Source organism: Sphaerodactylus townsendi, linkage group LG01 (genome assembly GCF_021028975.2).
Source record: "Sphaerodactylus townsendi isolate TG3544 linkage group LG01, MPM_Stown_v2.3, whole genome shotgun sequence".
NCBI classification, from domain to species: domain Eukaryota; kingdom Metazoa; phylum Chordata; class Lepidosauria; order Squamata; family Sphaerodactylidae; genus Sphaerodactylus; species Sphaerodactylus townsendi.
This window is the reverse complement of record NC_059425.1, coordinates 133,564,086-133,814,128: the sequence shown is the minus strand read 5'-3', so window position 1 is coordinate 133,814,128 and position 250,043 is coordinate 133,564,086. Positions and strand designations below refer to the sequence as shown.

General features: G+C 41.9%; 2 protein-coding genes across 4 annotated transcripts; one reads left to right on the top strand and one right to left on the bottom strand.

Annotated features, from left to right (window-relative positions):
• The first annotated feature begins 13,349 nt into the window (after nt 1-13,349).
• Nucleotides 13,350-21,379, top strand: GJA10 (gap junction protein alpha 10). Of its 2 annotated transcripts, none has more exons than XM_048494340.1 (2): nt 13,350-14,886; nt 19,662-21,379. In XM_048494340.1, exons 1-2 carry the CDS (start codon nt 13,351-13,353, stop codon nt 19,698-19,700), a joined length of 1,575 nt encoding a protein of 524 aa, XP_048350297.1. In that variant the 5' UTR covers nt 13,350; the 3' UTR covers nt 19,701-21,379. The 2 variants fall into 2 exon arrangements, with proteins under 2 accessions (XP_048350297.1, XP_048350288.1); XM_048494331.1 differs by having other exon boundaries at nt 13,350-14,927.
• Nucleotides 21,380-31,243: 9,864 nt separating this feature from the next.
• On the bottom strand, nt 31,244-235,440 carry BACH2 (BTB domain and CNC homolog 2). Of its 2 annotated transcripts, none has more exons than XM_048494309.1 (6): nt 234,935-235,440; nt 118,422-118,576; nt 78,545-78,799; nt 49,443-50,990; nt 40,465-40,671; nt 31,244-38,120 (listed from the first exon to the last, which is right to left on the bottom strand). In XM_048494309.1, exons 3-6 carry the CDS (start codon nt 78,785-78,787, stop codon nt 37,638-37,640), a joined length of 2,481 nt encoding a protein of 826 aa, XP_048350266.1. In that variant the 5' UTR covers nt 78,788-78,799; nt 118,422-118,576; nt 234,935-235,440; the 3' UTR covers nt 31,244-37,637. The 2 variants fall into 2 exon arrangements, with proteins under 2 accessions (XP_048350266.1, XP_048350274.1); XM_048494317.1 differs by lacking the exon at nt 234,935-235,440 and adding an exon at nt 168,053-168,113.
• Between the last annotated feature and the right edge of the window lie 14,603 nt (nt 235,441-250,043).

Here is a 250,043-nt window from a genome sequence, read left to right as displayed (position 1 = left end):
CATAGCCCTATTTTTCCCCATTAGTATCTGTGCAAATAGAATAGAAAAGTGAGGAAGGGCCTGGAGACTGGCCTGGGGAGGGGAGCATCAAAGAACTCTGTTACTGTTTTCCTTTGTTTATGTGAACTGTATATGTCTCAGTGTGCAATAGGAAGTTCTGCTTAAATGAAAGAGCATTGCTTACCAAATTGAAAAGCAAATCTGGAAAAATGGATTTCTTATTTTGAATCCAGTTTATCCTGGCATCTTGATCACTCCCCTCCTCCCCCGAGCATCTAACCAGTCTATCTATCCTACTAGGCAATAGACTATGAAATCGGACATGACCGATTGATCCCTAAGCATTGATTCACACGAAAACTAATGCAACATAAATAAAACAAAAGAGTCCCGAGCTCTATGAAAAAGCTGTTAACTTGTTTTTGCAAAAAAAGTAAATTCATTTACCAATTGGTTCAGCAAGGAAGTCTAAAATGTTTGGATCCAAATGAAAATAGCATTGGCATTACAAAGCAATGAAGTATGTGAGGAACTTGTAGGAATGGCTTGGTAAGAAACCTCTGATGGAAATAATTGCCCGATAATTCTGGCTAGGGGCTCTGTCCTGTTACCAGCCAGTCAATCAACCTCTGCCTGCGTACTTTCAACTCGCTGATTCTAGCATTCACAGAACTATGAATTATATTCTCTGTGTCAATGGGATAATAATCTTGGGAGTTTCTATACAAAAAATAATAATAAAAGAGAAGCTGGCAGTTAAGGATGGGCTTGATCTCTTTGTAATATTCCAGCGACAGAATTATCATTAAGGTAAGCCACAAAACAATATCTGAATTCATTTCTAAGTAAAATCTATGTTGATTACGTTTTCTTAGAAACCTAGTTTTTTAAAAATAGCTACTGCAATGTTGGTATAGCTTCCCCATGCATGAGAACATTTTCAATCTTTCATTTTCTTAATCTTCCCTTTTCTTGATTTTTTACTTAGAATATAATTTCTACTTTAGGTATTACAGTCTACTGTAAAAATGTTTTATTGCTTCCCATTTGTTTTGATTAATCTTATTTCCAAAGTTTTTGTCCCAGTTTTTACCTAAAGTAAAAACAAAGAAAAAGTGTAGGAATACATGTATAGTATTGTCAAAGGCTTTCACAGCCGGAATCACTGGAGTGTTGTAGGGTTTCCGGGCTGTATGGCCATGTTCCAGTAGCATTTTCTCCTGACGTTTTGTCTGCATCTGTGGCTGGCATCTTCAGAGGATCTATCATGTATTGCTTGGCAGTTCTGTGACTGAAAAATGCTGGCCTGTTTGAGCAAACGCAGGAAGGAAGACAGGTGGCCTAGCATCTGTGGTGTACTTCTACTGATACCATACATATTACATTGCAGAATTCACTACCACAAGGTGCAGTATTGACTATTAACAGATGTATTCAACAAGCGATTAGTCAGATTCCTGAAAAACAGGTCCATCTACAGTTATTAGCCATGATAGGCAAACAGAATATCTGTGCACAGGAGCAGTACATCTTTGAGTATCCAGGACTGGAAACATAGCAGGCAATGGCTGTCATTTTAATGTTGTGGTTTTGAACTTTGAAACAGATTTTCCACCTTCATTTCACTTTTGCTCTTCTATATAAGCTGTATAATTTTTCCCCCCACTAAAATCATATCATACATTTCTGTGAAATTATGTAGTAGGACAGCTAAAGGTAAAAACTCACTGTACGTTTCAGTAAATCCTGTGATGACAGAAATACAGAAAACCTATTACTGCTTTCCTCTGTGAACATTTTCAGAAGGTAAGAATGCTAAGATTTTTTTTCTCTTTGTATCCTTTTTTCCCATATTAGACTTCCTTAAAATTCCACACAGCTCAAAATTTAGGGACTGCCTGAACATCACATGGAGAGTAGCAGCAGCATCCCTTTCAGATACAGAGTAGTCTGCCCAGCATGACTGGCAAAGGGGCTCTGTAATGATAATTCTGCAGGATGCTTCAAGGGCAATGGGGAGCACGGTTTTGTGCTTATCTTTGCATTTGTCTGTGTGGATAAGAAGCGTCTGGATCCCTAGATCGCAGGTTAGTCTGAATACAAGCCCAGTATCCATTGATCCACATTTCTAGATTTTGTTGTTTTACATTGCAATGGAGGTTTAAAAGCAGTGTGAGATCACACCCTCAGGTCTTTCTTATCTTCTATGAATCCCAACATGAAAGTCAATACTCTGGTTGCCTCTCCATCTGGCTTTTTTTTAACACGTTGCAGTTTTTAACTGTATGCCTCCAAATGACACCCTTTACACTCATTCCGCACATGCAGAATAATGCACTTTCAAACTGCTTTCAGTGCTCTTTGAAGCTGTGCGGAATGGCAAAATCCACTTGCAAACAGTTGTGAAAGTGGTTTGAAAACGCATTATTTTGCGTGTGCGGAAGGGGCCTAAGTTACTGCATCTACATATATTGCCAGCATGTAGGTTGAAAATCACCTGCAATATATAAACTGAGCAAACAAAAATTCTTCACTTGTATTATCCTAATCTGTTGCAGTAGATAATGTTAAGATCTCTCTGCAGTCTCAGGGGGTTTTCTGGTTCTCTCCTATAGCAGCATAGCTATATGTCTTAACTGGAAGCCTTGCACTTTGGAGCAGTGATAACTTCAAGAGCAAATTTTCGTAGTTCCTCCCACAGAACACCCTTCTAATTGGGCACCCAATGAGCAGTCTGACAGAAGATCATATATTGGGATTCTGCCTACCCCCCAGCAATTTTTAAAAGTCTCATGGATGCTTGTTTCCCCAATAATCAGATTCATGAATCCCAGCAAAAGTACACCTATGTGTAGCTACCTAGGAAGCAAAGAAAATAGAAATATTTTCAGAATTCGTCCTTTGTTAGTCAAATGTGTTCAGTGTGCTTTTGAGCATGAAAAAGTCTAATTTTGAAAGTGGTTCCTGTTTGTTTTGTTTCATTTCTGTGTTGAAACTGTGCTTTTGCCATGAAACTCACTGAGTGACCTTAGGCCTGCCATTTTCTATCAGCCTGACCAAACTCACAAAGTTGTTGTGAGGATTAAAACAGAGGACCTGAGGACATCATGCACAACCCTGAAAGACAAGAATGAAATGCATTAAAATTTAGGTAGATCATGAAGGGTAGCCAATAGTCTGTTGTGGAAGAAAAGAGCAAGAATCCAGAAGCACCTTAAAGACTAACAACATTTGTAGCAGGGTCTGAGTTTTCATGAGTCACAGCTCACTTCTTCAGATATAGCTAGAATGACCCTGTCAGAAATTTTGGGAGTCTTTAAAATGCTTCTGGACTCTTGTTCTTTTATAAAGTACAGATCTTCCCCTGGATTCATCTTTGTGGGTTCACTGTGCAGGCCCACATTGGATCTGCACATGTGTGCAGGCTAGCCATGGTAGAACAGGAAGCTTTTAGATGGTCACTAGCTGACTAGAAATGTACTCACTCCCCCTCCCCCAGCACCAAACATGGGAAAACTTCCCACCTAAGGACACATGATGAGAGGGGGTGGCGTGTGTTTTCGCTCAGTTCTTCTTTTGCTGCCCTGTGATTAGAAGGATTATTCTCTTCTTTGAATTTGTTCTTTGCCTTCTTTGGGGATGTCTTTGAATAAGGATACCACTCTGTTTAAAAAGTGCTCCTCCTGTGGGGCTAAAATGGATCAGATGGACACTTATTAGGAGTGCCTCCTATGCCTCAGGGAAGCCACATATCAGTAACCTGTAAGGCCTGTGCAGCTCTGACTCCAAAAGCCTGCCAGGTTCGCTTCTCTTGTCTAAAAGCTATGCTTTATGAGTGTGCTTTGGCCCCTGGGGAAACCTCTGACAAGTGGAGCCCCTGCTATGGCCTTGACGTTGGAGAGTAGGGCTGTTTTGGTGCTGCTGGTTTCACAGGAGAAGAGTACGTTGATGATCAATCTTCTCAAAAGACCCAGAGGTCTCAGTGTTGCCCTTGGCTCCTTCATACCACTCTCTACCAGCTCTGTCTTTGGTGGTTGTCTGCCCACCTTTTTGTCATGGCTCCTGGCAAGGACGTAGGTAAGGGGGGGGTTCATGGATTCAACCCCCCCATTACATGTCCGAAGCTGCTTCTGCTTCTGCTGTGCCTATAAGGCCTATGAGTATATCATACTCCCCTTCGGCCTTGCCACTGCCCCCCAGACTTTTACCAAGTATATGGCAGTGATATGGCTTACCTGGCAGAACATAACTGTACTGTGTTTCTGTATCTTGACGACTGGCTCTTCACTGCCTCATCAGGTTTACTGTTATGGTCTCAAGTGTCCTTCATCTTATCTACCCTGCAAAGTTTGGGTCTCCTGATTAATCTGGACAAATCTAGACTCCAACCAGTCCAGCTGGTGGAGTTTACTGGGAACCAATTGGATGTGGTCACCTTTAGGGCACTCTAGGGTTGCCTCTGTCTGCACCATGATCCATGCTTTCCAAACTAAACAACTGCAGAAGGTGAAGGTGATTCAATGCCTTCTGGGCTTCATGGTGTCTACCACTGCTGTGGTGTTACATGACCATCTTTTTATGAGTCTGCTTCAAACATGGTTTGTCACACCTTCAACCCTTTGCGGGACAGCCCTCATAAATAGCTTTCTGTTCCCCAAGAAGTCCTCTGGTCCTTAATTAGTGTGTATGTGATACCAACCTTACCCATGGGGTGCCTATGGGGATGACTGGTTTTGATGTGCAAGTGTTTACTGACACCTTCCTTCTGGGATGGGGTGCACACTGCAATGGTCATTATGCCCAGGGCACTTGGTCTTCTTTTGAACAGTTCCTACATATCAACCTTCTTGAATTAAGGGCTGTAAGATTTGCTCTGTTTTTTGTTACAGATCTCCTGATTGGGAAAAACGTTCAAATTGCATCAGACAATACCACTGCAAAGTGTTATGTCACAGGCAAGGGGGTGGGCTGTGTCTACTCAGCTGTGTTGAGAAGCCACTCTGATTCGGCACTGGGTGATTGAGCATTGTGTGTATCCATCACCCATTTACATCACCAGGAAGAACAATTTCATAGTATACTCCCTGAGCTGTAACATGGCCCCCTATCCAGAGTGGCTTCTCAATATGGTTTTCGAAGAGTGGGGGTTGCTGCACATCTATCTGTTCGCTTTGCAGCAGAACTTGAAGTGTGCAACCTACTGCTACTGAGCAAGGTTGGGGAAGGGATCCCTGGGGGATGCTTTTCAATTTAATTGGGCCGTGGTCCTCCTTTACATATTCCACCACCATTTCCCCTCCTTGGCAAGGTCATTGTGACAATACAGGCTGACTGGAAGCGCTGCATTCTGGTCGCTCCCTATTGGAGCAGTCAGCCCTGGTTCTCAGTTCTTTGCTTCCTTTTCAACAACATCTACCATGTCCTCCTCAAAGTAGTGGACTTCCTCATGTCGGGACCCTTCTGTTACCAATTGGCCATGCTGGCAGGAACTGATGGGAATTGTAGTCCATAACATTTGGAGTGCCAAAGGTTCGCCACCACGGCCCTAGGGGCTCAGGGCGGTTTACATCAATAAATACATTAAAAACATTAACCAACTACCAACATACTAAAACATTTCACCCTCACAAAGTTAAAACCTATTTTGTTGATGGCGTCAGAATTTTTCATTTTCCCCTTCTCTCTCTTCCCCGCACCCATGGGAGGCCAGATATTATTTGTAGTGAATTATTGATGTTATCCCGGCTGGCCAAATGCCTGGCGGAACAGGTCCGTTTTGCAGGCCCTGCAGAAACTCTGTCTGTCCCGCAGGGCCCTGATCTCACATGGGAGCCTGTTCCACCAAGTAGGGGCCAGGGCTGTAAAAGCCCTGGCCCTTGTTGAGGCCAGCTGGATTGCTTTGGGGGCAGGGATCACCAACAGCTCCACCTCTGAAGAACGGAGGGGCCTGATGGGGCAATATCTGCAACACTTGATATCTGCAACACTGCCACTTGATCTTCCCCATTGACATCCCTCCCTCCAACACTGCTGTGGGCTGCCTTTTGCTGGCTCTTGTTACTTCAGCTGTGATGGTGGTGGAAAGACTGAGGGAAAACACACATTCCCTCTTGTCATGTGACCTTAGGTGGGAAGTTTCCCCATCTTTGACAATGGCAGAGGGAGAGTGAGTGCATTTCTAGTCAGCTAGTGAGCATTTAAAAGCTTTCTGTTCTACCGTGGCTGGTCTGTGCACATGTGCAGACAATATGTGCCTACACAGGAACCCAGTCGAACTCCAGTTGCAGGTAAGTGCAATGCTGTACTTCCCAACTGCTAGGGTCACAAAAGTCCATAAGAAAACTATATGTACCTTGAGTGTCCACCAAAATCAGGGCAGTAGAAAAGATCACTTATTTTTTTCCTGTTCTGGAACATTCTGCAGATTATCAGAGTGAAAATCCAGCAGGAAATACAGAACTAATTCCAGTTAGAACAGAGCTGAAGGAATTTACTTATCCCTACTCAATTTCTATGGAGTTTCAGATTTTAGGTGAAATAGTTAATCCAGCAGTTGTAATGACAAAGCTTAGAGACAAAAAAGTGACTTATATGAAATACTGTCCCAAGAACAGCCACAATCTCTACTGTTGAAGGATATCTTGATTTCAGAAGGGATGATTCCTCTGTATCTATAGCGATGCTTAATTCAGCAGAAAATTGCATTGGTCTCCTTTGTTTTTTTTTCAAATGCAGGTTTGATTTTACAAAGCAGATGCTGCAGATGTAGGATCCTCCCAGTGAGCTCCATACGTACATACTGCAGCTTCCACACAGTTATTGATTTCTGGAACACTGCATTTGCCTTACTTTGTCCACTCTTATTTTACTGTCTTCTAATCATTTGCTTTGTGGGTACATTCTAGGTACTGGTTTGGTTCTCTCAGGAATTTCTATCTATATATATAAAAATCTAACAGTTTGTTTTTCTCCTGACAAGTGAACTCCCAAACTACTGGACCGATTGCTTTGAAATTTTCACACAACGTCGCGACTTCCACGTCGCGTAATTCAATTGTGGTTTGCATACTTGTTTCCACACATCCTGTTGTGTACATGTCACAACTGTGGCCGTTTTTGTGAATCTGCCACAACTGTGACAGTTGGAACCACAGTTCTGTTCCGCAACAGCGCCATCTGCTGGCTGTCAAAGCAACACCCTCTGATATAAGGGAAACAAACATGCCTTCTATTCCAGACTATTCCAGACTATTCCAGCCTCTTCTTCAAAGCAAAAAGGACTTTCAAATCCAAGCACAGGCTAACCGTGATATATGACCCGCCTTGAATGTGCATTAGTACATGAGAGAATTCACACCACCCGCAAAGAACTCTGCAGCCATAGACAAGGTGTTACTTACTTCTCCTCATCCACATCAGTCAAAAATGAGAAGCCAGGACAGGGACAAAATTTCGACAACCTCACCTACAGAAAAAATGGAGAAAGACATTGCCAGCCACACAAACAGCAGAGGAATTAAGAGGAGAAACAGCAAGAATATTATGAAAAGCAAAACTTCCCCACTAATATTACATGAAAGGAAAGAAATGCTATTAAGAATCTCAGCTCAGATCCAGAAATCATCATCCTTCCAGCAGACAAGGGAAATGCAACAGTAATCATGAAGACTGAACAATATAAAGAAAAAAATCAGAGAACTCCTGGATCCCACAACATACAAAAAACTGGAAAATGTAAGACCCAAACCAAGAAACTCCACTCGCCTAAACCATCACATTGATTAAGAGCTCCTCCATTCAACCCGACACATGCCAACGACTCTGCAAGTCAGAAGCGCTTCCACCCCGCCAAGTTATATGGACTCCCCCCAAATCCACAAGGAATCCATCCCACCTGTAGACCTATTGTGAGCACGGGACACAATTCTTACCCCACGATGAACTGGAGTAAAAATTCTTGACTCTCACAGTTACAAAGCCACAGTGGACACACAGCGCATTATGTTAAAGACTCAGCCCACTTCCATCTAAAAAATTAGCTATCTCCATCTCAACCCTAGTTACAGACTTATCAGCTTTAATGTTGTCTCACTGTTCACCAAAGTTCCAGTGAAAGACACACTTGCACTCATCAGCCAAATGTTTCTAGATGACATCACTGCTTTTATTTCAACACTGCCTAACAACCTAGCTACTTCCAAGGGACAAATGATTATTATGAGCAGACCCCTGATGGGGTGGCCATGGGAAGCCCTCAGCCCAGTGATAGCCAATTTTTTACATGCCGGAACATTTTGAGAAAGAAAACCCTCAACACAGCACCCAGGAAATCTGCAACTTGGTTCCTGGATTTGTGGGATGACACTTTTACAATCTGGAGCCATGGTGAGGAGGAACTGCTGAATTTTCTGAACCACCTTAACAGCATCCACCCAAATGTACAATTTACCTATAGAAAACTGAAAAGAAGGGAAACTGCCTTTTTTAGGATGTCTTGGTCTCTTCGCAGTAGACCCAACCACCAACTGGGCCACACAGTATATAGAAAACCGACATACAGAGACTGGTGCATCTACATAAAAACTCCAACCATCATCCACAACAGAAACAGGGCATAATCAAAAACTCTGACAGATTGTGCAAAATGAATCTGTGAACCTCATCTCCTCCCTGATGAAATCAACCATCTATACTGGGCTCTGCTGCAGGCTAATGGCTACTCCACAACAGAAATCAGAAGAGCTTTAAGACCAAGAGAAACCAAGAGGACTAAGGAGAAACAACTACCGTGAGGGAAAAAAAATATTTCTACCATACATCAAGGGAATCACAGATCAAATAGGGAAACTGATGAAAAAGCATTACCTACAAAACCATTTTCAAACCTGATTTAGGACAGGGGTAGGGAACCTGCGGCTCTCCAGATAATCAGTCTGTACAATTCCTATCAGTTTTCCTGTCAGCATGGCCACCACATGCTGGTAGAGGCTGATGGGAATTGTAGTTCCTGGACATCTGGAGAGTCGCGAGGTTCCCTACCCCTGCACTAGGAAAATACAGCAGATGCTACTGGGCAAAGGACAAGAGAGATCCCCTCACTTCTGCAGGAGGTCAGATACCCTGTAGCTGTGGAAGGGTCGACAGAGGAACCACAAAACTCAGCATCTGTGACTCTGTATTAAGGAACACGTGAAAGACACTGTTGGCTTAACCATCCTGAAAAATCTGCAGTTGCAGAACATGTGTTAAGCAATTCTTAAATTCTGGACAATTCAGAAGCCTACTATGTCAGACTGCACAGGGAAGCCATTGAAATTCACAAACCCCAGGACAATTTTACTAAGAAAGAAGAGACTTTGATGATTAGCAGGGCCTGGCTCCCAGTACTTAAAAAAATTGGACTGATAACCCCACCTGCAATACAATGCACTCAACCACACCTTTGTATAGCAAGTTCCACCTAAACAAAGTTAATGATTGGTTCCCCACCCTGGGACATGGACAATATACTCACACTAAACTTTCCTTCCTTACCTTAGACCCAGTAAGAAACAAACTTTTCTCTGTGATACACCTCTGAAGATGCCAGCCACAGATGCAGGCGAAACATTAGGAACAAAATCTACCAGACCACAGCCACATAGCCCGGAAAACCCTCCAGAACCAACCATGCCTTCCTTGAAAATTGCTGCCATCTGGAGTGAAAGGGATGGGGCCCGCAATCTGGACATGACCCACCCACCCTAGCGGAGGAAGGGGAAGGTGAGGGAGGGTCTGGGGATTTGCTGGACCAAACGTTCTGACAAAACGTAGCTCATGCCTCCCAGTGTGTTTTAAGTTAGGTAATTCGCCTGCAAGGGAAGGGAGTGAAAGGGACAGGGCCAGCCACCTAGACATAGCCCACCCACCCTAGCACAGGAAGGGAAACGTTAGGGAGGGATGGGGCGGGGTGCCATGCAAGGGAACGGGAGAGAGGGAGGGGAGCGAGGGGCCCCTTGCCCCTCCCCTCCCTTGCAAGCATTGTGCAATGATACATGTTCGAACCGTTCGCTTCCCCTTTTCTTTCTTTTCCACCTCACCAGACTGAGCCACAGCAACGCGTGGCAGGGCCCGCTAGTTTATTTATAAGGCATGATCACACCACCTCCTGCATTCTACTGATCCCTCCTGGGGATCAGGGGAACCCTAAGACAAGCAAAAATGGAAAGATAGAGGTCTGCTGTAGGAGGGTGAATTGGCCAAAATCACACACACCTCTTCTGTCAGAGGAAATTGTCTACGAGATCCAAGCTATGATACAGAAATATTCTTTGGTGATAAAGTTGGCATTTTAACAGCAGAGGCTTCCCCTCCACCAATTCCGTTGAGCAATGAAGGTAATATATGTGTAGCCTCCGAAGCCAATTATTATAATGTTATAATAAGACAGAGCACTTGATGCTCATGAATTAGTTTCTTAGAAATATTTTGAGTACTTTCAGTGTAGAGGTCTGACTGTATCTTTCGACGTTGTATCCCCAAACCACTGTGTTGAATCTACAGTCTATCTCACTCAATTCCCTAAACTCCTTCCCTACATGGCATTTGTCCATGAAAGTTCCAAAATCTGCTGTGCAGCATTTTGGGTGGCCAAAGGGGACCTGTTCTCCCTTTCCCACCAACATAAATGCTGTCTGGATCCAACCCATTTTCTCCCTTTCTTCTTGCCTCCTCCTTTCTTTCTACCACATGTATTACTTTTCTGTATTTAATTTACAAAGAAGTAAATAGCCTTAAAAAAGAATTAAAAACCTAGTAAAATTTGTGTTGTCAAAAGCTAGTAAAATTTCCAAACAACTCATATTCTGCAGGATCATTAATCATCCCAAAAGATCACAGTTCAGCAACTGAGGTCTCATGTGCAAAAGAACAAAAATGATTTTTTTCTTTGATAGATCACGTGTCATGACCACAAGTACTTTCCAGTAAAAGGCATCCCAAAATATTTGAAAAGGCTGGGCACTCTAACTCTGGTTACTGGTCACTATATGAAGCTTCCTTTATGTAGCTTTTCTTTGGTATATGTTCAGAACAGCACAGAGACCTGGATTTTGTGTAACCTTTTTAAACAGGCGTAACACAACGTTTAATTCCCAGACACAATTGGATTGTTTCTTCTGTCTACGCTTAGAAAAAATATCTGGAAATTCCATCAGGTTATACTGTATTGTAAACTGCTGTTAATAATGGGCTTTCTTTTTTTCTTTTAATCAGTAGAAGATATGCCACAGATAAAGGGGAAAATTATACACAAAGCAGCTATCATACTTGAATTCCCACTAAATTGTGTATTTGAGAAAGAGAAGGCAGAACAACAGCAGGTATTTTTGGATGACACATCAGCTCTGGACCCATTTCGATCTGACTTCTGCCAGTGCCACAGGACAGAGACCATGCGCTTCATCTCCAGCTGGATCGAGGCGGGTCAGCGCTGCTAGTGCTTTTAAGCCTCACAACAGCATTTGACATGGTCAATTATGACCTTTTGACCCACAGCCTCACTGTTACGGAATTTGGTGTACGGCCTTTGGTGTACGGCCTTGAAATGGCTGACCTCATTTCTCCAGGATCAGGGACAGCGAGTGGTGATTGGGGAGGAGATGTTCCAGCAATGTCCTCTAGTATGTGGGGTGCAGCAGGGGGCAATCCTCTCCCCAAGGTTATTTAACATCTTTATGCACCCCCTGACACAGATGGTGTGGAGCTTTGGGCTGGGCTGTCATCAATATGCTAATGTCACCCATCTGTTGAAGCAGGGCCAACAGTTGAAGGAGGGCCAACTGGCCACCATCCCTGATATTCTGACTCAGTGTTTGGAGGCTGTGGCAGCATAGTTATGAAAGAGCAGGCTGAAAAATAATCCATTGAAGACTGAAGTTCTGTAGCTGGAATGACAGGTGCCTGAATTGGATAGAGTTGCTTTAACATCCACCTCCCCTGTCAAAAGCCTGGGTGTGACTCTGGAATCCTCTTTATCTGTGGTGGTCCAGGTCACACATACTGCCAGAGTGGCCTTTCCTTTTTTCATGTATGCTAGGCCACACAATTGGTTCCCGATCTGTCCCACTCAGATCTTGCCCTAAGGACAGTTGAAAGGCAAGGCCCTGTCCACAGAGCAAAAGCTCTGACCGGTTACAAAAATAACCATCCAAAAGCTTCCTCATCCCACCTTTTACCACACCTTGCCCATTCCCATATTTGGTGAAACTTAAGTCAAAAACACCTTGCATAAAAGGTTTCTATATCAACTACTGGTTTCTATTTTACCTTTATCTGTATTTGTGAGCTTCTGCTAATTCCTTATCTCCTTGATGGGGTCCTATTTTCCCAAACTACCTGAAAAATTCAGTGTCAGGCTGCCCCATGAGTTTCGTTGCTTCCAACTAAAGTAAGCTTCTGAAGTGCTTGGTGCCCAGTGAATTACTCTCATATAACTTGTATGATTAAATACAATGGCTTAAAACATCATAAACTATATGTCCATATCACAGTGATGCATGCAACAGTCGTCTCTAGGTTGGATTCCTGTAACTCGCTCTTTGCTGGTCTACCCTTGAGACTGCTCCAGAAACTACAAGTCATTCGTATGCAGTGACAAGAGTTCTTACTGGAACTCCAGTGAGAATGCACATTACACCTGTGCTCCACCACCAACACTGGCTGCCAGATGAATTCTGGATCAGTATTCATTTTCAAGGCCTTGAGTGGTCTGGGGATCTTTGTATCTTTGGGATTGCATCTCCCCATACTGCCCACTGAGGACACTTCATTCCTCTGGTAGAAACCTCTTGGTGGTTCAAGGCCCTAAGGACATTTGGCTAGTCTCAACCAGAGGTAGGGCTTTTTTAGCCCTGGCTGTGGCCTTGTGGAACTCTTTGTCATCTGACATAAGAGCCCTGTGGGATCTTAATCAATTCTATAGGACTGCAAAACAGAAATGTTCCACCGGGCCTTTGGTTGAGGCAGCCATGAGTCCATTTCACCTTGCTGCCCCCCTGAACTTGTCCCTCCTTCCTGCCCGCCTGATTAGTAATTGATTTATGATGGAATTGATAGGCTGTACTGGGATCCATTGTGGATACCCAATCAGTCCCCGTCTTGGATGATATATATCTTGTATTTTTATGTTTTAATGGCTTAGTTATTGTTATTGTTATAAATTGAGTTTATGATGAATTTGATGTATTTTATTCTATGTCTGTAAGCCTCCCTGAGCCCAGCTATGGCCTGGAAAATGTGGGGTATCAAATGTAATAAACTGAACTAATTAATATTATGTTGCAATTTTATTTCAGAGATGAACTCATGACTATGGGGGACTGGAATTTGCTGGGCAGCATCCTAGAGGAAGTACACATCCATTCCACCATAGTGGGCAAAATTTGGCTCACTATCCTTTTCATATTTCGGATGTTGGTCCTAGGTGTAGCAGCTGAGGATGTCTGGGATGATGAACAAGCAGAGTTTATTTGCAACACAGAGCAACCTGGCTGCAGCAATATCTGTTACGACAAAGCTTTCCCTATTTCTCTTATCCGATTTTGGGTGCTACAGGTCATCTTTGTCTCATCCCCTTCTCTAGTTTACATGGGTCATGCACTTTACAGACTTCGGGCTCTGGAAAAAGAGCGGCAAAGGAAGAAAATCTGCCTCAGAGCCCAATTAGAAGAATTCGAGCCTATTTTGGAAGAACACCGAAGAATAGAGAAGGAGCTGAGGAAGTTAGAAGATCAAAAGAAAGTGAACAAGGCACCTTTGCGAGGAGCTTTGCTGCGGACCTATATCCTGCATATCTTGACCCGGTCAGTATTAGAAGTAGGCTTTATGATAGGCCAGTATCTTTTATATGGGTTTCAAATGTATCCACTTTATAAATGCACTCGCCCACCCTGTCCAAACACTGTGGATTGTTTTGTATCCAGACCCACAGAGAAGTCAGTTTTCATGGTTTTCATGAACAGTATTGCAGCAGTTTCTTTGTTCCTGAATATCCTGGAGATTGTACATTTGGGAATTAAGAAGATTAAAAATACTCTTTGTGGGAAACCCAAGAAGGAGCTTGTAGCTGCTGATGAGGATGCCAATCTTTCCAATTCCAAGAAAAATTCAGTGGCACAGCAGGTTTGCATTATGGCTAATTCATCTCCCCAAGGCAGTTTTACTTTCATGCCTGAGCAGCCGGTTGGTCTGCCACTATACATGCCCATGGAAGAAGGATACACACATACTGAACAGAACCAGAACCCAGTAAATGTGGACATGGAGGAACAATGGTGCAGCAACCAGAGAAGCAGGTCAAATCAGAACCAAGGCCAGCTGCATCACCTCTACAGACATCTGGAACACCCAAACGAGAGTGATCAGCATCACAGACAGTCCCACAGGTACCTCCCAAACATCATGAGCCAGCGACATGATGATTATCAGCATCAGAATGCTTCTTCTAGCAGCGAGGACATTCAGAAGCCATCGCTGCAGAGCACGAACAGCTATCGAAAGAATGAACAATATGTTCTGGAACAGTTCAAGAACCCTCAACAGTCTACCAAGGTTTCTATTAACTCCAGTCATATGGAGAGCCCTCAAGCAGTTCTTCGGAAGCCCAGTCGAGTAGTCAGCTGTAAGGACTTGGGAGAGGATCGTTGTGACTCTCCAGACAGTGGGCTGTATCAAAACAACCGCAAATCCAGCTTTCTGTCCAGGGTGCTATCAGAGAGCCAGCTGGACACTGACTCAGAGACTTCAGAGTCGAAGAATGGCTCTGACTCAGAAGCAAAACGAAGAAATGACAGCAGTCCTTCCATCACTCCACCACCTCCTTCTGTAATGGGACGCAGAATGTCAATGGCAAGTAGACCAAAGCGGCATTCCTTCTATATCCTGCTAGTGTGAGTTATTGCTCCTTAGCATAATAAGCCTTAGCTCAGCCCACCAATGGGGTTTACAGTCTAATCTGGAATGATATTGAAATATAGTGGATACAGGCCTTGCAGGTTGTGTTGCTAAGTTGGCAGCTATAAGTCTGTGGATATAAGGCAGAGAAAAATATTTTATATTTAAAAAAATGCTTTCATGGCAGGAGGAATCTTTGAGAAATATAATTGTTTCAACTAAAGGAGTAATTTTTAAACAAAGCCAAACACATTTAGGTACCATGGACTTTATGGACATTTTATTTTAGAGGGAAATAATAGAAAGAAAAAATAGAGGGAAGTAATAGAAAGAATTAAATATTTACTTTCCCCAGAACTGGTGCTGTGATCAATTTTGGAGAACGATATGCCCATTTTTTTTTTAAAAAAATAATTTTAGTCAGGCAATCCAGTAACAGATTTTCAGTGCTATGTTTGGTTTATCCCTCAGCCTCAACCTCTACCTGTAATGAGGGGATTGTAATCTTACAAGTGGTGATCTACTACAAAATGTTGTGGATTGTGCTGCCTTTCCCAGTAGTAAAGTGACAGTCCTGGAAGAAGGCAAGTGTGCAAGAAGAAGCCCACCCTGCTGATTTCATCACTTTCACCCCATTCTTGGTGATCAGGAGCCAAGGGGAAAGTTTGGAGAGACAGGTGGATGGGTGAGGCCTTGGTCACCCACTGACCAGTCCTGGGGATGGGGGTTGGTGTTAGCAGTTCCACTTACCGTTAGGACGACTCCCCCTCCTGCTCATCCATTGTTCTCTTCTCATTCTTGTGTCTGCTGGTTGGTAGTTGCAAGTAGAACAGCTCCTGGCTTCCCTCCCTCCCCTACTCACTGACCAACCTGATTGGTTGAAGGGAGAGTAGAAGTGACCCCACCCACCTGCAGTGCCATTTCATTGTTGGGGGTGGCTGTTACTGCTCTTCCTGACACACCAACATGCAGGCTCACATAGCAATTCTTCCTCTCATCCAGTAAGCTTCTGTTGTCTTCATAAATGCAGATAACATCTTCTTCAGGGGTTTTATGCCCTCCCCCAACATGTTTTTAGAGTTCTCAGGTTTTTCTAAAAACCTGGGGACTCCCCGAATTTTGAAAAAAAAACTGTCTTCTATCTGTATGCCCCAAATTAGCATATTCAAAAGGGGGCCACAGTAGACTTTTAGAATATATGAGAGTCTATATTCAAGGTGTTATGGGTCTTGAAGCTGACGTTTGGCAACCAGCCCTCTGCTACATACTTAATGTCCATTACCTCTTGCTTGCAAGGGCTCTTCTAGTATGAGTGTGTACTCTATCTGCCCACTAGAGGAGAGGAGGCTACATTTCTCCACACAGCAAATGTGGTTAATGAACTGAAAACAATAGCCAAATCAAATGCATGTATGTGTGTGTGCATTAAGTGCCCTAGCCCAATCTAATCAAATTCTGGAAATCAAGCAGGATCAGCCCTGGTTAGTATTTGGATGAGACCACCAAGGAATTTTAGGGTCTTTATGCAGAGCAGTGGCGTAGCACCCACGGGAAAGGGGGAAGCATGATGCCCCGGGCGAATCAGCGGTGGAGGCATGGCCAGGCCTTCAAGGGGGTCGGGCAGGGGCATTCCGGGGTGTTCCAGGGGTGTTCTGGAGTGGGGCGGGGCAGGCAATGCCACAGCAGTGGCACAGGGTGTGCGCGCGCCCTGGGTGCAGTTTCCCCTCGCCTGGCTCTGATGCAGAGGAAGGCAATGGCAAACCACTTCTGTCAGTATCTTGCAATGAAAACCACAATGGGTCACTGTAAGTCAGCTGCAGAAGTTTGATTCAGGGGGTCCAAAGTTATAGACCCTCAAAGGTGTAGCCCCCATTTCCTATTAGCTCCCATTGGAAATAATGGGTGATGGGGTACTCCCTTTGGGAGTCCATAACCTTGGACTCCCTGAACCAAACCTCACCAAACCTGGGTGATATAATCAGAAGAGTATCCCAACAAATCCCTGAAATTTTGGTGCTGCTAGCCTAAAAACTGCACCCCCCTGCAGGCCAAAAACTGAAAAAACACTAAAAATACCCAAACCCCCACAAACGAACCTGAATTTTTGTGGGGGGGGGGGCAGGCATGCACCCAGTGCAATGTGCACCACTGGTCCCCTGGTAGCTACTCCTCTGCTTCCAAGCAACAGGCACTCACACCTGTTTTTTCTGGGGCTCACACAGCTCTCTCAGCAGTAGCCACTTATGCTTTCCCTATCTGGGGTTAGGAGTGAGGCCTGTCCCTTGCTTTGCCTCAGTGGAGGTGAGGGTGGCCCCAGAAAGGGGGTGGCAGTGATCCTGGAGCCACATTTTGGATTTTTGCACATTTTGAACTTTTGTCCAGAAACACTAAGACTTTCCCTGACTCCTAGATAAGTTTGAAAAGAGCACCAAAACTTAGATGCAGTAAAATAAGAGAGAGGTTATTGAGGTAATAAAATAAATTTGCACAATCATAATACCAAGCACCCCCAAATAGCAACAACTGTTAAAATCTCTCCCACCTGTATCATTCAAGAGGGGAAGAGCAGAGGATGGCTGTTTCCGCACGGAGGAAAAACAGCGCCCCAGGTAAGGGGAAAAAAAGGTCCCTGGGGCACTGTTCGCACAAGAGACACTGTTGCTGTGATGCAGCAGCGCCGTCCTAGCTCCCCTGAAGTGGCGTGAAGACGCCGCTTCCGAAACTCGCTCGGGGAGGCGAGTTTTTTGGAACGCCGGTTGGAACGCCGGTTGCCACCTGTTGCCGAGTGAACAGCAGCGGGTGGAAGCCTGCATATTCCCATGGCACTCTCGAACAGCTGCCTACCTTTTCCCTGCCTTGCGTCACTCTGAGGAGGGAAGGGGACACGCCTCCTTGCCTCCATCGCTTCAGCCATCGCTCTGGCCAGGGGGCGTGTCCCCTGACCTACTCAGAGCGACGGAAGGCAGGGAAAAGGTAGGCAGCTGTTCGGGGGGTTGCGCGGCTGTGCAGAGCATGCTCCTCCAGCAACTCAGCCTGTGGGGCCATTCATGCAAACAGCCCCAGGGCTTGCATTGGCATCAATCATGCCGATGCAAGCCCGCAAGCCTGGCTGTGCGGATACAGCCGATTATGATAATCTGTCATTACACGTCCTGAGTAGATTCCTTTGGGCAAGGGTACCTTAAAAGTTCAAAAAGGGAACCTCAGAATTATGCAGAGGGAGGATTTGGCACATGGACTTTGCTGCACAAAGAAACTGTCCTCAGTCCACATCAAGATCAGATAGACAGAGCAGAACATCTGGCCTCAGTTATACACTTTGGAATGAAATAGATTGTGAAAATTTCCTTTTTCCTGGCCCGTGAAAGAGGAGAAGAATCCAGCTGAACTCAGAATTGTGACAGAAAGAGTTCCTGGCCCTTGGGAGTGTCTCCAAAGCAAGGAACGTCTTGGAAGGGTGGAGGAAGCATAAAGTGGTCTTGGTTACCTCATCAGAATTTGGGCTGTTGCCCAGAAGTATTTATTTATTTATTTATTTATTTATTTACTTACTTACTTACTTACTTATTTATTTATTTATTTATTTATTTATTTATTTATTGGGTTTATAGACCGCCCTCCCCCTAAGGGCTCAGTAGCTCTTAGCTGTCCAGTCTTGAGTCTATAAAAGCTTTGGCTGATTGTGTTAATAGGTGGTTGGAATTCTTTGTAAGAAGGAAGGTTGACACTATAAGATGTTATGCTGATTAATTGGAGAGAAGAAATAATTATGGAGGAGAAGTCAATCTATGGCTACCAATCTTGATCATCTTTGATCTGAGATTGCAAATGCCTTAACAGACCAGGTGCTCGGGAGCAACAGGCGCAGCAGAAGGCCATTGCTTCCACATCCTGCATGTGAGATCCCAAAGGCACCTGGTGGGCCACTGCGAGTAGCAGAGAACTGGACTAGATGGACTCTGGTCTGATCCAGCTGGCTTGTTCTTATGTTCTTAAGTCCTGGCTTATGTTCTAACCATGCAGGTATTTGGCTGGGTCTCTGAGGCTCTCAGAGGTTGGTTAATTAAAACAGGTTGGTTAATTAAAATAGCACTATCTATGTAAATGATGCTTACAGAGAACAATAAGCTTATAAACTAAACTCTGACATAAGGAAAATAACATGCAAAGGGAAGGGAGGTGCAGATCAGGGATGGAAAAATATTATGATTTTGCTTAGTTTCAGTAGGTAAGGAGGATTATGGTATATGACCATGGAAAAGGGATTTAAAGGTAATGTGTAGGGTATTTTCTGTCTTGCTGTTTGCTTGACATCTTCATTTTGCACAACTGTATGGATATGTGTTTTGAATATTCATCTTGGGGTCACAGTTGTGGCATGTAAAGGAAAACAGGTAGGTTCCACCTTGCCACACTAAAATCATGTTCACACTGAACAACATTGCAAGTGTATACGGGTATAGATAATCACACTCCTAAGCAACATCTTATACATTATTTACAACCTGTAATCATTATGCCATGCTTGAGTTAACCATAACGATCTCTGATCGCTAACAAAAGGACCAACCCATTATAGAGGAACTACTGACTTAAAGTACACACAGAATAACTAGAATAACTAGAAAATAACTAGAATAACTAGAAAAATAGTCTCCAATTCCACTGAAAATACATTATTTGTTTCTTCTCTAAGCCAACTTAGCTTCACTCTCTCCCTTCTCTCTTAGAATGTGCTACTAGAACTATCATCTATCATGAAAAAATAACACCGGTTTGGCAGCAATATCAAAACAAAGATCCCTCCTTCACCTCTTCACAATCTTCAACATGAAGAGCACTTCTCTCCCCTTCCTTCTAAACCTTAACAGGTCTACAACTCAAGGATTTGTTTCCAGGATTTGCAGCAATGCATCTTGATTCAAAAACCTGGCTTCCAAGTACAACATGTGTTAACTACGGTGAGCCAGTGTGAGTGTGCAGCTGCCACAAAACGTCTTTCTGTGTAACCAAGAAATGACTATGGGGAATTTATTTTGATTTGTAGGACTGCCGTGTTGCTATCCTGTAAAAAACTGCTACACATTTTCAATAATACATTACGATATCTCTGTAATGATGGGTTTGTCAAACAAGACTGTTTTGTGAAAGGTTCTGCTCCTTGCCCACCTCCACGCATCCTGGGAATCAATGAATAAAATATGAAAAATGCATGCAGGGGCTTTATGAGTCAATTATGCATGTTTGACCAAAAAAGAAAGAAAGTCAGAATTCATCTCCGGAATATGCAGCTGCCCTATCAAATCCTTGTCACAGTGAATTCTGTGCTGTTTCCACATCAGGTTGCCGATGTGATTCGGTATGAAATTGCCGCTACAGAGGAGATTTTACATCGCCCAGCTCTCCGTTTTTAGAGGTGGTTTTCCTTTTATATCATCATAAAAAAATCCTCCATGTGATTGCAGACACTTGGGTGATGTCACAACGTTTACTAGATAGACTTTATTCAAGAGGTGGTTTACCATTACCATCCCCAGTAATCTATACTTTACTCCCAGAAAACTGGGTACTCATTTTACTAATGTAGGAAGGATGGAAGACTGAGTTAAACTTGAATTGGTTACTTGAAACTGACTTCCGTTAGGATCGAAGTCAGGTGGTGAGCAGAGCTTTAACTGCAGTACTGCAGCTTACCACTCTGCGCCACAGGGCTCCTTAAAAGGACGAGCTATGATGTTTCTCTTCTGTTTTTTAAAAAATGAGCATGAATAATGTTAAATAAGACTAACACAGTACCTTTTTGCAGAGCTGCTGCTGATTCCCCTCCCCTCTGTCCAAAAGGCAGGCATTTCTCTTGTTATGTAAATTTTTGCCAGCGACTGCCCCTTACAGTCATCAAAAAATGAAAAGACTGGCTCTTCACCAAATTCCTGCAATTGTGATGTTTCCTCTTCAGACATAAGATAACTGCTCTGTGCCAATGATATTCTGTCCCAGAAATACAGTAGTTGCTGTTTTTGCCACCAAATCAAAACTGAATTATGGAAGCCCTGTAGGTTTTTAAGGCAAGAGATGTTCAGAGGTGGTTTGCCATTGCATGACTCTGTACCAGGACCCAGCTTTTACTCGGAGGTTTTCTAACCAAATACTAACCAAGGCTGACCTGGCTTAACTTTTGAGATCTGAGAAGATCAGGCTAGCCTACGGCTATCAGGTTTTTAATTAAGTTTTTTTGTGTGTGGAAAGAACAGTCCATTAACAGTTTGTGCACAAAATGTATGACCGTGTCATGGGGAAATATGAAAAACAATAACATTCCAGTTGGGTGGCTGAAATGTGAGAAATCCTTATGTGGGAGCAGTCCTAGGGTCTTTAAGAATTTGACGGCCTGAGGTTACCTTATTTGCCTGTTCCTTGAAACATTAATAAACATGTGCTTTTAAAAGTGTGAGAAATCCATGGTCTTTGTTTCTCCAGTAGATCTAAGGGTTTATATTTCCCCTGAGTAATAACCTGGGTCCAGATGAGAATTGCAAATCAGTTCCATAGTTTGAGTAGATTACTAATGCGCTCCAGCATTTGATCTGATCCAGCAGGTCCTGTCTGATAATAGTGATAACATAAAATTTTCCATACAATGAAATGTGTCTCAGACACAGGCGGGCTTTGGAATTAGAGCTAGGCTAGCACCAACTCTCTGACATCAGGGAGAAGAAGAACAATGCAGATGTAGGCATTCTTTCATATCCACTCCCAGTTTTCCTGGACTTTGGTTGGGTCTTAGATGGGCCCGCAAAATGGTGAGGATGGCCACAAAGAATGCTTAACTGGAACTCTGCCTACAGCCTACAAACAGACTCGAAAGGGACTATAACTGACCTAGGGTTTAGAGCATGTGTTTGATTTTTCTTTATACATGTATGAAACAATTCTCACATTCAAAGCATATACAGATTAATGTGTGATGGAAACATCACATTTATTTAAATACTGGTCTGCAGTTTCATTTGTGAACATATGTTCATTCTTTCTTACAAACAGATGTCCGCATATATATGCAAGAGGCATGTGTGTTCACTATAACACGTGAACAAAGGTTCTGTTTGTACTCCAAATGGCCCAGGGGAGGGAGGGGTAGAAGTGTGCTATTCATCACCAATCAAGTCATTAGCATGGCATTAGCCAATTAGCGACTGTGACACTTGGGCAACCACAGAATACATGGCCCTTTAGGGCTGTGAGTTACGGAAAATGTCACTGTCTCTCAACAAGGTATTGGACAAAAGCAGTGAAACAGTCTTAAAACTATAATGGGGTGGATCAATGAACGATCAGTACAAGGCATTTTTGGAAGCTTCTCGTCTCCCTGTCACAAGCAGCTTCCTGTGTCCCATGGAAAGACAATACTGAGGGTCCATGGCCAAAAAGCGGCAGGGCTCACGGTGCCATTCATATGAGGGGAGAAATCAGGCAAAATCACCACCTTACTTCTTCCCTCAGAGAAGACTTTTTGGTAGAAGTTCCACTTCAAGAAGAGGAAGGAAAAACACCCAAGTAAGTATGTACAAAGTACAGGCTCTGCCGCAGACTGAACTCCGCTAATCAATTTTAAAACAAGAAGAGTGTTAATTATTTTGGTTCAGTATGTATTTGAAAAGCATTAGAATACAATTAATAGTTCAATGAATGTTGTTAGTATCAGCATAATGTTGTACTGTTCATGCTTAGTTCACACATGCAGGGAAGGAATAAGGCAGCAGAGACCTGGGGTGACAGAATAAACAGTATCACTTCAGATTGCATGTGGAGGATCACATTTGGGTGGAATGCTTATTGTGTTAAAAACTGTGCCAGTGACAACACAACACAGGGGGGAAAAGCATGGGTGGTGGTGGTGGAATAGAACTTTTATTCCTCCTATGTTAGACTCCTATTTAATAGACATTTTTGTAGGAACATTCAAAGCTAGAATGCTCTTTTGTAGGAACAAGCATTCAAAGCTGGAATGCACTGTCTGAAACCTCAAGTGTTAAGGTCTGTTCTCTCACCTGAGAGCCTTACGACCCCATTATTATCTCATGTCTAGTATCCCAGCATTTACTACGTGCCACAAAATGTTTTCATTTACATGTGTTAGAATAAAAAATGCTAGAATCAAGATGCGAATTCAACGATTAAAGATTCAGTGACAGAAGCTGAAATTTCAACATGAAACAGTGGTTCTTAATAATAATAGTTTATGTATATCTCCTTTATCCATATTATATATTTTCATTATATAAAGGTTGTGAGAGCTGAATTAGCACTGGTTCACTTCTTTGAAGAACTGTATCTTAGAAGTATGATGGTTGGTAAGCCTTCTAAATTATGAAAATGGTGTTTATGCAGGTGCTCAACACTTGTGTGAAAACTGCATAGAAACAGTAAAAAAAACAACAACCCAAGACAAAAAAGTCAATGAAGAAATTGCTAGAGAGAGAAAAGCAAAAAGCAGTTATGTGTATCCTTCTATCCTGTGTTTTAATGCTGTCTTATGCTCAGACAAATAACTGTTTCAAATAGTATACTCTTTGCCTGATCTATTTTTGTGCGTGAAGTGCCATCAAGTCATAACTCACTTATGGTGACCACAGCAAGGGGTTTGCAAGACAACTGAAAAGCAGAGGAATTTTGCCACTGCTTTCCTCAGCAGAGTCTTCCTTGGTGATCTCCCTAGTACTGATCCAGTTTAGCTTCTGAGATCTGACAAGATCCATCTATGTCACCTTCCCTACTGAGCTATTATGTAGCAGAACTAAAATGATAAAAGGGGAGGGATAGAAGTTTATTAAGTCTCAAGTGTTCTATATAGCAACCAAGTCTCCCTGCACAGGCTAGCAGACAAGTGGTCACTGACTTCAAAACCATCAAGATTTTATTGCACTTTATGACTTTTCAAATGGGAGTGCTTTGGAGAAGTATCTTTTTAATCTTCAGATTAAAGTTGGCAGAAACAAAGGCAAATAATGTACAGAAAGGAAGAGATGCCACTTCAATTTAATTTAGAATTTTAAATAACAACAATAATTTGTGCAAAGATGTAAGAATTAAGTTGTATATCTGTGGATTGTATACTTTGCCTAGGAGAGGACTTGGAATAATAAAGCCTCAGCTCTGATCCTTTGTTGCTATGGTGATCTTTAGAATATAAACAAATTAAGGCACAAAATTGTTTATATCTCGCTGCGGCTACAGGAGACTGGTGCGCTGTCTGATTATTTTTACCATTTTAAAAAAATCTATACAAAGATAAAATCTTTGGATATACCCCTTCAAAAAATCTTTGGATATACCCCTTCAAAAAAGTTACATCTGAAATGTTACAAAAGTTTTTTGACCACATGACTGGTAAATGGGAATCATTTGAAAAAAAAACTATGAGAGATTTAGAAAAATAGGCCAAAGTTTCTTTAAAATGAAAGAGCAGATAATGGAAGAAGTTTTTTTAAATGGAATATTCTATAATGGAAATATTTGGAGAAATAAAACAAACTAATGATAAAATGGAAATTCTGGAGGGGAAAGCAGACATTTTTAATAAAGAGTTGAAATGAGAATTGGAGAATTTAGTTTTACAGGAAAAAGAATTTTGAGGTTCAGATCTGTTCCTGAGATATCAGATGAAGGCAAAGGATTGTAATAGCCTTGGAAGATTTTTTTTTTTGTGGTGTCAGAAGAAGATATGGTGATGGAAGTTAACAAGGTTTCTAAAATAAATTCTAGATTTGCTACAACAAGAAAGGATCCAAGAGACCCTCTGTAACAACATTTTGATACAAGATTGATAATAGAAAATATGGATATAATTATTCTGAAAGAAATCCTTATTACAATTTTGTGTGAGAGAAAATAATTCACCTTCTTAACCGAAAAATTAAAATAGAAAAAGATTGTTTGGAGGGGGAAAATTGGAAGGTGAATTTTTTAACCAACATAGATTGAATACAGTCAAAAAAATGTGACAATTCCTTGAAAGAGATAAAAGAGAGTTCTAGGAAACTAAGACATTGGAAGATTTAAACAAGTATAACAAGAATCACAGAGTTACAACAAGGAAAAGAAAAAGAAAATACTGGATTGGGTAATAAGGACCTTTAATAATTATACATTAATAATGTATAAATTACAAATGTTTAACATGGGATATAATTGGAGTTAATGCTCCACAAAAGAGGAGAAAAATATTTCATCACTCAAAAAAGTTAAAACAAATATCATTTATTCAGAAGAGACCCACATTTTGCTAAGATGGTCTTGGAGATTGTTTATATAGATGGTAAACAGATGGGGGGAAACTTTAGACCAATTAGCCTTCTATCTATAATCAGGAAGGCATACACCAAATATCTTGAAAGTAAGCTAAAAATATGAATGTCCAGAAATAATATCATTGGCCCTGAGCAAGCTGGGTTTAAATCTGCTCTGTACACAGCCTTGTCTAACCCCTCTGGTAATTGAGATTTTATTGGATAGGGTACCGGCTGGATTTAATTTCACTTGGCAGGTAGTAGTGCCATATAGTTTGCATATGAGCATGAGTAAGCGTGGCTCCATCTGAAGGTAAGTTAGTTTTGACCATAGAATGTTTCTGGAAATTGTATCAAATGTGTTACTCAAATTCAAAAAAGCAGCATACAATTTCCTTTGACCCTTGGTTTGATATTTGTTTGCCTGAAAGAAAAGAGTCAGACAATGGTCAAAGGTGGATTTTCTAGATTTAAACCCAGCTTGCTCAGGGTCGATGATATTATTTCCGGACATCCATATTTTTAGCTTACTTTCAAGATATTTGGTGTATGCCTTCCTGATTATAGATAGAAGGCTAATTGGTCAAAAGTTTCCCCCCATCTGTTTACCATCTATATAAACGATCTCCAAGGACAAGGTCTCTGGGGAAGGATAGTTCCCATCAGGCTGTTTTTACTGAGAACAGGCCTTTTGCAGCCTGAAAAAGTTCTCAAAAAGGAAAGGAATGAAGGTAAGTGTGGGAAGGGGGGAAGTGGGGAAGCCACGGTGGGAGTGGTGGAAAATATAAAATGCGTACCGGGCGCAGTTTGGCCCAGCTACGCCTCTGCCTTGAGTTCTACCATGTTGATGTCATGTAGTGTTTCTCAGGCAGAATATGTTCCACTGATGGACACCTGGTTGATGCGAGTGTTGTACCATGACAAAAAGGCATCGCTAGTGAACGTGACTTCTAGAAGAGGAGGATGGAACAGAATCCCTATTGGGAGGTTTGCACCTACAATCCACCAGTGGAATGAGCACATCACCTGTCATGGGATGTTTAATCTCTGACTAATGGTGACAAACGGGTTGAAATTTCTGAAAAACAATAACTGCAGGGAACATATGTATAGCTTTGCATGAGGTACTACTGTTATGGTCGGAGCCATTAATTTTAGCAATTTTTGAATTAGTACAGTAGGCTGAAACTGTAATTTCTGACAATGGAATAGGTTTAGTCTGATTGCCAGGACTCTTTCTGGTGGTGGGAAAGCTCTGGCTGGAGTAGAATATAACACTGTGCCTATTAATGATACTTTCTTTATGGGTTCCGATAACAGGGGTGAGTAGATTGGAAGAGAGGCAAATTCTATGGCATATCCACTTGATTGACTACATCTTCAAGCAGTTCTAGAGAGGGAAGGGTTGGATGACAGGTGTGAGTAGACTGGAAGAAAGGCAAACTCTATGGCATATCCACTTGATTGACTACATCTTCAAGCAGTTCTAGAGAGGGAAGGGTTGGATGACAGGTGTGAGTAGACTGGAAGAAAGGCAAACTCTATGGCATATCCACTTGATTGACTACATCTTCAAGCAGTTCTAGAGAGGGAAGGGTTGGATGACAGGAGTGAGTAGATTGGAAAAGAGGCAAACTATGGCATATCCATTTGATATGATGCTGAGTACCCATTGATCCTGGGAGGTCCTGCTAAGTGTGTTGGCAGTGGTTCAGTTCCTCTGCTGGTTGATGAACTATAGCTGTCAAAAACCCTGCCTTACAGGTTGGTGTCATTAGGGTGACTGGATCAAGCATTGTATCTTGGAGCAGGCAACCTTCTCCTCTGTTGGATAGAGGATTGACAGGCACAGGGAAGCCTCTTGGAATATGTGGGGTAAGACAACAAATGACACTTTCTTCTGAATGCAGAGTAGTATGGTCTGTAATAGGACCTACATTAAAGGAGCAGAAAAGGATCAGCTGTAAATTCTTAGCAGTGAGCTTGTCCTTTCTCATTTTGTTGAAGACCTCATCAGCGTTGGCACTGAAGGGATTTGTGCCTTTGAAGGGTAGGCCTTTGTTTCTGGCATGGGTTTCTTTGGGAAGCACTGTAGATCTCAGCCAGGAGTGTCAATGAAGTGCAATTGCTGTGGTGAGGCTGTGGGCTACACAGTAAGCTAAATGCTTTGCTGAAGACATCTGGTATTTGGACAGTTTGGATGCCTCTGGCCAGGAATTTCACTAGTGTGTGCTTGTCATTAAGTACCATCCATAGGAGAAGTTCATAGTAGGCCATGATGTATGGATAACTGACCATTTTGAAACCAAGGGAGTCATCTCCTTGACTGTTTCCAAAGGAGGTTTATGAGGAGCTGGGTCTTCAGGATGAGGACAAGTAGAGGTGGATGACAATTTTGACTTGGGAGGCTTTTACAGGTGTTTGTGTGGAGGTTTTTTTTAGAGGTGGTTCCAAAGAGCTTTCCTCCCTATATGTGCAGAGTGTGTAGTTTTTTTCTGTATTTCTATTGGGTCTTAAATGGTTGGATTCAGTCTCAGACCTATTGGAACTGACAGTGCTTGGATGTCAGTGTTTGAGGAAAATGTTGAGCTCTGATCTTTTTCCTGAGATGCACCCAGAGCAGCCCCTTTTAGGTTAGAAGCTTTCTTATACCTTGCCTCGAAAGTAAGTTGATGATAAATAGAGTGGTATGATTTACTGTGCTCTCCACTGAGGCATAAAAGGATTTTTTTGTGGTTGTGTGTGATGTTTGACTCACAGGATCCATATTTTTTGAAGAGCACTTTTAAAAATAATTTTCTTGGCTTTCTGAAGGCTGAGGACTGAGGTACATTTTTTGGCAGTTCATGCTGGTTAAGAAGAGATGGAATTTCTAATGTCAAACATCTCTCAGAAGCGGCAGGGAAAGAACTGAGGACAGGGTGCTTTTCCTTATCAGGCTGGAAAAGGTGGGAAACAGCATGGTGGAGGGGGACAAGGTGCCCTCAGGGGTTTTTTGAGCTTCAAAAACCTCTCTGCTGTAGGCCTGTGAATGTACAGTACCACAATGAGCCAACAGGAGTCCAGCAAGATCTCCTATAGATTCAGTGCAACAAAGCACCTCACTTTGATTTCAGTATCTACTTAAAGGTGCTGTTGGACCACAGCCAAATGGGATGGGGGCCCCATTAAGGGCTAAAAGCTTACTTAACATTTTATCCAGGCACTCATTCCTTGTAGGTCTCAATTACTCTCCACTTTCATTATCACAAAGTGCTCAGCATTTAGGAGAAATGTTTCTTTACATGCAGCTACTCAGGAAGACTACATTTATGTCTAAGGAAGCAACCACAACAGGTATAGCTTTTTCCAGTCACAGAAATAGCTTCACCTGTTGAGTTTGAAAGTCATGTAGCTAGGAAGAGGCAGAAGCCCTAAATACCTTTTACAAATGGTCAAGATTTTTAAAAAATCATATTTTTTTGTCTTTTGTATTTCCAGTAGGCAAACAAAAATAAGCTTTGGCAATACACAAAATGTATAAATCATTTTCTGCACTTCTCCCAACTCTACAAAAAAAATCAATCTAATTTGACTTCTAGCATAACAAGGGAAAAACAAAATTACCACATACTTCAACTCAGTAAATGTTAAGAAGTGGTGAACTTCATGTGTGAATACATACACCACAGGCCAAAGAACAAAACCTTCACATAATCTCCAGGTTACCTCCAGGTTACCTCCAGGTTACCTCCAGGTTACCTCCAGGTTACCTCAAATGCGGGGTCTTGCAACCAAAACAAGCCCACTTAATTGGCTAAAGTGAGTGATAAATATGTGTAGGGAATCAATCCTTAAAAATAAAGACTAAGAGCAAAATAGAAGGTATAATGTAGCAAAGCACAATTCTTCAGGTGACAGGGAGATTGCAGAGAAGCTGAATGAATTCTTTGCATCTGTCTTCACCCAAGAGGAGGTGAGGAAAATTCCTGCACCTGAACCAAGCTTCTTAGGAGGTGACTCCGAGGAACTAGCGAAGTTAGTGGTAGACAAGGAAGAAGTTCTGGCAGCCATTGATAAACTAAATGCTACCAAATCCCCTGGCCCAGATTGCATTCATCCAAGAGTTCTTAAAGAGCTCAAGCATGAAATTGCTGATGTTCTCACATTAATATGCAACTTATCCCTGAAATCAGGCTCCATCCCTGAAGACTGGAAGATGGCCAATGTCACACCAATCTTTAAGAAAGGGTCTAGGGGGGACCCGGGAAATTACAGGCCAGTCAGTTTGACATCTGTTCCCTGAGTAAGAAATTGAGTAGAATCCTATCATTAAGAGATAAAATTATTAAGAAACATGGCCAAGAAAAGCAAGCAACCTGCTGAGGAAGAGTCGAAAAGCATGGCTTTTGTCCAGAGGCAAGTCCTGTCTTACCAAACTTACTAGGAGTTCTTTGAGGGTGTAAACAGACATGTGGATAAAGAGGGGGAACCAGTGGACATTGTCTACTTGGATTTCCAAAAGGCTTTTGACAAAGTTCCTCACCAGAGACTGTTGAGAAAACTGAGCAATGAAGGAATAAGAGGGGAAGTCCTCCTATGGATTAAAAAACTGGTTGGAGGAACAGGAAACAAAGGAGGTGGGTATAAATGGGAAGTTCTCACAATGGAGAGATGTAGGGAGTGGTGTCCCCCAAGGATCCGTTTTGGGGACCAAAGTGCTCTTTAACTTATTCATAAATGACCTGGAAGTAGGGTGGGTAGTGTGGTGGGCTAAGTTTGCAGATGATACCAAATTATGTAGGGTGGTAAGAACCACAAAGGAGTCATCGAAGAGCTCCAAGCCGGACCTTGATAAATTAGGTGAGTGGGCTCTAGAAATGGCAAATGCAAAGTTCAATGTAGCAAAATGTAAAGTGATGCACGTAGGGGCAAAAAATCCAAACTTCACATACACGCTACAGGGGGTCAGTGCTTATCAGTCACAGACCAGGAAAGTGGGATTTGGGCGTCTTAGTTGATAGTTCCATGGGAATGTCTAAACTCCAAATGCATTTGGCAGCCCGGTGAAAAAGGCAAACTCTCATGCTGGGGATAATTAGGAAAGGAATCTGATAATAAGAAACTGCAAAAAAGATTGTCATGCCCTTATATAAAGCCGTGGATGCGACCGCATCTCTTGGAGTACTGTGTTCAGTTCTGGTGCAGCCACATCTCAAAAGGATATCGAAGAGATAGAAAAAGTGCAGAGAAGGGCAACGAGGGATGATTGAAGGATTGGAGCACCTTCCTTATGAGGGAGAAGGGCTGCAGCGTTTGGGACTCTTTAGTTTGGAGAGGAGACGTCTGAGGGGGGGATATGATTGAAGTCTATATAAAATTATGCATGGGGTAGAAAATGTTGACAGAGAGAAATTTTTCTCTCTTTCTCACAATACTTAGAACCAGGGGCATTCATTGAAAATGCTGGGGGGAAGAATTAGGACTCAATAAAAAAGGAAACACTTCCTTCACTTCCAACGTGTGATTGGTGTTTGGAATATGCTGCCACAGGAGGTGGTGATGGCCACTAACCTGGATAGCTTTAAAAAGGGCTTGGACAGATTTATGGAGGAGAAGTCAATCTATGGCTACCAATCTTGATCCTCCTTGATCTCAGATTGCTAATGCCTTAGCAGACCAGGTGCTCGGGAGCAGCAGCAGCAGAAGGCCATTGCTTTCACATCCTGCATGTGAGCTCCCAAGGGCACCTGGTGGGCCACTGCGAGTAGCAGAGTGCTGGACTAGATGGACTCTGGTCTGATCCAGCAGGCTAGTTCTTATGTTCTTATGTTCAGGTAGTGCTGTGCTCTGTTATGTCCTGGTGTTTTTCAAGTGACAGACAGGATAAGGACAATGCATGCAAAGTATTGGAGTACTGGTAGGAAAACCTGTGAACTATTTACAGTGTTCTAGTTAGATTCAGCCCAATTACATCTAATACAAGATTTGGTACCATAGTCAGATTTCAAGGTATTGTACAACATTAACTTCAGAAGCAGCAGATCTACAATACATAATGATATGTCTTTATTTCATCAACAGAAATGGTGTCTAGACAAAATTCAGTTAACACTATCAATTCAAATGAATGGAAAGGGGTTTTTTTCCACGATACTGTATTTACAATGAGGAAATGAAGTCTTAAATTTATTAGTTCATAGCAATGCTGTTTTTCCAAAAAGGTAAAAATTCTTAGTAACAAGGAGTAAGCATCAACAGCCATTTCATTTGTACAATAAAAATCACAAGAAACCACAGTCACCTAGAAAAAAATAATAGACAAGCTTAATAACTATTACAATAAAATGATGCATTGAATTAAGTTACATTAATCGCATAGAATCTGTGTAAAAAGTATGTAGAAAAACACCTGATGCAACTTGTTACAGTCATTGACCAGTTATGAGAGGTACAGAGGATTATACAGGTAGATATGTGTGAAAACTGTCCATACTGTTTGACCTGGGGAGGAAGAGAAGAGGGGTTGAATCCCCTTGCATACACTGATAAAAACCCTGTTTTGAATATGGCCTCTGAAGTTTGTAAGGCATATAGTAGAGGTGCTCTTGTATCTCACTGGTTCTGGAACAAACTCCTGGGGTGCTCTCCACCCTTGAAATCAACAGCTGACCCTCAAATTGAATTAGCAAAAATCAAACATCCAACAGTCTCCAAAACGAGTAGCATATTTTCTACTGATTGATGGGATCCAGACACTCCGGTCCTATTGCAAGTAGTAAATACGTTTCTGAATCATGCAAAATTATTTTTGAACTCTGCAAATATAAAAGCATTCACTTTCAATGCAACAAAATGGGTGGAAGAATCCCAGATTTTCAGGTTGGCATCCACATGTGAACTAACCTGTTAAGAAAAGAGCGCTCTGGAAAATCTTGGACCGAGTTTCTGATTCCCAAGGCTTTCGAGACATAATAGGGATCACTAACTGTAGAAGCATTTTCAAGTTCTGAGAAGTGACAGAAGTCAGTTTTTGACCAAAACAATTTACAGTTTCTTCAGTTTCTAAGGCTGCAGTCCCATCCAAACGAAAATAAACCCCAAACTCAGTGGGATTTACTTCTGAGTAAGCTTATATAGGATCAGGTTGCGTATATTTCCTTATCAATTGCTAAACTGCATAGGTGACTAAATTTGAATGTAAACTGGACCTCTGTAAAAGGGTTGATGTAGTAAAGTTAATAAGGCGTGTGATAATAATAGTAATTGTTCACTTCTACATTTGAGAGGAAATGTGAATAATTACTCCCCACCAGAAAAGTGGTAGAACCGTAGGAGCGTTATAATTTAAAACAAACACATATCACTAGTTTGAATTTGATCAACATAACATTGGTGGAGTGTAGGAAACTACAGTAATTCTTTTACATTGCAAGTAATGATGCTTTAACTTACAGAAAAAATTATAATAATTTATTCGTAGCAATCTACAATCCACCAACCAAAAGATTTTTAATATACATAAAGTGTTTGAATGGACTTAATATATGGACATGTACATCTCTATTCTGCAGCATCACGTGATGCCTGAGTCATAAAATAATTCAAATATTATAAATATACACAGTATAAACAAGCAAAATTATGCACACTGATTTTTGTTCTGTAGATAGAAATTAGCTTCCACAGGTCTCCCTTAGGCTACACCTAGAACCCCACCCATCTCTTTTAAACGTAATTTTAAAAGGTGCGCATATTAAAGATATCATGTAATTAAATTACAAAAACATCAAATATGATTAATTTTGCAAAAGCTGGCTGTTGGGATTAATGAGTTTGAACTGGATTGACTGGAACAAAGTTTCATAGTTTTATGGGGTCTGATGCTTAAAGTATGCTCTACCTTCTAAACTTACATGTATGATCTAAAAAACAGACATACATTTGTGTTATAGGGCATCAGTGAAAAAGTGATAATGCTTCTGGAATGCGATTACCATACTTTTTTCTTAAAGCCTTAAAATTCTCCTACTCTGATTCTAGCATATTCAATTTAAAATTCCAACATGGATGTTGTCATGATGGTTCTCCACATTCCATCTAGCACAAAACAACTTTTTTCTTCATGAAATTCTAGGAAAAAACAGGTTCCACGAAGATTTTTTTTCATTAAAGTGATCAACTGACAGAGTAATCACACTTGCCAGTTACCACACTGCTCTGAAAGTAATGGATGCCCTGTTAGGGGAACATAATTTTTGTCCTCCCCCACCCTGCTCCTGGAAGTAAGTGGACCTTTGGAAACAGCATCTCATGTGACCAGAATGCCACTTGTGTAAGCAGATCAAGGCATTGGATCTAACCCTGTGACTATAAAAGGTTCAGCTTTTTAAAACTAACTGCCTATGTAAATATGCTCCCCAAATTTCAGCGGAAGCTTTTGAAATTACAAAACTGGCCATATGTTAAATGTAATTTGCTAGCCCCTGACATTCTGAGCAGAATGGGTTTCTCTAAGTTTGTCTAGCTTCCACTCTCCCTTTTAAAAAGTTAGCAGATGGAATACTAATCACAGTGGTTTGCTTTTCCAATGACATTTTTTTGCGCTTCCTTGGGAACAAAAATACATGGATTAGATTAAAAAATAGTGCATTTTTAAAAGCAGCATATATCCTTAGAAAGACATTGAATAATTTAATTGTACAATATATAAAATAATAATTTTATCCTGCAGCATCAAATGCTGACGCCTGAGTCATCATACGTTAGGTCTGGGACATAAATATTGACTTTGTAACTTCATTGATTCTTTAATTTTTCTACTAGCTATTTGTTCCAGAATCAGGTTGCAATGAACTTCGGTTGTATTCAAGGCACCCCCAAGATAACACAGAGAAACAAATATATTACATAGTGTGTATTCACCTGACAAGAGCAGAAGAAGCCTAAATGAAATGAGGTTTCCTGGTAATACAAAATATAGCGAAGGCAAATAATAAAAAAAGGAGTAGTTGCAGATAGGACATGGCCAAATGCAAACATCCTATATTCTGTCTGTGTCAGTGCAAAAGCAGCTCATGTCCAGCAACAGTTCCAAACCAAGACAAAACCATCAATTCCTTCATGAATTATGACCCACAATCCATGAAAGAAAGAAATATCTTCTCCCCTTGCATTATTGTACAATGCAGACGTCATTTTTATTTAAGATCAGAGTTTTGGTCAGTTATTTTATTCCCTCTCCAGCCCAACTGAATTCGTATACACCAATTTTATGTCCAAATCTGAAACAAATTCTGTTAAATGTTTCCCTGGAAGTTAACTCAAGAGCCACATGTGGTTTCAAAGAACCATCACAATACATAGTCTGAGGAAGAAGATATAAAAGTTAGCCACTTCTAAATGGTGAACAGTCAAACTCAAAACATCCTAAACGGTTTCAAACAATAGACTTATTTGAGCAGTGGTTTTTAAAAATTAAAACATTTTCCATTAAAACAAAACAAAACAGAAGGAAACAGTAGAGAGAGGCCCAGCACCAATGACAGAGCCAGGTCAATACAATAGCTGTAGAACAATATGTTCTGTTGATTACATTTGAACCATTGTAATGAGGTCAAAAGTACCAGTTGCACATGAGTTGGTTATGATGATAAATCTTCATGTCAGAAAGCTAGTTCAGACTTGGTTGAATACCCATAAAAATCACAACTAGCTATAGGAGGTCACTTAAAATAAAAAAGGCAACAGAAAAATACATCTGAAAAAATACTGTCAGCTGAATTACAACAAAAAATCCCAAAATGACAAACCCTGGCTATGAATCTGTAATGCAATTCACATGTAGCTTTAAAATTCTAGCTTCCATTACTGTCTCTCACAGAAGTAGGATCTCTTTGCAAATCACAGAAGTGCTTTGCAACGTCGACTGATTACAAAACAACCCACCTCCCATATTCTCACCCCCCCCCCCAAGAGCTTCTGTTTCCTGCATGAAATGGTTGCAGGTTCCAATATAATTAAATAGCTATGCTTTCAAAGCAAGTCAAGGACTTCTTATCCTGGTGCCAAACGTTATCCTACAGCTTATACTAGCATCCATATGACATATATAAATATACAAATAGTTAAGAGATAGTTTTTATTTATTTTTTTACAGAAATGGTTAATACTTAAATTATATATATATAATATATATATTTTAAAATATAGCATCTTCAACCTACAGAAGAACCCCCCCCCCCCCCAGTAAGTAACCATGGCACATGCACTGTATACACCCTCCTGGTCTGAGGGAGGCTGCCGGACTGGCAAACTGTCTATTCAAACTGAAAGATAAAGAAAACACAACTAAGAGAATGAGCTTGATTCCTTCGCTAGAAAATGTGATGCAGGCTGACGTTTAGTGTAAACATCAGCATGAAGGAACACACTGTTAAAAGGAACAGCTTGGTCTGAGCTACCATTCAATATGCAATGAAGGTGAATAGTACCGATTTGTAAACCATGGGTGACATCAGAAAATATTCCTCAAAGCACCCAGGCACAATTAAGACAGAGAAGTCAAAAGTCACTTAAAAGTCACAATCTACCAGGAAGTCTACCTGCACAAGTCTTTTTTTTGAAATAAATAGCAGTTGTGCAAAAGCATTTCTCTTGTGCAATTCTTATTCATTTCAGTATGTGCAGAAAAAAGTCCTGATGTGTTGTGCCTGCCTCTAGAAATTTTTTTGTCCATGTTATCTCTGAACAGAGGATGTTTTCCACAATCATTAAGAGAATCAGCTAAGAGTTATGTGAACATTTGTAAATAAAAATTCAGTATGCTTGAAACTACTGCAATGATCTACGAGTCAGAAGCTGATCTGTACCAAAGACAATAACTGTGAACGGAGGCAATCTTGCATCATGATTCAGGGAATTATTTCTCTCTGTCGAAATGCAGTGTTTTAAACTTTTACAAATCTCTGTGATAGTCCCAATTCTGGAAGGGCCTCTTATGTGGACCATTTCTTATACTTCAAAGGGTCTGAAATAAGATTAATTTGATGCCAGTGTAAATGGGAAGCAAAGTAAGGAATACCAACATACAACAGTACTGACTGGATTTATAAACAGAAGCCAGTAGAGCTGTTCCCATGGACTAACAGTGCTAGTACTACCTGAATAAGTAAGAACTGCATAAGGAAGCTTAACTGAAACTTCACTTGGGATTATGGAATGGCATTCATTGATGTAAATGCACCTGGCCTTGAGCTATGGGTCTCAACCTCAACAACACACACTGGCCACTGAATGATTTTCATGGTATCGTATTAAACACTGAAACTTACTCAACAAATACCAATCCCTCTTTCATTCTTAAAAAAGCAGCTATTTTAAATTTGGTTTGGGAGACTGAAAAAATAATAATAAAGAATACAGAAAATACCCAATCAACACTATTGGGCAATTTCCATATTTGGCAAGATTTCCCTACATAGCCATCTCCTGAGTGTTGTTTTTCTCCTTATTTTACATAAGAGGATAGTTCAAAAAAAGGAAGCAAAGAATACAGTATATGAGTTATACTGAAGTCACAACTTCATATATGAAAAGAGGTTTGATCCAAAACTCAGTGCAAGTGGCAAAGTTGACCAATGCTGTACAGTATCTGCGAGAAAATTAGAATTAAATCCATGTTGCTCAACTGGCACAAAAAAACCCCCAGACAGCTGAGCCCCAAATGCCATTTATATTAAAAATCTCGAATAAGTTTCCAACATTAAAACTATATAAATAAGTACAAACTGAATGATATTGCTGAACTGTGAACTGAGAGCAGTGAGGGGGAAATATTTAAAACCATTACAAACCGTTTCGATCATCAAGGACCAAAAAATAAAAGGAATGTTGGAACTTGTTTATACAATAAAAATGAAAACGTTCCAGTTGTTTTTTAATGAGAAAAAACTGAGGCATGCAGGGATTTTTTTTTTGCATATGGATATATATTTTAATATACTATATATAGTATGTACAGTTTAGCTATAAAACTTTGATGTGTAAAGAAGCTGTCTTCAATGAAAAATTGAACATTCAGAGGAAATTCCTGAGTTAGGGTTTTGTGACATGGGCCACTGAGAAAAAAAGCTGCGTTTGGGTCCTCAGAGGTGTTATGTCCATCCCTGTTGAATATTGAAATTAAAAATACAATAACAACAACAACTATAATAATAAAAAAGACAGTGTTGCCACTGCTTTTGTTCCCCTGACTGAACAAGGGATAGCACCATAGTGAAGAAGATAATCAATCTCCCGCTTGTAGAGAGAAGGGAATACTTAAAAACAGTATTGCTGCTAAGACCACTGTAGTGTGCACCAAATATGTTCTTCCATCTAGACAACAAACCAACGTGGCCACTGGCTGACTGAAGATGTGATGTAAAGGTTTACCAACCACTAGGTGTACTCCTTCCTAGGCTGCTCATCTGTCGTACATTTATCGGTCATTTCCTGGCAGAAGTCCACCGTCACCGTTTGGTTATTTTGCTCTAGAGGGAGCTCCTGCTCAGAGTAAGTACCTTGGTCAGCTCCATCCAGTACTCTAGTTGCAACGCACTTGTCGGAAATGTTGTTAGGTAGCCAGTGAGCTCCTAACTGCTGCACGGGGCTTTGCTCTGAACAGCACTGCAAGCTCTCCCCAACACACTGCGATGTTACAATGTTTTGCTCCACTCTGGCTGGTGAAGAGTTGATACTGACTGCTGTTGGTAGATCCATAGGCCTGAGAATAGGGCAGTATCGGTGTAGGTCTTGGATCTGTTCGGAGCTCTGCATATCCCTACACACTTCTTGGGAAAGACAGGAGAAATTATCTAACAGCTCTCCCATGCACGCCTTCAGCTGGTTCCTTTCTGACAGGAGTTTTTCCTTCTCACAAACCTGAAAGGAGGCAGGGAAAGGAGGCATTAATGTCAGAGAAGTATTCTTTACACCTTTCTTCTAGAGCTCTGTAGCCAGACAGAACCTATCCAAACTTCCACAGAATGAGGTGGTAAAGTTCAGTAAGGTTTCAGAGGGCAGACAGGAGGAATGATATTTCTGATGTGAGGGAGAAAGGTTTAGTGTAGCTCTCTTCCCAGTTTACTGCAATGCAGAGAGTGAATCATTAGTGCCAGAGGGACAGATAACAATCCAAAACATGACCTGTGCCTTAAGACTGTGGCAATCCAGTCTAGAATTCTATCATGTGGTATTCTGTGAAATGGTTCTGAATTATGCAGCAAATGGGAGACTTAAGACAAAGGCACCTCACAGATCGGATTTCTGCCTAATCTGAACCTTACAGTGTGACTGGTAAACTGATCTGTAGGTGAGGTCCACAAGTTCTTAGAGACTAACAGATCTTGCACTGCCCAATACTTTAGTGTCATGCTGTGTACCGCAGAGCAGAAGTGGGGAATCAAATGTACGAGTCACCCATGCTCTGTTTCTCCAGCTTACATGCATCTGCATCAGCTGTCAGAACTGTTAAAGATCATGACAAACATTGGTGCAATATCATTAGTGCTCTTGTTTGAAACTCCTCATCTAATAGAGTACGCTAACAAAAATGCACCTTATTTGCTGCACACACAAGTTCAATAAACCCATTAAATTGCTTTTTGCTTGTATTTTATTGCATTTCAGAAAAAAAGACAGAAAATGCTTGAGCATATAAAATATGGCTAGAACTGAAACATCAATAAGTGTGATATTTTAGCTGTTAAAAAATAATTTTTTCCTGTCTCTACACTATGGATAAATTGCAATAGGCTCCCACAGACCATCACACTTCCTCCTCTCCCATTGGTATGAGTTCTTGGCCCGCAATCTGGTCAGCATATCTGTGAGTCAATCTAGCACAGAGCTCAGCTGCAGCTATATCACATTGGAAATACCTGAAAAACTATATACTAATGAGTTGTGAGCAATAAAATATATAAATAGTCAAGTGGAATCACTGTGATCCTGTGAATTTAAGAAAAGAAGAAGAAGAGCAGGAGGACTTTGGAAACAGAAAACCTTTCTGTTTTGTAAGGACACCATCACTGTAAGGTAGGTTAGGTTTAGAGTGAGTGGCTCAAGATTGCCCAGCAATATCTTAGATCCTAGTCTAACACTCAGGTCACTATACTGTACTTCTTTTCTTTCCTCATCTTTTCCAGATCTTCTCATATTTGGCTGCTGTGGCTTTTCCAGGCTGTGTGGCTGAGGTGTCATAGTTTTTGTGCCCAACATTTTGCCTGCATCTATGACTGGCATCTTCAAAGGAATGTCACTTTAAGATGTGTTTCTCTCCGCGGCACAGTGTGGAGTGATTGTGTGGTGGGTATACGCTCTGTCCACCTCACAGATGAGGCACGTTTACATGTGTCCAGGTGGAGTGAATTTGCAGTTACATTTGTATTTGCAGTCAAATTTACATTCACAACTGCTTTGCAATCACATTTACGACTGCATTTGCAGTCGAAGTGCATATGCATTTTGCATTAGGATGTGTCCGGGTGGAGTTCATTTGCAGCTGCATTTGAATATTCCTGGTGTTTGGTTTTGGCTTTTTTAGCACTGGCAACCAGTTTAGGAGCAAAAACTACCAAACCACAGCCACACAGCTCAGAAAGCCCACAACAGCCAGTTGATTCTGGCGGGAAAGTGTTCAACAATACATCCCCTTATATTTATTCTCACTTTTTGCACTGTGGGTTTGTTTCCCTTCCCTTCTGCTAGCAGTGAAGCTGCTTGTTGTGATGGAAGAACATCAAGTAAATGCTTTCCTGAGGTGTGCCCTGAGAGCCTGCTGCCACATAAGCTGTGACCACTGTGGCAGACTGTTCAAGTGGCAGCTGAGCTTCCTCTCATTGCCAATCTCAGCACTACACGACCTCCTTTCTAGCCTGCCACGGTCTTTAGAACACCAAAGGTACTTGGAGGAATGGCGTGAAGTAAGGGTGGAAGATGAACAGACTGAAGTGGAAAACAGGGGCCTAGAAAGGGGCAGACGGAAATGTGAAAAAGTGACAAATAGATGGGTAGAAAGAGAGAGGTCAAAACAAGATGAGAACTAGCAACTGGATAAGGAAAGAGTGCGGACGGGGTCAGAAGTGATGCAGAGGAGAAGCAAGGACATGTCAGGATCACTACTTTGTGGATTACTACCACTTCACTGCATTTGGTTGTCAGCATGACCAGCTGACAAAGAAGGGTCATTTCATGGGAGTGTGTCCCAATGTTTCACTAAACTCACCAACTTGCGGATTTCACATTCTAAATTCTGAATACAGTCCAGTTTTCTTTTGCGGCAGCGTTGAGCTGCTATCCGGTTTTTACTGCGCCGCCGAACATCATGGATAAATTCCAATTGCTCTGAGGTTAATTTGTGCATCTTTATCATCATCTGGAAATCGTTCCTTGGAAGATCTGTGATTTGATCGACAGGAAATGGAAGTTTCACCTGAACAACACAAGAGAAAGCAAAAGGTAGCTTGCTTTATTATCTAACAGGAGGACAGCACACTCTCAATCTGCACAACAGACAATCAATCATTTCATCAGTATCCTGCAGGGACAGAAAAGACAAAGTCAGTGGTAGGATTGACAGAAAAAGGAATGCAAATAAATTTCCCAGTGTTATGATACTACATACCCATGGAACTTAAGCACATTTAAACACCATGCATAGTTCTGCTTGCTTCATTTAGAAAAAAATATCCCTTTATAACTGGAAAAGGTGCAGAAAAGAATAAAAATAAAAATAATTAGCATACTACAGCACCTAATCTAAAGAGGGTACCATGATAAAGGTTTATAAACTTATGAATAATGTAGAAAAGAGAATCTTCTTATAGTGCTGGAGTTTTTGAGGTCTCCCAAAATAGCTGACAGATAGCAGAAAGTTCAGGAAAGAGAAAAAGAAACAGTTCTTCAAACAATGTGTAATTAATTTTCGCCATTCACTCTTCTAATCTATGGTGATGGTCACAGGCTCAGACAATTTAAAAAAGGGATTCAACTTATTCATAGAGAATAAGTTTTTAATGGATATTAGCCATGAAAACAAAACTGACCTGTGGTCAGTAGCAGTATATCTCTAAGTCGCAAGAGATGGGCCGCAATTATCATTTTATTTTTCCAAATAGATTGCTCTCCACTGTGGTCTACTTCTTCCCAGTTTGTAAGTGCTGTAATCTACCACTGGGAGGAATTCAGAAGCATCCACAGCTTCTTACCCCAAATGCTGGCAAGCCCAGGTCTTAAGATAATCACCTGGAAAAATTGTGTGGGTTTATTAAAAAATCTTTACGTATTTTGTTAACATCAGGCCTAACCAAGAGTTCCAGAGAACTCAGAAGCTTGTATGATGGGGTGGATCCAATCATCCTTTTAGAAGCCCTTCTCCCATGAAAAGCCTACTTAAATTAGAGCAAGGCTTCAAGCATGAACCAAAAGAAAGTTGAGGCATAAATATTTCAGTTTATAAATTTTGCTTAATGGAATGGCTACATAGAGGTAGGATCCATCCCAATGTTTTGTATTTCATTGTTCTAACAAAATATGTTACATTGGTTTTTTTGTTTTGTTCTGGCTGTTGTGTAGGCCCATATTTTGGCTACAACTTTTTTTCCTCCTCACCATGCTCTATTTACACTTTACACAGGATATCTGGTAGGCTACTGTTAGAAATAGTATGGTCAACTAAATAGTAATCCAGCAAGGAAATTCATATAGTCTGATGTCATGCCGTAATGACCCTATTAGTATCTTCTGTCTTTTTTGCTAACACATCAATTATGCCTAACTCTGGGGTGCATCATGTGTAAGTATATGTGTTGACCAAAAGGTGGCAGCAGACACTAATAGGATAACCTATGCTTAACTATGGGGAAAAATAAAAAGCCTTTATCTCCTCCAGCCAGACCAGATTGTTGAGGAAAGAGTCCTTGGATACTTGAATGTGGGCTTTAATAACTTGGATGTGTACCTATCACATACGTAACAGTACACAACATCGATGTAAGAACAACTTTAGAAGTTGACACAAATCTTTTTGTTTGTCTTTAATGCAGAAAATTCAGGTGTGCATTCACAACCATGCATTTCCTCTATATAAGACAGCATGTGAGTAATTATTTTGTTCTGCTCCTTCTGCACTCTGATATCACGTTTATCTGTCTTGCCAAACCTTGGAAATAAATTGATGACATCTTTTCACACATTCTATGAGGAGGATTTCATCATCATGCTTGTCCATGAAGATGGCAACACATCAAAATCCATCCTACCGCCTGTCAGCTTACTGTGGTATGCCACCGATATCAGTACTCGGTTTACATACACAGAGGCTGACTTTTGATATGATATAGACTATCATGTTTATAGTCTAATGAGTAATCATATGAACATGTTTGTTTTCCTTGATATACCCTTTGGACCACAAGCATAATACCTAGGTGGTGATTCTCTGAAGGCTTCCATGGGCTTTTCATGGTCAATACATTTTGCTGCTTTATACCTATTCATATCTTGGTCCACCCATCACAGCACTGGCTACTGTGCTGGGAGCAGAGCTCTGGAGTTTCAGGGAGAGAAATATCTTGATATCCTTTTAACTGGAAATGTCAGGGACTGAACATGAAAGCTTCTGCTCTACTAGCAAACCAAGGTCCTCTACTGAACCTGAATAAACTGCCTGTGATGTCACCTGGTTTCACTTATAAGCATAAACTAATGATTTGGGGAAAGAGCTTCTGTACCTTCTTTAGAATAATGGAACCCTTCTTCCAAGCAGGGCTTTAACAGCTCAATTACAGCCATAAACATAGGTCTCTCAACACTTCATTTCTGTATGTGTGTGATGGTTGCTGACTTTATGGGACATTATTTAGAATAAGAATAAGAAGATTTTGGATTTATACCCCACCTTTCTCTCCTATAAAAAGACTCCAGGTGGTGTCCAAGCTCCTTTCCCTTCCTCTCCCCACAACAGACACCTTGTGAGATGGTGGAACTGAGAGAGTTCTGAAGAACTGTGACTAGCCCAAGGTCACCCAGCAGGAACGTAGGAGTGCAGAAACATGTCTGGTTCACCTGATAAGCCTCAGCCACTCAGGAGTGGGAAATCAAATCTGGTTCTCCAGATTAGAATTCACGTGCTCGTAACAACTACACCACACTGGCTCTCCAGGGGATGTTTTTTACCCACAAAAAGTTTCAGCTACCCACTACCACACATTATTATAATGGTATACTGACTGATATAACAATACAAAATCACTAATTTTTATTAAAAAATGGCCACCAGTAGCCCGGGAGAGAGGAAATGGCTGCTGCTGGGAACAGGGAAACTGTGAGAAAACCTGCCATGTGGAAGTCCCTCTGCCACTACACTGTATCAACAGCTACACTGATAGTGGATGAAGCACACAAGCCTGTTCCTTTGTGGAAACTATCCGCAGGGGTCTGCAACCTGCGGCTCTCCAGACAATTCCCATCACCAATTGGCCATGCTGGCAGGGGCTGATGGGATTTGTAGTCTATGAACATCTGGAGAGCCTCAGGTTGCAGACCCTGATCTAAGGAAAGCCTTAAGATTTTAACCCCGAATACACTGAAATGACCGCTGTAGCTAAGTAGAGCTCAGGGATGCAGATCATTGGTATGAACTATTTATAGCATTCCAAAGCATTACACTGTTAGTACCATCTTCCTTCCCTCGAAGTAAAAGCAGAGAGTTCTCACAGCGGACATTATTGCTTTTATTTTAGATTGGCTGAAGACCAAATGCTGGGCTAAGTGACTATTTTAGTAGAGCCTTGTCCATTTTTTTCATTATGGAAAGTTAATTTTTTTGAGAATCGAACATTAAAAGACCTTGAGGTACAGTGAGTGTACTCTAAATACAATGCTTTTTTAGTTTTTTGAAAATTATTTCTAATTTTTCTTCAATAAAATAGCTGGACAATTCCAAAAGGGCTCTTTTCATTCCTATAAATGTTGTTGACAGGACTACCGTGTCATCGGCATACAACAGAACTGGGATATGGTGATTTGCCATTTTGGGGGGGTGGAATCTTACATTTTTCAGAGCATCTACTATATTATTTAGGTAGAAAGCGAACAATAGCGGAGCAAGCACACAGCCTTGTCTCACACCTCTGTGTGTTCTTACAGGTTCAGTCAGGTGATCTTCACGAGTGCATCTGACTCTAAGAAAGGTGTCCTTGTACAAAATTTGCATGAGACTCTATCACTTATCTATAGAGCTGTTTTGGAGTTTATACCATAATCTTTCTCTAGATACAGTATCGAAAGCAGATCTCAAGTCTAAAAATGCTGCATACAGGGTTGTGTCTTTCTTTGACCCATACTTCTCCAGAAGATGTTACACCACCAAACAATGGTCTATAGCTGATCTACCTTCTCTGAAACCGGCCTGTTCAATAGCCAAGAAAAAAAGACTATGTGGTTGTCCATTAAAAGAGATCGATATGATGGAACATATGTTTTTCAGGTGTCCTTTGCTGGAAGAGCGTCATAAAGATACATTGGGTCCGAAATTAAAGAGATTTGCTGGTAATAATAACAAATATATATTAAGAAGGTTACTTCAGGGAACAGACCCTAATATTACATCATCAGTTGCAAGATTTTGTGTTTACTTGTGTAAATTTAATAATTTTTAAAGAACAATGAGAAATAGGGTGAAGTGGCTTTTTAAATAGATACTGAGAAACACCATTATAAGTTTTGGTCATCTTGGCTGTTGAAATACGCAGGAGTATTATTTTAATTGTATCTTATATTAGTTAAGAAGGTTCTAAGTTGGTTTATTTTAAATTGTATTGTAAATGCTTTGGTCGAAGACCGTAAATAAAAATACCATGCTTGAAAAAAAAAGGACACTCAGAACTGTGATCAAGTTGAATCTTGTAATCCATGAACAACTGGAAGTGAGATTTTCAAACCGAAGACTGCCTAGGCTTTGTGATTTCAGTGTTCTGTTACAGATAGCAAACAACTGCCTCAAGAAAGGAGCTTTCATTTAAATGCTGCACAATTAACAGCTGTGCATTTATTAGCATCTAGATTTTTAAAAAAATCACTGAACTATTCTGTGGCTATATATTTTTTTCTAAATCACAACAAAGTATCCTGCAAAACATGCACTTCATAAATCCTCAAGTCTAGACAAGTACAACTGCCTCTCCACTTCTAATGTCATTGCTATTCACAGTAAACCTGTGTTGTATCTGACACATCCTAATGATAGATTGGTTAAGCTTCCTCGCCAACAAATGAAAAAGTATGAAATAAAACTCATTCGAGAACCAGGAATCCATCATTTTTGGCAGGGCTATGTATATGTAGCATAAAATGTGGCCAGAGTTTCCTGTCAGGCAAAGCTATCGTTTTAAAAAGAGGATTTCATCCACCAGATTTCATCCACCTTTGTTAAGTACATAGGGATCTTCTCCATGTGTGCACCTCTAGCACACAGGAGTTATACATTCATGGTAATTCCACTATACCATGCCAGACGTGTCACCATTTACCAGACAGTGACATGTAAAGGTGGCCTTCTGTCCAATCAAATTACTCCTGGTTGAACCAAAAAAGCAGTCACACATCCAACTTTCCCCCCGTCTTGCAATTCTGTACACACTTGGTGGAGTTAAATTACCAGCTAGGAAGCTTGTATGAAATAAGGACCAATTCATGCTTGCAGCTACCCACATGGTTAACTACTTATAATACATTGGTGCCATTTATGTTGGCAAGCTGAATTACTGCGAATAACTTCACTCACGCCAAAACACATTAGCTTGTCCAAAGAGGGTCTGAGATAGTGGGGCTGAAATCACAAGCATGGAGAAAACCACTTCGCCCATGTTGCTTGCCATGTGCACGTGCGTCCCCAGGTCAGTTACAAACAACAGTATGTGGGTATCTGCGCATGTCAAGTCACTTGCACATGGTTAATAAGTAAGGAATTGGCAGGTCATATAAATTGTCTTAATCCCAAATGCCAGCTGTTTTAAGTGCTGGCATTCCTAAGAGCTAGGGAAGTTAGTCATAATAACAAATTACTCTGGCTGAGCAGTTCCAGTTATTATTATGGGAAAATAAAGGAGATTAAACAGTGTTTACAACTTATACACTGTTCTGTTAAATGGCATGGAGAGGCTAAGATTGTGTAGCTCCATTGGTATTACTGAACTATACTGGAAACTGGGCCCTTTGTATACAGTGTGTGCATGAATATGAGCACACACAGAGAGCCATCTGAATTTTTACTCTACTGCTTTCAGGCAGTCATTTTACTAGGCTTCATTTCTGTCAGTAAAAGAATGGGAAAGGGGGCAGAGCCTTTTGCAGGACTGCTTTTGCCTTTGACGGACTGCTCACCAGAGCCAGAGCCAGAATCAAATAATCAGTCTGCCATGCAACCTCATCAGGTGATGTTGGGCCAGTCACGTACTCTCAGCCTGACCTGCCTCACAAGGTTGTTGTGAGGATAAAATGGAGAAAAGAACAGTATAAGGTGTTGGGTTAGGTGTGAAGGATCTGATCTGTATTCTCCTCTCTCCTTATCAGCTCTTCTGAGGTACAGTGAGCGTTCATATATGATGCCTTGTTGCTGGTGGTAGATAGCTTCTGAAACAGTCCCATGGGAGGTGTGTTCGGTTCCTTCATTACTTGCTTTTCACTGTATTATAGATTTAGGTATTCCAGAAGGTTTTGGAATACCTAGATTCAGAATAACTCCTGACAGGGATGTTCAACAGTGGAATACACTTCCTTGGAGTGTAGTGGAGTCTTCTTCCTTGGAGATTGTTAAACAGAGGCTGGATGGCCATCTGTCAGGGGTGCTTTAATTGTCTATTCCTGCATGGCAGGGGGTTGGACTTGATGGCCTTTGTGGTCTCTCCCAACTCTATGATTCTATGAAAGCTACTGCTGCTTATGGGTCAGGCTACCCTTTGAATACTGTGGCTTCCTTTATCATTTGTTTCATCTGATTATTGAACAATTTAATACAAACTTAGCTAATGTGGCTTCTTATGTTGTTGGTCATCTTTTGGATGGGAAGGGACGGATAAAATTCTGTTGTTGAGGTGTTAGTCACCATTGGTGGGGCTCACTGCTGCTCATATAGTTTAAAATGACTGACACAATGTTAGCTTTTATGGCCAAATCAGTCATGAGGAAAAATAATCTTTCTATTCCACATTTTTTCATGCATCTTGGCCAACAAATAATTTAGAAGTATCTTTCATGTTCTACTCTTTTAACATAGTTTACACATATTACTTCAAACTCATGTTTCTGCATGGTTTTCTGCAGCCTACAGGAAAGCAGTATTAAGTCAAAACAAAGCCTTTAAGGGGCAAATGCATACAGGGTCATCAAACCATGAAATGCATGTTGGGATTTTCCCCCTGTAATATATTACATTAGTATTACTCTGGGACTCGATCTAAAAATTAAAATCTCAAAATTCACACATTAACAGAATGGGAATATCAGAAACTTTTTATCATCATTCTAGTTGTGGGTGATGGTTACAGAAATGTTTGTACCATATACACCAGAGGTTTTGGTAGTAGGCTCACACTCTCTCTCGCTGGCAGTTTGAAGGAATCACAATGTGTTAATATATGTGATCTTAAATAGCATGCGAATGTGTGCCAGAATGCACCAGAAAAACTCACCAGTACATTTTTTCTAAGACTGAGAGCCAAACAGCTTGCTTGAAAAGTATCAGATGGTTCAGCTCTCCTATGGCTGCTCAATTTACCAACATGAATGGCATGTCTGAGTACTTTTCCATAAAAAATCTTTCTCCATGAGCATAAACTTCTCTTTGCCAAAAAGTTTTTGTCTGTGGAGGACTGTGTGTATGCGTGTGTGCTTTCAGTCCCAGGAGGAATGAACATGCCAATTTGCAAATCGAGCTTTCTTAATGGGGTGACAAAGTTTGCATGTTGCAGTCGTAAGTGAGATTACTGTGTCATTTCATGTCACCCATCACGGGCACTAGCTGCAATCTAACAGTTTACTGAAGGAGATGGACATGCCTCAGGTTTTTCATTGTGTGTGTGTTGGAGGGGCGGGGGCAGACTTTGATGCTACATTTCAAAATATCCAAAGAAAACCTCATCACTCTCCATGCTGCATCTGGGGTGGCTGTTTGAGAAGTACAAACCCCCAGCCTCCTTGGCTCTGCTGTCAGCTCTGAACCACTGCCTCCAAACCCCACGTAGACAGAGTTGGGGCAGAGTTGAAAGCTGAACTCAGCCAAGCTCAGCATTCAAATTTGTGCCATTGCTTGAAGGTGGCTTGGAAATTTTCAGGATCCGATTAAATAAATCTGAAAATACCTTGGCTTTTTCAGCTTTCTTGAAAATTTCTGGGTTTCTCAAACCTGAAAAATACCAGGAAAAAATGGTGCACTTTCCTAGAAACTGACTCTCCAGAAATTTGGTTTCTAGTCCTAGTGATGCTGTGTGAATACAGTGTATCCCTTGCTTTTTCCCATCCATCAACTTGGTCTGTTTCTGCAGCAAAATCTTCTTGGTTTTATGTTTATTAAATAATGGCTAATGGTTAAAAGATCAAAAGTATCTGGTGTGTGTGTGTGCTTCTCATCTCCCCTTTTTCAGACATCCCCCCTTAAAGTTTCAGAGATATTTACAATTGGTGCCAAACCACAGTTAGCAACAATGGCTAGACCAGTGGTTCTCAACCTGTGGGTCAGGACCCCTTTGGGGGTCGAACAACCCTTTCACAGGGGTTGCCTGAGACTTTCTGCATCAGTGTTCTCCATCAGTGGATAAATGTTAGGGTGGATAAATGTTAGGGTTGGGGGTCACCACAACATGAGGAACTATATTAAAGGGTTGTGGCATTAGGAAGGTTGAGAACCATTCGGCTAGACTAACCACACCTAGAGCAAACACTGGTACAAGATATAATGCCAACTATAGTTAGACAAAATGAGAAGGAGGAGCGTGCAAGTATGTGGCCTGTTCATTATCTCCTAACTGTGTTTAGGAGTTAACAGTTATATGCCTTTCCTGAATCTTATAGTATGACGACTCCCAAAATCCAAAACAGATAGAATAAACTTTGTGCACAAAAAGCGTGAAGGCCATTTCAGATAACAGGCTTCATGAATGGGTCACAATAAAGTGTTAATAAGTGTACGTTATCACAGATCCCTACCTCATGTCCTCTGTCTTGCACAGGACATGATTCACTGTCTGCTTCAGAGAACGATCCAGACTCATCGCTGGAGTTTGTTCCATAGGATGGCTCACATTTTATCTGGGGTCTGACTTGGCTGTACATTCCATCTCCCATCACGCCCGGCTCCTGGTGCTCAGGGGCCAGAAATCGAGCTCCTTGGGAACAGGGGGAAGATGAAAACTCACACAGAGGGAGGCTACAAGGAGAACCACCACTGCCGTCCTCTGCATAAGAGTAGGAGGAGCATGAGCTAGAGGTCCTTGTTCTGGTTTCCAGAGGAGGAGAACGAGGGCAAACTTTAATTGGCACTGGGCAGCTGGTGTTAGGCCGCATCCGTCCTGGCAAGTGATCAGCTGCCTGTCCAATGTGAGAATAGGTCTGGCAGGTGGGAAGTGATTGGCTACTTCCTGCCCATAGACCCTTTGGCACAGTCTCGGCGAGATCTTTGTCCAAGTTGCTCACGCCAGAATATGAATGCACTGAAGTGTTTACTTGGTCACAAATGTTTGAAGAAAATATAACACTCCTTCTGTCCACCTCACCTTCCTGCTTACAGAGACCTTCACCAAAGCCAGGACCCCTGAGAGGCGATCCCACTGTAAAATTGGAAGCATCCTTCTGAACAGCTTGGGACAGTCCATAAGTCCCTGTGAAAGGGACATAATCAGCTTTGTGATCACCCTGAGTTGGCCCCTTGTCATAAGGGCAGGCTGGACTCCTGGCAAAGTGCTGTTGGGAAGTACTGGGGAAGTCAACCAAGTCTATGTTTTTTGTTCGATTGAAGAAAGACCTTAAGCAGGAAGGAGAGGAACCACTCTTAGACCTGTCAGCTCCAGTAGGACTTGGCTGCTTTCGCTCCATTTCAACATCCTCCTCTTTATCCCTGATGTCAGGCTCATCTCCAGAGAGGCAAAGCGTGATGTTTTCCTCATCATTCTCCTCACTCCTAGGCTCACTTTTAATTTGCTCTACAGCAAGCTCCGGCTTGAGGCTGTCACCAGAACTTTCTTCGCTGAATGTGCTTGCAAAACCTGAGGTACTAACGTGTGATGTATTGTAGACATTCTTGGTACAAGCCAGCTGGTATTTCTTGTATCTGGGATACCGTGTGACTGCTTCTTTGTCCAAACTGTCCTTGTCGTCTCTTAGCAGGGCAGAGTCAGGCAGCATCCCCTCCTCTTTATCTACTTCCGAATTGGCCGTTTCAAAGTTAAAGGGCTCTTGGTGTGTTCGCTCCCTTGGACAAGATATCTTGGAAGTCTCAGATTCCATAGTCTCTACCTCTTCTTCCTCAGAATTCTCGTCTTCATGCATTCGCTGATAGGTAGGGTCCTTTTTGCACAGGAATAGGCCATCTTCATTGTTCAGCAGCTGGGTCTGAAGAAAGCTGAAGCAGGAATCCTCCAGGTTGTGCATGCGTAGGAATTCTGCACAGTGGATGACCTCTTGTATGTTTTCTCTGCTGAGTAACAGCTTCGCAGTGTAGGCAAACTGTAACAATGGGCCAAATCCCCTGGCAGTGACCTGCAAAAAAAACAGGGAAATTGCCAGCATTACCATCAGCACTGCTATTGTCCCAAGCCCCTCAAGTGTAGTTAAATAACTTGACAGCTCTAATGTCCATAAATACCACAGTGTAATAGTTAATCTTTCATCAAGTCAGCAGTGAAGTTACTTTCAGCAATTCATGCTGCCTGCATACTTCACACTACAAGATTATTTAAACATTACTTCCAGTACTTGATTGACAGCATGACGAACTCTTTGGCACTTGTCAAATGGCATTCACCCTATTAGCAGATGCTCATGGGTGTTGCAAAGGTCTCAATGGGTGCATAGTCCCTTCAGTCCAACCATGCATAAATTAGGCAGAACGAACTATGCACTACTAGTATAATGACAATTATCTACATTTAATAAACACTTCATTCTGTTACCAAAATGCTTACAGGTTTCCAAAGAAACTGGATGTATTTTTATAAGCACTCGAGAACAGGACAGCATAAATATTCAACAGCAATAGTGAGAACTAGGGATGTTGAGTGAAAGGGCATGTCATTTAATTTGGATAATGAACACAGGTAAAAAGACAGGAAGCAGTAATCATGGGAGAGCTGAATGAACCTCTCACCCACCATACCATGACTACTAGAATTTCTGAATGGATTTAGATAGTGAGTAGCTGAAGCTGGTTAGAAGGCCTTATTACCACACAGTTCTCTCACAGCGTGAAAAGGTGATTACAGTTTCAAAACACACAGTTCAATACAATACCAGTATATTAACCCGCTGGTTTGAAGAAATAAGAATACTTGTTTAGTCATGTTGTTAAGAGATTATAGAAGACTATTTTTTATATATGACATGATTGAAGTGGATCCTGTGTTAGGAATTCACCCTCAAACCATCTCCCTCTAGAATCTCAGCTATCGCTGAGATCCATATGCTTTCAAGTGGTTTCTTTAACAATAAATGCTAGGAGTGTGAAATTTGTTAAAAATGAAAATGATTATCAAAAATGAAACCGATCAACCTTAGGATGAGGGCATCCCAAAAACCTGTCAGATGTTGCTTAAATTTAAATTGGACATTCATTCATATACTGTTGCAATTCTCTGAGAGAGTCAAATAATAATTTATTTGATAATGTAATAATGTGGAATAATAGATTATTAGGATTGAGATAGCCTGGGTGATGTCCCTGTTGTACTGATATGCTTAATCTTACCATCTTTCATTGTTTGTCCAATACCTCATCATTAAAAATGTTACAGTTTACATGTACATTTTGTTCACCATCAGTAAAACAATCTGGATGTTAAACAACTGAAAAATATAGAACCCATAGAGGGTGAGACTTCTTATATTATTACCGTATATACTCACATATAAGTTAAATTTTTCAGCACATTTCTTGAGATGAAAAAGCCTCCTTAGACTTATAAGTGAGTGAGAAGTATTTTAAAAATATTTTAGGGTTTTTATTTATTGGCTGCCAGGGGGCGCAGTTTTTAGGCTAGCGGCACCAAAATTTCAGGGATTTTTCAAGAGACTCTCCTGATGATACCAGCCAAGTTTGGTAATGTTTGGTTCAGGGGGTCCAAAGTTATGGACCCCCAAAAGGGGTGCCCCCATCCCCCATTGTTTCCAATGGGAGTAATAGTAGATGGGGCTACATTTTGAGGGTCCATAACTTTGGACCCCCTTGAACCAAACTTAACCAAACCTGGGTGGTATCATCAGGATAATCTCTTGTTGATACCAGCCAGGTTTGGTGATGTTTAGTTTAGGGGGTCAAAAGTTATGGATCCCCAAAGTGGGTGCTCCCATCCCCCATTGTTTCCAATGGAAGCTAATGGTAGATGGGGCTACCCTTTTGAGAATCCATAATTTTGGACCCCCTGAACAAAACTTCACCAAACCTGGGTGGTATCATCAGGAGGGTCTCCTAAAGATACTCTGAAATGTTGGTACTGCTAACATAAACATTCCTCCCCTGACCAAAAATCCAGTTTTAAAGGATTTTAACTCTTGTGTTTTAGCTTGGTTTCTGATTGAGCTAAGGTTTTTGTATTTTTAAAGTTATTGTTGAGACATATTGTTTTTGTTGACGCTCTTTTCCACTTACAGAGCTAGTTTACTGTTTTTCTTTGAAATAAATATTCAAAAACATTTAACCTACTGATGCCTCAATTAATGTAATTTTATTGGTATCTATTTTTATTTTTGAAATTTACTGCTGCATTTCCCGCCCTCAACTTATATGCAAGTCAATAAGTTTTCCCAGTTTTTTGTGGTAAAATTAGGTGCCTTGACTTATATGCGGGTCGATTTATACACGAGTATATATGGTACAACTAATAATATAATGTTTATGCAGTTTATGTACAACTAATGTTCTTGCATCAGGCAAGTTGCTCTTATGTTAATTATGTGATCCAAATTCCAGTCTCTGCCAGGCATAATATTCAGTGTAATCAGTAACTCTGGAACTAGAGTGGGTACTTACTATCCTACTGCTTTCTAATTTCAGCTGGCCCAAATAAAACTTTAAGTTAGTGTGTCTATCTGGATTTTCCCTGAATATAGATCCCACAGAAAGAAAAGTTGTTGTGGAAGTTATGATCAAACATAACCACTAGGTGGGAGAACTGCAAAGCTAGTTGATGGCAAAACTATACTTTTCAAGTGGAACTTCTTTCGGTGTAGCCTAGGCAAAACAAAAACAAAACCGCTGACTCATAACATTCCACAGGACATTTTTCCCCTTTCAAGCTGAGTCAAGGTTTTCATCCCTCAGACCAGTACTACTGTAGACATCTGCTCTGCAAGTCAGTTGCAGAACTCTTAATATTGTTGACCTAGTACCACAAACAGCTACTCAATCTAAAACCATACCACAAAAATCCAGGGAAAAAAGCTAGGTGGGAAAATAAGAGGACTAAATCGGTATGGTTCATTTGTAACTCCAGATATCCTACACTGGTAATAACACAGCAGTAATTTACAACAGGCACTGATGAGAAACACTGCATTTTGAAGTACGATAACAGCCGTTACTTGCAAATTTAAAAAGATGCCCTTGGGGAGGAGTTGTAGAAGCATTTCAGATCAGCACTAATGTTTCAAATACATAAACAGCAACTTTCATGATGAATGCAAGCCGGGCTTGCTGGCAAGTGGGGAAGCCAGCAGACTCTCAGTAGCCTGAAGCTGTCTAAATATTGATTTGGCCTTTATTGTAGGTCTACCATCACACAGCCTTTGGAACTGCTTGTATTTAATTCACCATGACAAGAAAGCAGATATTCAGGGGACTGTAAAGTGGTTATAAATATTGCACGTTTTTGAGATGAAGGTTTAAAAGCTGCATACATTACAGCACTCACACTTCTCTGGAAGTTGGTAGTTTCTTTTCCAGAAGAAACTTCACTAAGTAGGCTACTGAATAGCACAGCAACAGCATAACCAGGAGGATGCACAATGACCACAACAATATTCTGTAGCACTTATGATGGAACTAAAATAGAAGTTTAAAAAGTTATATTCCGAAGAATGCCCCTTTGCCAACATGCAACATAAAACAGACTTTTCTAGCCCTTCCAACCACATCTCTAGATCTACATGAAAAATACACATACACTTTAACACAGCATTTCAACATGTTCAAGCAAGCCTTTACTGGCATAGACAACAGTACAACAATAGTAAAAAAAACTGATTAAAAACACATACAGTACAGGAAATAAATGTTAAGTGGAGGGAAATCTACTGGCATTTAGTAATTTCCAGGAGAAGGTTTGCCACTATCATACAGAGAGAAGGATCAGGATTGTCCAGCAAGTAGTGTAATCTAAATAAATCGGGGAGATCGAGTAAATGTAAAGGAGTAAGATTCACATACTTGGATCTGATTTCCTTGAATCTGAAACAGTGTAGTAATTGGTGGGCCAGAGATTCAACTGAGCCATCATTACACAGGCACAATCTTTTAGCCTTTTCTTGCTTGTTAAATCTGCCATGTAACAAGGCAGAAGGCATAACATTAAACCTGGCGAGCATTATGGCTCTCCTTTGAGCAGGGTTTATTAAACAATACAGGTAGTGTGCCAAGTGGCCCTGTTCAAATGGGAGAGAAAAATACAGGGGGGAGCATGTTCTCTTGGCTGCGGTGATTAGGGTAGAGAACTCTCTATCCAATAGTTGACCTTTTAATTTTCTATAGGCTTCTGAATAGGACAAAGGGCAAAGTGAATCCACTGACAGTCCAATAGAAGCCATTTTTTTCTTCAATTATGTAAAACCAGGGGTTGGAATGGGTGTCAGAGAGCAGACGGTGGACCAGGGAATTACAGTCTGAGAGAAAATGGATTCGCAGCCAGATCTAAAAGCCCTCAGCCAAGCAGCATTTCAACATGGAAAGCACTCAATTTAAAACCAGAGCTGAAAATACACAAATAAGCTTACAGACTAGCTGAAATCCAGGCAACCAAGACCAATTCAAGTAGTCTAGGCTTTCAGGCAACCTTGTAAGCCGAGTAACTGTTAAACAGCAGCAACTGCATGAACATTTACACTTTGAGAAGGAAACCAATTTGTCCTTTTCCCTTGAAGCGGAGAGCTCTAGCCCATGGGTCAGCAACCTTTACCACCAAAAGAGCCATTTGGACCTGTTTTCCATGGCCCCGAAGATCTACCGAGCCGGAGAGGTGGCTCCACATGGATCTGCCTCTGGTTCGGCCCCTCCACTCACCTTTCCTTCCAGCACTGGGAGGTGGAGGCGCCGAGCAGGAAAACCCCCTCTGCCTGATGGAGCAGGCAGCCGCCTTCTCCATGGGGCAGAAGGGGGATGGCGGTCACGGTCTGCCCGGTGCTGCCTTCTCTCGTGCTGTGGGAGGCAGCGGCGCTGAGCAGGGAAACTCCCTCTGCCCAACAGAGCAGGCAGTCACTTGCTCCGTGGGGCAGAGGGGGGATGGCATGGAGCCGCCTCCGGTTCGGCCCCTCCACTCACCTTTCCTTCCAGCACTGCTCTGGAGGGACACGCCCATGCTACCCTTTGACCTCCAGGCCACACGGAGCCGCAGTATAAGACTGAAAGAGCTGCATACGGCTCTGAAGCCGCAGGTTGCAGACCCCTGCTCTAGCTCATATCGATAGAAAACTGAGAGATATTTGTTTTCATGTTAGCAAGACAGGTGTGGGAAGAGCTCCTCATTTGACTTTACAAGGCGGTTGCTAACCCCATGGGTATCTTCATTGAATCCCAACGATCCCCAGGTCCCAGTTTGAGAAACACTTAAAAACAACAACAGTGAAGCACAGGAGTACCCCCCCCCCTCGCATCTGCAATTTACTGGATTTCTCTGGCCCACTTGCTGCCTTCTCTGTTGGTGCAAACAAATACTTCAGGGAGATGCCCAGGCTATAAGTTTTAGAATTTCCCAAAAAAATGTATTCAAGCTCACAATGTTTGTGCTTTCCTCACAAACTGGATGCAGCTTCTTTGTTTAACTCACAGATTGAATGTGTTCTAAGGCTCACCTCGGTCTATTAAAACAATACTTTAAGAAACTATTTCCATGGTTCCATCATTCAAATTAACACCCCAATCCAGAAGGGGAAGGGCGAAATGAGTTGTGGAAATGAAAGGGTATCTTTACATCTTGCCAACATATAAGGGGTATCTACACTGGCAGAGAGAGCAAACATGCCAGTGGACAGATGCTGGACACCTCTGCGGTGCCCAAGCCCATCAGCCTGCTGCTCCAAAGCTATACCAGCGTAGGAGAGCCTGCCAGTGAAGCAGGGGGTGGACTGGGGGCATTCTCAGTGTGGGACCAACTTTAGTTGGAATCCACTGGGGTTTCAGCCCAGGAATGCCCCCCCCCCCCTGCCTGTCCATAGATTTATGCCACCAGAAAGTGTGGTGTAAGTCCCTTTTTCCAATGGGGCTATTTGGGCAGGAGGAAGTTTCTCTTTTCTCCTTTCCACACTGCCCAAAACCCCTTTGGAAGCGGTCCAATGCCGCCTTTGCTGCGTAGTCCCCAGGCACCGCAAAGCTCCCCCCCATCTGGATTGGGTTGTAAGGCTCTTTGAATCACAGCACATCTGTGATCATTATTAAAACCTTTAAAAAAATGAAGACTCTTGGAGCTGTTCTGTCAGCAGAAAGGATGGAGGTGGGGAAGAGTCAATTTGCTGAAAAACGCTGCTCTGAGCTGCTTTTACTCCCACTAGGAAAAATGTATAGTATCACATTAGTTCCCTAGAGGAGATAAAAACTGTTCATGGGTGGTGGCATTCTGTGGGGGAAAGACAGAAGAAGCATCAGAGTTCTTCTCCCTCACCATGTTGTTCTTCCCTAAAAAAGCACCCACAAAATCTTCATTTTAAAATTATCATGCCATGGGCAGTATTAGTTGTGGTACCCGCTTGATAGCCAAGCAACTGAGTTGCCAGACACCACTACCCTTTCCATTGTCATGGGCATTGACAATCAGGCATTGACAGGGAATGGTGCCTTCCAGGCAGCAGCTGGGGCAATCAACTGTACAGCAGGTGGAAGGGGCCCCCAGCCTCTGTACAGCAGAGCTGCCTGAGTCTCAGGTAGCCCTTGGTCAATCAGCTACAGGGTGGAGGCCCTCTCTGACTGCTGTACAAGTGACTGGTAGAGTCACCCCACTCACCATACCCACTGATTTTTGAGTCCTATCCTTGACTGTTCCTCATGGCCCCCAAATCACTTTGTTTTTGAACAGTGCATCAAGTACAGTTCCACCCATTCAGAATTCAGCCCTATTCCTTTCCAGAATGCATAATACACTGGGATGCTTTTTGTCCCAGAAGCAAACCATCAGATAGCTATGATTAAAATCTTCCTGTAACATTTCCATGTAGTAAATTAAAGAGCTATGACTGTACTGTCAAAGGGGGTTATCCCCCTCAACAGATGTGGGAAAGAGGTAGACAACATGTAAATAAATAGAAAAATGTATGTTTGTTGTGCTATCTATCCATCCATCCATCCATCAAGCCATCCATACACACACAAACAGTACCAGTCAAATGACTGTGTAGACAGGCCATTTGTCTTTTTTTTTTAAGTAGACTTGGATTCAGTGATTTATGTAAATACTTTGACAGCAGACTAGAAAATGCACTCTGATATATTTTTCTGTGAAATTAAGCCTTCATAGCAAAAGGCCTCTAGTCAGCATCTGCTACTAAATGTTGCTGAGTAGGCTGGGGATGTAGGGTTTTGTGTAAGTTTTAGCAAAAATGACACTTAGCAAGCCTGGATCACAGCAAGCAAACTGAATGGGAATCTGAAAGCAGAATATTGAAAAAAAAATGCCACCAAAGGATTTTTTTAAAAAATAACCTTTTGACTTTGTGTACTCAAGATGGTTATCAACTGAGACATTAACAATTCAAAAGTGGAAAGTATGTCATTTATCCTATTGCAACAGGGTAGGGGAAAATATTCATTAAAAGGCATTTTAAGATTAACTTCCTCCCCCCCAAAAATATTTAAAGGGAAAGGGGGAACACCGTGATTCAGGGATAATGTACTATTCCAAATGCAAAGAGATTTACTCTCTCAAGAAGCTTTCCAATTCCACTTGACTAGCTAACAAGGCAATTAAAATCATTAACTGGTAGACTGCAACCATGTATAAATGTGCTCTTTCTGCAGGCTATTACATCATTTAAAACTGAAACTGTTAAGTGCTGCATATCTTTCATCTTCTGTTCCACTGGCATGCTTTTGGGAGAACTGGAACGTCTCCCTTATACCTCCCTCCTACCCACTCTTATCATTAACTCAATTTTTTTGCTATTACATTTTCAGCATATCTTAGGACCTGTGTGGCTTACATTTTAGTTTGTTCAATGTATACACACTGACACAGATAAGGAAAAAAAAATTCAGTTGTGTCACACAGCACTAGAAAAAAGAGACATAGTCTTCAAACAGCACTCTCAATTTACACAATGACCCACATCCTTGGATAACAGATTAAAGAAAAGTCCATAGTTAGGTTATAATGCTGTCGACGTCTTTTCTACACTAGTGTATGCCTTGGAGACAGAGGCAAATGTAGATGCATCTCAAACACTTGATAGGTTAATATCGCAACTTGGCTATCCAATACAGAATGCCTCTTATCATCATAAAGACGTCTTAATAAAATGCTATATCTCAGAGCCTTTCTATACCCATAAAGCACACAAGGTAGCCATTCAGACAAAATGGAGTATGCTTGGTTCAGACCAGATAGATCATATTAAGCTTTACTGGAAATTTTTTGCAGAAAATCCTTTACTGCTGGAGCACCATCCCAATCTGAGTGAAATGAATTACCACATAAACATGGAGCACTAATCTAAATAAAATTAGGTTAGTTTAAGCCGAATGACTGCCATTATGGCATAAAATCAAACTGGTGTATGTGTGTGTTGTTCTATTATGTGAATGTGTTCTATTCAGGTCTGATCGCCATTTTATGGGCTGGAAAAAGATACTTTCCTCTCTCAGACTGGCTGGCTTTTTGACCTTCTCCTGTAAAACATGGCTTAGATAATTTTGTTGTATCGTGGAATTATGCATCTTTCTGTGCTTGCAGAAGAAAAGAGATAACCTTTTCCTAGCTGCAGCCAAAATTTTGAATTGCATAGACTTATCTCTTGGGTAGGGAAAGGCCAGTAGGTGGTTGGCTGTACCTTTGACTAGGATTAAGTGGCCACCTAGGATTAAGTGGCTCCATGTAGTTGTTTGACGAGCTTCTACTTCAGAGATACAACAACTGCAGCATGGTCCAGAAGGGCCAGCACCATTTCTATCATTTCCCGTTTGGATTGTGGATTCAACTGGGAACAACAATGTTAACTTAACAGGGTGTATGCATGAGTGTATATCAATGATTGGGGGAGTATGAATGTATATAAGAGCAAGAGCAGGTTCCATCTGTTAAGACAGGATCATTCTCCGTTTGAATTTTTATTCGTATTATATTATTGCCACACTGGAGTGTGTCTCAAAAAAAGTCTACAGTTCTGGCAGCCAATATCATTACAGCTGCTCATCTTATTAACAGCATAAATAAACTTTTAGAGACACTTGAGGAAAATAACTGCAATTAGTGCTGTTTGAATAAAATAAAGGACAGCAAAATGTTATTCTTTTGGCTCATTCGTTTATTTCCATATGATAAAACACGCAGCCCTCTACATGCTGAATCATCTTATACTTAGTAATTAGAAAATTAATATCATTGCATACAGCTTCTTAGCTAAGATTAGGTCCTGATTTGGAAAATTTAGTAGTGTTATAATGTCCTGGATTAACACTAAAAAGAAACATTTCAGTTGACACTAATCACTGCTGCTCTTACTCTGAAAATCCCCCACCACTTCAGATCCCATGCTTTCTAGCTGTCACAGATCCTCACCGGAATCCAGAAGTGACAAGGAACCCATCATTGATATAAACCAAAGAACCAAAATCAGGCTATAAGCAATTCGGATGTGACTGAATCATGCAGGAGCCAGATTCAATGTACTCTAACAAGGCTGTTTTCCATGAACCTTCAAAGGTGAAAACATTCTGGCCAGGACAAACAATGTTTAAGGGAAATAACTAGGCACTCTAGACCATCTCAATTACAAAGGAGACTGGAAAACTAATCAAATACTTAAATTAGGCAGGAAACCTCTTTCATGTCCATTCTCCTCTGAAAGTTTACTAAGCTAAGTTCTGGAAATGAGCAGAGATGCTCATAAGTGTACACCCTGACACAGATGTCCCTTTTGGTTAACACTGCTGATTTGTCAAACTTTCCGCGAAAGGACAAAATAAAACGTATCTGCCATAAAGTGAGATCAAAGAAAACCTACGTTGTTCTAAAATAAGACAATGCGAGTCAGTCTGAATACAAAACCTGGCCATTTTAATGAGCAGGACACTTAGGCTCCTACCAAATACTTCTGCAGGGAAATACACAAAGGTGGTTTGGAGACCTGAACAAGAATTTGAATAAGATAAGCTTGAGAAGGCCAAAAGAAAACATAAAACAAGAAGCTTCCAAAAACCCTATAATAACAATAAAAATGACTAAGAAGTGCAGTGGGTACTCAAGTACACAATTCCAATGAGTTCGGCAGCCCAATCCAGAGGTCGTAGCAGCTGGGGATGGCTCCATCATCTCCAGAGGGCTTCCAGGCAGGATGGGGAAGGAAAGGGAGGCCGAGCAAAACAGAGAATCCCCAGCCACCTGAAAGCCCTCCATAGAGCTAAACAGAATCATGCCACCTTTTTGGAGCCCTGTGCCAGGGTGTTCCTGGATCAAAAACCCAGTGGAAGCCGACTAAAGTCAGCTCTCTCCCTAGGAACATGCCTAGCCTGACCCCAGCCTTGTTGGTGGTCAGCTTTAGGCTGTCACGGCTTGGCAGAGTGCAGACTCTTCTGGGTTGGGGTCATGAAACTCCACAGCACCAACCTACTTCCCAGATTGCACTCCCCACCATCGTAAGGGCCACTTATGCTGGAGGGGTGGGCAAACATGTTAGTGTTGCCCTGAGCTGGCTCTAAGAGCCTATTCCCCCCTCCCCAATACCGTAGGATTCAGCTGTAGAGCACTTAAGGTCTAGGAAGAGGGAGTGTTAATTTCTGTGTATTGTCGACACAGCACCCAGTGTTAATTTCTGTTGATTCCACCCTCCAACTCCCAAGAAACAAAACTTCAGGGGGGTTTAGTTGGCTATTGCAGGAGGGAAGTGAAGCAGTCCCATCCTACAAGGATTACTGGATATGTACCAGTCCAAACCTAGCTTAACATTTTGTTCTTTACTTTATGGGGTAATTTTTATGTTTCATTTCTTGCTTTCTTGTTAAAAACTTCCCTTCCCCTCCCTCCCCAACCCCTCTTCACAGGGTGGGAGGCCACGACCAGTTGACAGGCCCTCTCTCCTCCCTCCCACCAGGGTGGCCGGGTCATGACCAGATGATGGGCCCCCACCCTCTCTCCCCTCCTGAGCCTTGCTCATGTCCTAAAAACTGAGTGTCATGACTTCCTTTGTGGAGTTAATCCACTCTAAAAGCCACTTTGCATCTTTATAATTCTCATTCAAAACAGTAAATAATCAAAAAATTACCCTTCACTGAACCTTGCTTATAGTAGGCAATGACAGGAAGGATAAAAACTAAGAAATAAAGTGCTGCCGAATACTCTTGGCCTGATTGATTCTACAGAGTGTATGCAAACACTGAAGAGTACTGTCTCCTTCCAAAAACCTCATCTCTAAAGTGCAGCATTTTCCGCAATGGAAGCCATAAATTTTTCCACATTCCATTTGACTTTCACTTTTCCTATTCCCCTCATTTCCTAATGGCAGTTCTATTTGGCAGCATAAGTAGGTCATGTATGGCTTATTATGAATCACTCTATTTTATCATAGAGCTAATTATTTCATAGGCAAACATAAGATGGGTTCCAACTCCATGTATTGTGGTATTACTCTGTATGAGCAGTAATAGAGGACATGACTAGTACAGAGAGGATTAGAAGCCCTGAGTCTGACCTTTGCCAGAAATGGGCGGGGTATAAATTGAATAAAATCAAAGTGTATTCTATACATCTTAGACTGAAGCTCATATACCAACAAACACCCTTAGTATCCACCTCCAGAGGGTTCCCACTAAACTAAACACCCCACAAGTAGATTCATACTAATGGGATTGCCTAATTATGCCTACTGTACATTACAGCACTTCCACATAGACTCATACTTGTGATGGTGCTGTAACCTATTGGTGCTACTGTAAAGTACTGTAGGGATAATTGGGCAATGTGTTTTAGTGATCTCATTAATTCTGTGGGAAATAATCACAATTATATTGTGTTAATGTGATTGCGAATTATACCAATAGCAGATAAGCACACTTTGAGATCTCAAAGAACAAAATCACATTCAGCACAAATTGCTTTTCATTTATTGGGCTCCAATTAGTAACATGAGTTGATACTACGCTGCAAAAGCAGACCGTCTCCCGAAGTTTGAGCTTGGTACAACGAGCAATTATTTTTTCTGTTAAGAGAACAATATTTCATAAATGTAGAAACACAAAAATGCAGAATATGCAGAGGTGATACAAAGCCAGTGAGGTAATTTTTTCCAGATGAATGACCCTTTCTTGTTAAGGACGTGTGTGAGTATGTGTGAGACAGAAGGGGTGGGACAGCCAGATTTGGTTGTTAAATTGAGGACTAGCCGTTTGGAGGAACAGCTTCTTGGCATGAGTTGATGACAAGTGTCCTGGAGAGACACATGACCTCCACAGAAAAGGCAGTGAAAATTAAAGACAGGGACATTTTCAAATGGCAGGACTTTCAAAATGATATGAGTTGGCATGGGAGGAGTATTGGGAGGAGATTCCCTGCCCTGCTGCCTGAAGGCTTATCTGGGGAATTTAGATTAGCCTGTACACTCCAGCACATGCCAGCTGGGTGACCTTGGGCTACTCACAGTTCTTCTGAGCTCTCTTAGCCCCACTTACCTCACAGGGTGTTTGTTGTGAGGGGGGAAGGGAAAGGAGATTGTCAGTCTCTTTGAGTCTCCTACAGGAGAGAAAGGGGGATATAAATCCAACTTCTCCTCCTCCTCCTCCTCTTATTATTATTATTATTATTATTATTATTATTATTATTATTATTATTATTATTATTATTATTATTATTATTATTATTATTATTGAGTCTTTGGGTTGATAACATATGCACGATCTGGACGACTCTCCTGATATTTTCATTCAGACTGCTAAAATGGGTTTCAGGGTGGCTAATGTGACTGCAAAAACAGTGTAAAAGAGCAGACAATTTTTGGGGGGGAGGAATACAAGAATCATACGCAAAATAAACAATTTTTTAAAAGACTACAACCAAATGACGTAATTGTAATCATCAGAAGCTACCTGCCTAATTTCCAAAACATGTGTCACTTTATTTGGGGTAAGAAAGAGAAAAATACTTTTTTTACCAGGGACCACAGTGGTTCAGTCTCTGGTACCTCTTGTTTGTGGAACCTCCGATTACAGGACTGAGCAAGGCCCCTGCTTGTGATGTTGGAAAGGCATTTTCCCAAGACTACTCAGTAAAAGGCAGCTTCACATATGCAACCATGTTTACAGGTTCAAATTGAAGTTTCCTCAACTACAGAGCCAGTGTGGTGCAGTGGTTAAGAGCAGGTGGACTCTTATCTGGTGAACTAAATTCGTCTCCCCACTTCTGCATTCCTGCTAGGTAACCTTGGGCTAGTCACAGTTCTCGCAGAGCTCTCTCAGCCCCACCTACCTTGCAAGGTGACTGTTGTGGACAGAGGAAGAAAAAGAAGTTTGTAAGCAGCCTTGAGTCTCCCTACAGGAGAGAAAAGTAGGGTATAAATCTAAACTCTTTTCTTTCTTCTAGAGCACTTCTTGGCACAGTGTTAATTGGTAGGTCCAGTGTCAGCAGGTTCAGGTGAGCAGTACAGTAACTGGGAGGATTCATAGTACTATTAGTACTATGTATTAGTAACTGGGAGGATTCGTAGTACCACTAGTACATAGTACCACTATGAACTTTATGCACCCAGGAAGTCTGACTCTCTGTCTTATCTCCATTTCCATCTAAAAGAGACTGGACATACCATGGATTCCTTTAAAATTATTATCTATGTTTATCCAAAAATGAGTCCAGAGTATTGCAGTCAAAAGCTCTGCTCACAACCTGAGTTTGATCCCGATAGAAGTTGATTTTAGGTAGCTGGCGCAAGGTTGACTTAACATCCCATTCTTCTGAGGACGGCAAAATGAGTACCCAGCTTGCTGTAGGGCCTAGGCAAAGTGGGGAAAGCAATTGGCAAACCACCCCGTAAACAGTGTGCCTAGTAAACATCGTGATGTGATTATCAACTCATGGGTCAGTAATGACTTGGTGCTTGCAGAGGGGACTACCTTTACCTTTGTTCAAAAATAGTATATATTTGATGTAAATGTTAGAAAGTAGGAGCTGGCAGCAGCGACACATCAGGGTGAGACAATCAACAGTGCATTTCAGTACTTCAGCAGTGTATATGGACACCACCAGCCTATACCCTTCTCCAGTATTGTACATACATGTATACATGAAGTTGCCTTATACTGAATCACACTACTGGTCTATCAAGAACAATACAGTACGCTGTGATTAGAAGCAGTTCTCCAAGCAGAGGTATTTCCCATCACCTACTACCTGATCCTTTGAACTGGAGATGCTGCTGGGGATTATACCTGGGATCTTCCACATGCCAAGAAGGCTCTGCCGCTGAGCCATGGTCTCTCTCTCTACATATTGTACACAGAATATTACTGTTCTACTTGTTCAAGAACACTTTTATTATACAAAGAAGTGTCTAAGTAAAACTGCTGTAAGATATGGTAAACCATCTTTTCTAATTACTACCAAGCCTAGGCTTCAGAAGATAGGTCATCCAACAAGAAAATATGAGCAAACACAAATAAATAAAACTTATGAAAACAATCAGGGTTTTATATGTATTGAGCTTAGGAAAAAAAATCCATTGGATCCACAGAGGAACAATTGAACTGTGTGTGTAGGAATGGGCTTGTTCCTCAGACAACATCAAAGCCGATAAAATCTGTTTGAATGAATTTCCTACAGACAAAATATCCCTCGTGTGGAAAGCAGATTATGAGAATCAGCAGTGAACACAGCAAATCACTGGAGAAAACCTGGAGGGTTCATTTTAAATCAGTGCGCCGTGTACAAATGCTGTCGTCAAATATGTTTACTTCATTTGAAAACCTTAGATCTGTCTGGTTTCGCTATTTCAAATGGAGCCTGTCATTGCTGCCTTTGTTACAAAACAATCAGGGGTTATACTGCAATTGGTGTTAGGCAAAGTCGCAGATTAGATACAAAGAGCAGCTGCAGATAAAAAAAATTATACACAGTAGTCAGTAAATACAGCAAAGTCACTGCATTGCTCTGAAAGGCAAAAAGTCATCTTGCTAAATGAGGATCCAAGCTGTCCTGCACCAAGACTGTTACTAATAAATAAAAGACCTCTGGGAAAAGTGCTGAGCGTACGCAGGGTCTATTTTCAGCTTGCATCAGCAGCTGCTACCCCCGGGATCACATCTTTACGCATACCCCAACACCATATGTAATCACTTGAGTGCTGCAACCAGTAAGATAATGAAAGAGCGCAGCATAAATCTATACTTGAGTGGAATGCTAAATGAGAAAAATAATATAAAAAGGGGGGAAATAAACCACATTTTCAAGTCATTAGGAAGAAAGACTTTGACATATGAAGTGTTGCAGCCATTAATAGCACTTATCATATAGAGTGGAGACAAAGAGACAAATTAATCAAACTGACAGAATTGGGACATTTTATGCTAATACAGGCTCCTGGGTTTTCGTTTGTATGCCATAGTGCCTGGAAAACCGATACCATTACAGGGCAGGAAATTGCATGAACAACATGCAACAGATCATAAAAATTCACACAGCACAGAAACACCGCCCAAAGCACTTTAAAAACAAGACTAGGGACCCCTACAGAGGATCTACCTACAGCTAATGAATGCAAATAAGTGCAGAAATACTTCCTATTCATGCATAATTAGACACTGGCTTTGAGTCCAGAGTCGCAACCATTAGAAGCAAAAATGAAGACTTGGACCTACTGGATCAGAATCTGACAAGATTTACTTGGAAGGAAGAGCAGGAAAGAACAAATTTGTTGGATTAGACTAGTTTCTGCCTTTATCAGAAGCCATATTATTGGCTTTCAAAAAACAATTGTATAAAAATGTAGAAGAATAGCATGCTCCAAACACCACCAAAAAAGCCGTTCAACAAAACAGAAACCCAAAATACAATTATCTGTCTAAAAAGAAAGTGAAAAGCCAAAGAATAAATACTCAGGGTTTCAAACCACAGTGATGACTTTAAAAAGTGGGCAACAGAATGAACTGAAGGAATATCACACTGGCCAAAGTCAAGGAAAGTTGCCATGAAAGCATCTGACGAAATCTCATGGATTACGCAAATTGTAAAACCAGTTCGCCATCCCAATTTGTACCATGGCTTGTTTTTTAAAGTAATGCAGAAGCCAAATGTTTACAAAGTCCCTACTACATTTTGAATGCAAGATTAAGCACTTAAGGACCGATTTTGCACGCCAAAATTGTCCCTCTGTTGTCATGGGTAATGCCCCAATGCAATTGGGAGTTTTGCACTGCCCCCAGTGCTGCAGCGTGGTTGCCATGTTTCTGCCCTGGAGCTGCCCTGTGGCAGTGGCTTTGCTCTGTGAATTTCCTGAACTGCAAAGGTTGAGGTTCTTTTGAAATGCCCCTTTGTTGCTCCGGAGGCTTCCACCGCCATGCAAAACTCCACCGTAGCAGTAACGGGGCCAGTTTTCCTGCCTTGTCACTCTGGCCAACCCACCAATGGACAGATGCTGAGAAGCAGCGCCCTTCCCCCCTTGCAGTGGAAAAAAATGGAGGGAGAAACCTTAGTTTTTAGAAAGGAGGGAGGAACCTTGGGCAGAAAAGTGGCATGTGCAGGCGCCACAAACGGGAGGGCGGCATTTCTCTTGCACATGCAAGGATTTTAGATTTTACATGAAGGGTGGCTGGAGGATGGCGATCCTGTCACGCAAACAAGGATTTTAGATGGGGGGGGGGGGAGAGGACAGATTCTCAGTGCCTGTTTTGTGTTCAGAGTCATTTAAAACTAAAATAGTGAAAGTGAGTGGGGGGAATGGGGCAAGATTCAGCCAATCCGAACGCAGGAAATGGCGGCTGCTTGGAAGAGCTTGCGGTGCTTATGGGAAAGCCCTAGGCTTGTGGTGAACCATTTGGGGCTTCCTGTACTGGCCCTTACTTGAGTGAAGGAAAGAACCGGGCAGCAGTGGAGAACTACAAGCAGTGTGAGAAGCCCCACAACAGGTACGCTCCCCAGATAAGCCACGGACCATTTAGAAAGTGCAAAATGAGCCCAGATGAAATGGTTAATTCATATTATCATTTTTCTTCACAATACCTTAAAAACTACTTAGAAAACTACTTAGAAAACTTAGAAAACTACAGGATGCCATAACCAGAACTGTCACAGGTCCTGTTGAAAACATTCTATTTACAACTTGGATATTCATGAAAACTGCACCCACTCGGTGGGAGTTCTGTGCGGTTCCCATAAAAGACTGATGGATCATGTCAAAAGTAATTGCTACCATGGACCTCTTTTTCAAGGATGAAGGAAACATGGAAGAGAGTTTATCATGTAATAACTGATGTGAGGCCTCTCAAATGCAGTACCTTACTTGTTAATAACCTATTTCAAAGTGTTACTTTCTTCATTTTAAAAGTTAAAGCAGATTTGCACAGTTTGGCAAGGGAGAGTCTTTTCTCACACATTGTACATTGCATCTGCCCATCTACACAGACAGCAAATAAATTTCTCCAAAGTTTCAGACGGTAATCAGGAGAATCTGTTACTGAACTTGAGCCTTGGATATCAGCATTCAAAAGCAGCTTAAACATTTTAGGGAATCTTACTGCTTCTTACTCCCTCTGCAAAACCATCCAGGATGACATCTCAGCTTCCAGCACAAGTATAGTCACTGGGAATTTCAGAAAGGGGATTTCTGATTTCTCCCTGCATTTGGGGAACTGTCCAGCTCCAGCCTGCTAGTTTCATACTGAACACTGCAACAGCTACTTTAGCTAGAGATTCTGCTTACATTCCAGCAGTTACAGTACAGGATTGGATCAGAGTGCAGAATTTCTAAACTCTATTCCTAAATCTGAGTGTTTAATATACTCAACATAATTTTGGTTTCAAAAGGAAGGCCAAATAGTTTGGAGGCGGCAGCATTTCTGATGCTCTTTCACACTCAGTATGGGCTGAATTCACAGTTGGCATATATGGCACAACAAAATGAATGAAGGTCAACCAAAACACAAATTGTATGCAATGATATATAATGGTAGCCCGATGGTTCATTTTGTGCAAGAAAAGTACCTATAAGAAGGAGCATCAGGACCAGAGGAACAGCATAGAGGCTGTAGATTAAATATTTCTAAGGAGTCTCCTAGTGCCTTTTCCACCCTGAGAATTGTCAAATGCATCCTTGCAAGCATGTACTTGAAACCCTGTGAGGGTGAAGCTACTTGAGGCGGGAATGGGATGTGAAGAAACTAATGCAAAGCTCCTTTCTGTCCCTTTCTCTTGAAGTGGCTTTTCCTGCTCAAAAAGGGCCAGGAGACTAATCTTACAACATTATATAGGCAGGCTTAAGTATATTTTATATTTATTTATATTGGCAATATATGGATACATTTGCTTTTAAAAAATTAAGATCAAGAGCTACCACCAGAGGGAGGGAAAGGAATAGTTTCTGAGCTTGCAATGCACGCTTTAGGGTCTTTTCTCTCAAACAATTCCTTTTAATTAGCAGACGAGAGGGAAAGAACTATCTTGCATGCTTGTATGTTAAAGATCAAAAAGCCACCTACACTGAGAAGCTGCATGTGAAAAAACAGAACACTTAAGAGCATTTATATCTAACCTTCCCACTGCAGCCATTTACTCCTGCATTAAAGAACTTCACCTGTCCTAAGCTGTTGCCAACACAGCTGTGAGCAGTTTACTCTCCAACGAACCATCTTTAAGGATACCACAAAAAACAAATTACTATCGTTCGAAAGGGTAGCTGTACATATTTCCCTAAAAATTAATATAGGTCACCCAAAGATATTTGGCTATTCTCCTTTAGGTGTTCCATTCATCCTTCGTATTCTTTAAAAAGAAGTACTTTAACTTCACTTTTCTCAAAGCATACAAATATAAATGATTAATAGCCCAAATATTTCATTACTTGTGCAAATACTCCATGAGTTAGCATGATTTTTTTTTCTGATAAACTTTACATTGTGTGCAGAACTGTGATATCATAGGCAAATTATGAAATTGCCAGGCTGGAGCAGTTTGTCCAATCCTAAATCGTAAGGAATGAAAGGAATTTAACATGCATAGATAAAATCTGTGTGATTTGGAAAAGTCAAGAGCTTATTTATACCAGTCCTGGACTAATCAAATCTTACATACACACACCTAAGTTGCTACAGAATTATGATACAATATACACAATCATATACACACAACAATAGCTATACAAATATGTGGTCTCTTCTCTCCTGATGCACAATCATGCTGCTGTGTTGCGCAAAATACACTTACAACATATAATGCAACAATTCATTTCAGTTACTGGCATGCAGGCTTTTAGCTGAATGTGCAAAACAGCATACATTCTCCACAATCAGTCTACAGAATAGAGAGATCCTTTGTGAGGTGCTCTGAATGTCGAGTGGCGTAAGCATAATGAAACGTAACTGTTCACGGAACTCGGCTTTATTGCTTAGCTTGAGGAACTGATAGATGCAAACTGCCATTCTGTAAAAAGCTTTGAATGTAGATGGGGATGGGGGGTAGGGTGAAGATAGGAGAGCAGGTCAGAAATAATCTTCCTCAGTTGTTCCCATGCATAAGGAACTTATGTCTGCAGCAACTGTTAACTTATCAGCAGACAGCTCTGTAAATGACCTTCTTGCATCTGAAAGAACAAGGGTAATTTCTCAAGTTATCAAGCAGCAAACTCAGATTTTTTTTCCATCTAGACACCCTGTCGGGAACTGCAGCCAATCACAGCTTCTTCATACATCTATATCATACCAGCCAAAAAATGTATTAGAAGCATTAATTTTTCACATTAAAAAAAACCCAGGTAAAATGGGTCTTCGCTTCCTCAGCCTCCGATTGCCAGGAAAGAGGCTCTTGATTGCTAACTCAAAAAGATGGTGTAGAATTTTCGCTTTGATACCTCATCTTCTTTTCACTCACTAGCACTTTTCAGAAGTTACGGTTAACACACATACAATCCATGTATAGTGTAGATTTTTATTATACAGATGTTGAGCAAATCTCATGCTACATTCAACGCACGTACAGCTAAATATGCAATTTAAAACCCACATTTACCCTGATAATGGCCCCAGGTTCATCTGTGAAGTGCGGGAACATTAGTTTTTTTTTCATAAACAGGTATATTCACACATGTGCTGATGAAATGTGCTGTCCCTGTAACACGTGAGGAGACTATCAATATCCCATTAATCAAAAGGATTTGAATCTTTCTAACAGGCAGAGACTTTACCTTTAATGGAACAGGCAAAAATACAGTAGGTGTAGCTTTCCCTGTCATTAATGCGTATGCTGGAAGAAAGCTATATGTGGGAATTCTTCCTGTTCTTTGAATTTTTTGGTGAAGACTCATTAAAATCGGAATTTTAGTGATCCTGCCAAGTTCTTTCTCTCTTCCCTGTGCATGTTTTCTTCCTCTCCTTTTAATGTTTTGTTTCTTTTGGCTATCACTGCGTGGTACTGTGCAACTTGAATTATCTTGCTTCTAGAACTTATTCTCTCGAGTGTTTTTTGTCGGTTTTGGCCATGAACTATTTCACCTTTTTTCTTTTCCACATGTGTTTTCCACTAAAGATGTAGCTTCAATTTTTCCTCAGCTTTTTTTCCTGGTTTTTTAATGAGTACTTTTGCTGCAAGGTTTTTTTTTCCAAGCCAATTCTGAGTCGGCTTCACTCAAAAAGCAAAAAAGATTTGTTTGTGTTTTTGTGTTTTTTGCTGAACTTTTTAAAAAAGTTTAAACGTGCATGATTAGCATGCAACAAGGCTCTTCTGGTAAGACTGAGCAGAAAGCAACCAGACTATGAAACTGACCAGAAGTAGACAGTGCAGGCATTTTTAACCATCCCCCTTTCAATCTGGTCAGTTCCATGGTTGCATTACTTTCTGATCAGTTTCTTAAAAAAAATATTGCTTAATCACTGGAGCGGTGAAGCAATATACTTAGCTATTCACCAAACCCCAGCTTTCATTAAAAAAGTAAGTCTCCGTCCCTTTCCCTCACAAGAGATACAAGGAAAAAGGTCCGTCTATGTGAGGGACCAGACTAGAGACATACTTTTTTAAAAAAGAAAGAAAGCTGGTAATTCAGAGAATGTGCTAAGATTATTGCTTCAATGCACCAGCAATCTAGTATTATTTTACAGCTTTTTTAAAACAAGAAAAGGGTAAAGAAATCAGTCATCTTTGGGCAAAGGGGAGAGGCTGATTTTTCACATACTATTTAAAATGGTACCAGTTAATACCTGCCCAGGAACCGTTTTCTGTAGCATTACATTCCCCAATTCTTCCACATGTGTGTTTGCCTTCGCTCAATGTTCTATTGCTAAACTTGTCCTTAAAAAAAAAGTGCTGGGGGGAGTGGGGGAAAGCCACTTGAATCAATTTCTCTGTAGGGCGACTGCTTTAATTCATTGCTACTTTTGGTTGAAAGAATTTTGCTTCACGTATTACTTAAAATGGCTTCAGTTAATGCAGGGTTGGCAGCCATTTTGTTGAGCACTCTCTTCTCCAGCCTTTCCACGTGGTGTGCTGTCCAATCAGTAAATACAGAATTGCCAGTGACATCAGCTTTGGTGGAGGAGAAAATGTATCTAATGTTTTTGTGCAATAGTGCTAGACTCCATATGCAAAAAAAAAAAAAAGGGGGGGGGAAGCTGGTGCCCTGACACCACCAGTGATGCCACACTCAGCATCTTTGCTGGATATTCCTGTTTATTTGCCCATGTACAGAAGAAACATGCCAACTCCACAGCAGAAGGGATTCAAATGAAAGAGCATGCGTGCTGCACGATTTTCCCAGGCCAATTTAAATGCTTGTGGAAAATCTGCTGAGAAAATCGGAAGTAAGTTGTGTATGTGGAACAGCCCATAGAAAGGACAGACAAAACATGGTCAGACTAGAGGGCTAATATGATGTATACATGCTATGACAGTCCATCTACCAAGGTTATATCGCCCATATCTAGCTCGTAGTTATTTTGCTAAACTATTGAGTACTATAACGTGTACAGATTATTACAATTCCAGCCTGTCATGTAGCTCTTAAAAATGCCCTGACTTTGCTCATAAAACAGCAGCAACCTTCCTTTAAACATTCTTTTTTCTTCCAAACACTGAGATTACTGTTGCAACCAGACAGGCTGCATTCAATAAGCACTTTCGCAATGCAAATAGTATATGGTACATACACTGAGAAGAGCAATGCACGTAATTAAATACTGTTGATTTTCCAAAAGCATAAAGATTGAGATTGAAAAGTCATAATCCTTCTGAGCCTGCACAATACTGTAGCAGTAACTGACCTCATTCATGCTGGCTTTGATTTTTCTCCTGAACCCAATCATATTCTGTTGGCTAATTCCCAACATTCCCCACCTCAGGCTAGTAGGCTGGCGTGGACAGCTAACAGCTGCAAGGATTTCTCATTGCTGTGCTTAAGAAACACAGTCACGCTGGATGTCTGATGTCATCCCACCCACGGTGCTGAATGTATGAGCTTTCTAAACACACTTGTCCTTTGCCAGCCTAGGAGCAGGAATTTCTATTTCAACCTGCATTTCTTCATGCAAAACATTTAGTATCCTGAAGCATGGATATATGAAAATCTGGGGGGGGGGGGGGGGATGACGCACTGTGTGTGTTTTAGAGGGGATTATTGTAACACATCAGTACATGTCATGCAGTGGATCCTAGACACATATTTAAAGGACAGAAAAGTGACACATTCTGCTTGTATCCAACTTTTCTCTGTTTCTTTAAATGCAAACAAAATATTAGAACAATTAGGACGATTATTAGGATAATATTGGTCATGTACACATAAGCCAACATTTTTTCTTAATTACTCAGAATTTTTTTTTTACCTACTCAGAAATGCACAATGGCTGGATGAATTGAAAACAATGCTATAAACACCAGTCCAGCATTTTATCTCATGGAAAGTTTTGACTGAAATATTCTTTAGGTGAGCCACTGCTTCTTAGGTGAGCCACTCTTTTATGACCAAAATTTAATCTGTAATGTGTTTAATTCCTCTCGTTACAACCTCCAGTTATCATGAGCAAGAAGAGGGAGGAAGAGATGAAAATCAGCACTTTCCTTCCACTCATCTTTCACCTTTAGATATGACTAATGTTGCTTGGCTTTAATTGGCAAAGAAGAGCAGGCATCCCTAGTGAATCAGACACTATTCTAAACAGTACTGGCTATTTCTCAACTAAAGCACCACTACAACATGAATGACTCAATCATTTTCCTAAGTTATTACTTGCAGCGATGAAGCAATGCTAATTGGATAATGGCCTGCTGCCAGCTAATATTGGCATGACCTACAATACCGTTGGCTGACAGCCATGTATGGCTCTCTATCTCACCTTTTTCTCCCCCTTTTTGGAAATGTAGATGGGAAGTGGAACCATTTAAAAATTCCCAAGTGCTATTTAAATCCTTATCATGAATTAAAAGCTTAATTAAATGCCTTGTTAAAGGAAGGAAGGTTGGCTTCTGTGATTAAATAAAGCAAAAAACAACAGGAATAGGGATCAAACCCACTCAACAGTAATAACCCATTTCAGGGGAAATAATTGATTTGTGTTGAATTTAAAGAGGAACTATTATGAAAATAATATAATAGGATTTTTCCAGTTTCCCCTTAGATGGAGCGATACACCCTGAAGCTCAAACTGATTTTTAAGGCAAATAAAATTCAGCAACAGAATAAAAATATAAGTCAAATGACCAAATACAGGTGTGATTAATCAACCTTGGGCTTTTACAGCAGCTTTTGTATTTATATGAGCAAGCTGAAGCAATGCTAACACTGGCTTGTTGGGCGGGCACAAGAATGCTGTGTCTCCAGCCATTTATTTTGAGCAAAGCAGAAAAAAAGTTTCCTTATCACATGGATGCTTTTAACTGCCTTGTCACTTTTCTTTACATTTTACAGATAAAGAACTGAGGCTGGAGAAAGCACTCAAGAAAACACCAAGGACTTGAGTTTAGTGAGCAGGAGCAGAACTATCATTATGAGTGAGCCACTGTATTAGTACCACAACATGTAGGAACATCAGCAGAACTTTCTGAAGGGCTCCCAGCACTCTCGGAAGACCTCAAAGGAACCTTGTCAAGCCAGTCCAATATTGTTTATTGCCTTTATATTGTTACAGCAAAAGTTTGCCTAAGGCCATCCGTGTAGTTCATTATAGAGCTGGGAACTTGCAGCTCACAGCTGGTTCTCTTAAACACTACGCTACATAAACAATTCTAAAGCCTCTCTCTCTCTCTCTCTCTGGCTTGGGCATGGCTCAAGTGATGAGAGTACTGTGTTGTGGGCAGTTTTATAAGTTCCTCAGAACACAAAGGCAATTAAAGTCACTTACACATACCTTAAGCCCTGACTTAGACAGTCCAGGCTAGCCTGATCTTGGAAGCTAAGCAAGGTCAACTCATTTAGTACTTGGATGGGGAACCACCAAGGAAGTTGAGGGTTGCTACTCACAGGTAGGCAACGGCAAAACACCTGTCTCTTGTCTTGAAAAACCTATGGCACTGCCATAACTCAGTTGTGACTTGATGTAATTTCCAACTCCCACCCACAGATCCTAAACCAACCTTCAACACAAGGAAAGTATAATGGAAACATGAAAAGGATTTTGAAAAGGAACCACAAAAAAGCTGGGATATACAGCAGTTCAAAATGCCAGCAGAAGACTCTATATACCTGATTCATGCACGTGTGTCCTGCAAATGTCGCAGGACTGTCAATCCTCCTTCCCTTACTTCCCATATTATACAGCAAACCATTTAAAGGATGAAGGAGCCTGTTTTGCCTGCAGAGTTTGCTCAGGACTGTGACTTATCAATGTCAAGATCTCCACAAAGATGCAGAGCAGATTCCACCCTGAAAGTCAACTTACTTGTCTTGTCTGTGCAGCTGCTGAGCAATAACATTCAGATTTATTCTGAATTAGCATAAATTATTCTGATTACAAAATATTAATGAGAACAGAGCTAGAATAGTTTCCTAAAGACACTGTTCAAACAGGGCAGAGCTGTAGTGGAACGTTAGCTACAGGAAAAGGAGTGTCCCCTTCCTTCTGGCGGGAACCACGAGGGAGAGAAGAAGCCAAACGAAACAAACTTGCCCCACAAATCCAAACCTTTTCTAGTTTCTGAACCTTCATGCAATTGCTACAAACCAAAGGCCACTTTTCATACTACAGTTTCATATATACTGACAAGTACATGAGCATGCATATGTGCATTTTTAATGAGATCTTCTCTTCTGCAGGTAACTTTTTCTAGACTGATGCACAAGCCTAACAGAAGACTGGATTAAGAACAACATAAGAACATAAGAACTAGCCTGCTGGATCAGACCAGAGTCCATCTAGTCCAGCACTCTGCTACTCGCAGTGGCCCACCAGGTGCCTTTGGGAGCTCACATGCAGGAGGTGAAAGCAATGGCCTGCTGCTGCTGCTGCTGCTCCTGAGCACCTGGTCTGCTAAGGAATTTGCAATCTGAGATCGAGGAGGATCAAGATTGGTAGCCATAGATTGACTTCTCCTCCATAAATCTGTCCAAGCCCCTTTTAAAGCTATCCAGGTTAGTGGCCATCACCACCTCCTGTGGCAGCATATTCCAAACACCAATCACACGTTGCGTGAAGAAGTGTTTCCTTTTATTAGTCCTAATTCTTCCCCCCAGCATTTTCAATGAATGCCCCCTGGTTCTAGTATTGCGAGAAAGAGAGAAAAATGTCTCTCTGTCAACATTCTCTACTCCATGCATAATTTTATAGACTTCAATCATATCCCCCCTCAGGCATCTCCTCTCCAAACTAAAGAGTCCCAAATGCTGCAGCCTCTCCTCATAAGGAAGGTGCTCCAATCCCTCAATCATCCTCGCTGCCCTTCTCTGCACTTTTTCTATCTCTTTGATATCCTTTTTGAGATGTGGCGACCAGAACTGAACACAGTACTCCAAGTGCGGTCGCACCACTGCTTTATATAAGGGCAAGACAATCCTTGCAGTTTTATTATCAACTCCTTTCCTAATTATCCCCAGCATAGAGTTTTTTCACAGCTGCCATGCATTGAGTTGACATTCCCATGGAACTATCCACTAAGACGCCCAAATCCCTTTCCTGGTCTGTGACTGATAGCACTGACCCCTGTAGCATGTATGTGAAGTTTGGATTTTTTGCCCCTATGTGCATCACTTTACATTTAGCTACATTGAACTGCATTTGCCATTTCTTAGCCCACTCACCTATTTTATCAAGGTCCGCTTGGAGCTCTTCGCAATCCTTTGTGGTTCTTACCACCCTACATAATTTGGTATCATCTGCAAACTTGGCCACCACACTATCCACCCCTACTTCCAGGTCATTTATGAATAAGTTAAAGAGCACTGGTCCCAAAACGGATCCTTGGGGGACACCACTCCCTACATCTCTCCATTGTGAGAACTTCCCATTTATACCCACCCTTTGTTTCCTGTTCCTCAACCAGTTTTTAATCCATAGGAGGACTTCCCCTCTTATTCCTTCATTGCTCAGTTTTCTCAACAGTCTCTGGTGAGGAACTTTGTCAAAAGCCTTTTGGAAATCCAAGTAGACAATGTCCACTGGTTCCCCCTTATCCACATTGTCTTGCACTGACATTTTTCAAGCAGATAGTCTGAATATGTACTCTTATGTTAAAAATAGACACGTCTTCATACATGTACATCTCATCTTATGCACAATTTAAAAGTTAGACATAAATGCAAGCCATGGGAGTTTTATTTTTTAAAATTAAGAATTCCTCATGATACCCTCATGATAGTCCCATGATAGCCTCAGTCCTGTTGAATGACGCTACTTTCTTTGAACATTATCTACCACTGAGTGCTAGAGAATACCATGCTTCTCGCAGAGAAGATTAGGTATATGCTTTTTCAGTTATTTGGAAGGATCATCGAGCAACTTGTAACCCAAGCCCCCACCCCCTAAAAAAATCACACTAACCACTTTTTGACCCAGCATGACTGGCCTTGAGGGATCATTTTCCTTGGCAAGACAATACATCCTCTTCTAAGAAAAATACCTGCGAAAGCTCAGCACTCTCCCTCTCTACAATTCATTGGCTCCCTCTAACCACAAACATTTCCAGCTCTTGTTTCAGAAGCAGATTAACCCTATAATCAGTTTCTATGGCCACTCTCTGCTTGCTACATTTCATTTTCTAATTGCTCTTTTAGGTGGATTCATTGCATCTATTTCTTTCAGGCCTGCAAAACATTTAAGACTTTTCTATTCCACCACAAATGGAGTGGGATTCTGCATCATTTCCTGCCCTCCTTTTCACTAGCAACAGGGAGATATGGAGAATGAGAGCATGCATACCTATGAGATTACCTCTTAGACCTTCATGGTTAGCTGACTTGCAATTAACTGACCATTTGAGAGAAAGATGTGTAGATTAATATTCCCCCCCACCCCCAGCCCTGTCCATGTTAGAAAGTTTCATATTTCAATGACAGGGGAATGATTGCATATACTGTACCTCCTCTGGCAGGCTGACCACCAGGTCATTTTCTGTCTGCCCGACTAACACCTGCAAGAAGTATTCGCTGCATGCTGCCAGCACAGCCCGGTGGGCTCGGAACTCTTTCCCCTCCACAATCAAAGTCACATCACAGAGAATATCCTGCTTCCGCTGGTCATTGAGGCACAGGAGGATATTGGTACAATGGACTGTTGACTCATACACATACATGGGGGATTCAGTCTTCTCATCCACAGACATTCCGTTCACACCCTAAAATAGAAACAACAAACAATAAGGGAGATAGGCCTGGAGAGTTATCACAGTACTTGCAAAGAAAGGAAGATTACATCATAATTTCTGTGTCCTGCATGATTTAGCCAGCTCTCTGCGGAACTGCTGATCAGCAGTTCAATTCTTAGCCAGAACAAAGAGCTCAAGAAATACGATATATATACACACACATGGAAACAGCAACTGCACTACATTCTCTTGCTCTACCCACAATATTGAATCAAGGACAGTTTTTAAAACACATGAAAGGCTTCGACTCAGCTCACCTTTGAATAGATATGAGCTTGGGATGGGGAAGGGAAGAAAAAGAAAACAAATAAGAAAAAGAAACAAATAATTTATGAAAGTCTTTTGGCACAGATACGTAACCCAAGGATGTTTCATTTTAATATTATGGTACAAAGTTGGAGTTTATTAGCACTATTTACAATCAATTGCCATGATCCAAAATTCTGTGGAGTGTTCAATGCAAAGGAATATAACTACTACTGAATATGAAGTTGTCAACTGTTCAGTTTTATTTTAAAAAGTTAAGCCTTTTTACAGGACTGTTGCTAATTCACAAAATAAAAACCTAAACCAAACAACATAAAATAGTTTTAAAAAATCAAATCTCACTGCACAGAAGTGATAGAAGAAGACATTTTAGGAAAAGAAATAACGGAACATTTATGGATGGATGTACTCCAAAGTACAAGCATCAGGAAACATGGAAAAACAAACAAGGCTTTATTAAAATGGAGGCCACAAAAGAATATCACCGGAAATACTGCTGCACTGAACAAGATCAATGTAAAAATGACATATGACAGAATGAAAATTAAACCAATCCTCTCTTGGTCAAAGATCTTACACTAGTCTATAACAGTGGCTTGGTAGCCACATGTGGTTCCCTGACATAACATCTATGGTTCTTTGGAGCATTGGTCCCCCCATGTGTCTATTCTCCCCCCACCTCATTCCAAGAAAACGACCAAGGTTATTGTGGTTGGCAAATAGTTCCCAACTTGAAACAGCTGCTGCTGTAGGGACAGCCCTGAGTTGTGGGGCTCGTGCTTGGGATATAGGTAACAACCCTCCATCCACTTTGCAGCCTTCCAATCCAGCATCTAGGGAGCTGCCATGAAAAGAGCAAGCTGGCCATAGTGGGGTATAAATGGTTTTACTGATCTTTCTCCATGACCAGCTCCTCTCCTCTGGGAACTCTGTCCCTTATACTGAGAAGAGAGCTAGAAGGCAAGAAAGCGAAACCCTTCCCCTAACTCCAGGTACACGAGGGCAAAGGTTCAGTAGTAATTGGGAGGGTCAATCCTACATGATCAGAAGGAATCAGGTAATTTACACGGTTACAGTAATACATTTCATATTAACAGTTATATCCAATGTTATTGTTTGTACGTGTTTGGTAGGGTGGTGGTTTGGGCACAGGGCATACAGTAGTCATATGGCTCACTAGTTGATTGTAATTGCAAAACTGACTCTCTGTAAATTAAAGAGGGAGTACCACTGGTCTACATGGTATAGAGGGAAAATGGAACTGGCATTTAATTTTACTGACTGCTGTATTTGTCTTGTAGTACTGACACACAAATACCCTTTTTGAAAACCAAACTTCAGGCAGGCAACTATTCTCTCTTCTTTCTTTTTTTGATTCTTCAAGTTTCTACTATCAGAATCACGTTTGAAAACAGCAGGCAACCCAGATGTAACGTGACAGATTAAAAAAAAAAGTCATGGTAAATGAATTGTTCATATTTCTTCACATTTTCATGCCATGTGAATATCAAATACAGAAGTCAAAGAAGTAGTTCAGTGAGGGTGGTCAAGAGGATTAGCAAATAGCCAAGATGAGGAGGGACTGCAAAAAAAGGAGGATGCTCTAAGAAGGGTATAAATAAGAAATGACGTCAGAGACATAAAAATAATGTTCTTATTTGAAGAATGAAAAAGTGCATTTTCTCCCTCACTTGTAAAAAATATGTTGCTGGAAAAAGGGCTGCAGACTGTGTCTGAGAGTCATAGCCAACATTGCAACTGGTCCTTCCTCATTAACCTTTCCCCCTCATCACTGTTGATAAGAGGCCAGCAGAATGCAAGATCAAACAAACTTCCATGAGATTGGAACTCAAGGTCCCATTTTACATTGTACTGCATATCTGAAGCATACCAAGTTATTCTGAAGTCAGAATTTTCCATGCACACCTCAGAGGTGAAGCAAAATTTATGATGTCAAGAAGGAATTTGGTAAATTAAAATTTAAAAAAGTAAATTAAAAGCTGATATAGCAAAAATACAAATGTATTTATTCAAATTAAAACCAAAACTTCATAATAGAAGGTCCACAACAGCCTGCCTTATGTCTATAAAATCACATATATAAAATAAATAACATAAAATATAAAATATAATATACCTATTACTCCGGACTTAAAGAAATTCTATTTGACTGAGGTGTTAAAGGATGCTGACACAACAAAATTTGGCTTGATTGGCATGATTGGTACATGATTTTATACCTTTTAAGCAGAGGCATAGCTGGGCCATACTGCACCCGGTGCCCACTCTGTGTTTTCTGCCGCCCCCTCCGCGGTGCCTGCCCCCCCTCCAGCATCCACACTTACCTTAGTGAAACAGTGCAGACTGGAGAAGCAACCTGTTCCCTTCAGGCTGAAAATGGCCTGGTGGGAACTACACTTCCCATGAGACCTTGGGGCTCGCAAGGTCTCCTGGGAAGTGTAGTTCCCACCAAACGTTCAACCTGAAAGGAACAAGAGCTAAGCCTGCACTGTTTCCTAAAATGAAATGAGAGAGAAAAAGCCGCAGGGGGGTGTTGCAGGGTGGGTGGGGCAGGGGGAGATTTTGTGCTCCTCAGGTACACACCCGGTGCAACGCGCACCCCCCTGTCCCCTGGTAGCTCCGCCTCTGCTCTTAAGTGGACATTGGTTTCATGTTGAAGATCTGGGTGCTACTGGTGCATAAATCTCAAATTACTTATCTCAGTCATTTAAATTGTTCATTTGTACTTTTTGTCGGGTAGTAACACTTTATATTACCACTTTTGACCGCTGAAGAAGGACAAAGGATCAAAATGTGTTTGGTTCTGAGTCTTAAAGTGTGACATAGGACTTTGTGATTTTATACATATAAGGCAGGCTATTCTGGGCCTTCTACTATGAAATTATGCTGTTAATTTGAATTAATGCATTTGTATTTTTGCTATATAGCGGTTTTTAATTTAGTGGCCCTAATTCCTTCTTGATCTTTAGGTGCTTAATTCTTTGTTTGGGTTAAGTTTTTGTCCCCTCTTTTCTTTGTTTGTGCAAAATCTATGATGACCATGAATAATGCTTGGCTGCCAAGTCTGGCTTTATGGACTTTCAGTTATCACAGAAGTTGCGTCATGGTAACTTTCTTCACAGTTCCATCATAAAGCGAAACCTCACAGCACATGATAGGGGCAAGACTTTATCACAGTCATGCAGCCAAAAAGATGTTTTGTAGGAAGTAACACTTCAGCTATGCTACTTTGAGCAAGGTTTCATGGGTAAAGTACTTAAAGATACATCTATTTAAACATATTCTTTTGGTGCTTAAGTGAGTTTGGCTAAGATATACTGCCGTCACCAGCCTACCAAAAATGGAATCCTTGCAGCTAATTTTCTATAACCACTTGTAAAATTAATACTGTATGTGCAAGCCATTATATAGTGCTTACCCTACGTCTATTTCATCTCTTCAGCTGACTTGTGATGGTGACTTGGGGGGTGTGGGGGAATGGCAAGAAACTCTGATTGACAGGAAGGAGAAAGTGAGAGAGTGTAAGCTTGAAATTCATTAACATATTATTATCTGAACCAACTCTAACCCACAAGATGTCAATCACAGAAAGAATAACGTTCCGGCAAGTAGCCGCAAATCCCAGGAAGGAAGATATTTTCAAACAAAGATTTAAATTGGATCAGAAACATACACGTGTCTGTTAAGTGCCATCAAGTTGCTTCTGACTCATGGCGACGCCATGAATCTATCCCTTCCAAATTGAATCTATCCCTTCCCAAATGACCTATTATTAAAAGCTTTGCAAACTGAAAGCCATGGCTCCAATCCATGCCATATTGGTTCTCCCTCTTTTCCTGCTGCCTTTGACTTTTCCTGGCATTATTGTCTTATACCCATGTTAATGAAAATTATTTATTAACGTAATAATTCCCCATGTATCAAGATATGCTTTTGCTAATATCCTAGGCAGAATTGGAAGGGTACAATCTCTAATGTGAAGTTCTTCTGTGCAGGTGACAGCCACTGTGCATTAGCCTATCCAGGTGGATCAAGTCAAAGTTATGAAGATTTCTTGAGATTAAGGGCTGTAGACAATTTATATGTTAGTAAATGCTGAAGCACGGAACACTTTACAACCATATAAGGTTACCAGTGGGGGGGGTGGGGGAGGGGGGGGGTGGGGGGGGGGGGGGGGGTCGGGGGGGCGGGGGGGGGGGGGGGGTGGGTGGGGGGGCGGGGGGGGGGGGGGGTGGGGGGGTGGGGGGGGGGGGGGGGGGGGGGTGGGGGGGGGGTGGGGGGGGGTGGGGGGGTCGGGGGTGGGGGGGGCGGGGGGGGGGGGGGGGGGGGGGGGGGGGGGGTGGGGGGGGGGGGGGGGGTTGTGGGGGGAGGGGCGGGTGGGGGGGGGGGGGGGTTGGGGGGGGGGGGTGTGGGGGGGGCGGGGCGGGGGGGGGGGGGGGGGGGGGGGGGGGCGGGGGATTGGGGGGGGGGGGGGTTGGGGGGGGGGGGGGGGGGGGGGGGGGGGGGGTTTGGGGGGGGGGGGGGGGCCTGGGGGGGGGGGGGGTTTGGGGAACTTATTCATAAATGACCTGGAAGTAGGGGTGGGTAGTGTGGTGGCCAAGTTTGCAGATGATACCAAATTATGTAGGGTGGTGACAGGGAACCACAGAAAGGTTCTGAGAACTCCAAAGCGGACCTTGATGAATTAGAAGTGCATTGAGTGGAAGGCTAAGAAATGCTTAAAAAATTCTGGTTCAATGTAGCGAAATGTAAAGTGATGCACGTGAGGGGCAAAAAATCCAAACTTCACATACCTGCAGCTACAGGGGTCATTACCTCAGTCCCTGTGAACCAGAAGAGAAGGGATTTAAATCTTAGTTGTGTGCAGTTCCTTAGGAGATATCCAGCATCCAATGCATGTGAGGGGTAAAGGTAGAGCACTCTATGCTACTGGGGATAGTGGGAGAGGAGGTAGGAAGATAAAACTACAAAGATTGTGTCATGCCCTTATATATAAAGGCAACCGTGGTCTGACACTTGGAGTACTGTGTGTTGTTCAGTTCTGAGTATACATCTCTCAAAGGATATCGAGAGAGATAGAAAGAAGAGGTCTGAGAGAGACAGCGAGGGATGATTGGAAAGGATTGGAGCACCTTCCTTATGAGGAGAGGCTGCAGCGTTTGGGGACTCTTTAGTTTGGAGAGGCGTCCCCAAGGGGATATGATTGCAGAGTCCTATATATAAAATTATGCATAGGGTAGAAAATGTTGACAGAGAATTTTTCTCTCTTTCTCTGTCTACTAGAACAAGGGAGGCATTCATTACAGAAAATGCTGGGAAGAATTAGGGACTAATAGAAAGGAAGCACTTCTTCTAGCGTGGGGATTGGTGTTTGGAGATATATGCTGCTACAGGAGGTGAGTGAGTGTAGCCCACTAACCTGGATAGAAAAACTTCACAAAAAGGGGAGAAAGCCTTGAGACCTTAGATTTATGGAGGAGAAAGTCAATCTATGGCTGCCAGATCCTCCTTGATCTCAGATTACTGTAATGCATTAGCAGACCAGGTGCTCCAAACCTTGTGGCAGCAGAGAGCCATTGCTTTCACATCCACCATGTAGGCTCTAAAAGAGCACCCTGGTGGGCCACTCTGAGTATGAGAGGAGATATGGACTAGATGGACTCTGGTCTGATCCAGCAGGCTAGTTCTTATGTTCTTATGTTCTTATGTTCTTACCAGTTTTGGGGAGTATATTAGAAAACCCAATTAATTACCAATTACAACATCCAAAAACATGAATATAAAAATAGAAATAATGAAAATGTAATTATATGTTATTATTATGATTCTTTAGCTGTTGCAAATACGATACAAGACTGATTTAGATTAATAATTCATTCAGCAATAACGTATCAGGAAAAGATAATTATACAGCGCCACAATTCTCACGCTGATTTCAGTAATTACAGATTACAACAGTGTTAGCAATTTTTAAAAGGTTAGGGAGCGGCACTAATTTGCTATGTCATCCTCAGCTACATTAATATCTCTTTCTTGGAGCACCAAAGATAATTGGAAATACAATAATGGGTCAAGATGGGCTACATGGCCTTACGCTCATATCTACTGGCAGACATGCTTCACACTGTACATTATCAACCACTGATAATCATCTGTTCAAACTGTTTACATAACCTGTACATGCAGGGTAAAGATTGTCGAGCAGTACAAAACAACTAAAATAATAAAAGGATATGGCATCATCCAAACAAACAAGTATGCACTTGCAAATCCTTGCAGATCTCACTGGAACACATTTTTATAAATGAAATAAAGGCCACTTTGACAGCGACGAGTGTGCAGACAGAAATGAAAAGGGTCTAATAGCTGATACATAGCAGACTGTGAAAAGTCACAGAAACAAATAGAGGGAATATAGGCTGGAGAGTTTCATATGCAGAACCAAGAAATTTGACTTTGTTATAGAAATCATGGCTGCTTCCACACTTAACTAAATAACATACTGGTGCCCGGGGAGGAGAGGGAGCAGCCCCAAATTGTGGAAGAAGACACAGAAACCCAAATGTGTGGGTAAAATTTGGCCACAACCATTTTATTGGTGTGCTGGCAAAAGGAAGCAGAGGTGCAGCATAGGAGACTGATCCGGAACTGGGCAGCACGTCTGCTGTCCCGCCGTAATAACTTTCCCCTAGCCCAATGCATGGGGGGAAACACCAATGCCCAGAGCAGCAAGATAGTGGGAGCCATCTGGGCGCTGGCCTCTGGATGAACTCCCTTTGCTGACAGGGGGCACCAGCAGTGTTGGGATTCAAAGAGATCAACCACTGGTTCACCCTCTGCCATGCGTCCCTGCTGCGCCCCTGCCCACTTACCTGGCTGCTGCGCCCCCGCCCCCGTTCCAATGTTGGGCAGGGGGGAGGCGAGGGAAGATGGCGGCTTCAGGGGGCCAGCTATGGAGCAGCCATCGAGGGAGTGCTGGGAGGCCTGCTGCAGGGCAGGCCACCCTGGCAGGCAGTGCCAGTGGCATAACCCAGAGGCATGCAGCCCTAGGCATGAGGCTCGGGGGGCTGGCTAGCTGCTGATCAGGCTACACATGTGGGGTGGCCTGCCCTGCTGGCGCTCCAGCAGGCCTCCCAGCCCTCCCCAGAAGGTCGTGTGCCATGGCACTACCCAAGGCCAGACCAGGCGCGCAGCCCAATTTGTGGCTGCCCTGGGGTGGTGCCATGGTGGGATTCAGCCAGTTAGCTACCAGTTCAGAGAACCGGTGCGATCTGGCTGAATGACATCTCTGGGCATGAGCCACCAGCAGCCCCCGCCTGGGCATGTGGTTCACAGGCTCGCTCCACCCCCCAGACGTCTTATGGAGGCCCACACCAAATGCGGAGGGCTGGCACGCAGGTTTCTCCTTCCCTGAATGGATCAGTCCCCACGCGCAATCTGCAAAAGAGCAAGGCCATCTCGCTCCTACCAAAGCTTCCTAAGCCAACAACCAATCACATAAAGCAGATCTGATGCTGTGCAGCCAAAGGTCCATACTCGATTTCGACAGATGCAAGCTGTCATTCCTATATAGCGTTGAAAGACGAAACAACATGTCCAGGCGGGGGATGCACCTGCCCCCCCCAAGATTGCACAAGGTGTGACACTATCATATTGGTCCTGTGTTTGGCCAGGTCCACTTTCTCCAAGGCCAATGCCCCACACCATACTTGACACTCCAATAGGTGTGACCAGCACATCATGAATTTCAAGTCCAACACCATGTGGCGAGCCAGCAACACACTCTTTTCTACAGGCAGATCATTCTCTCCTGGCTGGATGATCAAGGGGTGAGGTGGTCTGTGCCTTGCAACTGTTCCATCCAGTATTGGCAGTGAGACCTCCCAACACATCCCTCTCTGTCCCATCCAAAACATGGTTGCGTGGCTGGCGAGGCCAAGGTCTCTCCCCCAACCAGAAGACGAGGCATACTTGGCAGCCCAAAGGACAATGCTGTGGCTGACAATCCAGATAGTCCTGCGATGGCCTGAAGGAAGACGTTGGTGCTCAATTGAGAAGAGGTGCGGGATGACCCAGCCTGCTCATATAAGGCCACGCCCCCAACGGTTCCAGGCATGTCACTTGCTCGTGCCGGCAGCTAGGCAGCCCAGCCCCCAAGCTGGGCTAGATCCTGGCACTGAGCCCTGCCCCTCTTCCTGGCAGCAACAGTGGCCAAGGTAAATCTCAGTCGCACTTTATTGTTGTGTTGTAGCAATGGCTTTGTATGAATGATTACTACTAGGCAGTGATAGCACAATATCCATCTATGTGTGGATGCAGTCCAACAGAAAGCCAGAATGCCTTGTAAATGTATAAACAGTCCCAAAGAACTGGGAAATAAGCTGGGCTGTGGTGGGGCTCATTGTTTAAATCGAAGATTGGTCTCTGTTTATTTCTCTGATGTAGAAATATAAATTGTAGACTATGATCTACTTGATTTTAAATAGTATCTATTTATTGTTTTATTGGTTGTACGCCGCACTGAGCCCTTTCTGGGAATGGGCGGCCTAGAAGTTCAAAAAAATAATTTAAAAAATCCTTCTAAGCCCAGTGACTTTGATGGGATTTGAACATAACTCTGTTTAGGACTACACTGTTAAAGTGCTACATTTATTTTGACATTAGTACTTTTTACAGTTCTAAAACCTGCTGCTACCATATGACGAAATCAAGCCTGGGAGAGCCACGCTTGTTTCTGTAAAACCTGGGTTCTTTCTTCCAATAACTCCAAAGCAGCTGAGTTCTCAAGGATTTTATGGTGAAAATTCAAAACAAAGAAATAAAAATAAACTTCAGTTACAGAAATTTCTCAGCTAAGCACATTCTTGTTGTTCCTGTTCAAACCCCAAACCAAGAGAGATGCTTCTTCGGACTATGTCCATGATGGAATGCCCTTTCCCTTTGTCTCTTACCCATCAGGAAAACTCCCCTCCTTGCCATGCGGCCCTCCAACCCTTTGGTGCCCATTTTTAAGCACATCCCAAGCAGCAGTCTCCAGAAATATATTGTACTAGCATTGAGACTCTCCATATACATGTTAAGACATATACAAATGTCATTGTCTCACTCCAGTCTTCCATTATTGGGCAAGGTGCTAGAGCAGGTGGTTGCTTCTCAGTTCTAGGAGCTCTAGGAAGAGATTGATTTTAATGGACTCATTTCAATCTGGCTTCAGGCTGAGGTTTGGAACAGAGACTGCTTTGGTCACCTTGACTAATAACCTCTATTGAAAACTAGATGGGGGAATGTGACCCTGCTTGTTCTGTTGAATCTCTCAGCAGCCTTTGATACTATCAACCATAGTGTCCTATGGAGCTGCCTCTCAGCACTGGAATGAATGCCCTGTTGCAGTGATTCAAGTTTTATCGGGAATGTGTGTCTGTGTGCAATCTCAGAAGGTGGTTCTGGGATATTCCGGCCATTGACCTGTGGGGGTTCTGCAGAGTTCAATCTTGTGCCTCATTCTGTTCATTATCTATTTGAAGCCAATGGGAGAGGTATGGGTTATGGTGCCACCAACATGGAGATGATACATGACTCTCCCTTTCTTTTCCAACTATTCTGAAGATGCAGTTGATGTTAAGAACCAGTATGTAGACATCAATGGGCTGGATGAGGATGAACAAGCTGAAATTTAATCCTGACAAAGTTCTCTGGGTTAGTGGAAAGGCAGACCATGGGCTTGAGATATCTCCTGTCTTGGATGCTCGTCTTGAAAAGCCAGGTTTGCAGACGGGGTGTCATGGGCTGGCTGCCAAGGGCTGCTTTCATTTTTCAACCTGACAGATGTCCCCACGCTCTCTGGCGAGGGGGGTGGGAACAAGGGGCCATGACACTGGGAGTGTTGTGGCTGCCCAGGGGTGGTGCCATGGTGGGATTCAGCCAGTTAGCTACCAGTTCAGAGAACCGGTGCGATCTGGCTGATAAGACTAAGATAAGACTAGTCGCCTTAGAAAGCCAGGTTGCTGGGGTGACTCAGAGGGTTTTTTTATAACCATTGATTTATTTATACTGTAAGGCACCATGAGTTCCATAAGGAAGGAAGCTGGCTACTAAATGTTTTAAATGAATAAATAAAACAAGAATGAAATCCATGAAATCCAACCAAGTTCATGCAAAACATTCACTTTATAAAAGTTTTTTTTGAACTATTTTTTATGGAATCTGTAATGTTTCACTTCTCCTTAAGTGGGGACTTACGAAGTGAAACAATTAAGGTATTGTGGTGTTATTTACAGAGATTTCTATAAGCTTTGAAATTATTTTGCCCTACATACACATTCTTATATTCAGACTGTGATGAAAATTCTTAAGAGGCTTGGATCCTCCTATGCACTATGACTACAGCAAGTAGTCACAGATATGCTTCTGTAACCTCACAGCTGGATTATTGCAATATGCTCTGTGTATGAAACAACAACTGTTTCACAGTGATGCAGCCCAGTTCAGGGTGCTGGTCAGTATTTGGAAGGGAGACCACCAAAGAATTCTAGGGTTATGACAAGGAGACAGACCACAGTTCAGGGCGCTGGTTATGACCTTTAAAGCCCTTTATAACCTGGAACCCAAATATTTGAAGGACTGAAGAATGTGAAGGATTGTCTCCTTCCATATGTCTTTGTGAGCCAACTATGGTCATCAGGTTGTCATCTGTTGGCAATCTCACAACTTAGGGTGACCCACTGAGAACTGACCAGAAGCCCAGGCCTTTTCCATCATGGTTGTGAGGGGGCCCCCTCCTTGGAGATCTTCAGGAGGCACAACAAGGCTTGCCTGTTTGTCAGGTCCTTTGAGGGAGTCTGAATTGGCAGGCATCTTTTAAGGAGGGAGGGATTGAGGAGTTTTTTTGTTTTATTTTTGCCTTAAACTGAAAAAAATATTTTAAATGCCCTGAACCCCAAGGAAAGGTGCGATGTTTCAATAAACAAAAAAAAACAATAAAAATGCCACCTGTTGCTGAGACAGCCAAGTTCCCAGGAATAACTGTCACACTTCATCAAAGACTTGTTTTGTGACTCTACAGCATCACCGCCCCCCCCCCCCCGAAATAAATGACTAGTGCTTAGGGGACAATAACCTGACATTCACTCAGGAAATGTCCAGAATAATACATACAATGCCAGATAAAGTAATCAATTGGTACAGATAAACTCATATCCTAGCAATCTGAATCAAGTAACTTCCATTGTAGATCCTTTATAATTAGGTTTTTTTAAAAAAACCTAATAATAATTTTTAAAATCTGATGCTTTCATATTTCTTCAGGTATCACCTCATGTACGTAGAGAAACTTAGGATCCCAAACCAAGGTCAGGAGGTTATGTAAGTGTTAAGTCACATATATGGCTCTGTTGTGGGAACAACTGACTTTCTGTTAATAAAACTGAACATTCCAAAGTCACCCTAGGAGATTGCTGTACAATGATATATACTTATACAAGCACGGCTTCTGAAATGTGCTTTATGCCAAAGACCTGTCAAGCTAAAACCCATACAGGAAATTGCGCTTGTTTCTTTTAATGTCAAATATGCCTTAAATTCTTAACTACTAGAGCAAAGTTGATTTTTAAAAAATTTAATTGTTGTGGGATAAAAGGAGAAGATTTATTTTGCTAGTACCAAGAGAGTTATATAGGTAAGACCATAAAAATGAACATGAAAAGCCTTTAGAGGCGGACTCAATGTTTGTGCAAGTGTCTTCAGCATGAAATTTGCCTGTACGACAAGGAGATGGTCTGGAGCTGAAGGTCAAAAGGAAAAGTAAGAGAAGAAAAGGATCATGCAGCCTAGTGAATGTAACGCAGCCATAGGGGAGAGTGGGAGCATGGAGGTCAGCCAAGATGAATGAGGGAAGAGAAAGGGGACCAAAATAACAGGCAGGAGAACAAAGTTCAAAGTCAGAGAAAGGCAAATGTGGATCAGAGGTTGTAATAAGCAAGTGAACAGGGCAAAACCTTCTTTGTAGTGCAGAAATAGAGGTACAATAAAACCAATGAAGCCTAGCTGCATGAAAGACAGTGAAATGGAAACACATGGACAAAGAATAGCCAGTTTTCAGTGTGCACAGGGATGTCAAACTCATTTATTATGAGGGCCAGATATGACACAAATGTGACTTGGTCAGGCCGGGTCCAGGGTGTGTGTGGCTGCCTTGGCTGGCAAGCCCCGAGTAAGCTCACCAGCTCAAATAAGCATAGGGGTGTGTATATGTGGGGCTGCCTGGGCTGTCAAATCCACAGCAGGCTCACCAGGCCAGAAAGTAACTGGGAGAGGTTGTTGGCATGGGGGGGGGGGGGGGGGGCTGCCTCAGTTGGCGAGTGCACAAAAGCCTTGCCAGCCCAGATCAGCATTGGGGAAGGTGATTGGCACAGTGAGGGATGGCCGCCTTAGCTGGTGAGCCTTCATTAGGGGTAGGGGGGCTACCTTGGCTGGTGAGCATGCAGTGGACTCACTAGCCCAGAATGGCATTGGAGGAAGTGGTTGGAACTGGAGAGGGAGTGACTACCTCATCTGACAAGCATGCAGCAGGCTTGCAAATCCAGATCAGCATGTTGTGTGTGGGGTGGTGGTGGTGGTGTTACGATGAGTGCTAGCAGAGATAGTCAGCTCTGGGGGAGCCTGCCACAGTGGGCTCACTTGGCCAGATTGGGAGCAGGGTGGGTAGGTGCCTGTACAGAGGCGTAGTGGGGGGAAATGGTGCCTGGGGCAAAATGGTGCCCCCGCGCCCCATGGTAGCTACATCCCACGCCCCATGGTAGCTATACTTGCTTTACTTATCTGTGTGCAAGACCAAGCTGTGGTCCCTTAGGTAGCCTGGAGTGGGGGAATCTCTCCAGGGCAGAAGGGCCCAGGGTGTGGCTGCAGCATGCCGAGTGAGCAGCATGGCTGGAGAGGGACAGAGCCATGGCGGCCCTGCCTCCCTGCCTGGCGTGGCCAAATGGGAAGGCCCTCTCCCCGGCCAGCGCGCCGTCCGCAGCGCTGGCCACGCTGCTCTTGGCCCTGGGCGCGCTGGCTGAGCCTTCTCCTGCAGGCCCAGCCCCCAAGGTGTGGTCCTGCAGGCCAGGCCGCAGCACCTCTTCCCATTCGGGTGCGCCAGGCAGGAAGGTGGTGCCAGGGCCGGCTGACCCTGCAGGAGAAGACTCAGTAGGTGTGCCCAGGGCCAGAGGCAGCTGGTGCTCCAAAGGGCTGGTCAGGGAGAGGCTGGCCCCAGTGCCACCTCCTTGCCTGGAGCACTCAAATGGGAAGGCCCTCTCCCTGCCAAAGTGGCGCCTTCCGCCTTGCTTCCAGCCAAGCCCGCTCCAGGCCCTCAGGCAGTGATAGCTGAGCCTTCCCCCTTGACTAGGCCTGTCCTGGGGAGACTTCTGTCCTGTAGGACGCAGTTGGGGAATGGAGGAAAAGTGTGGGGGCACCCCCATGTGACCCAAATGGCCTCCGCCTGGGACATGTGACCCCACATGTCCCTGTGGGTGCTACACCACTGTGCCTGTCCTGTAGAACTTGTAACAGGCTCACCAGGCGAGATCCGGAGCTGGGTGAAATGGGGGCCTGGACTGGCAAGCCTGCAGTGCAGTGGAGTAGCTTCTTGGACTGGCGAGTCCAGGCCAGATAAGGAGTGGGAGGGGGGAATTTCCTCAACTGGTTCATAGGCCTGATAAGTCCTCTCAAGGGGCTGCATCTGGTCCCGCATGTTGAGTCCCCTGCTTTAATAATGAGAACAATGCGACGTTGGAGGCCGTAGCAAAATTTCTGTGTATTGTTAGTTCAATACCATCTTAACCACTCCTTCCTACCAGTATTATTGTTCTGTTGCTTTTTATGCCAATAAAGGTTATGAAAATGAAAAATGAGTCCCCTGCTTTCGGCCATACAGAAAACAACACTAGCAATTCAAAGGACAAGAATAAGCAATGAAAAATAAGTTGTAGAAGACAGCAAGGTGGGAAGCTGACAGAGGAGCATGTAAATAAGACTGATATTAGCTGAAAACACAGCCAAAGGTAAGGCAGCAATGACAGTGAAGAGAAGCAGATGCCTCAGTGTCATTGCCAGTGTTCAACTGGCCGAGAAAAGAAGAAAAATCAAATCTGTTCAGGGAAGAGCCACTGGCCTGTGCAGTAGGAAGAAAAATGTGTAAACCAACTTCCATTCTGCTGCAGAACAATATAAAGAAAGCAAGAAGGGAATAGCAACCGATGCTATGGATAAGCAGAAAATACAAAAGGAAGCTGGAGAGGATGTGAGAAAAGTAGATAGCAATGAAGAAGCAGAATCAACAATCGAGTGCATTTTTAAAGGTCAATTGGCCCAAGTAAGCTTCCAACCATGATTAGATATTTATCCTTCAGACTCCATACTATTCCTCGGTTCTAGGCATATTTCTCCAATCTGAGTTCCTAGTCAGCTTCTCAGATTGTCTGAGTCAAGGCTACCTAATGCTCATTTAATCAAAGATCTCATTGTAAATCAGGACAAAACAATCCCCACCAGCTAAAATCATAAACTAACATGAAATAAGATAAATATTGGTCTCTCCAAAAGAACTGCTCTATGAACTTGGGAGATTTCAGAATATTATAGAAAGATCAAGAAAATATAAATAATTTTTTGTCCCAGATGGAAGAGCAAAAAGAACATGACTCATCTGAACATGAGTTCTAAAAGTTACACAGTGATTATTTTCTTAAAAGGCATCTTACAAACTACAATGGAAGGGACAGATATGAAGATGTGAGAAAGATATTTGCATTCTCATTATTAACATATCAATCTGACATCCCCAACACTAAAACTGTCTGCCTTGTAAAAATTGCTAATTATTTAATACTTCATAAACTCTGGTTGTTTGACAGAGAAATTGATATCAACGTTAAACATAATTCTTCCACTGTACATATTTTTATTAATGTTCTTTCATAGTGAAATGTTCAATTAACCACTTGCCTTTTCCTTTCCAAACTGCATGACAGAAAAAGCCTCTTTAGCCTCTGTGTAACTATTTCAAATTGTTGTTTCATAAACCCAAGGCAGGCAACACAGAACACTTTCTGAGCTATCGGGCCACTCCACACTGTCGGATTCTACCTTAGTTTGACGTAGGTCCAACCCGGGTACTCCGCACAGCCGTAGCGTTCGACTCATGTCTGTCTCTGCTCCCCCCCTCTCACTGTCAAATTTTCGAGCTCGACTGGGAGGTACAACTTTCTGGCGAACTTGGGTTGCACTCAAGCCAAAGCTGGCAGAGTGCGGAATCTCCCTTGCCTCGACTCTGCCAGCCAGCCAATCACAGTGCAGTATTTCGGCCATGCGCAGAACAGGAGACTCGTGGTGGCAGCAAGAAGCGCGCCTTTAAAAAAATCCTCCTATGTAGCTCCTACGGTAAACAAAAAAAAAGGGATGCGCACTCATGTTTCCCGCCATAGAACGGCAGCCAATCAGGAATGAGGAGCGGAAGACCCGAGGAGATAATCCTGCCCTCTGAACTCGGCTTCGGAGAAACGAGCCAGCTGCTGTGCGGAGTAACAGAGGAGTCGAGCTCAGGTAACGATTTCCAAAGACACGAGTTGAACCCTAGCTGCCTCTGCTGTGCGGAGGGGCCCATCAAAGACAGAACACAGCTGAGGCCAATGTGATAAAATGCTATCTGCCGGAAAGATATTAAAACAACATTTTTTTTGAAAAATGGTATTTATTGGTGCTGCCTCATAAGTGCTATGTTTTCAGTATTATTTTTACTACAAAGAGTATTGTCGAGAGGAGCTTTCCACGGCGGAATCACTTTAGGGGTGCTACAATGGCTGGTTTTCCGGGCTGTATACAGGAGCGGAAGGCGTCTAGCAAGCATTCTCTCCTGACGTTTCACCTGCATCTGTGGCTGGCATCTTCAGCTGAAGATGCCAGCCACAGATGCAGGAGATAACGATACTAGGAGAAAATGCACCCATAGCTTTGCTAGAACACCATACAGCCCGCCAAAACCAATACAAATAATTCCCAGGCTCCCACCATTTTAAAGGTGTTTTGAAAAGTGAATGCAGAGATCCCAAACTTAATATATAGTGTGATTATTTACAAAGAATAAACCATTTTGTCTTTTGAGAAATCAGTGGTTTCCTGTTTGCCATACATGGGTAGATTATTTTGCAAAACAGCTGGGATAAATATTAATTTAGAACAGGCATGTCATTTGTTTAAATCAATCCAAGGTAAGGAAATTCATTAGCTATTCATATATATACTTTTGTGTGAACTACATAAAAAGCTCCACAGATTTTTGATACCGCTTGAAAAGTGAAAGATGTTTAAACTTTTAATAGTGATTTATTGTGACAATTTTAAGGACAAACCTATAAACCCAAATGTTTTCTTCTATATTTAGTAATAGTTTAATCAATTTTATAGGAACTAAAAATAATGCACCACAATTCCTACTCATGGCGCTAGGTACCCTTACAGCACTGTTGAAATGTCATAATTCTGTGGAGAACACAAGACTTATGGCTTGTCTAGTTACAGGACAACAGTGTTCATATTCTCAGTTTATTTACCTTCAACCAGGTACTGTGAATGCTGTTTTTGACACAAAATATAAGAAAGGAACCAGAAAATGGCTAGAGATATTTTTGTAATGGAGAAATGATCCCCGGAGAGTAGAAACTAAGTGAATATTAGAAAAGGCCATGGAAGCTTCATCTGCTGAAAGTAGCATACACTTTATGTGAGCATTAAGTTGTTAAAGATACATACCCAGCCATCTCTGGCATGTTTTCATTACATATTCAGGAAAGCAACCTGCAAAATCTGTCAGTATACCCGTAACCCACTTGGCTTAACCCTACCACAAGAATACAGAAGACGAGCAAGAACAGCAACTTCTACCAACTCAGTAAGAGTTTCTAAAATTCATAGCCCTCAGAGCGACAGTGGATTAAAAAAAACCCTAGTTATCTGTAAAAAGAAATATGTTAAATACACATGTAGGAGGTATGTTGATTGCAGATAAGAAAGCTCAGAGAATGCTATTAACAGTTCATCTTCAGAACATAAAATAGTGAAAATATTGTTGCATATCTCCTGGAGCAGTGTTCAGCATAGACTTCCAATTAAGTCTGCTAAATAGGCAGCCCCATCCAAAGGGCTCTGGTGGCCGGGAATGGCACCGCTATTGTGCTGCCTCCTGAGGACTTCCTGTTGGCACAAGGAGGAGGCAAACACAACCCCTCTCTGGCCACCTGGAAAGCCACCCTCTGCTTCTGAACCTTAGTGGAAAATCTGCCGCACATGAGCCTCTCCTAAGCAGATGGCACACTCAAGGTGCTCGTCAGATGCTGAGAGCTTGTGCCACAGCAGCAGCAGACTTTTGATGGTGCCATCTTGAAGGTCATGATGCAGTCAAAACAGGTCAAAGAAAAATGGCCTTACTAGTCCGAAAAGAAATAAAAATGCAAAAAACAGTCCTATCTGTACTGTAAACTAACTGAAAACAAGAACTAAACTAAGAGAAAACAGTTAACTAGCAGAGGCAAGCAACTGCTAACTGAGGAAACCTCAACTGACTAGAACACATCCACTGCACATGGCAGTGAAGGAGGATCTGGAGCAGTGGTTCTCAACCTTCCTAATGCCACAACCCTTTAATACAGTTCCTCATGTTGTGGTGACCCCCGACCATAAAATTGGTATATATAAAATATAAAAAGACCGTTTTCCGATGATCTTAGGCGACCCCTGTGAAAGGGTCATTCGACCCCCAGGTTGAGAACCACTGGTCTGGAGGGATTGCGTTCCCCCCTCACCCATGGTCATGTGGCCCTGGGAAGGAAGATTGCCCGGGCTCATGACTGGGGGGAGGGGAGAACTCATTTTACAGCTAGAAAGCTCTTTTAAAACTAGCTAGAATGCTCCGCAGCTAGCTTGTTCAAGTATAGTCCACACATGGGACTGTACAGAGGCCACAACAATGAAATTATGTTACTTTTGCAATGACAAATGTTTTAAGTAACAGCCATTTACACTAATGGATTTTCGAAGGAAGAATAAAACAGCTATTCTCAAAACAGGGAGGGTTTCAAACCATGGAACTTCGCACAACGGAAGTGGGGTATCTTTTACTGCGCTTCACAAATCTCTCGTAATTCAAATACCTCTTTGCATATATCACATTGAAACAAATAACTTCATTGCTCAGAACACCTCTGGGAAGATCACTGCTGTCGTTGGGAAATAGTATAATTTTGCATCCCGCCCAAGCGGGAACAAAAGACTTCGTTTTTGAAGTTTTTAGACATCAATCACTACTTTAACAACACTACGTTCGTTTACTATTTACAGTCTTTGAGATATAAAGCCACACTATTGCAGAATGCATAAAAGAGCACTAAGATTACTGAATGGACTTTAACAAAAAATCTGGCAGCATAACCAAAAAGAGAATCTACATATTCTACATTAAAAAACATTCACTTTTAACCCCCCCCTTTAAAACTTTACAGGAGCACAATTATCTTTGTTTCAGAGTAGCTGCCATTTGTACCATATGTAGGCTGAAGCTACCTCCTGTACACACTGTAGTTTAATAAATTGCCTGAAACTACTTGTGGTTTGTGTAGGAGTTAGTAAAACAGTTATTTCTTGACACAACCATCAAGTTATATGCACAAATCTTTGAAAGAAGGAAAAGGCTGACATAGTCAACCAATATATTTAAATTCTATACAGTACCTGCTAAATGATTGTTTAAGAATTTGAAGAAAGCAATCACACTAAATAAGAATTTGTAAAATATTGGTTAATTAAAATATTTAAACTCTCTTTCCCTTATGTCTCAAGATGTTTAGATTTCTAAAGTAAAGCTGTCCTTAGACATAATTGCCTAAGGATGAATGATGACCGCTCGCTACCAGCCAATCACCACATATTCCATCAGGCCCAGCGTTCCAGTTCCTTGTCAGCCTTCCTTCCTCCTTAAAGAAGAAACAGGGCCTGACAGGGCAGTGGCGGCAGAGAGCTCTCCTGCCTGGCCCGGCACCAGCCGACCCAGCTGCCCCTCCTGCGCTTCCCTCAAAGAATGAACAGGGAAAAGTGGGAAGCGGGGGGGGGGTGGTGGTGGTGGTCCCGATCCTCCATTTAGGGGATTGATTTGTAAACCTAATCAGTTATGTGAGTGGATAGGGTTGCTCTCACTAGAAGCCTGAAAAAAACCTGAGAGATGTAGGGTTGCAGCCAGTGGGAGAACATAGGAGGGTATATAAAGAGTGGTTGTGATATCACTTCCAGAAAAGCACCAGTTTTCCTTGGAAGTGACGTCGATCCTCTCTAGAAACTGCTGAAAACTCTATGGATTCTGTCAATTCATAGAACAGTATGACGTCACCAATGTTTTCTCCTGGAAGCAATGTCAGCGACTGTCACACCTGACATTTCAATTTTCTTCTCCTACTTCTGCTTGGAGTGGTGGTAGGAAACAAGAGGGGACTGCGGAACTGGCAACTCTATTGTGACAGGTAGAGCATAGTGAAACGGTGTCCCTCTGTCATGCTTTCTGGAGTAGCCAGTGGTCTTTTTTCCCTTTTCCCTGGGACAGCCCGGTTCCTAAGACTGTGGAAAGTCCTGGTTCCAGGCCTCTTCCCAGTGCCAGCAAACAGTGCCACCTGCCTCTTGTCTTTTAATCACTTTCTTCAAGTGATGCTCACTTCCTGATTCTCATTCTATTCCTCAGGTGAGTTTGAACATGAAAGTTCCTAGTCACTGTGCTGGGCCTAATGAAATTTCCCTTCCTTTCTGTGCAGCTGAGTTGCTCCTTCTTCTACAGCTGCTCCCCTGCTCCCTTTTCGCTCTTTCCTTCCTCACAAAGGTTGGTTTCCTTCCTCAATTTCTTTGAAAGCCTGATGAAGAAAGAGTGGGCCAAGTCTATACCCAACAAGTAGTTCTCAAGCATTGGAGAAATAAATGGGCCACACTAGTCACAGGAGATAAAAAATTAAGGCCAAGTCCAATGGTGCAAAATAAGATAAAATATATTTGATTATTCAGTTAAAAATTCCAAAATTCCCTACATGTTTCACCAAGAGGCTTCTTCAGGGGAATGTGTTCATCTTGCAGGTTTTTCCAAAAAGAGTGCAAGATCATTGATCATCTAGGGAATTCAGTAGGTAATTTTGGGAGAGTCGGAAATATATAATTTACCTCTTTTTGCACCGTCAGCCTTGGGCTTATTTCTACTTCCCAAACATTATTTTAAAACCTTTATTCCTTGGATGATCACACCATGGAATTGTTGAAGAGGTCCCCCTAGTGGACATTTAAATTGTAACATTGCTGTTTATTGGTCTGTTCTGAGGATGGTTGTTAGACCCATAAAGGACAGACTGGACATTCCTTCCGCTCCCACCATACCTTATACTGGACCAGACCAGACCAAAGGAGATTCCAGGATCTGGAGCACCTTTTGAAGGCTAATAGATCATCTCATTTTCAGTCATACAGGTCTGACAAATTCAATCAGCTGGCCAAGCAAGGAAAACCATCATGTTAGGGACCTTTCCAGAGAGGGCTGGAAGTAGAGCATGAAGTCAGAACATGAGGCCTCTATCTCTGAGGCAGAGCATGGTCTGGTGAACTGACCCCAACAAACTCAGACAGGGTCAATTCTACTTCCCACAGCACATCATGCAACTCTTCATGGATGAAAATCTATCAGGTTGGGGAGCATTGCTGCAGGGTTGTCTTGCCCAAGGCATATCAAATGAAGAGATGATGAACATCAGTGAACTAGAACTCAGAGCTATCAGAAAAGTACTCACTTCCAGACAGATGTCAGGGCTGGCATGTGCTTATCAGGACTCAATCAAGGCCCACATCAACAAGCAGTAGGGTTCCAAGTAATCTATACTGCACATAGAGACCCAATTCACCCTTCCCTGAGCGGAAAAACTCCTATGATCCATCTCAGTAGAACACATCCAAGGTTCCCTGAACATCCAGGTTGAGTAGACAGACCACTGACAAATGAGTGATCTACCTACAAATTGCAGCCAGATTTGGAATTCTGGGAGTGGATCTGTTAGTCTGGGGACCCAATCATAAAGTCACAAGATTCTTCTCCAGATATCTTTACCTTGGTCAAAACAAGCTGATGCTCAAACCTCTCAGTGTTCTAAGGGCCTTTTGTTTGGCTTCCTGTTTTTCCCAGTGATCCTGAAAGCTCTATGGAAGTTACATCAGGAGGTGAGCTTTGTGGTTCCAGAATGGCTTCACAGGCTAATATTTCCATCCTTAGTGGAGCTCTCAGTAAGGGTTCCTAGGAAGATTCCAGTGAGTGAGATTGGACTTATTGCAGCTGGGCCTGGTTTAGCACCTATACAGAGAATGGCTCCATCAAACCATGTGGCTCTTGAAAGGAATTAGCTCCTGTACCTGGGCTACCCCTCAGATGTCACAGAGAACACCATGGCCTCAGGACGGCCTGAGCAAGTAATATCTATAATACTACTAGGAAATACTACAAGATAAAGACAACACAAGTGGACTGATCCCATCAACGCTGGCATGTGCTACCTGTTTGCCTTCTTACAAGAGGGCATCCACCAAAAGCTAAAAGAGTACAACCCTTCATCAACAGGTAGCAGTGATAACCAAGATCCTACAACAGATATCCAACACCCCCCTTATCTGTACATCCTCATATTGTACGCTTCTTCCTCCTGTGATCCATAGATTCCACTTATGAAGACTGCACATAGTTCTTTCAGTTCTCACAATACCTCCTTTTGAAACCTTAATGGAAGTTCCCCTTAAGTAGCTCTTTTGCCTACAGCGGTGACTTCAGTTAGGAGAGTCACAATGGGGAGCCTTGTCAGCCAGGAAAGGTTGATGTGTCTTCCACAAGGAGAAGGTGGTGCTCTGGTCAGACCTCTCCTTTATTTACAAGGCAAACTAAACCTTCCACAGGAGTCAAGAGATTTATCACCCATCTGCGAACTGCACCCTAGACACCCCAGGAGAGAGAGTGGCACTCCTCAGACCACTGGAGGGCCCTTGGAATCCACCTCTGATCCACAGAGTCCTTCAGAAAGACAGACTTTTTTCATTTCATTAACAGTGAAGAATAAGGGGAAGATGCCCAGATTGGCTATCAGCTATGCCATTTGATAGTGCCTCTCCAATACCTACATGGCAAGCAACATTCTGGCTCCAGGAGGGATCAGAACACATTTTGTGAGAAGTGCAGCCACTACCACAGACTTCGATCATCAAGCCTCAGTGGAGGAAATATGCAAGGCAGCCACATCCTCTTCAATTTTAATGTTTGTTAGACACTGCAAATTTGACTCCTCCTCAGCCAATGCCATCTTCAGATGTAGAGTGCTGCAGCATGGGGTGGATGACACTTAATTCCACATTTCTCTTGGAACACTACAATTGGAAGTCCCTTGTCATGAGGCCCTCCTCCTAAGAGCAACAACAAAATCTTGGACATTCATCATGCGAGTTCCACCTACTCTGAGGTAAGGAGGGCAACTGAGAGAGAGAGAGAGAGAGAGAGAGAGAGAGAGAGAGAGAGAGAGAGAGAGAGAGAGAGAGAGAGAGAGAGAGAAAGGGAAGAAAAGAGAAAAAATGTCTACAAAAAGTGGAGTCCAGAGTGTGATCAATCCTACATTCTCAAGCGACAGTGGGAAGATGCTTACTTTCTCTTACCCTTCCTTAAACCCTGGTTATTGTCCCCCTGGTTATCAATTGTTTTGTTTTAAACAGCATCTGGTCTGCTTATTCTATCTCTGTTCTGTTCCTTCCCGTCTTGATTCATCAGCTCGTGAATCAACCAAACTGAGCTCGGGCGACTCCTACTGGGGAATCAGGAAGTTGCTGGTCCTGCCTTCCTGAGCAATTTGAGGGGAATCACCCACATCAAGATGCTCTCCTAACCTCAGAGCAGAAGGAACCTTCATGCTGAGTATCCAAAGTTCCTTTTTCTCCCCTCCTGACTTAGGCTGCAGAAAAGTGTAATGGTCATGTATGTCATCTCTCTTCACCCCATGCAGATAACGAAGGTGACGAAATGTGGAGCTGCCAAGGCAGGAGAGAGTTTTTGCTGAGTCTCTGATTGACAAGTCCTCACCTTAACCTGATTTCAAGAGGGAAAGGAGAACAGCACCCTTACCTTGAGAATACCCTCTGTATTTCCTGTTTCTGTACCTACAGGAAACTTCCCCGTCATTCAAATGGCAGTTTCTACCCATCCCCCAGAGAGCAAGGGACTGGAGACTGTTGGGAATGGTAAAGCTGGGAGAGCAGGAGGTGGGCAGGAACAAAAGGCAGGAGAGAAGGGAAGGGCAAACTGAACCATCTGCCCAGTCAGCACCATTCAATTTCCCCATTCCGATGTCTGACTTGTATTCCAGCATTTTGGTTCCTATTTTTTAAAAGTCTGTTGTAGCCTTTCTTCCCAATGGAGACACAACGCGGCTTACACCTTTCTCCCCTCCTTTACTTTATCCCGTGAGGTAGGTCAGACTGAGAGTGTGTGACTGGCCCAACTTCACCCTGCATGTTTCCAAGGCAGATTGGGGATTCGAACCTGAGTATCCCAGATCCTAACTCAACACTCTCAACATCACACCAAGCCGGCTGATAAAAGTACCAGCAAAAACTCAAAACACAGACCCTTTTTTTAAAGTACTGCGCAAATCTCTTTTAGTCTTAAACCAGATTTCCCGAAACAGCAAGTACCTACTACTTCTTGAGGTTAACTGGCGATGTGGTAACGAGTGAATCTACAAAAATTACAGGCATTGGGGGAAGGGAGAACCGCACTCCATCTGTCTGTCTCTCTTTCACACACACAAATATCTTCTGCAAAGGAGATTAAAACATAAAGCCTCCTACAAAGCACAGTAAACTTTAGAAATGCACCAGCTTTTCAACCCTGCAGTCAGTTGCTCTGTACAGTCTTCTGCTTTATGCTGACAACCCTTCTTTTCCCCTCTGCTCATTTAGACACAATGCCTTCAGTTCTGTCGAAGAAATGTAATTCACTGGAGCGAAATTCCCTTGATACCTGCTGCAGCATGCAGTGACAATATCATTTATACTCTACACTGTCATGCCATGACACTGATACATTGGCTTTCATCCCTCATTCACTGCAGAGTGTGCAATTTCACCTTCCTCTGTGCCCTCCTGCAGCACATGTGTACAAATTTACTCCATTCATTCCCAATTACAGATCTCTGTTGAAATGCCCTTATTGCATTTATGCTCCACACTCCAAATGTCAAGCTTATTTGAGAATTCCAATTATACACAAGACTCCTCCATCAGTAATAACTGCTATACAGCATTCCTCAGATGAACGTCCTAAGAGAATAACCAGCAATGAAGAGATACACATTGAAAGGCATCATTACAGAAAATGGCTGCCACTAAACGGTGCGTATTATTCATGTTAAATCACAATGATTGGCCTGAGTTGCAACAGTCAACTGGATTAGATCATCTTCTGCAAATGGGCTGCACTTCTAAACGTATGCAATTCCGTCTACTGATGCAGAAAAAAAATGCTAGTGGAGAATGATCTTTGTTTCTGTGATCACAACTGAATATCTGACCAAGGCTTTGTATTACAGGAAAAATACATGAATGGGTCATTTTAACATTTTCTTTAACATTAAGTAGTTGTAGGGAGTGAAGGGGGGACGGATGGGCAGATTGTGTCGTGACATTAACCCATGTCTTTTTTCCAGGAGACTTCAAACATTACAAAGGCTCTATTACCTACCTGTGTGATGGTGGGAGAAGGGAGAGGGAAGCGAATCGTAGGTTCATAGTCAAGTGACTTGACAAGATCATATATACACTGACTCTGTCCTGGTAGAAAGTAACTTCTGACCTAGGAGAATGTTGGCTTATCTGGACTTCAGCCAAGACCTCCTTGATCTCTTGCTCTGTCCAGAAATTGGAGAGGGAGGGAAAGAGTGTAATTCATGGAAATATTAGACAAGCATGGACTACACTTCCCAACAGCCCCCACTTTAAAAAGTGAGTCATTTGAAACACACTGGGCTGTTATATACTAATAGGATAATATGAACAGAATTGGACCATGTGCATAATAAAGAGAACTAAGATTTCTGCTACAATAGAGAGAGCTGATCAACTGAAGACTTCTCTGTATCTTTAAACAGTTCATGCTGTATTCAAAACTTACACTGCATATTCACACTTGGAAAATATCAATTTTCCTATTCATTGCCTGCTAGGAAACATTAAGAGATCAAATATTTCCTGCAACTACACACTAACTTTTCCGTGGTAACAAACCTATATGAAAATAAAATTCAAAACCCTCTACTGCTAAGGTTTTGTAAAGCTGCTTTGGCATGTTTCTCAGGAACCACATGGTAAGGTGGAATGTACCATCAGTAAATAAAATGGGAACAAAATAGGACACAGAACTGGAAATGTCATTGTAAAATTGAACCTTGAATGAATACATTACATGAATACATTAAAATGAAGGAGGCTGCCCTGTTTTCAGTTACATTGATTACTAAAGATTTCATAGCTCTATTGGAAAGAAAGGTGTACTCTAATTAATGCAGCTACTTATTAAATAGACCTGGCTATCTAGAGAGTTGTTTAGCTAGCAAACAGTGATACTACATTATTTCTTGCAATAGAAAATGCTTGCTGTTCAGTATAGATTGTGAAATGCAATGAGTTTAATAAATTTGCTTCTGCATGCATGGAATGCATATCAACAAACAGATAGCTAGTTCTCTTTCTCTGATAGCTATCAAGAATGCTGTCAGGTAAGTGCAACCTTCTATGGTCACATTAACTCTCCTGTCTCTCTTCTGATATCCACTCTTTTCCCACCTTTCTTGTGACAAATTAAATCTACATGAATTTATAGGAGGTACAGCAAAAGATATTAACCAAGTCAGGCAAGTGAAACCTCCATGAATAGAAGTAGTGTATCTGCAATCATTAAATATTAGAGACAAACAAAAGGGCTACCTCATTCATTTCTAGTTTATGAGTGCCAAGAAACAACCGGATAGTAACTGTTAGAAGCCTGAATGTTCTGCTAACTGAACTTGCTTAATTTGATCAGGAAAGGCAGTTCCTGTGACCAGATCTATGACAAAGTGCACCTGTATCACAAAATATCAGGAGCAAGGCCTTGCACCCACTTGTAACAAAAAAGCTGCTTCTATCATAGTGATGCGGTTACATATGGGCATCGTTTTTAAGTTCAGTTCAAATACTATACAACGCAAAGAGGAATTGCTATTAACCTGACACCTGCTTTCTCATTTAACAAACCCAGCCTCCCTCCATCACAGAATCCAATTCTGAAATGTTGATCTTACCAGACAGAGGCGACCGCATGCAAGCCAATTGTGAGCATTTAACTGACTGACTGGGCTTCATCTACAGTACCAGATTATGAGTCTTTATTTTCAGTGGTAGACAAAAGGGCAATAGATGGAAAATCTTATTTGAAACCACTAATTTTTCTTGTACGCCCACACTCCCAGCACCTACAAGGCAAATACATAAACATATATGCAATGAAGAAAAAAAAATCCCAGAATGATGGCTCATTTCAGCACAAGTCTGTTCCTCTCAATTTGCCCCCCCCCCCACCCCTAACAGCTTGAACTTGAGAAAGAGAAGTGGGAATAATAAAATGTACTAAACAATTTAGAGTCCAGCTAGACAGGGCATAGCAGATTCATAGATTCAAAGCAGGACGTGATGTCACTATGTGGAAAAAAGGGGTTGGCAGGGGACTTATTTACAAAGAAACAAAGGATGTGTGCAAAACTTCCCTTGGACACAGCTGATCTTCCAGGGAAACCCCATCTTGGGCATTTTCCTGCAGCTGCAACATTGGCACTGGAAGTGAGCCAGGCTGAGAAACAAGCTTGAGAAGAGGGAAGGCACAATACAGTGCTATACTCCATTAATCCTTAAACTGGATCCCTTAAATCCGTCTAGCACTGTTCACATTCTATTGAACATACACACATTTTGCCTGTACGTGCGCACACCTGTTTACAAGAAATGGACAATGTGCACTCATTTTACCAATAAAACTGGGGACCAGTAACTGGGTAAATGTATGGTTTATATCACACATTCAACTGTACAAGCAGTGAATGTAACATGAGGAGTACGTAATGCACATATAGGGTTCCAAGCAACCTGGCGATTCTCTAGTATCGTCTCAGTTCTTCACCAAGTTTTAAATTGGCTATGGACTAACAGGTATTAATCGGATGCTGCCAGTGAAGTAGCAATCTGTAAAAGCAACGGAAAATGTGTCAAGATACTAATGAGGCATGTGTGCTGCTTAAGTTTAGCCCAGAAAATGATCACGTACCTTGATCAGAAGTGGCGTAGTGGTTAAGAGCAGAGGTACTCTAATCTGGAGGAACTGGGTCTGCCCCTTGAGTTGTGGAGGCTTATCTGGGAAATTCAGATTAGCTTGTACACTCCAACACACACCAGCTGGGTGACCTTGGGTTAGTCACAGCTCTACGGAGCACTCTCAGCTCAACCCACCTCACAGGGTGTTTGTCGTGAGCGGGGAAGGGAAAGGAATTTCTAAGCCCCTTTGACTCTCCTACAGGAGAGAAAGGGGGGATATAAATCCAACTCTGCTTCTTCTTGAATTGGTTGATATGGTCACTGGATCTTTGCCATGGTAACCTTGAGGCTAGATTATTGGAATGCATTCTAAATGCATCTGCCCTTGAAGTTAATTTGGCGGCTCTGGCAGGTATAGAACATGTCAACTTGCTTAACTCTTCCTTCTAAACAAATGGGAGCAGACTGCTTCACTTTGGATGGATTGTGTCCATACTACACAGCTAACTGGGAAATCCTTTAGAAGCTTGGAAAAGGAGCTGCTGACGGGCTTAATGTTGCACAGTTGTATGAAGGTTCTACCCAGAAAGTTTACAAAGAGTTAATAAAAAAATTCCACCACAGTCATAAGAATATCTGAAGACGCTGAAGCATGTTACCAGTCAAGTATGAAATTGGGACTAAACACGGAGCTTCAGAACTTGCTTTGCAAATTAGTCTAATTTTATATATGTATGACACAAGAGCTTGCAATACCGTCCCCATTTATTGTCATCATGCATATCTAATTTTTTTCCATCTGCAAACTACGCATACGTTTGAAGGCATTTCTGTTTCAACATGTGCATGACTAACTTCATTTACAGCGTTTGCTTATTAAGTGGAAAGCTACCTTGAGACTCGATTAATAACAGAGCTGATTGGAGTTAGAAGAGAAAATCAGTTTTCTTCTTCTAATAAAAATCCCCCCCCCCAAATGCAAGTCCTTATGATCACTACAGCTTTTATTGCAACACTATTTCTCAAGAAATCTCTGCAAGTTATTACAACTCTGTTAACGATTCCCACACTGAAAGGTGTTGAAAACATTTTAGAAACATGTATTTCCCGACCTCGAGAAAGCACTACCAATGTACAGCTAATACACATAACTGCAGCACACGAGTCTTGTGGCAACTGGAACAAGATATATGCTATGAAAAAGAGTTTGGATTTATATCCCCCCTTTCTCTCCTTGCCCTTCCCCCCTCACAACAAACACCCTGTGAGGTGGGCGGGGCTGAGAGAGCTCTGAAAAGCTGTGACTAGCCCAAGGTCACCCAGCTGGCGTGTGTGGAAGTGCACAGGCTAATCTGAATTCCCCAGATAAGCCTCCACAGTTCAGCGGCAGAGCGGGGAATCAAACCTGGTTCCTCCAGATTAGAATGCACCTGCTCTTAACCACTACACCACCGCTACTCCTCTTTGGAACATCTAATTGGTTCATACAATGTTTCCCTTCTTTTATTTGAAACGAGCAGCTATGGATGAGGCTGGATCAGCGTGTATGTGTGTGCATGTTGAAGAACAAGTATTTGACCCTTCCCACCCTGTTTTCTGGACATTCATCTCTATGTCACCTCTAAAACACCCAGGTATTTTTTTCACCAGTAATCCTAATAGGAGCTTTAATTTACAAGCCAAACGAGATGCCATGTTGGAAGATTCATCGCAGATGATCTGTATGTGTGTTATGGGGAAAAAAGCTTTAAACCTCCCTCCTCCCCACTTGCCAATATAAACTAAGCAACCATGTGATTTGTAGCACTTGAAGTAGGGGACACCCCCGCACAAAAAATTCCCACCGTTTTTCCCCCTCCAGAGGTAATAGCTGGGGGGTGGGTGGAGGAAATCAGTTCATTCATGCAAAGCCTTCTTTCCCCACACACTCCTAGATCCAAATGAGGCTCAAGAGATTGCTATTTCCACTAAAAACAAAGCTGAAGAGCTCCATTCACAGAATTCCCTTGTGTCAGTATGCCCCTTTCAGGTTAGAAAAGCGAAAGGAAAAGTACTAAAAGTCCCCCCAAAAAGTGCCATTTTTCTTCTAGTAGTAGTTAAAATGAAACATTGGGAGGTCCAATCAAGGATCTCTTGTGTTCTGTTTGATTTGGCCCTGCAAAGTGGGAATGATGGGAGAGAGTCCTGGAATTTTGCGAGATACATGTCTCACTTGCATACCTGACTACAATGTGTATCTGCAGTTATTCCCTGTTTCCCTACACATATTTTCAGAACACAGTGAGAGATAAGAATATTATACAAAGTGCACTGATTATTTCTTGCTGCTTCCATAGCATGCAGTCTACTAGCATGGCTGCTTTTGTGAGATGGGTACTCAGACTCAGCAGTATGAAAGTTCCACTTTATCTCGTGCCACTGGGGTAACAGGGAGAAATCTGGACCGTACTGGAACAGATCAAGTATTCCAAGAATGACAGTATGGGTTCCTGTCAAAGGGTTACCCAGCTGGTCTCCCAGCGCCACTGGGATAATGCAAATTCCCTCCTGAGAAGTAAAAGGTTCCCATATTTCTTCTGCCATTTCTGCCTACAATTCTGCAAGTTTTACTTTCAACCAATCATCAACTCTTCATACAGATGCCCCATTTAAATGAATAGGAGCTGAAAGGTGGTCTCTTCCCTTAGCTTCAGACCTTTATCGGTAAAACAGAACAAAAGAGGACACTTCCACATTCACAGAGTGAAACGAGAGGGCGAATCAGAGGTTTAACAACAAAACAAAAACAACCTGCTTTTCTGTAAATTATTTCATCCTGCAGATGTTCTAAGTACTTCTGCTTTTGCAGCATTCAAAAGTGTTATGAAAAATGGGTCACACACCACTCAGTTGCAACCACAATACCCTCAAGATGAGACGCTAAATGACTGTACAATGTGGGGCAAGTACAGAGAGAAGTACTGAAACTGCTATAAAAATACAACTTATGTGGCTAAGGTCAGAGAAAGTGGATTCCACCAGCTCTGTATTTAAAATAATCTTTCAGTGACATTGTCTTGAAATAAAATGCCTGTCATTTGGCGCATGCCATAGACAGTCCATGAAAGTCGCTGACTTGCTAAAAGGGAAGTGCTTGTGATTAGGGCAACACATTTATTTTGTCATGCTTGTGCTTATTCTTCTGGAACATCTACGATACTGACCATTATGAGGCTTCCCCCTCCCAAAACTAGCAAGTAGATAAACAGTCTGAACGAGTGGGGACCTGTGTATTGGCTTGGCCAAGGACGGTTGCAAAGGTGGGTCTATTTCTACCTAGGCAGATACCTCAGTGATTAAAACTTGTTGGCCAGCAATCACTACTCTGTAATGTCATAGTTGGCTGCAAAAACTAGACCTGCAGGCAGCTGTAGAAGGTCAATCCCATTCTTACCACTGGCCCCAGCTTCTTCCCCCTCGCCCAGTCTTCCCATCAGATGGAATCTGAGTGAGGCATCCAGCTCTCCTTACCATCCAGCTAGCGGCTCAGGAATTGAACTTGGAGCTGGGATCCAGGAGGATGTGTTTTCAGCTTCCAGGTTCCCCTGATCTGCTGCTACACCAGAGGGAAGCCTTCAGCAGAACACACGCAGAACTGTGCTTTCTTCCCTGGCCATTGCTCTGGCCATATAATCATGGGGGTCTGGGCTTAGAAAAGAATGTGCGTCTGGCATGGTTCCCACTCCTAGGCCCTCAATCAGCAGACTAAATACAACTGGGGAAAGAGAGGCATTCAGTGGGAAAGCCCTGCCTGGTTTCTTCAGGGGATGGCACCTGGAGACGATCAAGCACAAGATGTTGATCCCTGCTTCCTCTCAATGCCCTGCTTCCTCTCTCCTGCCATTACTGCTGCTGCTTGACTTGGCTGCCTCATCTTTTCCGTACCATCATCTTCTCTTGCTCCCCACACTATTTCCCCCTTCTTACCTCTTTCCATTCCTCCCTTTCCTAAGCACGTGTCTTGCCTGTATAGGGTTGCTAACAAGACCACAATGCCAAACGTGATCTCATGAGACAGCAGTCAGAATCTATTTTTGAAGATATGACATACACACTGCTTCAGTTTTTTTTTAAAAAACCTCAGTATCACCCCTTTTTACATTTTTCTGCAAATGTGGAGGCTTCCCCTACATTGGCAGAAACATTCCCTCTATCTGTACATGGCCATAATGCATGGATTTTTTGGTCCGCATGCTAGACTGTGTTCAGAAATAGATAACTACGCTGTGTCTGTGAGTTTAATCACAAAACTGTCCAAAGTCAGGGGTTTGAACTTTGTTGTAAACCTTGCCACCTTTTCCAATCTCTTGATGACCGCTAATGCTGAAGACTGATACAGCACTGCTGCTTGTTGCCGCCAGTCCATAATATAAACATATACTGTGTTTCCCCAAAAATAAGACAGGGTCTTATATTAATTTTTGCTCCAAAAGATGCGTTAGGGCTTAGTTTCTCGAGTTCAAACCCCCCCATTACACGTCCGAAGCTCCTGCCCCCATTTGTGCTTTTTTGGGTATTTTTAAGTGTTTTTTAGTTTTTGGCCTGCAGGAGATGCAGTTTTAGGCTATAAGCACCAAATTTTCAGAGATGTTTTGGGAGACTCTTCTGATGATACTACCCAGGTTTGGTGAGGTTTGGCTGAGGGGGTCCAAAGTTATGGACTCCCAAAAGGGGTGCCCCATCCCCCATTGTTTCCAATGGGAGCTAATAGGAGATGGGGGCTCCACCTTTGAGGGTCCATAACTTTGGACCCCCTGAACCAAACTTCACCAAACCTGGGAGGTATCATCAGAAGAGTCTCCCAAAACATCCCTGAAAATTTGGTGCTGCTAGCTTAACAATTGCACCTCTGACAGCAGGCAACCTCCAAATTTCCCCAGATTCTCCTTTTGATTCTCCTTTTGATCCCTTCAGCATGGATTTAAAGGGAGAATCTGAGGTCCCCAATTTAAACATTGAAAGTGATGCTGTTTCAGGGTGGGGGATAATCTACCCCCAAACAGCATCACTTTCAATGATGTTTTAACTGGGGACCCCAGATTCTTCCTTTAAGGTGGATTTAAAAGGAGAATTTGGGCTCTCTAGTTTAAACACCATTGAAAGTGATGCTGTTTGCGGGTGGATTCCAGCATCACAGCAGATGCCCATGGGGGGGGGGGGACAAAACTCAGATTTTGCACAGGACTCCATTTTCCCTAGGTAGCTGCCGACTGGGAGCCCAGCTGGTGGGGGCGTGGCTGGGGAGTCTGCTGTCCCCGGCCTCGGAAAGCTGCCTTTATAAGCACTGAGGCCGGGGGCAAGGCTTGGTGAGGCGTGGCCCTGCCCCCGAACCCCCCTAAAAATCTATACCTATGTCCCTGAGGCAATGTCTTATATTTTCCATGATTTTGTGCCCCCCCCGTGACCAGATCAGTTGCGCCGGGGAATCTGTAACTAGGGCTTATTTTTGGAGTAGGGCTTATATTTCAAGCATCCTCCAAAAATCCCGAAAAATCATGGTAGGGCTTTTTTTGGGGGGGGGGTATGTCTTATTTTCAGGGAAACAGGCTAGTTATAGAACTATTACAACTAGCAAGGCTTTGTCAATCTGGGCTGAAAATAGGAAAGCACAGTCTGGGACCTGCAAAAGCTACAGCAATATCACATCCAAATGGGGGGAAAAGAAAATAATGTGAAGAAAATAATTTAAAATTAAAATAATTTAAACTGACATTTCAACAGATCTATTAGACAGCGATGTGAAAGGAAAGCTAAAAACATTTCAAAGCATGCTGTACAGCACACTGGCTTCTAAACTTTAATTCTATATTCACTGTGGTTACAAGTGGCATTTATCTTAATTTAATATGTCTGCATATTGCTTTTTCCGGCAAAGACACAAAAAACGAAATAGTTTCTTACTGCAATGCCATCCTATTTAAAGTGTCAGCAGTTCCATTAGCTTTATTATCCTCTGTGACAGTGATAGATGCTTGACCGCTCAATATCGCCTGATAACTTCATATATAAAAAGTTACAAAGCCCCCACCTTCCTCTTTCAAAATGTTGTAACACACAAGTGTATGCGATTGAGATCCAGGACTAGTGGCACATAAACTAGATGATAAACCAAACCAAGTTGTGCATGATCAGCTGTACTATGGGTCTACTGATTTATACTTATAGGTCAGCAATAGCATTTGGGAAAAGGAAGCGTGGGAAGGTGCATATATTTAGGGAAAGGTTCAGTTTAAATACAAAAACCTAAAGACACTTCCAAAAACTTAGCAAGGGTCTGTACTGATGTATGGAAATCATGAAAGAAGAATAAACCCTCATGATTGACCTTTCAAGGAAGATGGAAACTTGTATCTTTTTGCCTTTACAGTGAGTCTGAAAGCACATGAAAATTCCCTTTTCAATTAGGAACCGTGGTGCCTACGAAGTACCAATTTTCTCTAAAGTATTTTGAATAAATATTTACAAAAAATAAACAATATTCAAATGTAAACATAAGGATATTTAAGACATACAAATTCTTTAATCTACAGATCATAACGCAGACTTCTTGCATCTATGTTAAGGGGATTGCATTCAAATATTTCTAGGTTTGATATGATTGCCTAAACTCCATCCATTTAGTGGCATCGAATAGCTTAGGCCCTTTGTTCCACCAGCACAGACACACACATGATATCAAAGGTTGCCAGACATGTAAAATTTCCAGATATTGTGAAGCCACTGATTTAAGAAAACCTCTTTTAAAAATGGGGAAGTGACTGAAATACATGCAATATTTTTTAATCAGACCTAGGCTGCTTTAGCAGCATAAAATGCTTCATTTATTACTTAGCGTGCACAATTGTACTATGTAGCACAACTGTGGAATTTGTGGAATGAATGTCTCAATTTTCCATAAAATTATGAACATACTCAGTCCTTGAGAGAACTGTAAACTGCTGCATTATGCACAACTTTAGCAAATGTATTTTTTCATGCAAATACTATATTTTCCTTTGCTTACCATAAAATCCATTTCCACTTTCTACTTTCACTTTCCCCTATCTCCAAGATGGCAGAAATGGTCTTATTCAGGCACAACAAGACTAGCAATACATTTGGTGAAAACAACACCGACCTCTTCAATAATGTATCATTATCATACACATTATAGCAAATTAATAGTGGACAAATAAAGGCACTTTTAAACAACAAAGCAATATTCCTGAAAATTAAGGAGACCAGGTTTCCACTGTGATGGAAGTCTCCTGCTGTGGGCCCAGAGTAGTAGGAAGAGAAAAAAGGGGGAGGGGGAAGTACTATCACAGTGTAACTATAAGTGAGGGGAGAGCAAAGATCGATAGATAAGTATAGGTGCAGAGAGAGAGAGAAAAGGAAACTTTAATGGAGTAGAGCAAAGGAAGGGAAATAGATCCTCCCTGCAACTTTCTCGTGTATTCCAATAGTCAAGTTAGTTGACTCTCAGGATACTTAAATCCAATAATGGTAGCCATGAATGGACAAGGCAGATCTTTCTATAAACCTAAAAAACCCTCAGGTTTGCAGAAAAATAAAAAATCTAAGAAAAAAGTATTTTTTTTAAAAAAAACTCAACATGATAAAAGGAATGTCTGTACCTTTAAGAAACAGATGCCCTAACTGGCCGCTGCCAGGCAACCACAACATTCTAGACTTGGTTGCTTTCAGTAAAAGCGGGGGAAAAGGGATAGAGCCTTTTCCAGGATTGTATTTGCCTTTGAGGGAGGGCTCATCAGGGCTAAACTGGGTTCAAATCACCAGTCTGCCGCAGCGGTTCATTAGGTGACATCGGGCCAGTCACTTACTTAAGGTGGTTAAACATAAACTAACATAGCTCACAGGGTTGTTGTAAGGATAACATGGAAGAATGAAGAATGACATAAGCCGCTTTGGGTCCCTGCTGTGGAGAATGGCCAAGCATAAATGAAGCAAATTCATAATAAATATAGTTGAAGATGGGAGACTGAAATGAGATAGGCTGGTAAATGGCTAAGATAGAGAGAATGAGGAAGGGAAAGAAGAGAAGATATAAGGGGGAAAGTACTATGAGGAGGGGGATAAAGTAATGAGCCTCATCATGTAAATGGGCCTGACACAGTCAGGGTGGGCAGCGTCTAGCTGCACGCCAGGCTTGTGCAGCTCTGTGCCATAACAGCATCATAAGCTGAAGACTGGGTGTAAGTAAAGGCAGAATAGCTCTTTGGTGGGAAAGAAAGAAGAAAGCAGGAAAAGGGGAGAATCCATGGGGGTTTCAGGGAAGGAAAAGAAGAGAAGGGAGGGAGAAATGAGATGCCCTTGCACAAGTCCTTGTGAGTTTCCGCTTGTTATTATCCAATGCTGCATGCTGTCTTAAATAAAAAACTTCAAAGTACATATTCTGAGTAACACCAACTTTACTGCTGGCAAAAAATTTCAAAGTACATATTCTGAGTAACACCAATTTTACTGCTGGCAAAATTGAAAACCATTATATACCGCCCTCCCCTTTTCGGACTCAGGGCAGTTCACAATAATGGATAAAACAAGATGGCATACAACAATTATTAAAACAATAAACTTAATTTAAAATCTAAAGCATTCCAATTTGTTGCGATGGCAGCAACTCACTATCAATAGGTTCAAAGAATCCATTAAGGAGAGGATAGGAAAAATCCCATCTAATCAAGGGAGTGCCAAGAAGGATGGTGGGTGGTGAGGGTGAGGCCGAGGTGTAGCAAGGGGGAAAAGTGCCCGGTGCACCAGTGTGTCCTCCGCCCCTGCCCCACCCCGCCTTGGAACGCCCTCACCACACACCCATAGGGGCGTGCCCTAGTGCATCGCACCCCCCGCTCCCTTGGAGCTAAGTCTCGGGTGGAGGGGGGGGAAGGCCAGAATTAAAGACCACTGCTGCCTCAACCACAAGCCTAGTGGGACAGTTCCTTCTTGCAGGCCCTGTGGAACTGCATTAGATCCTGCAGGGACCTTTGTCATCCAACAGAGGAATGTTCTACTAGGCTTCAGCCAGGGTCGAAAAGCTCTGGTTGAGGCCAGCTGGATTTCTCTCAGGCCAGGGACCACAAGTAAATTACTGCTTTATGATCAGAGCATCCGTCAGGGGATCCGGCATGAGAAATGGTCTTGTAGGTACATTGGTCTCAGACCTTTAAGGGCCTTGTATGTCAGTATTAGCACCTTAAACTTGATCTGGTACTTCACCTGAAGCCAGGGAAGCTGACAGAGCACAGGCTGAATATATGTCTGCCACAAAGTTCCAGTTAGGGCTCACGCTGCTGCGTTCTGGCCCAGCTGGAGTTTCTGGAGAAAGCTCAAGGGAAGCCCTAGGTATAGCAAGTTGCAGTAATCCAGTCTGGAGGTGACCAATGCATGGTTCACAGTGGCTAAATCAGCCTGAGACAGGTAGGGGGCCAGGTGTCACATTTGGTGAAGATGATAAAATGCTGTGTGAGTTGTGTTATTCATTTGGATCTCCATTGATAAGGATAAACTCTTGATGGATGATGCGGAAACAAGCTACACATCAAGTGATGGCAGCGGACAACCTCCAACCTGCCCCCTCCAACTCAGCCACACAACCTCCATCTTTGCAGGATTTAATTTCTGCCAGCTCTCTTTCATCCACTCCACCACAGCCTCCAGACAGTTGCCCAAAATGGCTGGGGCAGTATCTGGACCACCATCAGATACAACTGGGTGTCAGCAGCGTATTGATGACACCCCACTCCAATAAAATGATTATATTGCTTCAATGGTCTGTATGCCTCAAATGTTTCATTTGGTGCCAGGACATGTTGCTAGATCACGTCATAAATTCCTCCCCAGGATTAAATCAAACTGCATTATCCCCTCCAGGAATTCTTAATACCTTCCAATAGCAGGACTTTCTTGAAGGTGCTATGAACTTCAAATGCTACACCAGGGCACACATATGTCTGCTACTGCAACTCAGCAGGGAGAATTAACCAATATATGGCGAGAAGTCATAAAGATATGTGTGCACAGGACAGTTTTCTGGATATGAACAAACTACTTCACATGGACATGTAAAATGTGCAATATGTGAAGGTGTCCCCAAGAGAGTTATGATTTAAAGTCCTGCTTGAGACATTACAATTATGAATGGCAGATGTCGTTATAACAGAATATTTCAAATACCAAGCTTTGATCTAGCACAATTTTCATTCCATGAATTCCCTCTGGGTAATCCTGGCAGAATTATATGAGCAGCTGCAAGTAGTCACATGACCGTACAAAAAATGCAACTATGGATATTGGACAACTCATTATCAGCCTCGTCTAAAGTAGCAGCAGACCAAAACACAAACACAGCAAAAAGAATAACTTTTCATACAGGATGACTGGAAGAACACTTTCCTATAAATGAAAATTCATACTGGGCTCGCCCAAAGCCAAACAACGCCATCAACTATAGTCTTCAAGCAAAACATCCTTCCTTGCCTTTGCTCAGTACCATGCTTGCCTTTCACTCTGCAAACAAAGTCTCAAAGTCTCAGTCACATGTGAGATATACACAAATTGATGCTACTGTACAGTTTGTTGCCTCCATCAGCAGAACTTGGTTGAAGAGAAAAGCTGCAGGACAGTAATCCATGGGTAGAGGAAAGATAATGCACTAGTTTGCAAATTACTTCTATTTTTAAAATTGGACCTTATTCATTTCTTTCGACGTGATGGAGGCAGCTTTACATACGGGAAAGGTTTGGTCCTGCCTGCTAGGGCGATAGCCTTCAAGTTAAGTGATAGGCCTCGAAAAGAAAACTGAAGTTACACGCTGATATAGAAGAAAATGTTAAGATAGAGCAGTATTTTGCTATCCCCAAGCCTAGCCTAAAACACAGTCAGTTTCTTGCTATCCTGGACTTGCCTGAGGCCTTACGCATCCCAGACACAACACACATACTGAAATCTCCCTCAGGACTCAAAATGCTGAATCTTAGGATTCTGAGAGATGCACTGTCAACAACAGCTACAACTAAAATAACACAACAGACTAAATTCCTGCTTCACTCCTGCATGGCAGGAATCACTGAAATGTGCCATCCTAAGTTCCTTAGAACAGCCACCCTATGTTGCAGAGATTTACGTTAAAAGCCTGTTGGCCATGGCGCTAGAACAGAGGCTGAGACCTCTCTGGCTCTCAGATATTCAGTAGTTCTCTGATTCCCACATCTGGAGAGCCGCCGAGGTTGGCCCTACCCCTGAAGAGCCTCTATAGGAGGTGCTCAGATCTGGAGAAAACCACCATGCCAAAATGAATAATTTGAAATTTGCTACTTAGCTAGCTTTGTGGGTGCCATGCAGACGCAATTATTTTTTTAAAGCCAGCCCTGATTTTTCCAGAAAGGTAATAGCCATGGAGCCCAGTGTTCCCAATCACGAAAGTCACTAGCCTGTTTGTCGGAACTCACCAACTCTGTAATGCACTGCTGGAACAGTTTTCAAGATGATCAAATAACTTCAGCACTCCATACCTGTGGAATATTATTCTGAACACCCCCCCCCCCCGAGCATTCTTCAGAGACAAATACCTAAGCTATTTATAAAGTACTTTGTGCCAAGGTTTGCTGTGGCAGAAAAAGTACTTATGAAGCCCACAAAATGACAAAATTACATTCTCCATTTAGTTTTTAAAGAGACAATAATAGTGCTTCAGGATCAATTTATTCACAGCCTCACGTTATCTTCTGAATTACAGCTTTTAGGATGTTTTAACAAGCACTACATAGATTGACTATTTTTTTCTCCTAACCAGACGGAAAGACTTTTGTTTCGACAGTCTTTTGTTTTTAATGAAATAGGTATCATAAGCAGGACTTACATGTAACTTTCCCAGGATCTGTGCTGGCTAATATTCTCACGAAACTAGGAAGTGGCCCAACGGAGAAGTTACTGGGTTACAGCAATCCATGAAGAGACGAATGCCCAAAGATTTTCAGGGCAAGCTTCCAGATGCTTGGCTTAGGTGGTGGCAACCTAAAATGTAATGAAATAAACATCATTTAGAAAGCGAGCTTCCACCAACATTTAATCTTCCTCGCCCCATCCAAAAGAAAAATCTCATTACCAGTTTAAAACTACATGTCCTCTTGTTCAGCAACATAAAGCAAAAAGAGTAACATCCCTGCTCAGAATGCTTTGATGAAGGTTTAAAGACAGTCCTTCAGGAAGTCAACAAGAATTTTTAATTTAAAAACACTCATACTGGTTCTGCTGCTTAAGCTGACTTTTGTTAAGTAAAGCGAAGACTAAAAGAACATAGCCAATTTTCGTTACACGGATACTTTTCACGGAGACTGGGAGTGTAGTTATGAATTCAAATATGACAACTAGCATATTGTAAATCTTATGGATTCATACAACTTGTTTCCAACTCTCATTGTCGAAGGGCCAGTTTAAGGTACCCTAACCAGTGGAATTTTGCATGGCTTCTCATTTACAACTGCCCAGTTAGCCCAGGCAGATGATAGGGCTGGTGTGCAAATTAAACATGAAGTGCTTTACTCATATAGCAGCCCAGTTTAAATGAAAACCTGTGTATCAGCAAGGTTCCCTGGTGAGCTGCATTGCCTCACCAGCATCGTGTTTAAACTGGCCTTCACCTGGGATAGTAAGAGAACTGGGAAGTGCTGAAACACTTTCAGCTTTCTTGTGGAAACAAGATGCACAGAATTAGTGACATCTGATCAGCACAATTACAGTATGCTACCAGACTCATGACTCTTTCCCATATGCATATTCATCCTTTGTGTCTTACTGATCAATGTCTGGCAGCTGAACCGAGTTCACCAAAAATTACTGCTTTTGAGGTGCTATAAAAGGTAGTCTGTGATGGCTCATTCACACCGACACCACTTGAAGGTGCACTGACCAATTGACAGACAGCAATGTGTGCACCAGCCTCAGCTACGCATCTATAAAAGGAAGATAATGCTGGCTCATGCCAAAGCCTTGCTCTGAAGATAGTTTCAGAGGGCAGCTGTGTTGGTTTGCAATAGAACAGCGTGATTTAAGTCCAGTAGCCCCTTACGAGACCAGCAAGATTTTTGTGGTATGAGCTTCCAAATTCAAATCTCCCAGTGTCATGAAGGTTGAGGAGAAACAATATTAAAAACAAATTATGCAAAATGAGTCAATTCGTTATACAGTACACTTAAAATAAGACTTAAAAACACAGATTATGGGTTCAAACTCTAGACTGAAACCACTGGACCAAGGAGTTCTCAATGTATATTAAATGCTATCAATAAACACCCACAAGGAGATGACATACAACTAAGACCACAGTCACAGTTAACAGGACCAAACAAATACCAGCCCAATGGGCCTGCTTCAATGGTCACTGATACATAGATGATGATGATGATGATGATGATGATGATGATGATGATGATGATGATGAATTTGATTTGGTATACCGCTCTACCCCCAAAAGGGCTCTGAGTAGTGTAAAACAAAACCAACAGAAAACAAACAATATATAACATAAGACAAACAACATAAGCATAAGCATTTAGCATAAGCATTTTATTGTCATTGTGCACGCACAATGAAATTTACAGCAGCATTCCTCGATGCACACAATTTCAGACTCATACATCATCCTCACTTTCCCCTTCCTCCACCCATCCCTACACAGCCCCAAACACATCAACACGAAGCCGCGGAGTTTAGCATAGCCACAGCTCTAGAGTAGAAGCTGTCTCTAAGCCTCTTTGTCCTAGTTTTGATAGACCTGTATCGTCTGCCAGATGGTAACAGTTCAAAAAGAGAGTGTGCTGGATGAGACGGGTCCCTCAGAATATTTTGGGCTTTTTTTAGGCTTCGGGAATTATAGAGTTCTTCCAAGGAGGAGAGAGGGCAGCCGATAATCCTTTGTGCAGTAGTGATCACCCTTTGGAGCGCCATCAGATAATACATTAAAATCCATTAAAAATCAAAAGCAACAACGTAGCCCACTCCATATTTATTGATGGCATCCAGTCCTAATACTCCTGGGAGGGGACCAGCAAATTGCAAGAGATGGTGCAGCCAGATGGTACAAGGGGGGATCAAGAGGGGGCGGACAGTCCGTGGCCAGCCTCCCCAAAGGCCTGGTGGAACAGCTCAGTTTTGCAGGCCCTGTGAACTCACCAAGGAGAAAGAGCATTCCACCAGGTGGGGGCTAGGGCCATAAATGCCCTGGCCCGGGTAGAGGCTAGCCACATCATGGAGGGGTGGCGGACCACCAGTGTGTTTGCCTCTGCCGAATGCAGAGGATGACTTGGGACATATGGGGTAAGGTAGTCTCGAAGGTATGAGGGCCCCAGGCCGCGAAGGGCCTTAAAGGTCAACACCAACACCAGAATTCCACTGGGAGCCAGTGCAGGCGACACAACATGGGGGAGATGTGACCCATGAGAAGACGAGCTGCTGCATGCTGGACTAACTTCAATTTCTAGGGAAGGTCCATGTAGAGTGAGTTACAAGTCTAACCTGGAGGTGACCATTGCATGGATCACTGTGGCCAGGTGAGTCTGGGAAAGGTAGGCCAGTCACCGGGCCTGGCGAAGATGGAAAAAAACAACCAGGGTAACTTTTGCCACCTGGGTCTCTACTGAAAGAAATGAATCCAGGTGGACCCCCAGTTCGCAAGCCAAAGAGGTCGGTGCCAAAGAGACCCCTTCCAACACCAGTGGCTGAAAATCCCCAATCCCCTCCCTGCGGCCCAGCCAGAGGATCTCCGTCTTTGATGGATTAAGTTTTAACCTGCTCTGCTTCAACCAACTAGTGGCTGCCTCCAGACAATGCTGTAGAGCCACAGGGGCACCGGCCACCCCACCCCCCATCAACAGAATGAGCTGAGTGTCATCAGAATATTGATGACAGATCAGCCCAAAACTCCGCACCACTTGAGCAAGGGGTCACATATAGATGTTAAACAACAGCGGGGATAGCAACACCCCCTGAGGCACACCACAACGAAGCGGGTACCTTTGGGAAGCCTGATCCCCGCACCACACTTGCTGACTCTGTTCCCGGAGAAATGAGGCAATCCACTGAAGGACAGTGCCCTGCACCCCCAAAACGGCCAGGTGATGGGTCAAAAGGTCATGATTGACCACATCAAATGGTGTGGAAAGATGCAATAATACCAGCAGCACTGATCCACCTCACCCAAGCTGCATGTGGAGCATATCTGTGATGGCAACGAGGATGGTCTCCGTCCCATGCCCAGCATGGAAGCCAGACTGGAAGGGATCGATAAACACACACCAAGAACAACTGTTGGTCTAATAAACTTAAACAGGTGTTGACTGGTTCCTGAGAAAGGATAAATGAAAAAATATATTTTTCAACCAGAAAATGTCAAAAAGATTAAAAAATGCTTGGTAGGAAAAACCTAAATAATCACATATTGTAAATTGGGTGGCTAAATAATGACATTATTAAGATAATGGATCTTGTTCCATGATTTTAATGTTCACACATACAAATGTATGGTTGTAAATTGTATCTAAAAAAGCAAAAGCAAAATATAAAATAGTAATAATATGTCATATAACAGGGTTGTACTAATAAACCAATCTTAATTAAAAATATAATCTAGTTTTGGCAGATCATTCTTTCATGGTGCATGTATATACATCAACCAGCAACCTGTCAAGATACCAAAGTGATAAACTCAGGCACTTGGTGAAGGGGAAACAGGATGCAACTTTTTCATTAAGAATGTTGTGTCTGGCACACTGTTTAGTTAAATGAGCATACAGCACAGAGTCTGAAATGGTACAACCCAGGCACAAGCACACCACACAGTATGAAATTGTCCTTTGCTGTTCTTGGGAGGTGTGATTGATGTTCACTGCTGTAAAAGCATGGAACTGCGTCCCAAACACTACATTCCCCTTTTGAGAATGTCTTGCTCTCTGTTTCTCTCCCTGAATTCCCTAGATATCCTTATACTACATGGAGCGAGCCAAAGCATATCGTATTTAACACATGATCTATAAAATGAAAGCAGGAATTTCTTTGCTCAGGGGGTCAGGCTAGGGTAAATGGTAACCTAATCTCGTTCTAATGTGCTGCTAAACATCTGTGTCTGGTCTACTCCATTCCATGTTTCTATCTTATATTGCCATTCTCATTCTGAAATGAGTGAATGACTAATAGAAAATACCTACCTATTAAATACACACAAATACACACTGAAAAGAAAAATCTGCAAGTTAAAACACACTTAACATCACTCAATGAATCAATCCGTAAATAATTTCTTCCTTCTCTCTCCAAGTTCTTCTAGTCAGATGGGGACAATGGAGTGCAATCGAATTAATAAAATCAATCAAGATAGACAGAACACTCCACCCCAAACCTCTTTTAGAACCACTTGGATTATTTATGAAAGATACATTTATATATACATTTTAAGCATTTCTCCAAGGCAGTAGCCTCACTGAGTGTAATTTTCAAGGGGGAAGCTGTGTTGGTCTGAAGCAGCAGAAAAAATGTGTGAGTCCAGTGACACCTCTAAGACCAACGAAGTATTATTCCTGGTATAAGCTTTCAAGTATTTGAAGAAGCAGGCATGCACACAAAAGCTTAAACCAAGAATAAAATTTTGTTGGTCTTAAAGTTGCCACACTTTTTTCAGGGTGTAGAAATAGAACGGGTTGATGAAGGAAAATATCCCAGTTTGGGGAAGAACTTCACATGGGTCCCTTCTCCAAAGCGGGATTGACCATTTACATTTCCCTCAACCCAGATTTGTCAAAAAACATCAAAATCGCAATCTTTTTGAAAAATCCCAGGTTGAAACTGCTACCAAGGGAATGGCACGATGCCCAACCGCTTCAGCCCATTCTCCCACCTTATGGTCGTTTCCCACTTTTAAAAAATAACGTGGAGCCAAACCACGCTCCTTTGAATTGGTGCTTTTGAGCGCAAAGGTCCCCGACTCCTACAACCAGCAGCTTCTCCCCTGCAGGTCAAACCTCGCTTTGACGGCCGTGGAGGCTTCATGACATGCAGCATTCCCCACAACCGCGCATTCCGTGGTCATCGGCAGGGCGCTTCTCTGTCCCGATTGGCTGGAGCGCTGGTTTGTGGCTTGAACTTGGTAAAATGCAAAACCCTGGGAAATGTCGATGTCAGATGTGAAATGTCCGAGCTATGCACCTGCGTGCGTCATCGCAAATTGAACCAATGCCTTTTTTCCTTTTAAAAAAATGGTTTCTGATTGGCTGTCGTGATGCGGTGCGGAAATTTGTGGAACACGGAAGTGCCCGCTTTCCTTTCTCCTCCATTTCAAGAGATGAATGTTCTGAAATGAATGTTCATGAGATGAAAGTTCTGAATGAACAATGAATGTTCTGAATGAACTATGGAAATACGCTGTGTCCGCGTGCGCTCAAAGCGACGTGCAGATGACTGATTTCCTGGTTTAAAAAATGGTGGAAGGAAATGCTGCGTGTGCATTGCGCATGCCCCGCAGTTCCCTGATAGGTCCACATCACCATGTGCGGCGGGAAATTCAAACCCGCAGTGATCCCTGGCTTCCCCACTGCCTCGCTCTCCCCCACGGTCGCTGTGGGGTTTTCAGAAATGTTGCTCGACCATCCAGGGGTCAAAATGACGCGCACTGAGGAGGATGGAGAGCGGCAGAGTTGGGGTCGCTGCGTTGCTGTCGCTCAAGTAGTGGGGAATGCAGCAGGCCCCCAGTTTATTTGCCGCAACTACCGTGCAATGAAAGGTGAGTGTGGAAACGACCTATGTCACGTCAGTTTTGTTTCTGCTGAGCTGCCAAGCGGTGTTATAGCCCACCATTTCAGAAACGTCCCCCAAAGCATGTTTTCTCCCCTTGGCAGTGACTGTGAGCGTCATTTCACCCAAATGTACAGCAACAGATTTACAATGTTTCCTTTTCATTTTTTGGGTGCTCAGAACATGTAGCTAGCCAAATGCACACCTTTGAATGAGGATGGGCCCTCGTGCTGTCGGACCTATGGGTGGGTGGCTTTGAGGTGCACATTTGACTTTGCCACTCCAAGACAGCATGTGCATGAGACCACGGTGGTCCTTAGGGTTTCCCCCTCAGGACTGCCTTGTCCTGTCAGACACATTCGACTACTTTTCCGTCCAGCCACTGACCCAGGACCCCTTCCTTATATGTTCTGACAGCACATGCCTATCAAACTTCCAATTTACTAGCATCCTTCAGACTTGTTTGGGCCACATGGGGCTCCTGGCACCAGAGTTTGGCCTCCGCTCTTTCCATATCGGTGCCACCACCACCGCAGCACACATGGGTTCCCCCAAGGAGCAGATCTGCACCATCAGGCACTGGCACTCCATGGCATACAAGGGTTATGTTCGCACCTGGATTGAGAGCTAATGTTTCTTGTCTTTCAGACCATCACAGGACTATCTGGATTGTGGGCCACAGCATTGTCCATTGGGCCACCAGGTAGGCCTCATCTTCTGGTTAGGGGGGATACCTTGGCCTCACCAGCCATGAAACCATGTTTTGGATGGGACAGAGAGGGATGCGTTGGGAGGCCTTGCTGCCAATGCTGGTGTGACGGACTGCTGATTAAGGGTTAATTTTAAAGTGCAGTTCTGTCAGAGCAAGAGGAATTCAACGAGTTAACTTGGAGCTTCACCTGATTGGCTGGTGCAGCTGTTTAAAAAGCCAGAGGGTGGGTGTTCCTGAGAGGTGAAAGAAAAAGAGGGAGAAGAGAAGAAGCTCTCAGAACCAAGAGAACAAGAGATCTTTGTTTCTCACGAGGCTGGATAGCTGGTTTTTGGTGAAAGACCAGGAAAGGCAAGGCTGAATGTGAAACCTGTAAGGAGACTCCCCCCTCCCCCCACAACAAACACCCTGTGAGGTTAGTGGGGCTAAGAGAGCTCCGAAGAACTGTGACTAGCCCAACATCACCCAGCTGGCATGTGTTGTTGTGTACAAGCCAATCTGGTTCACCAGATAAGCCTCCACAGCTTAAGTGGCAGAGAAGAGAATCAAACTCGGTTCTCCAGATTAGAGTGTACCTGCTCTTAACCATTACACCATGCTGGCCTGGGGGATGGTAGAGAGCATGTGTACCGCATGCCCAGGTGGGGGCTGCAGGTGGCTCGTGCCCCCTGGCAGCAAGGGGAGTTCATCCAGAGGCCAGCGTCCAGATGCTCCCACTATCTTGCTGCTCCAGGTGTTGGTGTTTTCCCCCATGCATCAGGTTCGGGGAAAGTTATTACTGAGGGACAGCAGATGTACTGCCAGAGGCGTAGCTGGATCAAACTGCACCTGGGGCAGACTCTGTGTTTTCCGCTCCTGCCCGCATGGACTCTGCTCCGCCCCGCCCCCCCCCCCCCTCACGCTTACCTTAGTTCTTAGTTTCAAGCTTAGTTTCAGGCTGAAAAGCAGCTTGTTCAGCTCAGGCTGAAAAAAGCCTGGATGGTAACTACACTACCCAGGAGACCTTGGGGCTCTCAAGGTCTTCTGGGTAGTGTAGTTCCCACAAAGGTCCACAACGAGTGTAGTTCCCATAAGGGTCCATTTCAGCCTAAATGGAACAGGCCGCTTTTCAGCCTGAAACTAAGCCTGAAACTAAGAACTAAGGTAAGTGGGTGGGGGGGAGGGGGGATTTTCCGTCCCCCCAGGCGTGTGGTCACATAATGGGGTTTACTGTGTCTCCCTCTGCATCCTCGGACTGATTACTCCCCTCCTCAGGCAACAATGTGATGACATTCAACAGGTGTCCCTAAACTGTTGCCAGTTTGCTGCCAAGATCAATTCAATCAGCTGAAAATACAACCTTGAAAATACCTCACAACCTGAGGGCACTTTCTGAAAGCATTACCAGGTAAAATCAAATATCACTCAGTTTCTTGAAGAGTTTCTTGAAGCGTTTAAAAAAAGCTGATGCTTTATTAAGTTTTTACTATTAAACAAAACTATTCTTCACCAACTACCTTTGGGTGAATTTTTTAATACAGTGACGATGATTTTGCTGTTTTATTTGCAGTGTTTTTAATGAAGAACAATAGTTTTGCAGCTCACAATATTTCGTAAAGTGCCTTGTACTTTGAAAAGGAGATATAAAAATTTCTTAAGCAATTAGAACTCCCAAAAGTTGTTATATGTAAAGGAGAGGGGCATTTCATTTCAGCCAAACAAGTGTCCAGCTCCGTCCAGCCCAAGGTACACAGCCAATGTGCCACTTGCCAACTTGATTTGTTCTGAAAATCATAGCTAGTGCTGGTTTGTGCATATTCTTTATCAGTCAGCAACACCAATTAGTCAAACACTGCAACAAGGTTGTTACGTGATGTTTGCAACAACTGATGTTTCTGCCCACTGAACTGAGCCAAGCCAAGGCAATCAGAGTCGAAACGAGACTTACGAAGAAAAAATTCAAACATCTATACAAAATGTCTTTTCATGCAACAAAAAGAAACATCTATATAGTGCACTTCAAATGTTCAAAGCACTTCACACACATTAGCTCATTCATCTTACCAACTATTAGCCTAATATTGTAGGTAACAGTGGCTCACGATAACATTGATGACTTAATTACAGTAAAGCACTGTATGTGGAGCTAACCTTGAAAACAACTCAGAAACTCAAAAGAGTATGGCAATTTCTACCTGCAACCAATACATATTCTTCAGGATCTTCACTAGGTCAAATGCCAAGTTTGTTTTTATAATACATATGGGGGACAGTTTCAAAAGCTGTTTAATAACATTATTATTGTTTAGTTTTTTGTTTTAAGGAGTAAGATGGTGTGCTGCTTTGGAGACCATTCTAATTCAAATTGAATACATATTTAAATATGCCATCTTTTTCTTAGTGAACTGGGGAGGAGGAGAGAGCAAAAATGGTAGTTTGCCTAAGATCCTCTCATTATTATGGTAGTTTGCCTAAGATCCTCTCATGAATTCAAGTGCATCAATTCTCATAGTACCATAAACATATTCAATATTGCTTGTATTCTTTTCACTTCTCTACATTCCCAAGACTTTTTAGTTTACTTTGTTTTTGTTTTTCATTAAAAGACTGAATTCAAAGCCACTGAATTCAGTACAGATTTATATTAAACATTTGTCAAAAATAGTTCATGAGAATTATAAATATTTTTATTTCTAAAGAAAAACCTCCCTGATCACGTTCATTGATGACTTTTTGAAGGTGGCTATCAAAGAGAACACAATACTTTACTTATTCACAGATTATATTTTCCTGAATAGAAGTGATTTGCTTTAAACGAATCAACAATACGCTTCAAAAAACTATGGGTCATCACATTTACCATGTTACCTGTCTGGCTGAGAATACTTTTGAAAGTAGGAAAAACCCTTATAAATGGCACCAAAAAAGCAGCAAAGGATGGGAAAAGCTCTAAAACAGCTATAAAACAGCTGGATATTTACACATTTAACAGATTTTTGAAGAACTAGTTTACCTTCCCCATAATCGCAGTATTGTCATCCTCGCCCCCCGCATCAAAATGACATTCAGCACAGCCCTACTTTTATACCCCATCATCTTAAAATTAAAAAGTTAGCAAAAATTTATAGGAGTTTCCCTGAAATGTAAGACTAGCAATTGATGGAGAGCAATGCTATAGAAAAAGCCTTCTTAGAGAATTTTCAGGAAAAAAAATTAAAAGAAAACCTTAGAGGATTTTGCATAAAAATTCTGACAAAAGAAAAGGTATTTCTTACATATATTGGTAAAACAACTAGATGGGGTATTTTTACAAGCTGTGAGAATATACCAAGCTTACTATGCTATATATTTTTAACAAGATTGTTTTCTACATGCTTGTCCCTCACATGATTTTTTTAAGCTGTATGGCTGCCACTGATTTTTACTGAAAGATGCTTGTCCAAGATCCACTATAAAAATAAATCAAGCGTAGATGGATATTTTACATCAAATAAAATCATCAATATAATTATTTCAGGAAGGAGTCAAAGTGATTTCAAATGAGAAAGTACCCAGCTACATATCTTCATTTATAGTCCTGAAGCTTTATCTGGATGAAGAGAAGAAAAACGCAAACTGATCTTAATTCTGGCCACATGAGAAGTCCTACTAAAGAAGTAGCAATGTTGTAGTTACTATCTGTTAAGATTAGGAATGGGCAAAATCTGAAAGTGTGAGAGTTAAAAGAAAACCTCATCATTTGGAAAGCTTCACCCCATTAGAAGCCAGAACCAACTCTCTTGAATATATATTTGCTGTCTTCATGTTCATGTTTCCTAAAGCCTAGTTCCAAAGTGAGAAAAGGCTTTATTATAATCAGCACCTGGGAAGGTATGGAAGAACCTGGACGTCCCCTTGGTAGTTTTTAAGGAGAAGTGGGGAATCCAGGAACAATCTCAATGACTTCCACTAAAAAGATTTAACAACCCCCTCCCCTCTTTCTGTCCTGTAAGAATACTCAAAGGGGCTTGGAAATTCCTCTCTCCAGAACAGATACCTTGTGAGGTAGGTGAGGCTGAGAGAGTTCCTAGAGAACTATGACTAGCTCAAGATCACACAGCAGGAATGTAGGAGTAGTGAAACAAATCTAGTTCACCAGATAAGAGTCTGCTGCTCATGTGGAGGAGTGGGGAATCAAACATGGTTCTCAAGATGAGTCCACCTGCTCTTAACCCCTACACCACCCTGGCTCTAAAGGTAATTTTTTTTGCTCTGAAGAAGGGGGTACTTTCCCATTTTTTCCTCAAGATCTCTAAGAATACTCAAGGTTCTCTGGAAAGCCTGGTAATAAAATAACGAATTTCAAGTATGAGTTGGAAGGAAATGGGGTCCTCATCAATAACTAGTCTGGATCACCTCAATGAGAAATAGCTGTAATAAACACTTCCTCACTATTCAGCTTCCATCTGAAAAAAAATCAAATTTATTTTCATGTTTGTGTGAAAAAGAGAATGTAACTTTGGGAACAAGTATTCTTAGCTAGCATATACATCCACTATATAGTTGGCATATGAAAAGCATACCTTTGGAATTAGCTTTTAAAGCTGAGCCAAACAATCTTCTTATTCCATTACTGACAAAGAAGACCTTTCAAGCGTTGATGAGGTTTGACTTCCTCCCTCAATCTTCCCTCCCCCTCCATTTTAAATCCAAGCCCTCAAGGCTAAACCGAAAAACACAAGGATTTCACAGCTCTCTTGATCCCAAAGCTTGAGAATGCTCAGCCCTCCGGAGCCCTAAAAAGGACCTCAACATGATTAGTCCTGAAACCTGGATGAATAGCAGACAAAAAAAATTTCTGACTCTCATGAGATTTCTGATGAGAAAATCCCTTCAACCAAACATGCACATTTTGACATGAAAAGTGAAACTTGTAAACAGCTTACTCAACTCTCTTCCTCCCAGTATTAGTAACTTCTGAAGAAAAAAATTGGTCGTTTAGATTATTGCATTTAACCACTGTGAGAGAGAACTTGGGAATCTTGAAGTCACCATGGCCTTTTTCTGAGGGCTGAATTGATTAAAAAGTGACTTTCATATGGTAACCTGATTCTTAGCCTAGCAGGAAAGGATCTCCAAACCACCACTTCTCCATTCCAAACTGCCTTCCTCCCCGCCTCCCACCCCCCCCAATGCTGTTTTTCAGGGGAGAAGGAAGAACAAGTCTTTATTATGTGTGTGTAACACTTGGATTCAGAGAGTTTTAAGTGGGGCAACATATAACCTTCTCTTGAAATTTATGACTGTTAATTGAATACCAGGAATTCTCACACAGTCTCTATAAAAATAAAAATTTAAAAACAGAATTTATTTTAGTGGAGGCTTAGCTAAGGTTGTGACAATTTTACTGTAAATCAATTTTATTATAATAGCCTCTCCTCTGGATTAAAGATGCTTTGTACAAAATTTATGTGCTCAATGACACTTGACCAGGGAGCAACAAGCTCTGTACTAAAGGAACTGTTCTTAACAGTGCTTATCAGCAATAGATGTCAAAGTGCTTCAAAATGCAGATGTAAGCACAAGGTTGCTTTTGTCCTCATAAATGAGACAGTGCTGTTTTCAGAGAACCACTATGACTTTTAAAGCTATTATTCATATACATTTAACTCCGATGTTGAACATCTAGAAAGTCAATGGTTCATATTCCATGCCAATTGAATGCAGTTCAGCATCTACCTATGGAGGCACCTCTTTTTAAGGCACTGTAAGATAAGTGGCTTGCTTCATTAATAAGTAGGAGCAATAATAAGTAGGTTGGCTGTTAAACCATTTCACAGCATAAACATAATTTTCTACCATATAACAGTGGATTTTCATGTATATATGACCATGTGGAAAACTGTTCATTTGCAGAAATGGCCAAGAGCATTTTACTGCTCTCTTTGCTTCTCCAGAATTCTGATTAAGCACAGATGTGTAAAAATTTCTCCTCACCACTTGATGCAACAACACAAGCGCCTTGTCATGCAGTTACATGCACAGTGAGAGAAGTTATCATGTTGGTAAACTGTTAGAGCTGAACATTTCAGATAGTGGTCCTAATAGCTTGATGGATAACAGAGAGAACTGTGGAGGTAACTGGCTTTTATTTTTCCAGTCAATTATTACGTATGGCCAACAGTTCAGCTATTTCAATGGCTTTTGGACAGTGTGTGTGTATTCTGTACTTGATATTTTGAATTCAAGCACTATGAAGAAGAGATTTTTTTTCTCCTTCTGGCAACTCATGGAACCAGCAATTCTACTTTTGGTGTTATGTGAATCAATTATCTCAGACAATACTGTCATTTATGGGTGATATGTTAGCAAGGGTGACCTTAATTCTGAGGTTAGTTACCTTGAACAGAAAATACTGCTCACTTCAGCTAAAAGTTAACAGTTACTCCTAGAAATAGGGTAAGGGGACATACCTAGGCCCAGTACGTTTTCTACTGATAAAATGGTAACACTGCAAGACTTGACAACATCGCAAATTGTCATTGCCAGTGCCTGATATGCCAGGAACCATTACTCAGTGGAAGAGAGCTTCTTTTGCACATGGAAGGTTTCAGTTTCAATCTCTTGCATTTCTACTTATAGGTTTTCCCAAAGTAGGCATTGGGAAAGAATATAGAACATCACAGCCAGTGAGCTAGCCTGACTTTAGCTTCACATGATTATGTGACTGCAGTATATAGCAACTATGCCTATATTCCTTTTCCTGAGGGCTTTTTTTTGGTGGCGGGGTGTGTGTGTGTGTCACAATCTTTTTGCTCCACTGTATAGTGCTTCTTGCCTCATGATTTCCAAAAAGCAAATCCTTCTCTTCTTTAAACAACAAACATGCTTTCCTGATTCCGTTAATAACATAGCTTGATTTACTTTTGATAACTTATACAAGGAAAGAGATTCCATTACTATGGTACTAAATCAGGGGGAGGGTCATGCATACCTAGACATCTGAATAGTTTCAGTCAGAAAAAGACAGTGTTATGTTTATTGGGTTTTCACACCCAATATTTGTGCCTTGCTGATCATCTTGTATAACACTCTATTTTACCCATCGTTCTTCACCAGCACAAACACCTTCATTACACAATCTTAAGATCCCTGAGAAATGGAGCTTCTCTTTCCAAATGACAAAAATTTCTGGAGTCAAAGCCCTCACTTTTAACCAGGGGTGGAGGAGCAGGAAGCTGCGCCCGGGGAATGACTTGCCCGCATCCCTGCCCTTCACCCACCCATGCCCTGCCCCAATCTGCCCACGTACCATCCACACCCTGTCCCTGGGAGGGGGGTCTGGGAGATTTCCCACCCCCACATGACACCAATGACACGCACCCGGAGTGCGGCTTCCCCCCCACCCTGTTGCAGCTTCGTCACTGCTTTTAACACATTGTGTAGGATGGTCTTTAACATTCATTCAATTTACCAGAGCCCAAATTGCACAGTATAGATTCAGGGCAAGAGTCAAATAGCTAGTCAACTTCTAGCGTCTGGGAAATCCAAAATCTCTCCTACTACAGAGATTAAGAGCTGGTTGAATCAGAATGGTGGTTTTCCTTGCCTCAGCCCAATTCTTCTGTTCTGCCATGCTCGTAAACTAGTTTTCTACCAGTAACTCTGGTAGCAAGCCTCCTTTTCAGCAGAAATGTTGCAAGTTGCCTGCAAGCTAAAGACCAAATCAAATTTAATAAAACATTATAAAGTCACAAGAAGACAGACAAGCCCTTATGCTTTTGTTTTCAAGGCATGCTGTTGGATCAGGCTTACACTGGGAGTAAATTAAGGCTGTACTTCAACCCTATGAATGTGAAGTATGCATTAAACAACAACAAAAATTATGGCCTCAAATGTAGAAACATCCTGTCTTCACTAATACCTCCAACAAGTTCTATCAAAGGCTGTAACTGAACCAGACAGGCACTACAGGCAGTGAAATCATTCATTAGGAATTCGTTCTTTAATCCAAAAACTAGATGTGCCAGACATTCTTCTGACTTAGTAGTTTTTATAAAGCGAGAGGACTGAGTGAGCTCCATGAAGACCGATGTGTAAGACTACTATGGACAAATGTATCTTCGACCAATGAGACCTAATACAGTATATCTGCATCCCGTTTTCCTTCTCATGATTAGAAGTATTGTTTTGTTACTCTCTGCCTGCCATTCACAAAGCAGCTCTGCACCTCTGTTTGAGTCACTAATTTAACATGCATCCTGAGCAGAAAGGCTAAGAATCCGAACACATCATGCTTTTTCACTTTGATTCAGATGTTTCTATAAATAACAGACATTCATATCTGAATTTTTTCCGTTCTTAATGTGAAAAATTCATTTATGAGACAGATTCAGTTGCTACATGCATCCAAGGCAGTACAGCATCTCTGCTCTTGCAACTTTTTTGACAAAGCAGAAATGTATAGCACGAGTAACATCTTTTACGAGAGAAGTATTCCTAAAAAGAGCATAATACGAAACCGAAATTCGGAAACTGCCATCACATTTAGTATCTGAGTCATTAATTACTTTTGCTCGCTAATAAATTGACACTACATAAGTCAGGATGGCTGATTTGGATTCAATTTTTGTTTTTGCGGTTTTGTTGCTGTTTTAAAAGGTATCTGTATAAACAAAGCTTATAATTTCACAGTCTGACTGTGAAGGATATCTAAGGCTGATCTTGTTTTTTGTAGAACAAAGTATTCTGAATCATATTTCAAAATGAATCTGAAAGAGATGGCAAGGGTAGATACTATGTTTAATAGTTAATGTCTTGCTTTTGAAAAAAAGCAATGACTAAGCCTGATTTTCCAGGGAAAGTTAGCTAAAAGGAGATTTGTCTTACCATCTTCCTTTACAAGTTTCCCTCAGAGACTTCACAGTGACAAGATAAACATTTGACCAAAACTCTACTATGAAAACTCCTGCTAGCAACAGGTGGGGATTCAAAGAGATTTTTTTAGAGGAAGTAGTGACATATTTTTATCCCCGTTACTGTAAGTACTGTACTTTAGTCAAAAGCATCATTCATCTTAAAATGTAGTTTATGAATAATAGGATGATTCACACATAATGCCAAAATCATAGTTCAAGTGCTATATGAATTAACTCTGTGTTTGCACACTCACTTCTCTGGTCTTGAATGGTCAGATTAAATTCGTGATTTTTATGTTATGTTAGGTATCTTCAAGTCGCCTCTGACTTCTGGCAACCTTATGAATCATTGACCTCCAAAATGTCCTGTCACTAACAGCCTTGCTCAGGTCTTGCAAGGTGAGGGCCATGGCTTTCGTAATTGAGTCAATCCACTTCATGTTGGGTCTCCCTCTTTTCCTACTGCTTTCAACTGTTCCTAGCATTATTATCTTTTCCAGTGACTCTTGCCTTCTCACAATGTGATCAAAGTATGATAGCCTCAATTTAATCATTTTAGCTTTGAGGGAGAGTTCAGGCTTGATTTAATCTAGAACCTACTTCTTGTCTTTTTGGCAATCCACGGTACCGGTAAAACCTTCCTCCACCACTACATTTCAAATTAGTCAACTTTTTTCCTGTTAGCTTTCTATGTTGTCCAACTTTTACATCCATAAATAGTAATGGGGACTACTATAGCATGAATTATCTTGATCTTGGTAGCCAGAGACACATCCTTACACTTAAGGATCTTTCCCAGCTCCTTCATTTCTCCAGTTTCCTGTTTTCCTGGTTCCAGTCACCCTTTTGGTTGATGATAGGGCCAAGGAATAGACAGTTTTGAACAATTTCAATTTCTTCATTGCCAACCTTAGTTATGTAATTCCCTGGTAGTCATCACTTTTGTCTTCATGATGTTCAGCTAAAATCCTGCTTGGGCACTTTCTGCTTTAATCTTCATCAGTCGTCATTTCAAGTCTTCACTGTTTTCTGCCAGTAATAGTGTCATATGCATATCTGTATTTAAGTTGTTAAGTTAACATTTAAGTTGTTAATGTTCCTTCAACCAATTTCCAGTTCACCTTAATCTAAATATAATCCAATCTAATCCAGATCTCCAATCTGCTACATAAACCGGTTGAATGACTTTGGGCCAGGCACACACAGCCTAGTATACCCCACAGAGTTGCTGTGAGGAAAAGATGGAAGAGAACAGAACAAAGTAAACCATTTCTAGCCCCTATTGGAGGGAAAGGTGGGATATAATTGAATAAATATTACTTTTATTCCACTCTTTAAACTGCCTGGTCCTTTTAACTGGAGATGCTGAGAATTGAACCTGGAACCTCCTGCATGCCAAACAGATGCTCTACCACTGGCCTCATCCTTCTTCTGCCCCAATCTCTTTTTGTCCTTCAAGAACACTATATTGGCAGCCACATTTTAATTCAGATTTTGCACTTTAGTCTCTGATGGCGCTAGAATGTCAGCATATGTTTTGAACTACACCTGCTGGGGCATAGAGGTCAAAACTGAAAGTTTTATTAGAGTTCTACCAAGCTTTTCCGGACTGTGTGGCTGTGGTCTGGTAGATCTTGTTCCTAACGTTTCGCCTGCATCTGTGGCTGGCATCTTCAAAGGTGTATCACAGAGAGAAGTCTGTTACACACTGTGTCTAGTGAGAAGGGCATGCTAAATTCATGGACAATGGACTCCAGTTGATGATGTGAAAGACCTCAGTCTGAGACCCTGGAGAGCTATTGCCAGTCTGAGTAGACAATATCGACACTGATGGACCAAGGTTCTGATTCAGTATAAGGGAGCTTCATCTGTTCAAGAGCAATGGAAAGGGCTAACTTCTAAAAAATAGTGCTACAGATCCTCATTTACCCAGGGAAAATACACACATAAGCACATTCTCCTTTCCCTAGTTCTGTAATACATACCCTAGTATTTCAAAGACTTCTTCTTTCCTAAAGCTGACTAAGCATTCAGACGTCCCTATCCTCTTTGTTAATTGATCTGGTATGACTCATCCCTCTTCTCTCCCATTAGTTATTGATATTTACAGTACCATAGATAGAACTTCCTGAAAAGCTTGCAGCTTAATTTCTCCCCCCTCCCCCCGCCGCCCAGCACTGCATGACCCACGAGGAACATTTCATCCCTGTCAATAGGAATTTGGGGTTTCAGGGCTCTTCTTCATATTTCTTTCCTGGCTGACTGGCAGAGGAGAGGGTGGAATATGTTACAGCAACTACAAAACAGACAGTCACCATTATTGAACAGAAGGCAACAGATGGTGACTCTACACTTCTCCCCTGTGAGAACAGTAGCAGGGTAGAATTTTCAACCACTGGAGATGCATTTCACAAGGGACAAGAATCTATAATTAGCAACAATCACAGGAATAAACATTAGCATGAATCAGACATGATAAGCAAGGAGAACAACGAGAACAGCTGGGTTTTACTCCCCTCCCTTCATTTTTCCATTTCATCTGCACGGGAGCATTAAGTTCTCCTACGACTGGGACAACAGCTCCGTACTTGCTTAGGTGGGAAAGGGGGAGGTTTCCCTTCCAATATAACAGAAAACCACAGAATAGTTATTTTCTTGCCATCTATATCATTCCCATAACTCATGCCTGAAACAGTAGCCAATAATGCTGAACCAATGAACAGTAATATTTTACACTTCATCACAAGCTGTTTTAAACCTCCCTACGCTTTTGCAAAGCAGCAGAGTGAAAAAGCTTCTCTTCTATACAGGAAACACCCTATTTTTTTTGTTGGTTTGAAAAAAAAAGATTTTTCAGTATCTGTTCTCAGGTTCCATTAATTGCTGGAGTTTTGATTTTAACTGTGAGCCAAATTACCTTGCTGCTTTTTATTTCTAATCTTTGCATACAAGCCACCTCAAAACTGCTGCTGAGAAACAAGGCACAAATACACAGAATTAGTTGTCTACTGGAATTAATGAGTTTGGACTGGCGTAACTCCATGACTGCACTGCTAAAGTAATATGGAAGACCACAAGAGTAGTTTGCACATAGTATTCAATGTTTAGGTATGTGTGAGTGAGATACTTAATTCTGATGATGGTTTGAAGGTATCAGAATTGCAGAAGAACATTATAGTGATGGCAGATCACTTTAAGAATAGAAATCCATACAAGAGCCCATTTAAAAATATGTCCAACTAGTGCTGCATACCAGAACCTACACCAAGTGATAAGCAATCCAAGATCCTTCTCCCACCTTGCACATGAATGAAAGTATCAAAGTACAGTGTACATAAGATTTTTAAAACTATATATTTGCACTATATTGCAATCGCCATAATAATAAAAATCACAGTGCTGCTGTTTTAAAACTTCCCAGGCTGCTCTAAAAAAGCTAAAAATATAAAGTGTTAATAAAATCCCCGAATTCTCCCTAGAAGCTAAAATGACTAAATTGAGGTTATTGTAGTTTGGTCACATTATGAGAAGAGTCACTGGAAAAGACAATAATGCTAGGAAAAGTTGAGGACAGCAAGAAACGAGGAAGAATCAACATGAGATGGTTCAACTCACTCAAGGAAGCCACCGCCCCCAGTTTGGAAGATCTGGGCAAAGCTGTTAACTGTAGGGAATTTCAAAGGTCATTAATTCATAGGGTTGCCATAAATAGAAACAACTTGACAGCACTACACACACACACACACACACACACACACACACACACACACACACACACACACACACACACACACACAGAGCCATCCTATAAACTGTGAGTTTACTGTTACTGGGGTGGGGGGTGGGGGTAAGCGGGTGTTAAAATCTGAGTTAACTGCAAAATTATTTTTTAAAAAAAACTGACTAAAACTGTGGCACATTTATTTTTATTCACTTGATTATGTTTCTATCCTGCCTCTCTTCCACCGTGGAATTCAAGGCAGCATACAACGGATTTATTGGATATCATCTGTTCAGGTCAAACCTGCTTAATTTCAGAAAGGTTGCTTTATCTTGTGCCTTCTAACCATACCATGGTACTGTTCTCAGGTAGCAAACCAATTCAAAAGAACAAATTCCTTACAGATTATATACCCCACAGTGGTAATATTATGATAATCTAATAGAAATGAATTATAGTCTATTGGGAATGCAAAATATTATTATTTTTAAAGCTTTAAAAATGCATTGAAGTTAAATATTTTGACAAATGCTCATTTCTGCACATATGCCTGTCACCATTCTTCTACATTAATTCTCTTCATATTGGCCTACTCATACATAAGGTTGTACTGATTTCCACCAAATTCCCATTTAGGATTAGGGAGTGGTGCCGCAAAAGGTGCTAGTATTTAGCATTCAACTAAAAAGGGGGGGGCGGGCTAACACTGGTAAAATTTGTATCTAATAGATATGACTTGGGTTTTACTGAAGATGTCACATTAAATATTGAATGAGAACTGCAACAAACTTGCTAACTTGTTGCATTACAGTTTTCTTCCACATGAGAATTACTACCTATGTGGCATACAGAATGCCCAAACATTTTGGGGGAATTTCCACACAACGTCGTAATCCTCCCAAGCACAACTCATGAGGGTTTTAACTTTGAGCCAGAAGAAAAACTCTCTGCTCTGACTCAAAGGAAGATGGGTGCAGTGGCTGCGGTGTTTGCTCACAGCTGAGGACACTGTCAGAATTCTATTGTCAGTTCTGCATTCTCATCACCCAAGAAATTAACTGTAAATGAGGCAACTTTTCAAGATGAGGGCATTAGTAAAAAGGAAATTAAAGCAGAAAGTCTGAAGGATCAAACCCCTTCAATATGCTTGGAGGTGTTTTAAAACTACAATAATAGAAGTTCAGCGCAAATGAATGCCACTGATTAAGAAGAGTCTGGATTTACACCCCACTTTTCTCTCCTGTAAGGAGACTCAAGGCAGCTTACAAACTCCTTTTCCTTTCTCTCCCCACAGCAGACACCTTGTGAGGTAGGTGGGGCTGACAGTGTTCTGAAGGACTGTGACCAACCCAAAGTCACCCAGCAGGCTTTATGTGTAGAAGCAGGGAAACAAATCTAGTTCACCAGATAAGGGTCCATTGCTCATGTGGAGGAGTGTGGAATCTGGTTCTCCAGATTAGAGCCCATTGCTCCTAACCCCTACATCATGCTGACTCTCAAAAAAGAAAGGTAAAAACAATGCCAAGAAGAAGTTAACATGGTGAACAAGTGGGATGAAGTAAACCACAAAAATGAAGAAGACCTCTTTTAGAGTGAAAGTCTAGCTCAGGGGTGTCAAATTCATTTGTTACAAAGGCTGGATATGACATAAATATGACTTGGATATGCGTTTGAATTTAGAGATTTGCCCAAACAGAATGCATTCTTTCCTTCAGGTGGGACATACACTTGAATGTGCATCCCCATTCGTACTCTGACATAACCAGGTTCATGTCAATAACATCTTTGCATACAACTGGAACTGAACCAGAGTGATACAATTCCAACACAACATATTTTTTCAGTGTATGGAAAACAAAGACTACTCTATCTGCAGCAGGCAGAGCCCAAGGCTGTTGGAAAGGAAATCTATAATTCTTCATTTTGGCTTCTCTTTGCAACACATTAAGTGAACAACAAAATGGGACCTGTTGAAGAATGTAGCAAAAATCACATCCAAGAAAAAGAAATTATATTAATTCATTGGTGCCCCTGTGTCTCACAACTACTACTCAGTGAGGCATAACAAGGGCAGATGCACTGACAGGGAGTATATTCTTCTTCTTTTTTAATGCCAAAAGTGTCAAATTGAATGCAATCTTCTTTGTAAAAATGCACAGGCAAGAAAAATCTTTCAACGGGCAAGGAGAAAAAGTGTAAAAATATTCTTTGTGTCAAACTAAAATATACTGAATGGTGCTTACTGGTTCAGAATAAGATAAAGAATAAGGCATTGAAATAAAACAATGGCATAATAGACATTTCTGCTTCAGCCTTCTCATAAGAGCTCAAGGGTCTTCTTGCATGGCTCTTCATTTTTCCAATTCTACATCAGCCCCATCAGATTCTACCCCTACATCTAATTCTATCTCTACATCAGCACCATGAGATCATAATAAGCCCATGGGGATCTAATAAATGTGATTGAAGAGCAGGAATTCAAAGACAGGTCTTCCTGCTTGAATCAAACACTACCTACTAACTTTTTTTTGTTCAGCCATGAACGTCATGGTACGTACACTCATTTTTAAATAAGTACAATTAAACAACTAGGAAAGTTAATATAATATAGTACATTAGCATTTTTTTAGCATGAAGGGTGATGTCTGCTTGAAATCACCTGTACTTGGTAACTTATTTTATGGCTGTTAATGCAGAGTACCTCTTCTGAGTGATTTGTTCCAACCAATTTGCAGAGTTTCCACTTTAACCACAGCATCCAAAAGCAATGGAATGTCTACACTAGATAGAAAAACTTCTGTAAAGAATTGCTTTCCATTATGGTGATGGTGAAAATGTGTCACCAGAATAAGTCTACTTCAAGTTGTTCCAGTTAATGTTAAATATATTGCACAGAAGGTCTCAGTTTAGGCAGCCCTCAACTATTGTTACTCTTTCACACCCCAGAGCACAAGTTGTACCACCAGAGGAAAAGCAGTTATTTGGGGAGTGATAGAAAGCCTAGTCTTCAGATTGTGCCAATCTCATGGTTGTCCACCCTACAGACAGGGATGATTGTAGAACTGGTTCGTCCTACTTTGTCAACTTTTGCCAAGAAAGACTGTTTTGTCTCAGAGATTCTACCATTCTTTGTTGTGAGATCTCTTCTGTAATACATCTGTCAGATATATCTATGCAATATGATACACATCTATATACTACTCTTTTAAAGGAGGCATGAAGAACTTCTTAACTGTACTGATAAAATGAACACCTCCAGGTAATAAATGTATACTTATGATTTCAAATATCATGCTATGGTAAGTGCCCAGCGACTGTGATGAATTGATCCTAACTGTGTATTTGTGCCGTATGCATACACAGTAACATTCATGTATGAACCATTAGGTAATACATAAAATGGCTCTAAAATATAACCTTCTGGATACAACAAGGAGGAGTGGAAAACCAAGACATCTTTTTAAAATCTTGTATTATACAAGGATTCCTCTGCCATTACTACAATTTCATTTCACAATTCAGCTGTCTCGTGGTCTTTTCCACAACATATTACGTATTTTACGAAATATTTTCTGCTGGTGACAAGGACTGAGGGAAGGGGATCGTCTGTGGGCTCCCACTGCGACAACTGGGAAAATAATAAATAAGTGAATACGGGATATAACGTGTTTACATTTGTCAAGACAAGTTTCCTGGAGACGGTAAGGCTTAGTGCTGCTGAGCTGTCAGTTGCACTATTAAACTGCTGCCTCATTCTACTGAGAGGTCACTCAGTGACCTACATTTCTGAAAGCAGGATTCATTTGTGCATTCTGAAAACATGCTCTCCTTTTAAAGGGCTATTCAGCAACCCATATAGTCTGAAATGAACATTTTACAGATTTTTTTGCACTGTGCTGTGGTTTAACTCTCCAACTTTAGATATTTTTTAAACAATTCATGGACTTCCATAATTACACTTATTTTTAGGTGCCATCTTTGAAAAATGTCTGGTATCTTTTTGCTAGTATATGTATACAATATCTTAATTGTTGATTACCACTCCTGACTGACCATAAAATCAACCATGTCCCCCTCTTCCCCTTAAATAAAATGTTGCAGTCAAAAGTAGTGAGAATGCCACATGGTTTAAATGCACACTTCATTGTCAGAAGTATATTAATGAGATACCTGCCTGCTCATGATACTCTAAACACAGGACCAACAATCAAAGTGCATTTTAGGTGGCACAGTGGCGTTCTCTCTGCTTTTTCTTCCAACATATCAGCAAGCTGGAGGTTTCCTCAATATTTCTCCTGAGTTGAAAACAGACCTTTGAGTGGCAAAATACCTGTAACTGCAACTGGAGTCTTGCTACATTAATAAAAACTCTCTGTACCATTTGTTTTGAAATGGCCTAGAGAGCTGTCCAACAGCCAGTTTAAATGTTCATAAGAGCATATTGCTCAGCCTTCCCTGAAACTCAGAATGTACTTCTACAAAGCCTTCCTATATATGAACACTGCAAATCTGTCACTGAAGTTTAAAATTTACATATTTGGAGACAAACTTTGACATGAGATGTCTTTCAAAGACAGACATCCCCAAAACTAACTGAATCTGTTAGAACCGCCACTCAATGGAATATAAGGGATGTCTTTTTCTTTCACAGTTGCATTCAACAAACAACTCTTTTTTCCAGAGGATACCAGATTCAAATGTGAAATTTTAAACTGGCTATTCTACTGATCACCTTTTTATGTACTAACAAGCATCTGTGGATGGGTAGCAATTAAAAATATAACACCTCTATTAAAGGTTTTATTTGCAAGATTTTAGATTTTATTTTTATGACGGAAGCAGAATTTCTGTAGCAACTTCAGTTCCATACAAATACTTACACATGCTGTAAACTGTAATTAATAAAGCACCCAGGCTTTGGTGCAAGTCTATCAGAGCAAATAAGTTGGAGACTGAGGAAGTGGCCTTATTTGTAAAGCTAACAGCAGGTCGAACCACACTGAAAGTTCAGTTGCTTCAAAGCATCAACAGCCTTAGTAATGTTTAAGTGCAGTAGCGCATGGCCATCAATCAGCTAAAATAACTAGTATATGGCAAGGCTGTACCGCAGATGATTATGAAAGGATGTAACAGGGATTAAACAGAACCACAGATCCCATTCTGGCATCTACATACCCACAGACCATAAAGGGATTATATACATAAAGATTTAAAGATTGCCTCTCCACAGAAGTTCTGTAGGTTAATTCAGAATAAGACGGATAATATAAATGCATTGTAGTTAGCAAAATACTAAAGGCAAACAAAGACATATCAACATGGATCGCCCATAAAACAAAATTTATTGCCAAATACTTGGAAGACCAGTGCCACTGTCCTTAATTGAGTTATATATTTCTAAATCTAATGAAGTCAATAGGCTTAGAAGATTCAACTTTGCTTAGGATAGCATTGCAAAGCTGCATTCAACTAAACCTGATACTAGGCAAATCACTGCTGGGAGCATCTTGAACAGGTGAAGTCAAAATACAGAAAAGGCTTCTTTCTTACTTTCAGGATAGAACAGGCAATGCAAGGTTTAAATAACAGGAAGCCTGACCAATCATTAGCTTACTGGTACCGTTTTGTTTTGTTTAGGATGCCTACTAGGACATCACTGTTGCTGAGAAGGGGGTACTTGCCTTGGAGTCTAACAGCCCCATCCACAAGTAGGTACCCAGCATGGCATTGTGACTGCACCCAGCTGCCACTTCCAGAGGGGCTTCCCAGTGACTTGGGAAAGCCTGCAAAGAGAACAGGTCTCCCTGCTATCCAGCAGCCTATAGGACTTTTCAGACTTAAGTCACTGTTTTGGGTAGCTTAAGTCTGAAATGTTTGCTGCCAGTATACAGCAGCAAACAGCCAGGAGGGAGCCAACTACAGTGGCCCCTCCCCCAGCTGTGCCCCCGCCACTGATGTGCCAGTGGCATAGGGACACTGCCACAGTCTCCTACGCTGCATTTCTGCAGCCGGTGGCAGCCAAATGCACCTCTGCCGGGTAAGTGCCCTGAGGAGGGCGAATTTGCTGGTGTGGCTGCCCCACTACTCCCAAGAGCGAATTCGCCTCCCACCCCCCTGGATGGGGCTGCCTGACTAGCTATACTGGACTTGTTGCTTTAATTTTACTTACACAAGACTGAGATGCTAGTACATGTTATGCTTCATATTATATATAAAAATACATCAGGAATATAGAATTACTTTATATCAGTTCGATATTTAATGGCAAAAAACCTCATTTTTACCTTCATGTTTTATGGAATGAAAACTAGAAAAAAATAGAAGACAGAGGATTAAAAATGCTAACGCCAGTACACTTAATCCTCTTTTCTTCTCATTTCAACACAAGTCACTTCGGAGACTGTCTCACAGTCAAGATGGAGTTCTCTGTCCATGTAAATCTTGGCAATATCTTTTTGGCTGACTAAGCATTTCCAAAAGAGTTAAGTTCTGACACTCATAGCTTTTTGCTCTGGCAATATATGATAACTTGATGTGGTGTATGGATTTCACTTCAAGAACCATATTCTTCCTGTGCTGTGAATGAACAACACAGGTCATAACTGAAACAGAATGCCACAACAACATTATGTTTCACTACATTCAATATACACCTATTTCTGAAGCAAGCAGAAATAGAAAATCAGAGCGTTAATTCTTCTTATTCACTGTTTCAACAAAACCTGCAACATTCAGAATAGTGTTGAGAAATGCATGCCTCCAAGAACACTAAAATGTGTAATGTGCCATCTGAGTTGAATGGGATGTACTCCCAAATATGCATGCATAGCACGGCAAACTTAGGCCGTTTCCGCACGGCCCTTTTATGGTGCCCTGGGGACGGCAAAAACGCCGTTCCCAGGGAGCCATTCGCACAGGCGGCGCTGCTGCAACGCAGCAGCGCCGACCTGGCTTCGCTCCCCCTCCCCCAGGGCGGCGTCAGGCTGCCCTAAAAAACAACCTTTTAAAGGGTTGTTTTTGCCCCAATATCGTGTTCCCGGCGGCGGGGTGTGAACGGCACTGCTGGGAACATGCTGTTTCCCTTCCCTTTCCCACTCACCTTGTCCCCATCGTCGGCCTGCTGGCCTCCGAAGCCCCTCCCTCACTGTCCTCCGACCCCTGGAGGTCGGAGGGCAGTGTGGGCGGGGCTTCGGAGGCCAGTAGGCTGACGATGGGGACAAGGTGAGTGGGACAGGGAAGGGGGCAGAGGTCGTCTGCCGGCCTCTTCTGCTGACGCTCGCCCAACTGGCGTCGCGAAGCGACCTCCGCTTCTGCGCCGGCAGAATTCTTGCCGGCGTGGTACTATGAGAACGTCTTGCGGAAACGGCCTTAGAGAGATGTGGTATTCATTAAAGTAAGCCAACCATAACAACTTAGTTATGATGGCATAAGACTTTTAAATGTTTACACTATTGAAAGACTACTCAAGGCTGAAATGAAGGATACTACTTCCATAGTTTCCAAATGAGCTATGTCACTTCTTCGAACTGCTTAGGGTAATTTCCACTACTTAAAATAGCCAAAGGTCCAACATTGCTTTGGGGCACAGCACTCAATGGCTGCAAATACTTATGTACAGTCATTTATAAAATAAGCCTTATATATTTGTTCTAACATGCACAGGAAAGATATCAATGTCACATTTTTTGCCATAATCCAAGAAAACAACAAGAAGAAAGCTAATGGATAACCTTAATTTTTATTGTCATTTGACAAACCCTGGACTGATTCCACCCAAATGTTCCACTACTAACTTGTCATTCCTTCTCTGTCGCAAGAAGCTTTCCACTGCAGCAATCCACCACCATTAGTGGGATGTCCTGATGGGATTCAATACCTCAACAACCCCAGACCTCTTTTGAACCTCTTTGGGGGTTTATCCTGTACCAAGGACAGAGGTTTGTCTTTAGTGACTTGGCACAATTGGCACAATTTAAATACTCAATGTTTTAACATACACATTACTAATCATCAGGAGAGGAAACCTGGAAAATAATAGTCCTAGAATATGGTTCAACGTGATGAAAAGAAGGAAATTCTGAGATGATAGTACCTACATTTCTCATCCTGGAAGTGCAGATAACAGATACAGCCATATGTATCTCACCCCTCCATCAAAACTGCAATCTGTACCAATCATCCAGAAGGAGCAAACATTTGCTAAATTGGCATAATTCTTTAAGACAAGATGGCTATTTTTAAATATCGGTAAGCCCTTCTTCAGTACTGGAAGTTCAAATGATTGAAGGGCACTGCTTACATTGTCACAAACCATCTTTTTCACTTGATTATAAGTAAAATGCCCAATAAAAAGGGAAATGGCAATCTGTAAAGAGGCAGATGTGATACAGCAAAAATGCAAACCTTTCATATTTTGGCAAAGATGATTGAAAGACCACAGAGAACAAAACTGGGAACTCAGCCAAACTGTGTTGCAATATCCATGGAGCGACGAGCATTCAGGAAATTACTGTCTCACTTCAAGGCTTGCTAATATTATGTGGTGAATAAGGAGATTAGTTGATCAAATGACAACAATGAAGTAAACAAGATAAAATAGACTATTCTTTGTTAATTTTTCAAAAGATATATTCTTCTACCAATTATTTTTCCAAGTTCCTTCTTCATGATTTTGTATCACATATGCTGCTTTAATCAATATCATGTTTACTGAAGTATTCCCTACTATTTCAGCTTCACAGATTCTTTGATCAAACTATGGTTCTTACATATATGTAGCAGGAACTCATATAGATGAACCTCACAAACTGTTAGTTAAGTCCTCACAAACTGTTACAAGGTCAACAGGTATTACAAGGATTCTTATTTGTAATAGCTATTATCACTGGACATTTTATTACATAATCAGGTGGGACTAAAAACATGTTTACTACTGAGACTGGTTTAAGTTGATAATCCCAAGGACTTCTTCACATATTTACGCCTAGAAAGCCTCATACTGTCGGAAAGTATGTACAAGTCAAAGAGCAAAACCGAATCAGCTGCACGGGTCTGGGCAAAAGTGGTTGATTTAGTAGGTGCTTCAGAAACCTATTACAAATTCCAGGGCTGGGAAAGAGCTGAAATATCAGCAATTTGCTTAGCAGGTCCATCATCCACTTCTAACGCAAGAATGCTTTCGTAGTGAATTACTTAAATGAAAAACCATATAAAAGCCGAACAAATTGCTGAATACAACTTCTGCCTCAAATAATTAAGCAATTAATGACATTCTATCAAGAACACTTTCTTGCTGGAAATAAATCATTGTTTGAATCTCTTATAAGCTGCTTGGTCAGCTTGAAATGAATACACAATAAATCTTCCCTCCATACTGCTTCTGTTCTCCAGGATAAAAAGACATAAGGTAATCCTGTGTTCACTGGCACATCGTTTTTATGCTGCACAGTACTTTATTTCTAAGGGGATAAGGCTGCGAAATCCTGCACATGGATTGGATGCTTAAAAACCCCATTCAATTCAGAGTGATTTAAGCTGCCTAACAGTGCATATTAATTGCCGCCAAAGTCTCTTGCTGTCTTATGTCATTCTCCTCAGTGCTAAAATTGTGAGAATTCAGCTGCAAAGGAAGGGCTATGTGGAGCAGGTTCTGAACCTATTTAGTTAGCTAATGAAATTAAAACATACCTCCCACTGTGCACCTTTTCATTGCTACATTAAAAAAGGAATAACTATGCAACACCAATGCGATGACAATCTTTTTAAATTTAGAACTGCTACCATGCGTCCAATCAATACAGTTTAGAAAGGCTGACGTACTGTATACTTGGATTGGAACCAACTGTAAGCAGAGGTCTTTCCTAAATCTGGTTTCCAAAATCCCTTTAAAGTGGACATTCTAAGACATTCTATAATTTTGTATAAGAAGGAAAAATACAGTCTGTCACACATTCCCAATGCTATTCTATAATATAATTAACAGGAATGCTCATGTAGCTTCCTGCGGCTTCTAAATCCCAGCCCTACCTATAGACCAGTGAGTAACTGATGCTTCATTTAGTAATTTGCTCTTGGTTGGATCTAACCTAAATTGGCAATTTCCATTCTGTCTTACTACAGACACACCTCCTGCTTTGGGGTCCCTATTTTGCTAATCTAATCCTCTGCCTTCTTTGGGAGCATCAACTCCCACACTGAGCAACTGCTCCTAGATCCTGTGGATATTTTGTGTGAATTTTATGTGTGTTTCAGTTTTATTTCTGGGGGTGGTGGTGTTCTTTTCTAATTTAGATTAACTGCCTAAACTGCTATAAGTCATTTTGAATTTTCAGCCCTGTTGTAACATTTTGATACTCCTTCCAACTATTTTTTTAAATAACCAGCATGTAATCAGCACACCCCTCACTCCATTTTTATATCATCATAGTCATCAATAAAACTGGTTTGGTTTTCAGCACTTCCATAAGTGCACTTCTTTTCACAAGCATTGCTTCTTCCATCTTCTAAGTTGTCTTTCCCCTCATATAAACATCAATAATTGTCCACTTAGCTGCAGCACTGCAAAGTTTCATTAAATATTTGTGATTGGCAAGGATTATAAGCAGTCATTAAGAGCTGGAAATCAATTGTGGGCCCTTCTAGCTGCCGGCCAACTCCCATTATCTGAGTGGAAGAGAACTTTCTGAAGGGGGTGACATCAAGAGGAGGGTATGTTACCCTGAGTAGGCAGTGTCTACTTCAGTTGGGAGAATTAGCTAGAGACAGAGAGTGAAAGGGGGTAACTGGGATCGATAACCTATGCCTACCAGGATTGTCCTGGGTGGAAACTCTCAAATGTGCAGGCAGTTGTATCATTAAAATTGCTTTTTATGAAAGAGTAAGATAATAAAACAAGAAATATATTTTAAGCAATAAGCATACAAGAGCTGACTAAGATAAAGGGGAGAAACTGTATAAGATTTCAGGGATGGGTGATAATCAGGATGTCCAGGGAAAACAGTGTTTAAGAGGAAAACAACCAGCGTTTCCAGGAGCAAAAGGAAGAGCCCACATGCAAGTGGGTGTGTGTGTGTGTGTGTGTGTGTGTGTGTGTGTGTGTGTGTGTGTGTGTGTGTGTACAGAACATGCATATACACACAAACACACTATGAATGGACAAATATTAATACCCCCAAATGGGTCTTGAGGCAGTATGAGGTAAGCTAGCAGGAAAGTCAGAGATAAAGAATTGATTGGTTTTCTGGGGTTCCAACAAAAGAATAGGAGATGCTTGTTGAGTCATTAGAACCCAAGAGAATGCCTGGATTATTCTCATGAATACCAATTGATTACTAGGATAGGTGAAAATAGAGTAGGTCTGCTTGGAGCACTGATTTAATCATCTTAAGTGAGACAATGGAGACGAGCTAGCCCCATTGTCCAGCCAGGGACACCTTAGGGCCAGGGAAAAAGTCTAGCTCAGTGGTTCTCAACCTTCCTAATGCCACGACCATTTAATATAGCTCCTCATGTTGTGGTGACCCCCAACCCTAACATTTATCCATTTTACAGATGGAGAACACTGATGCAGAGAGTCTTAGGCGACCCCTGTGAAAGGGTTGTTTGACCCCCAAAGGGGTCCCGACCCCCAGGTTGAGAATCACTGGTCTAGCTGCTAACCTCATCCCTTCTCAAGCTTGATACACAGGATTGTCCTAAAACTCTCTGAGAGGCATCCATTTTGTAGGGAATACTGACTTGCTCTTATGCCAGTCTTTGGCCTCCATGCCTTTGTGCCACCCCTTAGCGGGAGGAGAGATCTGATTATTTACAGGTGATGCCTTGCACTACAGTGGTTTCAGGTCCTCATTATTGGCACTAATATTCCTACTGCCCGAGTACAGTTTATCTGGAAGTGAGCCCAATCTGATTTTATATCAGTATGACTTCCAAATAAAAATAGAGATCTGGCTGTAAGAATATTCAACGTACATCTAGACTGTGGAATCTTTCCAAACTGCTCTACATTTCAGCACACCGTGTGTGTTATCTCCATCTTACAATGGAGGGCTGAAGCTGAGTGGATAGGAAGTTAACCAAGGCCATCTAGTGAGATTATAGAGATTTAAACTATACAGTTAAGGTCATGTCTCACATATCTTCAGGGCAGGACTGTTGCAATCTCCGTACACTACCATAAACATCAGTGCTTTCTCAGTATAGGAAAAATATCAGAAAAGCTTGATGAAATCTCTCACCCTATGGAAAATGTATTCTACATTATGCATAATAAGCAATTCAGAAGCAAGGCATGCCCTTCTGAACAACCAGCCATTGTTTGCCTCTGCTCATGTTAACACAGTCCCACACCAAGAACAGTGGAAAATCTGCATGTTTTTCAACCAAGTCTGAGCCTGGTTCTAAAGATACCGATACATCATGTTGGCTTTTTAATAGCCCAAAGACAAGGTGAAAGCACAAACATTTTCTTCATTTAGCCCTCCAAATTCTCAGACCATGGTTTGTGAAATGTGTAAAGATGGCATATGTAAAACAGTTTTGGATGAATCTTTCTTAATTGGGACAAACAACCAATAGCATAAGACTGTAGTCTGAACCTAATATTATCTATTATTAACTTCAAAGCAAGAAGACTGAAAAAAATAATGGAGTTCCAAAACCTGATATCTGAAACAACGAAAGTGTTTAGTGCAATATTCCTTCCAGAGAAAAAGAAAAGTTTAATTATTTCTGTAACTTATTTTCTTGTAATTCTGTAATAAACGTTTCATCTTTGATTGCCTGTTAATAAGCCTCAAGAGTCATTTAAGAGGGGAAAAGTCAGTTTTGGAGGAAAAAGTAAAAATCCTCTCACAATGCTATGAATATACTCAACTGGTGGAAATAAGAGTAAGGCTGATAGGAACTCCTGAGGAACCTTAAGTATGTGCCTGCTTGGCCTGTGCTAGATACCATTTCTCTACCTAAACCAATTATTCACTTTCTGAAGAGCAAAAATTACAGTGAACACTAGCCCTACGGTATTAGCTGAGCCATCTATAATTTAGTGATTTCCAAAACATGTCTTCACCAAATGAGAGATTATGTGCAACTGATCTTTGCAAGTCAGATGGTATACCCATACATATCCTGCGCTGGTCATCCTTGATCCTGTCCACCCCCATCAGTCTACCAAGAAGACTAGGGGACCAATGAAAATGACCTGAATCTACTGATCATGGGTTCCAATTGTGATGTGGAGAACAGTAGATTTGGTCACCCTGGACATAAAATGAAGCGAGGGAGACAATTACAGTATTCAAAGAGAAAAGAGCAATTTATATTCAAATTGAGCACCTTTGGCAGGAGAAAGGCTCAGGACTAGGAGCTATTACTTTTCATAAAGGACACGTCTCCACTGATTAAGAGGAAGGCAAGGAGTTAGTAAGGCTACTATTTGTACATCACTCACATTTCTGCTCCCAAGGTAACCCCCCCCCCCCCCCCCGCTTGCAAACTAGATCTGTGCAACAAACCACATCCTGTGTACCATTCCCAGACACAACTACCTGAACTAGCCTTACTCCTCACTTGTGCCTTTGCTCCTCCATCGGCTTGTTCAGATTGCTTACAAGGAACAGGAAAGCAAATATGCATTATCTCTGGCCAAAATGCTGCACAAAGTGCTGCTACTGTGTCTTTCTGCGTCCTTCCTAAGAAGCCAGCCCTTCGGTTGTGTGTGTGTGTGTGTGTGTGTGTGTGTGTGTGTGTGTGTGTGTGTGTGTGTGTGTGTGTGTGTGTGTGTGTGTGTGTGTCAGACCTCCTTGAAACATTTTAGGAGTCACTGCTTTTGCCTCTGTTTCAGTTCCTCTCAGCATTCTGTGGAAAATAAGTAACACCCAGAAATGTATGCAAGAGTAAGTACAGCACGAAATCAATTCAAAGTAATTCTAAACTCAGCATAATTTCCCATTAATTCTCTTTCCTCATTATGGAAGGTGCAATGATATACTTTTGCAAATTACATTATCATAAAAGGTAAGGAAAGTGATGAGTCAAAAAAAAATCTTGTTTCTATAAATAGATCTGTTGCTAAGTCATTGTGGTTTCTACGGTAGCTGGTGCCCTATTTACAAGCTTATTTATTCATCTGGGTAGCAAGTATAATAGTTGCCTGCTTAATTTTTAGCAAGAACTGGGGTAGTGGGGGATTTAATTTAATTAGCGTTTGTAAAGTACTTAACAGTGTAGACAATTATGCGAAACAATGAAACTTTGTTTTATCTCCTTGTATTGACAAGAACATTGAATTTTGAAGCACTTTCTCCCCAGAGAAAAGGGAAGGTCAGAAGAACAGTTGCAGAAATGTAGTGGTCCTGGTCTCTGCCAGTGCTATGAATCAGACATTGGAGGAAGATTCCCTTGAAGCAATTTTTTTTGTAACTATATCTTGTTATCATTCTGTCCTTGACCTGTACAGGTGTTTTCAGGCCTGAAAGAGGGTACAGTATAATGATCAAGAGCTAGAAAGTCCCCAGTTCATATTTCATCTCAGCCTTGAATTCAAAAGGCAAGTCACTATTCCCTTGGCTTCAATATACATGTGCAATATGTAACAGTCTGAAGGACTGCTATAAAGATTACTAACAGACAAAAGTTTGTTTGAACCCGCTGTGTTAATGGCGAGTATTTTCTGCCTCCTCCAATCATCATCCATCTTTTTAAGGTAACAAAAGGGAGAAGCAAGCCATCAGCAGAAACCTCCGCTGGGGCTAACAGGTTAGCTAACATCACAGGCCCTGCTCTTTGCTTCCCAACCAAATGAGATAGGGTGCGTAGCTAGATGAAACAGGGACTTTTAGAAGCACTTCGCTACAGGAGTCCTGATCAGTCCAATCATTATTCCCTTTCTGGGGATTAGTGAACCTACTTGTTAATTTTTGATCACTGACTGGCTGTAAGATCTTACAGTTACTTCCTATTATTCTTGAGTGGTTGAGTTATTGTGATTTTAATTCTTGTAAGCCACCTTGACAGCAGTGCGGTCTCTCTGAAGATTGAAAGGCAAACATTTTAATAAACTGATAAAATAAATGAAAACAACTATTTTATTAGAGCTTTCAACACTTGAACTTATACGGTCAAATAAATACTGACCATTTGTACTTGTTGAATGTTTGTGACAACAGAGCTACACTCGTCTGATACTAGTTTAACTAAATGGCTTTAGAGTAGATGCAGCTGAGCATAAATTCCACTAAAAGCAAAGAAAAAAAGTTTGGCATGTATACTGTGACCATATCCACATTTTCAGATCTGTTCTCAGGTTCAATTGTTGCTGGTGAGAGGAAAGCTTGGGGCTTTCCGCATAGCAGAGGCGACCTAGGTTCGACTTGTGTCTGCAGAAATTGTTACCTGAGCTCGACTCTTCTTTTATTCCGCACAGCAGTTGAGTTGTCTCTCCGGACCCGAGTTCAGAGGGCGGGGTTACCTCCTCGCGTCTTTTGCTCCTCATTCCCGATTGGCTGCCGTTCTATGGCGGGAAATGTGTGTGCGCATCCCTTTTTTTGTTTTGCCACATAGGAGCTACGTTGTGACAACATCACAAAGCGGCGATTTCCTGCCTGTCACAAACTGGCGGGAATCTGCATTTTCACAAGCCTTCTCTGTCGAAGCAGAACGAGCAGAGCTGAGCCGTTGCTTCGTGCAAGAGAAGGGTTTTTTTGAAGGCGCGCTTTTCGCCGCCGCGAGTCTCCCGTTCTGCACATGGCTAAAATAGTGCACTGTGATTGGCTGGCCGGGAGAGTCGAGGTGAGGGAGATTCCGCACTGTGCTGGCTTCGGCTTGAGTGCAACCCGGGTTCGGCAAAAAGTCGTACATCCCAGTCGAGCTCAAAAATTTGACGGTGAAAGGGACAGACGTGAGTCGAACTCTACAGCTGTGCGGAGTATCCGGGTCAAACCTATGTCAAACTAAGGTCGAATCCTACAGTGTGGAAGGCCTCCTTATCTACTTTATTAATCTATTTCACTTTTCTGCACTTCAACATCAAGGTATCTTGTAGTCCCTAGAGCAAAATTCAAGGTCTGATTGTAACAAAAAATAGAATTCAAAATGGCTTAGATCCTCTAAGAACAGCTTTCTCCCATGAGTTCCCAATACATATTAACTATAATTGTGCTTTAATCCATGTTATCTCTGTAATAAACTACAAGAGCATGTACACAAAGTATAGGTAATTGTTCCACCTCTCTAAAATCCTTGCCTTTCCTGGGATGCTATGAGATCTTTTTTTCTGAGTAATAATTTAATGATGTCGGACATACAATGGTGACTTTTTTGCTACATTTTTTATTTCCTGTGTGGTTTTATGTCATGTTTTAACTAAAGTCCTGGGCACAGGAGCTTTATAAGGCTGTAACCTATCTTGAGAAAATCCCATGACACTTTTTAAAAAAGAAAAAGGAGAAATAGTATATTCAAGAGAACTGTTAGATTGAACAGGAAACAGTTCAGTATCATAAAACAAAAGAACAGCAACCAGAGAGAGATGCAGTATGAGCTCTGACCAGTCACTCAGAACACATACATTCTAAGCCCACCCCCTAAACATCTGGTGGTGGTGGAAAGTGCCATCAAATAACAGCTGACTTATGACACACACACCCCGTAAGGTTTCAAGGCAAGAGGCAGTTTGCTATTGCTTGCCTCTGCATGGGCTAAGAGAGTTTTGAGAAAACTGTGATTGGCCCAAGGCAACTCAGCAGGCTTCATGTGGAAGAGTGGAAAATTGAACCTGATATCCCAGATTAGAATCCGCCAGTCTTGACGACTACACCACAGTGGCTTTACCCTAAACATCTACACATATTGACAAAAAGCTACAGAAAGTGCTATAAATTTACAAGAGTACACAACTAGCTTTATATATGTAGTAAGGAATACAGCAAAAGGAGTGTTCAAGAAAGCACCCTGGTTTATTTGGAATCCAACTCAGGGTTATTCATTGGGTCTTGTTCTTAGAATAAGAATCTTTTTAGGATTAGACTGCAACTCTCATGTACACATGAATGCAGTGAGAGTTCACTGTTGAGATTCACCTGTACAAGCAAATGTCCAGGGCATGGCATTCAATGTTATGTGAATGACTGAATGACTGAATTCATGTACACATGAATGCAGTGAGAGTGCACTGTTGAGATTCACCTGTACAAGCAAATGTCCAGGGCATGGCATTCAATGTTATGTGAATGACTGAAGACGGTCCACAGCTAGTTATATAACAGAATGGTGAAGCTAAAATGGACCCTGGCAGGTTGTTTACCTCTTTACAGAATACTATGTTAGTTTTCACTAAGATAAGCCAGTGTACATGTACATACTTCTGTACGAGACTCAAGATGGGCCACTCAGGACAGTCCTTAAAAAGAGGACATGTCCTTTGAAAGAGCATGTTAAAGACTTCATTTTACTATCTATAATTACCGTTAGCAAATAATGTTCCACCACAGCATCATATGCTAAGTTACAGGCAATGTCGCATGATTGATTTGGGTGTGGGGGAGGGAAACTTCCACATGGACTCAAAGCAGTCTACGAATACCTTGCAATATCTCCTCTAAGGTCTTGAGCTGTCAGAAAGTAATTGGATTTATAAATGTTGTAGATAAATATCAAAACTATAATTATAATGGAGGCTTTTGTTGAATAAGACGGGAAACTAATGTAGCTTAATTACAACTTTACAATACCTTAGATTTTCTGAAAGCATGTCTCTAAGAGTACTGATGCACAGATAATTAGCTACTACAAATATCCTGTAATAAATTTATTTGCAACTGCTCGGATGTCTTAGAAATTCACTTCAGGTAAGGAATAAAAAATGTACAAAAGACATCATTTAACCTCATGAAAATATCCACTTACTCTGAGTGCTTCAGTAAGGTTACAAAACAAAGTGATGAAGCCCTGAATTCTGTTAAAAATAATCTTTTAAAATAGTATTAAAAAATGAAAGTCAATGTTGCTCACAGACGCCTGAGCATATACATTTTGCATTTCCACATTCTTGCAGAAGGGTTCTTTCTCCCAACAAGAATACATTTCTAGCTCTACATCATGTCACACTGAGGCTACACATGGATCAAAAATGTATTAGTTTTATATACACTTATGTGTGTTTGTGAAATTATTTTTAAAATGCAAACAGATGCTTTATCTTGCCTTAACTAGCGCTGGTGTTGATTTCTGTTTAAGTGGATGCTGCTGAACATCCTTTTTTTCAAGCCCAAGTATGATCCAAGTTCTCACACTGGAGAATTAAACCAAGTCCTCTGAATCTGTACTTCATATTTTACATATGTCTCTATATACAGATGTTTAGCTTGGCTCCTAAGCTTGATTTTCTTTTTTAAAAGCCAAAAGTCTTCCTTTACCTGTAACTTTACCTGTAACTTCCCAAATTTGTAGCTCTGCTTTACAATTATATCAGTCTTGCAAATAGGCCCACAAAAGCTACTGGACCATAAACATTAGGACATCTGCCCCCACCCTATGATTAATCATCCTAAACAAAAAATAGATTTCTGTCAAATTTTCCTGCTTGGTCATCAGAAGGCATCTCTTACTCACCGTGGCCACAAAAATTAATTAGATACAAGTCTGTGTTACACAAATTAAATTACATAAAATTATTTGCTTTTATTATTATTATTATTTATTATTTTATTGGACTTTTATACCGCCCATCCCCGAAGGGCTCTGGGCGGTGTACAATATATAAGGATACAATATAAAAGCAAGTAGACAATTAAGAGCAGCGATAAAAGTTTACAAAACTGTAATTCTAATTATATAAAAGCTCAATGGGTTAAAATGGCGTCCAACATTCCAATAATAAAAATCCCTCCCCCCTCAGAAAGGGAGGCATGGTGAGTCTCAGTTGGTGACAGGCGGCCCAGGTGTCGGGGGCCAAGAAAGGGGGCACAATTAGCGGCTGGATCCTCCAAAGGCCCGGCGGAACAGCTCCATCTTACAGGCCCTGCGGAACTCCCCAAGGTCCCGCAAGGCCCGGACAGCTGGGGGGAGAGCGTTCCACCAGGCTGGGGCCAGAGCCGTAAAGGCCCTGGCCCGTGTGGAGGCCAGCCGCATCACCGCAGGGCCAGGGACCACCAGTAGATTGGCCTCCGCCGATCGGAGAGGCCGTACAGGGACATATGGGGTGATGCGGTCTCGAAGATACGATGGTCCCAGGCCGCGTATGGCCTTAAAGGTCAACACCAGCACCTTGAAGATGATCCGGAACTCCACTGGAAGCCAGTGCAGCTGACGTAGTATAGGCTGGATGTGTTCCCAGGTGGCGCTACCTGTCAGCAAACGTGCCGCTGCATGCTGGACCAGTTTCAATCTCCGGATCAAACGCAAGGGAAGGTCCGCGTAGAGCGAGTTACAATAGTCTAATCTGGAGATGACCGTTGCATGGATCACTGAGGCTAAGACCGTTCGGGAGAGGAAGGGAGCCAGCCGCCGGGCTTGGTGGAGATGGAAAAAGGCAGCCCGGGTTGTATGGGCCACCTGGGTCTCCATTGAAAGAGACAAATCCAGGTGGACCCCCAGGCTGCGGACGGAGGGGGTCGGCGCCAATGTGACCCCCTCCCACACCGGCAGCTGGAAAGTCCCGCCCCCCCTCACGGCCAAGCCAGAGGATCTCCGTCTTCGATGGGTTCAGTTTTAGCCTGCTCTGTCGCAACCAACCAGCGACCGCCTCCAAACAGTGCTGTAGAGCTGCAAGGGCGGCGGCTGCTCCCCCCTCCATCAACAGAATGAGCTGCGTGTCATCAGCGTACTGATGGCAAATCAGCCCAAAACTCCGTACCAGCTGAGCAAGGGGTCGCATATAGATATTAAATAACAGCGGGGACAGTAACGCCCCCTGGGGTACGCCGCACTGAAGCGGGCACTTCCGGGAGGCCTGGTCCCCGCACCTCACTTGCTGATTCCGGCCCCGGAGAAACGAGGTTATCCATTGAAGGACAGTGCCCCGCACTCCGGAGGCGGCCAGGCGGTGGGCCAAAAGGTCGTGATCGACCACATCAAACGCTGCGGTGAGATCTAACAACACCAGCAGCGCCGATCCGCCTCGGTCAAGCTGAATACGGAGCGTGTCTGTGACGGCGACGAGAACAGTCTCCGTCCCATGCCCAGCATGGAAGCCGGACTAGAAGGGGTCAAAAGCCGATGCGTCATCCAGAAAGCCTTGAAGCTGCTCCAACACCACTCTCTCAATTACCTTCCCCAGAAACGAAAGATTCGAAACGGGGCGGTAATTGGCCAGATCTCCTGGATCTAACGATGGTCTTTTTAAGAGTGGGTGGACCACTGCCTCCTTCAACCCATCCGGGAAGATTCCTTGCTCAAGGGAACCATTGATTATACTCAACAGATGGGGTCGTAGCTCCGCCCGGCAGGTTTTTACAAGCCAGGACGGGCACGGATCCAGAGGACAGGTAGTAGGTCTAACAGCAGCTAAGGCTCTGTCAACAGCGGCTTCAGAGAGCAGGGAAAACTGGGTCAGAGAAGGACCCGAAGACGGCAAGGGAGTCTCCAGTTCACTAATTGTAGCAAACGTGGACGGAAGGTCGTGGCGGAGCGACGCGATCTTATCCGCAAAAAAGCTCATAAATGCCTCACAGCTAATACTCAATTGAGAATTTAAAGATCTCTCCGATAAGGAGGTCAGTGATCGAATTATGCGAAACAATTGTGCTGGGCGAGAGCTAGCGGACGCGAGAGAGGAGGAGAAGAAGGCCCTCTTCACCTCCTTTATCGCCATCTCATAGGCTTTCATAAGCGTCCTATAGGATGTTCGCGCAGCCTCGTCACGAGATTTCCTCCACACTCGCTCAAGACGTCTAAGCCTCCGCTTCATATGGCGCAGCTCCTCTGTGTACCATGGAGCGCGCCGGGAGCGAGGGCGTAGAGGGCGCCGGGGAGCAACCACTTTGATGGCATCGGAGAGTCGGGAGTTCCAATCCTCCACCTGCTCATCGAGTGTGCCGGCGGGTTCAGGGTCCCGTAGAGCGTTCAGGAAACCAAGTGGATCCATGAGTCTCCGCGGGCGGGCATAAATTAGCCCGTCGCCTAGACGGGGGTGGTGTGGCAAGTCCACCCGGACCTTCAGGGCATAATGGTCGGACCATGGCACTCTATCAATAGAGGATATGACCAGGTTTATCCCCGACCCGAAGATCAGATCAGATCCAGCGTGTGCCCTCATGGGTGGGGCCAGAATTTATCAGGGAGAGGCCTAGCGTCGCCATGGATGACACCAGGTCCGCGGCCGCCGTACATGAGGCGGCGTCGGCGTGGACGTTGAAGTCCCCCAGAACGATGAGTCTGGGGAACCGCAACGCCCAGTCCGCTACCACCTCCAGCAGCCATGGTTTGTGAGCAAAGGTATGGCTGATCAAACTTTAAAAATGCAATCCACCAAAGGCCCTTTTAATAGCAGTGGCTCATTGCCAACTCTATTCCACAGATACAACTTACGTATACTCAAGTCAATTTTTATTACGGTCACATACCAGCATAAGGAATATATGCTTACTGAACCATGAAGTACATTCTTGATTCATGTGTGTTCAAGAAAACATTATAGTTACCATGAAATACAGACCTCCTGAAAACCATGGTTGCAATCTATCAAAAGAATCATGAGAATAGTATCTAAAAGTGAAATATCAATAATATTTGCAACTTTTTGTTCCTTCTAATGATTTTTCTCTGCAACACTGTAATACAAAGCAACAGTTTGAGGGATACATCAAGAAAATGAAAAAGTGTTTTAGCATAATGGGTAAGCAATATCATCAGTCAGCTTTTTCTTTGCCATACCAAAAGCCATTTATGAGCAGGAGGGCTACTGTTATTTGGCATATCCTTTCAGAGCAGAAGTGGCAGTTGCCAGGTCATCGACAGCACACAAACCGCTTGCTGGTTGTAATAGAACAAGGTGGAATTGCAAAAAATCCAAAAACTTCAATGCCTGGGTCAGACTTCGAGCGAGTACTTCCATGACCAAAAGACTACGCGAGCATACAGAAGGGCTCATCTGGATTCAATTCTCAGATCCAAGTCATAAGACTGGAAACCCAAATATGATAAAAAGAATCTAATACTCATTCTCAATGCAAGGGACTAATGTCAGTATTTAATACAAGAGACAGAAGTCTGGTGCACTAAGTATTTCACTACTAGACCTTGAATTCTGAAATATTACAGTTTAGGAGCCAACAGCAAAATAGTGTGGTTGCCCCAGAGTCCACAAATTTAGTAACTCTGGGGGAAACCCCTATATTTGAATGCACCCACATATACTTTTTTTTTAATCTGTAGAGGAAGGAGGAAGAAAGGTGATGGACTGAGGTTTTGTTAACCTTTCAGATACATTACACCGTCATAGCTTTGTGCTACAGTTTTCCATTTCAAGCCGATATTTTTCCCTATTTCTTTACGCCCACCTCATTTACTTTCAAAAACTCTGCATATACTTAATTTAAAAGTTTCTATAAAAAGAAGAAGAAAAAGTTGCTCTGCAGATTTCTCTCCTGCCCACTCCTTCCTGTACCATGCTTGCCATCACTTCTGCCTGTTCTTACCCTACCCATTTTGGTCAAAGATCAGGGTCAGAGGTATGACGGTCTGATACTAGTGCTTTAAATGGAAGCAGAAAGAAGGGACAGGTACCTTAAATTGCTTGGGTTCCAGGATGATAGTCATGAAGATAATTAGTGAATAGTTTTGTTGGCTGTTTTTGGTGTGTTAGACTGGTAGCTTTTTGCAGGGTCTACAATCAAGAGAGTACAAAGAACAACAGGTGGAACTATTTTCTCTTTCACAACCATCTTACTGTAGTCCAAGCTATTTAAGTTACTTTAGTCCACTGTCTTCTTTCACTGTTGGAACCTGAGACCCAATGCAAATCTACTTTTTCTCTTACCTAGCTAAGGTGGTATCTCATGCTAAAACAGTATAAGACTTAAGACGAGAATGGCACACCAAGCAAGAACCTGTGATTCACCAGATTCTAACGCTCTAAAGTACAGCAATCCATGTGCTACTGAAAGATAGCAACAGTCCATTACATGTATTGATTTGCAGCACTTTGTCAGCACTAATGATGTTATCACATTAAGAGAGATAAATGCCTTTCAGTTCTAGTTAAAAGCATCTGCTTCTTACTTTCTTCACATGTTCCCGCCATTGGGGGGCCCTCAACCCCTTTATGCACAATTCCACAACTAGAATCCTACTCAAACCTTTATGAGTTTTTTTTAAAATTATATTTTTATTTCATGTTATCTCTAGTAAAATCATTTTGTGTGGGAAGTGAAGAGACTGCACAGCATAAAAAAGCATTGATAAGTCTCACCAACAATTTTTTAAAAAATGTCATTTGAAAGTTCAGAGCATTACTATTAGCTAATCCTTTAATTGTAAACTAAACTACATGGCCCACCAATTACTACACTGTCTCAGATTCAAGGAAATCAGATCCAAGTATATGAATCTTACTCCTTTACATTTACCCGATCTCCCCGATTTAATTAGATTCCACTACTTGTTGGGCAATCCTGATCCTTCTCTCTGTATGATAGTGGAAGACTTTCTCCTGGAAATTACTAAATGCCAGTAGATTTCCTTCGACCTAACATTTATTTCCTGTATTGTATCCGTTTTTTAATTATTGTTGTATTTTATTATTGTTGTACTGTTGTCTATGCCAATAAAGGCTTGCTATTGAAAAACTAAACTACATAGTAGCAACTTCCATCAGAATAGGAGAAGTTTTAAAGAGTGGCAATTATTCATCTGGTTCCCACCCAGCAACATTGCCATATGCAATGCAATGTTTTCTACTTGTTGAATATAATAAAAGGTAGTAATTTACCATAATGAATGTTTTATACATAATTCCTTGGTGTTTGGGATCTTTAAAGTACACATTATTAAAGACTATTAAAGTCTCTATTTACAACTATTACTAAATGTTTCTGCGTGGAAATCACTACAAAAAAAGAATATCCGTCTTAAATTCCAGATGTTTTACCACAATAGTTCCAGTTTTCATTATTCACCAAGGTGTTTACTTATTAATGCAACTGTCCTGATTCTGTGACAGCAGTTAACATACAAGGCAGGTTTCTGTATGCAGATTTGCTTCTGCCCATGCATTTTTGGTAGGGGTGTGGGAAGATGAAAAAGAACAGCACCCAACATTTTCCTAATAATGTACATGTTGTAAGCCTCATTTATCAGTTTAGATTCTTCTCCAACAGCTTTTCTTGAAGTAGCTAGAAATGGAGCATCCAAGATTCTGTTTCCTCCAAAGCCTGTGATTCCCTATAAAAAGGCATTATCATTTTCTAACATCTGAAGTATGGAATGGTCATCATTGCATAACCTAATTAAGTTAAAAATACTATGGCCATAACACAGCAAGTGTTGTACAATGAATGCAACAGAGCATCTTTGTTTTAATCAAGACACACTTTTCAAGACAAACTTGATAATGCACCATTTAAGTATAACATTGCAGCTTTGGGTTCTGATTAATTTAGACTAGTCATTCCTAAGTGCTTTGTCTAACAAACTGTGTATCTTTCATGAGTGGTTTTGTTCATATGTCCACCAGGGCTTTGAAGAGGAGAGTTTCTGCTGCCTCCAAACGTGTTCTGCTTACATGTCTGTAAATAAAGCAAACTTAGTGGCAAACCTGGAAAACCTTGTAAGGGCAAAGGGAAGTGGGATGTAGGGTCCAGAACGGAGGTTGGGTACCTATCCCTTTTTGTGATATGGGAGGTACACCCCTAATTCTTCTAACATAATGTTTGAGGGAATGGACCCATCTGGATTCACTCCCGAGCAGCAAAATGCTTCAAGCCATATCTAGATTCAGTGCTTGACATATTGAACATTGAGATTATGGTGCAAGTGTTGATGGCCTTCTGCAGCTAATTAGTAAATTAAGCTTTGCACTCAGGTATATGACAGGATACTATGAGGGGCTTATGGGTGTCTGTGCCCTGCCCTAAGAAGCTCCCTTGTCCTTTGCATCCCTGTATGCTCCCAATGGGACTTGCAGAACGTCAGAACTGGAGATAGGGATTGCAAGATGTGGTTTCTCCTCCTCTCAGTTGGGTCTCTTCTGTGCAGCCTAGAAAGAGCGCGCCCCCTCCACTCCTTTCCTGCCCTACTTCTCACCTTACCAGGCCAGTATGGGAATCTGTAAATGACCAGTCAAGTTCCCATAAGTCTCATGAGCCTTTCGGGGAATCTTAGTTTAGGCCAGACTAAACCATTAACAGTTGTTGGGAGTGGCTGCACTGGAGGCTTGAAGGGATCATAATGTGTTGCTGATATTGCAGAAATTCACTTCATTGCTTCTGTCGGGCTCCTCTGTTGCCCTCACAGTGGATTTCTGAGTGACTGTCCCATTGTTCCTGGGTAGGTTGGGGGTGTGTGTGGCTCCAGCAATGAGGCTACTCCCAGACATACTGTAACTAATGCTAGAATTACAGACATACAACATAAAATGAATCGATTCACATAGATTTTCTTTACAAAAATAGAACAAGTTTATGTAGTAAAGCTGCAGAGTTTTAAACAAAGGGCACTCTTTTAAAACCAGATAGTAGGATTGTACACTTTTAGTTGCTAGGTTCTGACTGACTGGGCTCACTGCAAATATTTGCATAGTAGATTTCACTGGAACTCTGGACAGCTCTCCAGGATGCAAATAGATGTAGCATATGCAGAGCAATGGAGTGAATTTTGAAATATCCTCGCTGTGTTCCTTACAAACATACATTTTCTTTTTCAGAGCAAAGCTCAGGAACAATAATGGGTGTGCAAGTTTGTGACAGGTCAGTTGTGGTTAAACCCAATTGCCTTTATATTACCTAGACCTGTCTACCAATACAGATCCATGGGGCAGTTTTCCAACTGTTTTTCTTCATTTCTTTAAAATGTGAATATACATTACACTTGATTTTTAAAAAGGAACCATAAGGTAACAGGCTGATGGGAACATATGACTTAATAGAATGTCTTAACATGCAGACTATGAAACCTGGATGAATACAAGAAGAAGAGTTGGTTTGTATACCCTGATTTTCTCTAACAAAAAGGGTCTCAAAGCAGCTTACAATCGCCTTCCCTTGCCCTCCTCACAACAGACACCTTGTGAGGTAGGTGAGACTGAGAGAATTCTGAGAGAACTGCCACTAGCCCAAGGTCACCCAGCAGGCTGCATGTGGAGGAGTGCAGAATCCATTCTGGTTCTCCAGATTACAGCTCACCACTCCTATGGAGGAGCAGTTAAACAAACCCAATTCTCCAGATTGGAGTCTGCTCCTGTTAACCAGTGCATTAAACTCACAAAGGTCAATGAAACTTTTGCTTAAATGCTACCTTTGTCTTCACTTGAAGTGGACAACTTGGTTTTAACACATCTTAAAACTGGGCTTGAAGATTAAATGGGAAAGAATTCCACAATGCAAACAAAAAACTAATGGAGACCGAATGTCTGAACGAGAATAAAGTGATAATTCCTTTCCAACCCCATTTTATGGGTGAGGCAGAGTTCCATGGTGCCATAATGACCTCCAATACAGTAAATGGAGAAGCAGTTATGCTGTTGCTTGCAAGTACTGGTAGGTCAACTTTCTCCTTCACAGGGCTTGAATCAAATTCCTGAAGTTACTTAACAACAGAAAATGAAAAAAAAACCTACAAGATACCATGTGTTTAATTGCAGCAGGATCCAGTCTAACACGATTTGCAGTATAATGTAGCAATGTTACTAATATTTACAAGAATTGTTTTAATATCAGTTGGAGAATTTTATATCAGATGGAGAAACCCAGAAACATCAGAAATCATATCAGAACATACTTGCATGGTACAATCAAATAGTCTTGCTCTATGTTAAATGCTGATAGGGCCAATACAAGCTAATGTATTTGATCATTGATATTTGGATGAACACTAATCAAACCCAGATGTTTGCTTGTAGAAGCCAAATGCCAGAAAACACTTTCACAACGTGCAACCATTTAGGAAAACCCAAGCAATCTGCCATCTGATCAGGTCAACACAGCAACCAGTCTTTTTATCAAGTGCATGTAAAGGGTAACTTATGATTACTTCAGCAATAGTACATGATTGATGTTTATGTTTCTGAACCTTGCATTGTGAACCATACTGCCTTTTTGATCAATGCAATTTTTACATCAAAGGTATTTCAGCTAAAGAACTAGTTTTTTCTAAACACACACAAAGAGGAAAATTTTAAGAAGTTTCCATTCTACCACTGGTTTACATTAATGTGCTCAATACCTGACTTGGTTAAGGGACTGCAAATGAGGCAGACAGTCTAAATGGAAACCATGACCCACAATGTACACAAACATGAAGCCACTTCAAGAAGCATCATACACTGAGCAAACTGAACCACATATAGTGATAGAAAGAGAAAACTACATTTGCAGAAAGCAACATGAAAAGCTTCTACTAGATTAAAATAAGGAGTTTATCCAAACACCAGCATCTGAATTACTCTAGAAACAGGCACGCAACAGAAGAAAACAAAAAAGCTGCCTCAACTTCAGTCTGACAGAACACTCTGAACACCCCATCTTTTAGATTTATGGAAGACTTAGTGGTTCAGAACGCTAATTTATTTTATTTTATACCTCCAGCAAAAAGGGTCAAATTTGTGCAGAAAAACTGAAAAAAAATATTTAAATGAAACCAAAACCAAATTCTTTGTGTGGAGGAAATAATATCAAGAACCCTCCAGGATACAGTGTTAAAATAATAAGCATACTTTCATCTATCAAAAGCTAATGGTACTCCCTTTCTTGTCATACATTCTTAGAGATACAGTGGGTATAGGATTTTGAAGGGGACTACAACAGCATTCATGCTCCTAGATAGCCTTTTGATGAGAGGAGTGTTTGGATCTCAGACACTCATCTGTCAATCCACAAACTTAATGTGGATTAAGGTTCAATATGTCAAGTGCTTAAAAGGGTACAGCTCACACAAATGCTGTCCAAAGAACAGATACAGTGAAACACGTTATATTCCACCTCTGAACTTACCAACTGGGTAGTGTGGTTGAGGTGCAGGTCCTAGCTATGGGAAGCAGGGATTTGAGCCCACTTTCTGCCCTGGGTTTTTCTGCTGATCATTGTTTGGCTAAACGTAAGGTAAAACTGTAGTCTCTGCCTATTGGGCATCCCCTCTTCACTGGGCTGAAACCGATGCCTCCTGTTTAACACATGGGCACCCTTCCGTGATGAGCTATAGCCGTGGTGGCGAACCTTTGGCACTCCAGATGTTATGGACTACAATTCCCATCAGCCCCTGCCAGCATGGCCAATTGGCCATGCTGGAAGAGAGCTGATGAGAACTCAATCCCACTATCATCTGGAAGTGGAACCGCCACCATAACTACTAGGATAGATGGAAATGCCTTTGTGAAAGTGTGTTTCTCGTCTTGCTCAACCAATGCCTGTAGTCCCCCATGTCTGGTAAAAGGCAGCAATGTGGTGGGACTTGATCAAGCATCTATGGAGGGCCCTGGAGTACACTGGCTTCAGGTCTTCTGCCGTCCATGCCACTGTCATCCACTTGGGCTGCTGTGGGGCAGGGGGTGGGGATAAGGTTAAAGAGCTTGTACTTCACTTGCACTATAGAGTAATGCAAGCATTCATGCCTGTGGAGGGTCTGTTCTGATAAGTGTATGAACGCACCCACTGACATAAATGTCATGGGTAAGAACGTGTTCCACAGCAGAAAGTACATCACATGCTTTGCATGTAGAAAATCCCAGCCTTATCACTTGGCACTGACAGTTAAATGAATTCAAACACCAAGTTCTGAGAAATTCCTTTCTCTGTCCAAGACTCTGCAAGTCACAGTAGAAAATAAGGAACCAGATGGACAACAGGTCTGTTTCCATATAAGACAGTTTCATAAGAGTATATACTGCACACAGACATATAACAAAACCCTGCGTGTTTTAGGAGCAGGATTGGAGCATACACATAGCTGGATGAGGAAGAGGGTGCTTAATCCTTTACATACTGCTAGGTCTCCACTCCACCACATCTCCACACTCTAAAACAAATTAAAGGAAGTCAAGAAACAAGCAAGTGAACAGTAGAAAATAGAACTGAGCGTTTATTGCTCATGATCAACTTTTCTAAAGCCTGTCATATACAAATTTGAGCTTCCATTCTTCTCCAAACATATGTAAAACCTGTATGTGTGTCAAAGTCATTTAACAGGTGAATTCAAAATTAAAACGCATCAAGAATTCTGGTCCGAGACTGATTGGAAATTGTAATTAGATTAACGGTTCTATTTGAGGCCATTTTAGGAAGGAGGAGGAATAGGAGGAAGAAATTTTAAAAAATGAAAATAAAAGTGGAATCCATCCAAACACCTAGATTCAAAGCAGAACATTCATTTCAGCGCAAGATACACTTTAGTAATTACAGTGAAACACTTTGATAAAAGGCTATTTTTTTCCATCAAGAAGGGACTGGCGCGGGAACTTTTTCTTTAAAAAAAATCCCCACATTGATTTTTTAAATTAAGCACACTTTTTGTACGGCATTACTGTTGCATGTCATCTGTTCATGTATCTTACTTTTTGCTAATACAGACTTGTGGTAGGTCTCATTTCTAAAGCAGCAAATATTCCCATGGCCAATTCACATAAAATCAATGTATCAGTTCACACACCAAAGACATCTGTATTTCAAATGCTGCTCCTGTTTTCCATTCTTTGCCATTACCAAGCAAAACGATACAAATCACCAACTGCTTTTCCTCCCTCCCAGTCACACCGCATACACTAGTAAAACTAACATTTGGATCATAAATGCAATGTGCTCAGTCATGAAAACCACCACCCTGCATCTGTTTCTTTAGAACAAGATCAAGCCCACTAGACATCATCCTGCTCTGTGTGAATTTAGAGCACTGAAATCCGGAATGTTTTCCATCCCCTGCTGTCCTGTTAAATCATCTCTGGAAAGAATTGCCTTGTGCAACTCACATTGCATTCCCACTCTTCCTGCTATTTCCCCCCCCCCATCCCCCCCAGATCCAGTCTTGCTGGCATCAAGACAAAGCAAACCCCCGTTATTGCATCACCTAGAGGGTTTTTTTCCAAATGTGAGAGCTATTTTCATTTTAAAAACACCCCATCCTGTCAAGTGGTTTGACTGCTACTGTAATCCACTTGTCAGGGGGAGCACCCCTTTCTGATGTACACACTGCAGCTTTAATTTTAAAGGGAATGCTCTGGTTTCAAGTGATGGCTACACTCAACACTGTAAATCAGACATTACCTTATACAAGAATGAATTTTCTGCATTCTTCTGTCTAGCTGCTTCACAGAAGATTTCCTACTCCCGCCAGCAGAGCCAACAGCCCTCGCACACACTCTCCCACCCACCCACTTCTCTTCCTCATTTAACCCCCCCTCTGACTCCCCCACATTTTTTCCCCTTCACTGCCTCACTGTGTTTTTGTGTAAATGATCTCACATGACTCAACAAATCCATCTGCCTCAAGCAGGCCAAGTTTGGAGTCTTCCCAGGAGGGAGGGAGGAATTGCTTTGTGGAAGAGACCTGGAGCTTTGCCCTCTCTCTGGCTCAAATTACCCGCCTGTCAGGCCTGACGGATTTGGCTAAAAATAAAAGGAAGCGGGCCATGAAAAGCAGATGAATGAGCTCAGCAGTTCCTTAGATAACATGGGGCCAGCACTGCCCAAAGCTTCCAAAACAGGAACTTCAAATGGTGGGCATGTAAGTGCAGTCCTGCAATCCAGGTGAACCTTTTCATTTATTAAAAGTCTTCCTGGAAATTAACGGTTTACGCAAACAGGCATATGGTGAGAGAGAGAGAGGAAAGCAGACTGTTGAGACTCAGCTTGTAAAATATGTGAGTGCTACAGCCTCGCCGTGGCAAAGAAGGGGGAGGAAAGTGACATTTTTAAAAAGCTGAATATGACATCAGTTTCTTGCTTTGTGCCAGTACCGAGCTCACAGTTGTTCGTGCAAGTGTGTGCCCAGAGCCCGCAGTGGGTATTAAGCACTTAGCTTGGCAATGTAATGACACACTGTAACAATCTGTAATGTGAAGCAGTCAGCAAAGCCCTGGCTCTGAAAGCTATTTCTCCTAACTATTAACCATATGTTTGGCTCCTCGGCTATCTGAGCGGGTGTCCCAGCCTGCCATCTGGTTCCCATCCACACAAGCAACTGTAAAGCACAGAGTATTTCCCTCTGGAGCCACATGTTTCTATGTCTGCTTTTTCTTTCTCTTAAGTTTTCCTTTTCCTTTTTTTTTTTCAAATCTTCAAAAAAGATCCCTCCCTGCAGGAGTTCCTTCTCATTCACCAGTCTGAAAGCAAGCTTCAGCTCACAGAGCACCCGCCAAGGTCTTTTACTATAATTATTCAAGAATGTACTGGCTGTACTGTAAACAAGGCATAGAGCGGCATTCCCAATTGTACGAGGGATCTCTGAGGGTGTGCGCATGCACACAAACACACACATACACACACCAACTTGCTCACAGACAGGGATTAAACCTGGCAATGCTGACATTCGATACAGCATGTTAAAAATAGGGCACATTCTTAACAGATCCAGGCGTTGCTGTGGTGCCCTTTGTACACACATTGCTTTCTTGGAAATGAGTTCGAAAACAAACAAACACACAAACAAACATGAACCTCTCTGCATTCAAACTGGATTGTGGCATCTTGGTCGCTAGACTGGAAAAGTGCAATGTTAAGCTAATAGCCTGATGACAACCACTTAAAAAAAATACATGGAGGAGGGTTTTTTAAAATAAAGTAAAAATATACACAGAACAAAAGAAGACTTGACGGTTCATTTATTTTTGAAATATTTAAAACATTTGTTATTATTTACTCAATGTTATGCTGACGTTCACATTTTTAAGCAGGCGTGTTTTCCCACTTTGTGTGCATGAGTTCAAGACAATGGCTTTCAGCCTCTCACTGGTTTCCCGGTATCACGTCATTCCCAATTGATATGAACATTCACTGAATGGAGATCTGTACTCGCTGCTGCTAAATGTTTAGCTGTAATCATCCACACATGGCACATTTGCTTAAATCCTCCTGCATTTGGGAAAGAACTGTGAAAGGTATTTTTTTTTAAAAAACAACAAGCTGAGGATTACTTCTCAGTTCATTTTATGCCTGCAAAGGCTGCCACTATAATGCCACCCAGTCTGAAGGATTCAGTCAGCTGAGTAAACACCACCCAGCTGTACTTTCCAGCTAGAAATAAAATGGTGCTGCTTCCAGATGTGCCTTCTTCATGTCCTTTAACCTGGAGAAGACAGCTTGATTAGTCACCTGAGCCTAGTCATTCTATTTAAGAATAACTTCAGCAAGAAGCAGCTTAGCAAACATGAATTTTCAAAGAAATCTTTTTTAAAAAGACTAGCCAGAAAATATCATTTACCTGTCTGCCAACTCTGTTGGCTTATCTACATTTGCAAGGATACATTTGCCCAAGTAGAACTCTCAAGTCATCCAACCGGATGTGTTTGCCATGGATATGGGAAAGAAGCAACCACACAACACAAAAAAGATGGGTGGGAAGAGGAATGCTCCTTTCCCGAATGTAAATATCCTTCCACTCACTTCCATGGTGATCCAGCAATGACTTTTATCACTTGCTTGCATCTTAAAGAATGTTCACAGTAATCATAAAGTAGAACCCACAAAAACCAATCTGAGGTTCTTTTATGATTAATGTAAACTGCAAGCTCCAAATGCTGTTTCCTACAGCACTGATAGAAGATATAGTCTAAGGGCTATGTGATATATTGTGGCTTTACCATAACATGTTAAAGATTTAGTGTGTACCCGAGGTGAATCCCATAATGTGCAAAGCAGACACAGAAGTTGGTCTTCTGTGCTATAATCATACCAGGAGGAACCAGGGGTAACTGCAGATCTCCAAACCATTTTTCACTTTGAAAATTTCATATAATTATGTATGGGGAAAATTATGATCAAGGCCCCTAAATGGCAGCCATTTTGTGGTAGCACTTACTATCTTATTTCAAAATTCCAAAAGTGCCTGCAAGCTCAAGACTGGGATTCTGACCTCCAAAACATGTTTTTGCAGTGTTCAGTGTAGTGATAAACTTTATTTACCTTCCATTTTATTTGTGGGAGTACATTCACAATATACCCTGTTTCCCCGAAAATAAGACATCCCCTAAAAATATGATGTAGTAGAGGTTTTGCTGAAGTGCTAAATATAAAGCATTCCCTGAAAGTAAGATGTAGCAAAGTTTTTGTTTGGAAGCATGCCTGTTGACCAGAGCATGCAGCTGTGGAGCAGAAAAATAAGACATCCCCTGAAAATAAGACATAGCGCATCTTTGGGAGCAAAAATTAATATAAGACAGTGTCTTATTTTCGGGGAAACAGTATGCCAACTAAAATTGTACTCATGAACCAACTAATGACATAATTATTCAAGATGATGAAAACCAATGATGACTATGAAGAGCTTAAAAAAAATCTGGGAGACTGGACAGTAGTGTGGCAAATGAAGTGAAATGTTGCTAAGTGTAAGGCAGGGGTCTGCAACCAATTGGCCATGCTGGCAGGGGATGATGGGAATTGTAATCCATGAACATCTGGAGAGCCACAGGTTGCAGACCTGGTGCAAGGGGATACATACTGGAATAAAAAAATCCCAAACAAGTATATGCAACTGGAATCTGAACTTAGTGAGACTGAGAAGATAACTCAACGAACCATGTCAATCCAGTGTGATGTAGTAGTGAAAATACATCATTATACAGTGATGAAAATGGGGAATTTGCCACCAGAAGATGCAGTGATGGCCAAAAGCACAGAAAGCTTTAAAAGGGGATTAAACAGATTCATGGAGGATAGATCTATTAGTGGCTACTAGCAATGGTGACTAAAAGGAACCTCTATATTTAGAAGTAGTAAACCTCTGAATACCAGGGCTAAGAGGCAGCATCAGGGGAAGGTCTCAGCCTCTATGCCCTTCTGTTAGACCTCCAGAGGAATAGTTTGGCAACTGTGCGAGACAGTATGCTGAATTAGATGGGCAACTGGTCTGATCCAGCAGGGCTCTTCTTATGTTCTTAATTAAGATGTTTTGTGCTTTTTTGTTTTTAATCTAGAACAGGGGTAGGGAACCTTTAACACTCAAAGAGCCATTTGGACCCGTTTTCCACGGGAAAAGAAAACACTTGGAGCCGCAAATAATTTTTGACATTTAAAATAAAGATAACACTATATATATAGGGTTTTTTTTACCTTTTACTCCGCTCATTCTGAGAAGCGCATGGATGTGCCCGCCCTGCTGCCTGCAGGGTGGGCAAGGATGAAGCCGGCGGCTCGGCCTCACTGGCCGTCGGGAAAGCACCCGCCCCGCTCCAATGGGGCAGGTGAGATGGGAAGCCCACGGCGTGGCCCAGCCGACCGTGGGCAGTTGGTGCGCCCGGCCTGCTGCCTGCAGGGTGGGCAAGGATGGGGCCGGCGGCTCGGCTCGTGGAGCCACAGTGCAAGGGCAGAAGAGCCGCATGCGGCTCTCGAGCCGCAGGTTCCCTACCCCTGATCTAGAATCTCATATTTCCACTCTGTACCTTTATTATTGTTTATACTACTAGATTTTCCAGGGTGTTGTATTTACTAATTTTCCAATCTGCTTTTCAATGCAATCTTCAATGTAATGTACAACTCCATAAGCTAAAATAGTCAGTAACTTCCAGCCATATTTCCCTCATAGTGATCTACGGTTGATGATCCACCTTTATAATAACACAGGTGTTATCTTGAAGTATAAAAGTATGACCTGTATGATGGAGCAGGACTATGAGGTTTTAACAGGTATCAATCTGTGCATGCACTCAAGAACTGGCAGATAATTACACACAAATCCTGCATACGTTCAGTAGTGGGGTTTTTTTACAACTTTTGAATATTATAGTTTTCTTGCTAATGAAAACCACTGCAGACATTTTACTAGCTCTATAATAAGATTCCATGTATCTGTAGAGCCAAATGAATTTGCTTTGTGGACTGCAATGAGTAATAGGGTATGGGTTGGCCAACTAAACTTAATCAATGGAAATTTTTTTAAATGGAAGGACACAAGGAAACATTGTAGCCCTTCTATCTTTGTGGGCTTCAAAACAAGCTTAGAAAACCCAGGAAAATAGAGGATGGAATTAACAGAAAATATAAGAAACCGTTGCATAAGCTACAAACCATAGGGTTGGGGAGCTTCCCAGAACTTGGTCAAACAAGCTCAGATATGGCACGGCTCCCTTTACCCTGAAGTTTCAGAGCTTCCCAGCAATTGGCCAGAATTTCCTAAATCCTTAAAAATGAACCCTTATGATATTTACTTAACTTTGCCTGACCTACAGTTGGTGTCCAGGAAATCAGCCAAAAATAAATTAAAACTAAGAGCACATTCTGTACATGTACAGAATAATATTTTACATTACAAATCAATTTAGATGTGCCATGTAAACAAATTTGATTATGATTTTAATGCATATTTTGTACCAAATAATTACTAGTGATGGTGCCAAAGAGCTTACTTGGTTTGAAATACAAACTGGTCTAATTCATAACCCTCAAATGTACTGCAGGCTAAGAATTGTTTCTTTTAAAGGTTCCCTGGAAAGTTGCAGATTGTCTTGTAGTCTACAAGGAGATGCTGCTGTTATGCAGAATGTGCTTTTAGTTTAAAGTGTATTTAGTTGAAGCCACTAATCCCAGCTCAGACACATTATGAGTCAATTTAGAACTACTTCTCTCTCCAAAAGAGACCAAAAGAACAACAACAAAAAATCTCTGCATCTTGAGGGTACTCTAGGGATGCTCACCACTGACGAGCCCATTTCTAGATGAAGGAACTGTCCATAACAAATTGTAATGTTTCAAACAGAGACTCAGGAAAGAGCATCCTTGGAAAATGAAAAACCCAACATCAATCTCTCTAGATATTGACTTTTCTTCTAATGAAACCACTATTGCAATTTAGTTACTTGTCACATCAGTCCTCACTGCCGATGAAAAATACTGATACATGATAGTGAGCGACAATAACAGACAGGAGAGTCACAGAGCCTCCCCATGTGAATGGGCCAATCTGTATGATAAACATCTACTCTAGCCTGCCCATGTGCTGATGAACCACCAACCTATCTGAACATATGCACAATTTGTATGACTTGAGTACAATACACTTTTTAAGATCTTCACCACCAACTTGTACAGTTGGGTAGGATGAGAAAGAATGATCTGGCAAAGGCTAACCAGTCTATTTAAAGTAAGGACAGAGACATTTTTACCTGGATACCTTCATCTAACCAATGATCTTATGTGCTATAGATCCATTTATTTATTGAAAGATTTATACTCCAGCCTTCCATAAAGCTTTGAGCATTATGCAAAAAAACAAATTAAAATCACAGCAAGCAGCAACTATATAATACACATAATTAAACAGATTTATCTGAAAGAAATACAGCCCTCGATAAAGCAATTTTCATAGTTTTCCTCTCCCAGTAAAATATTATATTCCAAAAACTCAACAAAAGGTCTTGTCAAACAAAACAATTCGAATGCATTCCAAAATGCAGAGATGGATGGGGACTCTTTCTGGAAGTCCACACCAAATGACGAGAAGCAGCAAAAGAAAAAAAAACCCTGAGCAAGCAATAACAATGCATACCACCTGCCACAGGGGCACTGACAGGAGGAACGCTATGTTGGATCAAACTGGCATACAGATCCATATGAGTAAAGATGGCCTCTCAGGTATGTAGGTCACTGGTCAGAAAGGGTTTTAAAAGGTACTTATGAGCACCTCAAATTGAATACGGAAGCAAACAGCACATAAAACTGTCCCATCTTGCCCTATATAATTCAGTAATATGCAAAGTGTCATGACAACGAACCCTCATGCCCATTGGTTCAGAGTTCGTTGTCATGACCAAAACAGAGAGAGAGGCCAACCAGCCTCCTCGCCGACCAGCGCCCTCCCCCTTCCCCCACCCTTCTTCTTCCAGCACAAACAAGAGCAGTGGCAGGAAGCCTGGCAGAGCAGCAGTGGGAGGCTGCCCTCCCAGCTGGGCCTTACAGCACCCTCCCCAATCACCAACCACCCTCCCTCCACCCTGAAGACAAAGCCTGGCCCAGTGGAGCAGTGGCCTGAGCTGCCCAACACTATCCTCCTTTCCCTAGCCAGTCTCCACCCACCTCAAATTCCAACACCCTGTAGGCACTGCTAGAAGATCCTGCATTCCCTTGTCAGCATCTCCCAGACCCCAACATGACCAGGCTAGTACCTCCGCTGCGCACCCTCCATCCCAAGCTGTACTGCCAGAATAGGGATGACAAGATGCTCCCCTACTGGCCTACCCAGAACCCTCTCCATTCACCCACTTACCCTCCCCAAAACCCAAGCCTCCAAAGGCCTGGCAGAAGCCCCCACCATTCCCTCACATATCGCACCCGCCAAACCAAGCCAGTCCCTCCACAAGCCCTTCCCTTTCCCTTGCAGACCCTCAACCCACCAAAAAACCAAGCTGTACCACTGAGATATGAGTGGCAAGAAGCTCTTCCACTTGGCCCACCATAACCCCTCCCCATTCACACATGCACCCTCCCGCTGTCCCAAAAACCTGACCAGAGAGGAGATGCCCAATGAGTTGCAGGGAGAAGACAGGAAAGGTAGCGGTTGCCCGGGGAGATGGCAGGCAGGGGATTTGGCCGGTGCTTTCCATCACCCCCTCCTACAGCCCATTTTATGGCCTCCTAAAATGGGCTTTTACTGCTAGTTATTGGTATAATTTGCAGATAACATTCAATCTTGATCAACAGATGGAGGTGTCACATTTTGTACCAACTAAAGCTTCCAAGTTATCTTCCAGGATAGCCCCACACAGATTCCTGTACACTTCTGTAGTCTATAGGTTATGGAAGTGTCCTCAAGTCCTCCAAAAGAAAGGACAATCGATAAGTAAGAGAAGGACAGAAAAGAAAGCTCCTTGCAACTACGTCAACACGCATCTCTCTCACATCAGCAAAGAAGGATCCCATCTTAAGTAAGTAAGATGGCGTCCGCACCGGAGCTCAGCAGCGGAGCTCCGCTACAACTAAATTTTTAACTTCAAATTCCACCCGTTTTTAGCCTGGAGCAAGATTTCTATCCACTTTTATCAATTCTTTATTAACTCCTATACCCTTCGGGAGTGTATGGAAGCCCGTATGGCCGTTGGGAGAGTGCAATAAGAACGCCGGGAGAGTGCTATACTATCGTCGGAGAGTGCAATAATATTACAACAGAGAGGCTGGGAGCCTGGGACACAACGAAGTAAGCTGACTTTGGTTGAACTTTACAGAACTAAGCCGAAATATACTGCGCGACCGGAATGAGGTACCTGGCTCCTCGTTTCTCTCACTCACCTTTCTTGTGCCTCTGTGAGAGCTTTTGCTCCCTTTGCCGGGATTCCCCCCCCCCCTTGGAATCAACAGGCTGGTGGTTGGGGCCGGGGCCGGCGAGCGGGCGAGTGGAGAGGGTTTCCCCCTCCCCATCCCCTCTGCGCGGACTTGGCCGAGCCGGGAACCCCGCAGCCAAAGAGAGTTGGGCGCGGCGCTTGAAGTGCCTGAAGCCGGAGTCTCGGGGCGACGTTGGGAATCGGTGGCAGAGATTCCCTTTCACTCTTTGCAGCGGACGTCACCAGCTGGGGCCCTCTGTGGCGTGGCGCTTGTAGCGTGGTGTGACGCGCCGGAGAGGAACGCAGCGCAAAAAACAAAAAGGAAACTCGGAGAGTCCTGGTGGTTGCGACGTCGGGAATTAGTGGCAGTGATTCCCTCCTATTTTCCATCATGGACGCCGCCAGCCAGAGACTCCCATAGGAAAATAACATCAGATACGGCAGAAGCAGTGCCGCGCTCTGCCACAGGTGGCAGTAGAGCGATCGGCCCTGTGGTCACCTTTGGTACTGCGGGTGCTATATTTCCAACGTTAAGGCAGCCCGGGACACTTATTCTATTACAGCAGAGGCTGTCATCACAGCTTGTATTCATCAGGAGAGAACCTGACAGCGTGCCAGGAAAGTGGATGCGCACAGTGGTATAGCTGGCGGAACCTACTGGAAAGGCTAGTTGTACGGGCATTTGATGACATCATCGCCCTTCCCAGGACGTGCGAACCAGCAGTGAGAGGGCTGGGCGAGGCGCGCCCTGGAAGACCATTCCCACACTTTATATCTGCTGTCTTAGGGCTAGCCAGGTCAGCCGGTGGCAGAGGCTTTTTTATTGTTACCTGGACCATAGCCCTAGATTACCATCCTGCGAACCTTTTGTTGGACCAGCATTCATGCGGCTGGCCCGGGTGGTGTGAGCCCCGGACCTACCGTTTGCATAGTGGGGTGTCCATTATCATAGGTTTTTACTATCATTACCACCAACCCCACTGGGAGCCGCGGTGGCCATAGTACCATCCCTCATTGTGACTTGGCACCCCGACTTGCAATTTCCTCCCTTCCAACTTCCTGTTTATTGTCTCGATTAGTTTGTATAAATTATATTTGATAGGAAGGGTGGATAGCTATTAGAATTGAATTTGTATTAATTGTGGGCAGGTTATCAGAATTTGAATTGTATTTATTTTTGGCTTAACCGACCTGTCTCTTAGATTGAGGTTTTTAGATTAGATTAGATTTAGGTTGATAGGGTAGGTGTAGCTTAATTAATTGTGTTAGGTATTATTCTGTAGAGTATTAGCCAGGCTTTTTAGGCAAGGGGAGGGTGGCAGAGTCATGGGGGCACCAACTTTGGGGCTGGGGATCCCTGTATTGATGGAATGGGGTAGATACAGCGGTAGGCGGTGACCATATGATAGAAGACACATGAGATATAATTATGGTCGTCTGCCTTCTGTCCTCCGACCTATCGCGAGAAACGATGGTGGTTGGGATCAGGGACACTCTGCTTCGTCTTTGGTGCTAATTAATGCCAGGTCCATCAACAATAAGACCGCAGTGCTCCGAGATTTTCTCGGAGCCCAACAGGTGGACCTGGCATGTGTCACCGAGACCTGTGTGGTGCTTGAAGGTGAGACCCGTCGCCTTAGGCGAGGTCAGCCGGGTTTAGCGTGCCTTCACCAATCTCGAACACAGGGCCGGGGGGGCGGTGGAGCATTGTTCATCCGTGAATCTATTCCCTTTAGGGCAGCCCGTCCCGGAGGTCACCGACATAGAGTGTGTGCGGCCTGGAGTGGTTGGCCCGGAGAGGTTGGCCGTTCTCCTAGTGTACCGGTCGCCTAGCGCGCAGGGAAGCGGACCTACCACAGCTGCTGGAGGTGGTGTCCGGACTGGGCGTTGCGGTTCCCAAGGCTTATTGTCTTGGGGACTTCGCGCCCATGTCGATGCCGCCTCATGTACAGCGGCTGCGGATCTAGTGTCATCCATGGCGACGCTAGGCCTCTCCTTGATAAATTCTGGCCCCACCCATGAGGCTGGGCACACGCTGGATTTGGTCTTCGGGTCGGGGATAAATTTGGTCGTATCCTCTACTGAAAGAGTGCCATGGTCCGACCATTATGCCCTGAAGGTCCGGGTGGACTTGCCGCATCAACCCCGTCTAGGCGACGGGCTAATTTACGCCCGCCCGCGGAGACTTATGGATCCACTTGGTTTCCTGAATGCTCTGCGGGACCCTGAACCCGCCGGCACACTCGATGAGCAGGTGGAGGACTGGAACTCCCGGCTCTCCGATGCCATCGATGCTGTTGCTCCCCGGCGCCCTCTACGTCCCCGCGTGCGACGCGCTCCGTGGTATACAGAGGAGCTGCGCCGCATGAAGCGGGAACTTAGACGTCTAGAGCGAGTGTGGAGGAAAACTCGCGAACACCCTATAGGACGCTTATGAAAGCCTATGAGGTGGCGACGAAGGAAGTGAAGAGGGCCTTCTTCTCCTCCTCCCTCGCATCCGCTAGCTCTCGCCCAGCACAATTGTTTCGCATAATTCGGTCATTGACCTCCTTATCGGAGAGATCTTCAAATTCCCAATTGAGTATCAGCTGTGAGGCATTTATGAGCTTTTTTGCGGATAAGATTGCGGCGCTCCGCCATGACCTTTCGCCCACATTAGCTACAATTAGTGAACTGGAGACTCCCTTGCCGTCTTCGGGCCCTTGTTTGGCCCAGTTCTCCCTGCTCTCTGAAGCCGCTGTCGACAGAGCCTTAGCTGCTGTTAGACCTACTACTTGTCCTCTGGATCCGTGCCCGTCCTGGCTTGTGAAAACCTGCCGGGCGGAGCTACGACCCCATCTGTTGAGTATAATCAATGGTTCCCTTGAGCAAGGAACCTTCCCGGATGGGTTGAAGGAGGCAGTGGTCCGCCCACTCTTAAAAAGACCATCGTTAGATCCAGGAGATCTGGCCAATTACCGCCCTGTCTCGAATCTTTCGTTTCTGGGGAAGGTAATTGAAAGAGTGGTGTTGGAGCAGCTTCAAGGTTTTCTGGATGACGCATCGGCTTTTGACCCCTTCCAGTCCGGCTTCCGTGCTGGGCATGGGACGGAGACTGTTCTCCAATTACGCCGTCACAGACACACTCCGTATTCAGCTTGACCGAGGCGGATCGGCGCTGCTGGTGTTGTTAGATCTCACCGCAGCGTTTGATGTGGTCGACCACGACCTTTTGACCCACCGCCTGGCTGCCTCTGGAGTGCGAGGCACTGTCCTTCAATGGATTGTCTCGTTTCTCCGGGGCCGGAGTCAGCAAGTGAGGTGCGGGGATCAAGCCTCCCGGAAGTGCCCGCTTCAATGCGGTGTACCCCAGGGGCACTACTATCCCCGCTGCTATTTAATATCTATATGCGACCCCTTGCTCAGCTGGTACGGAGTTTCGGGCTGGTATGTCATCAGTATGCAGATGACACTCAGCTCGATTCTGTTGATGGAGGGGAGCAGCCGCCGCCTGTGGCTCTACAGCACTGTTTGGAAGGCGGTCGCTGGTTGGTTGCGGCAGAGCAGGTTGAAACTGAATCCATCGAAGGCGGAGATCCTCTGGCTTGGCCGTGGGGAGAGTCTTTCCAGCCGCGGTGTGGGAGGGGGCCACTTTGGCACTGACCCCCTCCGTATGCAGCCTGGGGGTCCACCTGGATTCGTCTCTGTCAATGGAGACCCAGGTGGCCCATACAACCAGGGCTGCTTTCTTCCATCTTCGCCAGGCCCGGTGACTGGCGCCCTTCCTCTCCCAAAGCGGACCTAGCCACTGTGATACACGCATAGCGGTCATCTCCAGATTGGACTATTGTAACTCGCTCTACGCGGGCCTTCCCTTGCGTTTGATCCGGAGATTAAAACTGGTCCAGCATGCAGCGGCACGCCTGCTTGCAGGTAGTGCCACCTGGCTACATATTCAACCTATACTGTGCCAGCTGCACTGGCTCCCGTGGAATTCGGATCATCTTCAAGGTGCTGGTATTGACCTTCAAGGCCTTGCGCGGCCTGGGACCATCGTATCTTCGAGACCGCATCACCCCATACGTCCCTGCACGGCCTCTCCGATCGGTGGAGGCCAATCTACTGGTGGTCCCTGGCCCCTCGATGATACGGCTGGCCTCCACACGGGCCAGAGCCTTCATGGCTCTGGCCCCGGCCTGGTGGGCAGCTCTTCCTCCAGCTGTCCGGGCCCTGCGGGACCTTGGCGAGTTCCGCAGGGCCTGTAAGACGGAGCTGTTCCGCCGGGCCTTTGGAGGACTCAGCCGTTGATGGTGCCCCCGCCCCTGGCCCGGCCCTGATACTTGGGCCGGGCCCTGACATCTGGGCCAGCTGTCACCTCAGACTCGCCATTCCTCCCTTTTGGAAGGGGGAGGGAATTTTTAGGTTAGAATGCTGGACGCCCCCCCTTTTGGGGGAGGTGACGAAATCACTATAGTAGATTAGTGAACGCCATCTATTTTACAGTAGTTTATCATATTATTAGGAATGTTTTATGGTTGTTGCTGCTTTTAAATGTTTTAATTTAATTATTTACATTGTTTTCCCTCTGCTGTACACCGCCCAGAGCCCTCCGGGGATGGGGCGGTATAAAAGCTTAAAAAATAAATAAATAAATAAATAAATAAATAAATGGAGTTTTGCTAAAGACAGCTAGATGCTATCTAAAGTTCACCAATCAATCTCATCTAGAACATCAGCTTCTCCCATCTGGAAATAACACGTATAACAGTTTATCACCAATAGATTGGTAACACCAAAGTCCAAAGCTGTAGGTGATATAATTCTCCACTTTAATGTCAATGTTGAAGAGCCCTGCAGAGAACACAGAGCCCTGAGGTACATCAAATGTTGATTTAAGAACGGGTGACAGTCTCTGCCATAGAAACACTACAATCTGACAAACACCAATGATCATTGAATCATAGAGTTGGAAGAGACCACAAGGGCCATCAAGTCCAACCCCCTACACTCAAAGTACTTCAAAAAGATGGCATCCAGTCCCTGTCTGAAAATTTCCAAAGGAGAATCCACCACACTCTGAGACAGTGTACTCCACTGTCAAACAGCCCTTACCACCAGGAAGTTCTTCCTAATGTTTAGGTGAAATCTCTTTTCCTGTGCTCTGAATGCATTATTCCTTGTCCTAGTCCAGTGGTGGCGAACCTTTGGCACTCCAGATGTTATGGACTACAATTCCCACCAGCCCCTGCCAGCATGGCCAATTGGCCTTAACCTTCTCTTCTCTTCTCCAGACTTCTCTTCTCCAGACTTCTCTTCTCCAGACTAAACATACCTAGCTCCCTAAGCCGCTCCTCATAGGGCATGGTATCCAGACCTTTTACCATTTTGGTCACCCTCCTCGGGGTCCATTTTAGCTTGTCAATATCCTTCTTGAATTGCGGTGCCCAGAACTGGACACAGTATTCCAGGTGAGCCTATCCAATGCAGAATAGAGTGGTACTGTTATGTCCCTCGGTCTAGACACTATACCCCTATTAATACAGCCCAGAATTGCATTGGCTTTCTTGGCTGCCACATCACACTGCTGTAGATCAACTAATGACAGTATTGAACACAAGTGACAAATCCAAAACAATTTGTCATGAAACAGTGCTGCTGAAATAGTTATTAGCCTATATGATAGTTTGGACTAGTAATCTGAAAGCTATGAATATCACTAGCAGCGGCATTACTTGCCTAGAGAAATATGAACTAATATTATATATTTGAAACAATGAGGCCCTGTGTCAAAGCTACCACTATCATTCAGAAGAATGTCATGTGGCTGTCTAATAAATGTGCTAGGAAACTCTGTACCATACAGAATTTTTAATTTATCATTTGGGAATTATTTTACATCAAACTTTTTAATATAATGCCTAACTGCAAGCTGCAAAATAGTCAATTTGCCTAGAATAACTGACTGTAATGTTCTCGCAGAAAAGAAGCACATGGTGTCAACATGAGTCCACATATATGCATACTTGCTTTCCAGTCAAATGCTACCCACTCTTCAAAGTCTGTACCAAGCAGATTAGTGAATACGCACATACTTGCAGGAAACAGAAGCCTCTTTCACTCCATACAAGTATCCAAAGAAACAGGCTTAATCGTCATGGGAAAAATTAGAATATATCTGCTGAAAAGATAAAGGGTGGAACGATTAATTTATCGTAAAGAAGAATAGAAGATAGAAGAAAAGCACCTCAAACACTATTGTTACTAGCCCCTAACAGTGCACTAAGAAAAGGTTGTTGTAAAGTCTGCAAAATGATGGGGGGGGGGGGGGAGGGTCAAAAGGCTGATATTAATGACAGGAAATATCATTCACAAGATGCAATGCTACCCCTTGAAACCAACAATTCAGTTGAATAGTGTTGCACACTGGATTCTGAAGCACATGTACCCAATTGACAATTATTACATTGCTACACAGGGGAAGTAAATGCAGTGAATTTCTTGACTTGCTAACCTAGCAAGCTAACTTTTACATTAATTTTGAATTAAGTAGCCATCTTTTACATTAAATAAATGTAAAATATTTTCATAAGAGCAATCATGCAACCTTCTTAACAAATTTTAAATGAATTTTGCACGCTATATTTTGTGGGAATCATTGCATTGACTCTTTCTTTTTCCTAATTATTTGAACACAATGCATTTCTTCTTTTCAGTGCTGGAAGTATATTCTCTCGCTTTGAGATTATGAACATTCCTATAACCATGACCAGCAACAATCATAACCCTCACCTATTTTTCCCAAACCACTGGACAGGTCACTACTAAGTTGAAGCATGAATAAAAGGTACAGGTAATCCCCTGTGCAAGCATGCTTCAGACCACAACATCTGACTTGTTTATGCGGTGGTTTATCATTACCTTCCCAGTTGTCTACAATTTACCCTCAGCAAGCTGACCTTGGAAAGATGGAAAGCTGAGTCAACCTTGAGCCTACTACCTGAAACTGACTTTTATCAGGATCAAACTCAAGTCATGAGCGGAGATTCGACTAAAGGACTACAACTTACCATTCTGTGCCATGAAGCTCCTCCGAAGCATGAAAGCAACTATTGAACTGCATTAAAATGAAATCATTACACCCTTTTATTTTAATAATGGGGAAACCTGCAGAGAATGTGTGGCTAAATTCCACAAAATGACGCATCAAGCTCCGCTTCCATAATGTAATTGCAAATTCAGCAGTCCAGTGCTGATGACATGTGATGATGAAAGTTGAGTCTAATCAGCTGACTGATGAAACCACAGCCTGGAGGTAATCCACAAACTTCAATGCTCAGTTTATCTGCAGCACACTTAAGACAAAGCTGTCCTCCTTTATGATAAGACGCAAGAACATACGCTGTCCTTAGCAGCCAGAAAAGCCAACTTCTCTATCATCTTCTCTTTCAACTGGCGATCAAAAGTGCCTCTTGGAGAGCAATCAGCATGTTAAACACATATCATTTGAAAGAGTGAGAGGTGCTCTTTTTTAAAAAAAAAAATTACAAGTAGTTTCCTGTCTACCTTTGAAATCCTGAAAATGCAGAACCTCTTATCTTCAGAAGAATCTATCCAAACTGAGTGACTGGGCAACAACATGACAAATGAGGCCCAATGTAAGCAAATGTAAAATAATGCATAGTGGAGCAAAACATTATAATGTATGGGTTTAGTCACCACTGCTCAAAAATGATATCGTATAGCTAGAAACTATATAGAAGGCAGCAATTAAAATGATTGAGAATTTAGAACACAGGCTAAGGACCTTGGTGTTTCGCTAGTTATAGAAAAGATGAATAAGAAGTGACATAATAGAGATATGTAGTCCTTCTGGAGATAGGGCTCCAGGAGGGCTATTGTCATCTTGTCTGTGAGTAGTCCTTGTTTGTCAATAGGCAAGTCACAATGAAAACCATGATTAGAAGGAACAACAATTAGAATTCTGCCCTTCTAAAATCTAGCCATTTCATAAATATAAAATGTGCCAGTGCTACTTCCTAAGGAATTTCATCCCATTAACTAGTAATCCTTTAAACAAAAAATAGAGAGTTAAATCTGTTAAAATATGTAATTGTGCTGAAAGGTAATCTGAATTTTTAACTGTACATTTCTAAGGGATTCAACAGTTGTAATAAATTTCTAGAACCTTATCACAAAAATTAAAAGGGGGGAAAATAAGTGTTGGCTAGACATGCTTCAATATTTGTTACCATAGAAACAGGACAGCAGGTTTAGCTTTTTAGTTATATACTGCTGTAAAATATTATAACTTCTTAATGTCTTTGCATATGCATATTATACCAAGTCATTGTCAATCTCGACAACTGCTTGAATTTCTTCAATTTTTAATGGATTCCGATTAGAAACAGAAAAAAATTCAATTAAAATAATTAAATAGCATTAAAAAGAACAGCACTGTTCAAGCATTCATCTTTACACAATTAAATCACAGGGAAATGGTAAATAGCACATACCGTCCTTGCCCTCAACATTCATCCTACTGTGTCAACAAAGAGTATAGAGGTTCTGGATGGCTGCTGAAATCGCAAGGTCCTCAACTGAACTCAAGCACACTCACTATTTAGGATGAATAGTAGCTAACAGCAGCGTCAAACAGGATTCCTCTTCCCATTCTGATTGTATATCCGACAGGAATAAATACACAAACACCGACAGTCTTCAGATATTTCTAAAACTTCACAAGACCCCTCTCAAGAAAAATTAATGGGAGTAAAACATAGCACACCCCAGATTAGGGTGGTGGAGGTATAAGAAACTGAGTTGGAATTAAAACAACTACAAAAGGGGGAAAGTTTTTATTTACTTTATAGCCCATCTGACTAGAAGCATACAATGCATGCTCCAAATCTACAAAGAAGCATCATTTTTCTATATAGGACCAGGATGTGTACCAACCCCCATATTCTTACTGTTTTTGCCCAACAGTATCATGCACTGACTATAGCCTCCATTTGTGTAAAAGAACATAAAACTTACTTTTAGACCCACAGACCAACTGGAATAGCTATGAACATATTTTATCTGGGCTCTGTATAAACATGGGCTTGTCACACATTACAATCTTATGTGTCTTGGGGCAGGGGGAAGTTATATAAATGCACCATGGGCTTGCAACTTAGACATCCCCCATGCCCTCCCACCATATGCTTTGAGCATGTCTGCTACATCTGACTTCCAAAATAAAATATTTGAAAGGAAGGAGTTAAAAAAGATTGACAGCATTCATGCCCCAGTAATCCAGAATGTAAAAATGGATGGCAGAATGTCATCACTAACACATATTATAAAATTATTTCACTTAATGATAAGGATGCCTCTACTATGTGTGGCACTTGGCATTTACTGGATAGCCTTTTGCATACTATTGCCCGCACATGATGAAATGGAATAAAGTACCTCATCATGTATCAGCTAATCACATGAACAGGTTGTGGCAATTGGTTCCAAGTGCCCGTAAGTGAAAATATGCCTAGCTGTTGTGTCTATCCTGGGCTTTAACAATGATCAACAGCTCAAAACATGAACTGTTCCCCGATCACAAAGGAGATCGGAAATTTTATGTTTTAGATGAACCACAGTTCACCTGAGGCTGAATTGCCTGTACTCTTAATAGCTGTGTAAAAGGAACATTAAAAAGTTCAAAATTTCTCTGAGTAGCGCAGTGTTGGAAGCTGCTCCCTCTGGACCTTTTCTTCCCATACAACACAAAAAGGTACAGAATACACTTGGCAACCCTATGAAACATTCCCTGGTCTAGGAAAAAAAATTAAATATACCAACGTACTGCCCATTTTGAAGAGCAGAACAAGTGCATCTTGTGCCATTGCAGACTTGAGACTGGGAAACAATAAGCAGAGAAAGCAGATCAGATGTGACCTGTAGTTACGACATAGCTCCACCCCTGCACCCCTGCACCCAACATGTACTTTAATTCAGCCCGGCTTATGAACATGACTGATGTTATTAGATTCCAGCAATGATCAATGGGTAGGCAAGTGTGAAACAGGCATGTGAAGAGGTTCACAGGTGCTTATGTATTTACTGCTTATGCAATTTTAACCCATGGGTATAATCCTTCAGGCATACAGGGAACGTATGATTTATATGATTAATAGTGTTTTTCATGTCATATTTGGCAGCTTAAACCAGATAAACATTTTAAAAGCCAATCCCTGAAGAATTTCTGAGGAGCAATAAAAGGAGGTGGTGATTCTGGGAACAAAACAGTCTGTTCAATTGGCCACCATCCTATAACATAACTGAAAGGGTTACAGTAGACATAACAACCTGGATACCGTTCTGACTTCTCCATTGCTATGCAACGATTCACCCACTCTAATCCTGAAAAGCTGACGTGTGCAGGATTCTTTATCTCCTGACTAGCCTTTCCCTGCTGTTGTCATATAAATGCTGTCCTATGTAGCCCCTGAAGCTATCAGGAAGGCTTGCCCTGCACTTCTATCTGGATGACATTTTAAGTGTAGAAGCGTTTGTATAGCTTAGAATCATGGGTCTGCAACCTGCGGCTCTCCAGATGTTCATGGACTACAATTCCCATCAACCCCTGCTAACGTGGCCAATAGCATGCCAATTGGCCATGCTGGCAGTAGCTGATGGGAATTGTAGTCCATGAACATCTGGAGAGCCGCAGGTTGCAGTCCCCTGGCTTAGATCCATCAAAATACCTATAGGGGCAGAAGGATCTCCATTCATGGAGCACAACTTTTGCACCACCCCCTTTCCACTGTAGCTCTAAATGTCCCCAAATAGTCTTGAGACTATTTGAAGAAACAGAAGAAACATTTCTGGCTACAGTAAAAGGCAGGGGAGGAGAGAAAATTGTGCTCCACAGGCAAAAACGCTCCGGAGGATTTAAGCCTATGCATCTACTATTGAGATAATGAAGCTTCTTCATGTCTTATGTTTCAACATTATTAGTAAATCCATTTATTACGATCATCTGTTGTTATTAATCATACTGCTGTGGCTTCCTGAATTCCCATGAATCTGTACTCAGCAGCAGAAAAATAATTGAGTGTATTAAGTGGAATGTGACTCCCTTTCCCAATGGAAATTTAAAAGAAAAAACAGTGCCATGTTTAGACAACACTATTCCATGTTAACCCAAAGAATTGTTATGACCCATGCAAATCAGATTAACACACTAATCATTCTTTTAAATATTAATTGCTATATAACTATGCCTTATCTGAGAGAGGGGGAAAAATCAATGAACGTGGGAGATTGAAGACTGGAAAGAATGAACTAGTACAATTTAAAAAAAAGAATTTTAATTGCAATTGCTTGACAGATTATAACATGGCCTACATATATAGCAGAACCAAGTGGAAGACTGAAGTATGCCACTACAGATTAAATAAGAGTAAAAATGATTTAAAGAAAAGAAGGCCTTGTGATGGATCCATGGTAATGATTCCACAGCGAGCCAAGTACTTCAGCCCATGGATCATGATTTTCCTGACTCCCCTGTTCTGCAGCAGCCACAAATAGCCTACAGAATCCCATTCTTGGGGCATTTTATGCTACCATGGTAGGGGTTGCATTAAAAATAATGCTTCCTGTGCCATGCACTTTATGGACGAAGTTTTAATTCCACTCATTTCCCACAGTGCTATTTTTTACCTGAGAGAATTAAAAAAAAGAACAGAACTTTCAGACACTCCTTTGTCTATTTTACCATTTCATGTGTTTGGCACATCATTATCAGCTCATGTTTTGATATATGGAAAAAACAAAACAGCAGAGGAAGTTCCTTTTCATTGAGCCTTCCTCCAGTTAAAGTGGTTCTTCTATTGGAGGAAGACCCACTTAAGCTGAAGGACATCCAAAGGCTTCCAACTTTTCAACTGAGCAGTAGAATACAGGACAATACATATACAACATGATGAACAGCAATAAGAATATATCTGTTGGACTGCATGTACATCTGTCTGGAACCTATAGTCAAACATAAGCTCCACAAAACTGCACAGATCACACATGACCTTTTTCATCTTCATATGCGCACACTCACATATAAAAACTGTTGTGTCTGAAGCAACCACAAACAAGTGGAAAACATAAAAAGGCTGGATATGCTATATTTGACAGGAAAAAAAGATCTCAACACCATTCACTACTTTTTAAACATATGTTTTAAACTGAAGCAACACAAATTCATTGTATTAAAACAGGAAATGATAGCTGAATCCTTCTCAGCCATTTCTAAACAGCAATACCATCCATGGAAAAAAGAAACCCAAAAGTGCATCAACATCAATATGACCTGCTATATTTTCTGCAATTTAAATTCATGTGTTCCAATAATTAACAGAACTGCTAAAAAAATTGTTTATCTGAACCACAGAAGTAAGATCAGCAAGTTTTGCTGCTTCCATCAATTTATTATTACGTCAAAACCACATATATTACCTACACAACATACTTCAATCAAAATGAAAACTGCCCTGAGGCTAACAAGAAAATATTGTCATCTCAAAGGAAATGTGTTGTTTTGATCAATTAACAGAGAGCTTGACCTCTGCGAATGGCACATCATTCACCTCCTGAACTACCAACACTTCTTTTGAGCACCCTAAAGCTTGAAACTCAAACCAACAACACTCTTAAACACCGCTGGAGAAGTGAGCTCGTTTTGAGAGTACACCTGCAGTCTGAAAAACAGTAATACTCTCATATCACTCTAAATACACATTATTATATTCATTATTTCTTCTGAGAACATAACAGTTTTGATCTAGGGTGAAAAAGTAACAGACTGAAACCGTTTTTATCCACTCCTGTGAGACGGTGGCTTCTTCACTGAGGAGCAACCACCTGGATTAACTCAAGTGTATCCAGCTCTCCTGACAGTTTCCCCTGCACAAGGTCAACAGAAACAATTACTAAATTTTTCTCAATACATAGTTTATTTTACTTGTTGAATGGAAAACCTGAATCAAACCACACAAAACACTACTGCTTAACAGCCATTCTTAGCTAATTATAGAGAAAAATTCAGTTAATTCTAAGTCAATGGTTTATATCATTTTTATCGCTATACACAATCTGCACCAGGCCTTGACCATGGGCTATAACACAATTTTTTGTTTAGATCATTTAAACTTGCGTTAACTATCTGATGAAACTTAAAAGTATGCATAAGCGCAGAAATATGAGAAAAGCAGCATTTTAGCAGAAAGGAAGTTGGTCATCCTAGTCTAGCTTTCCATCGCTTCATCACATGTTTATCTTATTTTTCAGTTGAATACTAGCTACAAATGTGGCACAGAGTTTTTATGCTGTTGTAAACCCTTCGTCGTCTGCAAACTTTAAAAATTAATTAAAAATAACACAAAATACACAGTCATTCCCCAGTTTAATTTCAGCTGCTATGCCATTCCTCAGAATATTTACCAGCACACTGCATGCCCAGGTGATCAAGCACAATTGGCGTTGTATTCTGTTTTTGCAACACTGTCCTGCCTCAGCCATCCCTACCACCAGCAAACACTAGAAGGAGTTTAATCATAGCTTTGGAGAACTTACAGATGTGCCATAATTTTTCTTTACAAAAGCCAATGCTTCTGTATTTTTTGATATGGTCCCAGCCCCAAACAATAATGCAGCTTAAGGGATAAGCAATGCCAGGAGAAACCTTTTTTCTTCCACATAAAAACTTCGAACCTCTATTTTTTGCTTAAAAATGAACAGAGGCTTTGAAGTCCCTCAGCATTTACAAAATGGGCCAAGTAGAAACAGCCTTGGATGAGAATCTCTAATGAGTTTTAGAGGTGGGAATGTTGTTCCTGTTTGATGTCTGTTCTGTGAGAAACTGAAAATGCTGGAATATGCTCATTATTCCAGCATGGTAAAGAAGATTTCTGTCATGAGTCTAGGTAGCTGACAGCAGTACAGAGCAAAAACTAGGCAAATCATGCAGGGCTTTGTTATATCTACCATGTTTACCCAGCACATTATTCATATATGGTAATAAGATCTTATTAAATTTGGAATACAGGAATCTTGCATGTTGCCCCTGTGTAAATATTGCCTTAAGACTGCTGTCTTTATTTTGTCAGGAGTAGATTTTTCAAATTAAAAACCAAGGTTAAAAGTTTATTTTAATTCATACACCCACACTGTACAGTTATCAGAATTTTTTCAAATGGGGTTGCCAACCTTCGGGTGAGCCCTGGAGATTTTGAATTACAATTGATCTCCATACTGCAAAGATCAGTTGCTTTGGAGAAAATGGCTATTCTAGAAAATGGGCTCTAAGGGCACTATGCCTTGCCAAATCCTCCGCTCTCCAGATTCCACCCTCAAATCTCCAGGAATTTCCAAGTTGGCAACTCTATGAGACCTGGTGGTCTGCTAATGACACCGTTCTCCAGACTGTAGAGATTAGCTCCCTGAGAAAACAGCAGGTTTGGAGTTTCAGACCCTGTTGCAATTTCTCCCCTCCCCAGGCTACCCCCGCAGCATCTTCAGGAATTCTCCCAAACAGAATTGGCAACTGTACTGTAAAATCACTAGCTTTTCTTAAAGCTAAGAACCTTAGATGATAAAAGTCTGCTTTTTAAAGAAAAAAACTGACATGAAGAGATCCATTTGCATAAACGAAAATCCACTTAGAACTTCATTTTCTCACTTCCATTGGTTGTTTTTCTAATAAAATAAAAACTAAAATGATCAGTTATTTTAATTAAGATACAGTTTTGACAACACACTATTACAATTTTCACTCAGTTTAAGTGAGAGTGCTGGGGCGGGGTGCTTTTGTTTGATGCCAGAGGCTCCCGGATGGCAGTGGGGACCGGTGGCAGGGACCCCCACAGAGCGTGTGAGAGTTTTCCACTCAATAACTGAGATGGGGTGTGCCTCAGTGAGAACATGGCAGCAGCCCTCAGGTGAATTGTGTGCCGGTGAGCGGACAGAGAGAGAAAGAGATGATGCTGACTGTGCGAGGGTCGGTGATAACAACTACTAAAGACTCAGCACCCCACCTCCTGAACTTTGGGGTTACTACACTGACTGTTCTAATTAGTTTTTAGGTGCTCTGAATCTTTAAATGGGAGCTGGGTGTAGGTTAATTAGGTGGTACTGGTTTCCCTCCCACTCTGAAGTTTAATATTCTTAGGTAGTGTGTTTATTGTATTGTTCGTAATTTCTATAGAACTAGTGTTAGGTATTGTTAGATTTGTTTTAGGCTTAGTTTAGTGATGTGATATTGTATTTTTTAGATTAGTCACTAAGCCAGGCTTATTTGCACTAATGCTGCTGTAGGTTGTTTTGAGGGTTAGTCTTAGGTCTTTGCGCTTTCTGTTGTCCTAGGCTTCAGAAGTAGTCCTAGGCTTCAGAACATACATTTATGTTTATCTACGTTGATTACCTATGATGCTATGTTTATTGATGTTTTATAGTTTATTATGTTATGATTATTGATGCTTTTTGTTTATAATGCTATATTTATTGATGTTATATTGATGTCTGCTGTTATGTTGTTGTTGTTCACCGCCCTGAGCCCTTCGGGGGAGGGCGGTATACGAACCAAATAATCCAATCCAATATTTCGCACAGAGAAAGAGGTATACTCAGGTAAACAGGTGCATAAAACACATTTGTAGAAGACCAGAATACAGATGTTAACCAATATACTGCAAACCATCTGATCATCTCAAGTTGTAAATGAATGGCGGAGTATCATGACATTACTGCACTGTGCTTTCAGGACTTCTGTATTGGCAACGAGCACTGTCAGAATGAGAACACTGAAATGGACTGACCTCACACGGCCTCAGTGGAGACAAGGGCTGCCACACTGAACTCAAAAGAATGAAGTAATGATGGCACAAGCAAATCAACTGTTTATCAGACCCATCTGGTAGAAGAAGAATGTACAGAACACAGCCATATTCCTGACTATAACCTAAGTAGTAGAAGCATAACACATTGAGTAGAAAACTTTCATAGGGAAGCAGCACAAAGACTAAAAGTATATTTGTTCCCTTTTAAACAATGCTTGCCAAATAGATGCCTGTTCTTTATATATGTCATTAGTCTCTGCCTCTCTGCCTTTGTTCACATTTTTTTTTCATAAAACAAGTGCAGGAACCATACAGGAGGAGACAGGATAGGTAGGTCAATCAAGAAGCTGCCCAGGTGTCCAGTCACAATGTCTGAATCTCCCACTGGGCATGGCAGGACAAATTGCATTGTCAGCCAAGTAATGGAACACTTGAGTAAAGTTGTTATTTGTCAGACACTGACTGGACAGGCATTTCTTTCATAGTCTACTGTGATACTCCCTAGAAGGAGGAAGAATAGTTTTCACTCTTCCATGTTATGCTTCCATCAGAGACTTTAAAAACTAAACCAAAATTCCTTTCTGGGATGCTGATAGGAGATGGGAACAGAGTGTAAATATGAGCACCATACGCGTACATGCATATTCAGTCAACTAGCTGTGTTTTATGCTATACTTTTTTCTGCTTTTTTCCCTCTAGCATATCAAAGAACACTTTTCTACTATCAAATTGTGCGCACATCAAAAGCTAATGGGGATTGCTGTAATTATTATGTCAACTTATTGTTAATTCTGACCCAGTACAAAACATTGAAACTTTTCATCTGAAATATTACAAGCACTTTTCACATGTAATATATAAAGCCTCCATTTTCATGTTAAGTCACATTTTGACACAATGGACTCCATTTTAGCTCTTAATTGCTGTATTTGCAAATATTCTGAATAGGCCCTAGACTAGCCAGACCTAGCAAACTAAGTAGGTTCAGCCCTGTTTAGTACTTGGATAGGAGACCACCAATGAAGTTCAAGGTTTCTATGCAGAGATAGGCAATGGCAAAACATCTCTGACCATCTCTTGCCTTGAAAACAATGATAAGGGGGTCACCATAACCCAGCTGGGACTTAGCAGCAAAATCCCCCCCCCCCCCCCAAAAAAAAAACACCCTGCCTCAAAAAACCACAATTCAGATAGGAGAAAACTGTAAATTTTTTGAAGAAAGAAACAGAGGACTAGTTCCGCAAAGGCAACGGCATACCTAAAACATGTTAGCAACAATTCCTAGTCTACAATAATATTCTCTATGCTTCCTTTCTATCCTTTATCACAAAGTTCATCTACAAATGTGAAAGCTATTTAAAAATATAGGGGGAAGGGAAAATCAATAGTTTAAACCATGACGATTAAAAAAATGAATCTAACTTGCACAACTGGTTTCACCATTACAATCTATATTAAAACTCTTGGGGCCAAAACAGATGAGCACTGAGATATCTGTGAATGTGTATTCTCGCTGTATTTTTTAAAATGCAAATCAGGCCACTCCCATGTGTTGGAAGAAGTGACTATAAAGCTACACATGACTCTGCCATTCCATATAGACCTCCCCCCCACCCCCGCCCAAGACTTCTAACCCTCTTCTCCAATCTAAAACAGAGACTCTGCATAGCAGCTATCTGCCTTTTCAGGAAAACTTGGGAATATCCAATCACAGATATCTCAGCATCTCACCTTTTGGCCTTCTTACTATATATAACCAGAAGCCAATTTCTTTATACATCCAGAAGAACCACTTACTTCTTTATGAGCTTACCTGACCACAATAGTCAACTCTGGAGCCTTGTTTTATAAAACCTGCAATGTAGTTTCAAACATTCCATACAGTTCTCAATATTAGACTGAGAACTGCAGAACATGCAGTACACAAAGAATCTATGCTGGGTGCTGTGTATTGGTTGGAGGACAGCTTTCCAGTTACGCACAGACATATACATACCCTACAGTATAAGTTCAGCATCCACATGTATGGTGCCAGAAGTGGTCAGCATGGGAAATTCCTGGAGATTTGGGGAGGAGTCTGGGGAAAGCAGGGATGCCACAGAGTCTACCCTACAAAGGAGCCACTTCCCCCAGGCAATTTGACCTCCATAGTTTGGCAATCAGTTGTAATTCTGGGAGAGCTCCAGATCCCATGAGGAAGGAGCTACATCCTGCCCCTCTGAAATGACAGTTCTAGTACTGTTGTTTCCAAAACTGTCAAACTTTGCTTGCTATCTAGTATTCTGTATCATTTTCATTTTCCCAGTACAAATATCATGCTTTGCAAGAGAGATGCTCAGGTTACTGCAAATGAGATAATATCACATTGGATAATTTTTTTAAAATCAAGTTTTTTCCATGTGAAAAAATGAAATCTATAAAACCTCTGATGTCTCATGAATGAACCAGGTTTTTAAAATACAATAAAAGTGGCCTTTAAAAAAAAAACCTCCTATATAAATCCAAAAATTAAAATGCATTTAAGACAACAGATACTCAGCAAGTTTATTCTTTACCCAAGTTCTGTAAATTTAAAACACTTCCAATAATGCATTACCCCCTCCAAAACAGCTTCAGTAAAACCTCAGCATACAAGTCAGAGGCACTGATAATGGGACAGCTCAGCATTCCAGCAGTATATCAAAAATGTATCTGCAGAATACATTTAGGTTAGCTGGCACAATGTCACAGGCGCCTTCAGTATTCTCCTTGGCACGCCAGTTCCTATTAGACTCTCAATACTATTTTTTAGTGTACAGGTTTTTAATAGAACTGTACATATTTAATGTTTGGTAAGTTGCCCAACCCTCTGAATAGACAGATAACAAGGACTTCTGTAAGCCTAAAACAATTATTAATAGAATAAAATTGATTTCAGCATTGAATTCATAAAAATTTACTGTCCCTGAGATACTGTACAGCTTTTGCACTCCAATTGGCATCAGAGAATTACCTTTCCTAGGCGATGACAACGTATTTTGAATCAAGCAGTTCAGCGCTGCCACATTCCTTAAAAGAGTTACCTCTCAGACCCAGCCTCTCTGAGAGGGAAAAGGCAGAAAGGAAGAAAAGGACCCAGATATTTCAAAGTTACACTTCACAATACAACTCTACACCCCCTCCCCATTCACTTTTTGATTAAAAAAAGATGATATATATTATAGCATATCACTATCTTCCCTTACAACAATGTACTTCTTGCTTACAAATAGGTGAGGGACAAAAACCATTCCCAGGTTAAAAAAAAGTCTTCGTATGGTTGCAATTTGCATCTCATTCATTTCCATACAAGGAATTTGAAAGATGAATTTCAAATCAAACATGTAGACCTTTGTGTAGCTTCATCTTGTATCTTGTTCTGTGACCTGCTAATGTTTCAATTTTATTTCAGTATGCTGTTTTTGTAATCTTAATTGTCTTTTTCACAGAATAATTTACAGCAAATGTACTTGATTATAGTAGAATGACAGCAAATTTTAAAATATGGATAATAAACACTTCTCAAATGTAGGTCGCTTCCAAAAAGAACAAGATGTTAAATCAAAACTTCTATGCCAATCCCTTATAGGCATTTAAAAACCTGCACTGAAAGCACAGAAGACAGAAATACAAGCCATGCTCCCAGCAGTCTCCTGCCCAGCCCCCAAGCACTGGCAGTACAATCGCTATGCTTTCTATGCCTTAGCAAAAAGTTCACTCCTATACACACCTATGCCTTCAGCTGGGAAAGCACTGAGTACAGACTAATGGCATAATACTGGAAACTCAGAACTGAGCTACAAACATGTTATCTAAGCACAGCTGCGTACTAAAAGTATATTTGAATCTAAACTAACAGTTCATACTGCAGTTATAAACATGCTGATTCTCTGTAAATAACTATCCAGTGTTAGTCCCCTATGGCTATCTGCATCTATGAATAAGTGATTTAATGCAATTATCCTCAAAGTAATAAGTGAGCAGTCATGCAAATTTGTAACTTATTGGTTTAAATCATGGACTTAAACAAGCAAGAGAAATTAAATAAAAATGATTCAGCATTAGACCATATTGGTTACAAAATATGAGTACTGTAAACCTCACATAATCTCATTTTAGGGGACTATGCAACCACAGGTTTTACAAATATTTACAGACAATAATCCTGTTAAGTTGATTTTCAAAGTTTTATTCTACAAAGGATACATCATCTGGAAAGCAGAAGCTCAATAAAATGTGCAAATAATAGCATTCAATAAATTTGCCTATAGACCAACAAGACGGAAATATAACATCTCTTCGCTACAAGACTGCCGTGATCCTTAACTTTTTCTGGGGACTAAAGGCAACGTACAGCAGAGCACTGCAAATTATACAGTTACTGCCCAAGCATATAAGACCACAAAGGAACCATGAATCAATCATATATCAGGGGAGTTTAAAAAGAAATCAATTATGTACTATTTTGTCATCTGTTAAATTAATTTCCATACAGTTCCTTCTCCATCAGATATGGGTAGATTATGGCTTGAATCCACTGCAGAATTTCCAAGGGCCCTTCCTGTTGCAGCTGAAAATGTCCCCTAAAATGTTCCTTGTGGAAGTAGAATTTTAGGTTTCAAAAAGAGGAGGTAGGTGAGAAAGCCATGCTCTCTGGGAAGAAATCCTTCTGTCCAGGAAAAATCTCTGGTAGATCCAAACCTTTGTCCACCATCTCTGAGCTTGTAAATGCTTTGTACCTACTGGCACTTACAAGTATATAATGCTTTATTCTACTTGTTTGTCTTTTTCTTGAACAAATCCAAAAGAAAGCAAAGACAAGGAAATATTCCAGCCTTCACAGAAAAATGAGGGGCCCTCTCACCTGACCATCTCTGCATTAAGTACCTACTAACTGCTTGTACAAACCTTGCCCATCCTGATCCCTTGAATCGGCCAGGGGGGTTGGCAGACTAGTGAGTAAATGCCTCCCTGAGAGCACAAGAGATCACTCCTGCTCTGAAGTGGGCAATAGCATACCACTCCTAAAGAAACCTACTCTGGACCAAGAATAGTTGGATAGCTATCATCCAGTCTCCAACATAGCATTCTTAAGCAAGGTAATTGAATGAGTGGTGGCTGGGTAACTTCAGGGATTCCTGAATGAACTGGTTTGGATACATTTTAGTTTCAAGTCTGAAATGGTCTCAGTAGACCTGGTAACTGAGATGTGCCAAAGGACGGACAGGAGGAGTGCAATCCTGTTAATTCACCTCTACCTCTCACTGGCTTTGGATACCATTTATCATTATATCCTCCTGGACCACTTTCCAGGGTTGAGACTGGGAGGCATGGCTATGCGGTAAGTTTCATCCTACTTTAAAGGTAGGTTTCACAGTGTGGTACTGGGGACTGCTGCTGGGTTCCTTGGCCTCTGGAGTCCCACAGCCTGCATGTTGCCTCCTATGCTTTTCATCATTTATATGAAATCAGTGGGAGAGATAACCTGGAGTTTTGGATGGGTTGCCCCAGTATGAAAATGACACTCACCCCTATTTTGTGCTTCAAGCAGATCTCCCAAAGAGGCTGCGGAAACTGTGAAGAGGTGGCCTGGGGACAGGTATGGTATAGATGAATGAGTGATAACAAGCTGAAATTCAGTTCTAATATAATGGGGAAAAGGCTTGACCCAGGAATTGGAATGTCTCTTGTTCCAGATGGGTTGAACTTCCCCCAAAGAAGCAGGTTCATAGCTTAGAGCTGTTGATGGACCCAAGCCTTGTTTTGGGTCAAGCAGTGTCCAGGGGTGCTTTTCACCAACTTTGGTTCGTAAACTGGCTGCAATCCCTTCTGGGTGGAAAACCACTCCATTCATCTTCAAAGGATCTGCTTCTAGTCCCCCCCCCCCCCCCCACCATCAGAGGGATGACTGGTGGCAATCCGAGAAAGGGTCTTCTCATTTATGGCACCAAAACTTTAGAGCTTCCTCCCCATCTGTGGTCTTTGCTTGTCTTCTACAAGCTGGTGAAGACTTGTTGTTTCCTGGAGGGAGGGAGGGAGGGAGGGAGGGAGGGAGGGAGGGAGGGAGGGAGGGAGAGAGAGAGAGGGAGAGAGAGAGAGAGAGAGGGAGAGAGAGGGAGAGAGAGAGAGAGAGAGGGAGAGAGAGGGAGGGAGAGAGAGAGAGAGGGGAGAGAGAGAGAGAGAGAGAGAGAGTGTGTGTGTGAGAGAGAGAGAGAGAGAGAGAGTGTTCTGGGTTCACTAGTATGGGGCCCGCTAGTATGTATATATGTATACACATACATACATACTAGCGGGCCCCATACTAGCGAACCCAGGACTGACATGCACAGTCCTGGCTTGGGTAAGGCGGAACTGGGGCAAGCAGGCTATCCCAGTCAGGCAGCAGAGGCAGGGTGGTGAGGCGTTCAGATCGAGGCCAGCTCCCTGGGTTCTTAAAGGGCCACGTGCAAAAGAAGTAGAGCCGGTAGTGTTGGTTCGCCCCCACCCCGCGGATTTTCTTAGAAGAAGAAGGCAAACTCCAGCTCGCTTTTAGTAAAAGAGAGCTGTGGGGAATATGGGTGAGGAAGTGGGTAAGTGGTGGCTGGATGTGAGGGAGGGCAGAGTGAGGTGTGTGAGGATGAGCTGGATGTGTATGAGAGTATGTGTGTTGTGTGGTAGCAGAAGGTGAGGTATAGAGTGAAAGTTACCTGTGTGTGAGGGGGGGGGAACCCCACCTGACGTCTCACACGGCAAAATGTGCATGTGTTTCACTTCCCATCGTATTACCTAACAGTATTACCTATTTACTGTTTTCAGTGCTCATCTCTGGCCATCTGAGTGAACATTCTAAGGACATACCAACCCCTCAGGCCACAGATATGCTGCACGAACATTCTAAGGGTGACAGTTAAACACAAACAGCTTCATGGTCTGGTGCGCCAGGAAAAAGATGTTTTACCTGGCTCAGGTATGGACTTTCGGTGATTTGAAGGTCCGATTACCTGCCCAGAATGGGGAGGGATGTCCTGTGAAAATTTGGGGGCGATCCGTCCAGCAGCTTCTAAGGGAGACCATCAGGGACAAACACACGTTTAGATTTTTATATATAGAGATATATTCAACCCTGTTCTCATGCTGGAAAGGTTCTCCATTGAGGGCCCTGAGTTGGGTAGAAAGGTGACCCAGAACACTTTAAAGCAGTCATCAAATCACCATCAGGTTTGCATGTATGGCACCAGCTTAAAGTGGTAGAAACCAAGGGACACTTGGTGAGAATTTCACAGCCCTGTTATGATAGTCTACTATCAAGTTTTCAGCAGCTTGAATTTCTGAAAGGCACAAGATCAATATACATGTGTGGCAAAGATGTAGGAATAATCTCAGTGTCTCAGAGTGGACCAGTTGATGAATATCTTTGACATGCACTGGTAAGAAACTCAGCCCATTCTATTCTTCTTACAACTTCCCCACTCTTCCCAAGAAGAAAGCTTGCCTTGTACTTGGCCACAAGTGATACTCCATATTCTGCCCAAAAAGCTCCAAGCTTAAAGGAGGTGTGGGTAGGGAGCAGGAAGAAAAGAGAATCTAAAAATCTTGGCAGGCTAGTAATGAGAAACCAAATGTGTTAGCTGCTAGGTCATACCTCAAGCCTATTAAATACCAAGGGACACTTGGAGAGAATTTCACAGTCCTGTTAGGATAGTCTACTATCATGTTTTCAGCAGCTTGAATTTCTGAAGGGCACAACATCAATATATATATATATATATATGTGGCAAAGAGGCAGAAATAATAAATCTCAGTGTCTGAGAGTGGACAAGTTATTGATACGTTTACAAGTAAGTTCTTTCTAGAGAAAATCTTGGAATCTAGGAAAGTCAGAAGGCTTGAGAGCTGACTTGCAGAGCTATTTTGGGACAAGTAAACCAGAGGAATTCCCAATTTAGCTACACCGATTTCCTAGCCAACAACACTCTAGTGCTTGGCATGGAATGAAGTGCTGCCACCAGTTTTAGAATGAAAGTATGGCCTGACTGGCATCTGAGATGTATGTGTGGAGGCCAGAAACATGTGCATTACCAAATAAGTCTATGCAAGAATAAACTTCTTGGGCGCAGTGGTTTCGTTTTTCTAGAGGCATAGAAAGGCCAGCTACTGCTGCCTAATTGTATAGGAGGAGAAGCTTTTCTTGTCAAGGAAGGTATTTTTTCATGGCAAAATATGAATCAACCATCTCATTTTTTTTATAAGAGAAGGAAGACATACATATAGGTAGTGGAAGAAGGAACACAGTCTGGAGGAACCTGGCAGGAAATTTCTCAAAAGGAACACGAAGAATAAATAGATTTTGGAAAACATAGTATGTTTGACTGTGGTGCCCTGCCTCCCCTGGCTCTGGCGGGGGTCCCAGGTCCATCCCTCCTATCCCTTCACGGCATATCCTCACCCCTGGTCACTGGGGTTTTCCCTAAATTGGCTAGGTGTTGCAGCCACAGGGTGGCGAGGCCCCTAACTTTCCTAACAACTGGTTCCCTCCTTGCCCTCTCCTCTGCAGAGTGCGAGCCTACCCTGAACCTTCCCTAAGGGGTGGGCCTCCCTGCAGCCTCTGGCTTGCTGTCTCATCTAAACTCTCTGCTTCTCTCTTTCTCCTTCTCTCCTGTCTCTCCTCTGCCTCCTTCTCCATGCCTTTCCACTCCTTCTCCCTCTCCTGCCTCTTCTCCCTCCCTTTTATCCCTCTCAAGCCCTCGGAGCTAATTGGCTTAGCTGCCGTGGGTTTCTTCCTGGGCCTTACTGGGCCACTCCCCCTCCTTCTTAGCCCACGCCCCACTCTGCTGGCTGGGGCTCAGACATTCTCCAGTGGGAAGGGCGGGCTGGGCTTGCTGGCGTCCACACCGGTGTGGTGGGGCCTCTCCACGGCTCTGCCTCTCACCCCAGGCCTGGCGTGGCCTTGGTCGGGGACTGTGGGGGTGTTGCCTCTCCTCTCGCCCTTGGCCCTGAGAAGTCACCTGGTGAGTCGGGGGAAGGGGAGAGTGGCCTTTGGGGATTGCCTGGCTCGGCTGTCTCCCTGGCCGGGAGATCGTCTGGGGCCGGGGTTCTTCTGTGGGCCAGGTTGCAGCCGCGCGCCAGCCCCTGACATTGACAGTGCTAACTAACTGTACTTAGTGAATGACACAAGAAAGAAAGAAGCTCTTCCATTCAGTTTTGAAAGGAAACTATGCAGGAATAAAAATCATTCTATAGCACTGTGATTGCAAATAGCATTTTATGGTCAAAATACTTTAATTTATGAAACATCTATTTTCTTTGTAAACCAGTTCGCACAAACCTAAGTATAAAAACCAAGCCATGACCCCAGACTGTCTTCCATGTGCAGATGCCTGAACACGTGTGAACTTTCAAACTTTCTTATAAATATTGGTCCATAGCTGTGCATTATCTATGCAGCCTGCTTTCCCCAACATGTTCTTATGAACATTTCTATCTGAGATTGTCTAAGTCGAGATGCAAAAGACTGCAACCGAGACCTACCATTTTGAATCAACTGCTAACTACTGTGGACGTAAGAAACCTGTCTGTGGAGTGCAACTTCCTTGCTTCTACCTCCCATTGCAGCTCAAAATGCCTCCTGAAATGCTGCCCCTAGGGGACAGAGAAATTAAAAGTCTGAAGTGAGAGTAGGAAACTGGCAAAAGTACCCCTCTCCAACCCTGGAAACCTTCTGCTACATCTGAGCCGGGATACAAAACATGCTGAGCCACAACCTCTGTTTCATCATCATCATACAGGCAATAATCTTCATATGACTTTTACACCCAAACAGGGAACTATGTAAGCGGTCCATTTCTAGCCCTTTGCATGGCAGACTTCACACAGTCAGTTCTTTCAACACCCAGTGAAATAGCCACAGGTCACTAATACGCTCAGTTTATTCCCAGGGAATTAAGCTGTGGTATAATCACTTGCTCAAGGCCACTACATCCAAGTCAGTACTCTTGATTCTCAGATTAATCTGTCCAAGGGGATAAGCAAGTTCTGATTTAAAAGGTATAAAGTAGAAAGAAGTTGCAGCACAACACTTTGACATAACAACTGCTTCTAAATACCAGAAACACTTAGCCAGGCATTTAAAATCATTAGGTCTCCCCTTCTCCTCACCAAGTCAAGAGCTAAGGCAGGTAACAATAAAATAAATGCTACAGAATCACATAATTCAATTAATTAAAACACAAAAAGCCATCAATTTAAATGCATGCTGGGCACGTATTTTATTGGCCCCAAATAGGACTGCCCAGAAAGCTCTAAAAATAGTTCTGTCTTTTTTTATTGGAAAGCCAGGAAGATAGAGGCCTCCCAATCTGGGCTTCCAGGAAGATGCTCTACAGGCATGAGACAACAACTTAGAAAGCTCAAGACTGGGCAGTTAGACAGCAGGCCCTAAACAGAGGAGGCACAGCCAGGAGGCCTTGTAGATCCCACCACCAGAACAAATTATTTGAATCCCACCACTGGACCAAACGTCAGTCCTACACAAAAACAGAGTTTGCATTAGCCTTCCTCTAATAGTGCAAATATACAACTGTGGATTACAAACCAACAGAGGCCATTAAATTTCCTCACCACCTCAGTGTCCTATGATAAACACAACAGTGACCACCAAGAGGAAAACTCTGGTTTGGTTTTCATCATCACAGTTGCTACCTGCTTCCTTCCCAGGAACTCAAAATGGGCTACATGGAGAGATTCCCATTTCATCATAACAATCCTGCAAGATAGGGATATACTGAGAATTAATTTAGGCTCCATGGTCTTAGGGATACAAACTGCACTACACTGGCCCAAAATCTCTACAGATGGGAAAATATGTTTATAAAGTGAATTCAAGAACAGGCTATTAAACAGCAACACCTCAATCACAACCTTACAGGTACCAAAGCAGTGAAAGAAAAAGCCCGGACAAAACTGCTGTGGCACAAAGAACATGCCAATCAGAGTAACAAAGCTGTGTATGCCAAAGGATGTGGGTGTAGTACCTCTCCCACAGCTTCTCCTCCTCCCTCTCACCCCACCCATATCTGGCCACCTGTAACTGTCTCAGAGGAAGCCAACAGTCTCCCACGTAATTTCCAGCTGCTCAGCAACAACCACAAGATGCACACAACGCTATGAGTGTCTGTCAAAAGAGCTGTGCAAGTGGCAAGTCAGTGTCACAGTTGTAGTAGTCTAACCGGCACTATTTTTTTTAAAGCCCTCAATTTTTATTTTGTAACAGAACCCTCCTGGTGAAATGGATCCTGGATGTGTAGTTGTGACAATTTAAAAGGTACAGTCAGCCAGCCGCAGGAAAAGGATTTACTTCTTTAAGTAGCCTTCTTCAGTGGTGAACAAACAAGCAGCAGGGAGATTCCTCGTCATTTGACCTCATAGTATCAATGACCTGCATTGTTCACAGTGCTTTCTCTCCTTCCTCCAATAAACTGGAGAACGTGTACAAATCTTATTTACTTCACTTACATACCACTGTTCTCCTCAATGGAGAGCCAAAGGTGCTTACAGTTTTCTCCATTTCAACAACCAATTACTCTCATTCTTTTTGCCACAAAATAACCTACATTCATACAAAGTGTATTATATCAAAGTGTAATAAATAATAAAATTTGTTATATATGCAACATTCATAGAAAATCAAACATGTTAATTTTTAAAAATTACAGCGTAACTTATATTTCCTGATTTTCTTATTAATCTCTTCTGTCCATTTGCTCTGTTATAACAGTTCTAGACTTCAATCATGTTTATTGTGGGAGGGGATGGAAATAGGATGTAGAAAAACACAATAATGAATTAAGAATATAAATAAAAATAGAGATTTTGTAATTATAAAATGCCCTTGAGATCAATTAATGTATAAATCTTAAAATAACTAAATAAATTCCAAGTTAGCAATTAACACACATGATTAAGCTTCTGGTCACAACCAGATTAGTTAGAGAACAGCAGGAAAAAGTTTTTCACCTCTGTTTTTTTTAAAAACTGTAACAAGACTGACACACACACTTAATAGGGATCTGGCTCTTTATTCTGTCTCTCCTTACAGCTTCTGCCAAAATTCTATCTTTCAAGCAAATTATAAGACCCCTGTTTTGAATGAGCATGCATCTATAATGCGCCCTATCATTTTGTTTATTTTTTTACATTAATACCCTGCTCTTTGACAAAAGAGTTCAAAGCAGCATTTATACCTCATAACTCGTGCGATAAAATTGATGAATGGCTGCCCGGACTTGTGGGAGAGAAAAGAAATATGATGCAGAAGCACAAAATAATGAACAGGGTTTCTTAGCTCTAAGCCCAAAGACCTAGCTACTGTATACGTTGGGGAGAAAAACATAAAGGTGAAAAGAACTGGAGGTTGTGACTTCTAGAAAAGTGACCATGCAATTAAAGACTGAAATTTTCATGTTTTTCTCACTACATCAAGAGCCCATAGACTTCTGATCATATTTCAGTTGAATTTGGATAGCCCTAGCACCCCTGCAGTTACCAGAGGTGAAAGGGCCAAGTAGAGCAGCCAATATGACCATGGCCCACATATAGCAAAATTCAGCTGCAAGTTGATATAGCAGGGTTGATTGTGGCAGGCCTGTGGAATAACAGCCTACCCAAGAGCTTGGTGACACTTCCAACACAGCACAGTCAGGCAAGGGAGGAACAGCCACCTCACGGTATGGCCCTGAACCTTGATGTGTAGGAACAGATGAATGGGGGGACACAGGGCAGCCATTTCAGGATGCTGGAGGGAGCGGCTAGCCTGGCCCAGTCACATCTGATTGGCAATAGCTCCCGCCATTCAACCCAGGATGATGGGGCAACCCTCAGGGACATATGAAGAGGAAGGGGCAGACCTATCATTCCCCACACCAGCTAACTAGCTACCATGGAGGGCAGCAGAAAAACAGGAGGAAGACCAAGTCTGCTGTTAACCCCTTGGACTCTCTGGTCTGTGACATGTTGAAGCACTAAGAGCAGATTCTGAAGTGCATGTCCAACCATGGTTGGATGAAGGCTTAAAGAAAGAAGGCTTAAAGAAAGATGGGGCTTTCAGCCCCATCCAACCATGACAGCATAGCAGATAAATTGTATGGACAAGCCTAAATAATCTGAGATTGCTTAGCTTGTGTGTATAATTTTAAAAGAAAATGCTTTGCCTTTTAACAGTTCAACAGAGACCCCCCTCCCCCCCCAAAAAAATGTGGGCTCTTGTAGCCTTAATACTGAAAGACAGAGGAGTGAAAAAGGAAAGCAAAATATTTAAATACCATTTTTAACTTCTGTGTTGCACTTGAGCGATTATTTAAAGTAGTGGTTTATTTAACTGAATTGAACTGCACCTGCAAAGTGAATTACTGATACCCAGAAGGATTTTTGTTTGAACGCCTATATAATATAGAATCAACCACATTAAAAAAAATTAAGCATCCTTGCATCATTGACATCCAGTCTTCCAAATATAAAAACTTAATTTAACATATTGGTCTTCCTTTAAAAGAGGGATAAGATGCAGGAATAGTAGTATGTTGTGGTGCTATGTCTTGCTGTTATTTCATGCTTATTGCTATACGATTGCTGATGAGGTCATGGTGTTATCTTATTATATTATTATGTGTATGATGCAGTTATATTTTATGCTATGTGTTAATATGTTTTTGCTATTTGTTATTCCGTTAAGAAATGTTAATATTGTTAATATGCTATGTTTAGTGATGTTTGATAAGCTGGGAGTATGGTTTTGGGGTACTTGCCGCTGTTCATATTTATTTATTGTTCATATTTGATTCTGTTATTCTATTTTGTTGGTTGTTAACTGCTCTGAGCCCTATGGGGGAGAGTGGGGTACAAGTCAAATAAATGAATTTTGATCAGGATAAGGACATTTCAGCCATAAACTTACCTGTGAATAGGATGCACTAAAAATCACGCTACTCTTGATAATCACCAAATTCTGTTACAAGCATACAGCCCGTGGTGGCGAACCTATGGCACTCCAGATGTTCATGAACTACAATTCCCATCAGCCCCGGCCAGCATGGCCAATTGGCCATGCTGGCAGGGGCTGATGGGAATTGTAGTTCATGAACATCTGGAGTGCCATAGGTTTGCCACCACTGATATAGACACATCAAGAAAGAGCATAGGATGCATCTTTAGCTGCTTGTTTTTCCATCTCCCTTTAGAGTTTGTCACGATACAGAAAAATGCCAACTAAGTCTGTACTTAACAGAATCCTTGTGAAAAAGTGAAGATTTCTTTCTTTAAGCCTTCATCCAGACCACAGAAAAACTGAACAGAAGCACACTGTTGTTGTTGTTTTTGGAATATTTGCTTGAAAATTAAAAAAAGCTCTCTAGTACCATGAACACGGCAACACATTATTAATTTAATAAAACCAAAAACCTGTATTGTATTTTTAAAAAATGAAAAATTCAGGATAATTTCTCCCTGACTCAAATCTCAGCCACCCCTTATCATGCCTCTCCTTGAAAGAAACTATTTATAAAACATCTAGCATTTGCTATCATAGTTGCCTTTAAGAGGCTGATCCTTTCAGAAATAATCTGTGCCCCTTTCATGAACAAACACACACTCGAAAGCTAAATCTCTAGCTCTTTTAATTGTGGATTTAAGCAATACTTGATCCTGTAAAAAATAAATCTGCCCCTCTTTGCCACTGTTCTAATTGAGGTGTGCAAAAGTATTGGAATAAGTTAACAAGAACCTATTTTAACATGAATATTCACATTTATTAGATCAATGCGGAATATAATTAGATATCTTTGAACAAATACGGCTAACTGCATTTAGGTTCTGAGCATTTTGCACTGATTCTGCAACCCAACATACCTATATAGGTACCCTTGCCACAAAATTCTTCACTATAGATCTGACTGCAGCATTATCCTGAAGATTTGAAAGACCAAAAGGGTTACCTAAATAAAAGGTTTGTTGAAGAGAAATGTCAAGAAAAATATATAGAGAGGCTTCAGTAATATCAACAAAAATTTAAATTGAGGCATCCCAGAATCCTAATGGAATGCTAATATTATATTGTCTTATCAATAGTGAGTCATTCTTTTCACACAACACCTACCCTTTCCGCACACACAAAATAATGTGTTTTCAAACCACTTTCACAACTGTTTGCAAGTGGATTTTGCTATTCCGCACAGCTTCAAAGAGCATTGAAAGCAGTTTGAAAGTGCATTATTCTGCATGTGTGGAATGAGCCCTAGTTTCTATCCATAAACCTAGAAACTTATTCTGTAACTATTTAGCAAGAGAATACAAAATATAGATCAGGCTGTTCACATGCTCTTCTGTAGCAAGTTAGAGAATAGCTACACATCTCATGCATCTTTTGACAAGTCAGCCTCCAACTCTTGACAATTATAAAGCTGTTACAGAGCCAGAAAAGTGTGGTGGGAATAATGAACAACACATAATTATGGTTCAGGCATTTTTTAAACAACTACAGTTTCACTATAGAAATAACCCAGGGAAATGCTTGAGCTCGCCCCCATTCCCTCTTCCCCTAGAGTGAAACAGTTAAATGAAAGACTGCCAGATTCAAGCCAACCACAAACTATGATTTGTGCTCTCCCCTAAAAACCAAGATTAAGCCCTGGTTTGGAATCATAGTTTGTAGGTAAAGGTGCAAAACCACATTTTGCAATTTGGACATTACAAGCAGCAATGGTTTGCTGCAAATTTGGATGCAGCTTGAAATCATTGCAAACAACACCCCTTAGTTCTGTTCACACATTACAGTAAATACACATACATACTGCCTGTAAATGTGTACATTTGTAATGCACACTCGTTTTACAAATGAATCCAGGGAGAAGTGCTTGGGCATGTATGTGCATTGAATGTGTTGAGAATTACTCAAAATCAAAACCAAGTGTATACAATTTGTACGTGCAGCTCCTGTAATTTGTAAACATGGCTCCTTGGTCTGTATTGTCCCTAGAAGCTGAAACAAGAAAAGGAACAATTAACAACTAAAAGACAGAACATGCGAACAGAGATATGTTCATGTGTTAAGTGCTGGCAAGTAGCTTCCTACCCATGGAGGGCAGGAAGAAAAATATGCTCATGGTGAATCCTGCCCCCCTGTGCACTTGCTCATGTTCTCCTGCAGCTTCTTCTGCATTTTTTTGGGAGAGTTTTCAGAATTCTCAATAATTGTAATGCTGATACAATAAATAACATGTATTTTGCTCTGATTTAAATCTGTGCCTAGAAATAAAGGGTAATAAGTTAGAAGGTATATTGATTGCCTATGTCAGCAAGGAAAACAAATTCCATGGGTGCAGGGGCTCTTTAAACAAATTATTTTAAGCTAATTAAATTCAAATGTACAAATAGGTAAAAGGTTTCATACCTTCTTCCACCTAAACCAGTTTGTCTAGAGATCGTTTACATTAGTTCCATGTTCAAGACACTATGGATTTGTGGAGCATCATTATTACCTTAACCTATATTTCTCAGAATGAAACATACCTCCCTACAGCTCCAGGAGTATACAGAAGGTGCAAGTAATTTCCTATATTTGTCCTCACTGATTTGGGAGTGCTTGCCCCCGACAAATGCAAACACCTTTCTATATGGGGGAAGAAAGAATCTCTTTTTGATCCTGAGTCCAAATTGCTAATTGAAAATTAGCTAGTTTGTCCCACATATATATCCACACTCCCATACTTTTTTACTGGGGCACTTTCAACATACATTTGGGGGAGTCCAAACATGATGACCCCGATATAAAGTTATTATTTGTATGCACTTAAAACAGTCATCTCTAATCAAATATTACAGAGAAGGCTTATGTGTCAGGGGCTCATTCTGCACATGCAGAATAATGCACTTTCAAACTGCTTTCAGTGCTCTTTGAAGCTGTGCGGAATGGCAAAATCCACTTGCAAAGTTGTGAAAGTGGTTTGAAAATGCATTATTTTGCGTGTGCGGAAGGGGCCAGGATGCCCTAGTCCAAGGATATCCTATTAAAGGGTCAGAACAAATCAGATACAGAACCATGAAAACTCTTGAGGTCTGAATCTACAAGCCCCAGCTTGATAGAAGCTCCCACCAGTCTCTTGGCCTACCCCAGCAGCCAAAAGCCAAGGGGCAAGCTTCCAACCTTTCTGAGAGTTCAAATAGGAAGGTCACCCCTGCCAGACAAACCACTTGCAGAATGAGTTTCACAAAATGGTTAATCTGGTAATATGGAAGCACGAGGGTCTCGGACTGGATTTAGATTGAAGCCACCTGAAAACAAAATACCATAAAATATGACTAAAGGAAATTTACTAAAATTGTGCAAGAATACACTCAAATAAACAACTGCAGCGAAGAATAAAATAACAAAACCTAAACCAGAATGGACTAACTACACAGTAAAATAATGACAGTTCAAAACAAGACATTATTATTTGTAGCTGTAATCCTGCAGCTATCCAAGGCAATGTCCCAAGGAATCAGGGAGTCTCAGTGTTAAACACCAAGAGCATAGTTGTCAAGACCCAAAATAGTGAATCAAGGAGCCATAGACAGTGGTACCAAGAAGCATTTGCTAGGTTCAACAGCCAAATTTTATGGGCATAACATTTGAGGTGGCCAGGGTCCACCAACCAATCAATTCCACGCCTGGTGATCTGAGACAATAATGTAATTCTGTTGCTGACCAGGTGACTTTAAGGGTCAGAGTGAGATAACAAGGTAGGATTTATTCTACTGCCATAAACTCTCACTTGCCACAATGACACAGCAATTATTGCATCAGCTTAATTAACTGGAATGTGACACCTCAGTTCTATGGCAAAATAGGGAGTCAAGCTTGAGACCATATTTTACTCCCAACACCTGGTTCCTTATCAGTTTCTAAAGGTCAGAGTGCTACTACATTACAAGCACACAGCAGTTAAATTCCACTCTATTATTTTAAAACAGACCTTTAAACCTGAACCAATTTTTGCAAGAACAAGAAACTGTATAGTGGAACTCAGTTTCCTAACATTCATTATCATTATACATGAAACTTTGCAGATACAAGTTCAAAACTTCAGGTACCATTCCTAAGGGTACAAAAAGGTGACCACTGAAGAAACAGCCATATGCAGCAAATATTTTCCCATGGCATGTTTGAGTGAACCAGTGCCAAGTGTGGTGCAATCAAGTGATGAGATATAATGGCTGTGTAAATGTGAATCAACCCTTACCCACATGAATAGACATAAGGCTTCCTTTCACATGGCAGTTATGGAATTATAAAATTAACCAGAGAAGCAAATGAGAACATTTGAAACTAGAGGTCAAAGCTTACTCTTTGTTTGGTTTTCTTCTCAGGGCAGCCAAGACTTCCACTGTAACAGGAATCATCCCAGAAGAAGCCCTGACTTTTGTTGCCACCCAGTAGGGCAGGATGGGTCAAATTCACCAGAACTCACCATTGCAACAATGCAGCCATTTCTGGGCCAAACATGAGGTGACATAATTGCACTGACATCACAACTCTAGAATTCACTGGAAATTCTATGGTTTTACCACAGAGGGCCTGGTGAATCCTAGAGCAACATGTCAATTTAGCGACATCACTTCTGGCACTCCAACAATGATCCGCATGCCCCCTCAGTCACTGGGAGCCAGCCCTCAGGGGGCAACCCTACTCCCTGCCCACTCCATCCGCACCTGGCTTACCAGCAGAAGTGATCCTCCTGGAACCAGATGGTTGGGAGACAGCCTTCTGATTAGACTCACATGAATCAACAGGGCAAATAATACATCTTCCAGCTCTGCTTTAAAACTAACAAGCTTCAGGCAGGCAGGAAAATGAAGCACAGTTCTAAAGGTGCCCAATCCTAAGTAAACTGTCAAACAAGGCTGACCTCAATACTAGGCACTAGATAGTGGCCAAATTAACAAGAACATAGGATGTAGAAATGTCAAGACCCAAGAAAAAAGGGGAAAGTTCCTCTCCTCCAAGGACTTTTTCTGTATTTTTTGGATGTAATTGAAAAATTGGGGTGGGGCTGCACTGAAAAAAAATTCTTGTGAACTATTTGCCACTTTTGGAATGAGGTTAAAGGTAAAGGTCAAGTTTCCCCTTCAGTCGTATCCAACCCTGGGGTACCCCTGCAAGCAGTGATTTTATAGGCAAGGCGCTTTTGTGGGGTCTTTTGCCATTGCTTTCCCCGGCTATTCTGGAATGAGGTTACTGCTTCTTAAAAAACAGTTTTCTCACTCAAAATGTTCAGTGTGAAATAAATGAAATATTTAAGGCACGGATTTACTCAGAATGCATTGTATGAAACTTTTTTATTTAAAGCAATGTAACACATTAGATAATTTCTGTAGACATTAAATATATTTTCAAGATTATAGTTTAACTTCAATAATTTTGGCAACAATTATGCTACAATGTGTATAATGACAATAAAACACTATGAAGAATTTAGCATTTTTACAGTTATAAATGATATCCTGGTAGCCCTATACAATATGACTGTATGACACTGTCCCTGTCCAAATAATACATTGCTTTGTTTACTACAGAATTTGTTTTCTATCTTCGTTGTTTCCCACCTCTCAGATGGCCAAAATTAGAACACATGTGCTATGGGCAAATAGGATGTAATTTGAAACTCTCTCAACTTCAGGCTATTTGAGATTTTTTAACTAGACAATGATGTTTTTAAATTTCAATTCCATACATGTGCCAAATAATAAAATTTTATAAGTTATGAATGACACAATTTGATAGGTAAGCAAATATTTATGTATTTAAACTCCACTCCCCCAATTTCCAGTTTTTCCCCTTGTTTCAAAACTTCCAAAATTTTTACATCTTTAACAAGGTAGCTGCTTAGAATTGACATAAGAACAGGAAGAACAGTTGGTTTGTTTAATGCCCTGAGCTCATAACTTCTTTTCTACAGATACAGTGTACTCCATGTGCCTTCGTCACTACTAAAGAGAGAAGAAGAGAATCACTCACTACATGGTAACTCCAAATGCAAGAACTTAATCAGCTGAACTACCTGGCCCTGCAACAATGTCAATTTTACCACAACTCATCCTCTACACCAGCACAATATAATGTAATGACCATAATGTAATGAGCCACCAAAAAACCAAACAGTTCTTTCACTCTACTGAAAGCAACTGATGAAGTTGTGGATTAACAAAATCGCTTCCACAATCTTCTGTTGAGCTCTCAATGCCACTGAATAGAGGCCTTCTCAATGAAGGTTTTTACACAAGGGTATTTTCTGTAGCCCCCCCACCCCCCCGCCCCGACTCACTGGAGTTATTCTTACAAGTCAGTAAATTACTTTGAAAATTGGTAGTAAGTAAATTATTATTTAGGTATATCTACTGATTTTTTAAAAAAAGGAGCTGGCAAAAAGCCCACCAGTGGCAGGGAACAACCAAATGGTAGGCACAAAGGAAAATGGTGTTGATTTTGGTGGCAAAGTGCAGAAATTCCCATCAACATGGTGACCAGAACATTTGACTACAATCTTGCCAAAAAGATAGCAACCAAGTCAGTTTGGGAAAAATTATACTGAGACAGCAAAAAATCCAGAAGTTGGACAGCTGTACAAAGATTTTGTATAGAGAAGTGGTTCTCAACCTGTGGGTCGGGACCCCTTTGGGGGTCGAACAACCCTTTCAACAGGGTTTGCCTAAGACTCTTTGCATCAGTGTTCTCCATCTGTAAAATGGATAAATGCTAGGGTTGGGGGTCACCACAACATAAGGAACTGTATTAAAGGGTCACGGCATTAGGAAGATTGAGAACCACTGGTATAGAGGAAAAAGAGGACCATGGTAAACTTGACTAAGGAAGGAGAATAAGAATAGTTTGGATTTATACCCTGCTTTCCTCAACCATGAAGAGTCTCAAAGCAGCTTACAAACTCCTTCCCTTCATCTCTCCACAATAGAGCCTTGTGAGGTAGGTAGGACTGAGAGAGTTCTGAGAGAACTGTGACTGGCCCAATGTCACCCAACAGGCTTCATGTGGAAAAGTGGGGAAACTAACTTGGTTCACCAGATTAGACTCCACTGCTCAAATGGACCCCTGGCCCTCCAGACTGGAGTCTATGGCTCTTAACCACAATACCATGCTGGCTTAAAACTAAGGCCGTTTCCTCGTGACGCGGCCAGGATCATGCGTTCCCCACCTTGCATGAAGAGTTCTGAAACGTGGAAGAGCATGAAGCTCAATGGCATGCAAGCATCGCGAGCGAGGCGAAGTGGGTGACGGAAGCGGCAGACGGCGACTCACGTGACGGGCCGCCTCTTCTCCCTTCTATAGCCCCTCACGATTGTCCTGTCGTGCATTAAGCCTGCTGGGCGTGCTTGGCCCGTAGCTCCGCATTACGCTGCCCCTCCGACCCCTGGAGGTCGGAGGACAGTGTAAGGGCTGCCACTTCCAGCAGGCACAGCTTAACAGCTGGAGGCTACCCGTGGTCAGGCATGAGACAACTTGATCTTCCGGTAAAGCGCGGTTAAGCGCACCCGGCGCCCGCCCGGGAAGAACAGCTGCTAAATCCCCAACAACAACCCTTTAAAGGGTTGTTGTTTAGCCAGGCGACCTGAGGAGCCGCCCTGGGGAAGGGAAGTGGAGTCAGGTGCCGGCCCGCTGCTCGCGTTGCAGCAGCCCGGTCGCTCCAGCTTGAAACGGGCAATGACCTGGGAGGCGGCGTTTTTTAAAGCGCCCCAGGCCCATGCGTTAATGGAAGCCCATCTGCGGAAACGGCCTAAGTTGAAAATCAGTGTTGAAGCAACCTTAATGTTTCTACTGCCTTTTCCTAGGATCCAGAAATACACAGCTGATGACAAGCCTTCATCCCTCACTTTACATTGAATACTCTTGTTTGTGACCATTAAGTCAGCAAATTGTCTGTATTGTGTATTTAGGTGGCCCATACACAAAACTAGAAAGATCTCCATAGCAAATTTGAGGACCTCAGTTTTGTACGCTGCTGGTTATAGCAAATATCTTGATTTGCTGCTATTCTTACTTTTCAGGCTCAGAGGAAAGGGGAGTATTGTTTCAGACCCTGCCCACTAGATACATAGCCATCTTCACCAAATGAATTGCCTTTAGTTCGAAGAAGAAGAAGAGTTTGGATTTATATCCCTCCTTTCTCTCCTGTAGCAGGCTCAAACAAACACCCTGTGAGGTGGGTGGAGCTGAGAGAGCTCCGAAAAGCTGTGACTAGCCCAAGGTCACCCAGCTGGCGTATGTGGGAGTGCACAAGCTAATCTGAATTCCCCAGATAAGCTTCCACAGCTCAAGCGGCAGAGCGGGGAATCAAATCCGGTTCCTCCAGATTAGAATGCACCTGCTCTTAACCACTACGCCACTGCTGTTCCTAACAAGGGAGAGGCACTGATGAGGGGGGAAGGAAGAGACATTCCTTCTAAGTGAAATAAATGTTTAATAGCATATCCCTTAATAGTTTCTGGATGCTGGTCTTTGGCTTAGGCTCAAGACTTGTTTAGAGACAAAGGAAAGAGCAAGATTATACTAAAGCTGGACAAGAGCTGAACCTTAAAAATGATTTAGAAGTTTTGGTGTTTCAAATTTTGCCATGAACAAAACACTGCTTTGAGCAACTAAGAAGTTGAATTATACAAACTACTAAGAAGCCTCCATCTTAAGTGCTCTCGCTCTCTCCTCTCCCCTACGGATCAGGTTTATTCAGTTAAACCTGAAATGCTGAATTTGTAGCTTCATGTGAATAACTGATCTGACACTAATGTCCCTGCAGGATCAGCCAGAAGAAGAGCTGTTGAAATACAAAGGAAGGGGGTAAAATCTGAAACATATAAAAAGGAACAAAAGAAACTAGTAGGCCAAGTGATCTACTTTTGATATCCTTCTCTCAATTTTTCATTTTTCGTCTTGCCAATGCTCAGTTTGTATTTCATTTTCAGATCTTTTGTGGGTTTCCACCAGACCTTTCATGTTATTTAAAACAGGCTGAGAAGCTGTGACACCCCTTCTTGACCTTTTCCCTGAACTCTACTTTCCAAATGAACATACAAGACTCTTTGAATCCTTGAAGTATTTTGACATTTTTATTCAACTTTTTTTTAAATTCAGAAATATCTACTATGAAACCTCACTATCCTCAGAATCACACAACACTCTGAGCATCACTACTGTTTAATTTGTAACACTCTCAAATATTTGCAATAACAAAAACACAAAATTTAAGTTACAGGTTCAAATTTAAACAGAGGAGGGCCTCAAGAAATTAAAGATAAGATAATTCCTTTTATGTGCACATGAACTTTCATATTCTTTACTAAGAAAAATTCATCTTGGTACGGATATTAATAATCAAGGGCTAGACAAAACAATTAGTGTGTAAATCAACAGGCAGACATGCCAAATCCTACTGGCTTCAAAACCATGACATGGTAAAACTAGAATTTTTGTTTTGTTTTCTGGATGCTTACAATTCTCAGCTAGGAAGCTGGTGGTTACTCATATTAAGCGTTAGTCATTAGATTCCACCAAGAGGAAGGTAAACCTCAGTTGGCAGATAAACAACTATCTGAGAAAGAGAATGAGTCATAGATCCTGCTTCAGCGGAGCCCACAGGATTAAGAAGGGGGGGGGGGGAGGAAACAAAAGCAGGACCCAGAGTGCCTAAGCAAAGGAATGCTTTTGCACAAGTGACTATATTTGCGTATCATATAAAATTCCAAATCCAGCGTCAATCTGTAAATCAGCTGTAAATCAGAAGCAGCTAGATATAAGAATTTACACAGTCTGCTAAATGGGGTGACACAGGATGCCTCTTCTGGAAGAACCAAACTGTAATAATTTGGATTTTGGTACATATGACGCTGTCTTATCTACAGCACATTCCAGCAAAGAACTCCCCAGTACAATAAGGGACTCCCAAAAGGTTGCTCCAGTAATTTTTTTTTTTTTTTGGGGGGGGGGTGATAAAAAGGAGACTAAGTTGCTTGCTGTTCACTTTTTCACATTATGCTTTTTAGAACCACAGGAAAGTGACAGCTTGTGTGCCCCTCCCATTGCGCTGGGTTCTGTATTATGGATACAGGAACCAAATCTTTCTTCCACAAAGAACTGTTAACTTCCACATATTCTCACACTTATCTTGCTTAAAGCATATTGTGAGACCAAACAGAATAGTCTCTTTTCTCTTCCTTTTTCTCCAGTATGCCCAACAATATTTATTATTTATGTTATTTATAGTCTGCCTCTCTCACTGAGATTTGAGGAGAACTATAGAGTGCTGCTATCCAGAAAGAATTCACTTGGAATACCACTGGAATTTACTTCCTTGTAAGCATGCTTTATACTGGAATGAAAATACAAAAACCCAAACTTAATCTTGTCGAACTACTACACAACAAGTAACTCAAATTCCCTTGTTGAAATGCACGCACAAGGAACTGTACATATATTTATAATTGTCCCTAAATTACCAACTAGGCCCTCTGATCCAAACATTATACAAAACTTGTTCTTGGAACTTGGTCCACTGATTTCAGGTAACACTGTACTTGAATATACACTTCACAATTCATCATACTGTATGGAGGACCAAACAATTTTAAAGAATAAGGTACTGCATTCAAACTGCTCCATCACTTCCTGATCAACTACCACAGGATCCCAACATTTGTGAGCCTGAAGGCTCACCTTTTAAATTCTGATATAGTATGGTGAGCACAATCCAAAGTGTATGCTTTAGGAGATGGAGACACCCTCAAAATGGCTACTCTACCTTGCCTTCAGTCACACAGTGAAGATCCAAGGCCTGTGGTGATAGCTGTTGCAGAAGCAAAGGTTTTTTTTTTCTAAATCTGCACAGCCAATCAAATCTCCAATGGCCAAATCTCCAATGGCCAATCAGAAGCCTTTCTGGGCAAATTCCCTCATGGCCTCACTCACTTTCTAAAACACTTAGGAAAGGAGTCAGCATGCACCACAGCACTCATAGATACCATGATATATTCCTGAACTAACATATTCCTGGGGTTATTAAACCACAACTGCTAATGATCTTAGCATGATCTTAGCATTCATCTGTGCTATTTGCTTTCTAACCTTCACCTTTGGCAGTCTTACTCAAAAAAATTTTCATGATGAGAAGGTCAACATATGAAGTCAGCATATAAAATCACTGCAATCTGACACAAAGGCATGATCACATCTCTTTCAAGGAAAGACTTTTCTTTCTTTTGTTGATTTTATTTTGTCAAGCATGTCAGTATTTCAAATAAAATAAACAGAACACTTCTAGCCATAATGATTTCTAGACTTAAGACTATGAATAAAGCATTTAGCAACCAAGTTCTTATAATTTTTTTTAAAGATAACAATGTAAATAATTCTTGCTTATGTATCACATCCTTCCATTTATTCTAAATCAACCCCACCAGATGAACAGGGAAAGTCAAATCACATACATTAGATTATTATTAATCCATGAAAAAGATCTTATTCGAAATACAAGAGCATACAAATAAATAGGATTTATTACAATGATTTGGAATAGTTCCACACAGTCTAAATAAGACATCATGGGGACGCTTTAAAAAGGCACCCGGGGAAGGCACTTTGCACAACTTTCTTCCCAAGGTGTCTTCAGGACACCTTGTTTTAGCTCCAGGCATCTTTTTTGGAGAACGCTTCAAAGTACACCTTTTTCCCATAAACCAACTGCAAGGCATCTCCTGCCTGGCAGTGTGGAATGCAGAGCTCAGGAGGAGTCTTATTTTTCCCGCCTGACCATTTTGCTGTCTGGACAGTTTCACCCTCAGGTTCTGCCTGACATTTTGTGTACCGTGAAAGTGATTCTCCCTGCCACCATTTACTGAAGGTTGTCCCAGGATGTTTGCTCTGTAAGTTCCCATGCTGAGCACATTTTCAGCCCCAAAAGTGCATAGTTGTACTCAGCTGGTCCTGCCAATTCCAGCAATATATATTTTCCCTATTTTTTTTCTCGAGGAGCTATTTCCATACCTATGCAGACACAAATACAGGAATGCTTGGAAGATAGGTCTGCTGCCCATTGAAAAGCACTCAATTGACCTGCCCTCCACAGACCAATTAAATTCTTACTGCATTCAGACAGGGGAAAAAGCACAGCTTTGGTCCCAGAATCCCAGGAAATGCCTACAGGCTCAGAGGCTGAGTCTCCAGTAGAACCAGCAGGGCCTGGCCCAAAGGCTCAGGCAGAACCTTCAGTAGCCCCTGCAGGACCAGGTCCAGCAGCTCAGACTGAGCATGCAGGCTGGGAACAACAAACAGGCCCCAGTTCCAAGATCCCCCAGACTTCTGATACCAAATCATGGGAGGCTCTGCCAGCTCTCTCACCCCCTTTGTCTCCAGAGCCCCAAGAGAAATGCCAGAGAAAGCTGCATACCAGTTTGCAGAGAAGGAAACACAGCAGAAGGCTAGCAGCTCTGGGGTGAGCTGGGCTCCACGAGAAGTCTCTGTAGGAGGCAGACTGAAGTTACAGCTACATGAGGTTGTTGCACTTCTGCTATACAAGGGGTTGGAAGTTAAGCTGTGCTGTGGCAGCACCATTCTGTTTGGACTTGAAAGCCGCTGTTCATGTTTCTGTTGCCTGAACCGCAGTTTTGATCTTGCTCTGGACGTGGCTCTGTTATACCCTCCTGTACTTGGTGCTTGATTACATTAAACTGCTGAACTGGCTATGAACTGCTTTTGACTCTGCTTGGTAAGGGTCTCCCTATGATAGGTAAATGCTAAGGAAGTCAAGCCAACTAAAGAAGGGACGGAAGGTACTTCATGGCTGCTCTGCCTCATAATTCCATGAGTGGCAAGTGTGACAATGCTCATATTTATTTTACTTTATTAACACACCGCCTTCCCCACCATGAGGATACCAAATAGCTTACATTGTTCTCTGCTTCTCTATTTTACCCTCACAGCCACTATGTGATGTAATTTAGGCTAAGGTTATTCAGCAAATTTCCATGACACAGTGATGATTCAAACCTAAATCTCCCAGAAGTTAGTCCAACACTGTAACCATTGCACCATGCCAGCTCTTATCTGCGGGAGGTGTTTGCAATTTCCCCTCGAGAACTATGCAGGATCACACTTATTTTCTACTGAACGTGCTTGACATGCACATTTGAAACTGGGTAAGAGAGAATCCTGGCTTAGTAGTATTCTCACTGAGTCATGCTTGAAATGAAAACTCCTCAGTGAAATCCACCTCATGCAACAAGCATCATCATAAAGATTTGAGAACCAAGATTGCACACTTAGAATCATAGAGTTGGAAGAGACCCCAAATGCCATCAAGTCCAACCCGCTGCAATGCAGGAAGCTGCAGTAAAAGAACTGAAAAAAGGCAATTGCATGAGGGGGAAGGTAGGAAAAAAAGCTGTAGAAGTCAGGGAAGGTCACTGTGTACCTCTTTAGCTACCAGAGCAACAGGACCATATAATCAAAAGTGACTGCCAGCTTTTATTTTTCAGAAATAGGACATTCTAGATTTCTCTCCCATTCCCATGAGTATATCTGATAATTCAACTAGCATCTAGAACAAACTGGGCGGGGGCATAACAGCATAGGAGTCCTTCTGCAGCGAAAAGGAAAGGAAAACTGCAACAGCAGCACCTTGAACTGTGGTAATTAAAGATTATTTGCAAGAAAACCATTTAGCTAGCCAATGAAAAAATCAATGAATGCTCCATAAAGGAGGAGGGCAGAAGAGAAGGACAGCGCTGCTTCAAATAATGTTTCCAACCTTTCACAATGAATAGGAGCTTACATCACAGATTTTGAAGGTCTTATATAGATGTATTATTAGAAGAAAGAAACCAATGAGTCATATGTATTGGCGGAAACTGAGAACACCCATTTGCTTCACGTCTTTCACAGCACTCAGTGGTTTCTCTCGCCGCCCCCATTCATTAATGGCCACAAGAGCTGCAGGGAGCTTATCGGGGCTGACTAATTTTAAAAAATGCTCTTGGGTTCATAGTATCTGCTTGTTTAGACCAGCTGATTTTGCTTACTTATTTGCAAGACAGAAGAAATCCGAGTCAGACACAATTTTTTTAATTTTAGTAACTCAGCCATGAAATTGATTAAGCTAAAGTTAGCCATCAGAAACCTCCTAGCTTGATATGACGTGTAAAGAAGTTTTACCTGAGCAATTGCAATGCAACAGATTCACCCATAATGCTGCTCATTGGAAAACAACTGCTTAAGAGATGTTGGCATTGTGTGCTTTACTATTTTCTACTTCTATGGGTTTTGGATGTCATTTCCCAGAAAGAAACACTTGTTTCACAGAACAAGTAAAACCATTATTGCTAGCAATGCCAAACTTTGTTAAAAAGCTTTACTACTCTGTGTAGTCAGTAGGCAAAATCTAGTTTCAGCCTCCTTATGATTGCCTGGAAAACAAGGGGAATGTCCCAGGAATGCAGATAATGTCTATTACTGTCCTAAACAATGCACGTGTGTAGAAGAAGCAAGTTACAAGCCAAAAGAATTAGCAATCTATCTTAAACGTCTCAATTAGACCCAAGGATTTATTTGCAATCTCTGGAGAGGAGCTACCAATATGATAGGTTACACCGTGAACTGGTAATAATGAACAGTGCGGGTCACAGGACAATGCAAATTCTGGTCTGGAGGACAGACCCCCTAGATTCAGATATAAATCTGTGTGCAACTGACCCTAACAATTTATGTAACACAGTATCGACTATTCTGATCAGCAGCACTTCAATTTAGAGCCAACACAGAAAATGTCAACTGTTAGGTGAGACCCTAAAGTGGGAAGAATAAAATGTACCAACTCTTCATTCTCTTATAAATGAAGATTCTTAGTGCTGAAAGCTCCTAATTCTACAGCAAGAAGAATCCACAAGGTCTACAGCAAGACTTTGGTATTTAATTTACTCATAAACAGTTTTTACCAGAAAGTTGCTAGTTACACTGCCCAAATGTGAAACTGCACCTGCCTGAGAAGGAACTCCATGTGCTAAATTCAGCACATCTGATTTCTGAAGGCCATAACAGGCATAACACTTCCAAATGAATGAGTGAGACAGAGGGACCACAGCAAACCACTGTGAGAATTCTACCCAACCTGCTTCACATATCAGGATTGGCATGAGAAAAAGAGGTTGTCCAGCACTTAATAATATAGAAAACAGCCTTTTGGGTGCATACTTACATGCATAAAAAAATTAACCATTAACAGTTTTAAGTAATTAAAACCTGACTTAATAAGAAAGCAATCACAGGTAAAGGAGAAAAAAGCAAACGTCAATCCGCAGTCACTTAGGTATACTGTTAGTCACTTAGAGATTGTACAAGGAGAGAGAAACAAATTCAAGCAAACCCAACATCTGTGATGAATGCATGACTTTCTTCACATTACAGTGGTTTGGTTTACATATTAAAAAACCTAAATGCATACCTAAGAACAAGGCAAATTTGTTTTGAAAATAGATATTACACAGGTGTAACCAGACAGCCAGGAATGCCTGTCAAATGTGTAATGTGTCAGCCTTCCTGAAGTGTGCAGCCATGCAATAGGCAGAATGACCCCAAGACAAACAGAAACTAGTTTGAACAGAGGTACTGCAAATGTCAACACTCCCGCTCCAAAAACACAGCCAAAGAACTAGCTGAAGGAAAAAGCAATAACTAAAAAAGTATGTTTTGATATTTAATAAGGAAACCACACCAGCGGAGAACCTAAAATAGCCTTTGAGTAACAAAGCAATTCTCCCACATTCTTCAAGACTGTGTACTCCTCCTGTGGATGGCTCAAATTAAAGAAGCTCACGCTGCAGCAGACATGTGAGTCAGCAAGAGCTGCCGCAGGAAACTGCTGACATTCTTAAATGGCTCATACGCTACACACACCCTTTCCTACTCATTAAGAACAGGACACACACACACTCATGCAGAACACCTGCCATTCTGATTCAGACTTCCACTGTTTATGATTTGTAAAAGTTGAAGGTAGCCATAATTAGCTGCTGCATTTCAAGCTCAAGGGCTGATGGATTTTTTTGGGGCTGCTTTTTCTTTGAAAATATGCTTAAGCTCCTTTTTGAAAACTCTGTCGCACAACTTACAGCACAGAAGCGGGCAAATGACATTCACTTCCCTTTTTAAAAGGATGAACGGAAGACTTGTTTTGAACTTGGCATGTTTAAAATATGGAACAGTGGGGTTAGGAAATTATTTCGTAACTGAACAGTTAGAGGTTAATTTCTAGAAAGAGCAATGCTGGGACTCAAGCTTAACTTGGAAATGAAGCCTGCCTTAGAAGACCCATTTCATCACCCTAGTTGTTGGGGGTGAAGGTAGGATTGCATTTCATCAGAGATATGGGAAATGAGACCAGCACTTGTGCATTGCTATTATTTCACATATTACAAATTTAGGTTATGGCTCATGTTTTTGACCTGCAAAATTGCAGATGGCAGGACTACAACAGTCTACAAATACCTGTTTAAGTCTGATTCATAAATTATTGAAGTTGGCAGGTACATGCACCAGCAGCATTCTGAGAAAATGGGAGTGCATGAATGTGCTGCAGATATCCAGGCAAACTGAGGCTCCCTTAGGATGTGTGACCAAAGCAAATACACTATGATGCAGTGGAAACAGTGCTAGGTTCAGACCCAAGAGCCCCATATTTATATTACATGGATTCACTAGCTTGGATCCTGTGATCCATAGGCACAATGATTGGCCATTTAGACTCAAATCTATTAGTACCTTAGAGATCAACAGGATTTTCAGTGTACAAGCTTTCAAGAGGCAAAGCTACCTTCATCAGATTGAACTGGCCATTGTTCCCTATGCCAGGAGTGTCTTTCAGCCTGGGAAAAGTGGACTCCCAGGGTCACATGACTTGTGTGGACTAAATGCTCCCTTGCACACACCAAAAAGGACCGACATGGGAAGGGGAATGAAGGACCTATGACTGTCAGCACATCATACTAACATTTATTTATTTTTAAAAATATGTTATTTTCTCACCCAGCTTAGCAATTCCAAAGCAGCATACAGTCAAACACACACACACACACATTTAATACACAATACTCATATAGGGGCTTTTACTAAGTACTGGAATCTTTGGGGAGGGGTTTTTTCCTAAATCCTGAGGAAGAACTGGTAGAACACACTGCAGCCTTGTAAGTACTGGCGCCTTTTTTGGTTGTTTGGCACAAAAAAGTACTAAATATTTTTTTAAAAAACAGAAAAATCTTTACCTGCTGGCACATGACAATGCTAGGACAGACTAATTTCTCTACAGGGCGAATCCCATAGTTTTTGTGCCATGAGTGAGAAATCCCTTTCAAGTTATCATCCACTCAGCCTCAGATGGCTGGACATGTGATGAAGGACCCCGAACATGATCATGACGGCCAAGTAAATTTACATTGGATGAGGTTGCTTTTAGGTATGCTAGTCCCAAACCATATGGGACTTTGAAAGGAAATGCAAGTTTTATGAATTGTGCCTGAAAGCAAACTTGGAGCCACTGTAGCTGGAACAAGACTTGAGTGATTTGGTTCCTACAACTGTGCAATCCAACTCAATGGGTATTCTTAGGCCATTCATTGTCTAAATATATCTTGTACAGCACTTTTTAAAATCAAATAAGTAGAGTTGAAAGCTATGCAGGGAGAACAGAATTGAGAGTGAATAAATAATTGAGAAATCATTTAAGCAGAAACACTTTGGAAGGACAGAGACACTTCAGAAAGAAAGGCAAATATGCAAAATTCCTATACACAACAATGCTCCCATGAGACAGGCTAGAATCTAAATATAATTTTAAAATTAAGGATGGCTCTCATGTCTTACATCTAACACCAAATATCTACAGTGGGAAAAGCATCCCTTAAAGTTCAGATGGCCATATTTATCTGCTATTTCTTGGAGCGTATTCTGAATTAACATTATACATCTCAAATCAGACTGAATCATAAACATATGATCATCAATAAAAGTTTTCAACAGTCTATCTGAGGGCAAGAAAATTCTAGGTTATCTGTCAGCATAAATCTTCCAGTGATTTTAGCATATCCATAACTGGAGTCAATGTAAATATGCCAGGATAATTACTTTGAATGTGGTGGTGTTTTATAGGCAGCACCATCATTCAACAATATCCTACCTAAACACTTTCATGTCAGTGCTAAGAAAGCAAGATACTATGATATCAACAGTAATATTTGTGAACGTAACAGAGTTAAATGCCAGTTTATACTTTTACTGATACTTTTTCACCACTGCCTGGAAAGCAATGTATTCCGTTAGGAACTTAGTTTTCATGCTTAAGTCTCAACAGAGAGAAAAAAAGTCCACTTCTAATGTGATGAAATGTGTTATTCCACTTGCATAAAAGCATGCATTTTGGTAGGGCTTCTTTTCATTCCCCTTTCCTTCTCTTTTGATTTACATGCATTGTTCATTCAATAGCTCTTCAGTCAATGCTGGTAATTGTTGTACTAAGCCAGTGGCTTCAATTTAAGCTCATTATTGATCACACAGAAATTTGTATGCATTCCTCTGCTTGCTTGCTTTAAAATTATAATTTCAACTCCAGCAGTGGCAGGCTAAGTATGATGCTTTTCAACACTACAAAGATTCTTCAGTCTGACTAGAAAGCAAAACGAGCATGCTGCAACTCAGCTGGCTACACTCATACATTTTACATTTTCTTGAGGCAAGCTTCAAAATGAATACTTAATTCATGCAGCTGCCACAAGATTAATTCCCTCCCCCTCAAAAGAGAAAGAGACGGTGACCAAGTTTTGCAAAGCTGAGTAGGCATTACAAACCCAGTTGTAGAAAATCAGATGCAGTTTTCAGAATGGAAGGCCAAGCAATTTGAACACTCCACCATAGCCCATTAGGTCCCCCAAAATCCAAACATGACCCACATTGCTGGCATATGAAGTTCAATTATTAAAAAGACAACATCTTTGGGGGAAAAAAACCAGCGAGTGAAATGAATATTTACTCCCACATTCACCTAAGTTCTAGCGTTGTAGCTGAAATGAAGATGCATCGTGTGCACATCCCACAAAAGGCAAGCAGAGATTGAGATGCCGAATATTTCTGGAAACTTACCTTCCAGTTTTATTAAAAAAACATTCAGTATGATAATAGATTTTTTGCATACACTGCAAATGCTGTGCATATCAAATGTTAAAAGTGGGAAAAGAGACATCTTACTGTGATGAAAACCTTAACATAATAAGCACTCAGACATTCGCTTTTGATCATTTGCATCAAACATCTCAACTTCCTAAACAGTTTCACTAGCATACCATGGGATGGAGTACGTACATTTATAGTGCTTGGAACATGAAACGGCCAATAAACCCTTTTCCCTAAGATTTCAAAACACAGTCCTTGACAGAGCATTCCTAAACAAAGAGTGTAACTGTTTTTAGGATGGCAGTGCTGGCTGCTCAACATAGATCAGACCTTAAAATACATACCGTATATACTCGTGTATAAGTCGACCCGCATATAAGTCGAGGCACCTAATTTTACCACAAAAAAATGGTAAAACTTATTGACTCGCGTATAAATCAAGGGTGGGAAATGCAGCAGCTACTGGTAAATTTCAAAAATAAAAATAGATACCAATAAAATTACATTAATTGAGGCACCAGTAGATTAAATGTTTTTGAATATTTGTTTCAAAGAAAAACAGTAAACTAGCTCTGTAAGTGGAAAAGGGAGTCAACAAAAACAATATGGTTTCAACAATAACTTTAAAAGTACAAAAACCTTAGCTCAACCAGCAACCAAGCTAAAACACAAGAGTTAAAATCCTTCAAAACTGGATTTTTGGTCAGGGGAGGAATGTTTATGTTAGCAGTACCAACATTTCAGAGTATCTTTAGGAAACCCTCCTGATGATACCACCCAGGTTTGGTGAAGTTTTGTTCAGGGGGTCCAAAGTTATGGACCCTCAAAATATAGCCCCATCTACTATTAGCTCCCATTGGTAACAATGGGGGATGGGGCAACCCCTTTGGGGGTCCATAACTTTGGACCCCCTAAACAAAACATCACCAAACCTGGCTGATATCAGCAACAGATTATCCTGATGATATCACCCAGGTTTGGTGAAGTTTGGTTCAGGAGGTCCAAAGTTATGGACCCTCAAAACATAGCCCCATCTACTATTAGCTCCCATTGGAAACAATGGAGGATGGGGGCACCCTCTTTGGGGGGCCATAACTTTGGACCCCTTGAACCAAACTTTACCAAACTTGGATGGTATCATCAGGAGTGTCACTTGATGATATCTTGAAATGTTGGTGCTGCTAGCCTAAAAACTGCGCCCCCTGGCAGCTGACAAAGTAAAAACCCTAAAATATTTTTTTAATTCAGCTGACTTGTGTATAAGTCAGGGGGGGCTTTTTAGCACAAAAATGTACTGAAAAACTCGACTTATACATGAGTATATACGGTACACATTTATTTTTCTGCTGTTGTGTGTGTGCGGGTAAAGCGCCATTAAGTCGCAGCTGACTGATGGCAACGCAGTAGGGTTTCAAGGCAAACGACTAACAGAAGTGGCTTGCCTTTGCCATCCTCTGAACAGCAACTCCACTACTCCTTGGTGATCTCCCCTACAAGTACTAATGAGGACCAACCCCGCTTAGTTTCTGACATCTGACTGGATCAGGTTAGTCTGGGCCATCCAAGTCACAGCTTTCACTTGTTAGGGGACTATAAAACATTTAAAATACTGTAAGTATAATATTTATGTTTTGTATTCATCCCTCTGAGGGCTGAGGTTGTAAAGTTTTTTTCCGCTACATCTAAAAAAAGACACAGGGAAGTTAACAGATGTCATACAAATATAAGTAGAAATTTTATTTTTGTTGTTTTACAGAGGGAGTCACAGTATAGATTTTTTTCAAGAGAAATACTGATATCATTAGGCAAATCAGAGTAGAAGGCATTTTAGAGCCTTACAGATAAAATAACTACATGTACAGATACTGCACTATTATATTATAAACTGCCCATATCTGGTTTATTTATTTGCCCCTATAATCTGCCTTATCTCAGAGATTCAGCCTTTAATATCAATTTATCACCAACTTTTAACAGGGGTACATCATGGCACACTATGAAAAAAGAGCAATCCACAAGCCATTTAAACAACTGCCATTTATTTGTGATAACAAAACTGAGTAACAAATACTAGCTGCATGGATGACTGCCAAAGTACAAAATACCTACAAACCACAGAAAGATATAAAATGCTAAAATTTTCTATTCCTACTTACAGCGTAAACGTAACAGAAGGAACAGAAATGTTCCCCCACCACACAGTTTGCTATCAAATTAAACCTATTATACTTAGCAAGTCTCCAAATATCTGCACAACCTCATATTGAGCATCTGAATATAGCTTATGATAGCAAATATTGCCCCCAGCTACCAATCTATATTGTTTTTAATACACCACAGATGATTACTTCCTAGGTCCCTCCAAGTATCAAGATGTAACAATGCACAAAGACACTCAGAAGGAAAGAGGCCATGGGAACAATTACTCTGAAAATAAAGACAATTCCTTGCTTGTGATCTGCCTCAGTTCAGAATACACCCATTTAAGAGTGAGCTAATTCAGACTGAGCCCTAATTTGTTTATTATGAGCACCAGATCTCATTAGACCTTAGTTAAACATACCTGTAAATGGGATGATGCTGCATTGGAAGAATCTTATTTATTTGAACTGATAACCTGTCTGTCTTGGAGACTGTAATGGACAGGAGGCTGTCCTGCTCCTGAAGAGAAAATCAGTCATTCAGATGAGCCCACAGGAGTACTGCTTTGAGGAAGAGGGATGAGATATTGGAAGGAACACAGACAGGTGGAGATTGAGTTCTGCCTCAGAGAGAGACAGTGGTATAGTGATAACAGGATGGGGGGCACCCTGACCCAGGCACACGCCATTGGGGTCACTTGGGGGTGGAAATAGCCCCCCTCCTCCCTTACCTCACCCCGCCCCACCCCACCAGCCAGACCTCGTGGCCTGGAGCAGGCTGTTTTTTCAGCCGGTTGCTGTTTGCGGCCGGCTGAACTAAAGTGAGTGGGCAGGAGCTGGGGCTCCATGGTGGCGGGGATCCATGGAAGGTGCCCACACACCCCTCCCTCTTCCACCCTTACCATGCCCCAACAGCCAGGCCCCGCAGGCTGGAGTAGGCTGTTTTTTCAGCCAGCTGCTCAGCTGAACAAAAGTAAGTGGGCGGGGCCAGGGCTCTGCGGGGGTGGGACCCTGCTTGGGGTGAGGTCTGGGCACCATTTTGCCCCGGTGCCATTCCCACCCCCACACCTCTGGAGGGAGAGCAGGGACAGCTCAGGTTTGGTTCAGGAAGAAAAGTAGAGTGAAGGGTACCTCTGCCTGGTAGTGTGGCAGGACAGTTTAGAGTCTTTCCTGCACAAGTCACTTAGAACTTTTCCAGCACAAGTCACTTAGAACTTTGATCCCCCTTTGCCATGACAATTGTCCACACTCACCCCCTCCAAATGTTTCATGGCTGCCATTAGGTTTTTAAAAAATTCTTGCTTATTTGTTGAAACAATGCTTCATTGATATACCCAAAACAGAGAAACACCCCGTACAAGAAGACAAAATGTGAAAAGACAAAAAAAGGCAAAGAGTAAAAGGAGTCAGGTGAGGGATGCGAAGAAATGGCTGACTAGGCGCCAAGGGAGAAGTTTGGCAATGGCTCAGAGATGTGGAAAATGACCCGGTGCTAAAGATAAAACATTTTCAGTGCTAAAGATAAAACATGTCCAATAGGAAGCAAGCTTGGAAATGTTTCAGAGAAAAACAATTCAGTAAAAGTGTTTTTAAAATGCGGCAAAATGTGCTTGGAAACTTTTTGTAACCGAACGGGGGAAAACGTGTGGAACTCCATGGAGAAAGTGTTTCATTAGTGGGCTGGAAACAATGTAAACTGCTTGTGAGGAAAAGAGATAGCTCTGTCTCTTGGAGAGAAGAGAGTGATTGATCGTTAGGACTGTCTTTGGTGATGTGCCATTCAGTCTGACTCTGGAAAGCGGGCAAGCTGGTGTGGATAGAATCCTGTGTCTCAGAGAGGAATCAATCTAATGGCTAGTCAGTAAAAGTCTGCTTGTGCTTGAAAACGTTTTATAAAAGTCTAACTGCTCCTGAAGTCATAGCTGGTAGGGGTATGCACCTTTTTTTTTTTTTGGTTATTTTTCCTGTTCACCTTAGAAGACCTGCAAATGTTGGGAAAAGCTGGGGGGGAAGCTGAAATGCCATGCCAGCACTTTCAAAAAATTTTTCACAACTTTTAAAGCTTAACCTGAAAAATTCCCAACTGCATAGTTGAATGCTTTGTTGGCTGCCCCGCTGTCTCTGAAGCTTGCTTTAATTTTAGAAGTTGGGGGCAGAATTGCATGCAGGGATTGGGTGGCCCAATTCCTCAACACAGCTATGCAAGTTATCCCGCTGTCTCAAAGCCTGCTGGGGCTTTAGAGGGAGTGGGGGAGAGCTACATGGAGGGATCCAGTGACCCAGTCCCTCCATGAGGGTCTGCTGGCTGACCTGGGTTTCAGAATTACAAGGAGAGATAACCGATAGCCAAACAAGCCAAAACACTTTTCAGCTTTTATAGGCTTTGGCCCAGATAGCATGGGGGATTGGAGGTTGCATGGCTCAGTTTCATCCAAATGCACAGCCCTAATAACTAATGTAAATGTTTGTACCTCAGTCAGGTTGCTACTTTGTCTACCTGGAGACCCAAGTTGCTGGTTTGTTCCTTTAAAACCAAACTATAATTAATGAAATAAATCTTCTCCGTTCTTTATATATTAATCTTGCTTCAGTGATCTGCTTGTGTACCACAAAAGGTACCTCAAAGGAACTCAAAGCCTACACACTCACTGTTTGGAGAACACACCTGGAAACTGAGGGGAAGGTTTATAGTTCAAAACAAGCCTAGATCCCTAAATGTTATGAGGCTGTGTACACTGCTCAGTAGGGAAAAAAGGTTTGCCACAGAGATCTAGCAATGAGGTACTCAGAACACCTAAAATGCTCCATGAGATTATGGGAAACCTGATTATGAGAACTGGAGTCTTAGCTACAGCTGGCATGTTTGCCCATCAATGCTACTGCTTTATACTCAAATGAAGCTGGTGGCAGGACCAACACCAAAAGGGGCTAGAACTACAATGTAGATTAGGCCACAGTTCATTATGCAATGGGATACTTGCAATCTGCTATGTCCTTAGGGTCCAGAAAGTCTAGGATGTTGCTGCTGCCTAACAAAGATTACTGCAAAAACTCTCCTCAATGTCATGGCTAGGTAAGTTTCAGAGGAAAAGCGAGGGGAGTGAGGAAGCAGAAACATAAATCCAAAGACCACCTTGGCATATGGGTAAACTTCCAGGTTTTACTCAACTTTGCCCACTTCTGAATTCACATGCTCCAATTCTATCCACACAAATCCAGCAGGAACATGTGTGCTCCTGAAACACTCCTATACTATGATATGACTTCTGGTAGGAAAACAGTATCTGTCCCAGTAATATGCATGCTTTTCCTTCAAGCAGCAGGCACAGGCATTTCAATCCTGCATAAAACTCAACACCTCGAGGTCTCCCAACTACAGGTTTCCCATAAATCTATCTAATAACAAGTTAAACAGCAGTATATCGTCATCCTCTCCACACCTCAACTTGTCTCTCCTGCCTGCCACATTAGTACGAATGCATACCTTCCAGAAGTTACTTAGGGCTGAATTTTACCTCAACGTGGCTTGAACTTCTGCAGTATTGCTCATCACAAGATTTCTCAACTACTTTGCAAACATCAATCACCTTCACAACATTGCTGAAGGCACTGCCTAGGTAGCTTGAGAAAACGAAACATGTCATAGAACGAGTTATCCTCACAACCGGGAATACAAACATACAACTCCAGCTCTCATTCCCACGCTTGGAACACAGGGAAAAGACTGCTCATTTTCACTACAGGCATTTTGATGCCACAGGTGTTCAACATTTTCAGTTGTGTTGCTTGTTATAGGCTCTAGTGTGTAGTATTATTTTAAAATAGAATATATGTTAAAATCTAAATATATATTTCCCAACACACTCTATAAAGAACTTATAAGAATATTAACATGTGCATCTGCAGTTTATGACAAATTTAATCTACCTTACCATGCCATCTTGTGAACTTAAATAAAACAATACACCTCAGCTTCCCCATAAGCAACATGGAAATCATACAGGCCGGCTTTACAGAGATTCTGAAAGGTTAACGTATGTGAAGGATTAGATGAACACTGAAAGAGTGGCTTACGTATAGCCACTTAATGTGTTAATGGGAGAGGCAACATTTCTGATTTGCAGCTCATGTGGCATCAGTGAGCTTAGAGGGTCAGTGGGCTTAGAGAGTGTAAACCGTGTTAGAGATTGAACTGCTGGGTCACTGAGTCATGAAGTGCTAAGTTGAAAAGGACCTTGGAGTTCATCTACTCCATCCAGGAACACAGAGCTAAAGCATCCCTTACAGATGGCTATCCAGTCTCTTCTTCACAGGAGGTATTTGAGCATAGTCCACTCCCTTCCAAGTCAGCTTGTTTGACTGTTGAACAGGAAACTTCCCATAAGCCCAAATTTACTTCCTTGTAATTTCCACCCATTTGTCTAGTAGTCAATGCAATTATATTACATATAAACCCCTCCCCTACAACCTCTGCCAGTTTGCAAGGCTGCATGTGTGTATTTTCTCTCAAAGCACTAAATAATATTAACGAATACATGTCTACCAACTGAGTTCAGCACTACATGAATCTAATGAAATGGGCTCTGGCTCAGGAAAGTTCATGCGCCAATAAATATGTCAGTCATTCAGCTGCGACAGAACTCTCTGGTTGCATTTAGATATTACTCTTAATTGCTATGAAGTAAAAATGAGCACAGACCTAGTTTCATGTGCCCTGGTCCTCCCCTCAGCCTTCCTGCACAAAGAAACTAACTCCAGTTACTCATGACAGATGAAGTCAGGCACGCAGGGTAACCAGGCTTAGGTTTGTTTCCAGTGACTGGGACTGCACACTACAGTTATGTTCAGGTTTAATACCTTGATTAACAAGGGGGGAGGGTCAGCTGGCCTTGCTTAATCCATATTTCTGCAATCACACATGACAGGTAACCAGATTCAGTTTTCAACTGGAGAAGGAGGAACAAGGTGCACGTGCAGATCCAGGAATGGGATGGGTTTTGTACACATGTTTTCTTTAATTTATTAAACAGAGGTTAAGCATGATGTCTGAATGAAAGCGTTGTAGTTTTGATTGTAGCAGGCTAACTGTGAAGTCCCTGAGTTACTTACACCTTTCTATGCCCCCTTACCTCACCAGGTATGGAAGGGTGTAACTGTGCTACACTACTGGAATTTACATTTATTGCTGTATGCTATGAAACATGTGTATTATCAGGACATTTTCCGATCAAAAGTCAGACCACGGTAAAGGAGTATTTCAGGACTGCACACATTGCAGCTGTATGAATAGAACTGGAACACCTGCATGCAGGAGGTGGCAAAATGGAGTAAAACTTGGGAGGTAACCCATTTGTTTCATATATCAAAGTGGTGTTGGGATTTGTTTCTGCTTCCCCACTGCATCATAGTCCATTTAGAGTCTTTAGCTTGCAATCCTGAATACTTTCAAGTGACAAAAGTCCCACTGAATTTTCTTCTGAATAAACATGCTGAAGATTGGGCTACAAACAACAATGTAACAACTTGAACAAAATGCTGTAAGCATTATCATGAAATACTAAGGCACATTAACCTGTAAGACTGCATTTGACAACACAATAACTTTACTATCTTCTGTTAGCTGGAAAGCCTAAAATGTTAAGAATATGTCATTTGTGCAACACATTTATGGTTTTAATTTTTTTAAAGTTTACTCTACATTGGCTGGGCTTCAGTAATTAATATTCTAGTGATCTCACAATAACTGTAGCGTTTTTAAGACCGGCGCCTGCTGTATTACAAAAATAGCCTACTCCACAAAAGGCAAGGCATGATTTCACACTTAGCTTACTTCATGACAGCCAGAGCTTTTGCAGTTAGATGTCTGGTCAATATGTTACATTTTAATGATCTGGGAATATCATTATCGGCAGTAGCATCTCTAACTTTATACCAGAGAGAGAAAAAAGGCAAAGTCTTTCATTAAGAATTATCTTATTTTAGGATCCCACTAGGTGAGTAAGATAATTACCTTCTACTGTGCAACTCAACAGATCAAATTGATACCAAAAACATTCTAACGCTACAGCATAATCTGAACGCCACCTATTGTAAAAACAACAACAAAAATTATCTGATGCTTATTGAGGACAATTTGAAGGAGAGTCTTCCTTGCCACAAGGATATCTCTAGTAATTAAATGATTTGGCAGCATGACAACTCTGTAATAAATGTACTGCAAATGAGGCAACATTGATGTCCTAAGCACACATACCCATGCACACTCATGCCCAGATATCTTAAGAAAAATACTAGTGTTTAATATCACTTCAGGACTACAGGGCAAAAAAATATATAGGGGTAAGCTTTTTTCTCATAATAGGCAGGATTTTACAATTTAACCACCAACAATAAAACAACTGTTTAGATACGACACACTACAAGGTAACCACCACAAGCCCAAAAAGGAAAGAGGGGGAGGGAAGAAAGGAGTCCAGGAGCTGACCAGATCGACATCACAATACGCATCCAACTACAAATAGGAAACCCCAATGGGAGAATGAGGGAGAAAACAGCAGGGATAATGAAAGCAGCTTTATATGCCTAGTCCATGCTGGATGGTTTTAATGGAGATCTGGCAAGAAGCATTTAGCCACCCAGACTAAATACACACAAAAAAACCACATTGTCTTCTCACTAGTATATATGCTAGATGCAAAATGCAATCTTGGCAGTTTCCCCCACGCTTCTTTATGAGAACTTGTCCTAAGGCATGCTGAGGTTTTGCACAAGCGTCTCCCATCCCCTTTGAAAGCCATCAACTCGTTGTTGCAAGACGAGAAAACTGGAATGCACCGAAGACTTATGAGGGAAATAAAGGGGGGAGCGCGTGTGACAAGATTAGGAATATCTGTCTGCCAGTTTTCCCCCTTCTCCTTTTTCCAGCTCGTTAAAAAGGCCTTGCAATCTGACAGCTGCTCGCACAAAACCCCCCCCCCCCCCCCGCGATCCCAATGTCTAACTTACTATACTGGGCTCCTCCTCCTGCGGCTCTCTCAAGACACCCATCCCCAGGCATGCACCGGGCTCTCGCCACTTTCCCCTGATGTCGTGGGACGAAAGCATTAATGACATTTTTTAAAATGCCCATCGACAGGCAGGCCTACACACCCCCTCGACTTCGCTCCTCCCCACCCACTCATACCACTTATAAAAGCCACCCTTCCACGATGCTCTGAGAAAACCCAACTGGTGCCGAGCACCGTCGGGACCAGAACACGACACGTGTCGGGTCTGTTCATACAAGCTCCCAGCTCCATAACGTCTAAGATGCAAGTCGGATCTCTTTTTAGGTATTCTCCGACAGCAGCTTCTCGAAGGAAAGCAGCCTCTCTCTCCCACCTACGCGCATTGCCAAACTTCATCTCCATCCTTAGGATGGAAGGGATCGTGGTGGAGGGTGGAAGAAAAGGACTCACCTTCCGCCAGTGTAACTTTCGGTGGTTCCTCGCGTCGCCTGCAAACGTTTGGGGTGGGGGGGAGACGGGAGAAGAAGACTGAATCTTGCTGAGGGCTCTTGTTGCTGAGGTCGACTGTAGAATATTTGCACCTAAAGAAGACACGCGTCACATGCCGATTGCATGTTTTTTTTTAAAGCTGCCTCTCGAAGCAAAGTCTTGCACAGATGAGGGAAAAATACATGCAAAAATGGAGGGGGCGGGGAAGCGGGGGGGGGAGAAACTGGAGGAGGAGGAGGAGGAGAAAGCTGCGGCAGCAAAAGGGATGTTGGAACAGAGAGCCACGCAGGAATTGCACTCGGGGGCTGTGTGCACAAGGCGGCGGCGGTGTATTGTTGCTGCTTCTGCTGACCCCGTTCTGTTGGTTGCACTGACTCTGCCCGTGGCTCGCGCTCTTCCCAATGGAACGCCGCCTACTCCCCTCAATCGCTACATTGTTGACATTCGCAGGCTGACATCATCCTCCTCCTCCCGCCGCCACTACCTCTGCCCTCCCCACGTACGCATACAAGCATACATTAAGCTCCGCCTCCCCCATTCACAATAACATGCGCAAACCGCGTAGCGTCCTTTCTTATGACAGCAGCTACGAATACCTTCAAAACTTGGCGTACAACCGCTCTGTGAATAGCGGCGCCTCCGTGGTCGCTCACTCCGAAAAACTACTTGCCGCATGCGCACATCATCGCCGCTTACCTCGGGCGCTGCGCTTCTCTTTTTCCCCCAACGGTTTGTTCCCTTTCCCTTCTGTTCACGTGAGGTTGAAGAGGATACTGGGAATTGTAGTCTTTTCGCCCAAGTTCGGAGTATGGCTAGAATATCTTGGGAATTCATCTATGCAGCAGCGCAGCCTCAGAGAAAGAAGAGAATAACAGCCGCGGCAGCTCTGTGATGCCAAAAGTTGAATGAGGTCATTGTTAGTAAAGAGGGGGACTGACGTCGCAGCGTTAGCCTTTAAAGATACACACATGTTATGTTGTTATTATAGGAACAACAGCTAAACTCAAGTGAGGTGGAAGAAAACATAATGAAGTAGTAGCCACTAATAAATGAAAAAGCAAATGTTTGTACAGAATAACACAGAGAAACAAAATAAACTTCTATGAATAAGACATATATAAATAATTTATATACAAGATTACATGCAGATGCGCACACACAAGTCTCATATTTATCTCCCCATTCATACTGCTAAACTGGATAATAAGACAGAAGTTCAAATGTATTATATTTCATCTTCTACTTTAGTGAGCCTATCTGATTTACTTGCATATAAAACTGATTCATGTGCAGAGGCCTACCAACCTAGAGACATGGGGATACCCCAGGCACAGGCCTTTCAGTCACTGGGCCCCCATGTGACTGACAGGCATTCACCCATGGCTGGTGCCCCCCTCCCCCAGGAGCCAGCATCCAGGGATGCACGGGGGTGTGTGTGTGTGTGTGTGTGTGAATCCCTGGAGCCCAGCTACTGGTCTACTACCCAATGTCCCACCCAGATAAAGTATTAACGGGGCCTCCAGCAATGTGCTTTTAAGAGACCAGGGTCAGGGCAATGGCAGGCCCACACCCCCTGCAGGGCCACACACACACACACCCCACCTACCAAGTCAAGAAACACGGCACCCCTGTTCCCCAGCTTATACTAAGTAACTCTGTGCAGGAATAATTTTGCCCTTTAGCAGAACTAGTCTTACCTCTCAACTATCTTTTCAATATGGTGAGCATATTTCAACCACATCCCCATCAGCCTTTGCTAAATATGCAAATTACTAATTTTCATATTTAGCAAAGGCTCATGGGTATGTGGTTGAAATATGCTTGAAAAGATCGTTGAAAGGCAGGTTGAAATATGCTTGAAAAAATAGTTGAAACCCATGAGCCTTTGTTAAATATGCATGTTGCTGGAGATCTGTAAGTGCTTTCTCTCTGGGCTTGGGTGTGGGCCATGCCCTGAGCTCCATTCCTGAGTCGGGGGGAGTGGGGAGGGGGTCTGAGAGACCTAGTTGTCTCTGGGTGCCATTTGCCCACAGTATGCCTCTGGTCATATGCATGCATATCTATAATCTGTAATGGAAAAAAAATTCCCATACTGGTATTACAGTCTTTGGTTGCCAACAGGTGGGACCTGGAGTTTTGCAAGATTGCAATTGATCTCCAGACTTTGCAGACCTGGCTGTTGCCCTGGAGGAAATGGTAGATTTCAGGGAGTGGAATCTATGATACCACATACTCACTATACTTCATTCTCTTCCCAGGCACTGATCTCCAGTAATTTCTCAAGCCAAATCTGGCAAACCTCGTTTTTAACTGTGGAACCGAAAGCACTACAAACTCTTTTACAACCTTAGGCTCCACACTATCCAGAATTGCTGGACCTTAGAACTACAAATGATTCAGTGTTGTATTTCCTTTTTTTCAATTTTAAAGCACATGAACCACCCTGAACTTATAATTAAACCCTGAACAGGCTTATACCTAACCCCCTCAGTGCCCCCATTCCCTGCCAGAAGCGAGTGAAATATCTTGCAATGGGAAGGTAGTTTGCTGCACTCTTCCGATGAAGTACAGAAAGTACAATGGAACCTCAAATTTCATCCATAATCCGTCCGAAAGCTATCAACTAAATTAGAAATCGACTAAATTCGAGGTGAACTTTCCCATAGGAATCAATGCAAATCCAGTTAATTCGTTCTGAACACCCAAAAATAATGGCAAAAACACAATTTTTTGAGTAAAAATACAGTGTTTACTGAATATAAAAGACAACTTCACATGATGAAAAGACCATTTCAAACATTTAAGGTGAACATTCAACCTGAACATGAACATTTAACCTGTAGAAACTTATTCTATGGAAGGAAATTCTGTCTTATGCACACATTCTGGGGTCAATTCCCACACACACACCCTAATTAAAGGAGCCAAAACTTTACTTTCTCCACTTCACCCCCTCCCCCCCATACACACTGCTTAATTACCTGGCACTAAGTAAGCTTTCTCACAACAGAAACTCTCAATTCTGCAGAGTAGCTTTGTTCTCTGCGGTTCTCACCAGTCCCTTTGGTCCCATTACAAAAGGAAAGGGCAATTAGTTTCATTTTCAGCTTTTTTGCACCAAACGAAATTCAAGGTGATCCACAAAATTCGAGACAAATTTTCAGGGGGGAAAAATCAACGAAATTCAAAACTGACGAAATTAGAGGTCAATGAAATTTGAGGTTCCACTGTATTATGCAAACTTGAGTAATTTAAGGCATTCAGGATGCAGAACAAACAACCGAATAAATAAAGAAGCAAAGGCTGCTCTCACTTTGAAAATAAAATGCTATTACAGCTATTTCAAAGCTTGGGCCGTTTCCGCACAGACAAAAGGAGCGACGCGATGACGTCGTAAATAGCATCCGCGAAAAAACGTTCGCACAGACAGGCGGAGCTGCGTGCGTCAGGAGCCCAGCAGAAATGTGACGGTTCGCACGGAAGCGCTGCGGAAGCGGCGTCTTGCCACGCTCCGTTGCGGCTGCGCACTCGCGAAGCAGCGCGATTGGCTGATGTGACTGCCCTGATGTCCTGCCCGTCCCCCATCTGTCATTGCCTCCCCTCCCAGCTACTGTCAGTCCCAGTTCATGTTACCTGTGAGACCAGAGTGTGTATGGGCAGCCACCATCTGCACAGGCGACATGGATCTGGGAAAGGTGCTTGACCATGCAGGGAAATCACCAGGGACAAACGTGTGTGTGTGGGGGGGGGGGGACGGTGACCAAGCTTGGCCTTTTGGCAGTCGCCATTGTTGAGAACGGCTCCGTGGCGGCGGTTCGCACGACTGCGGCGTCGGTGCGTCACATGTGGAAAAAGAGCGCTTCAAAGCGTTTTTTGAATACGGCGTCTTCGCGCCGATTAAGCGTTTTCGCGACGGCGCAACTGCGCACCTCCGCCGCTATGCATGCGAACGCTCTCGCTCTGACGTTTCTTTTCCCGTTTCCACGATGTCATATTTCGCCCGTGCGGAAACGGCCTTGGAAAATACAGAGGCAAAAAACCCCACCCTGATTGTGAAGGGCTAATTCCTCACAGAGCCTCTGTGTTTGAAAAAGATGCTGGCAGTAGGTGGAGTTTAGAACTTAGTCACAGCTCCTGACAGGTTTATTGGTTGGAACTCTTGAAACTGGATGGGTCAGATGTGTTTAGTGTCTACATATAGACCAGTGGGGTTGGTAGGGAAAGAGTATTTGGGTCAAAGGACCCTACTGTAGCCAAAGAGGGAATAAACGTTTAGGAAAAGAATTCTTAGCCCAGGTTCTAAAAACAGAGCTAGTTTGTCTCCCAAACTGTGTGTGTTGAACTCAGGGAGCTGGCTGAGTGACAGACATTGTGTCAGAGAAGAACCACTCTCTTAGCCAGGAGGGGAATTTAAACTTTGTGTGGGAGAAGAATTTCCATCTGAGGTGGATTTACTTCAGAATCTCTTAAGTAATCCTACAGTCTGAGGAAGTCTTAAGGGAAAAGGGGATTGAATGAATACTGCCTTCTAGATTTTGGGCACCAGAGTTTAGATCTGAACTTCTGCGTACAAGTCTGAGTCAAATCTGTATAGAACAAAAGGTCTAATTTCAAAGAATGTAAAAATCTGTAACAAACTGAACCCTTATCAAACAGCCAGATGCCATCTGAACTGTACTGTTAAGAACACCATAATATTTATGTACAAGAGTGCTTCTTTCCTTCTCATCAAATTTATTCCTGCCCATAGTTTGATAAAATTAAATGTTTTATGGTTGAACTTGGAAAATACTCCAGTGAGATAATCTCTGAGATCAAACACTGGATAGAAAAAGGGGGATCAACTCAGTTCCTTAAGTTGGTTCAGTTACCCCAACAGAGATGGATTATCACAAGGGCCAGATCTAATACTTTCCCATTGGCCATTACAAAGGGTCGTTACTTATCCATCCCTCTCCAGGATCGGGTTTGTCCACACTGTAAAAACCAAGTGGAGACTCTTGCTCACATTATTCTTGACTGTCCGAGATATGTGGGCATTAGGAATTTCTCTCCCAGGCTGGCCCTAGACAAATCTGAAAGAGACTCTGACAGTTCTGTTGTGGAGCTTCTGTTAAACAATACAGGTGTCATGCTCTTGGAAAAAGTAGCAAAATTTCTTTTGCAAGTGACAGAACTTTCTAAGTAATGTATACTGCTATATACAGACTTGCTGTCTGCGTTTTGAATGTACTCCTGATTTGTACTTCATAAATGTCTGGTAACGCTCTAGAGCCTATTTTAAATGCCTAATAAAGGTTGTTGTTGTTGAAAAAAAAAGTTGGTTCAGTTTTACATTTACTTTGGTGAGGTACAAGGTGAAACTCCTCAGAAGGTTATGTATAATAAAGCTGACAAGACAGAAGATCAGAGGAAATCAATTTCAGAAGAATAAGGGAATATTCCTGTCTTTGGGAATAGGGGATATAAGATATACCCCAGAATGCCATATATTTGGATATCCCATCACAAATACTAAACAAAAAAGATACATTTTTAAAACATCTGAGAAATTTTACCTCAGAAGTTTTATCTCAGAAATTTTACTACAGACATCTCAGTCAGAAATGGCACCCCTATGCATAACAAAAGAGACCCAAGGGGATAGTCCAGGAGAGGAATCCTCATGTGAGGAAAATCCCAGTCAGTAATTAGTTTATGAAAATGAAACTGAAAATGGCAAGAATAGAAGCAGAGGGGAGAAATGTCAGGTTTCACAAAGAGCAAGCTAGAATCGAGGTAGATAAGGGGGGAAAATATAGTTACCTAAAGTGCAGACAGTAAAAGAAATGCCAACAACAGAACAGCAGGAGAAAGAAAAAGAGAAGGAAACTAAAATATCACAACAGGGATGTGTGAGGGCACATGGGGAAAAATGAAGTAACTACAGTTAAGTGCAGATTTATCAAATCCTCCCAGAAATGATGATAGAGCCACCGCTGACAGAAAAGATTTCCTAGATATCTGAAGGAGAATGAAGTTGAAGGGTGGGGTTGAAATAGAGTATGATGTCACAGAGTTCCCCTTCCAAAGTGGCCACCTTCTCCTCTGTCACCTGGAGATCACTAATACTCCCAGGTGATCTCCACATTCACCTAGAGATTGGCAATCCTGTGCAAAAGCAATAGAGGGCAATTTAATCCAATTTCTCCTTGCAGAAGCCTCCAGTCTGCAAGATGTATTTATTCTACCTTGTCCCTTAAGTTTTGACAGTGGCTTTACAGAAGCTGCAAGAGGCTACTGTGAGAAAGAAGAGATAAGGGAAATTAGTTTCTATTAATTCATTCAACTGCAAAATTTGAATCCAACCCACACTTAATAATACATCAACAAAGCTAGAAAATTTTGGTAATACACTAGGTAATGAGTCAAAAGCAAAGTAGAAGCTAGCTAGTGATCTGAGGATATGCATGTCTTTATCTTTATCTTTATCCTTATCATTATCTTCCATGTATAAGATCCATCTCTTAGTGAAATACTTAGAATGAGTTTAGAAGAGCATAACTCTGCTGTGGAATGCACTGATAGAATTTCAGGATTTCCCAAAACAATGTAGGCAGTTATACTGGTTCACAGATCTCAAAACATCACCAATATATGCAAAGGAAAAACCAGATTTTCAGAAATTATTGTGCTGGTTGTTTTATTTTCCAGTACTCTTCATCTGAGTCCTGGATGAGTTTTTTTGGGAGCTTGAAAAGCTAGTGCGTTTATCTGTGACCCTTGGATTGGTCCTAAATAAATAGCATTACACTACTGAGGTTTTTGGATTTGAACTTCATGTCACTTTTCATCATGGGATTTCTCTGCATTTGTTAGCTTTCAGAAATTTGTAATACAGGTAATACACTATAGTCAAATGTTATATGAAATTATGCTTAGAGCCTCACTGTTTAGCAGGTTAATTCATTGCATTAAATTATTGAAAATGATTATTGAAAATCTTGACCAGATCAATTGGGTGCAGTAGTTGTCTATTTTTATTTTTTAAAGTGCAAACAAACCTTGTTGATTCCAGTAAGAACACTTGTAGTATCTTAAAGATTGTGATGCCATAAGTATTGATGGACTGGATCCCTCTTGTCAGTTGCATGTGGCACTCTTTTCCATCTTCCCTTCCTGTAACTAGATCCACTGTCATTGCATATTGCACTATTGCAACCATCTGCTTCTTAGATTTTCCTGTCTACTCTTCACAACATAGTATACAGTATATTTTACGCTCAGCTTGGTTGTTTTTATTGTGCAAAGTGCCTTTTTGTCAACATTTCCCATTACCAATCTCCCCCTTTATGTACTCATAGTCCTATGGATCTGGATGCACACTTACGTAAAATTAAAGTCCTGCTGAATGAAGTGGGACTTGCCTTCTGAGTAAAAAGCATTAGATTGCGCTAATAGTCCTGTGCCATATGCCTTCAGATGTCAGCTGTATTTCCTTGCCGAATTTTATATACTCTTGCAATTATGCTATGGTTGATTGCTGAGGTTGTAACTTTTCTGGCTGGAAAAGGAGAAGCTTTCCATTGATACCCCAATGGGTTTTTAATTGCATCAACTACTTTGTTAGAATAACATTGTGGTGCTGCATCAATGTAAATTAACTGTGCTAGTGCATCAGTTTCCTCTACTTGTACAATAGGATTTAGCAGTGATCTTGTACCACCAATGGGAGTAACAAAGACTGGACACACTGCCAGGTTTATTTTGCACAGCTCTGAAAAAAAAAGTCAATTTGCTATGTACACACCACTAAAGTTAAATATGAGTTAGGAATTAGTAACAATGGAATTGAAAATAGGTCTAATAACTGCACCAGTTTAGGGTATGCGATAGATTCTTTGCTACAGTACAACCATAAGCAGAATTATATCCTTCTAAGATCAAGGGTCTTAGCAGGGAGTAACTCTCTTTAGCATTCTGCTGTCAATCCTCCATTGTGAGCTCCTCCCCCCTGATTGATTAGCACTGAGCAAGGCAAAAACTATTTACTTCAAAAATAGGCTATTAAATTACATGAATTGGTTTCTGCAAATATCATAACAATGCCTGTAGAAAACCCAAAGACTGCATTTTAAATTGTGTAATCTTAATTATGGACCCACAGGGGAACAATGTGATGCACACCTCACAAGACTCAATTAATTTTTGATACACCTGGAAAACAGGATGGATTTGGGGGGTTTACTAGCAAAGCTATCTTAATGGGATTCAGCATATCTAATAGTGTCAGAGGGGTGCTGAGGAAGCACAAATGACAGAAGATTCTATAGGAAAGCAAATTATCCCTTTTCACCTTGTCTATGGTTTGAAAGTGGTACATTCCATTAGTAGTCAACAACTGCTATCCATGATGACATGGGAATAAATCCCACTGAATTCAGCATGGCTCATGTCTAAATAATTGTCAGGCCTGCGCCATGCTTGGCCTGGCAGCTCGCACGTACACAGCCTTGGAACAGATGGCCCAACTATTATCATCGGCCAAAGTCATGGGACCTCTTTCTTTAGCTCGCAAGTAACTAGCAATAGTGCTTAACTGCTATTTCTTATTGGCCTTCCTGAGGCAGTAGCCTGCCTGTCCCAAAAACAATGTCTCTTTCTCACTGTCCTTTCATATGCTGATATTATGGGATTGCGAGGGTGGGGGGATTCTGGGTTGAGTTAAACTGTAACTTACAGGTATATACAGGGGGCCAGAAAGCAAAACCTCAGTTTCGGCTATCTGGCTGTTGGGCTGACACAGTTCTATAAAGCTCTTGAACCTTTCTTAAGACTTGTTGTTGACTGGGGTAACAGACCCTTACAATAATAGAAGAAGTTTGAATTTACCGTATACCCCACTTTTCTCGACCGCAAGGAGTCTCAAAGCAGCTTACAAACTCCTTCCCTCATTTTCCCCATAATAAACACCTTGTGAGGAAGGTGGGTGAGTTCTGAAGAACTGTGACTAGCCCCTGCTATTCAGAAACACATAAGAGAATCTTAAGCTGCTCAGAAGAAAGCCGCCCATTGAAAAGCACAGGGTTGACCTGCCCTCCCTGGACCAACTGTTTTCATGTGCAGTGAGAAAAAAACTTAAGTCAGTTTGTGGAGGGCAGGTCAACCCAATGGGTGGCAGACCCCTCTTCCAAGTAGCTAGGGCTGATTCCACATGGGCCAAAAACAATGGTGTGAAAATGGTGTGAAAACAGTGTAAACCCTTTTACACCGTTTTAAACCCTTTTACACCATTTTCACACCATTTTCACACTGCTGTTTTTGGCCCATGCGGAATCAGCCTCAGATTCTCTTATGTGTGTCTGCATAGCTACAAAGATAGCTCCTTGAAAATTAGGGGAAAAAAGAGGAAAACTATACACTGCCAGAACTGGCCAGACCAGCTGAATACAACTATGTACTTTTTGGACTGAAAAGGCGCCCAGGATCAGAGCCTGCAAAGCGGACTTCTTGGGGCAGCCTTCAGCAAATGGTGGCAGGGAGAATCCTTTCAGCTGCACACAAAATCCCAGGCGCAAGCTGAGGGTGAAATTGACCAGTAGCAAGCAAAATAGTTGGGCAGGAAACATATGATGCCTCCTGAGCTCTGCATTCTGCACAGCCAGGCAAGACAGGTCTTGCAGGTGGCTTCGGGAGAAAGGGTGCCCTTTGAAGTGCTTTTTTTTTTAAAAGAAAGACGTCTTGAGCAGAAATAAGGCATCCTAAGGGGAAAAAAGCTGTATGCAGAGCCTTCCCAGGACACTTTTTTTGCATCCTCAGGACATCTTGTTTCAGCTGTGCAGAACAGACATCTGTGCCCTGCTATAGTTTAAAGTTTTCTTCATATTTATGTATGTATAATTATTCATCATTTTTTCTCATGATAACTCCCTGCAGATCATGCAATATAAAAAAGTATAATTACACAGCATGAGATACTCAATGAGATACTCAATAAACACAGCATGAGATACTCAGTGAAATACTCAATAAACAATGCAATAAGACTGTGATTGCAAATATTAGAAAATACAAAAAGGAAAATGTATCAGACATGATATACCAAAAATGGGATCACCACAGTAGAAGAAGTAAAATATTGTCTGGGGACAGAGTTTCCCCCATCTCTGTAATCTCCCTCTGAGGACCCCAGTGAGTCTGCCATAGCAGTACAGGGTGGCTTCCTGTGGCCTAAGTTGCTGCCTGGCATTGCCCTGGTAGCAGGAATTTTGGATGACTTCCCTTGGCTGCTGACAGCTAAGGAGAAAGGTCCTTGTCCTCAAAGCTAGAGGATAGGTAGAAGTCAGGGAAAGAGGGTACCAGCTGAGGGAAATACCTCCCTGCTCTCTTTTGCTGGGGCATTTTTGCAAACATGGCAGAAAAGGAGAAACTGGAAGGTGAGTCCCTTCTGGGCACTAGCCCCAACTGCTAGTCTCACAAATGCACAATAAATCTGTTCCTTTTATAAAGAAGCATTATTTTAACCCGTTCCCTTGTACTACAGCCATACTCCCTTTATAAAAAATGTCTTCTCAAACAATTCTGTTTTACACAGCCTGCAGAAAGATATATGTGGTGTCCTCTGGCAGGCCATTCCATAAAGTGGATATGAAGTGAACTGGGAAAGAGGCAAAATGAAAGGTGTTGAGAATGATCATATACATGTGTTACTATCCTTACAAAAATTGTCCAAAAGGAGAGGGGAAACTGAAGAATGATTTTTATGTGGTTTTATATTCAGGGTTGTTGTTGTTTTTGTATAGTCTATATCTTAATATTATATTTGCTGGGTAACTTTCTGATCTATATTTTGGAAGAAAAGCAAATCCTATTTATAAAATAAACCATAATGAAACATTAGAATCATGGGGAAAATATTACTCATGAGAACTGTGCTGTGCCTCATACCAGTTTTGTTTATTTCTCTGGATTCACTTTATTCTACACAGGAGAAAGAGCCAGCAGGTACAGTGCTGGTTGCGGAATCATTATGGGGAAAAACTTATTGAACATGATTCAGCCAAAACTAAGCAATCTACAGTGCAGTCCTTAGCAGAGTCACACCCTTCTAAACCTAGTAACTTAAGTGGACTTAAGGTGTAGCTTAAGGTGTAACTCTTAGGACTGACTGATAAAGTCACATTGTATTATATGCATGTCTTATTTATTTTAAAAAGTTATATACAACGTGTGTTAGCCAATGCATGTTCTCAGTAAAGCATGTGACAAGACTTACTGGTATACAGTTTTTTGCCATGAAGTCACAGCTGACTTATGGTGGTCCCATAAAATTTCAACACAAGAGATGTTCAGAGGTGGCTTGCCAGTGCTTGTGTCTGCATAGCAACTCTGGACTTTCTTGGTGGTCTCTCATCAGAATGCTAGCCAGGGCTGTTGCTGCTCGGCTTCCAAGATCTGATGAGATCAGGCTAGCTCAGGCTCTCAAGAGTAGGATATAATGGAGGAGTAAAGGACAAAGTCAACAAAATGCCAGGGTAACTAAATAAACCTTCATTGGTACCAAAAGCTTAACAAGCTTGTTGCCAGACAGACAGATACAGAGAAGGCATAATCACTGTGCCACAACCCAAAATGCTCCTTTCACTTTGGTTGATAGAGACAGAGCAGCACCTTTGACAAAGATCTAACTTGCCAGATCTCCCATGTATGGGAGTAGGTGGTCCCTTAAGTACTCTGGTCCCAAGCCACTGAAGGCTTTAAAGGTAATCAGCAGCACTTTGAATTAAGCTTGGAAGTGATCAGCCAGCACAGTTGTCAAAAGATTGGCATAAGATGATCTCTATAATTAGCGCCAGTCTGCAATCTGGCTGCTGCATTTTGCACTAATTGAAGCTTCTGGACCATTTTCAAAGGAAGGCCCATATTTTCAAAGGCAACATTATAGCATTGTAACCTAGATATGATCGCAGCATTGATATCTATGGCCAAATCTTGCTTTTGAAAGGAGGGGGGTCACAGTTGGTTTATCTGCTAAAGATGGCGAAAGGTGCAATGTGCCACAGAGGAAATCTGTTCTTCCATCTGCATTCTGGAGCTAAAGCAGTTCCCAAATGCGAATATGTGTCAGGGATGGCACCTAATGTTTGAAAGGCATTCCTGTTTCCAAAGCAAAGGCCATATAACGTATAGTGTAATTGCATCTGATTGTGATACAGTCCCGTCAGCGTAACTGCTTTGTGATATATGCATTCTGCCTGGTATGTGGAACCTTTCTGTTAATGGAACATTCTATCTTTCTTACTTTCACTTCTTCTCATGCCTAATAAATAAACAAGGCTTATCCCTGACACCTTCTACTGCCATGGGAAGCAAAGTATTTCCGTTACTCTGTGGGGGCAGATGGCCAGGTGGCATTATCTCTGTCTGTCACCAATCTTGGGGCCTTCCAGGCTCTGATGTAACTCTTTCTCACATTCTTTGGGCAAACGGGAGAGGGGATTTTGTGTCAAAAAAATAGGGGTGCAAAAGCTAGGTTTGGCAGAACTGGCTTCTTGCAAACTGGATGCTATGTTATCTTTCCAATAAACACTATTGATCAGCGATGGAGAGTCCATTTATTGTTTTAAGGATCGAGACTTAACATTATCGTCCTATGGGACTTCAGAATATTAACTGTACTGTTGAAGTGCATGAAACCTACAATGCTTGACTTATTTGGGAGTAAATTTCTATGGCCAACCATACCCTGTCTCAACCAAAGAAAGAGCTTCAATGTGGAATCAATCTGCAGCCAGTTCCTGAATCTTCATTTCAGTGGAAAGCTCCATTGCAGTTGTAGTGCCTGCCCAATTCTACACACACATCCCATCCTGATACTTCGGTTGCATTTTTAAAGCTATTTTAAGCTCGGCTTCTGTCAACACCTTTCTCCTGTGCCCTATTAAGCTTACTACTGTGATAAAAGAACAATTTTAGTGCATCTAAAGTCTATTAGCAAAACTTGCTTTTTGTGATCATTGCATCTGCCATTTTGTGTCAGCTTCAGATGGAGACTGCTCAATCTGACACAAAATGGTGGGCACAATTATTGCAGAAGACAAGTTTAGCTAATAGATTTTAGATGCTCTAAAATGCTTTTTATCACAGTAGCAAGCTTAATAGGGCACAGAAGAAATGTTTCGACAGAAATAGAGCTGAAAACAACCTTTAAAATGCAACTGGAGAATCACACTTCTTTGAACTGCGGAAAGACGCAACTGTCATTTTCACTGCACCACACACGGCAACATTTTTTTCTTTTGTTGAGACAGGGTACAATTCTGTGTGGCTTAGGCTACAATTATTCATGTCACATTGGACAGCTCATTTTGATCCTGAATGGCATTTTCAAAAGCAGCTTGTTACAGAGGTGGTTTCCATAAGGGGATGGTCATGTGTGGTTCTCTGTTGCTGGTGTGGCTGATGACAGCATAGTGGCAATAGTGCTTCCACGTGGAACTGTTTCCCTGCTCCAAGCCACCACCAGCATTTCATCTTCTCTGCAGGGTCACTGGAATATTTTCTGCTTTAAAAATGGCACTAGAATATTGCTATAACCATATAACATTGTGACAATATATGTAACAATTTATTTGAATTCCCAGATCCCCCCCCACACACACACACACACCCTTTCTCTAGCTCTTTCCACTGGGGGTAAATATCCCTTTCCTCATATAGCTCCTCAAGAGAAGAGGCTAGATACTTTTTACAAAACAAAATACAAACTGGCAATTTCAGAGAACCCAGCACTAGAGGAGATGGATAGCGCAGCTTAGCTCAGTGCCAAGAACACATACTTTAATTAGTCCTCTAATATAATTCCTGAAGAGTCAAGGGCAAGCTACTAAACACAAAGCTGAGGAAGTGGACTTGCTCCATGAAACGGGGAAAAAATTGACTGGTGAACTCATACTTGGACTTTTTTGAACTTCGTTGTTCATCTAATCGGACTTTGCTTCCACTTCAGATGCCTTTCTGTGTAACATGCACTGGAATACACAGCTTTTGACTCTAGGCAATTTCAATTTGGATTCTTGGTTGTGCTTCGTTTCAAGCCACATTTTTGGTCTTGTATTTAGCTATGTCTTTCACAGTATAAGATGAAATATTGCATTGCAGTAATTTTAGTCTGTTTTAGTGCTCTTTTGCCTTATGTATACTTTTTTGCCTTATGTCAATATAATGCCAATACAAAGATTTTCCAGTGCCATTTTTTAACATTAAAAAGCTTCCCAGTAGTTGGGGGAGGAAATGGCCATCAGGGGGACTGTGTCACATCCAGGGTTTACTACTGTCTTTCCCCAAACTTCACACAAAGTATGTTTGAGAAAGACTGAAGAAAAGTCAGAACATCTCTAGGAGGTGAATGAATTCACCTTGATGATGAGGAGAAGCAAGAATAAAAAGTATTATACCCAGGGCAGATAACTCATGTGGAATGGCCATAATAAGGGAATTTGTTGTTTAAAGTAAAGAGTAAAAAATCTTTGAAAACAACAGCTGAATTCAATGGGGCTCACCACTGAGTAAAAATGTATACAGAATCGGGCTGCCTTTCATTTTCTTTGAACCACAGGGAGGAGATTTTTCTTCATTGCAAAGAGTTGGCTTCAGCAAACTGGTGAGCTGATTTTTCTTCATCTCTGTTGACAAGATGTGTTCATAACCTTTCTTAACTGATATTCGAATGCATCTTAAGATGGAACAAGTCTCTGTGTTAGGTTTATGCCATGCCAAAACACAATATGCAACGAGATATTTTAGTTCAATTTTAGGATTGCAGATGCAACAGTACAAAGTACTTCGGCAGAAAAATTTGGAAGAGTGAACACTAACCAAATGTGAATGGGAATTAAGCTCCTGCAGGGCATTCTGTGTTCAAAAAATGTCTCCATTCAGATTTTAATCCGGCACCACTTTTATATCTGCTTTGTTCTTCCTAAGCTTTGACAGGAGAACAGACAATTTGCTAAAGCTATTGTTGCATTAGTGTGAGGAGGAACTTTTTGTTATTTCAGTGATGAGTCACGCTCTGTGTCGCAGATGGTTT

What these genes read in the sequence shown, in the direction of transcription:
- GJA10 (XM_048494331.1), top strand. Translation starts at nt 13,351, where the DNA reads ATGGGGGACTGGAATTTGCTGGGCAGCATCCTAGAGGAAGTACACATC.
- BACH2 (XM_048494309.1), bottom strand. Translation starts at nt 78,787, where the DNA reads ATGTCTGTGGATGAGAAGACTGAATCCCCCATGTATGTGTATGAGTCA. An exon ending in TGGTCAGCCTGCCAGAGGAG is followed by an intron (nt 50,991 to 78,544) that starts GTACAGTATATG and finishes TTTTTTTTGCAG; the next exon opens with GTCACTGCCAGGGGATTTGG. An exon ending in AATGTGAAATCCGCAAGTTG is followed by an intron (nt 38,121 to 40,464) that starts GTGAGTTTAGTG and finishes GCCTCCTTTCAG; the next exon opens with GTTTGTGAGAAGGAAAAACT.